The following is a 288,358-nucleotide window of genomic DNA, read 5'->3' as shown; positions in this document are numbered from 1 at the left end:
ACGCCAGAGCAGGTGGATGGCCAAAGGAGGCCATGAACCTGTGGGCAGCCTGCACAGGATCAGGCTCCTGCCGGGACATGCAGACACCTGGGAAGAGGAGCCCACAGTGGAGCAGGTTTGCTGGCAGAACTTGTGACCCCGCACGGAACACACACTGGAGCAGCCTGTTCCTGAAGGACTGCACCCTTGTGGGAAAGACTCACGCTGGAGAAGTTGGTGGACGACTGTGTCCTGTGGGAGGGACCCCACACTGGAGCAGGGGAAGAGCATGAGGAGACCTCCCCCTGAGGAGGAGGGAGTGGCAGGGACAAGATGTGATGAGCTGACTGTAACTCTCATTCCCCATCCGCCCATTCTGCTGGCGGGGAAGAGGCACAGCAATCAGGAGTGAAGCTGAGTCTGGGAAGAAGAAGGGGTGGGGGAAGATGCTTGTAAGATTTGGTTTTATTTCTCATCACCCTACTCTGATTTGATTGGTAATAAATTAAATTAACTTTCCCCAAGTCACATCTGTTTTACCCAAGACAGTAAATGCTGAGTGATGTCTCCCTGTCTTTATCTTGACCCACAAGCCTTTCACTGTATTTTCTCTCTCATGTCCAGCTGAGGAGGGGAGGGATAGAGCAGCACTCATGGGCTTCAGGAAAAAATTATGAAGGAAAATTTTGAGAAAATTGTTAAGGGGTAGATGAAAAAAAAAAGAAAAATATGAAAAGCAGATTCCATTCTTCTAAAATCATTTGAAAAATTTGTCCTAAGACAATATAGGCATGGATTCAGAAAACTGGAGCCTTGATATGACCAAATAAACACCTCTTTTGCAATTATTATCTCACAGATAATGTTTTTATAGCTCAGCCTGATTGCACACACCGTCTTCTAACATAGTATGGAAATATTCTCTCTAATCATATCAGTTGGATTAACTGAACTCAAAATATAGGTTATATCATTACCTTAGAAATGATCCAATTTGATGGCCATGGTATAGAATTGTATTCAATACAATTTAGACATATTTTACCAAGATGGACCAGGAGTGTTTTGATTTGTCTAAGTCTCCTCAGGCCCTCCTGGTATTCAGCAGTTGTGCGTTGGTTCTGCAGCAAGAATGGCAAGGCAATTCTTGTATTCAAATGACATTCAGTGCACTATACTTCAAAACTTAGCAATAAGATCTTGCCTTATAATATTTGGATTGATAGCTATGCACCAGCCTCAACCGCAGTATCTGTCTTTGTGCAGATAGACCAGGGCATGAGCTAAGGAATGAGCTAATATGGGAGAAATGAGTGGAGATTATGGCATATGAGTGGAGATTATGACTTGGATAACTCCAATGCTTTCAGTTCTCTACATAAAAATCATTGACTGTGGGTGCTCTGGTTTGGCATACTTGTAACTCAAACTGATATCATCTGTGTAGCTCTGGTTTGTGTATCTGTGTGCAGGACTGCATACAAGAACATGCTTTAATTTCACTTTTAAGCCTCCAATCGCTATTACTTTCCTGAAGTTCTGTCAAAATTACCTGGGTTCCAGGAATCAGCTCTGGAACTACAAACTGTTACCTTTGGACCAAATCTATTTTGGGCTATTCCTCATGGGAGGTTTGTGTTTGGTTTTGGTTTTTTTTTACCTTCCAGGCACTGAAAACCAATATATCTCAAAGCTGAATCACAATTTTTCTTTGGCATGCATATTTTATTTTGCATACACATGTGGTTTTCATGCAGTTAATATTTTAAGTTTAGAAAGCCTAAAATAAACACAACAAAAATCAAAATCCAAGTTAAGACCTTTAAAAATAAAGGGTATAATGAAATATAAACTGACCCTCAATTCTGTAAATACAGAAGCATAACTGTGTTGACTTTGGGTTAGGTTCAGTTCAGGGAGGATGAATGCAATATTTATTTCAACATGAACTGCAAGCATTGGAGTTACTGCCAGTTATAAGTGAAGTGAGTCCTATGATAATCAAAATCATAATTGAAGAATATACTGTCATGAGAGCAATACATTATTCTTGTATTAAAGAGGAAAATACATTATTCTTGTATTGAATAGGAAGTCTGCCTCTTTTCTCTTACTGTGATTAGTGCTCCAAATTTTTATGTATTTAACTCTTCCAATGTTATAATTCTTGGACCTTTGTAACAAAGACATGCCTGCAGCAACAAAATAAAATAAAATAAAATAAAAAACCATACAGTTTTACATTCAAAAAGAGAGTTGCACTGTTTAAGTTATCTTTTCAGCAATATCTGAAAAAGCATGTTTTACTAATACAGTCTTAAGTGTTGGGTTTTAGTGGAGGTTTCTATATATAATTCTGGAGTAGGTCAAAAGTTCTTTGGATGTGTGCATCCTAAAAAATCAACAATAAAAATTTGCACCCTGATGCAGTTTCTGGGGAAAGCCATGCATTTCACAAGTTCCTTGTGTGTGATGGCATTACGTGAACTTAAGAGTACAACAGTTGCACTGATAAAATAAATAAATAGCAGAGATTTGCCTGTCTTCTCTGGTAATTAAATTTCATAGGACTGCACTAGAAACAGAACATATATCTAATTTGGCCCAACCCAGCAAATCAGATACAAACTTCTCACCAAAAACACTTGTTTTAAAAGCAGTCATTTCTACACAGGCTAAAGACCATTTTCCATCAGTACACTGGCAAATCTCTGTGTGATGTCATTTGTAATATTTATTATTTAATAAAGACCAATTCTTTATTTGTGAACTCTTAAGAAAAAGCTCATGATCAGAAAGCTCAGCTTTGAGTTCTACTTTCCATCCAGTTAGTAAATACAGCAAAGATTTTCCCACTGATTTTCAACAAGTTGCTGCAAACACTTTTGTTGTATCTAATTGACAAAGTCCTAAAGGATATGAAATACACGGTTTGTGAATATCACCTGAAGTTAAAGTAGGGTTTTCAAACAACCTTGTCTTTCCCTACAATATTGTTCCTTCTACAAAGAGATGTTTAACAGACAAGATCTCAGTCTTTTCACTTTCTCTATTCATCAGTATATTTCTCAAAGCTTTTGTCAGCCTTGCTTTTTTCTTCTTTTCCATTATATAGTTCTCATTTACCTTAGTTCTTTTCTCTTGCTATCTTAAAATTTTTGCATCTGAAAAATAAAATTACACAGCATCTGCTTCTTAAGACTTTCTAAGATAACAGTGGTCTCAGTCAGCCATTCATTTCTTAAAATCCCAGATTAACCTTTTATGAATATATTGCCCCAGGAACACATCTTCTCATTGGGTTCTGCACAGGCTGCTCTTTGTTCAAATTGGACACATGTAAGTCTTGTCTTGGGTCACAAATGGAAATTACACCAGTACTGTCTTCACGTTTTCCCAATGCTAAAAATAACAGGATTACTCCAGGGTTTAATATGACTGTTGACATATCTGTTGGAAATATCCCAGAGAAGAGAGTTGGAAAGAAGACAACCTTGCAACCAGAAGCAGCACAAGCACTTGTAGAAGACACAAGTGGTCTCTTGCTTCACAGGGTGGTACCAACTCTTAATTTTGGCATGAATCTATATAAAATCTTAGAATTATTCCTCTTAAAGGAAATGTTTGATGGATTTGTAACACCTCTCTGCCAGACACATCCCAGGGTACTGAAGGCACTCCTAAGACACTGAGGTACCCTTGTGCTCTAGTTAACCTCATTGTTAGAGGTCTGTTTTCATGCCCTCTGTTTCACAGTTTTTGCCATGCCTAGGTACAACCAATCTTTTTTCACTCCTTCGGTGGTTAGAGCAACACTTGGGAAATACTGGGATGAGAATTCAGACTTGTTTATGCAAAATGTTTCCAAGGAAACCATGATTCCTTTGCACCTCCTTCTCGGCAAAATTGTTTATTCCTTTAGAGTACCAGCATGGCAGGTAGTGACCAGTGTGTAGCCTAAAATGCCCAGCCTTGTCAAGGAGGGTGTTACAGGTGAGAATGAGTACCTTGGAAATGGAAGCAGTAAGAAGGTAAAATGTGCTGAGTTAGAGTTTGAAAACTGCTAAAGCATCATTATTCGTTTCTGTGCCCAGGAAACTCTCATAAATGTGCAAGGAATCAAGAGTACAACCTGGTAAACCCTTAGGTGTTAGCAAATGTGCTCTTTGTAATTTGACCATCGTTGTCTAAAATCCACTCTGCCATAGTAAAAAATTACTGATCCAAATTCAGAAGTGAAGAAAGCCATCAAATTTTCTTCCTTTGTGGAAATAGCAGGTGAGCATTGCATTCCTTTTAATTCAATGAACCTAAGGTCATCAATTCATGAGCTAAATAGAAAGGCTGTCTGATGGTTTAACTTGAGCTTGACCATCAGACTTCTTAAACCAGGTCTCTTAAACTAGGAGTCATACATAGGTCACTCTTGTCCTACCATTCCCAAGGTTTTCAACCATGTTGCAAGCTGAACTTGGTGCATTTGACATAAACAGTTCCCTCCTCATTTTTATTCTGTAATTTTTAATTCACAGGTTAAATGTCAGAGTACTGTGTCAGTAGCTATCATCAAATTCTTTTAAACTGAAGAACATATATTTTTTTCCTTGTTGAAATATTTGCATAATAAAAATTATCAAGATTAGGATCCATTGATTTTTTTCCCAGAACTGCCTTAGATTGTAATAAATCCTGTGATTTCCAATACTCTGTAGGTTCCCCACAACCTGTTCTTTTCCACACCTCCATTTAACAAGTCTTCTTTGAGGGGATTTAGAAGCATCCCTTATAGCACACTCCATAAAACTTTCCATGAGAATCAAAGGCTAGAAAAGGAATTTGGAGAAAGCGTCAGGAATATGGTCTGCACATAGAGGACTAGAAATTTTATGCCTGTTCTTTAAAACACTTTTTCCAATTTAAGACCAGCTTATTTTTATGGGCATGAGTCCTAGCTGGCAATTAGCCAGCATTCAGTCCATGGAAAACTTTCTTTTTGAAGAAAGTAAAGGAGTGATCAGTGATCACAGCAGTGAGATTAGCTCAGTTGGTTGGAGCATGGTGCTAATAACCCCAAGTTTGAGGTTTTGATCCTCATATGGTCCATTCACTTAAGGAGTTGGACTCAACGATCTTTGCGAGTCCCTTCCAGCTCAGAATATTCTGTGATTCCTTTCTGTGATTTGTTTCATCCTTCCCCCTATTGAAGCAACTGCCCTTTTGCAGCTCCTGCTTCCTAACTCGTGCCAGAGACTGTGCAGAGGGCACCACCTCTAAGCAAAACCCCAAAGTTCTACACTCAGCTCTTGCCTTACACAAGATTTTAGAAGAATAGAAAACAACTATAATTTGAGATGGGGCTCTAAGTAGGACATCTGGCTTGACTTGCATCTGGAAGGAACAACAGTTCAGCTAAAAAAATGTTAACGCTCTTGTGATATAATTAAATACATCTGTGAGAAGAGATGTATTGGGTAATATGAAAGGATCAGTAATATTGGGCTAGGACTCTCAGGAAATGAGGCAGCTCAAGACAGCCTTGAAGTCTAGAGAAGAAAGATCTGTATGTACAGAATGCAAATTTCTTATATACACTTTAATTGAATCACAGAAGTGAATGCATGTGCCAAACAAAGTGAAAAACCCAGCCTTTGAGGAATCAATGTAAAGACTCACAAACAATAGCCGTTGAAAAAATAAAAACAAAATTTTGCAGAAATTGAATTTTAAAAGTATGAAGACCAAGAAATTATATAAGAAAATATTGTGGTTTTCTGCTACACAAGTTTCTGCGTAAGAACTTGCATGAGATCCTTTGGAATATTATTGAGTGGCAGTCAATATTGAAGTGCCAACCTTACCCTTCCTATAATAATTTTAAGCTTTCTTGTCCTAGGTAATACATTGAGGCTCTGCTACAAAGTCAGATTGTGAAAAACAGAGGTTCCAAAATTCTGTTACAATAGGAACAGGATACAGGGACAGGATATCAGAGTGCATTTACTGAAATTATTACTCTTAAAACTGAAAAATTAAATTTCGTATTCTGAGGATGGAAATAATTAAAGGAAAATATCCTATGAAGAAGTACTGAAAAGGTTATGGCCTTTACATCATCACAAACATGTTCTGGCACAAATCCTTTCAAAACATTTGTTTAATGTGTAACAGTGCAAGAGCAGCTGAACAAGATGAAACAAACTAGAATGAGCAAATGTGCAAAGAACTTTTATCATTGAAATCCCTTGATATTGAGAATGTTAAAGATCCTTCAGTGCAGTTTTCTGGAGAACAATATGTTTATTCCTTCTGTCCCTCTGTAACAAATGGAAATTTTTGGGGGGTTTTCTGAAGCTTTTAGCATTTAGTTTTATGTAACCAATCCAATGGAACGGACTGAATCACACTTTGTACTGTACTTTGTCACTATGCTTTACCAATACCTCTGTAATAGAATTCCATGAACATTTTGTTTGTTTGTTTGTTTTATTTTAAATAGCAGGATCCAGGATTAAGCACACCTGCATGTTGAGAGAACGATTCAAAACAGAGTATCTAGGAAAGTCTGCAAAGTCACAGTTGTGGGGTGGTAACCAGATTATGTTTATATTTGTAACTTTTATTTTGCCTCTTTTTGGACTCACATTTGTCTCTCACTACACTCTTTCTCATGAGAATTCAGACATTACAGTTTGATTTGTTCTCTGTTTGTGCAAAAGAAGGCAAAGTATGGCTGGGAATGATGCTGCAGCAGCTCTGACTAGGATCTCTGAATGCTTTAATGTGATGCCCAGAAGAACTCGCTTCTGGGAACATCAGGCAGAGAAATAAAAAACATGAGTGATTAAAGCACATTTCCTCTTTGGAAAGTTATTGTATAATCATGGAAGTGCTTTATCCAGCAGATGTGTAAACTTTGTGTCTTTTGAGCTCTTATATCTGCTTATCTAAAGAATATGATTTATTATATTTTATTCCCATGAAACAGAGCGATCTGGGGTATATATAAAAAGTCAGAAATAAGTTAATCCTGACTTGCATATGATTAAAATGATTTTTAACTGAGGGACAACTCTGAAATATTCAGTACATACACATACTGCATCCTAAGCATTTAAGCAGTCCCAGGGAAATCATTGTATAAGTATACATTAAGCAGTGACTAGGGAAACATTCAAATATCATAAAACAGGTTACTGGTCTCTGTTGAAGTAGATAAAGTAATAGCTTTGGAATGCAGAACAGTTAAAACAAGAGTCTAACATGAGAAACACTTATACTGCAATTTGAAAAAGAGACACCCTCTTAACAAAATAAACTGAATAAATCTGAAGAGAAAGAAATGGAAGACAATAAGTACAAAAATTTGCAATACCATCTTTTAGACTGCAAACACACTTGCAGGGGACCAAATTTCCAACAAGGCTATTTTTCTGTTCACTAACATCAGCATTTTTGACCTTCTCAGTATTACATATATTGATGGACTGACTCTTTTACATCCTCCTCACAAAGTACCAAAATTAGAAATTGAGGAGATTGAAAACAGCTAACACACCAAATTGAAAACATTGAATAGGTCAAAGTCATAGACTTTGTCACAATCCTTTCTGGAGTATATGCAGAGGCAGAGCAGTCCATGTTTCATTTCTGTGCTAATCATTGTAAAAATTCTGTGAAATGTGAGTATGGACACATTCCCACAGCAACCTCACTTTGTGAAAAAAGGAAAGTAAAAAGGCAATCCATACTTACAGAATTTACAGTACACTTAAAATTGACTAATTCTCTAGTCTATCTGTATACAAAATGACAGGAATGAGCTATTAAAACCAAAACAGACTGAAATTGATAATTTTCCTGTGCACCTTCCAAAGAACTGTCAAAGTCATCGGACAGAAGCCTCTTCTTATTGGGAATACTGAATCCTTGGCTACTCATCCTAATTAAAATGTAATTAGGTAAGTGTAATTAGGTAATAATACCACTCAAAACACTTAGCCTGTTTTCCACAATTGAATCCACAGTTGAGCTCACTATGGCATAAAATTCTGAACTCAGATCTCCTGACACTAATTGCCTCTTCACCCCAATTTAGTCTGATATGTAGGCAAAAGCCTAGAGATGCAAGGAATATTTATGGCATGAACTATGAAAGGGATCTGGGAAGAACATGCATGACCCGTTTGGTAGATGTGCAACAAAGGCAATGTAAATATTGGCTGCTACATTGAGTATCTATTTCATAGAAACAAATCTGGTAATTTCAAGGAAAGATGAAATAACCCATTTAGTCCTTGAGGCTTCCTGTCATATACTTTTATCTGAAAGACAGATAGGTTTTTTAAGGTAGTGTTTTTCACTGCCTCTGTAGTCAAGAAAAAGAGGTAGGAGATCAAACAATCACACAAGTGTAAAGTTTAAAACAAATGGAAGGAATTGTTTTCTTCCTCAACCTGGACTACCAGTAAGAGATGGCAAAAATGAATTTTAACTAGATGCTGACCTTCTAAAATCAGTAAAGTGAGACGGAACCTGCCTCTGCTGTAAAAAATATCTCCAGCTACTACCTCACCATGAGCTTTTCATGTCTAAGGCAATAATCAGAAAATGCTGGACAGCCTAAATAAAACACCATGTGACATCTGTCATCTCATCAGAGTTTCAGGTTCACTGAAGAGACCCTCGAAAGTCCATTCCACAACAGTGGAACTACTCCACTCTTCCCAGGCCAGTCACATCACTGTCTTACCTTAAGTACAGTCTGACGTACCTGGAGCAAACCTCAGGGCTAAAGGAACATTTTGTGTGTGTGCATGCACACACAAACACATCAATGTCTGTTTGCAAACACCCGCGGTAAAGATGCCCAAGCCCTCAGGGCACACCAAGTAGGCAGCTGCGGTTTATACTGGCACCAGCCACAAACTGGTGCAGACAGAAGAAGCTGCCATGAACTCCACGGTCAAAAATTCCTTCAGGGCAACCTGCTGCCTTTCCTGTTTTCTTAGTCTGTACAGCTATGAATGTTGTGCATGCCTAGAGAAAAGCACCTTAGTGATAAACAGCCATTCCAGTGTAATATATGCAAAACTAGGGTGCTGGTGCCATTCAGACAGGCAACAAAGAGCTGCTCGGACAAATGAACTCATCTCCCAGCCAGAATAAATGCAGTCTCTTTTATATTGTGTCACCCAGCTTCTGTGATGCCTTCAGAGCCTGCTGAATTTATTAGTAGTTTCCAGTTATTAATGTGTGGTTGGCAGTGCAGGATTGTGGTTTCCTTTTCCTGACTGCAAGTGCTTTTTCCTACCCCTTTATCATCTCACACACTCCAGCCTGCTTCTGTGGACCATTCCGAGGTCTGGAGCTTATTGCCAACATTTAAAAGGGATCAGCACCCGCCTACCACAATTACATCATGATCTGCAATGTTAAATTGACTCCTAAAGGAAAATGCATGTTAAAAAAAATCACATAAAAAAATCACCCCAACAGGACAATTCATATTTGTCACAGAAAAAGCACCCTGCTCAAGATGTTGCAAAATTTTAGTCAATTACATAATAAGATATTAGAGAAGAGCAAACAAATGAAAACAGGGTTTTCTGTGGTTCTGCTTTCATATGAGTAACGCTCAAATGTCAAGAGCTAGAACTGAAAATGGTTGGGTACCAAGAAAAGGTATGGTTTCCTGATAACTTTTGAAAAGTCAAACAATAAATATATGTTATGTATCTTTGTACTTTTTGCCTTCTCCAGGATGTTGAACAATATATTCACCTTAGCTGGCCTTAGTTTTTTATCATTCCTTGAAAATGCAATCATATGCAAAAATATATTGATATCAAGCATGCTGCTCACTAATTAAATTTAGAAATCTTTAGAAATACTTGACATTAGAAGACTTAAATTCATTTTTTGAATCCTAATGAGTACATTTTTAATCTAGTATTGTGTGTATTTCTCTTGAGGATCTACTGAAGATAAAGAGCATTAAAAAATAATTGGCTTTAAACCCTGGTAGATTAACGTTTTGTCATGATTTGCACTGTAGGTTTTGTATTCAGCTCTAAAGTTTTTTCCCCTCTCTGAATCATGTATTGATAATTCAAATGTAAGGTTCTAACTGGTATAATAGTGAGAGCAATGTAAGTTAATCACCACATTAATGTCTTTTTTTTAATAATCACTTTATCACATACCCAAACAATCTTTTTTTACAACATTTTCAGGAAAAACAATATCCTAAAGCATATCTTGAAAGAATAGACAGACATATTTTTCTATGACCAATGGAAAAGTGAATAAAAATTCTGGAAGTCTATTACACTTTGTAGTATATTTTAATATTATGTCTGAATACTTTTTCTGAGATATTTAAAAATATAAAATCTTTATGTTTTTAAATATCTCAGAAAATCACCACCAAGCAGATTTTAAGTTGACATACATTTACCTTTCATTTAAGTAAGAAATAAATCATAAAAAAATTACACTAAATCTTTTATTAGTTAAAAAAAATATATATATGCCAATTTTCTATCAGTCATACCTAAGAGCCTCTTAGGTCTTCCTCTTTGAAGAAACACATTAAAGGGAGTTAGAGGTTTAACAGATAAATTGGTTTGCAAGCAATATCAGTGGTGCCCTAGATTGACCCCATCTATAATTGTTTGCATATCATTGCAGTAAAAGCAACAACGTGTTTCATCTCTGTGAGTTTATTTTGATCTATATATGGACCTCAAAGGTCAATGTGATTTACTCACATTTACTGTTGGTTATTAAAAATGCTGAATAAAGTGATGGAAAGGTGTTAGAAGGCATTTGCAATTAGGAAAGAAAATGACAGTCTGTATGGAACTGCTTACTCACAGTTTTATCACAAGGGTGTTTGGGTTTTTTTCTACTCTATTTTCACACAGCTTTATAACTCACAGCTTGAGAGAAATATATCAAAGCACTTTTTGCCTTCAGTAAATGGGTGGCAGGACTAATCTTTCCTCCCTGGATCTTACATGATCAAGACTACTGTAAAATTATGGGAATAGAGAACACAAGGAATACAATATTTTGCACTGTCCTGGTTTTGGGTTTGGTTTGGTTTTTTTTTTCCTGGGAAGTTAAATGGCATTGTTAAAATTAAAGAACTCTTACCAAAACTGAAGAGGAATATCAGAGTACTCCCTAAACATCAACCCACTAAAGTTAGCAAAAAAATTTCTTATTCGCTTCAAGAGATTTTGATTTTCTCTGTACAGTGAAGAGTTTTCCAAGTCACAACAACTTAACATTCAATCAGAGAGAAATTGCTCATCTTTCAAATTTAAAGTTGATTTTCCTTTACTATTCTGTCTTAGTCATTTTACTCCATTAGGAATTTAATAATTATGAAATTAAAATAAGAGAAGAAATGAGGAGTAGAAGAAAGAAGTCAGAACAGGAAGCATGAAGAAAACAAGAAGACAGAAAAAAAAACACAGAAAAGAAAAAGACCAAAAGCAGCAAATGAATGTAGGAGGAGGACAAGAAATCTTCAATTCAATACACCACATAAACAACTCTGCAACTTTAAACACATAAATAGAGGAACAGAAATCAAAGTTCCATTCAAACCTTTAAACTAAGTATACCCCAACTGGAGCATCTTGCTGAACCAGTTCCTCTGAGAGCAATGGGTAATGGGAAGGACTGATCTGAGAAAACGTTTCCAGCTCTCAAGCTTTGACCAAATCCAATTGCAGAATCATATTTGGAGATAAAATTTTTAAATGAAAAAGTTGCAGCTTTTTAAAATAGATAAATGCCTGATTATGGCAAAGCAGTGCTTAGGGAACATGGTCAACATTTCTTGTCATAAATCCAGAAGTTTCTCAAGAACAGTGGCAATAGTCATTTTTAGAGATTAGATTGGATCATTCCTATTCATGTAAGTAATGCATAAGTGCTCACAAATTTTCAGCTGAATTGTGACAGAACTGAGAACTCTGTGAAAACATCATTTTTGCTGAGCTTTTTTTTCTGCCACAACTACCTAAACAAGGTCTTTCATTTGGAACTTTGCGATTCAGCACCAAAACCACTTGATTTACTGAACCCAGTCAGAATAGTTCTTGACAGAAAAATTGGGTATAAAATCCCTGTTTCGCAGCTGCTCCACATATATGATATTTTGCACCCAGGATCTCAGGATCATACCTGACAGCACTCACAGGAAGACCTGGAGCAATGCCATCATCCTAAGGCTTACATTTTATTTACAGATGAAGATAGTCAAGGTAGGAGTTATTTTCTATCATTTCCTGGCTAACCTCCTGTATACAAAAGCTCTGGTAAGATCCCAAGAAAGATCCTGTTGCCTACCTCCTCATTAGAGCCGCAGGATAGCAAAACATTCAAGTTCAGCTTTAAGCAATACCAAGAGGTCTAAAATATACGCTGAGGTGCCTTGCAGAATCAGGACTTGAAACTGGAGCTTTTCATGGAGTCAAGAGATTTCCTGCCCTCAATCCATATTGTTAAATGCCCAGTATTGCAAATCAACTTGGCTGATTTCACCACACAGTCAAGTTGTAATTTTTCTGTTTGTTACTTTACAGGGGGAACTTGTCTAGCAAGTGTACTCAATCATCTCTCTTGATATATCTCTTATTTCACTAAGTACTGTGAGCTACTGTGCAGCCACTCTGAGAAGTTGTATCTCCCCAGGGTACAACAGCATTGTAAAATGCCAGTCACAGTTTTTCATTTGTTCCTCTAAGGGCCAAGCCCCTTTTGGCCACTAGCAAAGCTTTTGAAATTCTTTGATTTGCTGCAGCCCATTTAAACCATGTACCCAGGCCAGAGAGTTACTACAGTCAGATGCAGCCCTCCTAGCTAGAACACAAGCCTCACAGGGAGCTAGGTGAATAATTCCTGGCTACCATTGTAATAATGCTGCCTTTCATCATCGTTTCCCTGGGGGAAAAGCAGCCCAGACAATCTGATGGATGTTTAGGTACCACGGGCCTGATGCCCAGGAGCACACACAGGAGTTCTTCGCTGCATTCAGAGACCTGGAGCAGAGAGCAGAAGAGAAATGCAGCAAAAGCACTGCCCTTTGAATGTCATGTTTCTTTACTCTCATGCTTCTTTCAGGCCATGTTATCAAATACTCTTAAACCTTTGCAAGTGGATCTTTATATAGAACTAGGATAACCAGTGATTTATCTATGAGCCTCTTGAACAAATTTGATTACTATCAGGACAATAACATACCTGAGAGCAATTATTCATGAAAATGCATATTTGGTTTTGACTAAAAAATGTGTTTGTCACATCGGGTTATATTCATTACTTTCCAAGTCAACAGGAAATAAATGGACCCAATTAATTATATGAAACTGCAAGTTATATTAAATCAGTTCCAACCAATTAATAGTCATCTTTTTACTTCATGCACCTTCTAGCAGCTTGAACCAAAACTTTTCTTGGAAAACAAAAAGAACAAATATTTGAAAGCAGGCAATATCTTTTAGTAAGGCATGCCTTATCCTAAGAAAATACACTTGATGTGGTTTTAAGAATAGACCACATTCCACATTCATTTTAATGGAAATATTTCATCCAAATTATACTCTTCTAACAAAGCTTAATTTGATTGTTTAGTTGTGTCTGGGTAACTAAATGTTTTCTTTGACTTCAGGGTTCTCCTTTTTTGAAATATTAGTTGTATAATTGCTAAGTGTACTTTCTTATTTACAGAAAAATGTCACTAAACTTCTCCTGTGCATCTATAAGCTTTTGACAAGAGTTGATACAACTGTGGTATAAGGTGATAAATGGAAGGCAAGTAAAGGAGTAATTAATCAAACCACATAAGAAAACAAGAATAAAAAATGATGCAGAAGCTGACAAGAGAAGTCTAAACTCCTTGTGCTTTGGCACCAATGAAAACGGACCAGAGGAAAAGGCTAAAAGGTTCATGAATGTGCTCCAATTAATCTGTATGCGCACTGCAATGCTCTTTAGTTTGGTTCATTTAAATCTGAAATTCCCTTCCCTGTTGATGTCAGCTAGTTAGCCAAGATGGTGCATTACTGTTATGATCACTGCAGCGCATATAATTTAGATTTATCTCTTTAGGGACTCAGCTCCACCCCCTGCTAGCTAATATGCTCACCATGTTTAATGATGCAAAAAATTTCCCTGAGTACAGGTTATTTATCTTTATCAGGGGCTGCTTTTGGCTGGCTGTCAGTTATCCGCCAGAATATTTGTTCCTAAATGGTTTGTACTCATCCATATTCCAGGGCAATTCTGAGGCCCATATTATCACTGATGTTTGCAATAAAAGTGTTTCAGTTCTTCAGATACACCTTAGTAATACTGATTTATGAGTCTGGACTGGTTGTATTTCTGATGTGGTGATATGAACCCTGAAATATCTATAACTGTCATGGAAGTGAAATATCTATCCAAAATCTCAGAAACAAAGCCCACTTGTAGGGGTCTTGAAGAAATATGAGGAATGAAGATATTTCTTTGAATACATTTTGAGGGGAATAAGTCAGAGGTGTGTTTTTTAAACAGAAGATCTGTAGAAAATAAAATAAAATTAAGAACAATCAAAAGAAGACAGATGAAAGTGTGAGGAAAAGGACCAGTGAGAAGGAGACAAGTCTGGACAGAGATGCAGGGAGAAAAAAGAATGAGACAAGAAAAGAAAGAACTTTGACTGTACCAGATGAGTGACCACTTTGAGCCTATAAGATTGAAAATGATAGTTGGAAAAGCAGAAAACTAAAGTTTTTCACTTGAAAGTACTTTCCTGCACAGCAACATGAACTAGCATCCAGCTTAAAAGAGAGACACAGATATCCCGAGTGGAGAAAGAGTTCAAAATACTGAATGCAGTTCTGCAGCACAGACATGAGCATTATGCTACAGTTCAAAGATGAGACCAGTGAGTCTGGCAAGTAAGAAAGACTAAAGATATGAAGTAAGTAAATTTCAATTTTTTTATAGTTTTGACTAGGATGACAAAAAGGGCAGCAACTGCGTGTCAGATTTGATGTATGCAGTATAATTGGCTGGATTTTCTTTTCATGGCATGCAAACATCTGTGGCACAGAGATTCCAAAGCTCACAGCAACCAAGCCAGTTCCAAAACTGGAAGCAAGAAAGCCAGACACGCTCTCCCCAGGGTGGCATGCTGAGATAACACAGCTTCACTGCTTCCCAGACCTGAGCTAATGCCTCAGCAATGCTGGAGCGCCACAGCAGCTCGTTCAGTGCAAGTTCAGGTGTCTCTAACAAAAGACATACTGCAGGGGGTGAAAAAAGTTAATTCCCTAGTTTTGATTCCTCACCTGTGTCTATACAATAACACCCAGCACCATTATTCTCTTCCTACTATCTGTGTACCTACTTGGTGAGGCAGAGTAATAGAATCATAAAATCATAGAATGGTTTGGATTGGAAGAGACCTTAAAGACCATCTTGTTCCAATCCCCCTGCCTTAGGCAGGGATACCTTCCACATAGACCTGATTCCTCAAAGCCAGTCACACAATCAGAGAAGTTGCCATCAATTCAAACAAAATTTGATGTTGAAACTGGCACACAAAAGGTTGCCTTCAACTCAGGAATGTGTATAAGTGTTGACCGAACAACTTTTTTCTGAAGCATTCATCTAGCATACAGCTGTTCCCTAGGGCCAACACATGCCTGCTGCATCAGGCCTAGGCTTAGGCCCACATGTCCATTCTGCTGGCTGCAGTTCTGCCAGCAAAGAAAGCTGTCACTCAGGTACTAATGGAATACAGCCAGAATTCACGGCCATTTCAGATCTGCTGGTTGAGTTGCTCATGTGCTTGTCTATCTTCCCTCTTGGGATTCACATTTCTCTGTGGCTCAGGCCTATGTGAGGGTAAGGATCTGTGATAAAAAACCTCCCCTTTGCCATGCTGAAGTAGGAGGTGCCTGCTTATTGAGGAGGCTGTTAACAATAATCCATCTTTCCTTAGTATACCGCAGAGTTAAACAGTTAGGAATACTGGAAATAAAGTGGGTAATAAGAGAGGTTCAACAGAAGAATAAACCCTTTTATTGACTTCTGAGGAGATAAAGTGCCTGGCCCATTTTTGATGAATGCAGCAGATTTGGATAAGCTTCCTGAATCCATATGGTGAAAATGAGAATGTACCTTGGATAAATGTAAAAGCATTGCAATGGACTCTCTTGGTTTTAAATTGTTTGCGACACTAAAGCTGTTACGGATTTAAAATATTTATGATTTTTAAACACAAAAGAAAATAAAATAATACCCTAACATTGTGTAAAATATGATTAATTTCCTGAAAAGCCTTTAAATATTTTCAGCTTACATCACGTACAACTGTCAATACCACAAGCAGAAAACAGGGTGTAGAATGGAAATACAGCACACATATTTGGATTCCACTTCTGTTGGTTTAAGATGATATATTTGTTTGATTTCTACCACGACATGCTCTTCCCGCTCTGAAGTTTTCCAGAAGCCTGGATTAATGACAAAATGATCTCCCATATAAATTTCCACAATGATAATAACATATGCTAGCATAGACAGAATACTGTTACAGTACCGCTGAGAGCCTCTGAGAGCATGGAATAAATGCACAGCATTGTGTTTTATTTCCAGTATTACTGAGGTAAATATGCAGGGACTTAACTAACTGACCATTTAATGTTAATAGGATGATATTTAATATTCATGTGCTATGATAAGTATTTGAAATACTCACTCTATGGTGTTAGATAAATTCCCTATTAGACCTATCCTTGATAATGTGCATACTGTTTCTGAACGCGATTTCTGAATTATTTAGAAAAGACACGTTTTTCTACTGAGACATAAAATGAACTGCAGATTTTCTGCAAGTTTTTGTTATTATTAGGTCTAGACCACATTATGGTCAAATTATGGTGAAAACCCTTGAACAAAGTAATTTCACAGGAAGCTGTTAACCTGTTAAAGCACCAAGAAATACAGATCAAACTGAAATGAGTTTTAGTTGTATGTTTCTCGATTCAACTATTTAGATAATGTGCTTTCATTTAGATCAGCAGCTAAATGTGTGAAGGATAATAGCCTTTCTTGTGCAGGTATAATGAGACATCAGAGCAGCGGTACAGAATAGCAGCAAAGAAGAGGGGAAAAAAGAAGTTCTGATGCCTGTGGTTTTCTTGTGACAGACCCTTTTTTGAAAGAATATGACTATGGAAGCAACAAGTATTTATGTCAGACACTTTCATGCAGCTGGAAAACATGAATCTGTCACCTGATGAAAACTGATTATGGGCCATCAAGCTCAGAAGTGGAAATTCTATGCTATTAACAGAAAAAATGCACAACACAGAGAGAGGAAGATATTTATGCACATGCCATCTCTTTTCTTAAGTAAAAAATAAGCAAATTTTCAAGTTCGAGTTTCTTCTCTCCTCCACCCTATTGTACATAAAATCAGATCAAAAACTTTAAAGGATGCCTGAGACAATGTAAGCTTACTCTTCACTCTAAACTTCTTCTAACTATCTCTAATATGTTTTCAAAAAAATCTAGTTCAAACTTGTATCTTATTTTCCAGTGGGAAGATATCTTGTTTAAGTACATTAATGTATATGACAATAGTGATAATCTGATTTTATTTTCTTTTTGTATTTACATAGCAGCTTAAGCACACATTTTTTTACTTCCCTAACTCACTCTGGTTATATAACAGATGGCCTCAAAACAATGTAGAAATACTTCTAGTTTGTTTGATTATTTTATCTTTTGCATCAAAATTTGTACACATGGCATATACTACTCCAAAAATATTATTAATCTTGACCCTGGAACAAAGAAAAAATCCTGGGAAATTTAAAGGGAAATTTGAGACAGTATTTAAAATATCTCCATATAGAAGGACTTTGATGAATGGAGTTCTTAACCTGTGATGATATTATCAGCTCTATTACTATACGAATGCTATTAGCAGAGCCAGCAAAAACGCAGCATTGCTATTTTTCAAGACCTTTTACTATTTCAAAATTTTTCTTCACTGCAAATGAAATTAAAATTTCTATTTTTAGAATTCAATACCAGGTGGACTGCATCCATTTCGTTGCCTTCGATGGATTTATTATTTTGTTTGGTTACTCATTTTTTCATCCTATACCAATGGCAGTAAGTCGTTATATATCATTCAAGGCAGTGCACAATGTGATGCACAATATGTTAACTGTGCACCCCTCCTGGTTTGCTAGGTTACATGAGATATGTGTGTGAACTTAGCACACCACATAGGGGGTCTACGTGTGAGCTACTTACATAGATATTGTCCTTTTTGTAAACAGAAAGAGCAGCTATGATGCACAATCTGTTTAACTTAATTTATATGTTTACTTACTTAGCAGTGCCATAGATCAAACCCTAGGAATTCCTGTTTCTTTCCGCTAACCAGCACGAGCAATTTTGCACTGCTCTTGGTTTTGTGTCATAGGACACTTCAAATAATTTGCACCTTGGCTTTACTTTTTTATTCTGTATTATTAAAGTATTTGCAAAAATCATTACAAGAACAGCAGCTACACAGATGTTGCAGGTAGCATGCTTTTTGTTTAGTTATTTCTTTTCTGCCTCCAATTTATGTTTCAATAGAATAGTCTAGTGCTCAGCACCTTGAGCAAAAAGAGGACATCTAGCTTCTGTATATTAACTAAAGGTCTGCCTATTTCAGAAGCCCAGGGAAATTCTTGCAGGAATATTGAGACCACTGATATTTTTTTCTCATTGTTGCTGTTGCCATCATTATTACAGGAAGCCAAGGTGAGACCTGGACCGTGCACGGACTCAGCACTGCAGAATAAAGGATAGACCAAAAGATAGAGCTGGTAGCACTGCTGGATAGAGCAGACAGGAATCCCAAGTTTTTCACTCTCTGAGACAGAAGGTACACCTTTTTCTCTTGCATAAAGGATTTGAATTAACTTTTATCTACTATGTTTCATATGTACTTTAGCTGTTGGGGAGGGCTACTATTGTTTTTATTTCAAAGTAGGCATGACCAGAAAAGAAAAAAGGAAAGACACAGCAAAACTCTCTAGTGAATTAGAAGGATATATTTCAAGCTACTATTAACACTATGCCTTTTCTTTTAGGAAGAAAACATTGAGAGAAAAAAGCATTATTAGATTTTTTTGCAAAATACTCTTAGAAGCTATGAGAGATACAAAATATCATAACAATGTATTAGAGGCAACATTACGGTACAAGAGATTGTCTTGATAGCTTGCATAAAATTGGAAGCTCTTAGATATAGAAAACAGATGGAAGAATTATTTCTGTGTAGTGATAAATAGAAATACAAGTAAGCCTACCCGGCTGGCATTCCAAAGCTGGGAATAGGAAATAAAGGAGGACCTTTGCTTACTATATCTGATGTTCTGAAACTACCAACAGGCTGGTTATCTATCTATCTATAAAGATGCATTGCAGGATATGTAATGTGACCAAATTGAGCAAATGAAAGTGGTTTTTTTCTTTTGTTTTGCCTTGACTGTTAGCAGTAATACACTTACATTTTCAGAACTATTGTACACAAACTTATACTAAACATTAACTATATCATGGGTAGAAAGCGTGCTTTTTTATAAAGTGTCCAGGAGTATACTGTACTTTTTTGCTAGGATTGTTTGTGTGGATTTTAATATTTCTATTGTCCACTGTACTTTCCATACCTTACTTCATTGATCTAACTATTTCACAGGAGGTTTTTTGTGTGAGTTTCTTGTTGTTTTTTACCCACTCTCATAAAATATTGATTATTCTTAGCTTCTACTGACTTGAGAAACACCAACGAATTCCCCGTCCTACAGGGGAGTTTAGTTTCTTTGGTGTCTTCTGTTTTGAAGGAATGTTATTATTTCAATGCTTTGCAAGATGAAGGATCAAAGCCCAAAGTGTCTCAGATTCCACATCCAAGGACACATCCATCCAAAAGTGGGATTCATCCCATGGAATAGCTCAGTAATTTTTCTGTCATCCTGAAGTAGAACAAAGAATAAAAAGTTACACTCCAAGGACATGCTAGAAGGCAGTGAAATGTCTACAGAAGTTTCAGTTTATATGAAAACCAGTGTCTGATACACATGAACTTTAAACTCCCATGAGACACTATGGCAGCTCAGCCGGGTAAAGGATGTTGCTGCCAACCAAAACAGAAATGGACTTTTAATTTTTTCTTGAGGCAGATTACAGCGTACCAAGTTGTTAAAACATATTCTTCTATTAACTTTTTAAATATAAATTTATATTTTCAAATGCCACTGATATTTTAGGAATGGAGTATTTAGGGATTCACCCATGAAAGCTATAATTTGTACTGGATAGAGGCTACAATAATAAGAGAGGAAGTAGAAAAGCACACAAAGGAAATAGTCACTTCAGAGTTTTTCAATACAAAGCACTATTCTATTCAAATTCTGTTGAGGTAATTGAGAATCTTTCCCATACCTTCAGAGATCTTTGTTTCACACTATATTGATGCTCACTGTATCACAGTAATATCTTTTGTTTCCTATTCATTTAGAAGATTTTTTATTACATTAGTCCTTCATACACTGGAGATTTTGAGGTCTTCTCTAACTCTAAAACCTAACTTGAAGTATGAGACTGCATAGTAATAAAGAAGAAGTACTTCTTCTGGATATAAGCAGGAACTTAAGTTCTGCTAGAGTTTTCGTCAAGCATAACTCCAGCCCCAGTAGGTCTCACACTATTAGAATACTTCTATATATACATAAATAACAGTTGTGCTAAGAAATGTAAGTGTCAGAGATTTATTCATGTTTTTCATCCCCAAAGTAATGTAGAATACACAAACACTTAACTTAGTGAATTATGGGTCTTCTCTATACACAAAATAGAAATCTGCCACCAGAGAAGAACAGCAATGACTGATTCCAGGTAACTGTTTTTCTAAAATGAAATGAGAGGTATTTGGTACAAATCACTCTGCTTTCCCCTTGTGCTTCTCTTTGTAGCCAAATTACAAAGCCATTTGGAGAGAAAAAAAGTTTCTAAGTGGCAGCAAAATGAACTCACTGCCTGTTTTGACCATACCAGAACTCCAGGAAGGGAAGGTCTCTGGGGTGTCACCAGCAGAATTCCCTGGCTTCTGAGCATTGTTTGGGACCCCACTGTGGAGACTTAGGACTGCTATTGCTTTCTGAAAGGTCTACTATCCCAGATCTCCAGGCTTGCTTCTCTTCCTTTCCTTTCCACACTGGGAAAAAACATTACTCCAACAAGGTCTTGTCTGCTATCCTTTAGCAACAATATTTGGATGTTATTTGCACCACTGTGAAGCTTTGAAGAAGTTCTGCTGAAGCATATGGGTTGATCTTCCCTCTTTATCTGTGAGCATTAACCATTGCCAGGAAATATCCCTCCAGAAGCCTTGGTAAATATCTGGCTCCAGGGATGTCATGGCACTCTGAGGGTCCCAGTCACAAAACTTTGAAGCATTTATCAGACATTTAAGATTCTTCATCACTAAATTCGACCCTCCTAATCCACCACATTTTATTCTGATCAGCCAAGTGTTTGGAACAACAGGAGGTAGCACATTTTTATTTCAACCTTGTGTGTCTTTTTTTTAGACCACAGGAAGCTGACGATAACTGTAATGTGAAACTTACTCCTACTTAGCCAGAACTCCCAAAGAGACCAGTTGGAAATTTAGACTGTTAGAGAAGAAAGGAGGGAAGTATGTTCGGAAGGAAATATATATGTAATGTGTGTAATTGGACCTACTTTCTGAAGTCATGCTCCCTCGTGCCTATTACTTTCACTCAAGGGTGTCTTACTAAATGGCACTGTAACTTATTTTGGTGTTTCTTTTAGTAGAATTTAAAAGCATTTATCATGCTGAAATTCTTAGAGCAGCATACTGTTTGGTATAATTAAATCTCATTAGCAATCAACATTTAAAAAACATTTTCTCAAGGTTTTTTCCTTAATACCCATACATATATTTTTTCCATAATTAAGCAGGTCTATTAGTTTCACATCGTGGGTGGGATGGAATTTTAAATAACATCCATTTCTTTCAGAAATAAATGGGAGTCTGAAATGAAAAAGTCCTCAGTTATCTGGCTGTTGCTATAAGGGTGAGGAAAAAGGATGGGATGGCAATAATGCAAAATATACTGTGCTGCATTGCTGAGAAAAGGGTGGAAGGTTGTCAGTCAACACAAGCCTCAGCAAAGAATGATCACTTCTGTGACAGGCTGTGAAATCCTATCTGCTGAACACAGATCTAACCTTTCAAGGAGGTTTTGCAGAAGATTAATTTCACTCAAACACTGAACTCTAACCTGGATGAAACTGGAACATGAAGATGGTTGAAATGTTTGGAGATGCAAAGTTGTTCCCAGGGAGAGGGAGACTTGTAGGCCAGGTGTTTTGTTCAGCCCAGTTGCTGTCACTTCTCAGCACACAGGCTGTCCAGCACCAAAGGAAACAATAAGGTTTTAGATTTAAAAGACCATATTTGTAAACATACTTTTGTTGGTGGAGGTGAGTAGGGTTATGGTTTCCAAATTTGTTTCCATTTGTTTGAGAAATTTGTAGCACAGATCAGCCCTGCACCAGGATCTCTTTTGTTTTCTTACAAAGAGGGAGCAGAAAGCCAAGCCTAACTCAATAAAAGCAATTAACACCAGGCATTTTCCTTCTTCAAGTACTCCCAATTCTACAAGCCTGACAAACTCTGTTCCCAGGAAGTCCTGCTCTTGCTCCCTCTCCTAAGTCACATTTCAACTCTTTCTGTAAGTTTTCAGCACACAGAGAACGTCTTGAAACCAATAAACCAGCCCCATCTTATGTAACTAGGGCAATCCATCAGTTGACAGATCAATGTCTGAACTCCTCAAACACAATAAATAGACAAAAAGCAATAAATATAGCAACAACCTAACCCATAATGCTTACATTAAAAGGTTCTTATATGATTATCTAATAGTCCAATGAAACTTAAGGGACTGCTTATGCTACAGATTTTTACACACAAGAAAATTAAAACATAGATGCACACTTGAGCTTAGTGCAGAAAATGCTAAAATTCTGCAAGTCATTTAGGCTCTTTGATTAAGTATGCTCTGATTTACACCAGATTTAAGCTGTGTTCACCACTACGGAACATCTTACAAAGAAAGAGGGAGGTTTTACCCTTGTGTATCCTACAAAGAAAGAGGGAGGGTTTACCCTTCTGTCATTTTGGCACCCCCCTTTTGATAAACCCTCTTATCTGGCATCAACATCAGAGCTGCATTCGTTGTCTCTGCACTGAGCTGTGTAAAGGGAACATCGGATTGCAGATCCATCAAAGTGTTTACTTTTTTTCTATAGTGCAAAAGTAATAAAAGTAGTTCCTAGAACTACACAACTGAGGTGTGCCTGGCTGAAAGGAACATGAAGATGATGGCACCAGAAAATAAAAATAATCCTTCTGTCTAAAATGTTAACTGTTTTGCAAGTTAGAATTGTAATATTTGCTCCTTCCCTTAGCAGGTCTCTGTTCCCAGTCAGCACCTGCTGTTGACTGTTTGGACCACGATGATATCTCCTTAATTTTAAACTGTTGCCATTAACTAGCCAGCTTCTGTTTCTTTCCTGAACATCATCCTTTTGCCTTGCTATTTTCTCTTCCTCACTGGCAACTTGGACCTTGGGACTACTGCAATTCTCCCCATAGACATCTAGCTGCAGGAGAAGTATGCATACATCTGTGTCGTATGGAGAAGAGGAACACCTTATGGGAGCTTCAGACTGACCAAGTGTCTTCCAAAATGGAGAATTTAGGAGTTCCCTCAGATGAAATCAGTGGTGCCCCTTCTGTCAGCCTTCCTCACATTGTGGAAGGCTCTGGTCTCTCTCCAGGCAGCAGACCAAATCTGTAACAAAGGGTGCCAGATGGGAGGCAGGAATTTCCATTTCTATCCAGCCTACTGTGAGAATTCTGCCTTTCCTCTTCTGAAAAGTCTTGTCATCTCTCAAAATACAGCTGGAATTCCTCACATCAAAAAGTCTGGACTGCTGATAGGTGAAAATTGCAAAGCAGTGGGATGATTTTGTGTACAGTGAGCCTACATATTGACTGTGCCAGATACCCCTCTGCCCAGCATTAACTCCAAGTCTGATAAGACGTGGAAAGAAGTGGTGTGCGTATCAGTCAACCTGCATCAGGCTCAGCATGTGTTAAAGAAAGGGCTGTGATGGAACTCTGACAACTTTAATCAATCTACTGCTTCTCCAGACTTGTTCCTACACATGCCTGCAGCCCTCCTGCTTCCTCTGTGGCTGTGCCAAGCCTCAGATTTCACAGCGCCATTCTGTAAAGACCATGCTGTTCATCATCCATCATGAACTCATGAGTAGGGTGTCCTAACTTCTTTACTGCACAGCTTTGAAATGGATCCTGTAGCGAATAATGACTCCCCATCTATTTCTGATCTGATCTAAAACACATTTCCTTCTTTGCTGTACATCTACTTTCCATCCCTGCTTTCCATCTTATTTTTAAACTCTACCATGGAGAGCCATATGGTGTATTAGATTAAAGACATTACACAAAGGCGATGCATTTTGTTGTACTGTTCCCCACCCCACCACATCGAACTGCTATGAGAAGAGGGGAGAGTATTGTAGAGAAGGAAAAACAAGACAAAATCTTCTGCTAACCATAACTCCCATTCTCTGCAAATCTGGAGGAGAGGAAGTCATAATCAGCAGCCATATTGGTTAAAAATTATCTGTAGGACAGAAATTCCCAAAACCAAGTTAGGCTGCATATAGCAGACAAAATTAATGCCTACTATAGCATATCTTAATTCAGTTTAGAAGAACTTGGACCAACATTATCTAACTTCAAAGGTATTTCTACAAGGATGAGCTACAACTTGGTGACATTTATTATGGAACTCCATAGAATGAGAACAAAGACTCGGCTTTCCAAATGTGTATCACAGAAGCAATTGAATCACCAGCAATATGGATAGGAGGAATAAGCTCATACAATTAAATAAATATGAAATCTTTCAATTAAAGTTAAAGTCTTAGAAGTGCGATTTCATGAACAGTTGGCAAGAGCTGCTATATTTTTAAGATAATAACAATCAATTCTTCCTGTACAATAAAAAAAGTTATAAGAGAAAAATCACTCAAAACTGAAATGTAAGAGGACAAAAGGTCATAAATTGCAATAGAAACCCCTAGGGAATCTGAAAATGTATAGGGGTTGGGGGTTTTAAAAAATTGTCTAGCTATTGAAGAAAAATATTGTATTAACAAATGGACAAATGAGACTAGAGCTATCCCTCAGAGTCGCTTCATCAACCACAATCATATGAAGAATCCAGTGTACCTTTTTGAAAAGTAGTTGAAATACTGAATCTGCTAAAGCAGAGAACAAGCCTTTGTTAGCTACTTTTGAAGGTCATCAGTAGCTTTTAGTGTATAGGACGTTTTTACAACAATTAGATCAAAACTCAGATTGAAAATGTTGGTGGATTTCATAAGTTAGAATGACATCAATAGTTGACTCCTAGAGGGCACTGCCTGGGAACAAGGGTTTTATTCTAAAAAAATCTCGCTTCCACTTGGAGCACCACTGGAAACGCACATTAATTTTACGTGATAACAAATGATTGTTTGTTCATTTTAAATTTAAAGGATGTTTGAAGAAAGACAGCTTCATTTTTGGTCACCTTGGGTGTTGAAAACCTGAAAACCCCTGTTGCTTGTGCAACTCCTGAGCAGTCATGTGGATCCTAATAATCAAAACAGATGCGCATACAATGTCTTTGGCATGGCTGTCGTTATACCATCTGTTCAGCTAAGTTCGCACACTAAGAAGATATAAACCCAACACTAAGAGGTCATAATTTCAAAACTGAGGTGAACCTCAACAAGCAGGCCTTCAAATCAATGCTAGCATGTCCTATCTCTGAAAAAGAACTCATTTTATAGTGCTCACAAGCTCTATTAAATGGCATGGCACATATAAATGCTGTGGATATCAAAAATCTCAACTCCTTTAGACCACAGCAGCATGCAGAATGTAAAATGTAAAGATTTGAGGAACAAGAAAAATTCAGTTTGCCCAACAGGCCTGCCAAATTTTATTCCTCTTAATATCATGTGAGCAGGAAGGAAAGTAATTATTATTTTTCTACGTGATGCGAATTCTTCTTACAATTGACAGCCTGAACAAAGGCTGCACATGTTTCATTTGGCCAAAAGGCTAGTTTCTGTTCAAGAGAATAATGGATGATTCATTACTTTAAAAAACAACCCTGCAAGAAAACAAAGAAAAATGTCATGTTGGTGAGGTACTAAAACAACTACTGTTTCACGCACAAACAGTACCTGAAACATTGTCTTCTATTACATTAGCAGGACATATATTTTTGACAAGACTGCTAAAAGGAAGCCAATTTTCTCTATTTACTTGTGATTTTAAACTGAAAATATTCTTGTCACCAGTTTGAAATTCCTGGAGTCCCCTCCCACATGTTTCTGGTACCTCTGTTAGCCTCTGGCCCCTGTACTGGAGTGTGTAATGTAGACATTACATGTAAACATGCCAAGGTAGTGGAAATAACTGAAGGTCCGTGTTAAAACCAGTATGAACTCATGTTACAAAGGCAGCGTAGCAATGTCAGTTCTGGCAATAACAGTGGCTTTGTAAAGCTACAAAAGAACCTCCCTCCTGAGAGAAGAAACTCTCCTCAGCCATTTCTGTAGACATGGATTACCTTTCACTCATGAAATTTTTGTCCTTCAAGCTGAGCCATTAGTTAGAGGATGAATCAAAGAGTTGAAAATTAAAACAACATGCTGCAGATAGTGGATAACATGTTAAAACTCATTAAGCAGGTTGCTCACAGCCAATGGACTAATTTTGTTCAGTCATGTAGACCAAAACAAATTTCAAACGAAAAAATTATAAATATGGGAAGCTGTGTGCCACTGCAGAAGACTCAAAATGGCATCATTCACCCATAGATCTGTGAGGTTCTTCCTCATCTTCTCACTGTGCCTTTGAAACAGTTAAATCTGCAGCTTTATCATCATATTACAACAAAAGATAGACTTAGGGAACTAGATGACAGAAGACTTGAGTTAGTAAAAGCTGTGATTAAAAAAAAAAGCATAGAGAGAGCATATATATATATATATGTAGTATATGGACAGGAGCAAAAAACTTACAGGGTGAAATTAATTACTTGGTTATTTAAGGGATTAAAGACGTAAAGGATTGGGTAAGATTAAGAAAATAAATGTATTCAAGAGGCTTCCAAGTGGGGTGACAGTAAGACTTATTCAACTGCAAAGCAGTTCTCAAATGAAGAGATAAAAGGTCCATTACATGCAGTGTTCAACCATCATGCAAGACAAGCACCATCAAATACACATAGGAGGATTAATTTTCCCTGGTAAAGAAAAGGGTGTGGTTTCCTAACTGCAGATTTAGGGAAAATCCCCTATATTCATTATATTTCTAGTTTTAAAAACCGAGGTACTCCATTATATAAGCATGAAGTTCAGCACTCTTAACCTTGGTGAAAAACAGTTTTATTGCGTAGACCTAGAATAACTTTTATTATTCATTGCTGTATTTTCTTCCAAAGGAATAACACACATCCATCAATACTGCATATATTATCACACACTGTAACACAAGGTAGAGAAAAATTATTTTCTGAGATGCTTTGGTATTTTCTTATTTATAGGACATTGGTCCAGAGACAGTGTTTATAAAGGTTTCTCTTCTTCCTGTTATATGTCACTAACACTGAAAAGAAACATGATTGAGCATATTTGAGCAAACTCCTGTATACTTGTTAGGCAAATTTTCTGAGCTACTTTTGACATCATTGTTTATAATAAAGACATTTAATCTGTTCTTATTTTTGCCCTTAGTAACCAAAATCTGTTTCTGCTTGAGGATCTATCCAACAGTCAATTTCTTTGGATCATAGTACCTTTTACCTGGTTAATGCAATTACTCTTGGTGATAAGTAACACAGCTACACTCTAATTTTTAGGCATGATCCTTCACTGACTTATGGACCCTGTTCCAGTCTTTATTCTAGCTGACAGCTTTCTTTCAACTTTACTCTGCCTACAGCACATTGCAATTTTTTCCAGAAACAAAGGAATTCTTAGAAAGCACCAGAAAAGCCAACCCCAGCATTTTCTGACATAATTCCTCAGAAATCACCATTTTTCATTACCATTTTTAAAAGGTTCAGAATTGTCACTAAATCCTATTTTGAGATTTTCAAAATCATGAAGGTGTCTTTTCTTCATCAAAATGTCTTTTAGGAGATAACAGAATTAAAAGACAATTATGTTTCCAAATGAGAAACATCACACAAAAGCTCCTGAACTGAGCTAAATGAAACATTTTGACAGACCCAATCTGATGTTCCTCCCCACTGGATTTTCAGTTCACTCTTGCAAAATATCAGTTTTTCAGTTCCAAATGAGACAGTGACAATATTAAAAATCTTTCTAGTCCTTCTCTAAAGCAAGCTGTCAAGCTGATATTTTTGAATAAATCAGTAGGTCCCCAGTGTCTCAGAATTTATTTCAAGACTATTGCCCCAAATATTTTTTTAACAACTATCAAGTCTTTTGCATTGACAAGTTGAGAACTGTTCATGAACTTTGTATGTTGCACAGCTCTTGGAGTATGAAAAGTCCAGAAGCAATGTGACCACATTAGCACAGTGTCACATCTGAGGAGATAATCCTCTCTGCTGGGTTTATTAGCTGAAGATTTCCATATCATATGCACCCTGCCTCTGATTTCAGAGAAAATATGGCCAGAGACAATGAGAGTTTTCCCTCCTGTCTTCCTCTTACACTGTGTCTACCCTTTGGTTGCAATATGTGGCATTAGCTGAACTCCTCATAGCTTCCATTCATTGCCTTTCGCAAGCCTGCTCTATCAAACCTCTCACCTCAACCATGGTTCTGACAAAAGTCTTTTTTCCTAGTAAGGCTGCTCAGTAGCCCCTTGTGCAGCTGGGGCTTTTTGAGCTAACAACACCCCTCTTTTTCTTGAGGAATTGAAAAGCGAAACAAAAATGCAGTATAATGGTGTGCAAATAGCAATCCATTTTAATAGAGGCTTTCTGCTCTTGGTTTTCCCCTAAAATAGAGATTCACTCTGATTCCTATCCAGGATATTTTAAAACACGGGAAATAAGGACTATAGAAAATCCCTTCCCTTTCCTCTTTACCCCCTAAAATGGACACTTGTGGTTCCAACTCATCAGGTCACACTTTGTTACCTAAGAAGGCTTTCAAATTACCCCGGCTTAGGTTGAATCTTCTTTTGAAGGAAAAATCAATGGGTTGCTTTATTTTTTTAAATGTTCTAATTCTGCCATTCACAGTGTAAAGAGTGGCTGTAGGTAAAGAAAAAGCCTTCTTCTCCCCCTTACCCCTGCCAACCTACTACATTTTCCCTTTTGAATGCCTTTAGCCTGAGCTGTGGAGACTTCAAAGATTTCAAAGGCAACTGATACTGCTGCTGGGGCTGACACTGAAAATGCTGGACTCAGCAGAGAATGCAAATGTTATGGATCATGGAAGATGTTCATTTGTTTCAAAAGAATGGTGGCTTTTATTCATTTCAAATGAATTAAAAGGAATATCCAAAACAAGCAAACAAACAAAAGCAGAAGAGGGAAAAATCACAGAAGGACGAAAGAATTCGTGTGCAACAAACAAGTTGAATTTTCTGCTGTATTCAGCACACAGTAAGGAGACAGAACATTAGTTATGGCTCTCTCTGTGGTTTCCTCTAGCTGAGAAGGCAGAGCATAATCAGTCGGCAACTGTTTCTTAGGTGCCTCTGCCAGTGTGCATCATATTCAAGCTGGCTCCTTAACCTTGGCCCTGTTGCTGCCACAGGCTGTAGAACAAGGGCAGAGAAGACAATAGAGTGTCCCAGAGGGCACTGGAGGGTCACGATGCTGGAGGAATCAGAGGCAAAGCCATCCAGGGCACAGGGATCTCTGCTGTGCTGCTGGCAAGGGGCTACAGGGATGTGAGATGATCTGCTGAGAAGGAAGTCATAGGCAAGCTCACGGACTAACTAGGGAAAGACCAATCTTATTTCTGTTCTGGATTCATGAGAGACCCTAGGAGAAAATCCTGTGAAATAACTTAGGGAGAAAATCCTGTGAAATAAGTTAGGCAGCTCTTTGCTTCTCATGTGTCAGCTGAACTGTCCCTTTTTAACTGGCTTCTTGCCATCTGTAGTGATCTCAGCATCAAGTCTCTTGCTGTCTGATCTGACATCTGCTGCAGAGGTCAGAAACTTGGTTAGCAAAACATGCAATTTCTACTATTCATTAGGATTTAATGGTGGAATTATCAAAATAATCCTAAAATGCTAATGTTTTATTTATACTGATACCTGAAAGTCTAGCAGAACCTCCTGAAAAGTTCGTTAAGTTTGGACACCATGTGAATCTTATTTCGGGAATTATGCTTTTAAATGCAGCATCATAGCTTTTTAACTAAAGCATATTAGCTGTAATAGGCAGGGAGTGCAATTAATGCAAAGGGGCTCCACAACTTTTATTACAGAGGATTCTGGGGTTTCAATTTTGGGATTAAATAATTTAAAAAACAACCTCAAAAGGGTTTGAGTAAGAGCCCTTCAAAATGAAAAATTATTGTCTTAGCTGGTTTTGGATGAACTACTCTGGTAAAAAGAGTATTGTTTAATTTTCATTTTGAATTAAAGACCTGGAAAGCTGAGTAATACACAGGCTAATTCCAAGCTGAGCTGTGCTTCTGCTCATCTGAGTGCCATAAAAATGTATTAAAGGAGGAATTATTTTGTACACTGTGCTGTACTTCAACATTTAATTCTCAGCAGGCTATAAAATCACTTCCAACATAATGAAATTACAAAAGAATTCTAATTTCATTTTCAATACCTTATCATCACAAATTACTAAGAGAAGATGGTCAGAAGATGACTAGTGATATTGCTACTCTCCCTCATCTGATGACCAGGGCTTTTTGACTGAAATACCTGTGAAAGACTTTTGTAGGTAATTTAAATAAGGCATAGTGCAGAAGATCCTGAAATATGCAGCTGAGTATGTCAGCTTATGCATTATGAAAACACTGCTGTTAGAAAGGATTCTGAGTGGAATAGGTAAAATAATAGTAAATAGTGAAAATAATAACCAGGCAAAACAATAATAATAAATATCATCATAGTAAAGGTAAAAGGTAAAAAGACAAAATTATATACTCTGAGTGTCAGATCAATAAAAAATTAAGTATGCTTTGGTGCTATTTCAAAGAAAAGACAAAAAAAATCTTCCAACAACAAAGCTTTTCCCTGAAATTTGTGAAATAGTGAAGGGTGAGTTCTTTTTCCTCCTAAGCCAAAGTCCACAGTTGTTGTTCAAGCCAAATTTTCACTAGAACAAATAGAGGCTTTTCAGACTTACTTTCATTTTCACTGTTAGGCAGAGGCAGAAGCAGAGGCCTTCCACGACTGACGCAAAAGTTACTGGCCTGTTACAAAGCAGATCTTAATATAATTCTTCCATGAAGACAGGGTACGTGTCTGGATGTACAAATCATTTTTAGTTTCTGCACATATAAAATGTTGGTTTGAGCTAAAGTTAAAGACTTAGATATCTGTAAAGCCCCAGTAAACGAAGGGAATCTCCTCAAAGATCAAGGAACAAAAATTCCAATAATCTCTCCAAGACTAATTCTGCTGGAGAAACAATTACCCTAGGTACCCAAAATGTGTTCAAATGGTAATGTCTAGACACAGGCACACCAAAAAGAAAATCAAAAAATTTCCTGTACAGTTGTCTGAGCAGTTTCCCACACACAATTCAGCACACACTCTTAGATTGAGTATATCTTGTTTAAGCTCAAGTTCAATGCAAAGCATAACAGAGCAGGTCAGTTCAATTATCAGGGAAAGGCCCTCAGTTATCTCATGCAAGCAAGATAGAGGACCATTCTACACCCTTGGGAATGCAGGCTCTTTCACTTGCTGGAATGTGCAGGGTATGGTGGGTGGGAGCAAAGCAAAACACTCTGCCTCCTCCAGCAGCCCTCAGTCCTGACCAAGCATTGTCTGAGCTTCTGTGAAGACCACCACATCTCAATGACCACCACAGTGTCCTCTGATTTTCATCTTCTATAAGTGGTCAGCTCTGAGATTTAAAGCAGTTCACTACTTGCTTCCTAAGCTGTGATGTAACTTCTGAGAAGGAGCACAGTCAGAGGTCTGGATCTGTTCTCGTACTGGGTCATACCCACATAAGTCAGCCTATTTATGCATTACAGTTCTCCCATCACCCAGCAACCAGACTGTGGGATTTCTAAGTTTTGGTCGCACTTCCAGTTGCAGTTGGTACAATTTATCCAATGACTTGTAAGAAGAAAATGTGTAGAGACAGAGGCTAAGTGAGAATAGAGGAAAAGAGAAACAAAACAACATGCTCTAGTTTGTAGAGCTGGACACAGTCTGAGTGTGCAGCTGAACTTTCCCACAACCCTGGTCAACGCTTTGAGTTCTGCCTCCTTTAAAAAATTGAGAAACTAAACCAGAGAAGGGAGACAAGGGAAAATATAATGGAAATGTGTCTTGGTTGTTTGCTTCAGAAATACAGCTACACTACTCAGTTTTGCAGTGATTTATACCTGCTTAGAAGATGGCTGCTCTAAGCTCTCATACCTGTTCCCAAATAACCTGTGAAGATAAGCCAGGAGTGCTCTTCCAGCTGGGGACATGAATCATGTTTCATTTCTTGTATAATACTTCTGCACTCTGTGTTTAACAGGTTTCTCTCCTTATTTTATTTAGTTTAGTACAACTTTTTAGGCTAACACAGATAAATTTATGAGTCACGTTTATTTATGCCCCTAAAGCAGCTCCATTGTGATGTATGTGATGAATACGGAAAAAGAAGTGATTCCAGAAGCTGCTCAGGCATCTGTGTATCCGTGCCAAATTCCACATTATATTTATCTCTCAGCTATCGCCCAAACACAGGCTCAGTTCATACCAAACACGCTTTCTGTTTCCACAATATTTCTTTTAACTACATCCATAAAATACAAATCACAAATTACAAATTACCTTTACCTTCTGTCACCTTTCTTTACCAGATCTTCTCCATTTCCTTTCTTTCTTTGCTTTATTCATCCTAATGTTGCCACACTGTATAAAAGTCAAACTGAAGAAGAAGCTGTCTTCAGGAGTAACTGCCTTTTCTCTCCACGTTTAACTGATTAAATTACGTGCCAAGTGATCCCATTATGTATTATTGGAGGGAGTTCCATTGCTGGTTGCAGAAAATAATGGCAAGGAGAATAAGAAGTGGAAGTGATTTTCCAAAAAATGGACCCGTGATGAACAAAATCTTTTAACATCTACAAATAACTTGCACGTTTCCACTTCCATTCGAAACTAAGGCCACTAACAATATCATTGATTCTGTTTTAAAGATATAACCCCTGTGTCATTTTCTTACCCCAAAGAAGCCAGGTTCCTCAGATTCACAAGCTTATTTGGTTTCATTTCAAAGCAAGCAGATTTCCCAAGATTCTTTAAGCTATTTACATAGGTTTCCCTAGGAAGAGAAAACCCGCTGGGAGATCTAAAATTGCCAAATAAAAATGAAGGTTGTTCAAGACCAACTTGCACTAGTCCAGAAAAAATCAGGGACCAAGTAACTTTTTAAGACATTAGGCTAGCTAGGTGTGGTGATTTAAGAGACACGGGTTTGAGGGGTGGACTATTCTGTGCATAAGGAATTGGCTGGATGATCATAGCCAGAGAGTTGTGTTTTAGCAGCTCTGTGTCCAGGTGGAGGCCAGTGATGACTGGTGTTGCTCAGGGCCCTGTCTGGGGACTGGTGTTCTTCAGTATCTTTATCAAAGACACAGACAATGAGATCAACAGCACCCTCAGCAAGTCTGCAGATGACATGAAGCTGAGTGGTGCAGTTGTCACAACACAAGGAAGGGATGCTGTCCAAGGGGACCTGTACAAATGTGAGAAGAAACAGGTCCAAGTGCATGGTGCTGCAGTGGGTTGGAGTAATCCCAGACATGAGTACAGACTAGGAAAAGAGTGCACAGAAAGCAGCTCTGCAGAGAAGGACTTGGGGGTTCTCATGGACAAAAAGCTGGACATGAGACAACGATGTGTTGCAGCCCAAAAAGCAAACCACATCCTGGGCTGTACTGCAACAAACCTGGACAGCAGGTTGAGAGAGGTGATCCTTCCCCTCTACTTTTTTGCTCTTGTGAGACTCCATCTGGAGTGTTGCATCCAGCTCTGGGGTCCCAATGTAAGAAGATCTGTTGCAGTGAGTCCAGAGGAGGGCCATGAAGATGATCAAAGGGCTGGAGCATCTCTCCTGTGAAAACAGGCTGAGAGTAAGGATTGTTCAGCTTGGAGAAGGGAAGACCCCTGGGAGATCTTACAGCACCTTCCAGTACCTAAACAGGGCTTTTAGAAAAGAGAGGGAGCAACTTTTTATGTGGGCAGATAGTGAGAGTATAAGGGAGGAGATTCCGATTAGATGCCAACAGATATCCTACTCAGAGGGTGGTGAGATTCTGGAACAGGTTTCCCAGTGAATTTGTGGATGCCTCATCCCTGGGACAGTTCAAGGCCAGGTTGGATGCACACCTGAGCAACCTGATCTAGTGGAAAATGTCCCTGCCTATGGCAGAGGGGTTGGAATTAGATGATCTTTAAGATTCTTTGCAACTCAAGACATCCTATGATTCTATGTTTAAACAAATAAAGCTTTTTTGACATTGATTTTTTGTCAATGTCAAGCACTAGTACAGACTTCTGTCAAAGAACTTTTAATCCTCACATCAGTTCCAGCATAAATGAGCATCTGGCCTGGCTGTCAAAGACACAGGGATTCAATAAGAAACACATAACCAATAGGCCAGATGGCTGGAAGGAAGAAAACCAACCAACCAACCAACCAAACAAAAACCCCCAAACTGGTGTAATTTAGATATTAGAACTAGGATTTCAGGAACTTTGTCTAGAAGCCATGCTGAAAGGCTTTTTATCCCCATTTGCGTAGGGTTGGCACTGACTTCCCAAACCTGTACTTGGATGGGACTTTAATGACCCACTGCTTGAGCCAGATTTTAAAGACTTATAGTAGGAATGTTCTTGTTATTTTTTCTTGTTTTGATGGGGAGTGAAGAGATGACGTTTCCCCAGTTATGAACACGTGAATCATCACTCCTTTAAAAATATGCCATTCGCATTTCAGATCTAAGGTTTCATATTTTCTGTGGTCTCAGGTAGTTGTTAGGAGCAGTTAAAACTCAGTTTGTATTTTTACACTCGTTAAAAGAATTTTAACGTAAGTTTTAAGTTGGAAAGCCACCAGAAAGCCAAAAGATTATTATGTTTTACTTTCAGCAGGACATCACCACAGAAACCTCTCAGAAATTTCTGTTTCAACTGTGGTATATGTTTCAGAGGGACTCTCAATCCTAAAATAAAGGGTCCACATGGTGGAGAATCAATCACATTCCTAGGTAAGTTATGTCTATGTTTAACTACCATCAGCGTTAAAAATCAGTTCCGTGCTTCAAATCTAAATTTGTCTTGCCTCAGCTTCCAACTGCTGAATCTCATTACGTTTTTTAACTGATAGATTAGAGAACTGACTATGAGAAATCTCTTCCTCAGGTAGGTACTCAGAGACCAAGATAAAACCATCCCGTAAGCCTTCTTTTCAGCAAAATAAGTGGATGAATCTTCTTAAATTTCTCAGTATGAAATATGTTTTCCAAACCAAAAATCTTTCACTGAACTGCTTTGAATGCTTCTCACCATTCATAACGCTTTTAAACTGGAGCACAGGAAAGCTCTCCTGTGTGAAATTATCAGTTGCGTTGACTTTAACTATTTTAAATGTAATTATTATTGGGGCCTTTACAACCTTTTATGTGTATATCTTGTTTAGAGACATCTGAAGTTCAACAGAACCAGACAGATAAGTTGTAATGCCATTAGATGCTAGTTTGATGCTAACACAGAATATTAATCTCGGAAAGAAGCCAGTTGTTTTATGTTATTTCTATATTTTCTGGTGGATAGATAAGCAAATATGTTTGGAGACAAATGCATCTGGGGGAGGTGAATAACTGTGCTGCTAGATATTTTTTTTTTTTGCGCTGAACTTCTGACAATCCACATTTAGGCACAGACAACAGAACATGTAAGAGAAGCCGGAGTAAGAGATCACCTGTTTTGCATATAAAATCCAAGGGCAAGCTCCTCGAACTGCATGAAAAGAAAAGATAATACTTATGTTTGATCCATACAGCCCTCTCCTCTCATTGCTGCTGCTCCTGCTGAGGAAGGCGTCAGCTGCTTTACTGAGACAGAAGGAGTTTTTATTCCTTCTCTTCTCCCACCTAGTATTTTACTCACAGTTCTTCATTTTAATTAGGTTATCTTACCATCATACAGTTTTGCCTACATGTCTGGGAAGCTTTGAACCAGAGCTAATAAAATAAAATAGTTTCTGACAGAGATGATAAGCATCTTTACTTTTTTGTCAGTTTTTTACTTTGTAAAAATAGTTTGAAAATAAAAATATAAAAATATCTCAGTTTTGAAATTAAAATAAAACAGAGGTTTTGGTTATTTTTCTTTGCCCCTTTGAGTGTTCTGACAGAAGTTGTGCTGTCTCTTTACAGCGACAAAATGAAAATATAGGTCATACTAAGTAGGTCCTTATCTAAATGGAAAGGACAATGTCTCTGTGATAGAATAAAGACAAAAACACTTTGTGCAAAAAAGTACTGCCTCCCCAAGCAAAAACGCATGTGTTGAGATGTCAAGACCACACACAGCTTAACTACTGCTGCGGTATTGATCTTCCCAAATGTCTGCAGCCTGTGCCAGCTATTCCTATCACTGCTAAACTTGGCTTTACCCTCTTGAATTCACTCCGTCCCACCTTTATTTGCACTTGTCAGTGAGAGAAACTAGCAGACAGAAGGAAATTGTTTGTGTCATCTATATCAGAGTTGGGCTCAGGCTCATTTGTATTCTTGCTTAGCTGCTTAATGGGCACTTGAACTTGAGGTGTCATGGTTCTCTCCTGTGGCGATACCCTTAGTTCAAGTCTCTCTGTTCTTCTGTTTCTTTGTGAATGAATCTGCAACAGCATCAAAATGTCTATTGCTGAAATAGACAGCATGCAATACCAGGAAAGGTTTTTCACTTCCGTCACTGGACACAGCAACAAATACATATCAATATAATCAGGATTTTTAGTGACCCAATTCCAGCTCCACTACTCCAGATCAGTGCATTCATTTCAGAAAGGCTAGAAAGCACCTTAAAGGGAAAACAAAGGGAAGATACTAAGTGCTAAATGTTCAGCATAGTAGATGGTAATTAACTTAGCCATGCAGTTCCCATTACTGTTAATAGGAATCAGATGGCTAAATCCCTGTGCTAAAAATGTCATTTTAAATAGATATCTGCATATGTGCCAAGCACAAAAAATCAAGGTGGCAGAAAATCTTGGTGAGGAAGATACAAACACTGAAGGCACTGAAGGCATCTAGAAAGGTAACACAAGGACTTACGAAACTGGGGCAAAATTGTACTATGCAATCATTTACTAGAAGTAGTTTTCTTACAAATTGGATAATGTTTTAGAGAACAAAGTGTGCACTGGCTGAGAACGGGAGTCTTCAAAGGCAGGGGAACAGCTGTGCTTCTGCAGAAGACATAAGGAGAATGGGGGCAGGCTGTAACAGGACCACACAGGAGTACACAGCCTTGACTTGTGGCCTAGGAAACTCCACCAAGACACTCAGTGGTGGGACAGAAAATGGCATGGGTGTCACTGCTGAATTTATAACTGATTTGCAGGCCTGGCTTACTGGCCTAAACTCCTTCAGAAGACAGGGATAATACAAGAGCTACTTACTCTCTGTAGAAGCACGTGGCAAATATATATTGCAATATATACATTTCTCATTGAAATTTCAGAATAGAGACATTCAAAGCAAACACCTGAAATCAACTGAATTTTTAAAATTCAAACCAATATTTTGTTGTACATATTCTTTACACATAAATATAAAAATGAAGGTGATAAAGATACATATATCTTTTTTATTAGAGGTCAGCTCTGCTGAAACAAGGGATATCAAATCTACAGCCTGGAGTTGTATTAATGTCGTTGATTATTCATTATGTACAATTGTTACTAAAACTATATTGTATTAATTTTAACATAATAATTAAGCCCAAAAAAAGGTATTTACATTACTAGATTGCATCAAATAATGAAATAAGGCTCAGGGTCTGAAGAATAAGGACTAGTCAGTTGCCATGACAAAGTGAGAAATCAGTGCCCAAGTCTGGACATTTATTGACTCAGATACACAAAGGAAAAAGAATCAAAATAAAATAAAGAGTCTTCTGAAACTAAAATAGAGTTTCTGCACTAAGGGAAAAAAGAATAATCAAACTGTATCAAAATGCTTTTTTCAGAGACAGGATTTTGGATACACTCTCTGATTCTGTCTAGTAATCTTTCTTCATCAGGATGAAAGAGTTAGTTCTGTTGTTCAGGTATGAGCTGTGAATGATAGTTTCTTTTCCTGTCTTTAAAAAAACAGGCAGACATGGTTACAAAAGGAAAAAAAGGTACACAAAGGGGAAGGAAATACAGCTTTTATTGATGTTCTCAGGCTTCATGGCAGCTGTCAAGTTACAAACAGACCATTCTGGGCTGCCAAAGACAGTTGGGATGCTCTTAACTTGAACTTTATCTTGCTGTTATCCTCTGAGTAGGCTGACATGGGTACTGTCATTGCTCAGCCAGACTCCTCCAGACCACCTTTTCTTGCCTCTGGGATGCCAGCATAAGTATGGGACAAACCCAGTTCCAATGCTGTAGCATATTCAGCACCCACTCTACACTTCCTCTGAAATCTCCCCTGTGTGCGTGGGCTTATGCTCAGCCACAGGTCCAGTGAGGAGGCCAAGCCTTGCACGAACACTGGTGCTCCTTTTATACCAGTAGATTAAACGGGTTGCTGACAAATGGCGAGACACAGTGCAAGCACATATTCTTTTTCCCCCCAAAATGAGGTGAGCATGACTGTGAAAGACCAGGACACTCTTAAGAGTGCAAGATATGCAGTTTTAAACTCAAACTCAGATGTCACACTTGCTAGTCAGGTGCTGTGTAGAAGATCCACAGCTCTTTCTCTATCTGGGTCTCTGAAGAGAGGAAAGGAGCTAGTGAACCACCCACAAAAGGATGAGTTAGTACCACAGAGTAGAAGGAGAATTTTGTTTTACATAAGTGCTAAATTCTGAGATGCGGTTAATTTTATGAGAAAAGTGGTAGTTAAGACATCTTTCTCCTTTCTGAACACTCACTTCTGACTAGCTTTGGCTTCCTCCCAGTCACTGTGTCCACTTTCTCCATTCATTGCACAGGGCCGTGGGTGCTTTTGGGCTCTGTGTACTCCACTCCTAAAACTGCAAAACTTGCTAACCCTGCAAGGCCCATGCTTCTTTGTGCATTTGGGTCTGACTGTCCTTGCTTCCAGTTACCTCTCAACTGAACAGCAAAAACCATTTAACAGACCAGTGAGCTTGGTCCTTTCAAGTCAGTCGGAAATGAGTTGCTCTCAGAAATCATTCTTCCCTTTTGTCCTCTCATCAGGATTTTGCAGTTATCCTTTTTCAGTCCTAACTGTGGCTATTTAGAACTTGAGTCTTTTGTACTGATATGTCACTGCCACAGAAGTGGGCAGATTTGATTATCCTTCTGATCCTTGTGAGTAATCTCATTTCAAACTTTGACCTCCCACAGGCACCTGTTCCCTTTGACATCAAAGCCAGCTCTTTATCACGGAAGTAGCTTAGCCTTATGGCAAAATTATCGATTGCAGATGACTTATATGCTTTTCCTGCTGTGCTTTATCAAAAGCTGATCCACTCTTTTGTTGCTTCTTTTGAAAATTAGGTTGAATTTGTTACTGTCTCAAGTAGCTGGCTCTATGCTGTCTTATAACTTCTCAGGAATTGTCTCCATCTCTCTTCTTTTTGCATGCCTGGCTTCCCTTCCTTACACTCTGCACCACTATTTCTCAGTGCCTCAAAGGCGGGCTGACACATTGCCCAGGATCCCCCTTTTTTCACCCAAACTTTGCTGTAGGGTGCAATTTCTGCCCACTGTAAATCTCTGTCTATGCTCAGCAGACCTGCTCTCTGGAAAACAGCCCTCCTGTGGGAGAACAGGCAAGGCCTCCCTCTAAACCTGGGCAAGCCACTGGCTTTACTTCCTTTCTCATTCTCTCTCATTTCTGTTGGATGCACCACAGGGCAGAATGCATATCACCTGTATGAGCTGTCACCTGTGACACAAACATCCTCTGCTCTATCCAGTGGCTAGTGTGATTATGTTTGTATTGCCATATACATAAATGTCTCCTAAAGGCTCACCAATATCTTAAATGACAATTTATCACAATTGACATGTTTCCATTTTTTAGACAATAGGTCTAATTCATCTGGCTGAGATCAGCTCCCTTTCCTAGTAGAATTTTCTTCTATTTTGGCCAGAATCCAATCATTCTTTTCTGGGGCTAATGATGCGTTGAATGAATGTATCTGTTTACCAATGCCAACATCTTCTATCAAATAAAATTACTTTTGCTACCTTCATGTACTCAACAATTTTCTTAGACTTTTCCTGAAAGGGTAAAGACAAGTTTGATACAGTAAGCCAAAAATTAAATAACTACCTTATGCTTTAGCTTCAAGATCTTATTTTAAGTAGTCTATTCTTCTAGTTTTAAGAAATTGCTCCTGACAGCCTTTCCCCTTCAGTGCTTTATTCCATTCAATTTCACTTACAATGTTCTGCCTGCTTCCAAAGTATTAAGCAGTAAGTGACCACTGAACATAGACTCTTCAAATCAAGGTTGAGCTGCAGAGCAAAACACAGAGAAAAGAAACCTGGCAACATTTTCTGCCCCTTTAGATAAAAGGGCTCAACATGGTGCTTCCACAGAATTAACTCAACCCCACAGCTCAATTAGAATTTTTCTCCAGTTGTAGGATTGGCATGGCTTTATAGAGATGGCTGATGACATTGCACAGGATGAAATGTGAGCTATGGGAACATGAAGCTTCAGTCTGTACATCTGGCAAATCAGAGCTCCATAGGAAGAACTGCCTGCCTAGCAAGTGTCACCTGCTGAGAGTGATACTGCAAACCATGGCCCCAGACTCCCCTAAGTCTGGCTATGACTGCTTAATTTAGTGCCCTCATTATCATCTGCATTTATTGTCAGAATGGGGAGTTATAGTGGTTACTGCTTTGGCTTTTTTCTTCTTGTTGTTAAAATGCTGATGCTTTGATGCTACAGCAATTGAGAATGCTGAAGTTTTATGACTAAAGAAGAATAGGGTATGGCTGAACAATAGTTTTTAAAGGATTTTTTTAAATAAGCCACAATTCTTATGCTCAAATGCATATGAACAAAATAAAATAGCGTGCTAACAATAAATGGAAACATCCTTACTGTCTCAAATCCCATGAAATACATGTAGAGATGCTTGCATAAAACTACGAAGTATCTCATTATTTGAAGAAATGGGAGACATGTTCAAGGACTTTTTAGCTAAGAGTAAAATCTATGAGAAATGAAGATATAAAAAAGTTAACATTTACATGTATTTATTTATAGAAATAATAAGAAAAGTATAAACACACATATGTGCACATCACTGTGAATCTTTCCTCACTGCTCTTAAAGTGCTACTTGTCTTCACTGAACAAAAGTTCTGTCAGAATAAAGACTCTATCTACGTACAAATACAGCATTCTGAACGGTGTGTCCACTATTTGGTGGTATTTATATCTCTGATGCATAACAAATGTAACAAACTGGACACCCTTGATAGGAAATACTGCTTCTAAAACCTAAAAAATTTAAAATTTTGTGATTTCAAGTTGGATATTGAGAACAGATTTTGAATCTATCTTACACATTAAATGATTTGTGATACTATTCCAAACTTGCTTTTTGTTTCAGTTCAAATTCCATGTTTTTTCTTATCTTTCAAATTATTACTAGCATAAATAACCCGGGCAGAAGACACAACTGTCCCACTAGGACCAGTTTTCAAGGGTTATACTATAATCCTGTTCTGACATTTAACATGACACATATAATTTGAGCCCATTACAATTCTGGGTCAAATCCAAAACTGATTCATAAGAGGTAAAAGTTAGGCTCTTTATACATAATTGTACCCTCAGGAATAAAACAAAGCATAATAAGGTGATAAGGTGTAAATTAGATTAAAATATAGGTTCACCTTTTGGGTTCTTTACAACTTCAAGGCTGTAAAGAACAGCTTTACAGCCCTCTGAAAATTAAGGAAATTTTACTGAACTTGGTGGCATTTGGATTCAAAATGATCATTAAATACTTTCTACATTATTTGAATGGAATTAATTGCATCTAGGAAAAATAAGGGATCCTAAATTTTTTTAAATTAACCTACTACATGCACACAGTTAAATCTGATGAAATGGTGAGATGACAGATTTTTTTCTCTTTCTCCCTCCAGGGAAGAAGCTAAGTATGACAGTCATTAAAGGACTTCAGTCAGGCACTTGATGGATTCGGGTGCAGATACATCCATTTGTATGTTTTCCATTTCCCTTTTTTTTTCCTCTGGCCAACTATACTGAAAATTATCAGCTCACACTTCAGTTTCCTTCATGACATAAAAATCCAGGCACAGTCTGCCAAAGTCTAAAAATCTTGTCTTTGGTGGTATCTGTTAAGAGGTCCTTTAAACGCACTCTGAGCATTAGCATGCATCAATAGCAATCAGCACCAGCACTGTTGCTCCCACTGGTGCAGGCATGGACAGGTGATGCCATCACAGCCAGAACAGTGGCCTGATCGATACATGCTGACAGCACACCTGTGGTCACACACCCATACTTTTTTGTTGGTCATGCTGGCTCACAAAACCCAGAAGACACTGCCAATTTTAGCCGAAACCTTCATCTTTCTAGCAAATTTTAAAGCTCTCCATAAAGTTCTGGTCTACCTTGTCCAGAACTGTCATTTGGAGACAGGAAAATTGAAGTGACCTGGCTGCCGAACCCCTTCCAGATTCAGAAATGACCTCAAAGTGACTGGCTGCCAAGGGCAGATGGCCAAGCAGAGGGTAGCCCCTATACAACATGTGCTCTCCTAGTATACATGAGGCAGATCCAGGTGGTTTCTGGAGGCCAGGGTTGGCAGAGAGCTCCCCTGCGATGGCTCATTCCCACCACTACAGCCACCGTCTTTTAGTAAGGGAACTGCCGAGTACTCTCTGGTAAGACTGGAAGAGAAGCAGCAGGTAAGAAAGAGGGTCTTGTGTCTGTCTGAGTGTAAATCATGGTAGGAGCCTAGAGCTGGATAACATTTACAGATGACACTCTCAAGATAAAGCAGCTCTCAGTTCCAGTCTTGCAGAGTGCCATTTGACATCTGCTTTCAGCAAGGCTTTGGTCCCTCAGCTTGAGGTTGCTGATCCCTGCCTTTGGGCATTTCTTCATGATGCAGTGGATCACCATGCTGTGGAGGCACTGAAGAGTGCTCAGAAAGCTAAAAAAAGCAGGACAGTCCAAGTCACAGAGTGATCAGAGACTTGGCTGACCTACGACTTTGAGCCAGTAGCTCTGCTCTGTGCTGTGTGATCAACACTAACTCTACTGAATAAATGTGGCTGTGTCCTACACAATTTGTAAACATAGCTGCAAAAAAAGCGATATAACACATTTTCATATTTATGTAGTTCCAGTCAGATAGCGACTAATTGCCATTATTCTTCTAAGTGGAAAAAAGAGGTTTCAATATAATGTTACAGAAGAATTAAGAGCATATGAGTAATGGGCACATTATGTGTTATCTGTGTTTGTTATAGATATATATATATAAAATCTAATTGCCATGAGAGCTGGGTCTAAGACTTTTAACCTATTCCTTCTGCCTTGATTTTCCACATGAAAGAATTTCCCTTTTTGGAGATGGAATAATGATTATCCTTAAGAAATACTCTCTTTTATGAACATAAGTTCAAAAAACTGTGGTTTAAACATTCTCAGAGCCCTTGGAGTCAAATAAGTGATTCATTCTGGCATTTTCAACATATCTTTGAAAACTCTAATGAATGCTTGAATAAAATAAAAGTCTTATATTAGCATTTATTTTATCTAAATGCCTTGGGAGTGGAAATTAGTAACCTCCATTTTATCACTCATCCTTTTCCTTAATTCAATTCATATGTTTGTCAGCAACATTGAGCCTCCTTATATTGGCATGAGATGTTGCCTTTTCACAAAATTATTCTGTGATAAAATAGAGTTTCCAAGTTTTTTTCACCTATGTCAAATTAATTATGACCCTTCCTCTCCTTGCACTGAAAACACATGGTTATCCCAGCATAGACATTTTGTCTAAAGTGCAGTACAGCCCTCTGGGATGCAACATTTCCCACGGGTGCTTTCCTCCCTTTTTTTCCAAGATATCCCATCACAGAGGCCTCCTCTTCTGTGGAACTTGCACTGCTACTGGAGAGTGACCCAGAAGGTTCACTTGAAAAACTTGATTTAAATTTATGCTTTTATAACAACAGATTGACAATTATTTGTTTTTAAGGAGTGCATGTGTGTGTGCACATGCATGTACGTTTCTTTTGTCTTTGGGTGTTTACTGTGCAAGAAAGCAACTGATGCTAATCTAGTTCACTAGATCCCATGCCTGGTTCTCAGGCTGAACTCTCTGCAAATGGAGCCACATCAAATGTTTCATGTGCACCAAATGCCCACTAAGTGGACTAAGAAGGATTTAAAAGTTCTTTTTAGGGGACTTATCGGCTAGCTTTCTTTAGCTAGCCTCCTCAGCCGTCCAAAATCCAATATTGTGCCTTTGATAGGAGTCTTCACTCTTTATTTTATTGGCAGAGATAAAACTCCCTAATTCTCCAATGATTCCAGGATCACAGGAATCCCAGATCTTCCATTCCCTCTACTTTGACTAAATATTTTATAAGGAATTTTAATTTTCAAAGAGCAATCAGCAAACAGACCAAATAATCCTTCTAAATATTACCTGGAAAAATGCACATGGATTCCTACAACGTACACATACAGGCATGTCTGCTGCAGCATTCCAGATCTGTGGCATATTTTTTTCCAATTTTACCACTATATTCTTAGTCTGCAGTGATTAGGAAAAGAATGGAAGAGAAAAATTAGTCTGGTATATGTGGCACTCTGCATCTAAATTCCTATAATAAAATCTGAGTCTTTAAGAAATAGGCTATTAAGTTTCATCTTCCAGCAATATTTTTCTCATTATTTATTATTATAGGCTGAATTTCCTTAAGGAGCCTAAAAGATTTTACTGTCAAAGTGTCAGTTAAATAAAGCAAAATGTTTGCACTTAATGCTAACAATTTCTCTTAAAAATTTTGTTCTTCATACATAATAAATAAGATGCTATTAACTATTGCTGCCTAACATCACTGTTTGATTTCCCAGAGGAGCATGATGACAGAACTGACTCTCATCTTAGGGTGACTTTCAAAAGAGAAGACAGGGTTAGTGACCTTACCTGAGTGTGTGACTTTAGACACTTAAGAGGCAAGGTAGATAAAAGTATGCTAAATGAAAAATGGATGGCCTTTTTCCTCACAGACTGGAATGCATTCCTCTTGATGAGAAAGGAAATTGTGATGGGAATCTGGGACATCCTGAAATCTTAATGCAGGAGTAGGGCTCCTGAGTAGCAACTCATAGCAAGCCAGAACTGAGCAGCAGCTCACTGCTTATTAAAGCATTACTGAAGTATTGAATTCTAGGAGTAGAAATTACTTATTTTTGGACATAATTTATTTCTTTTAAGGCAGTCACTGACCCTGAACTTCCACTTGTATGAATTTTGGATTTGTTCACTGCATGGGACAGCACTAGAGTCTTCTATTTCCTTAATTTGTGGATTTGGGTTCAGTGATTTCAGTTTTGTGTTTCTTTGCGCATTTGCTTTGATTCGGTTCAAAATGTGATGCCCTTTGGGGTCCCTTGACTCCTTTCAGCTAAGGAAAGTGTAGCCCTGGTCTCTGGCTGTAAACTAGGTACAGATAAAGTGTCGCTGCCCAAAGCCAGCACATCTACAAATAACACATTTGCCTCTTACAGAATAAACTGCAGAAGGTAAAATTAAGATTCAATTTGCATTTCTGAAAATTGTTTCTCAAAGAGCAATGTAATTTTGGATTCAGGAGTTTGGGTTGTTTTTTTTTTTTCCTTTCTGCTATGCACTGGATCAGCTACCTGGAAATTGAAATGGGAAACTAGGGGATGGTTCTGCTTTATTTTCCTTTTTTTTTTTTTTTTTTTTTTTTTTTTTGTAATAGACTCTGCTGTGCTGGCAGCATTTTCTCACCTTATCAAGTAATCCATTCTTACAGATATGCAGACTTTCATAAATTTTCTCTACATAGAGTGAAAGGGCTCATTAGTTAACTGTCTTGCCTTTTAGTTTGAGGAAACAAAAAGAATAAAAAAGACTTCCAATAAACAAGCACTTTTGGACAGGAAAGAGGTGAAAAGGAATATTTAAAGTATTTCAGATTAACTCCAAAAATAAAAGAAGCATAAAACAAGGTGTTTTCTGATTAAACTTAGAAAATACAAATTGGAAATCTGTTGAGTAAATAAATGAAAAATAAAATCCTGCATCTGCAGTCTATCCATCTGTTGCCCTGTCTCCAGCTGCAGCCACCTCTGATGTTTCTGAATGACATGAAAAAAAATAAAGGCAAATGAAGACATGAGCCCTGCGAATACATCTGCCCAGTGAATAAAGGAAATATTTTCTCTTCACTCGTCCCCTGAAGTCTTGATAAATTTTGGTTGCAGTGGTTTTCTTAACACAGAGTTCCAGGTGTTATGGGCATTCTCAGGGTTGTGCATAATTTATTATCCTTTCCCTGGTCCACAAAAAGAGGACATAAATAAAGGATTCATACATTTACAAGCATTAAGGGCAGAAAGTACCAAAAAAACTATTCCACCTCAGTCTCTGGACTTACTGGACACAGAATTTGGCCCAGAGGTAGATTAAATTATATCTCATAGAAGGATTTAATTATGTGTCTCTTTCAAGATCTAAATCCATGTTGAGTCATCCCTGTCCTGTCCCCCCTCCAGCCCTTTTAGGAGACTGTTAGTAACTTAGTTTAATTAGCCTCTCTGCTAGAAAGCTATGATTTACTTCAAGGCCTAATCTGTCTATGTCTTTGCAATAGATCTCGTCAGGTCTTTGTCAACAAGCTCAAAAACACCCTGCTATTGGATCTCTTTTCCATGTGTAAGCAGCTAGCCATGATCAATCCACCTCTCTGTCTCCTCTCAGATAAGCTGAAGAGTTTGAACTCTTTAAGCCTCACGTAGTACAACTTGTTTTCCAGCTGCCGGATCAAACCTCCCAAACCTTTCATCTCTGACACTGTTATTAGGCTACACCACTACCTTGGAATGTGCGAGCGCTCTTCAAAGGATTTTAGACTGACCATCTAATATTCACACTGTAGCACTGTCTGAGGGGATTTTAATATTTCTTTTGATTCAGATCTTGGCTTTAAAAACCTGATGGCTGTGGCTGGTTTAGGGCTCAGTAATGGCTTTGCCACAAGCAAGCAGGAGAGCAGCTCACTGCTATGGAAGGCAGATGTGCCTCCAGGTTTCTCTCTGCTATGCAGAACATATTTCTTGTACCATTTTTTTTTGCTCCCTCTGCCTTAGAAAATGAAGCTGTGGACACATGAGTGTAAGGAACGGTAAAGCTCTGCTTGCACCTCATAAAATCCATTGTATGAATGAAGAGGGGAATGCAGCAGCCCCCAAGAAGTGTCTCTCTTCTACAGGTTACAAGCTTTACTAACAAAAAAAAAAAAAAACAAACAGGTACTACAAGGGACAAGTACACAAATGCAGAAATGTGCATACACACATTGTTTGACATTGCTAATACAAACACGTGTGATCTAGATCAAAAACTTTCAAAACACTTTCATACTAAATGAGGGTATGATGCATTTTCGTGACATTTCAAATCATTCCCTTTTGGAAGGTGTGCCCCAGAGGCCACAAATATGGAATGTCATTCCCTGTTTTTCCACTGATTTGAGTGCTAATCAGTTCCTCATTCTATGAGGGTTCAAACTTCTAAAGATATAATTAAATTCACTACTTATTTTGTGCTGTCCTCTGACACCATTTCTAAATGAGATGGGGTGTTTATTAAACTCATTTTACAGGACCTTCTAATGAACTATAAGCTAATTTATGAGTAAATAATGCTATAATTTAGGAAATATTTGACCATATATCCCCCCAATGTTTTATACACTTTTCGAAGAGTACAATGAGTAGGCTTGAGGCAGAATAGAAATGATCAAGAGCAATGAAATGCATTATGTACAAGTTCCTGTACATTTGTAGGTTTGCTAATTATTAAAATTACAACTATAAAAAATAATTAATATAAAAGAAAAATAAGATCTTGGGTCTCATCCCTGATTTTCTCACATCCTCATTGTAGATTTCAAACATTGACAAATAGATCAGTGTTTCTCAAATAGGGACTATGATGACAGATACTTTATGCAAGGCAACAAAATAGAACATCTTTACAAAGACCAGGTCCCTTGCTTGACAGGATTTGACACTTCTCACATGCACAGACTCACAGTAGCAGTTCGGTGCCATGTTTATTTCCTCACCTCACAGATGGAGTATGTTTTTCTCACCTTTCACATGATGCAGCATATCCCAAGAGAGATTTAAAGCTCTTTTTCCTGGCTCCCATGTTCATTTATCAGCATCTGACTTCATTGTTTTCTAAAGTCACCCCTGAGAAGCTAGTCTGAATATCAGTTTGTAATAAACAGCAAGAATTTGTTGCTGTCAAGGTGTCACTGTGCGAAATAATATGTGGTTTTTCCAGACACATCTGAAGCTTAAGTAACCTACCCAGCCATCCTCGGCCACAAGGAAAGAACCGTGTGTCACCAGCTCTGCTCCCTGTGTTTGATATCTCTCTCCTCAGCTCTCTCAATGCAATCCTTTGAGGTGCTTGTTATACTTTTTGAAGCACATTGCTAAATCTGCAGTATCCAAACAGTATAACTAGCACGCGAAAACTCAGTACTGATAAAGTAAATGCTTCTTCTAAACAAACTTGTGCTGCAGACACCAAAGCCTATTTTGGCACAAAGGAATATCTAAACAGAGAAGAGGAAATCAGTTCCCTTTTTTTGTCCAGCAGGATCTCGCAAAGTTCTGTCCATTGCTGTCTCGTGAGTAGCAGTCCCCAGGTCTGAGCAGTATGAGGTTGGACTGGAGCAGGGCAGAGCAGAGCTGAGGGTTTGTCCCAAGACTAGGTGCCAGAAGATCATGTGCCCCCAAAACAAGCCACGAACAGAATTCATGAAGGCAGCAATGTATAGGATCATGCAGTATTGGGTCATGAGTCTTCTTGGGCTCTTGTCACTGACCATGGCTTGGAGGAAGTGCAGCTTCCAAAAACAGCTGGAGATCTGATGTCCCACTCTCCTTTTAATGAACAAAGGCAAATTTGAGTCCCAAAGTCACAGATTATCTCTGCAAGCTCCAGTGTAGGAGTTCTGATTCATCATCTTCCAAAGTCTCCCACATACAGTCCTATCTAGTGCTCAAAGTGCTTAATCTTAACTCAGGTTACTTCCTAATTCCTAATACTATAAATAAACAAAATAAACCTTGGATATGTTTGGTCTCTATAAAGATTGCAGTTACCTGGCAAATATAATAATAAAGTTAGCTTATTACAGCAGCAGCAACAGCCGCATAACCATTTGCATTCTAGATCCATGTCCTCATTTCTTATAACCTTCAGGTGTTCAAAAGAGGTGCCTCATACTGAGCTATTAATTCTTTATTTAGGCACCTTGACTTTAAGAGTACTGAGTACCTCTTGGCTCTGATGAATGCCAAATAACATTCAGATTTAGAAGATTGCATGAATTTCTAATTTTTTTTCAGGTCTCTGGGTCTGTCCTTGAAGGAAAGGCAACCTTTTATATATATTTGTGCATATGTCTGCACTGTGCTCAATAATAACACTAATTTTACCCTTATAATAATATCAATAATAACATTAAAAGGAGCAGGGGGTGTGGTATTTTAAAAGAAAAACAAACAAACCAGGAGGAGAATGGCTCAACCAGCTATTCAAAAGTTACCAGTGTTTAGGTTTCACAAATTTCAAAAACTCCTATTGAAAGAAACCCAGGTTTATTAACAGCTGAGTTGCAATACAAACATGCAGACAGACAGGTGTGCATTTATGTACTTTATCTTCTACATTTCAAGGTTGGCCAATCACATTAATGTTTACATATTTAACAGTTACTTTACACTTAATGTTTTCAGACTCAAGTTTGGAAATGCAGACCACAATTTTTCTGTTGCATAATGTTTTTATTCCTTTGCTGCTCACAAGAAACAGTCTTCTCAATAAACTACAGAGTACTGATGTCACGGCTTTACAATAACCATTGAAGCAGTAAGGTTGCACTTTCAGGTGTCTGATGAAGGGAGGGATTTGTGAGGTGGATGATTAGTACCTGAACTTAAGGATGTGAACAAAAATTTGAAATCATTTGGGAGCAAATGAAACTCTTATGTAGCTAGTAGGGGGAAATTCTCAAGGGCTTCAACACAGGGAAGGAAAATAAATTGCCTGAAATCACCCAGAGAGCTGTTACTAGGAACAACAGATGAGAAGAAAAAGTTGAGTAGGCAACTGAGACAAGTTTGAAGAAAAAGTCTTTTTTTTCTTTCCATTGGAAATGTCTTTTAATTGCCATCTTGTCTGAATCCTGACAAAGAAGGGAATTAAGATATTCAGGGTAATGGTGATGCCTGGGGTGGCCACCTAAAAACAGAGGCTAGACAAGAATAAGGGAATAAAGGTAGGTATGTATTTGAAGGGCCTTCAAAACACACCCTGGGCAGTCAAAAAGGCTACACCCAAGATGGGCCCCCAGACACGAGTTCTTCACACTTTTATAAGTTTGGTTCATTTGCATATCAGGATCAATTCTCCAATTAAAACGTCCGTTAATTATGCAATTTCCCCAAGCTCACCCCCCTCTTAAGATGCTGGTTTACACATTTTGGGCCTAGGACTGTAGAGGGATTCCTTGTGGAATATAGGATACCCCAGGAAAGCTTGGGCATCCCAGGGCTGTTGCAGAAGTACCCCTGACGGGGCCTCAGGCTGAAGATAGGCTTGCAAGGCACCTGCTAGCCAGCGGCCTTGAACAGCCTTGGGAAAAGGTATACACTGGTCAGCTCCCCTGCTGGTTAGAGGCTTTCTCATGGGAAAGGGGCATGAACTTTGAAAAGGTATAAGTTGGTATAAGTGAAGAATAAAGGAGAGCACGATGCTCAAATCGTATCGGTGTTCATGTCGTGACTCTGGCTGGATTCTCCTGCTCCCGAGACCTACCCCACTACATAGGACAATCTGGGTGTCCTTGGAGAGCAGACCTAGAGAGGCTTTGTTATGTCTAACCAGCATGAGAGAGCAGAAGTTAACAGGCTACAAGAAACTTCAGAGTTACACACTAAGCAGTACAGGATTTAAAAAATATAAAAGTTAAAACCTGAGGCATCAATGGAAGAAAGACAGGAAAAGAAGAAAGAAACGATTGAAGGAGGGTGAGAGGGAGGGAGTGTAAGAAAATGCCATGTATCTGAGAGAGGCTGAGGTGATGACCAGGTAGGTCGTTTCAGCAGCCCAGAGTTCAGAGTGATCCCGATGGAAGATCCATGATGACCTTTGTATTGTTGGGCTCTGAGACTTGTATTTTCCTTTTTTTTTCAGAAAACATTCAGGTATTTCTAATTTTTCTTTCATTATGGAGGGGTTTTTTCCCTACTTCTTAAACCTGTTCTAAAATAAATACCTCCTAGGATAAAAGCACAGACTCTATTTAATTTAAGGTACTACTAGTTCAAAAGTTGAAGTCTTTTTGCAAGTTAGGAGTTAAATCCAAGTGTTCAATTAATGTAAGGCTCAAATTCTGATTAGGTGACCTGCAATTCACCCTACTGCCCTCATATTCATTTTCTAAGGATAATTATTAAGTAAACATCCCTTTTCAGCTGATTATCTTTTGACCCAAATATGATGCAGGGCTTTGGTAACTTTATACTTAAAATGAACTCAAAAAGAAAACAAAATACAGAACAGTGATTTTAATAACACACATTATGCCAGCAACATTTCATAGAATTAAAACCGTAATTTTTGGAAAAGGGTTAGCTTGAAATATATTGTTTAAGCAAAACAGAGGCTTCTGTCTTACAGAAATAGTACTCTAGGAACAGAGTGGAGCTCTGCTGAACTTAGGTATATGGCCAAGTCCCAGACATTTAGGATTAGTTTAAAGTACTCCGGTAAGTTCAAAAGCCCTCACAGAGTATCAAAACCCGCTCAGATTATCAATGATAAATTTGATAGAATAGAAAGAAGAAACTAAAAAGACATTGCTCAGATGGAGAGCTCATTTCTTGCATCTTGTACTCCTTTTTTATCGAAAGAAATGCCAAAGGCTTTCTGAAAAAGAGAAAATGTACAATTTCTTTCACAAACATACATCTATGCTTTGTTTTCTTATTGTTGTTGACAGAACCCTTCATTATGCCCTTAAAGAATCATTTTATGTTTATTTGTACTGTCTATACAGATTTGGAGACTTGTTTTATGAATTGCCAGAGAGTGATGTCTTTTTTTAATAAAAGTTTATTACATTTTGATTGATTTCCCTGATATTCATTTTGTGTGTCTTTGTTAGAGAAACTCATTTTTGTTCTAAAACCCAAATTACTCTAACTAATGTACCAGAGGAGCACTGTAACCGTTAGTAATTGACAATGCAAAATGTCTCACAGCTTTATTTGTCAATGCAGATGCCATGGAAAAATCATTGAGGGCTAGTTTGCCAGTATCCTTATTTATTAATTCATGGAGGTTTGCAAGAATAAGTCATGAATGTGAAGCAGCACAAATGTGAGAGATAGCTGAGCAACCTGACCACATTACAAATTAAGACATTACAAATTAACAAATTACTGTACATCTTTTGAACGGTGGTGGGTATGTTAAATGTATCCATATGCAAGCACTACTAGAAACAAATAAATATATATTTAAAATGTTAGCACACGGTGAAAGACACACTATAAAGCAAATATATTCACATTTTCCATAAGCTAAAGGTATATACAAATACAGTTTCTGTGTCTCTGCTGATGTTTGAACACAACTCAGAAATACATGCAAGAATGCCATTTTAGGATTTTCTTGCTTTGAAACTCCCTATATTATTTGCCATTATTTGCAATTGTTCTGGATAAGAATGAAATTGCATGTGTTTCATCACTTGGTAAGTCAATTTTTTTTCTCCCAACAGAGTCCCTTCTTTAACTCAAGTAATGTTCTTTAAAAGTGTCAATGTCTTTTTAGTGGGGCAGAATGGGATGGAATTAAATGTTTCAATGAAACCTGAGGTGTGTGCTATTCCCCCAGTGCTGGTGCTGCTTCTCATATTGCCTGTGGGGACAGCTAGATTAGACAAACACACTGAACACACTCCATAGAGACTTTTAGGAGAGAATCATTAAAACAGCTTTGTCTTGCCTTGTATTGCTTCACCTACTCTCTGAGCAACGTATCACATCTCAATAGGGACTACAATGACTGATTACTTCACAGTTAGATATTCGTGCTCACTGAAGGACATAACTGAGCTGGCAGGCTTCATCTTGAAGAGAAAGAAATTGGCAACACTTGTTCAGCAACCTTTGGTGAACAGTGGTGAGACAGCATGACTTCAGCTGCTGAAAGGACAAAGCTGCCCGGCCCTGCTAGCAAGAGATAGGAATTAAGCCATGAAACTAATGAACAGCAAAGGAGCTGGAAAGCAAGGTTACCCTGTCCTTCTCCTGTTGAGATTGTCCTGGATTTTAGTTCTCTGTCCTGCTTCCTGTGCAGTTAATAGTGGCCATTACACATGGTTAAAATAGATTTCTGTACAGATGTGCTATCTTGAGACACAGTGGGCCACCCTGCTGCCTTCCAGTATTGAATATCAGAAGTGCTCTGGGCAATCTGGATTTAAAGTCAGCTTTCCTTTGGGAAGTGCTCAGGCCATGTCATGTCCAGAGGTCCCTTCCAACATAAACTAATCCACCACTCTGTGAATCTGTTCCAGTCATCCCCCTCCAGCATCTGGCACCAAGAACTGGAAATGGTGCTGGCCATATTACCATAAAAGTACTCCAGCACCACAAGCATGGGTTGAAGGCCAGGACTCCTTTTGGTTAGAGCTGACATGGGTCTGGTCTCCCTCAGAGGGAAGAAATCACAAAGAATGTTCCTGACAGGAGTGAGATTGCCATGCTACAGAAAACACATCAGACCAGCCAGTTCGCTGCTTTCATAGAGGTTTGTTTCTTCTTCCTTTAAAGGCACTTGCTTCTGTTGCTCTTATACCTCATTCCTCCTTTGTAAGGGAGGTAATATTCAATTATACAGCATTGCTGTAGGTAGTGCATGTCCACACTATCGTGTGCAGGCACTCCTCTGCTTTCTGAAGCTTCCCAGGCATTCCAGAGCCCTTTTTTTATCCACCAGCCAGCATTTGATACAGAATCTGGAAATTATTTTGCTGCCAAAAGTGTACAAGGGAGGTGGGAGACAATCTGTCAGCTTCTGCTAGAGCAAACACAAAGAACCATTCTCTCATCAAGTAAAACAATAAGATTAGTCCTTTTATCATTAATTTTTTTTCTCTCCTTCACTGCTTTGTAAACACTGCTTGTATGACTTTGCCTCTTATCGTCTGCAAACTGAATCTGCTTTTGTTGAAGCAGTGTCAATCACAAGGGTTTTCCTGCTCATATACTTAGCGATATGACTGATTGAAAAAGAAGACAGGCTTTCATTTGGGTCTGCAATATGTGACATACTCACTGTTGGAAGCATAAGGGGGGGAAGGAAAACAAAGGGAACAATTTGGTAAAATATAACCCAAAGTTCACTTGCTCTGTCAAAGAGATTAAACTGAAAGAGGTCAAAGCTACTAACATTTAGACTACAGGGTATATAACAAGTTAGTGTCTAGTTAGATATTGGTTTTCTAATTGGAGAGAAGCTTGTTTCTAACTCTTTATGTAAACACTAGCATTAACAAAAGCCTGGGTGGTCTCACCATTGTAACCCAATGGACGTATTTGGCCCATATTTCTCTGAAAAAAATGTCCTCAATGACCAAGCTTGCATTTAAATTGCAAATATATCTCTTGATTCCTTTCTGCCAACTGTGACAGCATTTGCAAAAGGAAAACTTCACAGTGATTCTTCTGGGGTTGCTTTAAATTTGTTTTCCCAAATGCCAAATTTTCCTTCACACCATACACTTCGTTACAATCTTACTTATGTTCAGCCCTTTGGACCAAGCAAGAAGATTACTGCACCAGGAAGGAGCACAGACATGACTTGATTGTTAATTAACTCCCATAGCAAGAGTGACTCTTACACAAACCAGATTATTTATGGAACATATTTTGCATTTTCAAATCACATTATTCTCTGATTTTACGGCGCTCTCTATCACTTCTTGTCCTAAATCCAATGACAAGTGCAACAAGGGGAAGTAAATTAGATAGCAGCCAGCAGGGCTAGCCATTGGAAGGTGATTTGGTTAAAACTTTGGTTGCACTGACCCAAACAATAGCACAATAACTGTGTTTTAGTGGGTTTCAAGCAGATGTGGTGTGGTGGGTTGGATGTGAGGCGCCCACCAAGCCATTCTATCACACTCTTGTCAGCAGCACAGGGGGGAAAAACATAAGATGAAAAATAACTTCATGGATCAAGACAAAGGCAGTTTAATAAAGCAAATGCCATGCACAGAAACAAAGGAAAACAAAAGATTTATTCTCTATTTCCCATGAGCAGGCAATGACCAGCCACTTCCTGGGAAGTAGGACTTCAGTACACGTAGTGTTTGCTTTGGAATACAAGTGTGATAACAAATGCTCCCTCTCCTCTTTTCTCTTAGCTTTTATTGCTGACCAGGCATCATATGGTATGAAGTATCACTCTCAGGTTTGAGTCAGCTGTCCTGGCTGTGTCCCCTCCTAAATTCTTTCCCATCCCTAACCTACTGGTCAGGGAAGAATGCTGGATAGACTTGATGCTGTGTGAGCACTGCTGAGCTGTCGACAAAACACTGGTGTCTATTGTCAACACCTTGCTAGATACCAATAGAAAGCACAAAACTGTGAGAGCTGCTGTGGGGGAAATTACCTCCATCTCACCCAGACCCAGTACAACTGATTAATCTCTCACTGCATTAGCACATTTTCTGAGGGTTAATAAGTTTTGATTTGGTATGTGAGCAGCATAACCAGCAGTCTCATACAGGGGGATGGATGAGTGCAGGAAGAGTGAGCTTGTGGCCTCCTCCCTGTACACTGTCATTATTCTCAGTGTGATCCACCAGAACTTCATTTCTGTAAGCCCTGTTTTCCACAGGCTGTACTGCTACAGAGGGGAGAGGCAAAAAGGATAATGCAAAGCTTTAACTGGAAATAACCTTTAGTAATTTATTTTGGCTGCTCTGCTAAAATTTGAACCATAGGTTTTTTTCTCCAACAAGAGTGTGGAAGCTGGAAAGGGCTGTGTTCAGTGATCTGTCAACGGTAACAGAAAGACTGTGACCATGAAGCTTCCTGATCCACTGGCCAGTCTCTGTCATCCACTTAGTGTGATTTCTTGCATCACCAGAGGAAGCCCCGCATCTAAAACTGCAGTTTAATCATCATCATTTTGCAGGGAATACAGTTCCTTGCTCAAGCAGCTACAGCCCAGGGCTTCCTACAAACCTCTTTGAGCACAGAGGGCAGCCCCTCAGAGTGATGCACTTAATAGGGCTGTCACCCTAGCTTTTAAAACCTGTTGCAGTCCTTTGATATGGGGAAGGCACTGTGTATGAAATTCTCACCCTCCGTTTGGAGCCTCACCGAGTATAGTGAGGGTCATCAAAGCTTTTCAGGCCCAATTGCCTACAAGTTACATGTGGCTGTCTCACCTTTCTGACACTCTCTGTTTTATCTTTTCACCTACCACTGGTCCATCACTCCATGCCTGCTGACACAACAATATTGCCACCATGAAAAGCATGACTACTCTGCCCAGTTCTCACTTGGCCAGATGCTTGTGAAAGCAGGAGAGTATCACATTACTATCTGCTTAGTTAATCCAGTTGGCAATGTTAAACACAGTAATCTTCTAATGGAAGAGATGGTATAAAAATTTTACAGAGAGAAGAGTTTTCTTCAAACAGATAAATAGAAGCATGTTATTTTGGAAGGAGCAGGACAGTTTATAGTCAGCTTCTTGAAAGAAACAGAAATAAAATGTGGCAAAGACTGACATGTATTCATGAAACATTTGGCACTAGAGAGCTTATATTTTCCATCAAAAAAGTAATTTCACAAATCTCCATTCTCCAAGAAATGCATTTGCCTGAGCATTTAGAGGCCACAGAAAAATATCATTTTATTGCTATTAATTATAGTGACAGTCCTAAAGGAAAAAGGTCATTTTATGAAAAGCAGAGGGTTTAGAAGAGAAATACATTTTTGACAATGTAAACTGACTAATTTCGTTGAACATTGATCTAATTTGAAAGATGAAATCATAACTGCACAAAAAATATAATAGGGTTTCAAATTAAAAAATACACAAGTGTATTCTAAGTGTTTAACATCAACAAACCAAAGACGAACAGAATCATAAGTGAGGTAGCTTCAAAGTGTTCTAAAAAAGCCCTAGCAGGAAACAAATACAAAGAACATGCTCCAAATGAGATCCTTTTCCCTATCTCAAGGCACAACGCTGGCTGTTTTTTCTAACTTTGTTAACAGTAACAATTCAGCACCAAATCCTAGATCCACTGAAATTAGCAGTGTCTCCCACTCAAGAACCAGTTTCCTGGTTTCTAGGGTACATGTGATACTGAAGCCTGACTTTCTAACCCACCTTACCATCTGGCAATCTATTGATGAGAGCAACAAGAAAGCATAAAAAGCTGAGACAGGCACCATACCCTTTTTAAAATACCAGTTGGGGTGGAGCTGTTAAACATATTCCACTTGTTATCCATTCTTTTTCCTTGGGAAGGATTCTTGGGAAGCTAGTTCTCTCCTTCTAAATTCCATTTAGTCATCAAAATAAGGTAGAAGAAATATGATAAAACAAGGAAATAGGCTCAGAGACATAAGCAATTCTTAATCTGTAGATTGGTGTTTTACAAAAGAGGTACAAAAAGGTACTGGTTTTGTGTGTGTGTGTTTTTACTGCCTTCTGCAAGTAATTGTCAGAAGAAGAGGAAAACTATCTCCTTAAGTAAGTATCCATAAAACAAGAAGAAAAATAAACCTTGCAGTGTCAGCACTTCACTATGAATAGCATGATTTGGAGTTTCCATGCCACCAAATTAATATATCCTTGGAATAAGCCATAAATTATAAGTTCCTTTAAAAGTGCTGCATCCAACACTTTTGGAATGCTGTATAGCATTATTTTATCCTTATAGATGAAAATAAAATATCATAGATGTAGACTTAAGAAATCAGCAATAGTTTAGATAAAAGTGATCATGATTTGCCTCTGTTTGCTATATATAATCAGAATTAAGTTCAGACCAGTAATATGTATATTTGATGGATTGCAAGAGCCAATTTCACAAAGCTGAAAACAATTATGAGCTAAATCATTTGGGAGAAAGAAATTAGACAGGAAATGTAGATAATAATTGGAAAGTGTTTAAAAACATTTTACCAGAGGTTTAAAAAAAAGAATGAAAGCTGGGCTAGCCTAAATGTTGACTTGCATAAAAGTGAAAACAGCTATGTAAATCAAAATAATTACACAAAAAAAGGCATTTATTAGAAGTCTTGTGAACTAGACAGAAGATAAGAACTACAGAAAATTAATAAGGATGGAAGCAAGAAGTAAGGTTTTTCATCAGAGTTAAGGATAACAAGAAAGATTTGTGGGCTTGACTACACACAACTGTAGCCATCTTAATAATGTATGCAAAAACTGGTATATTCTGTAAATAAATCTGATCTCTCTCTGAAGAAAAAAACAGACAAAATCAGTTTTGCCATAAGACAATGCAATGCTGTTCATTCCAGTAAATCAGGAGAACGTTAAATAGCAATTTAAATCAGCAGACCTGCATAATTTACAACCCAGAGGTTTAAAAAAGCTGGCTGAAGAAAAATCCAAACCATGGATATTGCTTTTTGCTAAGTCTGAGAACACTGGAGAAGTTCCAAGAAGGACATTAAAAAAAAAAAAAAAAAGAAGCCAATAGCTCACCAATTTTATTTTTTTAAGTTATATGTGTACCCCAGGTGATTGAAGCCCTTTCAGCCTGAGCTGAAAGGATAAAATAATGTAAAAGCTAATAGAGGGCTAGAGGTGTGCATGCAATTAACCCTAAGCAAAATAGTTTAGCAGAAACAAGAAGTTCTTGTAAGCCTTCCTGAAAAACTCAGCATATTTACTGGCCTTAGGAAGGAAAGAAAGGCAAATGTTGCCAGGCTTATAAAAGACAAGACAGGCCAGCAAACCAAAGTCCTTCCAAGTCTGCAAAGAACCTGAGAACAAAAGTAACAAACAGCACTGGCATCAGAAAATTCAGTGTCTGTCAGAGTCCATACAGATGTGAATAATCTTCCACACAGAATAAAGCACCTTTGAAAAGCAGATCCTTCATCTTTTTTAGCCACACTTTTTGAACCCCCCGAAGTTCGCAGTTTTTGTAAACCTGTCTCTTAATTTCAAATGTCCTCTTTTCCAAAGTGATACTCAAGCAAAGTTTGTCTGGCCCAGAAGCAGGGGAGAAAGTATCCAGCAAATCTGGTACTGTTTACTGAGGAACATTCAGCACAAAGATGTTTTCTGTGTTAGTACAATTCTGAACCAGTGAACTAGCTCCAAATCAGGCAACGCAGCTAATAATTGGTACAACTTGCTAACTGGTTAGGGTTAACTGTGTGTAACATCTCCATTGATTTATGACTGTCAGGTCCACAGGTTACTTAGATTGTTCAATTTAGCACTTTTCCCCAGCTTTCCATTGAACATTTTGAACCAGGTGCTCAGTGGATTGATCGATATGAAGTACAATAGGTCTCTGCACCAGTCCATAAACAAAGCTGATTTTATAGCCTTGGTGTGATTTAAACCTTTTACACTTTAAACCACTCTGCAGCACTCTTGCCATGTAAGCATATGTTTCTCTTCACTTTCCTTAATTGACATCAGATTGTGACTTAGCAACACACAGGGCAATGAAAGCTTCTGTGTGCCTGGAGGGCCTGATCCTGTGAATGTGTGTGCATGACACTGCATGCAGGTAAGTAACTCCTTTGATCCCAGTGACACTATTCACATATATAACCCTGTTAAGGTGAATTAGTTGTAAGGCAAGGACTGACATTTGAATATTGAGCTTTGTGGTTAAGGAGAGCTTTCCTAGCACTCAGAGGCCATGTGGAAAGGCAAATCTCATTTGCTGAATGTGACTTACGTGATTTGCACGATTTCTCCCTGTGTCAGGTTCCCTCATCCCCATAAAAACACTCATATGTTCACCATTGCAGCCTGCCCCCCACCTTGTGACTGTACATATCAGATGCAGTTTTGTAGGGGCTCATGTTCACCTGCCAGCTGAATTTGATGCCTGGTTCAGGAAGGAAAAGGCAAACATCAGGAGAGGAGTGAAATGAAGATGCACTCCTCAAGGGTCCTCAGTCTGTAGACCCCTTGCTGGATGCCAAATTCTAGGTCTGCACCATGGCATTTGAGTGAACCCACCAGAGAGATCGTCCCCCATTGCATGATTTGGCCCAGTCTCCTAAATTAGCAAAAACTAGGGTTTCAAAGGTTTGGAGAACGAGCGCCTCAAACCAAGTTTTGGGAAGGACCTCATTCTCACTGCTGCTTGGAGTGCAGATGGCAGAGCAAGGAAGGCTCTTCAGTTCTGTAGCCAGGGTTACTGTCATGAAGCTGAAAAGGGCTGCTCCCTCTTTCTTTCCTCAATGCATGTCACTGACCTGCCGTTCACACATACACACCCATCACATTGTTCCTGAATAAGTGCTGCTTGTTTGGCTGACCTTCGAGGAAGATTTCTCTAGTACAGAGAGAGTCTGCCTGAGTAAATATCCCTCAGGCATGTGGAAAATGGGTAGGGATAACAGATGAAGTCAACACATGGAAGAATTTACTGTCTTACCCGGAGGTAAGAAGTAGATCCTCCTTAAGCACTTAAACAACTACAAATGTTTTCAACTCAGTGTTGGTATAAAATAATAATGAAAATAACCAGTCCTACTCACTTTAAAAAAGCAGAAGAGAAGGGAAGTGGAGGGGAAGGATAGGGGGAAGAGGAAAGTGAGGGGGGAGGAAGGGGCAGGGGAAAAAAAGGATAGCTCTTTGAGCTATCACCACAATCCAGCTTTCATCTCACACACTAAAAAGGCACAGAAAATGTGAAACAGTAGCAAAAGTCTTAAAGACCAAGTTAAATGACTACCACAGACCGGGATCTTTTAATACCTATTGAGCCAAGTGTCACAGACTACACATATTTATGCATTTAACACAGCTTTAAATAGTATACATAAATGCATGTCATTGAGCAGTGACAGGAAAATCAGGCAAGTACTTTTACTTAGAAAAATATCTTCCTTCTGTGTCGCTATTTCACCTTGAGAAAGTGCAATATTCAGCATCCCAAACCCTAGACCCTGAGCACCTTCCTTTGACATCAATCCCTGTGGATCAGCCTCTTTGAGCAAAGCAGAAGTGTCTGAGAAGAGGTCAAGTTTGGCCTCAGAGGGTGTATTTTGAATCAGCTTTCTTATGTTCTTACACCATCAAAACCTGTGAAAAGGGAATGAATCATGTTTGGATTTCTGCAAGAAACTGGGGATTATGCAAACTATTTCCTGATACATTATGAGGAGAAATGCTTGTTTTCATAAATAATGTATTTATCTAAAACTGTAGCCAAATCAAAAGCTCCCATTCCTTAGCAGTTAGATGCAGAAACTGCTACAATTTAACAATAAGCAAATGAAAAATTAACTTCTCTTATGAAGCTACCCTCATAAAATAGATCTTGTTACAAGAAGAAGTTGCTGTAAAATAGAAACGACACTAAGAGCAGAATTGTGTATGTCTGGAATGAGATTTTACCTTAAATGTTATTCAGTAAATGAAAAGAATCATTAAATATATTACAAGCTATTACTAGAACAATCCATCCAAGTATTTTTTACTGCCATCTTCTTTTACAAACTCATTGAAAGTTTTGAGGGAAAGAGGCCAGAAAATCAAGAAACTAGTTTCATAAAGAATGAACATATTTTTTCTGATGACTTCAAAGCTAGTACAGCTACCACCAATGACCTGGGTGAGGTCCATTGTTGCCACTCAAGCACTGTAGAACTGGACAGCTGAGTCACAATGAATCTTCGTGACAGCAATGTTTGCTTTATCAGAAAAGGAGAGAGATAATGGTTTAGCTATTTTATTGTTGCCAGTGTCCTGATCTTAACTTGCTTGGAGGAAGTGAGGATGCTCTTTCTAGGGCTACATTTGCATAGGTGCAGTGTTTGTATAATGTTTAGCACAGTGGGCTGCTCTTCAACTCTTAGAGGTCAAAGACACTACAGTTCTGCTACTAATTATGATGAGCATGGATATGTTGATTTTCACTCAGGAAAAGGTTGCTGGATTGTCATTAAGAGAAGTAACAGATGGAAAAAAAAGACAGGAAAAATTTATGGAATCATAAAATGTAGAATAAACTGAGTTAGAAGGAACACACAAAGATCATTAAAGTCAAAATCCTGGCCCTGCACAAGACCATCCCCAAGAATCTCACCATGTGCCTCAGAGCATTGTCCAAATGCTTCTTGAACTCTGTCAGGCTTGGTGCTGTGACCACTGCCCTGAGGAGCCTGTTCCAGTGCTCAACCACCCTCTGGGTAAAGAACCTTTTCCTAATATCCAACCTAAACCTCCCCTGACACAACTTCAGGCCATTACCTAGGGTCCTGTCACTGGTCACCAGAGGAGACATCAGTGCCTGTCCCTCCGCTTCCCCTCCTGAGGAAGTTGTAGACTGCAATGAGGTCTCCACCTTCTCCACTCTGAATATCCCTCTTACAGAAAGTTGTCCAGCCATATATCTGCTAAACAGCTTGTAGATGAAAGTAGCGTGTAATTAGAGTGACTGGCATTTTCGTTACTTTTTAACACAGGATTTACCTGAAAACAGCCATTACATATGTTGCACTGCTTAGAATACCAGTGTTTTAATTTTAGATTAACTTTTAAAATAAAAATTGTTGTAATAAAATATAACAAATAATTTTGATTTAGCATACAGACAGTTGCACATGAAAATTATTTATAAACAATTTACACCATTTGAAAATCCCATTCTTGATCAAAATTAGAAAAATTATATTTACTAATTTAAAAATTCACAAACTAGGCTCTTTGAAAACTTATGTACAAACAACTTCAGATTCTCAACTTCTAATGGTTGTTTATGAAGTTCATGAAGTTCATTTTTTATTGTTCAGCCATATCCCTAAAAAAACCCCGAACTACTAAACAAATGTTAGGCCAACCTATGTCCAGACAGCAACTGTGAAGTTCTGCTAAAATGGTCTTTTTGAAACTCTTCATTATTAGGGCACCTCTGATGAAAAATATCTGCTCTGCCATATCCCAAATCTATTAACGTCTGTTATAAATTTCCCCCTTCTGCCCTGGAATGAGACACAGAACTGCACTTCAAGGAACTGAATTCCACAGCCAGGTAGCTTGATTTGCCAATCCATTTCATCCATAAAACATAGTCTACACACATGGACCACATTATAGGGAATTCAAAGGTGAATGAAAAAGAGCAGTTGAGTGAATAAGGAACATAGGATGCAGCCATATCCTGCAAAGCTTTTTCTAAACAAGTACCAAAAATCTTAAAATTAACCCACCACTGTACCACATGGTCTCAGTCAGATACAATATGACCCATATTCAAGCATAAACAAGGCCAGGCCTCTTGAAACTTGAGTGTAACAGAAAGGCCTAAGCTCCAGAAAAAAACAGTGGCTTGTTAAACAAAATGAAACATTAGCATTCACACATAGACAAAACAGCTTGGGATGAAAACCTACCTTAAATTCATGGCAGCTTCAGACAGAAAACACACAAATAGCTGAACAGCCTAGTTTAATTACTCACCAGAAAGCTGAAAGAACAAAGCAACTCACTTTTTAATGGCATTTTCTGGAAAAAAATATTCCCAATTCAAAGAACAGCTGAAGAAAAAATTTCAAGACAACTTCAGTTAGAAAAATCACAATTACTACTTTATAAACAGCATTTACATGGCATATTCAGAAGGTATTCCTAGGAGGATTGCATCTGGCAGCACACTATTCCAGGTCATCTGTAGAGCACTGGTAAAACACAAGAGCCACAAACTTGCTGAAGCCAGGTCAGCCCTGTATTAAGAGAAGAACCTTTCTGAGAACTGTAGAGCAAATTATTTGATTTGGTTTCAGGTAATAATACCTCAATCCTTGTTTCCCACGTTGCCTACTGCAATGGAAATGTTACCTTGTCATGTATACAGCGCAGAGAGCTTCAGGATGGTAATGGATATCAAGCCAACATTTCTCTTAGTGGCCAGTTTTCTAAATGTGGGCATGCAATCACATGCACATGCACTAATCAAGTTTCCCTCTTTCCACAGGAGGCTGTTTAGAGAGATATATGGTAGTAGGGTTTGTGCTATGTTGCTCAGGGAATAGGGAACAGATGGAGAAAATTTAATTCCCAGGGCCTATGGCTGCTAGGGGATTCTCTCATGCCACTTAAGTCTTTGAAGTAAAAAGAAAGAAATTTTCTCAAACCATGTAAAGAAAATTTTACTCCCTACTAACTTGTCTATTTATTTTAAAAAAACTCTTTCAGCAGAGAAAACATTTCTCTGCAGCAGATATAACAGCTGCCCCAGATCCATGGAGCAATCCCATGGTGTACACTGTGGTTGTCCTGCCAATTTCCTTTTTAACTAAACCACAAAATGATGGGATGCCAACCACAAGACAGCATATTACTCTGATGTTCAGCACTCACGTGTGGAGAATATTAACTGACCACTTTTATTGATTAATTGCACCTTTTAATGCCATTAGGGAAAGGGTTAGATTATAGTTTCCTACTGAGTGGGACAGGCAAGTGGCACAAAGGCCTTATAAATCACCCAGCTCACAGGGGCTTCAGCAGCATATAAATGTACAGATGTGGACAAAATAGAAGTTAATTCTGTTGTTAGTCACATGAACCAAAACACATAGACAAGTGTTACTTTGAATAAAACAAACTAATTTTAATCATGGTAAATACAGTTATTGTTGATGACAGTTGGCTGCTGGATTGAAGCATCTCAGGATGCTCAGTCAGAATTCAGGAAAGCCAACAGTACTTGGCAAGGTAGCACAGGAGTCACCAGCATGAAGCTGTCAGACACGTGTGGCTCTCCCCAGGCAATGGGATGATGTCTAGGGACATAGCAGTCCACTCTGAGAAGCCTCCTGCCAGGAAGGGCTGCTTGCTTATTATACTGTGAGCAACTGAAAATGCAAGCATTGAGGATGCAGCCAGGAGTTGACTGAAGACAAGTCAACAGGAAGCAAAACCCAGTTTTTAAAACCATGGGGTCTGCTTCCCTTCTCTCCTCTGGCCTCTAATTTTCAGTCAATCTCTAAGAGAAGAAAGGAAGATAATATCTGAACTATGATTTAAGCCATGGCAGAAGAAAAAGTGACCAAAGTAGTGCTGGGGATCTTTTGGCTAACAGAGCAGTTAGCTGCTCTTTTGTTGACTCAGCTTAAAACAGTAAAAAATCTTTGTATTTATTTTAGGAAAACATCAAAGGGGCATCTTTCCAATCCTGACTGTAGCCTCCAGGTACTTGCAGTGATTACTGCAATAGCAGCTCATTTTTGATCTGGCTGAGCCAATAACTCTGAACTTACTCCTTGGATTAGGAGTCTAGCTTCTGTGGTCTTTCGTCTTCCGTCTCATCCTCTCAGAGAGCAGAAAACAGTTGCATCCCTGAACATAAAGTCCTTACAAAGACTCATTTATTTGCAAGTGTCAGGTCCCAGTGTGGAGCTGGAAGGGGATGAAGGGGAATTTAATTGTATTACAAATATTCCTGCCAGAGGAGGAGCATGGAAAATTAAGTCGCATTAAGATATAATCTCTTCTCTATCTTTCGACCACCATCTTCTCACTTCACCTGTTCCAGTCCCTCAGAAAGTGGCCAGCCCAGCTGAAGGAGGGTGGTTGCAGGCTGCATGAATCCAAGGATGTGAATTGGAGTCACAACCCCTTTCTGGGAAGCTACCTTGAGGTGCTCCCTTGCTTTGCAGAAAAATCTAACCCTACATATGGCCTCTTCACCAAAGTCCCTCATTCAGTGACTTAAACTCTTGGTTTCCACCAAAACCAGAGCAAACCCCAATTTGTGGCATAGCATCCTCCAGCTGCAGGTGGGGGGAGTGCTGACACACATTCTGTGGGGTCCTGCACTCTCCACCCACCCTCATGTCCTAAACCCACAGAGGGACAGCCAGATGCCCAACACTGAGAGCATGCAGATCCATCCCATCCTGCACAAAGCGGCAAAGGTCAGGGACAAGGAGATGATCCTCTTGAGTAACATCTAGACAAATATTTTATGAAAGGAAGCATGCAGCATTTAACCTTATGGCTGTCTCTATGCAGAGATAATATTTATCAAATTGTCCCTTCTCTGGCAGAGCCTAGCACAGGGGCATCCCCAGGCTAGGGGAAGATCTGGGCTTGGGAGAGAGGGACTGCGGGCACAAGAGAGGTGGTGAGAGATGAAAGCTGCCTGGTTCCTTCTCTTACATGCTGCCCCACTGCACAGGAAAATTAGCTTGCACCAGAAAAGGCACATGAGAAAGGAGAAGTGCAAATTACCTTTTCATTTCACAAAAGAGGAGGGAGAGGCAAGACAAACTATGCTGCTCTCAGGTCTAATTCCTTTCATGTATGCTTCCTGGGGCAATGCAGTTAGGTGCCTACCTAATATCTCAGTCTAGCTCCAGGTAAACAGTCATTAGTTTTCTTAGAAAATGCTCTAGCAGTAAGATACAAAAAGTGGGTAAATTTTTTCAATCCTTAGTGTTGAAGTATATATATAGAGAGATGTATAGATAATGCAGATATAAATACAGGTACAGGGGTACACATACACATAAAGCTTAATAAAAATAGATGATCTGGTACCACTTTCTGTAGGGGTGGAATAGAAAGAAAGAAAAAGAGGGGGACATACGAATTTAGTAAGCTCGGGCATAATTGCCATGAGTAAATGTTAATGCATAGGGATGAACTTTTATTTTTACTTTATACATATTAATAGGCTGCCTCTTTGTGAAAGAATGACATCAGACATTGATAAATTTGACAGAAGTGAAAGGAAAAAATGGTTGCACTATTAGGAACATTCCTGAGGTGGTGTTGAACGGTGTCTTTGATACATCAGCCTTCAGTCTCTGAGCACATTCGTATTAACTTGTGTGTACATCCAGAATTCAAATGAGCTGCTTCTTTAGATGCTGACTTTTAGCAGCAGTCCCACCAGACAGGCTGGAATCAAACCTACAGTTTCAGAATGTGGTATAGGATAATTTTCTCAGTACAGTTTGTGCCTGCTGACTCTCTCAGAAGATTAGAGAAAGAGGCAGCATATAGCAGGTCGTTAAAGATCCACACTAGGCTGAAGAGTGAAAAAAAATCTTCAGTAAGCACACTGCTCCAAGTACACTCTCCTATGCCAAGAGATCAGTGCAAGGCTGTGTTTATAATATTGCTGAAAACAGAGAGATGACAAATTGCTTGGAATGTATTCACTTAAAAGCAAGTGAGGGCTAAGCACCGATGTCTGAATGCTTCAAAAATGTCTGAACACTGGTGCACTGCCACAACATGGATGCTCTTTACAACCCCTCAAGAAACCACTGAGAAAACAGGGCTACACACCTGCAAGATATGTTTGTCTGGAAACATCACACCAGTACAATAACTGTCTGAGAATCTTACAGTAAAGCCAGCATACACAAGTGCATCACATTGCTTAGGATTCACAGTGAGCCTAGAAATAAATAAAAAGCTGAAGCCATGCATCTTTTTCTCATTAGTCCATTGCCTTTAAAAACTAGACATCAGGAGGCTGGAATTTTAAGATGTGAGTTAATACTACTGACACACATTTCTGAGCAGCTTCAAACCAAATGGAAAAAAAAAAAAAAAAAAAAAACAAGAAAGGAAAAGATTTGGGAAATGGAAAAGGAGGCAGCCATCGAAAATGAGTCCATAAAGGGAAGAAACAAAAGTGAATGAATGTGTGTTAGATTATACACATTAGTCTGCTAGAATTTTTTTTTTTTAAATTTGGGCTTTTCAGTGAGGTTTCTGTTATAATGTCTGCTTCCAAAAGACAAGAGGAAAAGCAAAATTCTTTTTTAAAAAGTAAAGTAAAGTATTGAATAACCATTTCCCCCACCTTTGCCTCATTAGCATGCAAGTACTCTCTTTGGAGACAAACAGATACAGAAATAAGAAATAAACATTCAACTTTCTGTTCATAAGAAAACACAATTGGGCTTTTATCCATTTTTTATCTGGTTTCATACAACCTTTAAAAATATTGGGGGTTTTTCTTTTTTAAAAATATCAAAGTCTCCTTTTGGTAAGCAAATGCAGGACATCCATCTATATTTTTACTTTTTGGGGTCTTTTTTCAGATCTCAACCATAAGACTGCTGGCAAATAAATTAGCACATATAGCCAAGATTATGAGTGACAAACTAGTAACAAACATTAGCTCTTCTATGCAAAAAAGCAAGCATTTGAATCTATTCAAGACAAAGAGTTTTTATAAGACGTACTGTATATTTGAGTCTCTCAATGCCTAGTATCACAGCATGTCTGGTAGTTAGAGATAATTAAAGTAATAATACACCTATTAACTGTGGAGATATTGTGCCTAGCATCAGACTGCTTAGAAAAACTAAAGAAAACTGGCTGAAGGGTTGAGGATGCAGTTTGCATGTTCCTGCTGGCTAAAAGAAGCTTCACACCCTCATCCTGCTATCAGTGAAATAAGGCAAGGGTCCTTCTATTTCAGAGCACAGGCCACAGTCTAACAGACCAACTACTTTACTGATCATTTTCTTCTTCATAATCAGGTGGAACAATTTCCTTCTTTTTTACCTGCCAGAAGCAAGTGCCTTTTTATTAATGTTTCTCTTGAGGGAAAGTACTCCAAATGCTTACTTGTCCTCTAAATGCTCTAAGTGTTTAACACATCTTTTACCTTCTCTTAAAGAAGCCCAGCATCTGCAAGCCTGTTCAAGATGAGGCCTGAGTTTTCCCTCACCCCATGTTTCCAGCATCATCAACATCAGCATTTTAAGCAAGCATCACTGTCTAAAGAGCAGATTGCTTCTGCATGACAGAAATGCTCAAATACTGTGCTGCTAATTCAGCAAAAATAAATTCAAAAACTGTAGATAAGCAGAAAGAATTTATTTAAGAAGTCTTTTGTTTCTACAAAGCAATATGCTTACTGTAAGGAGAAATGACAATGAAACTGACAATGACCACTCTTACTCTGAGCTGGCAATAACCTGCAACAACAAATACATCCAAGCATTTTATTCATCCGTAGATACTCATTTTCCTCCTCCTGCAGATACATTCTTTCTCTGTGTCCAGTGGCTAGAAGGCAAGAAATTCATTTTACACTTGATAATTCTTTGCTAATCAGTGCTAATCTGTTTGGGAAAACATGTATGGCCCAAGCACAAAGAGAATCGGATCAGTTTTGCTGTTTTGTTGGTGACAGTTCACCACCAAGAGCCGCTCTCTGACCTCTTCCATGGGACCCACATGGAGGTTCACTCACTCATGCAAGCTGGTCCTCACCAAGAACCAATAAGAAGTTCATGCTTTTTGAGACCTGGACATTTAAAGTGAAAGTAACAAATGAATTCTAGTGCATTGTGCACTAATTTCACTACTAATACAGATTTACCACTGCAAAGCTTGTGGGAGCCTGGTTTGGTCCTACTGAGACCTACTCAACTAAAAAAAAATAATTGAGAGAGCTTTTTAAGGAAGGCACACAACATGCCAGCTTTGTTTCGAATTTATGGTACTTGACCAGCCCAACATTTTATATGGGCAAAGATTAGGAGCAACATTTGTATCACAGAATCATGGAATATGCCGAATTGGAAGGAACACACAAGGATCATTAAAGTCCAACTCCTGGTCCCACACAGCACCATCCCCAAGAGTTACACCATGTGCCTGAGAGCATTGTCCAAATGCTTCTTGAACTCTGCCAGGCTTGGGGCTGTGACCACTGCCCTGGGGACCCTGTTCCAGTGCCCAGACAACTTCTGGGTGAAAAACCTTTTTCTAATATCCAACCTAAGCCTCCCCTGACACAACTTCAGGCCATTACCTAGGGTCCTGTCACTGGTCACCACAGAGAAGAGATTAGTGCCTGCCTTTCCTCTTGCCCTCATGAAGTTGTAGACCACAATGAGGTCTCCCCTCAGTCTCCTCTGTCTCCAGGCTGAATAGACCGAAGGACCTCAGCCACTCCTCATATGGCTTCCCCTCAAAGCCCTTCACCATAGTTCTCCTTTGGACTTGCTCTAATAACTTAATTTCTTTCTTACATTGTGGCACCCAAGACTGCCCCCAGCACTCGAGGTGAGGCCACCCCAGTGCAGAGTGGGACAATCCCCTCCCTTGCCCGGCTGGTGATGCTGTGCCTGATGCACCCCAGGACATGGTTGGCCCTCCTGGCTGCCAGGGCACTGCTGATTCATATTCAATTTGCCACCAACCAGGACCTCCAGGTCTCTTTCATGGCACTGCATTCCCCAGTCTGTACATACATCCAGGGGCAGTCCACAAATACAATCGTGAAAATTGCAGCTTCCCCATAAAAACGACTATAGACTGGCAACGGAAGCAAATACCCCAAACTTAGTGAAATCTCTCAACGCGTGGCTTTCAAACCCTGGGAAAGCACTCAGGCAACAAATATTGATTTTGCTTCATGCAAAATAATGTTTATGTTGTTGCTGCAAAATTCCATCCCTGATATTTAGTGTAGGCTTTGAGCCATATGTTTCTGCGTAATACAGCAAAGGCGCAATTAAGCTCCTCTGTAAGGCGGTGCTCTGCCAATGCCAGTTCTCTCCCAAGCAGGAGCACTGCGGAGAGGGGAGCCAAGGCACACACAGGCTGCTGGTACTCCTGTGTCTTGCTCCCAATGCAAGGGCTTAATTTTGAGTCGAGGCTTCTGAGGCATGTCTCAGCTCAGCTTGATGGATCCATCGGGCAGTTATTCAAATGCGATGTTGTCCCAGTCTCATCTGGAACACCGGCATGACAGCATTTCCCACTCACCCCCTTTTTTTTATTCATTAAATAGAAGACAGTGTGAGCCTCTGAGAAACCTGTCTGTAAAATAAAGGTCTGCATTAAAGCCAGGTATGAAAAACTGTCTTCCTGACAAGCAGTTGCTATTTGGAGGTGCATCTATCTCTCAGGCAATCGGTTACATGCCAGAAACAGAGAAACAATCCCATACAAACAGCAACATTAGGGGTATCTTAAGGCTGAAATTTAAGCACCAAAAAGACAGAGTGCACCTCAGGAAAAGCTAGATTAGCTACCTTATCACTGCCTGCAAGCATACACACAATATTACAGCCCTTAATTAAACAGACATGTTTTCTCTCTGACAGAATGAATCAGATGGTCTTCTAGATTTTCTGTGTTTAGCATATATTAACATTTTGTCTCCTTACTGTGTGTCCATCATTTAATTAGCATAAAAGCCCCCTAGTCCAATGTTCGCTTGGTCATCTTTATAACTCATACTCTTATCTCAAAGATACTTATTTAAATAATTTCATCAGTACAGATGTACAATGCATTTCACAAGACATTTTTCTCTTTAGAGACAGATGTACTTCTTAGCAGTAATTCATTACTTATTACCTCACAAGCTGTTTTTCAGACAAATAAGCTCACAGTTCCATTACCAGTATCTTTTAATGATGTTTCTGTTTCAGATTGTTTTATCATTGGAGTCTAATCCAAATTTCACTGAACCTTCCCATTAATTTCAGTGAAAGGCTCTGTTCTTCATTTTCTAAGCAGCTCAGAGCACATCTCAGAAAAATCTGTAAACTATTTATACAAAAAGACATTTTGAAATAAAAAGCAAAATATTTCTTTAACATTAAATTGCTTCTCTAATGAGGAAAACACCCTGCAGAGGTTTTTCACTAGTTAGCTGAGAGCACGTCCTAGAACACAGTAAGAGAAAGAAACCTGCATGCTGAATGATAGATGGGAGCAGGATGTTTTCAGAATTACTTCAGAGGACAGCACAAATGAGTTTCATATGTAGACTTGCAAAATCATCATGTTGGGCAAATATGAAAACTTATTCAAAACGGAAATGTTAAGACTGAGAACAGATAGCTTTACTAAGGGTGTTAAAAGAATAAGGTGGTCTCTGGATCTCTGGGCTGTGCCCCACCTACTCCAAGCTCCTAAACACAACAATGAATCTTGGAATATTTCCTGCTGGGGGACACAGTCTGCAAAGAGACATAACACTAAGAAGTAGCGTCTCTGTAGAGTGACCCTTCCTTTATGGCACTCTCCTGAGATTCCACCTGGATTACTTCATCAGTTCTGGAGCACCCCTGCTATGAAGTCATACTGAAAGAGTTGGCATTGTTCACCCTGGAGAAGAGAAGGATCCAAGAACACCTTGCAGCAGCCTTCCAGTACATGAAGGGGACTATAAGAAAGCAGAAGAGGGACTAATTATAAGGACATGTAATGATAGGACAAGGGAAAATGGCTTTACACTGAAAGAGGGCAGGTTTAGATTAGATATTGGAAAGAAATTGAGAATTGAGAGTGGTGAGACACTGGAACTGGTTGTCCAGGGGAGTTGTGGATGCCCCATCCCTGGAAGTGTTCAAGGCCAGATTGCATGGACCTTTGGGCAACCTGATCTAGTGGAAGGTGTCCCTATCCATGGCAGGAGAGTTGGAACTAGATGATCTTTAAGGTTCCTTACAAGTCAAAGCATTCTGTGACTCCTCTGCAATTCTCTGTACTCAACGTATTTCTGGGTATTGGAACCCTGGACTTCCTACAGCAAAGGACTTAGGTCTTTGAGACCTTCTGAAAATCCTACCTTATTTTATAAAGTACTTGATCTTGTGAGTTTTACAACCACAAACCTCTCCAATCATGCACACTCATTAAATTGATTGGTACAAACTCTGAGCATGTGTGAAATCCAAATCAAACTGTGATGTCACTATGATAAACACAGCAATCAGAAAATGCCAAAGGGGAATATTCCATTTAGGCATGAAGCAGGAACATCAATATCCCTTAGTTCCATGGTCCTCCATAATGGTTATGACATTTCACTACTTATATCATGATTCACTCCTGAAAAGAATTCTAAAAATTATTAAGGATACTAAGAACTTTGCTGTGTAGAAAATTCACCTGTATCTTACCTCTCGATTTCCTCCTCTCACTTTTCTCCAAACTTAAAATTTCTAGTGGTTTTTGCTGTTAAGTACATTATATGGTTTCAATGATTTGGAAAGAGTAAACGGGAAATTTTTAAAATTAAGTAGTTTAAACATTAATTTAATAGCTATTTTGTATTAAGTTAGGAATATTGAGTACTAAATCCCTCGTACTTAAATTCATACAAAGAGAAGGGAAGAGTTACCCTAAGGGCACCTCATGATGGGGGACAGCTATGATTATTAAAATAGTAAAAGAGCAAAATACTAATTATCTATAATTTATAAATTTTTTTTATAAGGTGAGACTGGTAATTGACCCTCTGGATATTAGAAACTGAGAGGACTTGTTACACAACTGATTTTCTTTCCTTGTCACTAAAAACTTGTTCCCTATAGTTTCTTCTGTAATGATTTATTCAGCAGTTTATTAAAAAAAAAGGACTCGTCATTCTTTCCTGAACTTCCAAAAAAAAAAAATGGAGAGATTTAAGTAAGAGAAAAAAATGAGATCCTGTATTCTGTTCTTACCAATATCAGAAACTCATCTTAATAAGGATTACTCCTATACTAACACCACAGTTCTTCCTGTTTCTATAAAACTATTCACAAGTTGCATATATTTCCATATTTGAGCTGCATTAATATTAAAATCCTCCTGAAGTTTCTGGAAAGATTTACACGCTTTATCATCAGATAAATCCTTTATTATCTTGTACCAAAAGTTCATTCTTCTTTAAAACGCAATAAATATTTAATTTGAACAAACAAAGCAAAAGCAATTAAGGAAAAGAGATGCCCTAAGAAAAAAAGAAATCTGGAGATTGAATTCACAACTGCATTTGCTGTCTGCATAAGAATTTCCAGAGTCAATACCAAATAGAAAAAGAAGTAGCAAACACCAAATCTCACATGTAGAAGTCAGAAGACATACCAGGTTATTATCCTTGAGCATTACATTACCCATGCACTGCTGTACTGGATGGATGAGTAGCAGAAGACGCAGGGTATTGCTGTGGTTGCTGGAGGCAGAATGCAAGAGGCAGGTGGCATGACAGGACTGAATAGATAGCAAACCCCCTGGTAACACTGGCAATAGGAAGTGGTAAGCAAAACTCAGTATCTTTTGGATTTTGTTTCCCAGGAGCTAGAAAGTGTTGAAAGGTTTTATTTATTTATGGTCAATCCTTTGGAGTTGTAAATCTCACAAGAAGTTGCTCAGCAGATCAGAGACCCCTCAAGAACATCACACCATGTATTGCTTCAGCACTTGACATCCACATCCCATGAAGTGTGCAGAGGGTTGCATGGAGGGAGGCATTAATAAGAGAACAGGCAGGAAGAGAAGAGGAACAAGAAGCTCTTCTTTCATTTGTACAAACATACTACAAGAAGAGAGTGAAATAGATTTAAAGGGAGATAATTTTATAAGTGTTGGGACTTGGCGTCTGAAACAAATTTCATTGTCTTTAAACACAGCCTAGATCTCAACTGCTGTTTCGCTCAGAATATACACGGCAAGTGCCACTGGTCTCACTCCTGATCCTCCCAGGCAGTTTACTCCTACAGTAAAAACGAAATTTAATCTTTATCTTATTTGGTTATCTCTCTTTTCATCTCTGCTGTGGCTTGCAATCCCCATCTCTGTGCCATCTGTCGGTGAGACAGGCCAGGGAAATACAGAACCACTGGTACTTATGCTTGAAACTCCTGGATAAATCATTAGAGACCATGCTATAGGGAACAGCTTCACAATGACAAAGAAATAAAATCAATTTTATAATAAGTCTTCTCAAATTCTTGTTTCCATAGGGTCAATCCTAAGTCATTCCCATAGAAAACTCTACCCAAGAGGGAGGGAAAAATTGTCTGAGGTTTCCCTCTGAGAACATTTGACTTCTTCCTTGGAGGTGAGGGAATTTGCTCTCCGTGCTCTATGAAGCAATGATGAGGGGATTATTCTACAACTGCATTAAAATATCCCAGAGCCATAGGGGACTGTGTAATCTCTAGCTCTTTTCTGAATGATGGTTTGCTCAAAAGGCCACCTGTTACACTTGAAGTATAGGACAGGTGTCACCACTTTAGCTATAGACTCACCCAGAGAACCCAGAGACAGAAGAGTTAGGTGGTGCCTCGGAGTCCACAAATATTCGTATTTCATAAACCATATAAAAAAATAACAGAGGGGGGGAGGTTCTCAGATGAAGATGATATGAAAAATAGGTTGTTATTGGTATTGTAACTTTAGAAGAGGGCAGTTGAAAGTTTTCTATTCTCCAGCATTCAAACTAACACTAAAACATTGGTGCATCATGCAGGACAATGCTGAGCTTTAATACAGATCTTTTTCTCCTATAAAAAGCCACCAAGCAACTGTGTTTCTAGGATTGCTATCTACAGAATGCATAATCTTTATCTTGTCACAAGTATTCCCTGCTCTCAGAGTTTATTTCATGTGATATCCTTCTCCTGCCATTTCCATTTCAGAGTAAGCTCTTTTACCTCCTCCCACTTCACTAAAATGCTGATGTGTCACTGCAGCTTTAAGTGAGGGGTAGTCACTGATGTTGTCATATTTGTGGAAACACTGTGCCGATGACTCACCATGCTGACAACATGAAGACAGCTTTTTTGATCTGGTACTCACTTTTCCTCCTTCTTTGCCACTTCCCAAAAGTCAAAGTAAGTGGACACGTCCATGTGTCATTCTGTGTGTGCGACACTGCTTTTCAGGATTTTTATGTGCAAATAGTTTTGACTGAGGTCACTGGGTTTTGTTTTGAAGACCCCAGGATTAATTTTTCCTTTCATACCTGTAAAGAAGGCAAAGTTCCATATCAGTATCATTCATCAAATCAGTGACTTCGTGAAGGTAAAATGGTGGGTATGAATCTTATTACCACAGTGGTTCCCTTGAGCCTCTGTGGTGGAATAAAAGGGCATCAAACCATATATGAATAATTGCTGTGGTCTTTGAGGTCCCTCTGTTCTACTCATATAAATGGAGCATCAGCAGAAATTATTATCAGGTCAGGTAACTCTAAGGGTGAGATCCGCACCAGATGTGAATCACTATCACTCTAATGAAAAAAAAAAAAGGTCACCATTAATGCCTCTTTGAGATTCGGTTTAGGAAGCATTTATCTTACTGTTCTCATCTGAACTTATGAAGAACCTGCATTAAAAATTAAATTGCATCTGAGAGTCAGGAAAAAGGATCAGCGTTACATGAACAATTAAATGTGACAAAACTGTACCAAACAAAATTCAGGGCTCTTGAATTGCCAGGTAATTTATCTTAAAGGATGTGCAAAAAGGTGTTTCACTGGCATAAGAGATTGTCTGGAGATAACATCAAAGCTAACACAATACCGCTGCTGTTACCATTCAAAAAAACTTTATCTGCAGTTAAAAAGATAAACTGGGCACATAAGAAAGGTAATCCAAAATCTAAAATTAAATAGTTATCAGTCTCCAGTTAAATTAAAGGAGTAGTGGAACAATCTAAGAAAATACGGCATTTATTTCATGGCTATTATATAGGCGGCTATTGGTGCTTGTTATGATTATAAAATCACACTTTAGATCCTCACATCTCCCCAGTTTTCAACTCTTCCAAGAGTTATAGCTCTGGCACTTCAGTATGGTATAAAAATACAGCACAGCTTCTTGCAATTTCCTGAGACACTCCACCTGTAATATATTCATGCTAATTGCTCCAAACTCATGCATAGAGATGACAAAAGAAGCTGAACGGCAATTCGGCTTTTTCATGCAAAGGATACATAATTGTTTTATAATATGCTGTAAGTTTTAAACCTGCAGGTTAAGTATTCATTTAATTATTTAGGGAGAGGTTGCACTTCTACTCTTCTCCACATACAAGAGGCAGCCTGCCTCTGCACCATGACAGGATAAGGGTAAGGAGGAGTTCGGATTTTGAATTTTCCTTCCTGTCTCTCTCCTTCCTGCATCTCTCCCTTTCCCCTTATTACAAATGCAGTATTGCTTCTACTGCCTCTGCTCATCCACTTACCACTGATATTTTCAGGTTGTTTGAGCCAAATATGTCGATGAGAAAATAGAGGAAGAGGAGAGGAAACATGTTTCCTTGCATAGGTGGCTGGTTTCAACATAGGTATTACAAATCTCCTAAATAAGATCTTTTACTAGTTAAGGGATTTTATTTCAGACCCTATCAGCAGAATGGCAGGAAAAAGAATGGTTTTGAAATGAAGTCAAAAGTGTTTTGAGTTTCTGATGAACTACTTACCTCTGCAACAGCAGACTTAGTAAGATGCCTCTGTAGCTACCAATATATCCTGTGGCCCAAAACATTGAAGCCTGCATTTTTCAAAATGGAAGAATCAATTGAAAGATTTACATCTGGATTTGCGTGCGTGTGTCATCCAGTAGCTGTAATATGTTGTCTGCACTACACAGATTCATTAAATTTGTCTAAAGATACTACATTAAAAAATCATCAAATGTTATGAACATGCCTTAAATTTTCAAAAGACTTTAAAATTTGTACTCCCTAGGTAGTAACAATACTTAACAGAATTAAGCAATGCAACATCTTGCTCATATTCCTACCTCTTACAATACTCACACAAATTTTCCATGGATAGGCACATAAGTATGGGGGCAACCGGAACCTGCTGAGAAGGGCATGGATCAAAGTAACAAGAAATAAATTTCAGCTAAGAGGAACAGTGCTCATACCTGTCCAGAGGACAAAGTCTCTCTTCAGAGCTATTAAGCTCCTAAATAATCTCAGCCACTTGTATGATACAAAACACCAGATCTACATTTTTAAAGAGGTAGTGGCAGCCTAGGAGAAGTGAGAGCTTTGGAGTTAGGTCACCCTGTGAGGGTGTGGAGGACAGGGTCCAACTGCTCCTTCTGCCCAAACCACAGCTTGAGCTTGAGTTCAAGCCAGCACCCCAAGACAGAATCCCAACACTCAGCTTTCCCTGGGGTGGAAAAATTCTCTCAGACACCAACACAAGAGTTTTTCCTCCTCATAGAAATAATTTGATATGCAAAGGACTGAGGTAAGAAAGAGTGTCTTTAACCCCAGCAACAAGGAAACGTATCCAAATTGGGTGTTTGGCTCTACATCTGATAGGTATCGCTGCTCCAGAGCAGGGATCTGAACCTGGCTCTTCTACCTTTTTCTCACATCTACATTTACTTTGAGCATGTTGTGACCATGATGGTAACATCAGGTCCTCAGCAAAGACAGTCCCATTTTGAAAGCTTCAAGGTTTTAGCCACAGCAGTCCTTGAAGTAGATCTCAATATTTAGGTGAGTTTGGACAGCAAAATCTTGAGCGTATGCAAAACTTAACATGCTAAACTAATAGTCAGGAGGTAAGTGACAGCTGAGGAGTAATTATGCCAATGGTACATGAATGTTGGGACAAGGTGATGCCTACATTGTGCAGCAGATTATGATGACAGAAAAGCTCTGAGCTGACTTTCACAGTACATCCACAGAGTTCAGCACAGCACCATGCAGAGACAGTCGCACAGGTCTCAAAGGCAGCCTAGCCTTTTTGGTATGGCAGAACATGCATTATTAAATTCAATCCCTGTTTCTCAGCAGAGCTAATTAGTTCAGGTGCAGCTCAACGCTGCTATAATTATACTCCATCTGCTTCCAGAGCTAGCTAGTTTGGGTGCTGAGAGCTTGGAAATTTCTCTGCAGTACCCCCTCATGGGAGGGGGCATGATACTATTATGTCCTTAGGCGTGAGAAGAGATGGATTGACACTTTGGTCTCTTTGATGATGTGAGCCTTAGCAGCCTAAATCCTGCCGAGTTAAATCCTCTCAAGGGACAGATTTTTTAAGATGTTTAACTAGCTAAAGCCCCAGGTATGGCCCCAGTGAGATTTTTGAAAAATGCCTCATAAGCACTAAGTGTTTGTTGGTGGTAAATGACTCTGTGCGGCAGCACAGCGGCGGGAGCCCCGTGTCAAACACCTGACTGAGGCAGTCTGTCACAGGCAGCAGTCCACAGTGCCCTGGCTCTTACCAAAACTTTGGTGTGCTCAGGTTGGCTCTGCAGCCTTGCAATCCAGCATGTAAGTGCTAACACTCATTTGGCTACACAGAGAATATCAAGCCTGTCTGCTTCTCAAGAAACAGATAGTGACAACTCAGATGAATGCTAATTAAGCACGCAGTATTTGCTCGCTTTAAAATGAAGCCTTGATCCAAAGACTACTGCAGTGAATGGACTATCTCTTCCATGTCAATTCATATTGGATCAGGCCTTGAATTTGTGGCATGGAGCAATTAGTATAAAATAGATTAGGCAACAACTTCCTTTATTCAGTTGCACAAGTTTTGTCAAGATGAACTGATTGCCCACATTTGTTTCATACAGGCAGCTAAATCATCAATACCAACAAGACTGGCATTAATCAACAGAATTACCTCCTCACTCTCACAGGCATTTTGCTTCATATCACTTTACAAAGGCTGTCAGGGACCATCTGTAGCTTCAAGTACAATACAGCGGTGCCACAGCACGTTTTTCCAGACACTGGAGTCATCCATATGCATTTGGCCTGCAAGCTTTTCAGCAGCACACTCAAATGAGAACACTTTCAGTGACCACATGAACCCTAGAGCATGTTCTCCCCCGCCTCTGCTTTGTTTAACCACACATCACTACACTTTGATAGCATACCTGTGGATATGTATGTGCATAGGTGTCCAGAGACAGTGTGTTCTGCTTCCATGTGTGCTGTGCAGGTGTGACTGACACCTGCATTTAACAGGACAGCATCTATGTGAGCATCTGTGTCACTGCCATTATTACTTTGACACACCACAGTGCTCTCAGTGCCAGGTCTCCAGCTATTGTTCTCTCAGCGTCTGCTTGCTTTCTGCTTTCCAGGGGCACTGGCTAAGGCTGCTGAGACTCTTAGACATTGACTGAAACTCAATCATTTGCCACTTATTTAACCAATATGAAGACATTATATTGTGAAATTATTTTAGAAAGTGACAAAGGGATCAGCCCCACATCACCCGCTCTTAGGAGAAGAGCTCTGCATTTCTGCTCTGGTTCAGTTACGGCTGTCTCACTGAAAAGCTACTCTCTCAGAGTGCAGACAGCCTCCAATGCCTTTCCAGACATGAAATAATTACTTGTTATATATAAAGGTTGCTGCCTATTACTTGTGTATATTCAGTGAATTCAGTCCTGCTGTCCTCTCTCACACTGCACTGCAGCTTTGGACCATTTGAATGGAATGCTGTGAGAGGTGGCACCCAAAATGCCCATCTGAGCCCAGCCCTGTGCCTCAGCTCAATAGCCATCCCCGCCAGTACCCTTTGCCACCCCACAGCGCCCTGAGGAACTCCGGTTCTCTTAGGCACACCCCATCAATGGCAGCAGGCTGCCACAAGGCAGATCAGACTGAAAGGCAGTAATTAGTGACTGAGAGGTGGTAGAGAGCTGGTATAAGGGATTTTTGCCCATTTCTGTGCAAGGCTAGCAGTTTAACTCAAAGCATCCCCTGCAGTGGTTTAGGTTGTTAGAGCCTGACTTTGTACTGAAAAGAGGGAGGACTTACAGGCAGTCACGGCAGAGAGGTATTTTGAGAAGCTGTCTCCACTCAGTCACCTCATCTAGGCTGAGAAGTGTGTGAGTGACTCAAGCCTGTGCAGTGTACATTCAAGAAGGTTAGCTAAAACCACTGACAATTAAAAACAGCTTCCCTGGTTTTGCACTGGGCGGTGAACAAAATGTCACACAAATGCTGAGGCTCAGCTGAGAACCAGAAGCTGACAGCTGAAAGTCTGGACATGACTATGGAAGGAGCTGGACACCATAAAAAGGGATCAGGGAATTCTCAGGCCTGAGGCTCAACATTAAGGTATGGGCCAAAATAAAACTCTCTTAGACATGACCATAAGTCATTCAAGTAGTCTCATGAGCCTCACAAGACTGCAACTCCCCTGATGATCAACACGCCAAAGGCAAATGCAGCAGAGGCAAAAGGAGTTTTCCAGAACTCAGAATTAATTTTTTTCTTTGCCTTTTTTTCTTGGTTCTTCCTTTTCTTCTTTATCATTTTGTAACCTTCTCTCTATGCAAAGAGAAACATTGCCATTCCAGTGTCTGCTTTAGCTCTAGATTTCAAACTTTCAATTTTGATTTTCCAGTTCTCATTACTATGTTACAGATGACTTATTTTATTAATTGCCATCTATTTTACTAGTTAATTTATTTTTCTGGAAAATAAATACTTTCCTGACCTGTTCCAATCTTGTACCAATGCTTAGCCAAATATCTTAAGGCAGTGAAGGAAAAAACAAACAGCTGAACATCTGCTGAAAGGGTTGCAAGGGTGAATAATCTTTAATAGCTTCTAACGAGCTTCCAGAAATATACTGCATAAGGAGCAATGCACAGATAAGCCCTTAGTTTTAAGAGTATCCTTCTCAGTTACTTCACTCACTTACAGAGAGGAGTAAATTCAGATGCAAATGTGTTGCCAGATACTTTTAAAACGCACCCTGCAAGGACATATCTCTTTCTTCAAGCAACCATTATTTGTGCTCAATACCCCTCCTTCTTTTATGCTTTACTGGTGGAACTCACATCAGGAAGACTGGAAGGAGCCCCTTATCATAGCTGAAACTCTCCATCACTTTGGTGCACCACTTGTCTGTCTCGTAGCTCCACAGAGGCAAACAGAGCGAGCACATGTAGGAGCTCACCTGCAACCTGCAGCCAAAGCTTCCTTTGGTGATGCAGCTCAGCCCTGCCCCTGGAAGTGAGCATTAGGACAGGCTCAGAAGTTGAGGAGGACATCTGGTAGCTGTACAGGTGCAGAAAGAAATGTTGCTACTAATCGCCAACACATTGGCCAAAGCAGTAGCATGGAGATTGCCAAAGAGTAATCCCTTCTCTTTGTTTTGCACTTCAATTTCTCCTCTTTGGGCTGGCCTTGGTTCAGCCACATATATATACCTGCCTGCCATGCTCAGGCAGAGCATATAAGTAAATGCAACACATGGAAAGTCAATAGAGTTTCACTCACTTACAATAGAAGTGAATTTAGCCATAAATCAATATTGAAAAGCAAAATGTCCCCTACGTGCCTGTGCTTGCAATTGTCCTTCATCTGAAGAGTTCAGCCCCACTTAGAGAATCAATGTATCAATAGAGAATAAACTGTGTTTTCAATAAAACTGAAGATGTGAGCAGATTCAGGTGCATGTTTATTAATTTCCAAAGTTAGACACAAGTTTTAAACAATTTCCACTAAATCTCCAAATGAAATTGAAGCACTTGGATAATCATCAAAAAATACTGTATTAAATACCCTCCTCCATCCCTCTCCATGTGCAGAAAAACTTGGCATATTCCTAGGGCTGAAAGCAATGATGCTTCCTTCACTGCCTCTTATTTCTGGGACAGCCCTAAGCTCATTCTGCCACCTTGTGTGATCAACATATAATACAGCACAGTCTCATTTTCAGGTCCACATTTCTTATTCCACTCCATTAGGTCTTGCCTCTTATTTAGTACTCCTCAAAGACAGGAGTCTGTTAAACTATGTGGAGATAACCACTCATCTCTGATATTCTAATATGGACTGTCAGGATGAAGCAAATTTAATGTTTCATTCATACTCCACCTCCCAAAAAGCCACTTAGTTTTATTAGAGCAGTGAATAATTCTTACCAATTATATGAACGAGCATTTCACATTTCTGTTAGCTCATTGTTAGATTGTGGTTCTCTTGAACTTCATGGAAATTATTTGCTAAATAATGCCTATGAATATTTTTAGCTGATATTGTCCCTTCAAAGCAATTTTTTGAAAACAAAATTCAGTTTTTCAAAAAAATCCTTGAGCTGTGTCACTAGCCACTCCTTCTCTTGTGGCCTACTATTTCACCTTTTTAGAAATAGTTTCTTTACATTTAACCTGACTGGAAAACTGTGAAAGTTAGAAAAACATTTGGCTTTCAGTGTAAAATGTCTGTTGAAAGCAAAGAGGGAGGTAGTCTTTTAGAAAGTGCCTCCTCTGTTTTCTCAATATTTCTAATTTCTGCTGCTGCATTCAGTCGTGACATTATGAAGAAAAAGAAGTTTAAAAAAAAAAAAAGCAAAAGCCGTTAATGGAAACCCCAGTTAAAGCCTGTATGATAAAAGTGTTTGTTTTGATTAGCTGAATGAATTCAACTATCTTGTTCTGGAAACAGACAAAGCATTCCTCAAGTTCGTCTACATAAACTGTCTGAGGCTTTAGTTCAGGCTACCATGAGAGGCTCCGCAAGGGATTCACACGCCCAGAAACGGCTGCTGGTACAATGCAAAAATCAATAATGCTACATGAAGCTGTTACCTACGGATGTCATCTCTCTTCTGAACACCAGCAAATGCCCATGTGCATCATAGGTACTGAAACACATAAATGTGACACCAGCTGCCAGTGCAGAGGGGCACTTCACCCTGTCCACAGAAAGGCACTCGGCACATCCAGTTTTTAAATGCCCGTGAGCTTGTGTGTGCAGATCTGCTGTTAAGCAAAGGTGACAGAAGGTAGGAGGCAGAGAAAACAATTATCAAAAGCTCCTTCTAAATCCTACAAATGCAGATGTTGACATCTTTTATTGCCTTATGCTTTACAGATACAGAACTACATTTCTTATCAAAGTGAACTACGACTCAGACTTAATTAACCAGAACTGCAGTGCCTATAAGATCTATGCTAAAAGCATAGTGAATGCAGTCAAAGCAAAATTCATTCCTGTAGTCTGGTGTTAATGTCTTTTACACAGGGAAATAATTATAGCTAAAAGCTGATGTTTTCACTTCATACTTGTTGCAGTGGGGATCCTGCAACACGCATATATCAAACCAGGAGTCCCGTGGAAAGGAAATATATATGGACAGACAGATTCTTGCTAGATGTTTCAGAGATGTTTATTTCTCCAGCCGCATGGCCGGGGCTCTGCCCAGGAACTGCTACAGTCACGGGACCAAGGGTCCTTCTGCCCGCGCAGGGAACACAAACCAACCAATGGGAACGAGGCTGAGCAGGGACAGGGAAGCCCCGTGTCTGTGCCCTCAGGGCCCCTCTCCCAGGGCTACACGGCAGGGGAGAGACCCCAACACCTCACCCGTTTTATTTTAATAAAAGGAGAATGAAAACAACTGGATAAACATAACAAGAACAGTTTCAAAACAAAACAAGCCACCCTCCTGAGTCTTTAAATGTCCAAACAGATTCTCTGGAACATCTTAGGGCTGACAGAAGGGAGACAGGACTCTCTGAGCATGCTTTGTGGGGAAACTGAGGCAGGAGAGGGTTTAACTTCTTCCCTCCCCCTTTTCATCCCCCACTCGGCATTGGAAAGGGATTTTTGGGGAAACAATTGGCAAAAGCATGGTTTTGTGAGGGAAACCATGGATGAAAAAACGGATTGGGAATACACTGGGCGTAATAGGACATAGGGTAAAAGGGAAAGGTGGGATTAGGAAAGGGAGACTGTAGGGGGGACTTACAATAGAGATACTGTCTAACATGACTACGATTTTTTGCATATATACTGCCTTTTACAGGAACACCATCAGGCCCAGTGACCTGCGATGCTTGTAACCCTTTTCTCCCTAGTACAATATTAAATTCCACCACCTCTCCATCTCCCAAGCTTGGGATGCATTTTTCAGGGTTATTCTTTTTAATAGCAGTTCTATGCACGAATATGTCTTGCTGGTTGTCACACCTTGTTATAAAACCATAATTTCGCTTAACATTATACCATTTTACTATCCCTAAGATCTTAGTTTCTATGATCTTTTCCTTTTTCCGAGTGGCTGCTGTTTTCTGTCTCGCTGCGTCTTTGCTCTCTCCTTTGGTCGCTCCCGTGTTGGAATTGTCGGGGCTGCTGGTGCCTGCGGGCTCTTCCCGGGGTCGCGTTCGGGGCTGTGCGGGCCGGGCCGGGCCGCGCCGCTCAGTTCTCCGTGCGTCGCCTCCTCTGGTCGCAGCTTCGCTGCCGCTGCCGGGCGCTGCACCCACGTCTCGGCCGGGCCCCCAAGCGACGACCCCCCCGCGCCCTGCTCCAGCGCGCGTCTCGGCTGGGCGCGGCTCCGTTCCACCGCCGCTGCCGCCAGCCGCCGCCCGCGCGCCGCCCCTCTCGGCCGGGCGTTCCCGGGGCTCGCTCCCCCACGCGCTGCACAGGACCGGGCAGGCACTGCCGGGTCCCGCTGCTCCCGCCGCGCCTCGCTCCGCCACCGACGCTGCGGCTCGCGTGGCTCCGCCCGCGCGCGGGAACTGCGTCGCTGCTGCTCGCAGAGCGCTCGGCGCACGTGGCCTGGGCCGCACGGTCCCTGAGCCAGGCTTCCCTTCGCCAGGACACAGCTGACATTGCTCAGCAGTCTCGGTAACTAAATAATATTCACGAAAATATTCTTCCATCGGCATATATTTTGACTCAAATATTAACTGTGTCCAAACGGTTTTCCAAAAGCCCTTGGTAAGAATTAAATCCCAAGAAACATAGAAAAAGTTCTTAAACAACCATGCCAGGAAGTGTTTCAGTTCTTTCTGAGCTTGAATCAAGCTAAAATTTACAAATCGTTGTTCAAGAATCGTTTTAAGTTTAAGATAAATGTCCATATGCGGCTCGGAGAGCCAAGAGTCTTCCCACTGTTCCTCCATAGTTTAGATATGGAATAGCAAAGCAAAACCAAGAAGAGGAATCCAAAGTTTCCAGGGTTTACTCACACAAATCAGTCGCTTAGGGATCGGGGATCGTTCTGCTCTCAATTTTCCACCATTTGTTGCAGTGGGGATCCTGCAACACGCATATATCAAACCAGGAGTCCCGTGGAAAGGAAATATATATGGACAGACAGATTCTTGATAGCTGTTTCAGAGATGTTTATTTCTCCAGCCGCATGGCCGGGGCTCTGCCCAGGAACTGTTCCAGTCACGGGACCAAGGGTCCTTCTGCCCGCGCAGGGAACACAAACCAACCAATGGGAACGAGGCTGAGCAGGGGCAGGGAAACCCCGTGTCTGTGCCCTCAGGGCCCCTCTCCCAGGGCTACATGGCAGGGGAGGGACCCCAACACATACTTATGAAATACAATTTGTCTTACAGAATCTCATCCTCACCTTAACTTGTAGCTGTGGTCAGAAAAGTGTTTATGTTAGCTTCATACCATTTTACTCACCATATATTCTGCAAGTAATCAAATCACAGGGCTGATCTCCAGTCCTTCTGTGAGGAGAAATAATTAAGGCAGGAAGACTCACAGAGATTTTAACAAGAACCAGGCAAAATATGTCTACAAGATACAAACTCAAAAAAATATGCAATTTGCATGTCAGAGACAGCTTTCGTAAAATCAGATTTTGGCAAAAAACTTCAGGCCACACAAATACATCCCTCCACAATTAATAATGAAGTAATTTCAGAAAAATTGCTTTTGTTTCTTGAATTACCCTGTACAAAATTTTGACCTTTTACACATTTTCTACTAAAAGGAATAATGAATATATATATTTAAAACCAAAACTGAAAATTTTGCCTCCAACTATATGTTTTAGGTTGACCTAAAAAGGAAAATCATATTAAAGTATGATTGAAAAATACAACCTTCAAAACATGTTACACACAGTTCTAATTTCAAAAGGCTTTGGCTCAAGTATCAAAAGCACCCTACAACATGCATAATTATCCTGGTATAAGGGAGTATACAGTAAAGGGACCTGTAAAGTCTGAATCCCTTTACAGGCTCTTGCAGAGCCCTTGGCAAGTCATTTCATTCTCTTATATCTCTATTTCCCTATCTATTCAGTCAGGGCAATAATACCTACCTTCCCTGAAGAGGTGACAGTAATTAAGTCAATGTTTAGCATAGCACTTTCAAGATGCAAATCTCTGCATTAAAGTTCTAAGTACTATTATTATTATCATCATTATCACCGATTATCATTAGGCTAAAGCTACTGTTTAATTCTGTATGTTCTCATTCTGAGAGATACATTCAACTACCATTGTGAGCTAATTATACCCTCTACTCTTAACTATAGGAGTACAAAAGCATACCTTCTGCTGCATTTGCAGTCTGTTCCCACTTTCAAATTCTCTTTGTGTAAAGGAAAGTATATTCTTAACTAATGCCTTAAGGAAGTTTGCATGGTATTGCCAAATTAGCTCATTGCAAGTAGTATCTCAGGTTTCTCTGCAATCCCAGGAAAATAGCAATAGCCACAAACGCAGTTGATAATGATGACTTTGTAAAACAGAACTGGAGGCTAATATTGAAAGGGCTGTCAAAGAGCAAAAGGCTGCATTTCAAATGACCTTTAAATCCGCTGTGAGTCCTGCAGAGGATAAGAGATAACATGAGTGAGTGACAAGAAAGGCTTTTCCAGTTCACCAGATTTCACCAGGTCAAAGAAGCATTTGTAATGAATAAATAAATAGATAATTCATCCCTTAGCTGTTTCGGCAACTTTTCTGATATGAGCACAGGTAGGAAGCAGGTCTGTGAAGCTGGATGGATTTCAGAGACCTGTAAAACAGTTAGAGAACCAAAGAATGAACCCAAGTTTCTCATTATGCCGGACAAAAAGGAACAGAAATTTGCCCCCAGGGCTTCAGATGCAACGTGTATCTGTGAACACTAAGGCTTTAAAATGCGAGTGTCACAACTAGTGTTTCCTAAAATCATCCTGACTCAGTTTCCTCTGGTTTTGCTCACAGGAAGATGCAGCCACGCCACCCTCCCTGCTCTGGAAAGATAAATGAGTATGAGCTTCCAGATATCTGAGCATAAAAGTGGCCAACTCTTGATGTATCTCAAAGCCTACCTGCAGCAAAAACAGACACACAAGTAGACACACAGTAAAGAGGTGGCATGTCACATCTCCACATGCAACCATGGAGAAAACCACTCTTCTCCTTGTAATTGTTTATGTGTTAGGACAGCACATTAGTCTAAATAAATAACTAATTTTTGACAGATATTAAAATTTTACAACTGTCATCCTTGAAATAACCTCTTCAAGACGAGACATTTTGTAACAACACAGTATTTTGCCTTTACATAATCTCTCTGTCTAACGTTATCAATGCAAAAATGTTTCTGAAGTCAAATAATTAAAACTGAATGAAAATACTGAGAGACAAAGTAAATGTTACTTTTTATAGGGAAGGAAACTGAAACATGGAGACTAAAATCTATATCCAATCTCACCCAGCTGGATGAGACAAATAAGGACTCACATTGTCAGTCCTGGGATATTACAGGTCCACCAACCATTTGAGGAACACTGGCTCCTGCGTCTTCCGTGTGCCCGGGAATCTCCGTGCTGCAGGGAAGCCTTTTGCTGCAGCCCTGGTCTCAGCCATATCGGAGGGCAGTCAAAAGCAGCTGCAATGCTCATTGGGATCCCAAATGCCAGGCAAGCACTTCCCAGCTAATAATTAAGCACGGTCTGAGTGGCTGCCCTCTGTAACACAAGGACTGGAGGGAAGTCCCTCCTCTCCCAAAGACACCTTTCTGTCAATTAATATGACAAAATACCAAACCCCCCACACACCCTGGTTTTCCCTGTGGGAGGACCTTCAAGAGATACTTGCTCAACCATCATGATAAAAAGAGATTAATGAAGCTTTTTCAATGGAGAAGGGGTAAATCTCTAATGTAAAGAAGGGGTTGAGAAATGAATGAACAGTATCAAATGGCATTATTACCTAAGATAATGGGAGAAAAGTCATAAAACACACACCTACATAGACAGTTGTTCTCCTGCTCTTTGCCTTTATTTACATGTTATAGAAAGCTATCCTGAGGTGGGGTGTAACTGGCTGTTGCCATAAATAACTTTTTGTAATTTTAATAAGAAAAGAGAAAAGAGAAATAGACTGTAAGAAGGGAATTCTTCATATAAATGGCATGTGCATGGCCATCCAATGTTCTCAGTCACTCTAACTCAAGTGGAAAAGGTTTATAGGCAACCCAGTGTGCCCCTTGCTAAAGTTCTACGCAAGGCATTTCTTCTTGTTGTTAAAACATAGAAACTGTCTAATTTTACCTATATGAGAAATCCAAGGAACAACCCAGAAATGTTATTTCTGTCAGGCAGCTATCAACTGTTGCTTCTTTGTCTGGCATTCTTAAAGTATGTTTAAGCATTACTACACTCTTCTAAAAGATAGTGAAGGGCAGGTAGGATCAGGCTGTTCAATAACATCTCAGATGGTTCTCATTCTTTAAAACCAATATAGCTGAATTTTGCCAGTTAGAAAGCTGTGCAATACAATCAACTTACTGACAAGCTGCAAAATCTAATTTATTGTACAATATCATGTCTTATCATATATAGTATAAAAATATTTATCACTGTAGTTAAAAATTATGTAGTTCTAGTTCCCAGACAAAACACAACTATAATTCCTTATTTTACTACTTCATTGTTTCCCCTTTAATTAACATTTGAATAAGCTCAGAAGTGGATGGAATTTCAAGTTTAACCCCTGCCAAATCTTCAAAACCCCTGGACATTTGTATCTATCTCATTCTGTTACTTAAAGCTTCAAACTGATAGTACTGGCAATTAAATTGACCAATTTATTCATCACTGTAGTAGGGCTTAAACCTCAGCAACATGATTGCCATCATGTCAGTGCTATCAATGACCTGAGTCTTGAGTTTCAGAGATTGCCCCAGTAACACTCGATAATAAGTGGCAAAACATTATTACTTCCTTTGGTACTCATTATAAAAACATTAATTGGGGTGAAAGGTAATCCATTTCATATGCTAAGCCATGGATCTTCTCTAAGGGTGGACAAGGGGGATTGCAGGAATAAGCATGTCATCGTGATTTGTTGCCGCAAAATTTCCTTGAAGTTTGAATGAACAGACTACTAGAGGGCATCACAACAAGGAAAAACATTCTTTTGATTTAAATTGTCCAGGTCTGGCCTGAAAGGTCACCACCAAAATGAAAACACAACACAGAAATAGGATGAGCTCCGAAGAAATGTCAGTACAATTTATGCAACCCACTTTTTCCATTATCCTGTCTTGAATAGTTTAATTTTATTTATTTTAGGGAATCACTCCATGGCTCACACACTGCAACTAGTTAAAATTCACAGTTCTTTTACCACTCCATCTCTATTGTCTCTCCCTTTGAAGTACTGTTTTCATAGAAAAAAAAGCCAAAAAAAAAAAAATCCACACTAATTTTCTGCAGTTTGACTCCTATTGCAGAAAAGCATTAAACTCACAGCTAGGAAGCTGTTTTCCCCCTCTTCTCAAGTGCTGTCACCCTATCTCTTTAAGCTCTGTTTTATCAGTTGCACAGAAATTTTTTTCTTCATTTCAAAGAGCACATTAAACTCTCATTAACAGAAAGGAAAATTAAGCATGCACAGTTAGAAAATGAATTAAAAAATTCTGCACTAAGTAAAGAAACAGGATTCCCCTGACAAATGTGTATTCACAAAGAAATATCACTGCAGGTAACAAATAAACTCCCTTGGCTAAGTCAGATATAATTTCCAAGGTTTTCTCAAAGCAGGCGCTCTCTTGGAGACATTTCAGCAGGAAAGAATGGGTTCTGCTCAGCCTGGGTTTATCTTGAAATTTTGGACTTTCATGTTCACAGAACAATAATGTTTGAAAAAACAAAAATTTAAATTAAATCCCACACCTTGTAAGGAGGCATCTCAGAGGCCAGCTACTGGCAGGGCTGGAGAGAATGCTGCTGCCAAATGGAAAATGTGATCTGGCAAGTGAACCTGAAATCCTAGATTTTGAACTTGGCAGATCCAAAAAGTCTTGGCATTTGGTTACAGGTCCTGGAATGTGAAGCTTGCAAACAAAGTTTTTCCCCATAAGACTATAAAAAGCACCTTTAGTATGTATAAAGCAAACTTCCATCTACCCTTCTTATAAACAGCCTGGGTGTGTTTTGCTCAGTATAAAGTAGCCTTTAGAAATCGTTGATTTTGCCTAGATATCCTATATTCATTTGTGTTGCTTTGTCTCATATGGGCCCCTATGACTTTTTGACCTTCCCATAAATTTTACCATCATTCGGAAGGTCAAACAGTCAGGGAAAGCAAAAATGGATTAAAAAAAGAAAGAGCTGCAGTGGATGGAGAATTATCATCATAAGCTTATTAGATATTTCAAACACTGCAGACTTTAATGGCAACAAGCTTTTAAAAGTTCGGCCTCTGCTTTTACTGGTATAGAGGGATACTGTCTTTTTTTCCATCTGATTTTTAATACCACTAATCCAAAGAGTTACTGAAGTCTTTCTGCAAAGTTATATGAACTATGTAAATTAATTTTAAGTAATTTAAAATGTTATTTTAAAAATTGAAAATATTATTTTTAAAAGTTTCCTAGTGTTCCCCTGTACCCTTGATGACAGGAAAGAGTCACAACATTACTTGCCTCTCTCTGTCCATCTTGGCTAGAATCCTCTGCATTTTCTGTTTTTCTCTTTTTACTTTCTCCCCCTCCCCAACCTCTTTTACAGGGAAGAGAGGGAACAGACAGTACTGGCAAAGCACAGCTTTGATAGTAAAGATATGGTTGCAGTCTATTTAATGGCTACATATTCTCACTATTAGTATTGTTACTGTCATCTTTACCAGCATTATAGCTGGAGCCTAAGCATCTAAGAGATACAACTGCTTTCATAAGGCACATCTCTCCTGAAAAATGCTATGAGTGAGTAATTTATCCTGTTAATATCTTGTTCAGCTATTGAGAAGTAGGAGTCAGAAACCACAGAAAAGAAGCCCAAGACATAAGGTGCAAAGGAATTTTAAAAATTGTTCTGTAGCTGAGCCAACCCACCTTGGACCCCGCATGTGTAGAAAGTCTCCAGCCCATGAATCATCTATACAGTATGTTGTGGTCCACTGTGCAAGCTGTAGAGGAACACATGCCAAAAGCTGATCTCCAAAGCCTCAGACAGCTTAGTCGGCATAAATTATCTCTTAGGATGAATTATTCTGTCTTGATTTGCAAATTTGACGCTCTCTCCATTTGTAAGTTGTTTCCTTCATCCTTTGCAAGTATTAGCATAGTACTGGAATACATTTAAAATCACAAGAGGTCTATTCCCATTAGTCTGGAAGGTTATTTCATGTAAGTTTTTCTTTGTTTCTAAGTATTCTTTTGCCCAGATTTCTTCCCCTCATATATCCTGAAAAAGGAAGAGAAAATGGCATAAGCACTGTATAGTGTTTCAGAGCTTCTTTTTTTTTTCACTCTTACCTTTACAAGACCACAATATTACCATTTATTCTTCTCATTCACTTGAGACTACATTTTTTAAAATTTCTCTTTGGATTTACTAGATAAAACATACATGCCTTCCAATCAAAACTTTTTATTGTCAGTGAGTTTTAGAGGTGAAAACCACAGATATATAGTTTTTAATAAAACAAAAATGAAATTTGACGTCCCACTCCCAGTTCAGCAAACAGAGAAGCCCTGTTCTGATGCCTGGTTGAAGCGTGCTGCTGAAACTGTGTTATGAGCGATGGCTGGGATAGCTTCTCTAAGTCTGCCTCTGCAGTGCACACAGGAGAACACAGCAAGCTTCTCACACAAGCCTCCCAAGGATTCACAGGTGATTTAGGATTCAAATCCTTTTTTCCATCTCTCTCCTGAGGATTTCCCTTTCATGAGAGAAATCTCCTGCTGGTGCAGAACTACTGTACTGGAACTCACACTGTACCCCTCCTGGCTACTGGGCTTGGGGGGGATGCTCTCCAAGATGATAAACTGATGTCTCCAAGGAGGATTTCACTCACTAGCTCACAGGCACTAATTTAAAGGAGTACCTAGCTGCAGTATGATATATCAGCAAAGATTACTGGAAAAATAATGGGCTTTTAAAAGAAGACATATTCCAGAAATTATCTGTATTACCACCTGCTCCAAAGTCCTGTTACACTTGACAGATGTTCAGCCAGGCTGCAGGTAAATCGCAGAGTTGGCCAAAGGCATTGAACTTCAGGGTCTGTTGAAATTCTGAGTTCATTTCCATGAGAAAAAAAAATACCCTTTCGTTTTCATTTATTTATCAAGCAATGACTGGCCAACATAATATCAAAAGAAAGTATAATTTCCAGACTAATGAACATCAGAGATAAATGGCCTCACCTTTTAACAGTTAGTCTCTGCTGCTCTTTAGCCAAACTTCGTCCCTAAAAAAGTATGCCCTCCTGAGATTCTCTGAAAGCCAACACCACAGTGAGGGAGACAGCAAAGCAAGCATGAAAAATAACTGCACAGGTTGGTGTTAAATTACCCAGTTAGTCAGACAAACTGGAGACAGTATGACTTTTTGGGAAAAAAATCACAAGTGCCGCAAGACAGCTTACTGACACAAAACCAGATAAAGGTACCACAAGATGATAACTTGGCACTATCACGTTTTATTCTTTAGAATATCTGAACACCCTAAAATATCTGAAATCTCCTGAAGCCAACATTCAGAAATGGAAGAGTCTGACAAAGAATTAAGTTGCTCTCTGCTTCAGCACATATAGGATCTTGTACATGACCAACATGAAAGTCGGCTGCCACAGCAGAGCTTTGATGCTGCCTGTGCCCTCCAGTGCAGACACATCCATGTGCAAAGGCAGTTGCTCTTGACAGATAGTTGTTCTGGACTTGCATGCATAAGTTCAGAGGCAGAAGCCATAAAATTTTGTAAACCACTTCACAAGTTCACACAGCAGAAGCTTTCTGGTGGATCTGGCCATTGTTTAAGCCTCTCTGAAAACAGATGGAAACATGATGTCTTCTTACAAGCTTCATTCCCACATTACTGCCACAGATGGTGTGCTCACAGCTTTGAAGAATAGATCATCTTTCTTACATAGGCAATAACAGGATGCAAACTATTCCACATTACTGCTGATACAACTGATCTCAAGCAATTACTGCCGAGATATTGCAATGTTCTACCGTTTTTTGCTCTCTGCCTCTCCCAGAACATATTCTGTTTCTCCTTTTAATCCTCTTCCACTCAAAACAAAAACAGGCAGGGAAACACACTGAAATATCAAATCATCTACTTATCTATATTTCCTTCTCAAACACCTCATATGCCCATTCAGACACACAATGAAATATCAAATCAGGTATTTATCTATATTTTCTTCTCAAACAGTTCATATGCCCATACTGAGTGATTCTGTAAATGTCAATGTTCACTGAAAATTAAGGAAACATTTTTTTCAAATTATTTGATAATATATTGTGCTGTTTCCTGTGGAAGTTTTTTGTCTTTTCTTTTTTCCCCCCCACTAAGAACAAGTAACTAGATAATTATATTTCAACCTCCTGAGGGCTCATTTCTCAAATGGATGTAAATAATAAATCAAGTACCAATGGGAGATGACTTGGTTCTCAAAACAGGCCCTCAAAACAATTCAGTATCCAGAACATCAAACAGCGCTTCACTGTCATTGCTGTACAGTTGCACCTCTTAAACAGTGACTTCACTGTTACTTTCTGCTCATGAATATAGGAAAAATTAGCTCCTGTTTACACAAAAAAAGAATTTTAAAACCACCAAGAAGAAAAAAACCGCTTCCTAGTCATCATTTATATCCACCATCAATTTGCTAAGGAAGCATAAACTTCAGCAAGCTCTAAAAATTGAACTGCCTTATTATCACAATAAATAAATCAAAAACTCATGTAATCAGTCAGTTGTGCCTGTTGATCACCATCTGGAAAACTTGAAGTCCAGTCCAGACAAAGACCTCTGGCCTGTAGGTGAAGTGCAGCTTATTAGTTATCATCTATGCTTTCCACACCCAGCTGCTGCTGGAGCAGGTTGGCTGCATTTTTAACACACAGTACTTTTCCTTGGTCTCCTCACAGCCCTCCCATGAGCCCCGGAGGGTGCATGCCAATAGTATACTGTGGTTTTGGGGTTTACTTCTTCAGGTCAAAATGTCTGAAATGATAGGATGGCTACATTATGGTTTTCCCAGAGAAAGGTTTTATAGTGTGGTGAGTATGCTACACATGTCAAAGTGTGTCATGGGGGAGAACAAAGAGGTCTGAGCACAACAGACCTTCTGGGATGGTGCTGGAAGTCCACAGAGAGGTGAAATCCAAAGCCTCTTTAGTCTTACCCATGTTGCCCACAAGGTAGAATATTCTCAAACCCCCACGTGAATATGGCCACAAACAGTTGGTTTTCTTCAGAGAGTATCCTGGGTGGAAATGTTTGTGAAAGACCAGGAAAGCTGGGCCCTGGAGCATCCTGGGGAGTTATTTTTTAGTCTTCTGGGAACTTTGAAATCAAATAGGGAAGAAGAAATTTTAGAAGTTTCTACTTATTCTGGCCTTGTCACTCACGAGGGTTTCATTACTGGAAAAATTTATGTTATAACCTACAATAAATATGTTATTCACTTATATGGGTACATCACCTTTGCTAAGTTCCATAGTACAAAGAATAAATAAAAGAAATAAAATAATCTAGAACTCTATAACCTTCTGTTGCCTGAGAATATTATATACTTAATTACATAATTTTAGCTAGTTTCTTCAAATCTTTCCAATGTGCCTTTTCTAAATCATGAAGAGGGATATTTTGATTGAATTTCTCCTTAGACATGGTCCTTTGTTGGCTTTTGTGGCTGATGCCAACTTTCTTTAGGGCCTGATCAAACTCCCACTGAAGTTAAAGACTCTTAGTTACATCAGTAGGATGAATTGAGATCATATAAGTGTTAAGGATAAAATCTAACTCCAGAGTAAAAAAGTAACTCCACTGTGCATATACCTGTGAAGACAGAATTTTCTTCAAACTTTTGAAAACCAAAGATATATGTCAGATACTCACATAATATAATTAAAATGATACAGTAAGCGAATATGTATTTCTAAAAATTGACTCTACTGTTGCTCGATAGACAGATAATTCAATAGATACATTGAATTCCCATGGCTTAAGGGACGTTTTGTACTTCAGATCAAAGATCAGTAGAAAAATCTGATTGTATTGCAGTCAAGATTAAAAGAAGCATACCCACTTCAACAGGTCCCCTCTCTACCCTCATCTGCACAGAAATCTTAATGGGTTTTGTATGGAAAGTTTAACAGGAAAGTCTGAAAACTTCTTCAATTCATACCTGTGCTGGCATGCAGGTCTGAGGTGATAGAAGGAACAGATAAATCTTTTGGGGCAGAAAGCTCTCCAGCAGCCAAGGACTGCCTTAAGCTAAAGGGCAGTCTTGAGAAAGACTCAACACAACACTTTACACTGACAGAGACTTGAGATATGTGCAAGAAGCTGAAAAAGAAAGGATTTTTAGCCAAATTAAACATGCTACTCCACGTCCTAATTATTTGAGTATATATAAAAAAAAAAGGGGTTGTCTAGATCTTAGAAATTTTAATGCATGAAAACAGAGAAGATATTCTCCATTCCTAAAGCATCAGCCATTTGTTGCTGACCAGTTGTTAAAATTACATTTAATCTTCTAGATAAAAAAGAGACAGATTTTGTAAAATCATTTTAACTGTTCCATTTTAATATACCTTGAGACAGACAGAAGTTTCTTCATTTGCATTTTCAGAATTAGCTCATTTTGCAAAACATAAAAAAGAATGTGAAATGTAAAAGAGTAATGAAATGCCACAAAGTCATCAGAAAAAGCATATCCAGGTAAAGCAAGAATAACATGGAGGCCTCTTGTCCTATGATAAGGAATCAAGCCAAAGGATTTCAGATGCATATTAATATTTGTGAGCATATCCCAAGGGGAGGTTCTTTATTCATTCCATTGCTGCAGGAGAGTGTAACTTGGCTGAGAGAAGGAACGCATGACAGGCCATTGCAATAAGTTAAAATATTGTTGTGTAACAGCCTGTCCATGTTCAGCATACATACTCCCAACAACTCAGTCATCATGCTAACAAACACGGTCTGCCATGCTGTAAGAGTCTGTTTAGAGTAAGACAGAGGCATTTCATTCAAATGCATCACTGCCTCTATGAGAAATGCAACATGCCTAAACTTGCACCTGCAAGCTTACACTGATTTGCCAGAATAATTTTACCAGTGCTTACATCAATACACTAGCATATATTGGGGAATGCTCAAGAGAAACCTTGGAGCTTGCCTCTTGAGAAGACAAACAGGAGAAAAGGAACCACAGGACCGATAAAAAGCAGTATGTTAAATTCAAGGAAGGCAAACTCCAGCAGTGCTATTACCAGGTTGACAATCAATTTCATGAGAGAAACTTTTTTAAGTGAATAATTTTGGTTTAGATCTCATTCTGGACATAACAGCTGTCTAGCATCATGCGCTACTCTTGCCAAAATCAGATTGTAAGAGTATTTATTTGAGAAAGGCGCTTAAGTGTGCTTAACAATAAGATAAGTTTAAGCACTGTCCTGAATCAGGGTGAAAAATAACCTATATCTTCTTTTGTGCATCTTTATCAGTTTTTGACTATTCTCTTCTGTTGCTGTTATTATTTTCATTATAATTGTGCAGCACTGTATCACCTAATATCACTAACAGCTGGGTTCCAGTGACACAAACTTTACTTAGAAAATGTCGTATACCTGTTGTCTTCAAAAGATTTCAGGCTCAAAATATATTTTGACAAACTCCAAGCAGGGGTTCAGCCCTTACTAGTACATTGGTGAGCTGAATTCACAGAAGACAAAAATAACCCAGCCAGATTCCAGAGCCTCCAGCGTCTTCAGTGTTTGAACTAAACAGTGTGATATGGAGAAATAAACAGTGAGGGAAAGAAAGAGAAGTGGAAACTTTTCCCAGTCAGATGTATTCCCCATTATTCTAGACACTTCTAGTAAGAGGTATTTGCTCTATTAAATTTGTTACAATCCATCTATCTTTCCACATAACACTGTCACAGTACTTAAAGGCTTCTGTTATCTCCAATTTATATGTGAAACAAGAAACACAGAGGGTCTAAGTGACCTCAAGCTATGCTGAAAATCTGTGCAATGTGTAGGAACTGAATCTCTCCAGTCCCAGTCCGAGCCTTTAGCCATGAGATGCTCTTTCTCCAGCTGGTAGCAGGGTTATCAAACACAGCTAGTACCCCATTGGCCATATCTCCATTAGCAAATGAAATGAGAGATAGACTGCTCCTTGGCCTCAAGGCCAGCTGACACAGCACGGTTCCGATCTGCACAGCCAAGTTCTTGTACCCAAAATAGGGAATTCATGTTCAAGCTGTTTGCCAAGAGCGCTAATTCCCAACCTACATACAGTCCAGTGTTGCTTGGGAGAATGCTCCTTAGCACCAGCCAAAATTCTGACAAAACCTCTGCTAACAATGTAACAGCATATACGGTCCCAAACCAGAGCCTGAGGCTATTCCCTGACCATCTCTGGCCTGCTCGTAGAGATGTAGCCTTGTTTTCCAGATAACAATTGCTTGGAAGCTTCGTCTGTTGAGAACACATAGCATTAGAAGAGGCCCTGCCAACAAAGCTGGACTGAAAGCATTTCCTTTTGCTTTCCAAAAGTTTCTATTACTGTGAATTCTCAGTATTACCATGGTCTGCATCAAACCTTTACCCAGTCGTAATGCTCAGAAAATGAGATACATCTCGAAGTTTCAGATGCAACTTCAGGAGCAAGATATAACACTAAAACTCCATTCTGGTCTTTTCTGCCTGCAGCTGGAAAGTTTGGAGCCACAAAAATCAATGTCCCATTGTTCAGAGATTTCTTTTTGCATGTTTCTTTGTGCACTGGAGGGAGAATATTCACTTGCTCTCTTGTTTGAAATGCATTATTTAGTTATTGTTCATTTGGTAGCCTAAGACAAAGCTGAAGTATGACATTAGTGTTCTAAAGTGCTATTGATTACCAGTACAAAATGAAAATATATAATTGATGAAAACATCACGATCCTATGGGGACGTACAGTTCAAAAGGTTAAAAAGGAAATGCTGATCTCTTGAAATAAATTGATCTACATGCAGCCAAGCTGAGCTGAGTCTCTAAACAAGCTGGGAGAGACAAGACAGAGCAGCTTGTTTGTTTTTCATCTGTAGTAAAAATACAACAGCTGTAATTTGAAAAGAGCAAGTGCCACATTTGTGTAAAGTCTTCTGTTTGTTCTTCAGTTCATTGCTAGCGATACAGCTTTCTGTTTTGCAAATAAACTGTTTCATGTCAGTTCCTCACTCCCAGGATTGCTGGGTCTATGGCAAGCCTGGAAGCTGTATTCCAGTCGTACTGGAGGAAAGTGCCATGTTTTGCTGCTGCGTATGCCCTGTTACCACATGGTAAGGCGTGTTAGCAAACCTCAGAGGCAGAGATGCATGTCTATTGGTTCACCTAGAAGGATGCCTTGCTACAAAGAGGGTTTTCTCAAGGAAGAGTGCTGGGGGTGGGGAGAAATCAGGAAATACTTTCCTCTCTTGTAAGGAAATAGACACCTGGTAGCTACCAGATGGCGCTGCTCATTGCCATGGGGATGTACAAATTCAAATAGTGTCCCACCTTTCCCCAGAACTCCACAGCCTGCCTCAGGAGCAAAACACTCAAAACACTCAAGGCTAGATTAAATCATCCCTCCCTTTACTACTGAGTGTCTCCAAAATGAGTACCTTCCCTTCTTCTCTTCTGAGATTGTGATACCAACTGGTTTACATAGGAAAATTAGGGATGTTTTGCTGACTTCTCAGGTTTTACCCACAACCAAGAGCCACAGATGGATAGGGCCTTCTTTCTCTTACCAACCTGTCAACTGGACACGGGTAAGAGAAGGATGAAAGCCGTCATGTGAAGGTAGTAGTTTAGTCGCTCGCTAAAGCAAAGATGGTGTGTGGTGGAAGGCTGTCACAGCTGATTCTGTGGTCCATTGCTATGATGGTTGTCAGTATGTTTGACCTTCTCTTAATACTAAACATTCAGTCACTGAAGGAGAACCTGCTCTTCAAAGGGAATCCCTTCCTCCTCATTCCAGAGAAAGAAGATAAAATATAAATGCAAAAATAAATTTTCATCCCTTTCCCTTCAGCTGTCTCAGCAAAGGGCATGCCTAGCATCTGTCATTGAATCAATGAAACACAACAAAGCACATAGAAGAATATATTTGTCTGTATTTGTTTCCCTTTGGAAAGTGAGGATATAAGAATGTCTGTATCAGGAAAGATGAAAGGTCCATCTATCTTAGAATGTTCTCTGATGTAGTCAGTAGCAAAAGGGTCCAAAATATACTAGGATAAACAGGAGGTAGCAGTTCCCCACAGCTTTCTTCAGCCTGAGCTTATAGAATTTCTTAAACTCAAGGTCATTTCTTTGTGTTCCATAATCCAGAATGGATGTTTCATCCAGAATTTTTTCTATTATGTATTTTACAACCATCTAACTTTTCTCACCCATACTCCCCTTGGAAAAGGTTCCTGCAGTTTAATTGTATGTTAGGTAAAAAACTAAGTCTACGGCAATTATATAGCGAGAAACTCAGTAATTGCTCCCTATTCACAACTGCATTGCTTGCCATCACATCCCCATTCAGACACCTCTGCTTTAGGATGAAGAGTGTTAGTCTATTCAACCTCTCCATGTACAGAGAGTATTACATGCCTTTGATCATTTCCATAGCCCTTCTTTGGGTTTGCTGCAGGCTTTTTGAGATGGGTTGATCAGAACTAAATACAATAGCAGAAAGGAAGTCAACATGAATTCACACAGGGGCATAATCATATGAGATATTCTGAAGCTTCCTAGAGTTGGAAAATCAGCATCCCAAGAGCCTAGTGAGCTATTTATGTTCCCTACACAAGATAATGTAGCAACATGACCCCCAGTTCTGCAGAGCAAAAATGGAAACCCGGTGAACCAAATGTACCTATCAATAATTTACCACTTATTTCATCAGCAGTGTATTTGTTTAAACAGAGAAAGTAATGTGCCTAAAGACGTTGGTAAATTTAAACCTGAGAGACAAATTTGCTTGAGGTCAGAGAGGCAGCCTGTGGTGGATAAGGGAATTGAAAGCAGGTCTCCCATATCTCACATTAGCACCATAATCACTCATCTTCTCTCATCCTGTGTGTCCGTTACCGATATTTAACATTCTTTATCCATTTATTTATTTGTCATCTCTGAAATCCTTATGTGTTCCTAGGCAGAATATAACAAAACCTTCACACTTTTAAAATCAAAAGGCTATGTAATAAAAAGTGCTTAAATATTCCTAAACTGAGATTTGGGTTAGAGGAATGTATAGATTATGAACTGCCTGCATATTCATTTCGCTGCATTCCTCACGACTTTGGAAAAAGGGGGAAAAAGACATAATGTTTACTAGCGCTAACACAGTTGCTCTTGCCAACTGAAAGCACTTAAATTCTCTTCCTACAGCTGCCCCTGCTGCAGACTTCTGAAACAAAGAAAACTGAAATAAAAGAGCAAAGAGCATAACGGCTACCAAGTTGCTGCTTTAAAGTTTAGCTCTGTGTTTAAAGGTTGTAAGGTTTGAAAATGTGCCATTAAAATATACCACAGGCATCTACTTGAGTAGAGTTCAGCTTGCACACTCTCCCTTCTACTGACAGCAACGATCCAGAGTCAGGTTTTTTCAATCAGGTCAGGAATTCACTGTTCAATTTATCAGGTTTGCTTTTGGCCTGAAAGAGGGCACATAAATTAAAAGCATACCCCAATAAGACACAAGCTTTGATGTCTAATAGAGTTCTGTGAATTCATTATTTTAATACTTTAGATCTATAATCAGAAGGCTAACCATTTTGCTCCAGTCTACGTAATACGTTTTTCATGGTCCCTTTCCCAGCTCTCTCTGACAAATGTTGTACTCAGAACACATTCATTAATACTGGGAATGTTTTTCAAGCCCTAGGGTACTAAGATCAGGGATGATTTGAAACATCAACTTTCCTAGGTATTAAAAATACAGTTCAAAAAAAGTTGAGGGACCTTTGCATCACTTGAAATATTTATCTTTAATAGTGTATCAGCATAAATCTGCTGAAAAAAATTACTTTGAAGGATGTATAATATCTAGCAATGGAGAAATTATAAAAAAAAACTGAAGAAAAGGGAAAGAACTAGTTTAGGGGAAACTCCTCAAGATGAGACTTGATACGGGGCATTCAAAGGTTCACTTTTTGGAAGGAAATTGCTGTCACAACTTAAAAGTTGTTCATCTCCTACTGTCTACTGGTACAGCAGAGCACTTAAGCATCACAACATTCCCTTTTGAGCAAAGCAATGAAAAAAAACCCTCAGATTTTTCTAATCCTAAAAAGCTGGTCCTCCTTTTGACCAGCCAGTCTACATGGGTAGGACAAAAAAAACAGCAGAGTCTGTCTGCTTTTCCACTCCCTTGACATGAAATGGTCAGAAAACTACCTTAGTTGTGCAGTTAATATGAGTTTACACTTGCTTTGCTTTGCTGAAGCAATAAAAATCAGTGGGGTGATATCAGTATGTGCAATTCAAGACAATCATCAAATATACCAGAGTCACAGCCTGTCCCCAATAAAGTATGGAAATTTCACATTATTTCTTTCATGTTAAATCCAGCAGCTGTAGCTAGGTCAGAGTCACAGGACAGTCATCTTTCCAATTGCTCTGTAGTATTTTGGAATGAATTAATTAGACACAAAATTGCAGAATTGATCCTCAATTCAAAATTTTTTGGAGTATTTGCTTCACAAATACTTTTTGTGCTTCACTTTATCTTTTGGAGAAGATCTAACATGCAGAATTTTCCCTTCTGATATTCTCACTGTACAGTAGTTGATCAGTGACTGAAAACCACTCCATATATATGGAGCTATACATCTTCCCGAATCTTCTTTGTTCATATCACCATGAGCAAAGGTACCCCTACTTCTCTCCAAAATTTTTAGATTTGCACTGCACCATTACGATTATCCTTAATTAGAGAGAAGAAAACTCAGGTGAAATGTTTTTTCTATATTATGGTTATTTTTCCTTCTGGCATCTGTCATATAGGAGGAACGGAAAGAGTAAAGCAGGTCTGAGATCAAATCACTGATGACTTTAGAAAGTTAAACTCTACCAACGAGATCCTTCACTGAAGGGCCTATTACATTATACCATCACTTTCTGATGGACTCATTGCCTTTGTGATACTCTGATCAAGAGATCCAAATTCATTACAGGTAATTGATATTTGGAACTATTCATGTCCCCGTTTTCCAAGGTCATGGCTTACGTACTCATATTTTGTCACTTTATGAATGTGCATTTTCATGTGGACAATGTTAATGAGGTGAAAAAGTTCCAGCTGAAGTCACAGAATTACAGACTGGTTTGGATTAGAAGAGACCTTTAAAGATCACCCAGTCCAAACTCCCTGACATGGGTGAGGACACCTTTTAGTAGTTCAGGTTGCTCAAAGTTTTGTCCAACCTCTCCTCAAACACTTTCAGGGAGGGGACGTGCACAACTACTCTGGGAAATCTGTTTCAGTGAGCCATGCTGACTAAAATTTTCTTCCTTATGTCCAGTTTAAATCTACCCTCTTTCAGTTTTAAACCATTATTCATTGTCATGTCACTACAGGCCCTCATAAAAAGTTTCTCTCTTTCTTTCTGGTAAGTCCCATTAGGTATTGAAAGTCTCCCCAATAAGGTGTCTCCAGAGCCTTCTCTTCTCCGTGCTGCACAACGCTAGCTGACTCAGTCTGTCTTCAAACCAGAGGTTCCAACCCTCTGATCATTTTCATAGCCCTCATCTGGGTCTGCTTTAATAGGTCCATGTCTTTCTTTAAATATGTTTCTTTAGATATTTTTTAGAAATTACCTGGTTTCGGAAGGACAGAATTTCCACACCTTTCTTGCTGGAATTATTAAGAACAGTAAGAATAACAGTAGTAGAGTGGATTAAAACCCTATCTGCAGCCTAGGACTCTACTGTAGTGTAGCAATACACCAATAAATAGTGCTCCAACAAGTGCTAGTGCACTGCCTGGTTCTGATTAACTAATGCTAATTGATTTTGCATTTTTAGCAAAGAATACATTTAAAGAGAAAACAGTTAATGCCATAGGTACTCAGAGGATGCCATTAAAGGCATCCATATTCTTCTCCCTAGTCAGCTTATTTTTAATTTTTGGAAATTATTCCCCAAAGGCTGCCTTCAAGGATCAAACAGGAGGGAAGACAAACCATAAGGGTATAACATACACCTTTTTTCTAAAAAATTAACTAGACACTTGGGCAAAATGACACTCAAAGAGAAAGAGGCATACTTAAGAAAAGTAACACACATAAGAAAATATATGTTTTCATCAGCATTAACAGAAGTCAAAATCTGAGCAGTCTTAAGGAGCAATTTTTTGATGGCTTTGAACTTGGTTAGGAGAAAGATAAGCAACAATGGAGATTTTAAATCATACTCCCCAAGAAATTAACAATATACCACTCAGGGCCAGGTCATACTCACTTAAAGTTTTAAAGAAATTTAGTTGTGAAACTGGAAAATAAAGTACAGAAGTATATCCCCTTCTGCTTACTGAAAGTTCTATTACTTTCCAGCAGAGTGACAAAAGACAAATATCAGACCAAGCTTTGTAAGGGGCCACAGAGGCAATTTTGGAAATTACAGACTAATGAGTCTGATTAACACACCAGAAAATTCATTTGCCTCCTAATTAGCATAAAATATAATAGAAGCTAGAACAGGTGAGCATATGAATAACTGCAACATGCTGGGGCAGAATCAACATCATTTATATAATTCAAGAGAAAGAGACTTAAAGGACATAGTGAGAAAACAGCGTTCCAGTAGGTATAATGCAGCATGCATTCAAAATAAAAGCAAGCCCAAACACAGGCTTTAAATGAGGTCCTTCAGCAACAGTTATGAAGATAAATTACGGTGGCACAATATAAGAGAGAAGACCTTTCAGGGATTAATAGTAGTTTGGAAGACAGGAAACAACAGGTTGGAATAAATGATTCCTTCTCAGAAGGTGGGGAATCTGCCAGCACAAGTACCTCAAAAATCAATGCTGAGACCAATGTGGTTCAATAAACTAATGAACGAAAGTAAAAGAATAGTAAGGTCTGACCAACTCTGACACTGGCCTTCTTGGCTCTCCATGGTAAATTCAAGAATAATAAACCTGGAACAGGAAGCAGAGGGTCTTGAAGCAGACGGCAAGCAGCTTATAAGTGATGAAAATACAGCAGCTAGTGGAAAGAGGCAAAGCAAGAGAAAAGAGTGAACAGGACTGGAAGTGTTACCAGTCCATCCCACCTCATGAATGGGTCATTTCTAATACATCAGATCATCCTTGACAGATGTGGTGGGAAAGCCTCCAAAGACATGGCTTCTATGGCATTAGGAAAGCACACTGTCCAGGTGATCCAGACTCCCTTCTGTCAGGAACTTAAACCTAACATGAACCAGTCCTGCTGCAGTTCCTACTACTGACCGCTCCATGAATGCGGAGAACATGTTACTCCCTCAAAGAAGGCTTTCACATCTTACAAGTTTATTGTCATAATCCCACATTTATCATGAAATGAGGTACTCTAGACAAGTTCATACTCATAGCTCTCCAGTGTGTCCTTACCAAGGCTAAGTAGAGCAAAAAGATTATGTCACATGACTTGCAAACTTCCTTTAGCTTATAGTTCTCACTATAAAGTTTGTCCTTGTGTAACAGCAAGACATTGTTGACTCATGTTCAGGTTGTTATCACTATATTCACAGACTCTTTCCTGAAGGACTGTTGCTTAATCAGTTGTTTCCCATCCCATATTTGTGTAGGTGATTATCACTGCCTAACTGAATATCCCTATTGATTTACAGGTTTTTATTAGAAACTATTTCATCATTTCACTGAGATAATTTTGAATTCCAACTTTGTCCTCCAGAGGACTTGCAGTGCCTCCCAGCTTCATGATAACACCAAGTTCAGAACACTGGTAAAGTTCAGAATAAACACTGACCAGAAAGGGCCCAAAGAATTCTGGCTAGGACGTTTTAAAAGATGTGTTTTCTTGCTCATCTTCTTCCTACCCTTCCTACATAGATGCTACCACTTTTGTGGTGGTTCTGGTTCAAGTCACTCTCCAGTTTCCAATGTCTCAAACAGTAATTTTGTATCTGTTAATTACTTCTTCCATTGCTTTTACCATTTTTCTGAATCAAAAGTTTGTCACTTACAATTGTGACAAACTTTAGATCAGCAATTGCTTGAAATTACGGTAGGAGTCAACTCAGACACATAGGCAAATTTAATGGGGTAGTAAGCAAGATTTCCAGGGAAGTCATGACCCAGAAACCTATTGGAATGCTCCTAAAGTGTTAAAAAGCATATGAAAAAATATACTCCAGGAAACACCTTCTCCCCTGCCCCTTCACACAATTCCCCACATGCAACTCTCAAACACCTCTCCTGGGATACAAAGGAAGGTCCCCTCAAGATATCAAGAATTAATTACTAGTTAAGGGCTATAAAATTAATAATATAATAAATGGTCAATTCTCATATTTCAGGAAGGTAACCAGTGATGGTTTACTGTGCTAAAACTAGTACTCCTCAGCACATTCATGAACAGGTTGTTCAAGTTTTCTGATTATTCAAAATCACTCACTTGTGAACTGACTGTGAAGAACTGGAGGAGATACGTGTTTCAAAGTGAAGAGGTAATAACACACCAAATGAAATCCCCTGTCAGTAAACACAAGGCAAAGAGCAAGAGAGGAAAATAACTACACAATGTGGACACGCCAATGCATTCCAAATTAACTATTATCACTTACAAAGAGGTCTTGCAATCATCTCAAAAAAACATCATCTTCATGCTCAGCAGCAAATTTAAAAATAGAAAAGACCACTGGGGATCAATAGGAGAGGAAAAATGAAAAAACAGGCAACATCATTACATAACTCTGTTACATTGTGTGCACTCTACTGTACCTCATCCCCCCGAAATTAAGGACAATTATTCACAATGTCTTATAACCCAGAAATCAAGGACATCTTATTATCAAAAGGAAGGTTTAAAGCATCTGAAAATTAAGAACTGTCTACATAGGTTCCATAATCAAACTCGAAATTTGATATGGAACAAACTCCACCACTCAGAGAAGAAATCTCCATCAAAATGATTAGATGCAAACAAAGCAACCTTTGACTCAAGGAATCTTTAAATTCTCAAGTGCCACCTGAAGGGAATTTATACACCACTTGTGTAACATTCTTTCCCTCACCATTCACACTATTAAGGTAGAATAATAGGTAGATGTTATCTGATGCAGTGCCACTGCCTTTAAATAACTGGAAATACATGCTATTAGCCTGTTCCTAATTTCAGTACTGTAGATTGGCAGTATAGCACATTCTACTTCACGAGCAAAATAGGAGGGCCTGCTCAGTTGGAAGAGCTCTTTTTTTATCAGCGCACCATGAGTGAGTTTTTATACAAATAGTGTTCTTTTTCCAGAAAATAAATAAATAAATAAAAGAAGACACAAAGAGGAGATGGGACATGAAAGAACCAGCGCAAATGTAAGACTGTAAAAGCCCAGATTTGGGCCAGTGGCACAAAAAGGGTGAAAAACACAAAAGTCAAGGCTGTCTCATGCACAGTTATTCTCATTCAACGCAGGCAAAAAATTAAGGTGGTGGAATAAGAGTGGCAGGAGCAGGAGATGGAGCCTGTGAGGTGAGGACAGAAGGAAGACAAGGAAGGAAGGTGGATACAAGCGATGGGGTGAGAGTCACAGCTGAGTGGCAGGGGAACCATTACAGCTAGCAGTGTATATACATAATATACATAATAAGATATACCTATTGCTAGCTTACTGGATTTATATAAATACTACAGAAACATGAGGCTCCCAGTGGAAGGAAAAGTGCTACATTGCCATCTAGAGCAGAAAAAAGGAAAATATAGGAAAATATTACATGAACACAGTTGCTTTGGAATGTCAAAATAAAAATTCTATTTGGAGAAGTGTTCACAACTTCTTCAACTAGAAAATCCTCAGGAGCAGTCAGGATGTTTTTTGTCACATGAAGGGAGACCTCCAATCACTACAAGACCTGCAGATGAGCCTCAAATTAATAGGTTTAGAGAGAAAAAGAGCTACAGAAAGAAAATGCTTGATTTGACAAGACAAATCTCACTAGTAGCCTTTCTAAAAGTACAAGGTACCTCAGAGGAAGGCACAAGAAACTTTACAAAGAAAACCCATCCGCTGAGGGTTTTATTGTTTGTTTTTTAAACTAACCCAAATAAATCAGTTCGTATCTTACAGAATAAAATAAAAGTTTATTCCATTTCTAAATCAATTTTCATGCCCTTGATTTATTTGCATTTTCTCTGCAGCAATATAAATTCAAGTCTGTAGGTGCTCATTATTAATAAAAACAGAGATATGTATAATTTCACTCTAAAGCAGCTATAAGACAAAATCTTAAATAAATGGATAAGGAAAACATTTCAAGGAATACTTCACAAACTCAACAGTTTTACAAATTAAATTAACTTCCCAACTTGAAAATTTTAAGAGGTGTACAAAATCCAAACTAAAGTGTAAAGCCTCAGCCAGCCAAATTGTCCTCTGAATTGCACTACTACTGGCTGAAGCCTTATACCTGTGGCAGAAATGCAACTGTTGGAATGAAAAGAGAGTGTTATTCATCTTACCTGTTTGTTAGATCCTAAAATCAGCAAAGCATACATTTAGTGATAGGACCGTAAGTAGCAGAGTGGCAGGTGGGAGACGAAGGCAGGGAAGTGGTGCTGCCCCTCTAGAGCCCCTTCCTTGCACTGTCGCTGCCATGCACAACAAAAGCATGTACCAGTTGCAGCATGCCACAAAGCACAGCAACTTTAGGTCTTTAAAGCATCAATATCCGTGCCAGTCCCTACAACACTCAATTTACAATCTGACAGGACACCTGATAACTTTGAATTGTTTTGCTGTCTTCCCTGTACAACCTCCACAAATCTGGTAAGTCACAACAGTCAGAACTGTTTGTTTAGAGCTGAGCAAGAGCAAAATTGAATTACTTCTTGTTATTAGAGAAATTTGTCCCAGAGGAAGGTGTTGAAACTGCTGAAGCAAGAAAGTGAGAGAGCATTTTATGGCTCACTGCATTATGAATGGTGTATGAATACACAGACAAAGTACTCTCCAAAGCTACCAGACTTCAAGATATGAGCTCCATGTTTGATTAAAAGATTATAAATGGTCAGACACATACTCCTGTTCTGTTCTCCAACAGTTTATGACTCCTTTCCATTTTATAGTACTCAGTGGCAAAGTTTGCCTAGTCTAGGCATGCACTGAGGCTCCAAATGTTTACCTTAGTTGATTTGAGCTGACATGTTTGAAAATTATTATATCCATTTGTTCTGCTAGATGTTTTGCCTCCCTTGCTTATACTTCTTAATTTCTCACTTCTCCTATTATTAGCCTTATGACTAAAGGCTTTAATTTATTCACCACAGAACTTTTACACATTTTCTGTCATTCATTACATGTTGTCTCCATTGTCTCTTAGTACCTCTAGGGTGTAGTAAGAAGAATCGAATATATAAAAAGTTACACTATATATTACCTCATATGTCTGCCTTAGACTGTAGCTGTTGAACTTCTATGCACTTTAATAGAGCAGACTTTTCCCTACTGAAATTATTCAATCATTAAACTTTAATAGTAGGTGTGAGTCCATATAGCATCAAAGTGCACAATCAGGAATGTTAGCAGATACAGACAAATGTAATCAAGACACATCTTAGTGCCTCAAAAAATATGAGGAGAAAATTATCAAAATAAGCAAGATAATCTCTGTCTTCTCTTTATATCCTTCTTCTGCCTTCAAATTCTATGCTGTTTTCCTCCTCTAAGTTTGTTTTATGTTCACGCTTTCATCTGCAAGTGGGGTTTTTTAGCACTATCCTCACACAAGTAACCCTTACTTTTGAGGAAGAAATTATGTACAAATCAATACGTCACTTGATAATTATGAGTTCACACTGAAATGCTCTCCTTTCTGGGCATACAAGAACATCTATTACATGTATGAGAAAAGTTTTCTCTGTCTTTTCATCCTAAAAATTCTCAGCTTTCTTGTCAGACTTTCAATGGATTTTGACTTCTTGTAAATCCATTTCAGTTACTGTTAAGCAACATTCCCTACAGTTGCTTAAGTTGCTAAATATTCAGGTGCTGTCTTAGCAACCATCTCTGGTGGATGTTGCTACCATGACTAGAAGATTCAAAGCATGGCCTTCCCCTCCAAAGCCAATGCAGCTGCATATTTGCCTTTAAGACCTGTTATCTGAAATGGATATCTGTAGAAGAGTCCCTTACTGCAATAGGGGAATAGCCAGCAGGTATTGTCTGCAAACATTTTGTAAAGGAATCACTTAAAGGAGAATTAGCTTGTTCAGATTCAACATTGAATGGTATGAAATAAAAAGAACACATAAAAATCTTGATAAACCTAAAGCTATTGCTATAAGTAGTATGGAAGCAACAGGTAAAAGTCAACAAATCCAAATTCTGATAACAGGTTCTCTGACCGCAATCTTTTCTTGTGAAAAGTGGTGTCAAAATTACTTCAGATCAATTTTGCATTAACAGCCATTGTCTAGCCCATGAGAAACACCTGCAGAAACACCTTCCTTAGCCACCCCTTACCATTTGACAATAATATCAACGAGGAAATGTTTCAAGAAGGATCTAGAAAGGAACAGAAGGATAATTAAACCAACTTACAGTCTAAAGCAAAGATTAAAAGCTTCCTTGTATCCTTATTGACAAATTAGGCACAAGGGCATCAAAATAGAATCTACACAGACATGCTACTGTCAGTCATATAAAAATGCAAGCCATATCTATAAAAAAAAATATCAAATTATAGGCCTGTTGATGTTGGGAAAATACACATAACAGACATAGTACCTTACTGGCTTATTCCCAAGTACCACTATTGTGAGCTGCTAAGATGTTTGTGGAAACAGCCAAAAGTCTGACATCTAACAGTATTTCTTGATCTCATTCCCAAGCTCTGGCACTAGAGAACTGCATTAGAAAAAGAGCTTACCCCCTTCAAAATGTAAATGTGCTTTTCTGACTAAGAGACCACCAAGCTATTGTGATGATTACATCTAGCTAACCTGCAAGTAGCAAGCTTCTGGAGGCTAATTAGAGAGCATGTCATAGCCACAGCTGTCATAATGAGGCACACCTACTATCTCTTTCTCATTATCTGAAACAGTACTCAGCTTCAGAAATCATTCTTTCATAAAAGGATAACAAAACCATTTCAGTCTATATTCATATCACTAAATCTATACAAATGCACTCTAAAACCTTAGTAGTGCTCATTACAATCATTTTATCAGCCTGAGAATTTTTTACATAGAGCTCTAAATTAATATCTGCTTTCCACAATAATTCTTCTGCACCTTCAATAACTTCATTCTGTAGAATTTGTTTAGGTCTTTTCTATTTCAAAAAATGGAATATGGCCCATTGGAAACTAAAATTGCCAGGTTAAGCACCACCTTGTATTTTTATGGTTTGCATGCATGTAAGAGGAATGAGATTTATGTCCCTAAACTTGAAATATTCTGAACCAATTATTTACTTAATATTTATGTTAAATTATCTGTGATTGCAGCACTGACTATGAAAGCAACCAGAAAAAATTCTGCAGGTGGCCTGTAAAGCTAATTTTGAAGTTAGCTATACTAAGCTCATGCAGTGGTCTTACGGAATATTAATGTAGTGTTATAAACTACAGTACCCTCAGGGTGTTCACCTGCCATGGAATTTAATTTACTTCATATCTCATCTAATAGACTGAATCTCATCTATTAGGTAAATATAATGTGAATACGTCTCCTTGTTTCTCTAAGGAGTTTATTGGTAAAACCTGGAGAGGCATTACCATAGAATCTTCTACTGATATAATTAGCTTGAAATTGAGGTATGGTGCCCTTTTCTGTGTTAAGCAATATAGAATATGCAGCCTAGGTACGCAATAGCACCAAGCCCAGAGCTGATGCAGCAACTGCATTGTTCATGCAACAGGTTTGTGTTTATTCTCTTTATTGCAAAGAGGGAAAATTAGAGCAAGCTCTGGGGATTTGAGCCAGAGGCCTTGTTTCCACTGTGCCAAGAACTGCGCCAGCCAGGAGAAGCTCTTCCCAGGGACAGCACTACGCTCTGCCCTTGGTAGCTTAAGTGGCACATTTTCCTGTCTAAGGAGATAGAAGTCAATTTTGTAGGATTATGTGAATGGTTAAGTTGCCTGAAAACAAATCTGGTATTGTCTGCAGCCAGCATGTTGGCACAACTTCAACAGTGGGAAAGGGTTTTAATATGCTTTGTCCCTCTGCACTTCTTCCAGTGTCTAGTGCCCAGCTGTAGCAGTGCTGCACAAGTGGCATTTGTTCCCAGTGCATCCAAAGCATCCTGAAAGAGCAGCTTACTGGCAGGCTGATAGGCAGCTCACAGTGAGCACATTTTCTGGGAAAAACTTCAAGGGGCTTGAGGTGTAGAGAGGAGCATGCTTTCTGATTAGCTCTTCTCATATTAAAAATTGTCCCGGTAAGAGGAAGACCATAGCAATTCTTGCTCCTTGCACTCTACTGCATATGACCCACTGCTGCATAATATTGTACATGTTTGGTTTTCTCTTCTCAGCCTGGGTTCACAACAGGGTTGCTTAACCCCAAGTCCACTCCTACAATTCATTCCTTTCTGATATTTTGTCCATCAAGATGGACAGACTCATACACACTTTTTCAAAAATCATAAGAGAATATAGCCTTAATGATATCCCAGAACAAACCCATTTACTGTTGGTCTCTACTTCTATGCATAAAGTTCTGTCAGCATAACTCCCAGCTTTTTTCAGGAAAGCTAGTAGGGGCAAGGAATTTAGGCACCTGACATGGTAAGTGTTCTCACTCCGTGTATGCCATTTATGAACTCAACTTAGTAGTTATGTCAGACAGAGGAAAAAGACATGCAGGATGCATAAAAGCAGAAAAATGTGTCCCAAAAACAGCTTTAGAGAGGAAGAATGAGAAAAAGACACAACCCATGGGCAACTTAAAAAATAAAAAGTAGACGTTATAGTTCACTGAATCAAATATGACATTATAGTGCAGAGGAAATTGAATTCATCTGTACTCGATAAGGGTGGCTTCATTATTCACTTGTGTCTTTGCTTAGTTGTGACACTCATGACTGATGAGACCATCCCCATCTCATGAAGATAAATTCAATATCCGTAGTATAATTCTAATATATTCTCTATATATAGAGAATGCATTTAATGGATGGTGGTGGGATAGTATTTTTATCTTCACAGGCTCATGAAAGGAAGGAGCACAATTTCCTGGAGCTGACACTTTGAGCAAGTTTATATGGACACCTTTTCACAACAGTGTTCAGGGTGAAAGTGTTGGTATGGGGACATAGGAGAGAGGGTAGCACAGCGGTTGACTTCACTGATTTGTCATCTAAGATCTGAATCCAGAACTGGATCAAAATGGAGCAGAGATTTGGCTATTGTATCCTAATCTTGATAAGACATTTGTCTGTGTATGAGCATACACCTATCACAATATAATCAATTAGAAGAAGCATCACTGAAATGGGCTGACATTAATCCAGTGCTGCTCAGTGCTGTAACTTTCCTCCTCTTTCTCCATTCAAGTACAGTTTTCCAAACAGTGAAATATTTCTCCTTGATGAGGTCTCTTGACTCATGCCTCCTCCCTCCTTCAGTAGCATCATATATTCATACACAGTTGTAGCAGACCAGTTTAAAAATGTGGAAATCTTGGAAGATGTTGAGCAGAAGCGATCCCAGAGAAATGTGATTAATAAATAAAGTATACAGGAGGAGATCAAAGGTAGCTATCATAAATTTAATTTACTACACATCTGTAATTTATCACAACTCTATGCAGAGTGTTCTCATGCCTCTTCATGAGAAAGATTTCTCCTGTTACATCGAGGGAGAAGAGGGAGAACTCAAGCCACCACAGGTTTCTAAAGTGCCATCTCTGTTCATGCTGCTGCTAATGCAAATGCACATCTACATGTACGCCCTGTACAAAGTACTGGTACAGCTGGCCACTCCAAAACACAGAACCACCTATCAGAAAACTTCTGTCTAGATTGGGACAAAGGCCCATTAATTCAATATTCATATGCTCGCAACAAGACAAGTGAGAGATTTTACCGACAGGTAGAAGCAATATGGAAGAAGAAAAGTCTGAAATAAGCTGCACACACAGAATTTTCTTTCAAATCCTGTCATTTGGCAGCTGACACACATGCACTGTACAATGATTTATATAACTTCAGTATTGTTCAGTTTGTCAGTGTCTTCATCACAGCCACTTTGAGAGTTCCATACGCAACCTTTAAAATCTGCTTCAGGCTGAAACTTGGAGCACAAATGCATAAGGAAGCCAAATAAGAAATAGTTGCTTTAATTTCTAGAAAGTTATTACATACTGCCTCTCTTCTGGAGAATAGAACATGATAAGTTACTTTGAGTACCATATGCATAAATTATTAAGAGAATTTTCTTCTTGTTTAGTCTAAAATTGTAATTATATAAAGCAGATGTTTTGTCATCATCTGCATAACAGAACAATAATTTGTTAAGCATACAGCAACATTACCAGACAATCAGTAACAAAGAGGTGCTATACAAATAAATATCAGTTGCATAACCAAATGAAATGCAAATTTTAAACTAAGGTTTTCAATAGATAACAAGGAAACAAATGGGGGAAAGTGACAAAGCAAAACAAACAATCAAAACCCACAAAACGAATCCTTTGCTTTTTTTTTTTATTCCACAGTCTGTAAATGTGTAGTGAGAGTCTAGTGATTTAGTTTTATGTACAAAGAGCCCCTTACTGATCATCTCAGCTACCTTTCATTGCTGTATGTTCTGATTCACTGAAATAAATCTGTACTTTATTCTCAGATTCCAGGAGGAACTTAGAAAATCTATTTTTATAACTAGAACTTAAAGAGCTAGGACTTTTGTAATTCAGTGAAGCCAGGTTCGTTTACACCATTTAAAAAACTGCCCCAGTAACTCACTGTGACATTTCTACTTGGCTTTAATGAAGTTTTACATATGGGGTTTTTCTTGATTTTCAATATAGAATTTAATTGATAAGGGAAATAAAATATTATTAGGTAAACTCATTTCAAATGGAAGTATCACTTTCCAAGTGATCAGACCATGTATCTAGTTGACTCACCACAAAGCTTCTATTCATTCATGTTTAATACTGATGTTACACTTTTTGTTGAAGATTTTCAAGATACCACGGAATCTTGAAATCTTATACACAAAAATGTTTGACAGTTAATTGCACTGAAACCGGGCCAGGAGACACTTCAGAGACAGTCAGAGAAGTGGGTATTTGCTTTATTCGGCACGCCGGGTGTGTGGGGATCGCTCCTCCAAACACACACACCGGTGCTCCCTACAACACAGTATTATGGGTTAAATTATGAATATCCATCACATTCCTTGGAACAGGTGTGGTTATACAAATTATTTCTTGGAAGTCATTAATATCATTAGCATACGGGCCACGCATGCGTTGTGTGTCCTGGTGGTCGTGCTGAGGAAGGCCTCTCCTCTTCCTCAGGGGTCTTTCTGATGAAGGCCAGTAGTCTTCCTCACAGTGCACTTTTCACCTTTCTCCCTGGGCATGCGTAGTCCTTTGAGGAACGATTCAGCGGTCTCTGAGATGGTCTTTGTCCCTTCTATCTTGACAAGATTAAGGCGAATTCGGTTTCTCAGGTTTTGTAATTAACATCTGCTGTCTGAACTAACATTTGCTGTCTCCCAATAGTTAACTGTGCTTACATGAGTTAGTTATTGACTGCCCCTTCTTCAATCCCCCCTTTTCTTTGGTTATTTGTAATTCTTTACAAATCTCGCATGTCTTTAAAGCAAGTACCTTTTTCTATCTTATTTCTAAGTTTGTGCTTGTGCCACTGAGCATAAGCGTCGCGATTCCAAGTACATAATATCATACAACAATAACTACTAATACAAACACTAAGTAACAATGCAATAACACAAATAGCTATCGCAAACAATTGTTTAAGCCAGGATAAGTTGGGTAACCATGATGTAAGTTTGTCCCATACTTCTTTAAACCCTCAAGAAGTGTCGTCCAAGGTGATCTGATGTAATGTCCGTATTGATTGTAATTTTTGACTTAAATGCTTTACATAATCTATTAAGTAGCTTTGCCTTGCCAGAGCTACACTGTCATTGTGAATCACATTTGTTCCATAGGGCCTTCCATACAGAATTTCAAAGGGACTTAATTTTTCTTTGAGCTGTGGTTTTACCTTAATTCTTAGCAAAGCCATGGGCAGAGCCTGATACCGATATAAATTAGATTCTTGACAAATTTTGTCCAATTGTTGCTTTATTAAGTGATTCATCTTTTCCACTTGTCTACTTGCCTGAGGCCTGTATGGTGTATGTAACTGCCAGTGTATGCCCAGTAGATGACTCACTCCCTGCACCACCTGGGCTACAAGGTGTGATCCTCTGTCAGAATTAATTTCTCTGGATACCCCGAATCGTGGAACAATTTCTTGTATTAAAGCTTTAACAACTTCTCTAGCTTTATTTGTCCTACAAGGGAAAGCTTCTGGCCAACCTGAGAAAGTGTCTGTGAGGACTAGAAGGTACTTGTGTCCCCCCTTCCTAGGTAATTTAGAAAAGTCAATTTGCCACATATCCCCTGATAAAACTCCTTTAGTGATAGTTCCTGTGTTTAGCCTAACAGTGGTATTAGGGTTGTTTCTAAGACAGATTTCACAAGTGGAAGTTGTGTCCTCAATTGTTTCCTTTAATTTTGATGCTGTCACTTTGTCCTTCAAACGGTTATATAAAGCATTAACTCCCCAATGTGTCTTAGAATGTTCGCTTTGGATGAATAATTTTAGCAGTTTTCGGGGTATGACAATGAGATCCTTTATTCTAGCCCACTCATCAGATCCTATTTGTCCCTTCCCTTCTTGTATCTAATTTAAATCATCAGTGTCGTATGGTGGGGGTTTTTGACCCATAATGATGTTAGAAGGGATTAGAGCAAGGGCTTGAATTTGATCCCCGCCAACCACTGCCTTTGCTGTTTTGTCTGCCATAACATTTCCCAGTTCAGGGATGGTGTTACCCTGGGAGTGTCCTTTACAATGCATTATAGCCACTTTTGAAGGTTTTACCACTGCTTCAAATAACTGTATGATTTCAGTAGCATGCTTGATTTCTTTCTCCTGTGAGGTTAATAAACCCCTTTCTTTCCAGATAGCCCCATGAGCGTCTACCACCCCAAAAGCATACCTTGAATCAGTCCAAATGTTGATAGGTTTTCCTTCGGCTAGCACCAAGGCTCAAGTTAGGGCTATTATCTCAGCCTTTTGAGCTGATGTCCCCACGGGTAATGGTTTTGCCTCAATGACAGCGTCTGTGGTTGTAACTGCATACCCAGCGAGCCGCTTACCATTCTTGGCATAACTGCTCCCATCAGTGAACCAGTTTTCCGCATTTTCTAGCGGAGAGTCCTTTAGGTCCGGGCAGCTGGAATAAACTGCCTCCATGGTTTCGATGCAGTCATGTTGTACAGGCTCCTCAGTAGCTTTGCCTTGGAGGTAAGCTGCTGGGTTTAAAATGTTAGTTACTTGGATACTCATGTCCTCCGATTCTGCTAGGACAGCCTGGTATTTGAGAAAGTGAGATGGGGTCAACCAGTGAGTTCCTTTCTGTGTGAGCACTGCTGACACTGTGTGAGAGACAAAAAACAGTTATCTGCTGTCCCAGTGTGAACTTGTGAGCTTCTTCTATGTTCAGGATCACAGGTGCCACTGCACGCAGGCAGGCGGGCCATCCTTGGCTGACCACGTCCAGCTGCTTGGAGAAATAAGCCACTGGCCTTTTGTACGGTCCCAGCTTCTGTGCCAAAAGTCCCAGTGCCAGTCCTTGTCTCTCATGTGAGAACAACAGAAAAGGTTTAGTGACATCTGGTATGCCCAATGCTGGAGCTTGCATCAACTCACGTTTCAGAGTTACAAATGCATTATTAGTTTCTGGTGTCCAGCATAAGTGAGTTCCTCCAGTCTCTTTTAGGAGTTGGTATAAAGGTTTCACAATTAGTCTATAGTTGTAGATCCATAATCTACACCATCCTGTCATTCCCAGAAAAGTTCTCAGTTCTTTGGTAGTGGTTGGCCTGGGCATTTGACAAATTGCCTCTTTCCTGTTGTCTCCCAAGGCTCTCTCCCCTCCCGCCAGTTCATACCCTAGATATTTAACTTTCTGGAGGAGTAGCTGAGCCTTTTCAGGAGAGACTCTATATCCACTTAGTCCCAGCAAATTTAAAAGACTTACAGTCCAGTTCTTGCAGTCTTCATGGGTCCTTGTTGCTATTAGTAGGTCATCAACGTACTGCAGAAATGTACCTTCTCCAAGTGGCAGTGTCCAGGCTTCCAGTTCTTGGGATAATTGACCTCCAAATATCGTGGGGCTATTTTTGAATCCTTGGGGCAATACAGTCCATGTGAGCTGACTTTTTCTCCCTGTTTTGGGGTTTTTCCATTCAAAGGCAAAAATTTCCTGACTCTTTTTTAGCTAATGGCAGACAAAAGAAAGCGTCTTTTAAATCTAAAACTGAAGACCACACCCAGTCACTTTGTAATTTTGTAAATAAAGTGTAAGGATTGGCTACTATGGGATGCAGTGTTTTTGTTATTGCATTTATTGCCCTCAGGTCCTGGACTAACCAATAACTTCTGTTTGGCTTTTGTACTGGTAGAATTGGGGTGTTGTAGGGGGACCTACACTCTCTCAGCAACCCTTGATCAATAAATTTGGCAATTATTGGTTCTATATCCATTCGTGCTTCATGCCTTAGTGGATATTGTTTGACTGACACCGGCTGTGCCGCTTCTAATAATTCAATAACCACTGGGGAAGCTTGTTTTGATCTTCCCAGGATTTTGACATCCCATACTAGTGGGATCACTTGATCTGTTATCTCATCATCTATGGGTATTCCTCCTTTTTCAGGGACATTTGCTAAACTTAAGGCCAAAATTAATTTTTCTTCAGGAACCTGTAGTCTCATTCCTTGTTCCGTGAATTCTATTTTTGCTTCTAACCAGGTTAATAGATCTCTGCCTAGCAGGGGTTTAGGCAAGTTTGGAAGATATAGAAATTGGTATATTCCCATCTTTTTGCCTAATGTAAATTTTAAGGGTCTCAAAAAATAGGCTTTCTCAGTTTTCCCTGTAGCCCCAACAGCTTGGACATAATCATTACTTACAGGACTCAAAGTCTGATTCAGGACTGAGAATGTGGCTCCAGTATCCACCAAAACTTCCACCTCCCGTTCCCCTAGATTAACTTTGACCAGTGGGTTGGCTAGGAAGGGACCCGCCAGTCCCCATCACTCACGGTACAGCTGTGCTACAGTCACTGGTCCCGGCGGCACTGATGATTGTGGCGCTGGGGTCGCAGCACGGTTCATAGGACAATCTCGTTTCCAGTGCCCAGGCTGACTGCATAACAGACATTGGTCTGAGCCTGGGCGTTGCTGCCTTTGTCCTCTGGGTGGGGCCCTTCTCCTGCCCCTGGGGAATCCTGATCCCCTGACCTGGGCCCCTGCAACTGTGTGGGGCTTTGCCCTGTTTTTATAAACTTCCCATGCTACTGCTAGAAGTTTCTCTAAGTTTCGGTTATCTGGTTCCTTAATCTTTTGCAGTTTTCTACGTATATCTGGTGCTGATTGCCCCATCAATAAGGATATTAACTGTTGCTGCCCAATTTTAGAAGCTGGGTCTAGTGTAGTGTGTCTTCTCATATTATCCCTTAGTTTTTCTATAAGTGTGCCTGGGGATTCAGTGGTTTCTTGGTGAATACTGAATAACAATGACCAGTTAGCTGTTTTAGGTATAGCATTTAGAAGCCCCCAGTGTACTAATTTCCTGTATCTAAGAACGGATATGTTTGTGGATCACTGGGGTCCCAGTGTGGATCTCCTGTAGGAAAAATGTTATCTACATTTCCATGCAATGTCCCAGCCGCTATCTGTTCCTGCACGTGCGTTCTTGCTATGGATACTACAGCAGCTTTTTCTGTCTCAGTTAGTTCTGATAGCATGAGGTCTATATCCTCCCAATCAATATCTTGATTTCTAACAACCAATTCAAACCTCTTTGCTACCTTTTCAGGGTCTTCTCTATACATTCTGGCTGCTTCCCTCCAGGTATCTAAATCCAAAGCTGTAAATGGTGTTTTAACTTTTGTTATTCCCCTGTCTGGCCCCACCACTTTTCTAAGTGGTGCTATGAGCTTCTTTTCTACAGGGGCCTTGCTCCTAGTTCTGGATTATATTCCTGAGCCAGTCTCACTTGTTCCTTCATCCCCACTATCCTCTGAGGATGTTTGGGGCGCTGGGGACATTGTTCCTAATGTTAGGGTGCCACCATTGCGCCCCATTAGCTCCTGGGTTTCCAAGAGATCCTGGTCTCTCTCAGCTTTGAGCTTTAAACACCTTTGCCCAATACTGCATGATGAGCAGCACCTCTTCATGCAGTTTTTTTCCTTTTGCCTCCTTTTCTAAGAGGAGGACCATAGAGTCCTGTGGCGCCAGATGGATGCCACATTGTTTCTGCCGCTCTGGTTTGCGTCTTAAGGCAAAAAAAACATTTGCATAAGAGGTCTCATCCCATTTATTCTCCCTCCTTAAAAATAACATTAGTTGCAATAGAGCATTATATCTTAAAGAGCCATTCTCTGGCCATTTTTCACCATCATCCAATCTGTAGAGTGGCCACCACTGATTATTTAATTAGGGTGGTCTTTTTCGTATTCCCTCCAGGCACTTCCCGCAGCTCTTTCCAATGTGCCAGCAAGCATCCTAGTGGACTTTTCCAGGTTATTTCCTTACTTTCTGATGATCCCATTGCCTCTTTTGTCCTTTCTCCCTCTCTTTTCTCTCTTCCACGGCCAAAAACCCCCAAAACCAGGGAACCAACTCCTTCCTTCCACAAAGCCACGCTCTGCCACTCTTGTCTAACACCAAGCTCTCTCCTCCAGCAACTTGGACACTGTCCACTTTTTCTAATAGACAGTACCACTTTCTAATACATGTACACAAAAACTCAAGCTTCACAACTGTTTCCACACAAAGCACGGGATTTCAAAAGGGAAATTAGCTGGGGCTATATTAGAAAAGCATTGGAGCCTGGGTGTTCTCAATTCAGTAACTAAAATCTTTCTCCTCTAAAATCCTCCCCCCTTCAGATAGTAAGGTTGAATTCCAAACCAATGGTTTATATGATTTATCCTCGTTCACTCTTTGCCAAACGCTTCGCTTTTCTCTGGCCGAGCCCGTCACCAGGGTACAGAACTGCAGATAGAGCTCCTCACTCACTTTGCACTTTGACAGCACGTCTCATCCACTCTCACTCACACAGCAGCAGAATAGCAACAGACAAAACAAAAACAGCAGTGCAGTAGTACATGACAGTGGGGTCCAACCCCTTAAAGGTACCTTTCACAGTGGGGTCCAACCTCTGGGGGTCCCACCCCTTTAAAAGTACTTTTCCTCTTGCCCAGGACTAATTTTGGGAGACCCAGTCTTCCTTGGGACTTTCAACCCACCCTCAGGGACTCGAACCCTGGACCTGCAGGTATTTCTGTGTTAAAAGGAATAGCAAATACCTTAATTTGGTGCAGATGGTCGCAGATGGTCCTTGTCTGCCCCCGCTGTGAGCCAAAGGACAGCTGAGCTCCCCCTGAAAATTCAGGGTCTCGACTGGGAGGTCTGCTTACCCCTGAATCCAGCAGCCAGGCAGAGAGGGTCCCATCTGGGGTGCCAGATGAATCGCGCCGAAACCGGGCCAGGAGACACTTCAGAGACAGAGAAGTGGGTATTTGCTTTATTCGGCACGCCGGGTGTGTGGGGATCGCTCCTCCAAACACACACACCGGTGCTCCCTACAACACAGTATTATGGGTTAAATTATGAATATCCATCACATTCCTTGGAACAGGTGTGGTTATACAAATTATTTCTTGGAAGTCATTAATATCATTAGCATACGGGCCACGCATGCGTTGTGTGTCCTGGTGGTCGTGCTGAGGAAGGTTCCTCTTCTTCCTCGGGGGTCTTTCTGATGAAGGCCAGTGTGGGATATGCCCAGCCACTGCCCTGGAGGGATGTCTGCTGAGATAAAAGATTTCGTAATCGCCCAGCAGGACTCCCTGGAAAGGTGACTACTTTTGAGTCATGGTGAGGAAAAGTAGACCCACAATCCTTTGGGAGACCCTATGCAGATCATTCTGTAACCCATTTGTCTATCCCAGACCCTCTGTAATCCATTGGTCCCCTTGCTGATCCCCTGTATCCCTATAAAAGAAGACCAATTCGCCTCTGTTTAGGAGAGAGCTCATCCCTGGCCTCCCTTCGCCGGAGGGGACCCACAATAAAGCTACCTTCGTGCGGAACCAGCCACACGGGCCTTCTCGTCTCTCTCTCTGGTCTGCTTTGGCCTGGAGGCTGCCCTGCAGAGCTGAGCTGGAATCACGAGCTGATATCACTAAAGAGCTGACAGCTTCTGCAAGGGCTCCTCTGCCAGCAGCTGAGAGGAAGACACCGGACCTCGGGAAGGCGATTCCTTTCGGGACCATCTCCCCGGGCCGGTCATCTCTTCCTGGGTCACAGCCGCGGACCCCACCACCAGCTGTAATAGGCCAGTAGTCTTCCTCACAGTGCACTTTTCACCTTTCTCCCTGGGCATGCGTAGTCCTTTGAGGAATGATTCAGCGGTCTCTGAGATGGTCTTTGTCCCTTCTATCTTGACAAGATTAAGGTGAATTCGGTTTCTTAGGTTTTGTAATTAACATCTGCTGTCTGAACTAACATTTGCTGTCTCCCAATAGCTAACTGTGCTTGCATGAGTTAGCTGTTGACTGCCCCTTCTTCAACAGCATAACATAAAAAAATAGAAGGATGAAAAATGCACTTTTTTTCTTCACACATAGTGAGTTGCAGACTTCTCCTACTGTACAGAATAGACTTTCTCCTGCAGTTGAGATAATACAAATGCTTAAACTAAAACCTTAATTCTCATCATAAAAGAGAAGGGTATGGTTAATACACCGTAAACCAGAGAAAAATATGTTGTCTCATTAGTGGCACTTTGATCAGATTCTTCTGTATTTTCTCATTATAAAAAAGGTCCTCTCCAGAGCAGAGGAAACATCCCCCTTGCCTCCCCACAGCATGCAATTCAAACTCAGCAGCACTCCACACACGTTCGCTCCCCGAGTGCTCCACTGGTAACACAATTGCAGTAATTACGGCATGAGCATGTCCTATGAAACGGATACTAGTTCATTAATTAGAAGATGAACGTAATTGATTATTTCAACAGCAAGGCTAAACACAAGGGTAATCCCACAGAGAGATCTGTAGGGGGAGATCTGTCCAAGGTGTGCCCTTGCCTTCGTTCCTTCTCCCGGGGGGGTGGCTGTAAGAGAACACAGCCTAACGAGGTAATAATTACAGATCGCTATTAGTGATAGTTAAGTCATTCATGACCTGTTCCCCTTAGCAAATTGTTCCAGAACCGATGTGTATTTCAGAGGCTGTATTTGCCATTTACAGCCATCAGCCAGACATTTTGACAGACAATTGACACATGGAAGCATTGGCTCTCTCTTCTGATGATGTTCTGGTCAGATAATGCCCAGATTCAATCTCACCTTTGCCGTAGATATGTCACAGTGGCTTGATAAGTGTGTGTTATCATTTCTCCCCTAGTGTGGCAACAGAAATCTTTTGAACAAAGGAAGACTGAGCACTGAGAGTGAGACACCCCTGTTTGTGCCACCTTCCTTATCATTGTCGCTGAGCACATAGCTTACCAAAAGGCACGTTGCAGATGAAAATCCCCTTGGGCAACTAGTTAACAGATATTCAAACCAAGCCCCTACATTTTGGCATTCAGACTCTACACACATTCTCAAATGCCATTCTGTGTTGGCTGGCAAACCCCTAATTAGGATCACCAAAGGCTTAATTACAGCAATGGCTTAAACCGGTCCATTCGTGGTTTTAAAAAATGCAGTACTTTTTGTGGAAACACCAAGCCAGCACTGCCAAACTGGAGCAATCACGTCCTTCTTTCTCTCTTGCCTTGTCAGAGGCTGATTTAAGGGTTATTTCATCTGGCTTGATTCAAACACAGTATTCAGTCCAGATTGTGGTTGACCACATATGGGTGTACTAGAGGAGGAGGAAAACCAAGAAGCTTTTCCTTACCTCATTGCATTCCTAGTTATCTCTTACCCTTGGCAGCCATCAGCTCTTGGCAGCCCTCCATGTCCCCTGAGCACAGAAACAGGTCCAGTCTTGTGCTGGCAGCAGAGGCACCAACACCACTGTGGAGGGCAAGGGCAATGACAGAGTCTCTTTCCACCTTTCACATGGTAAAAAGCAGCCAGCTCATACTGGAGAACAGTATGTACCACATCTTTTCAGATGAAGGTGCTCCCTTTTACGATTATTGCCTAGTGAACCAGCCAGAATTCATCCAGAAACTTACCAAGAGGGGCTGGGGGCTGAAGTTACCAGTTAAACCCTGGGCTGTTGTAAGTCAGTATGAGGGCACTGATCTCCATAAATATATGCTGATGGATGTGTATTGAGGATTCTCTCTGTAACCTTGCCTGAAATGATTAAATCAATACAGATTCTTTGATATGGACACTGTAGACAATAACAATATTAGTCTCAATAAAATGATACTGAGAGGAGAAGTCCTTTTCAGTTTCTTTATTTGATTAAAGTGTTTCTGGCTCAATGTCTCCTGCACAGTATCCCATGATGTAATTGAATAACGAGATTGAAACAGAAAGCTGTTTCTAAGTAAGGGAATACTTCACTGGGGCTTTTGTTCTTATTTAGTACGGTTTAACAATCCCTTCCATTCACTGAACATGGATGCCTGAGAAACCTGGAATACCCACTATGCTTGGGCATGGCTTTAATCCCTAGTCCATCGTGTTTGGAAGCATATTTGTACTGGATAAGAATCTGAAATGGCAAAAGTAAACACTTAGGTCAAACTCTTCTCTTCCTCAGAAACACACATTAACTCCTGAATATTTGTAAGTGCCAGTGGGAAAAAAATCTCTTAGTCTTTTTTTATTGTGTCAAGAAGTCAAAGAAAAACATTTGACAGCAGGTGTGCTGCTCATTGTTGAATTCTAAATGTCACTATTGGATTTTTTTTCTTTCTTATATAGTCTGCTTTGTTCAGGACAACTGATAATAGCAGTGAAAAAAAAAAGCAGAACTTCCTCAGTTTTAAACACCACCCTGTTGAATTAGATTAATATTGAATGTTTATTAAATAAACTGACAGCATAGACAGGTATTAATAATTGAAAATTAAACATTATGAATTAAATCACTGCTGCAAGTGAAGCCAGATAGAATAGGGTCAGGTCAAATACACCTAAGGGAAGCTGTGATTTGATCTACTAATCGAATGGATGCAGATGTTTAAGGATATGGTCTTTATTAAGCTGCTCCTTTATTCTGCAATGAAATCTACCTTACAACACAGATGAGGCTGAAGAGATAATTCTTCTCCTTTTAAGAAAGATGTAAGTTATATATATGCCACAAAGATAAAAAATAGCTTGCAGTTACTCTTTCCTTATTTAACTACTATTTCTAAATGTCTAGTTTCCAGAGCCTTGCAAACCCCCTCAGCAAAGCTGGCTACATTTGTTATATGCTATGGCTGATAGATATAATCCTATAATTTCCAATGCAATAATGAGAGGTTTAATTTTCCATTTCTTCCCTCTGTGAGATGGTGTCTGGCTTTGAATTCTCATTTATGCCTGCATGAGTACACAAGCCTGATCTACATCATTGTGAAGTCAATACCTGCTCTGACTTCTTTTTTCATTGTTATAAAGCAAAGCCTGACCTGTAATTCAAAGACATAAGAAAAAGTTTATCCCTTCAGGAGTCTCCCTCTTCTTCACTTTAAATCTCCTCTGATACTAGGACTCCTTGAAGGAGCTGTTAAGACTGGTATCAGTTCGTAAAAGGTTGCTTTCCTTTCTTCTTTGTGAGACTCCATGAAAGGTTAACAATAATTTTAAGCTCTGTAAACCAGCACATTTGCAAACTTGCTCCAATAACATGCATTTTTTCCTGAAAGACAGAGAATCCCTATCAAATCTGAGACTAATTCACAAGGGACTTAACAAAGAGAGAAGCCAGAGCAGTTCCTCCCCACTGCCAGGGGCTGCTGGGACATGAGAGCTGGATGATTTCCACCACCAAGGGAGAAGAGGGGGAGGCAAGGCAAAGGGCCAGGAAAACAGTCTTTGTTCTCTCACACAGAGAAGATAGTATGGAGGGTTGCTGTTCTCTTGTCTCACAAAGGAGCCGTTCCCTCTTCCAGCTACCCAGAAAGAGCTTTCTTCTTTTCCTCTCCCTTGTGGGAGTGTGGAGGTAGGTTTGGGTAGAGCTGAGAAGAGTAACAGCTTATTGCTCAGTATTTTCTGTCCAGAACAAGCTGAAAACCTCAAAAGTTAAATACAAAACACATTTACCCATCTCTCTGCTGTGCTGAGAAATGCTTGTAGTCTTTTATAACACAGAGAAAAATGTAATGGCTTTTCTTTAATGCTTGGACTCCTTTTGAGTATATCAGCCAGCTTGGGCTGTGTTTGCACATGCTCGTGTGTGAATACCAGTGCCAAACTGTCCATTATAATGGTGGAAAGAATAGACCAAAACAATTTTTTTTCATATATAGTTGTATGTGTGAAAATGTTCTCAAAATATAGTTTTCCAATAGTAATGTCTTTTAAGTATAATTTTTACCGGGGGGGGGTGGAGTTTGAATCCACAAGCACATGAAAGCAGAGAGTTTAAAAAAAAAAACCACACACAAAAGTATTTTAGCCAAAGGCTGAAGATTTTTGTGGGGAAATATGAACGTATCTCTTCTAACTGAGGCAAAACATCTCAGCAGTCCTATAAGCAAATACTTCACTTTGGTTCACTGTTCAATATGATCCTTGTAAGCTGTCACAATGCTTCATAAGAACTGTATTTTAGGAGCCAAACACCCCCGTTTTCACAAAGCAACACACTTCCTCCGAACTGCTTTCCAACCACAGTTCCCATTTTGTACTGCAAGAAGTCCCTGAAGTAATCTGTGCCGCAGTACAGACAGGGAAGGCTGACCCATTGAGGTGAAGGAAGTATGAGCTATTTGCACTTCAAATGATGGGAAAATCACAGTTGTGCCTTAGAAAAATACAGTTTAGAAAAAAAACCAAAAATTTAAAACTACAGTTTTTAGCATCAAGTTGTCCCAAGATGATACCTCTTGGTTTGGTTAAATAAACTGAGACATTATAAATCACATTGGAACAACTTGAAATAAATGTTTTGCTTTCTGCTTCCAATCAAGGATTTTTCATGGTTTTAAAGGGAAAAATAGAGTCATCCAAGAAGAGTAGGGGCACATTTTTATAATCTCTACCATTTATATCATGGGCCAGAATTTTTACCAGTTTATTCTGTAACAAATTGGGATTAAACCAAACATACAATTGTGAAATCAAATTCTGGGCTATTGAAGTGTCCCTGTACACTCAGATCATAAAAAGTCCATTCTCAAATTTATTACTGTGGCCTAAACTGCCACTACAGGATGTCATACACTGGCAATTCACATAAGGTCCCTGGGATGTTCTAGTCCTTCTCCAGCTCAGTGCACGGCAATGCAGAAAAGACCTTCACTTCAAACTCTTTACTATGCCCTTGCTCATATAAAATCTGCAGGGTTTCTAGTTTATCCGGGGAAGGATTTTCAAGGAAGAAATTTTGATCTGTAGTTGAGAAAATCCAAACACCTCTTTAGGTATTTATGTATGCCAACTACAGTAACAAAAAGAGGGATGACTTCTTCTACTCCACAGTTTCCCAGATCTGCGTAAGCTTTGTCTGTGTATTTTTACATACCCATTCCTCCAAGGTAGTAGAGTAAACATATTTATGCCATTTTATATGTGAGATTTCCTCTGATTTGTTAAAACCACAGAAGCCACAAAGCAAATTTTTGGATTCCTGTTCTCCTTTTCATCATAAGTCAAATGTCTCTTCAAATCCCATAGCTCTTCGTGAGGTAGTTTTGGTATGCTTGGGTAAAACCAAGCACAAGTAAAGTAAAACACAGTTCTCCTGAGCATAATAGATACTTGCTTACTCTGGAACAGCTCCATACTTTATTAAAACCATACCACTCTCATAACTAGGTTTTTGTAAAAAAAAAAAAAATAAACCACACAGACTGATGGTTGTAATTATGTTTATCTTTAGGTAATATCTTGTTATCAGTACAACTGCTGCCCTGCCATTAAGTTGCTTGGTCCCTGAAAATTTACTGACAGGCACTAGTGAGGGATGTATGTGCCGACAAAGTTACTCATCCATGCTCCAGCCCCCACACACCCCCCTTGAATTCTTTCATTATTTCTGTAACACTCTGTTTGCTATTAGGATTACGCAATTTATTTGTTCAGATTGGGAAGTCTCTTCTTGATGAGCTGCTGTGTTCAGTAAACAGCTCCCAACAACAAACAAGGATTTAAATAATCACTGTGTAATCAGTAGGCACCAGCACATCGGATCTCATCTCTTCAAATCCAGGTAGCTGTCTGTCAAATCACAACCATTTATCACAGTAAAAGTTAGATGCTTAGCTGCATCAGAAACATTCCACTCACTTTCTAAGGACTTTCAGTGAATTTACTAGAAAAGAGTAATGGACTTCCTGGGTTTGCATGGATTCTGCCGCAGTGTGATGGTCTTGAACTTAGCACGGCAGTCCTAAGAAGCACCAGGAGTAACGAGACCGGAGTGCTGAGCAGTACTGGCTATCCCCCAGTCTGTTTTGAGCCTAGGAGAGAACATTAAAATAATCAAGTAATAGTCCACCAAAATTCAGCCCAAATTAAACACCTTTCTGGTAGCTGCAGTTAGTATCATTTGGGTTTGGCAGGTTCATGCTTATTTGATACAAAGGTGCCCAAAAACTCTCAAGGAGTTCAAACAATAATGAAAGCAGCCTCTGAAATACTAGGTGTATGCACAGGTCAGTGAGTGAGTCCAAACAGTAGATGGACACAGGCTATTCACCAAGTTCTTTAATGTGAAAGAATTCTTAGTATTTAATCTATAAAGAGGAGGTGAAGAGTAGGTAGCAAGAAAACATGTTAGATGAGATAAAGAAAATCCTGACTATCAATAAAGAAAAAATGAGCACTTAAAGTGATCACTCTGGAGTATAGAAAGTGATTTTTAAATTACTTATCTGATTAGTGGGAGCTAATCTGTCAAGTAGGAACAAATTCATATAAATATTCCATAAATTAAATATTCTCTTGTCATTGAAGCTGCTTTTGATTGTTTGTGGAGACTTTTTTTCATCAGAAGGAGAGAGATTATTATATTGATTTCAGCCTCCAGAATGCATTCTGTAATTATGTATTTTTAATTGTCTGGCATTTTTATTTGTATGAATTTCAAAGGTATTGACATGAGTTAGAAAGAAAATCCAATCTCAAATCTGAAAAAGAATCAGTCGCAATACTGTTCAGCAGTGTACTAAAACACAAGCTGAAGCATGTGCTTAAGCCCATATATACTCAGTAAATTGAGTAACCTATATGTCATCCTGCCTCTAATGGGACTTAAACAAGTGCAAAGCAGCTTGTGAACCTACACCTCTGTCCTTGTAGCTGTTGAAGGTGTGCAATGTGCCTTACCGATGCATGCAAGAAGAGTCAGGGATCTCAGCTTATTAACATTTCAAGAATTTGTTGCTCAGCTGCTGTTTGTTTTCTCTGACAACCAAATGTTATGCAGAGCACTTTTGCCAGCTGCAATCTGATTAGGTATCACCTTTTCCATAACACTGCCAGGCCAGTCAAACTGTGGTATAGAGAGAGTCTAACCTTTTGTAGATCTCATAATAAACAACTCCAAGTTTCAGGAGAAAATCTCTGATAGAGAGAGCCTGACTACAGCTTGTAAATCAAAGCATTCAGATAAGATGTGAGAGCCAGACCTCTCAGAGTTGATCATGCTGACCGTTGAGCTTTGAATTCATACTTTATAAATCACTTCCTTACCAGGCATCTGCAAAATCAGGATTTGTAAGCCAAGGAGAAAAAAAGAAGACGTAGTTTTATTTTGGATTTATTGGTATGATTTGTAAATCTGTTCTAGGACTTACAGATCTGATTTAAGATTTGTTAATCCCGTTTAGGATATGGAAATTTTTTCTCTGACTTACCGTGTACTGAAAAGCTTCAGTAAAAACCAAACTAAAAATTACTGGTTTAAAAGATGGTTTATAAATCAAGGGTTTGCAGTTAAGATTTGCTGGCAGGTTCTATAAACTGCACAGTGCATTTGTAACTCAGCCTCTTACAATGGCAGATTTATAAATCCAACTTGCAAATTGTCAGACAACTGTTAGAGGCTCAATTCTAATCTGAGAAACAACAGATGTGCTTCCCTGTGTTTCAAAACCCTGTCCTTTTCCATTGCCTGCATCCCCTGCAGCCATCTCACTTGCACCAAGGCGGAGAGAGAAGGGAGGGAAAAGACCTCCTGCACCACGATCATCCTGCCAGGCAGGGAGGAAAGGATTTGGGAAAGGAAAAGCAGGAGATGAAATGTGGGTTCCAGGTCATCCACCCTGTTGCACTGCCTTCTGGAGCAGCCTGAGCTAAAAGCTCCGTCCTGCAATTTTAGCTGTTACCTGGGGGCATAAAGAAAGTGGGTAATCCTAATTCCCAGGCTGCCAGACCTCGGGCACAGTGAAAGATTAAACTTCATATACAAAACAGTGGAAAACTGGACCTAGCAGGAGCAAACTAGAGCAAGTTGAGGATTTTTTTTCAACAGTCCCAGTGACGTCTGCCTGTCTATCTCAGGTTACAATGAAGAACTTCTGGGAGAAACCCTGGCCCTGTGATGGCAAATATCCCATTGATTTAACAAGGATAGGATTTCACCCTATAAAAAGGGCATTGGCCAGATTCACAGGAATGCTCTGCCTGCCCCACATCACCCTGGTCACAACAAGCAGCTGTAAATTCACATCTCTGCTGCGGCAGCCACATCTCCCCAGAGAGGAGAACAGGGAGCCAGAAGCCGGGGCTGTGGCAGCATCCTGAGGCTCCAAGCCACTGCAAGCGGCTGTGTCTGCCCTCCCCACAGCCCTGCTCTGCTCGTGGGGAAAGTGCAGAAACCAGCATTCCTCAGTAATTACAGGAAAATTTACACATGTACTGGGAGTTAGTACTGCTTCCTTTTAGGCAGTTTTACAGTAGCCATCAGATTTTATCCTGAAGCTGAGGGTAATAACAATGAAATAATAGCACTATTTAATAGCACTATTTTTCTCCTAGAATCATTGTTTTTTATAAAGTGTGAAAACTGTTTTTGATAAGCAACAGCTACTTCTAGGTCCTATGCAGGAGGTACTAAAATGCATTAATGCCTTTTGACTTTTTCTGAGTGTCAAGCTTCTTTGAATTGATAGCTTTAGAAAGTGATCTAACATCTTTTATTTTCTACTATATTTGAAATTTCATTCTAAAGTTTCTTCAGTGACCTCCTGTTCCCTATTATTGCAATGCTTTTTTCCCTTGAATTGCTTGTTGCCTTGGATATCTTACAAAATAAAATAAATACAAAGATGCTAGCAAACATAAATTTCATAATTGCTTCTTTCATAGTGGCCTGCATTTTAAAGTAAAGGATCTGATCATTGCAAAACTCAGCAAATACTCATGTGTGCATGTGTGTGTATATATATATATATGTATGCAGAGCTAAATTTTCAGGTACTTAAAGTACATAGAGGATAAACTGCATGTTCGACTGACTCTAAATACTATTACAAGGGGAACTGAAGCAAGCAGTGCAATTAGAATCAGGAAAATTTGCTTCCATAGCTTTGCGCCTAACTGAATACTCAATTCCACATGCAAAATATAATCAGAACTGGAGGATGGAATTGAGGGAAAATGGTTAATATTCTATAAAATGCTAAGTCAGCTCTTTACGTACTATACATTTAAAATGTATGAAAATCAATTATCTTGAAAACAGATGTCTTTTTTTCTTTTTCATTGTATATTCCAAAGTATAGAGCCTCTTTGTCCCCTTGTGTGTGTGTGTCTGACAGACACAGAGACCTACGAAAGTTTGGCCTTTTCACTTGTGTTTAGCCTAGATGAAAAATGATAAGAATATATTTGCAAGGAGAAACAGTCTGTGGGAGGCCTCTGAAAGTCAGCTCTCACATCAGAGGTGAGGAAATGTAGCTACAGTTGGAGCAACACTATAAATAATTGTTTTAATAAACAGATGGTACAATTTAATAGAAATCGAGGTTTTTCACATAATTATCTTGCAGATGATGAATGAAACAGACCTTTACAGACAGTAGCCCAACTGATCTGTTGCACTGCTGGAACTCACTGCTATTTTCCTCATTCCTTCTCTCATCTTCTTTGGGGAACAGGAGACCAGTTCACCCACTTCAATAACACACAAATTTAGACTCAACCTAGATGGTATTTCTAGACTAGAAGGCAAAAGGCATTTCACAATGTGCCCTGCAATCCCAGAGCACAGGATCCCAGACAGTCCACCTCAGGAGACAGAACAGGTCATGTCCACCTTCTTGGGCTTCCTTTAAATAGAGAGACACAGGAGGAGCAGGGATGTCCCCTGAAGCACTATGTGGGGCACAACAGTACCTGGGAACTCTGGAACCCAGGGTAAGGGACAACACAGGCAAACCACTACAACTAGAGTTCTTCTCTCAGGGTGTAAAGGATCTCCTGCTAAGCTCTCTTGGCAAAACCAAGGAAAATAAAAGGAGTTTTCTATAGCTGAAGTACAAAGAGTGCATTGCAAAATCATAAAATCTATAGCATGAGGAGAGGAGTAGGAAGCACAATATTGTGGCTGCAATTGTACGGTTTTATGGAGCAATGAATTTCAGCTCACCAGAGGACCAAAGACCTAACAGTGAGCATCTTTTATTTAAAGCTTAAGTTGAAAGATTTAGGCCTAAAGTTAAACTGAACATTTTCTAAAATTCTAGGTGTCAAGAGCACCATCTGATCTACTCCAGAATCAGCAGAGGTAAAGGTCAAGGGAATAGAAATGATAGAGGACAAAAATAGGGGCAAGAGAGAGAAACCTCCTGGCTTGCCTGTGAAGCAAAGACACACACCTATGCAGGCTACCAGCAGAGAAGCAGACCATAAGCCTATGGCCTCCATTTTTGTGCTCTAACAATACCAAGCCTAGCAGGACAAACAACTTTGCAATGAACTGAATACCTTTCACACCTGTTCTACCTAAGCTTTTGTGCTTTATCAGTCAATACATTTCTCATTTCTGAAAAACGAAGCTAATATGTTCACTACAATTATTAACAAAATCCCAGATCCTCTAGGAACAGTAGCTACACAGGGCAATGTACTTTTGCTATGGGCAAATCCATACATTGATCCTTGTTTGAATTCAATCAAATTCAAAATTTTAAAAAGGAGAAATACTAAGGAAAAACTGTAAAAATCTTTTTATGCCTATTCCTTCACCAGCAATGGCAGCAGTAAACACTTTTATTGAGGGTTTCAAAAGCTATGAAATGAGGCAGAAGTGTCCTAATAAAGTTTTGATAAGTTTGTCATTTACTCTGTTAACTTTTTTCCAAAGGTCACTTCAATAGACATGATTAGACACTACAGCTCCATGGGACCAGTGGAAATTAGCTTCAATATTTGTCTCATTGATGAAGTTCTGAGTATGCTGGTGGAATTGCAATAAGCATATGTGCTTAATAATAAGCACATGTGCTGCTTGCTATTTTGAAAGCAAACTCTTCAGCTAAATCACCTGATCTATTCATTTACAATCCTCTTCCCCCACACCTGGCTGGATAAATAAAAACAGGTTTCCTGAAAGTGTCTGAACTTCAAGCAAGAACTACAAGGACTTGTCCTTCTTCTGGAAAGCACTGGACATTACAAGTTTGAAACACCTGATGCCTTCACCTTTCCACCTATAGGGCCTCACATGGGTTTGCTAGTAAAGATGCCTCATGGTTCATCAACAGTCTGAAGCTGAGCAAAGTTTATGGCAAAAAAGCTCACTGTCAGCTGGCCAGCTGATATTCACTTTTCAGGGCAACACTTAATCTGGAGCACAGGAATCTAACACAGGTAAAACACTACTGTGCAAACCCCAAAGTAGCAGGGGAAAGGCTGAACCTCCAGCCAGATATGGGACAGACCCCAGAATCACAAACAAATTCTACTGGAACTGTGATTCTATTCAAATCACAAACACTAGTGTCATGACACCTTTGGCCCAAGAAAGAAAATTATGGATTCTGGCAAGGCTGTCAAAGGCCTTGCTATTTATTCTGTACCATAGTTTAAAACAAATGTTATTTTATACAAAAAAGCAAGTATGCCATCTAATTCAATTACTACCCATGTTATTGCTGCCATTGCTCTCCTGTTGCTGAAAAACACCTTTGAAGTCAGGTGTGGAAGGCAGATATATCTCTACATTTAAATTATTTTGCATGGGACATCCCAAGGAGTCAAATACATCTTTCCATCACTCTTCCCAGGTGTAAAAGACTGGAAAGATTTCTGGCTCAAAACATTTCCAGGAGGGGGAGATAAAGCAGTAGATTGAGCTTCCCTTTGCTGAGGTGATGCCCTGCCTCACATAAGCCACTCCTCCCCCAGGGCCTTTATCCCGGCCCCACAGTGGCCGCCAATCCCTGGCATGCTGGAGGCAATGCTCCACACCCCCCTCCTGGAGCTCCAGTCCAGCCCCAGCATGGTCAGAAAGTCCCAGCTGGTGGAAGGGCCCACAAAACCAAAGGCTATTTAGCCCAGGACATGCAGAAAGCATGTGTTTTGACCCTACCTCCTCTTGGAATTTTTATCAGCTGAATACTGCTGGAACCAGGAGTAGTACTGATACTTTTTCTTTTCTGTACTTTTTTTGTCTGTCCCTTTTTCTCTTTCTTCTAAGTCCCTCTTCTTGGAGCTTTGAGTAACTTAAAATCAGATGGACTTGGAGTTTGCTAAGTTGAATGGGCTAAGTTAATGCCTTGCGAAGTGCTTTATGTTGATTGAATGCTGCTCTAAACTTCTGCCAAAGCCCTCTGATATTCAGAAGATGCCATCAAAGTTCTTTTTGTTGTTTTGACCTCTTGAGAATATATTGTCGGTATTTCTCCCGTGCATCTAACTCAGAGTACATAAAATAGCCTAAGCCCTTGTCAGAGGCTTGTCGAGCAAGCTTTCTGGGGCCTTACACCAGGACACCAGAGAAAAATGCTGGAACTCTGGCTCTTAATGAAGCATGACCAGATTTCTATGGCTTCATAGGTTGCTCTGTCAACTGAGCCAACCTAGTCCATAATGTGAATGCTTTTGGTGTATTCCAGTCACAACTGCTGACTTCTCAGCAAAAAATAGATTGAACTTTGATAAGTTTAAGGTCTAGCATTAAACTTGTAGCATTTTACACTGTACTGAGGTGGGCTAAAAGCACAAAGGTAGTTGTGGCAGAATAACTTCTCAGGTCATCATAATTTAATTGTGACTACCTGAGCCCCAATAAGTGATAACTCAAAAGTTTGAAAATATTTCAAAAGTTCCACTTTATTGAAAATTGAGGGAAAATACTTTAACCATTACAGAGAGTAAAATGATAAATGGACCAATCTTTACTAGCAAACAGTAGTAATTAGGTCATACCTCATTTCTTTATTAGAGAAAGGCTTTGGTGTTTAATCATCATTATATAATAATTTAGTCTTCTCCAATCTCTGTCTCTGTAGATGTTGTAAGCTTGGGCCCTGAAGCTTCAAATGGTTCTGTGCAGGAGGAACCCTGGGATCAGCTATTTGAATCAACTACAGGATTCTTGCTTTATACCATATTTTCATTTTACAGTCTGTGTTCATATGATAACACAGATAAAACTCCCTAAAGCATTCGAAGGAAAAGTTCAAAACTGAAATGTCTTTGTATGAAGACACCGCTACAAAAATGAGAGAGTCTGAAATCAGTAGTAAGACACAAGACAAAGCACGGCCTACGGCATAATACCGCCTTGGAGAATGTCCAATCGCCCTCTATTGTCTGAAGACAGATGTGCAATTCACCAGATGGACCATGTGTTTGCTTTAGCACAGATCAGTATTGAACTGCTCATTTTCTGAAATAAGCCTCTGAAATCCAAAAAGAATGGGAAACATAATGAATGAGTTCTAAGAGAAATAAACAATGTCAAATCCTCTGAGCCTATGGTTTTACTTCATGACAGACATTGTCTTAAGTCCACTTCCTCTTAAAGGAACCCAGAATGTTCTTATTGGCTGGTAAAAAGCCAGTCAGCAGCGAGTTATGAGGTCAGTAACAATAAAATCAGTAAGACTTACTCTAATAGGAATTTTTCTTTCCCAAGACTTTGAAAATTATATTGCCTTACAGCAATTACTACAGGGAGGAAAACGAGATGTTGCCTCTGTCAGCTTCCTTAGTGAGACAAGGCGAGTTCACGCTTCACCGCCTGATAACGAATAGTTCTCCATCAAACACAGGCTCACTTTCTCTTTAGGGGTGTTGGACTCTGCTACTTTTCATAAGGAAAAAGAAAAGCAAGTAAAAAGTGTTAAATGTTTCAAAAAACCCAAAGATGTTTTAATTGGAATAAAAACAGCTTCATGGTAGGGTGCCTTTTCTTTAGGCATTTTAGTGCATGTAAAACAAGTTTCCTTCCTAACCACAGACAGTAAGACCTAAGGCCAACTCAAGGGTCTAATGACAGCCCAACACTGTATTTTAGAAGTGGAAATGCTTTACCATGGTGTTTTACTTAATCTCTAAGGGTCCCCACTTGAGGAATCAGAAAAATAGCCAAAGGAAACACAGTGGGACTGCTTTAATAAAAACATGAACATAACCTCCAAAACCTTTTCTTTCTTTCCCACATTTACCTCTTTTTGTTAAACCTGATGGAAAACATTTGGTTGAGCCCCTAAGCCTCCTTCTGCTCACACAGCTAAAACTGCAAAGCCTCCTGAGCAGCCCTTCAAGTCTTGTAAGCCCCCAGCATCCCAGCATCATCAGAGTGGTTCAACCTCAGGACTCTACCCAGTGACAACCACCTGCCTGATCCAGCTGCTGAGCAAATGTCATCATTCCTAGGTCATTGCAGCTTCTTTTTCATTTCCTCAGATGCTTGGCTACAGTTACCACATTTGTCCTCAGATAAAACAGGGAGCAACGTGCTGTTGCCAAAAGGAGAATTTCTCCTTCCTCCTTTCTGCAGGCACATTCACTCCGTAACACAGTCCTGTCTTCTCAATTTCAGCAGTCCTGGTGCACTATGAACTCTTCCCCTCTCCATTTTTTTTTTCTTTTTTTCTTTTTTTTAATGCTTTTTCTAAGCCCTCTTTGGCTATTCAATGTGCTGAAGCAAGTGAAAACTGATAGCAGGGGTGGAACAGGGAATGTAAGAGCAAAACCACCCTTTCTGCAATCTGGAAGCTGCTGGAGCAGCACAGTTATCTTGTCAAATAACATCCTTGTTGACACACTCTTTCAACTTCATTCTTCCTCAGATCCCCTTCACAAGGTGTCAGGTGACTGGTAATTAGAAATTAAAATAAAAAACGCCCCACAAGCTCTGTAGACAAGAAACACTAGAAAATATTGACAATAATAAATAAGAAGTTGTCAGCAGCCACTGAAAAGTATAACATAACATAAGGGATCCAAACTCCAGAAATTCTCCTTCCGCAGGAAGCTTTTTCACAAAGTTTTCTGTTTCCTACACCACTGGCTGAAAAAACACTAACCTTTTGAACTCAGTCTGCTAGCTCAGAAATAAAAAGAAAGGGAGGAGGCAATCAGAGCTATCACAACAGAGCACAGACAGCATTTATCATATACAATCATATTGATATGCATGGGAGGATGGCTTCATGCCTGCATGAGTTGGACACAGAGGATGTGTCCTGTAATAACATTTCTGGCAAAAATTACCCATACCAGCAGGATATATTTCTCATGCACAGAATGAGAACCAAACTAAACCAAAAAAAACACTGGGCTCAATGGAGAGAATTAGGTACATCTATGACCGAACACATCCCATCTAAAGTATGTGTTGGAACCCAGTCTTGTCCTAAAATTGCCTATTTTTCTCCATTACGATAAAGAGAGATTATCCTGACTAGCTTAGGTGTAGTGGTTTATATCACAAATATGTGGCAGGCAAGGTGGAAAAATTGTCAAAGTTTGTGACATTATCCTATGGCAAACATGGTGTGACTTAATCAAGGTTGGAGCTCCATAAGCATATCCAAACGCCTCCACTTTGCATTCCTCATCTCTAGATTTCCCTTTCTCGTTCACATCTCTCAAATGTCCCCTTCACCACAGGCCCTTTTATCCCCATGCACTCTTCTTTCCCATCTATCTTCTAGGGATGTCTCCACCTTTACCATTGGCTTTCACTGTATTAAAGTGTACTTGGGTTACTTTCGTTGGCCTGTGTGCAAGGAGAGGTGAGACGTATCTGCTGCAAAGCCTTCTAAACTAAAAATTACTAACCTGTGATGACAGGTGACTAGACTCAGTGATTCAGGTAGTGCCTTCTATATAAAATCTTTTGTTTCAGGCAAAGAGCAGATATTTTGCATGCTAGTTTTCACCTTTCTGTTATGGAGGGCCAGTATGCCCTGCTAAAGCATTGCAGCATTACCAAAACCATTAAAAATGTGTTTATACTTACTGTCCTCTGATTGCCTTGTAACTGCAAAAGTAAAGAAATGGCATTTAAATGAACACAATGCATGAATTTTGAACAGCCATAACTGAGATGTAAATACAGGTGTCTTTTTCTGACAGCTTCTTACTCTGTTGTTGTCCTAGTCTCAGCACTACTACCCCAATAAGTACTCCATATCATAAGCTGAGTGCCCATTACAACCTACTCAATATAGGCATTAGTATGTACTCTTTACATGCAGTATATACAAAACTAGTGAAAGAAATAGGGAGTAAATTACATTTGGTTTTGTATTTAACAGAGTGATTTTCTTTATAAGGATTCTCTGGGGCCCATTAATTTTATCATGGGTTTAATTTACATCAGGAGATAGTTGGAAATCATGCTGCTCCTGAAGCAGGCCCTCACTGGAATCTTTTGCCTTTGCAACAAGGTGACATTCGATCCATTTTAAAGGGCATCACGGGAGCGCAGAAACGCTTCTCTACTTCGAGAGAGACTGTTCTAATGACCAAACTTCAGAAACATTTGACATACAGCTCTGTGCCTAGGAGCACGTGAATATTTTAAATGCTGTTTATAAAAAGCAAAGCTGTGCTAAAATGCCTATTTGCCCCCTGCTGCTTAGCAATATTAAAGATTAGAGCCAATTGTTTTGTATACTGAAAAGGCTATAATGGCTTCTAGAGAAGAACATGTCAGCAAACTAGATAAGGTTCCTATTAAATTTTTGTTGCTGTGGACTGCTGACTTGGGTCATTATACCCTTAAATTGAGTTATTGTCATTGTTATATAACGAAACAGAGAGCTTTTTGCCTTCAGTAATGCAGCATATCTTTTAAAGAATGAGCTCTCCTGACTGATTTATAAAATAGTTCTGTTTGCATTACAGTACCAGGCTGCTGGGTGTTTCAAAGTGATTTAGATGAACTGTCCTAAGAGTTAGTGCGTATTTCCAAAGACAAATAAGAGAGTCTTGTGTGAACCTGCTTCCAATAATCTTCGAAATTTATTGAGTGACAGTAAAAGACATAGTAAAATTACAACTCTCCTCTCTCCCATAATCTAAGAATGTTTCATTCCAAAAAAAGTGTGCTTAAGGATTTGTGAGGGTTTTTTAATTCCTTATAATTATTTGTTCAAATCAAAAAACAGTACTTGTCCTGTTTTCTTCATTCCAGGAATATTTGTCTTTTAAAATCTCAGGGTTTTAGTCTTTAAAAACAGTTAACACTTCTAAATTTGAACAAAGAATGTGAAAGGTGGAAAGATCAGATGAACATAAAAATGAACTACTTCAAACTACTTCATTTCAAACTAACTATGCTTCTGGGGGACACCATAACCATTCCTTTTTACCATTGTCTTTGCTGGAGCCAGGATTTCACACTGCACATTTCCCACAGTTTTTTCCCCTTAGATGCATCTAATGGCAGTTCAACACAGGATGAAAGCATCTACACATATGCTATTTTACTTAAATTCTTCTAATTCCCCATGCAAAGTCTCTGAAGAGCTGCTGCATTTTAAGAGAAATTCCATGGTGAGTAGTAAAGGAAGCAAAATCAGCAGATGTAGGAATATCTGGCTCAAAGAGTCTCATTCCCAACAGTCTTAGACAAGAATATATTCAAGGCATACAGGCTTATGCTAAATACTTTCTCAGTCTTCAATTCAGCTAAAAAATACAAGGTCTTTTTGTTTTTCTCTCCACTCCCCTCATCATCTTCCTAGCCTTTCTCTGCAGCTTTTCTGGCTTCAGCTTTCTTTTACAAACACAGGTCACTGAGGTTGTACAATAATTGTGAAGATGCTCCTCATCCAGTCACATCCACTTTTCCCTCCCTCTGCTAGCAGACACATCCTAGAACCGAATTTTCCTTCTGTAGCATTGCATCATTTCTGCTACTTGTATCATTCTTTGATCAAGCTTTCTCTTCTCTCTGTTCTAATGGTAAGATCCCAAATCACAGCACAAAATCTTTATGTGATGCTTGTATTTCAAATTTTAAATTCCATTCCCTTTCTGCGATCACAGTTCTCAAGGTCCTCCAATCTTGCCACTGCCATATTATGATCCTCTTTGGCATTAGTGATGCCTCCTCAATTTAAACACCAGCAAAATTCATTTGGGCTCTAAACATTGAGTCTTTACACAGACATAAGTGAAAAGATTGTAGGAGATATATTCTAATAGTTTCTCCAGAGGAAGCCTAACAATAAACTCCCACTATCCTATACCACAAATATGGCTATCTCCTTTTTTTTTGACAGTTCCTCTCCTGACAGTTGGGGTTTTTTTACCATCCTCATTATCAAGTTTATCTAATAGAAAATTCATATACCATTTTATTGCAATTCTGATTAGTTATGTATACTGTATTTGCCTTGAAAATAATTCATTATACTAAAGAAGGTGAGGGGATATGCTTGCATATATCTCTTCTGGTAAAATTTTTTTTACATTTTATCCAGCGCCTCATTTGTTTTGATACCCTTAATTATTATTCCTCTCAAAACATGTTTTTAACTTTATAGTACTCAGCTAAATGATATAGGTTTCTGTGGTTACTTTTCCCTACAAACAGATTCTATACCCAATATAGAACCACCTTGAAACCAAGAAAACCACTGAAAAAATTGATACTGGATCTGTTATTCTGTGGGTTCATTTTCCACAATTCTTCAATAACAGTTATCTGTTGCCTTGAAATTATCAATTTCTTTCTCTCTGGACATTCCTAGGGTATCCCTTAAAGTGAACATTGACACAGCTGCATGTCCATCATATTTCCCCCCTTACCTGGGACTGAAGTTCTAAACTCATTTTCTATGTTTGACTTATTTATGAGTTTCCTTCACAGACAAGTCTATGAATATCTCACTCTGCTGCTCTCCTTGGCCAAATCCCCTTCTTTGGAAGCACTTCCATTCAGACTGAGAACTCTGCTGACTCTCCTTTGTCTGTTCTTTCACTCAGACTGAAAGACAGCAGGTCCATTCTATTCAAAGTAATTTTGTATTATAGTCTTTTGTCAACGACCTTCATGCAAAATCAAGCTTAAAATAGCATCAGCATTTGCTAGTTCTGTGACTATTGGGGAAAAAAATTGAAAGACTGCTTTTATAAACAAGGTAGTGATGAACTTCTTCACAGCATTTTTTTTCTAATTTATCCTGGAGAAGTTAGGATCTAGTTAAATAAATACATTTCCAGTGCTATTTATCTTTCTGAAATCAATACTGGATCCACAGGTATAGCCAAATCGAGGTCTGATAGTCCATTGCCAATATTACTGCTGTTATCACCTTTCTAAAAGTAATTCTGACTTTGAGATAGTTTTATCCACTGTATTTGTTGTTTGGTTTGGTTGGGAGAGTGTTGTGTTTATCACAAGTACTGAGTGAAGGTAATCTTACTTTTTCTGATCATTTAGACCCTTTGAATATCTCCCTGGTCCAGCCACGTTCACCTCTCTTTCATCTGTGATATTCAATTTCATTCTGTACATTAACAGTTCTAACGCCTCCATTTTTTGGCCCACACTCCTTGCGTTGATATTTCACACATTCCCTTGTGGCCAGCCTCAACCCGGTGCCTACCTACTCAGAGGTCCTTTCTCTTCTCTTTATTTTCCCACTTCCTGATAGTCATGCAATAAACTTGTAATTATTGTAGCAATAATTATCTTGTGTAAAGATTATACAGGTGTCTCAGCGTCATCATCTCCTGTCATTTAACAGTTTAAAAAACCTTTTTTCTTCATTTTTGCAAATCAGAATACAAGTATCCTAGTTGCTCAGGTGAAATTCATCCACAAAGAAAAGATTTTTCTATGAATGTGTTCTGAAAATACCTACCATTCTTTGATCCATGATTTGATTTCTGTTACTTTGTCATTCTTTGAGCATCTTTCAGGGATATTAAACAGACAATCACAAATGGGTAAAGTAAGGGACCACACTGGATCATCTGGTTGAACCTCCCTACTCAAGCAGAATCATCCTAGAGCACATTTCACAGGATTCTGAGGGAGACACCACAACCTCTCTGGGAAATCCGTGTCACGCACACAGTAAAGAAGTTCTTCCTCATATTCAGGTGGAACTTCCAGTGCATTGTTTTCTGCCCTATGTCTCTTGACCTGTTGTTTGGCACAAAGTTTCATTGAAAGACACTCAAGTCTTCTTGTTTTGATCCATTCCTGGATACGTCCAGCTGAATCTGGATATATAATTTGTTCTGCTGTGGAAAACAGGCAGTCAATTTTGCCCTACTGTGTGAAGGCTGTTCAGTGTGGTGTGGAGAGCTTAAGCAGCTTTCTTAAGAGCTTGAAACCCTAGCATTAACCATGTTTGAAGAGTGTGCAGAAGACCTATGTGTGAGGGTATTGAATACAGTTTAGAAAATTTGTCCCTTTCTTTAATGCCCAGACAGGAGTTGGGGATTTTTGTTGTTGGGTTTCACATTGCTTGTGGGGGTTTATTTATTGTGGTTGCTGAACACCACAAAAATTTAAAATCCTGACATAATCACTGGCATTTGTCTATAGAGATGAAAATAAACCTCTCCAATATGCTCACTTCCGTGTGGCTTTATATTTTTCCAGCAGGCATTCTCTTCAGTAAGTCTCACGTTATTTAGCATTGCAGATTCAGAGGCATTCCCATCCTGTTCATGTGACTAACAGACATAGTAAGTGGATACATCTGTAGTTTTAACGAAAACTTCTGGGGTTCCATGAATGTTTTTGAAGTGGAAATGGCAAAATCTTTTGCAAGAATCAACAAATCATAGCCGGTTTTACACTAACAAAAATATATAAAAGAACTAAAATGTTATGCACTAAGACTTAGTAAATAGCTCCAATCCATCCATATCCATTGCCAACGACATCTCCATCAAGGGACCCACTTAAATCAAACAACCTTTCTTCTGGCAAACACTTCTGCAGAACCACCAGCCTTAGCAGCCAACATATCCAGGGTTCACCAGTCCAGAGGTAGAGTGAATATGACACAGGAGCTCTTCACTGAGAATGAGTTTTCACAAGAGTGCTGAGCTGGTCTAACAGCTTCCTACCACTAAAAATATGGTTCAGCTTTCCCCTTTTTCTCTGTCTCAGCTGTGTGTACTTACCATTTCCTTTGTGCTAGCTCCAACAGTTTGATGACTCAATTCTGCTCACTCAGCAAGTAAAAAAAGGGACATAATTTTCTGCCTGTTGAATAAGCTGACATGTCTCATCAAGGGGTCAGACTGGCTTCAGAGACAGCAAAAGAAAATGTACAGGATCACACAGCCAGAATGCAATGGGAAAAGAAGATACAGGATCTCCTGTGCCGGTAAATTAGCACAACCATCTTCTGAAATACACATTTCTTGTCATCCACATCTCAGCACTGAAAATGGGACTGATAACATGTGTACTGTCAGATTTGTTCCAGGTAATCTGCTCTCCATATATCACCTCATTAAGCTCAGGCAAACACCTCAAGAGTTTGATTATCTGGACATAAACAAAACTCTATTGCCTAATCAGTAACTGAAATACTCATAATGTTCACATCTCTCTTTTCAACAAGATAATCAGGTATAAGTATTCACTTAAGAATTTTCTTTTAGCTGAAAGCTACATTCTCTGATGGTATCTGAAGAATTTGACCAACTCCGTGACATAAGATCCTGGTTTTTAGCTGCAAATTTTGTTAAAAATACTTGAAATGTCTGCCTAATATTAGGCAGTGTACATAGTGTTAGCTGTGTAAGCAGTGGTTTCATTTGTCACAAAGACAGCACAGGATCACACCTAGAAGCCTAGCAGTGGAGGCATTCATAAATAAATATCGTTTTTGAAATGTGTGCTCCACACCAAAAAAAACCACCAAAAACAAACAAACAAAAAAACCACAAACAAAACAAGACTAAAAAGCTAGGGAATCTTAGTTTATTGAGTTAATGAAACAGTAATAAGAAAACACACCCTTTGGTCCTTTTTGCACCATTTATTACACAAAGCAGAAAAACTGGTCTCTATATGTGAGGCCGTGAGTTGTGTGTTCAGTTTTGGGCCCCTCACCACCAGAAGGACACTGAGGAGCTGGAGCAGGTCCAGAGAAGGGCAACAAAGCTGGTGAAGGGTCTGGAGCACAAGTCCTATGAGGAGAGGCTGAGGGAGCTGGGGTTATTTGGCCTGGAGAAAAGGAGGCCCAAAGGGGACCTTATTGCTCTCTACAACTACCTGAGAGAAGGGTATACCATGTAGAGGTCAGTCTCTTCTGCCAGGCAACCAGGGACAGGACAAAAGGAAATGGCCTTAAGCTACACCAGGGAGGTTTAGGTTGGATAGTATTTCCTCATGCAAAGTGTTGTTAAACATTGGAACAGGCTGCCCAGGGAAGTGCTGGATCACTAACCCTGGAAGTATTTTAAAAGGTACGGATGTGGCACTCAGGGGCATGATTTAGTTGTTGACTTGCTGGGTTAACAGTTGGACACAAGGACCTGAGAGTTCTTTTCTAACCTAAACGATCCTATGATTCTATTTTATCTGTTGATCCACGGCTCACTGACAGTTGTATTTCATGCTTTTTTTATTAAGAAGCTGGAGGGGAAAGCTGTCCATTAGATTTGTGAGAGGAGGTGCTCCTTGGGTCAAAGAAAACTCTCTGTAGGGAGTGGGGGTCTGCCCCAAGCACGCTTACCTTTTAGATTCCAGGGTGGAAAACATAGACTCTGAGGACCAGGAGCAGACAAACTAGGGTTAAGATCAAAGACCAGACGTTTTCAATAGTGTCCGCTGTAACCTGGGAAGCCACTAAAACTGAAAGCAGAGCTGGAGGAAAGGACCTGTCCTTCAAGGAGCAATGGTTAAGAGAAATAGTTGTTTTCAAAGCTTTTCATTTTTGTTCATCTGTAGCAGACTCCAATTATCTCAGTTTCAAAACTAATGTATTCAAAGCTGTTCCAGTAAGCAGGGGTTTTAATACTCAATGCCCTTTCACACCCACCGGAGGGGAAAGGTGCAGGCAGGTCCTCCTTAGCTCCTTGGCTTATTGCGCATTCCATCTCACTTAGATCAGCAGGCTGTGCCCACGGCTAACCATCCCTGCTATCTCCGCACTAAATCCTGACAGGCCAACCTTCCTTCTCCAGAGCAGCTTCTGCCCTGTCTCACCGTGACTGCAAGCAGTCAGCTTCCTCCAGTAAAGGACCTGCCCATCAGGAACAGCTTCGCCACATTCCCTAGAAGCAGTTCCAGCCTTGCTCTGTACTCTGCAGTTGAAAACCCAGCCTCTCTGCACCTGGCAATCTGATATTTCACTCCAGCCCAGGGGCTAGGCATAGCCTTTATCTCTGCATTAAAGATGACTTTATTCTTTTTAAATAAAAAGTTCTAAAATATTGGTTAACATCAAGCAAAACTGCAGCAGACATTCTAAGACTAATGTAAAATATTATTCAAAGAGTAAAAACTTTTTCACGAATAAGGTTTCTGCACACTTGAGAGCAAAATATGACATACTGAACGGGAAAGTAATATTAATCTTTGAGAAAGACAAATTTCCTAGTCAGCAAAAATTTGCTGAAGTTGTATACTTTTTACAAAGAAGTTAATTCACTGAGCTGCTCTGGAATCCTTTATAGCTAATAATTAAAAATCTAAAATCTTATTTTCATCCTGTAATAAATATAGCTAACAATCAAGATAGATGAGACAAAACTAGAAAGGTTTGTTGGATGATTTAAGTTGAAGGAGTTACTACATCAATATATTGTACTCTAAAAAGGGCATGCATCATTAAAAAAGAAGGCTTTATAATTAATATGTTTTCATACAACCTACCTTATTTCCCCTGAGATCACTAACCAAAGCCTTTTAAAAATTGATTAGTGCAAGCACTTAGCCTAGTACCACTTTAGAATGTAGCAAGACAGATATTAGCTGAATTTAAAATTACAGCAACTTTATTTTTAATTACTTTCCAAAATGCCAGATTTACATATTATCAAATACATTTCCATGGCAGAACTGACCACTAAGCATTTTTGGACATGGCAAGAAAAATTAATTATATTCTTCCTAAAAAATTCACTTAGCATTCAGAACACCTGCATTGTTGTCAGGGATAATAAATGTGATTAAACTTGCATAAATTTCACTATATTAACCAGTACAATAACTCAATAGCTTTGCTGAACTGAGCTGATGTTATACACTGCAACACTGAAGTACGCAAGTATAATGTAGGGGAGTTCTAGAAAAATATATGAGTTCTGGAGGGAAGAATTGCAACCTGCCAAAGGCAAATTCACCTTCTTAAGCTGTCAGTAAAAGGACAATTTCTGGAACTGAGACATTTTAGCAAAAAAAGTTTAATCATAAGTCATGCTTTGTTAAGGTCTAGCAATACAATTGTCCCGCTTGTATTAATATATTAGTTCTCAAGGTTTGGCTGCTCTTATTAAGAAAAAAATTAATTGTATCAGGACATGGTTTGTGTTTTGAGGCATTATGGTTGGCTGATCCTGGCAGAATTGTGTAATATTCCTTTGTCATTCCACGGGAGGCTTACGAAGCAGGAATGGTGTTGGTCCGGACAACAAATTCATACTGCTAATAGTTGACACCTGCATCCTGAACAAAGAACAAAACATAAGCAGCAGTATTTCCAGGTAAAAGACATTTTTCTTTTAATGAGGTGAAGGTCCAGTTTTAGAAAACTATCTAGACAGCCAATAAAGCACCCTAAACATCTCTTGGAAACCCGGTACCAGCTGCAATGCCATTGGTGAGACAGGAGGAGCAGAGATCCCCTATAGGGATCTGGCATTGGAGCAGAGATCCCCTATGGGTGCTCCAGTACATCCAGTGGGAACTTTCTCAGTGCAAGGAAAGCAGCTGCTTAAAGCATAGGCCTGATGCATCTCTGAAGTTAGAGTGTGAAAACTAGAATGTCACGGCTCACCTAGATGCAAGGGAAGGACTGTGGGTACCTACACAGGACAATTTGTCCTGCTTAGTCTTCTCTTTTATCAAAAAAATGTGCCCCTCCCTGTGGTGCTTGTTTGTCTGTCTGTTGACTACTTGTGAAGCTAGATGATGAGAAAAGGTGACTTGCCTGTATTTACATAATGCTGAAGGAGAGCCCACTCTGATATAAGTTTTGCATTTTTCCAAAAGACTACGCAAGATTCACTGGAGCAACACCCAATCTCTCCAACCTAAAAATACAGTCCTTAATAATTAGAGAAGACTCTTTGAGAACCTCACTGCTCAAGTGCAATGTAGATGATGTGCAAAAAAGAGCTAAGAATGGGGATATGTATATGTGATCTTTGTGGTTGGCCCAGTCAACAAGGATGCATAATTTACAAACAGTGGAGTCAAAACTGAGGAAAGAAAATGAAGTGACAGATGTGATTTTTAGAATGTCATGTCAAACTTGGCACATCTTATTGCTCATTCCTAGATAATGTTCAAAAGTTACAAATATCATGAAGGGAGAATACTCCTCAGGGACCTTGAGTCAGCTGATACAAAAAGGATAAATTATAGAAGGAGGGTTGCAAGCAGAAGAGCTTATGCAATGATGCCAAGCAACCCAGAGGATGAGGCAAATACTGAACTATGAGAAAACATTTATAGGAATCTGAAAGAAAGTTTGAAAGCTTCTTAATCTTTTAAAAAATCCATCTCAATTAGTATAATACCCATTTGAAATGCCACAGCAAAGAATATTTTGTGGTGAGGTAGATTCCTGCTTCTCTCTGGGGCAGACTGTTGAATGATTTCCTTATTTATGTCATGGCCTTGAGGAGGGAAATCAAAAATATTTCCATTCACAGGGATCACATCTGACATTAAGTTGTAACACAGCCATTTCTGATGCAAAACATTCAAATTGCCTTGTAAGACATAGTGATGCCCTATGGTAATTCACTAATTGAAATTCCAGGGATAATTTAAATAAATTATTCCAGGGATTAGTTAAACTATAGGAAACTGATTAAAAAAGCAGAAATTAAGTCTTGTATTAGTCTACCCAAGGAGAGACTCCTTCATTCTGTTTTGTATGGAAGACTGACATATATCATTCTCATCAGTGTCATAGCTGAGCATCTTTTGTCGTAGAGAACTGGAATACAATGTTGACAGAAGAAAAACACTGCATAATAAATCCTGTTTCCTGCTGCACATGGACTCAAACCGTTATCACCAAATCTTAGCTTTGTCCTGCAGCCAGGACAAGGAAGGTCCTATCTTAAGATTTAGACAAATCCAAATACTTTAGTCCTGTGTCAGAACTTGGTGCATTCATCATGTACTTCCCCACACCTGGGCAAAATGAAAGCCAGGGAGACAAACTTCTTATTTGAGTAGCAAAGAGACTGGAAACTCAAGATATCCATCTCTTCCTCCCATGCAGGAAGGCTCCCTCGGTTCCTTTTCCCTATCTCTTTCCCCTCCAGGCCTGAGAAGAACACAAAACACTTCAATTTGTCCCCTTCTCAAGGAATGAGTAATGTAAAGAACCACAGGAGGACCTGTGGAGTAACAATCCTTGGGGGCTTAAAGGTAGGCAGGTAGACAGATATGAGACTGGGGACTAGCATGGCCTTATCCTAAACATATGGTGAAGAAGTAACATTATTTGTAGAATTACAGCACACAGGCATGCACATACCTGCACACGCACACGCAAACCACGTCACACGGAGCTCGAAAATTAACAACGAGCCCAAAACATAATATACTCTTTTAAAAAGCAAATATGCACACTGGGGACCAGTCTCAAATTATGGGGCCTGACTCACGATTTTTGAAACTTTAGTATTAGCATCACAGCCATTTATGCTGTAATTACAGCACTCTTAATTAGATTGGGAGATTGCTCCAAGATTCCTGAGACAACTTCTGTGACAAATATAGACACCCTTAAGGCAGTCATATACATTTATGGAAACAGCAATTTAAATAACAGCTATAAATGGATCAAGTGGATCTGATGACATCATCATAATGAAAAATTATTCTTGACACCACCTTATGAAAAGTTATTTTAAAAGTGAGTCATTCTTTTTTTTTTTCACTACATCAAAACATACTGATAGGATTTAAAATCACTCTTGAGGGAAACAAAGGCGGTTCTTTCACTCATCCACTACAGCACACTTTCTGAATAGAAGTTTATAAAGAAGTTGTGCTACACCAGAAATAGTTCTGCACACCCTTGTTGGACCAGTAGAAAGTAGTAGAAAGCTATTAAATGCAACCTTGATACTGCATTCTGATGTTACCAGTCCACATGATGAGATTTTAAGCACATTTCTGTTTGCTCTTCTTGTTTTCCACTTCTTTCCTAGTGTTTACTTTGCTAGAAAATCTAGCTGGGTTTTAGCAAATATGAAAAAAAGATTGCATTGCCTTCCAAATTCCCTCTTACCAAATTACTAAATTACTGAAGGCAATCCCTGTTTCAATAGACCTTGGTTGTTTTCCTTGACCTCCAGCAGGTGTCCAATTAAGTCTGAAAAATTTATATGATATTCCCTTTCCATTGATAGTTCTAGAATTAAACTGATGAGATCTCTAGAGAAGGATCATCAGTGTTACACCTTTCATCTTTAATTACACTGGTTGAAGATGAATGAATGTACCAGAAGGATCCCAGCTGGGAAGTAGCATGCTTATTAGATAGTTGATAATTTAATATACACTCTGAATTCTGGTTATTTTCTTAAAACATCTGAAGAGCTTTCAACGTATGACAAAATCTTAGTATTTATTCAGCTGGACATTAACTGTATTCTTTTCCTTTTAAAAAAATACTGCTCAGATGCAGGCAGAGAACTGTGACTGGCATTAGAGAACAAAGAATGTTAGACAAGGTGAGTTAAAGGTCCTGGTTAATGCATTCAATCTGTTGTTTCCAACAATTGTATATATGTCATCTAAGAGAGCACATAGAGAGACAGAGCAGAAGACTCCTAGAGGACTCCCAGGAGTCCCACCACACAAGAAGACTCAGTCCCTCTGCTCCTGTAGCTCCAGCTCCTCCTCATGTATTTTACTTCTGAGAATGCTTAATTGGAAATGAAATGCTGAGTGAGCTCAACTTCAGAGTGAGTCACAGCAAAACAGACTTGCTAGGCAGGGTCTATAACATAGACACCTAACATTAGGTCTCAGCAACTAGAGGTTGAGATCTACTTGTCTGGACTTCTTGTAGACTGTTGAGAGAAATAGGTATGAAAATAACTCCTTTCATCTTCAGAAAGAGGTAATAAAAGAGATCAGATAGTACTGCAAAAGTACCATCCTCAGGGGCCAACATGAACGTTGCTCAATTATTTCAGTATAGCACTCTTGAAAAATACTCAAGTCTTGCCCAAAGCCAGATGCATTTAAGTAAAAGTACTAGATTTTGTTCAGATATGTCCAGCTAAGTAAGAACGCTGTAGCAGCTCAAAACTTGTATTTTTTACAGGTTGATGGCTTGAGCAGGGAGAGTTTGCTGTTTGTTGGAGCAAGGAGGGTCTGCTGATTTTAGTGTTGGTGAATGCTGAGATCAGTTTGACCGAGCCATCAGACTCCACCACAAGGATATGTAAGACATGCTCCCTGAGGCTGGGGCCAGCAAGGAAATATAAGCACTGATACAAAAGTGAGAGTCAGAAGTGTTGGGCAGAAAAAACCAAACAGCTGCTAATACTTTTTTCAGCACAAAGCATTTTTTTGCTGAGTAAATCTGAAAAACATAACCTTAAAAATGTGTATGACTGACAGTCCATCACTGTATACCATAAAAGACCAGTCCCACTTCTGCATGGTGAGGTCTTCAAGCATACATCCCTAAGGTGTAAGGGCCTTGCCTTGAGTGGGGATGCCCCTCAAGGTTACTTCTTGAGGCTGAAAGAAAGAGATTTGCCCACAACCATTAATAATTGGTTTTTCTAGTTTTATATAATTGCTTCAATATAATTGCTTTAATATAACCGCTTCAATATTGCTTCAAAAATAGCACTATACTAGTAGTTATAGCAATCCATACTGCATAGTAAATAATTCTGATTAAGTTCTTTTTTTGTCTGATCATTATAATTTTTTTTAATCAACTCAAATAAATATTTCATTTTATTTATATAAATATATCTGAGCGGCCATCCTTAATCCTCCAGGACAAAGTTTTATAAAGGCTCAATTGCACCTGTATAATCCCTTGGACATAACCTGTTGGCTGAGCCTGGGGCTAAGATTGGATCCCGTCACACCAAGGCTCCTCTCTGAGAGGAGTTACAAAAGCAAGGAGGTCCTTTCTGCACCTCATGGCTCAATGGGAGGACTTCTCTAATAAATTTTGCCTGAAGCTCCCACTCCACCCATGACAATCACACTGTTTTACTTGAGTAAACTCACTGGCATATGAACAGTGCCTTTTTCAGTTGTTCAGGGCTTGCCTTGGAAGGGAAAAGGTACCAATGATAGCCTGGCACCTATGTTCTGTCCTTCTAGACTCCAGTGCAGTCAACCTGAGCTGCTGCAGAAAGCATATCCTCCACACCAGAAACTAAAACTCAGATCTTCTACTTGCACATTAATTCATGGGTAGGCACAGCTCAGAATAGAGATGATTTGATACAATTGTATGGGAAGCTTGAGTGGTCCTTCCACCGGGCATATTCCTATGCTGTATTCTCATTTTCTTATTGATTTGTTGCTTCTTGTTCAAAAATGAGCCAACTCACAATACCAGGTAAAAGCCTGATTACAGATCACATATACTGAACCGAAACATATCCATTGAAAACTAAAAAGAAAGTCATGGATGATAGCACTAAGGTCTCACAATTTTGTTGATAGGTTGCATGATTCTATAAACTTCAAATCCAGCCACAATATTCTTTTACTTCTCTTGTACAGAGATGACAATCTTTTCTATCAAATGGCAGGATTGGCTAGTAGTAAAAAAATTATGAGAAAACAAGGGTCCTTCTTTCTGCCTCTAGAAATCAAAGAACATTATGATATTACAAAGAAATATTATGATGTTTGCTTCATTTAAATTCTGAAGAACTTGAAAGTAGATATTGTCCAGAGCCATGCTCAAAGTAATCAGCCATAATATTCCTAGTTACTTTGAGAAACATGAAATGAGACCCTACATAGATGCACAGCAAGATTTACAGAAACATAGGTAGACAGCTACAAGTGCCTTACACTTTTTTTTTCTTTTTCTGTACAGAAAGAATCCATTCTGTTATTTCAGATTCAGTCTGTTATCAATTAAAAATGTTTTACAGCTCAAACACAAGATCAGTCAACCAAGGGGCTTAGTAAATGTGTTATTTATATAGTTATTTGTTAAAATGAGCTCCATTGCATTATAGAATGTTAAGACAAATTGTTGTGCCCTTTAGATTCATTATAGATGACAAAATACTAAACAAATCTTAAATAAGTATTCACCTTTCATCACACAGGAACATAAATGGTTAGATCTTATCAACAGGGGAGTCTTTTTAATCTTCCTTTATTAACCATAGGAAAAAAAATATTGTTGTTTTCCCTGCCTTCTTTCTTAAAAAAGTCTGATAATTCTTGGCATGGTGGGGGAGAATTAAAGCAGATCATCTTTCAAGTGAGGAGCAAATCAATGTCAGTGAAGGAAAGCCTAACCACCCTTACTGACTCTGGCCTGCCAGGTACTGTCTTACAGAGAGACTTCAGTTAAGTGTCAAAGGCAAACCAGCACTTCATAACGGTACTTTATTGTGCACAAGCAAGGAGTGCATTATCTTATCATCTGGTTTTATAACTTCCTGCTTCATTGTGCTGCAGATTAAAAAAAAAAAAAAAGGGATATAAATGTCATCTTCTCTGTCATTAACCTAAAATCTATTAGAATTTTATTAGAAAATAAGTAGCAAGACAGTACAGCTACATTTCCTCCCTTATGCTGTGCTAAATTGCTTGTGAAAGTGATATATTATGACTCTTACTCTACATCTATTGCAAAACACGGAAGAGAAGCCCACATACTGTGTACATTAAACAGTAATGTTAAATTGGCAATGAAGCAATGAACATCTCCCTAAATCTCCAAGCAGGTTCTACAAATTTCCCTTTTGAAGGATAAAGATAAATAAATAAATAGTTTCCATCTAGGACAAAATAAATGATACTAGTAAGCTTCCCTGTTGATATACCCAGGTCACAAGCTATTAACCTTTTTTTTAAGATACCCTTTTTTGAAGAATAACCAAAAAAAAAAGTGCTCTTGTATTTCTCTGCTCGGGGCAGGCAGTTCCTTTATTATTAAAAGTCAGAAGTCTTCAGAAAGAAAACAGACTTTTGAGCCAAGAATTTAGAGGCTATGAAATGTTATTAAAGTTTCTGCAAAACAGAAAAGGTCTCAGTTCATTTGGGTTTTTTAAAATATACATATTGGAAAGCAGAATTCAGGAGGGATTCAATTTATTCCTGAGTAACTGGTCAGCACAAGGTTAAATAAAGAGGCAAGTTATGTGTGGACCTCAGGCTCCCTCTTTAAGGGTCAGTTTCACCCAGAATGGAGCACATGAAGGGACTGCAAAGGGTAGATCCAAAAGGCAAAACAGTACATCAGCAAGTAGCAGGCTTAAGCATCTCTTGGGAGCTCTTTGCTCACAGGTAAACTTGCAGTGTTGATTTTTCTGAATTAGTGAAGAAAACACCTCTAATTCTTGTAATATGAAATCAAACCAAAGTCCTGCCTTTCAGAACATCTGCTGCAAGTCCCAGGCTTCACCTCCACAGCAGCCTGCAGAGATCCAGAGCAGTTCCCACACACACACCCCGAGCAAGGCAATTTCTGCTACCTTGAACTTTGGCCACTCTCCCAGCAGGACACAGGTAGCCTCTGTAAAAAGCCCATTTCTAATTCTCCTGCTCCCATGGTTGTGGATGGTGATGATAGTTCATAAAGCATCTGAGCTGCACAAAAGAGCACCAGGAGAAATTAAAGCTCTTCAGGCTGGAACTGCTCTTGCAGAATATAACTGACCCATCCAACACTGGCAGCTGCTTTCCAGACTCTGGAGATTTGAGCATGTGTAGTGGGACAGGGATTGTAGAAATTGAAGCAGCCTGCAGGTATGAGCTGAACCAGCACATTTTCAATCCAGTCTTAGTTCAGTTTAAACTGGGACTAAAATCCTTCTAGTTTGAGTCCAAGTTCAGGCCCATAATTAACATGCTTGGGCCCAACAATCCCTTGGAGCATTTAACATGGAAAAATGCTGCATTTAAAAGTAGGAATGTAACAAAAGAGTGTGACAAGGGTAAAGCTTCCAGTCGCAGCTCAACCAGACGGACAGCCCCTGTTCCCCCAGCAGTACAGGCACTCTTCACACCTGTAGCACGATGCCACAGTGTCCTCTTAGCACTCACATCTGACTTGAGAAGATGGAGAGGTACTGCAGCGCTGTGTGGGAAGCAGAATTGCAAGAAAAAAAAAAAAGTTCTCTGCTACCTGAATACACCCCAGATGTGCAGAAACTCATACACATTTATACAGTGATGCACCCCACAGGACTGCCAAGTTTCAAAAGACATATAAAGGGCTCTGCTGTATAAAAAGTCACTGTTCCCTGTTGTAAAATAAAGAAGACCAAAAGAATAGAGCCAAGTGAGAACAAGAAGTACCAGAATTGATAAGTACCCATCTGCCAAGCATAATGGCCTTGTATCATGGTGCAGAAATGAGGGCTTTTCCTGCCCACACCGGGGTTGGGGAGAGGCAGAGGAGGGTTAGGAGCGGAAGAGGCAGAGGAGGGTTAGGAGCAGGGGAGGCTCTACATGATGTGGGCTTGTATGCCCTAGAAGGTTTAGACAGCTCCTGTGCTCAATAGCACCCCAACAGAGATGTCACTTTATGATCAACTCAGTATTTTGAAGTGGTAACTATTTGCTGGTTCAGTCCCAAAGAGACTATAATTATTTCAAAGCTACAGTTTTGTGTTTGTCTCTGTCTCAGGTAAAAAACCCCAAGATTTGAACCATTTATATGCTTAGAGTTAGTGCTAGGTTTAGCTGGTTGTGAAGAAATGAGGGGATAAATACACCCATATATGGAAAATTACATCCATTTTTCTTCACAGTTAACAAATTATACCTGACTCTCTTTGTCCAGAGACAGAAAAAATACCTGGGTCTTCAAAGGTACTGGTGTTGCTGCCAGTGTCAGAAAGGCTGTTGGTGAGCACTGCTCATCAAAGGACATTTCATGTCTGCATGCACACCCTTCGCATTCTGCTGCCAAAGCAATGTCAGGCTGGGTCATCTGCCTTCAAGGCAACTTTAACTTGGGCACAGTTCTTCTAAAGACACTAAAAATGATTTACATTTTTCCTTACTAAATCAGCATTTTTGGTATCATTTGTGTCAGTGCCAACTTCCTCTCATTCTTCACCTCTATTCTGGCCCACCGTTCCCCTCCCTTGTGTGCTCCTGAATACCACTTGCATGCCAAGAAACCCATATTGATGAATGCAAAGTTTGTTCAGTTTATTGGAGAAAACTATATTGTATAGCGTCCTATGTAACCTACACTAAAAATCTATCTAACATTGGCTTAAATCTTTCATGAATAGGAGTAATCTTTCTGAATAGGATACTTCCTTTACAAATGGCACATACCCCAGATTCGGACATTTTGTTTCTCACTACATTTTTTGACTCAAGCAGTTAATGCCAAGATGACAGAAAGTGGCACACTGTGACCTCTATCCTGACAGGAGGAGGCTGGGGCTTGATGCAGAATTTTGGACTTGGAACAAGCACTCAGATACTGTGGTGATTATTTCACACTGATTACTGTTCTTTACTGCTGATATTATTTTCCCTGACTGGTTAACTTTTCCCATCCATGTGTCTCTTCCATCAAGGAAAATTATTAAACAGTTCTTTTTGTTTGCTTGAGGGCTGTTGGTTTGGTTTGGGGTTGTTTTCCCTTTCCCAGAAACACATTCAATTTACCTTGCAGCAGTGTGCAGCAGAAATCACAGTGCAATTTCAGGAGGAGTTAACAGGCAAGAATTGCACATTATTCATATCTCACAGAACTTGATAATAAGGTATTATTCCTCACTCTCAAAGGGACAAACTGAGCCATGAGAAGTGATTGCTGAGATAGTCCAGTGCTTCTACAGGCACAATGGTGTGAATGTTTCCAGTGTGGCTCAGCATACTGTCTTCACTTACATTTACTGCCAATGCCAAGCACACAACATGAGGGCACTAAAGTCCTTTCAGATGTTGATGACTCACACTCCTTAAATACGTCACATGCCCCAACAAATCCACCTTCCCATAGAAGGCACCAAATGCCATTAGGTGAAGCAGATGTTTCTAGGCAACCTGACCATGACCATGAAGTGACCCTCATCTATTTTGGATTTATCAAATCATCAAAGGCTCCTGCTCCTGCCAATAAGACTTGGGACAGGCAATTCAAAGAGGTCATTATATAATGACCAGCTGCCTGAGCCAACTGAGGCAGAAAATACTGCCTACAGGGGATTGGAGCTCTTCCTGAGGGAAGAGGAGCCCCCAGGAGTTGAGGGGACATGGAACAGCCAGTGTCATCTTCTACCAGGGTGCTGACCTACCACATCTGAGAAGAGGGAGCCCGGTGACTGTGACAGCCATCAACCAGCCAGGGACCATTGGACAAGGTGAATGAGTCAGACCTGGGGTCTATGCAGGGAGACATTTTGGGAACAGGGGGAGGCAGTGATGGGGACCTGACTGGAGCATAGGTCTGGGGTCCCTCCAGAAAATCCCATCAGGAAGTCAAGACAGAAAGGCTCTGAGCAGCCCTCAATATTTGTCAGTCAGGAGTGGGGACCTGTACTGAAATGGAACTCTTTATGCATGGTCAGAGCATGCATGGGTGATAATGGCAATAGAGGCATCTGGGTGCTCTTATGGCCCTGACAGCATCCTTCCCCTTTTAACGGGCAGTAAATACCAAGGTTAACCAGCCAGCTTCCACGACACTTTCTTATTGTACACACACCAGAACACAGGTAATCACAAACATCTGGAGGGTAGCAACTCCAGTCAGCCACCTAACATATCATACTAAATCAGAAACCACATATCAACCATGGTGTCAAAAACAGACATTAAAGCAAAGAAAGGTCACTTAGCCTTTGCAATTTTATTCCAAAAAAATCCTGGATCCCTAAGGTCTAGAAATACAACATTTTACCATAGAAAACCCGTAGCCCACTTACTATACAAAGATGCCCTAGCTGCAACCACAGAATCACTAATAACGTCAAAATGACAATTTGGAATACAGAGGAGGTAGTACTCCCAGACATTTACTCAGCAACCTATCAGGAGTGTTACGTATGAATTATGTTGTGAAACAAGAGGTTAGCAGTTAAAAAAACTAGCTGATAAAAGAAGCATTGTAGCAGTTTATTAGAAATGTGGGCTATGTCAAACCCCTTTTTGTAATTACAAATGGAATAGCTTCTATAGCTATAAGGGAGAAATGAAAGCAGATGACTGCACAGAAAAGAGTCTTTATGGAGTGCTCAGGCACTAAGGACTGCTCAGCTGACAGTCCTTTTCTGCTTGAGTGCTGTTTCCAAGTGCTTTTTATTTTGCTCTCAGAGACTTACATGATCAAAGCCTGGAGCTAAGATGATGGTTCCACATCAGGCAAGGAGCTAAAGATAGTTTTCAATCCCTGTATTAGGCACGTTCTTTTTCAAAACGTATTAATCCTCTGGTTTACCAAATATTCACCACAAACAACTCCAAGCTATCAGCTGGGAGGAAAATGCTTTGATGCCTAACATATCCTGTTGCCTTTGAGAATTTTATAGTGCTATGGTACCTTACCAGTTCTGGTGTAAACAGGGACAGCTCCCAAAAGAAAAAGGCAAAATCAGCAATTAACTTGGGCAATAGGCTCTGAAAAGTGCAAATTTCCCATAAAATCAGGACTGATGCTGTTGCTGTGGAGGAAGGGTGAGATTGCCTGGAGCAGCAACTTCACAGGCTGGCTGCTCTCCAGTCTCTGGTCTGCATCTCCCCCTACTTCCTCACCCTCGCTTCCCCATCCTCTCTCTCTTCAGAAGCCACCTGTCCTCCCAGGGACAAATCCTGCTGTGGCCTATGCTGCCCAGAAGACCAGAGCAGGTTCTTGGAGTGACAGGCAAGAACCACTACACTGAGTTTGGTGGAAATCTGCTGATGTGAAAGCAGCCTTCAGTGATGCCATGCAGCATGCCGCTATAACCCCAGTAATAACTGACTTGGCAAATTTCTTTTCCAGACAATCTAGCTCAAAAATGGCAAACAGACTCTCTCTCTGTGTTGTTTACCTGCTAGGAAGCACGGAATAAATGAAGCATGCCTGTGCATGTGCACATCTTTTGTATATTGGGAAAGTTACCTGTCCTTCACTTTCTCATTTATTAAACTCACACTTTGACAGGTTCTTGCACACATGCTTGGACAATTTTTAGAAGTATCATCAATCTAACTGCAGCTGAGTTGCTCTCTCGCCCCCCTGTTCAGACTTTGACTGAACAGTTTCTTTTAATAAATGAGTGATACGGCTGGGTGTTATCAACCTACTGTAACATTTAATAGATATTCATAACATTTATTAATCATGAGCAAGTTTACAAAGGATTCAGTCCTGCAAGGTGTGGAGAACACTTGATTCTCCTTGAAGTCAGTGAAAGCAGAAAGGGTGAGATTTTTGTCCTTCCAAGTTCTGTTTTACAAATGCCAAGCCTTCCTTCTGGACATTAAAAAATTGAGCACAGCTTTCTGAAGCAATGCATGTGCCATATAGTCAGTTTGTTTTACCAGTACCCTGTTCTTTGTGGACAGAAAGATCTATTTTTGTTTTAAAAGTTGTACTACAAACAAAAGTCTTCCATCAAATTTATCCCAGGTACAGAATTCTGCTCTTTAGCAGAACTTGCTGCATTTTCTCTGGCTGCTTTGAATCACAGTAATGCTGCTTGGCCTATAAACACCCATATAGAAAATGGCAGTGTTCACATTCCTTTCCACATGCAGAACTCAGAAAAACTTCATGAATTAAAAACCAATCAAGTATATTAGAATAATAACACAGTTTCCTAAAATTTAGCAACTTATGAAAGTGAAATAGAGAATTACAATTAAGATTAATGGGAGACAACTAGAATGAATTTCAATCATTTTTATTTCAAATGCATGTGGGATCCTGTTCATCATTTATATGAAATTATCAAATCTAACCTCATTACTGTTATTTCTTCCCTATATTGGAATTTTAAAAATAAAGTTCTAATTCCTAACATAAAGCAGTAGGGAAAGCAAATAAGAATGTTTAATCCTAATAAAATACTGTTTGCTGAATTTTTTTTTTCGCAACAGGAAGATGGCACAGCTGCAATACACATAACTCTGTTCACTAAATATCCACCAGTTTTTCTCATTTGTTTACAGACATATTCATGCCCTGGCAGCTGTTCAGCCACTTCTTGACATCAAATTGTAATGTTAGATATTTCACAAAAGATGCCACCCAAATTCTGTATACCGCAGGAAATGATGTTCTTTTCCCCCAAACAGTATCCCAGTTCTGTAGTTCATTTCCATCTTGAAAAAAGTGATTTTCAGTACCATCTGCAGACTTGCAGCTTGGGTGTGGTAATCTGCTTCTTCACTTCCAAACTGAAGAAGTTACAGGTAAGGTCTTATATCTCCACGGATTATACTGAACAAGCCTTTTACCTGAGAGGAAGTCTCGACTAGTGAGCATCTTCGTCATAAGCAGTACTGAGATGCAAGAGTCTGAATGTCAGAAAATCTAAGTGATTTTCCAGGTACTTCATTCTTCTGAACATTTCTGAAAGAATTTAAACATGATAAGAAGTATATACATTCTGTTGATGCCTTGAGAGGCCACCTAAAAACAGAGACTAGACAGGAGTGAGGGAATAAAGGTAGGTATTTATTTGAAGGGACTTCAGAGGTACACCCTGGGGAGCCAGAGGCTGCTGCCAAGATGGACCCCAAGATGGACAACAGGTCACGAGTTCTTCACACTTTTATAGGTTTCATTCATTTGCATGTCAGCGCTAATTCTCCAGTTAAAGCTTCAGTTAATGACGTAATTTCCCCAAGCCTGCCCCCCCTTTAGAGAGGCTTCTGGTTTATACTTTTTGGCCTAGGATGGTCTGAGTGTCCTTGGAGAGCAGTTTCAGAGAGGCTTTGTTATGTCTACCTAGCATGAGAGAGCAGAAGTTAACAGGCTACAAGAAACTTCAGTTACACACCAGGCAGTACAGGATTTGAAAAATATGAAAGTTAAAACCTGAGGCATCACTGTTACATCACCAGAGTTAGTGAAACATCACTGGAAAGTGGTTGTTGTTTCTTAGGAATGGCACTCCCCAATATAGTGCCTTCTCCACGCCCCAAAGAAGACTTTCTCAAACTAGACACCATTGCTCCCCACTCCATGCCCTCCCCCTTCCCACTCAGGGGATGGAGTTGAGAGTTGGCGGCACAAAGAGGTGAAATTTACTGGTTGAGATAAGAACAACTTACAGGAAACAGCAATGAGATAAGATAATGAACAGTAACAGCAACAAATCAATAACAAAAGGTATATGACAAAGAAACAATTTACACAGAAAAATCACTACAAAATACCAACCTTCCCCTGCAAAATGCCAGTACCTTACTTCTGCCCCTTGCAAGTGTAAGATAGTATCAAATAAGATTATGCCCCTTCCTGGCTACTACTAAAATATTAACCCTGTCTTGCCCAAAACTAGTTCCCCAACACAGCTGTTTACTTTTCCAGACAGCAGAAGGTTGAACCTAAAACTAGGTATAAGCCTAGGAATGGAGTACTTGGGCAGCTGAAGGAGATAACACTATGGCTCCTGACCAGTGTGACTAATTACATTCAAAAATATTTTACTTTTGCTTCTTATGTATTTATACTTTGGTCTCATTTGTTTGCAATGTTCTATGTTATAATTGTTTTGCTTCCATAGCCTGTGATGAAATGTCAAATTAGATGATACTGTAAACTGGCAGAATATTTAACAGCTATGAAAAAGATTTTCTTCACCCTTTTCTGGCTTCTATATGTTAATGTCTGCTTGTCTCCTTCAACATAATCTAGGCTATTTTGGGGGTTCTTTACCTCTGGAAATGTTTTCAAATCTCATTATGCAAATCCAGTACATGACACATAAGCAAGAAATATATATTCGAGTTACTAAATGAGAAGAAACCTGAATTCTTTTCAAGAAGGAGTTAAATACCCAGTAATAGAAATTAGAACTATTAACTGAGAATCAATTTTCCAGCTGTCAGTTTAACAAACAACAATGGAAGTTTTTTAATCAATTCCGTTGGCTACCTGATGTTTCCTTCAACAAGAGGCATACTTCCCATGACAGGTTCTTGGGAGAAGGTATGACAAAACCCATATACGTGGGCAGAATGCCTGTAACAGGAGACATCCTGCTAGCAGCAGCCCCTGGAAGAAGTCAGCTCTGATGCCCTGCAAAGGGGTCAAGCAGGAAGTAGAAGGTATCCAGTGCTGAGTGAGAAGAGGAAATGGGGGAACTATAGTCACAGAGAGCAGAAAAAACCAGATGGTGCCAGTAGGCTGTAGGATTGTTGATTTTGGTTTGTAATTACAACTGGCAATCACTTAGAACCACGGCTGCTTTTTCTAATTATTCCACTTTGATTGCAATTACCAGCCAAAGTCAACAATCCTAGTAATAGAGCTCAGAGTCTTCTGATGAAACAGTTAAACTCCCAAGTGTTTGCAACCAGACCTTACAAACCTGAAATTTAACAGGAAAACATATTAACAAGGAAGCCTTTTGGATCATAAGTTGTATGCCAATGTATTCATAGCCTAGAACCATGAGAGTAAGAAGGTTACAGTGAGGACAGCTGAAACTTTCTATTTGAAACTGAATTACAGTCAGCAAAGGCAACGCTTACCAAAGTGCAAACAATTTCATGCACAGTTTTCATGTAGAGCCTAGTTTAAGGTAAATGAGTGTCTCAAGATGAACCAAAGCCTGTGGTTTTCCAAAGCAGTGAAAAATTTTTAAAGGATCATGTTGACTTCTAACTCATTGGAAACTGTGCCATGTATACTTATAACTCAACAAATTTCCTAAGCATTTGCAAGCAGGGCAGGGGTATTTTGAAGTCTACCTGCTAGGCTCAGCCTCCACCAGATGCAAAAAGTCCATTTTAAGCTTGTGAGATGTAATCATGAGCACATAAGTGGAAATCAAGTCAAATTAATCTTTTTTCTGCTAAATAACGTCTTTCACTTCACAATTGCTCTTGAGAAGGACTCTCATCTTGAAAGGAAAACAAAACAGACTCAGCAAAAAAGTTACAGAAAATCATACTGGAATTACCTCAAGAATACATCTAATCCTTCTCCTTACTGAACTATACCCAAGCCATGTCTGGCAGACAAGCTCCTCAGGTGAAGATTCCACAATCTTTCACAGATTGTACTAAAGTTTTTGTGTCTTTGTTCTCATTATATTATTACTAACTTTTAGCAGGAATCCTCATTACACCAGTTAAATCCTGTTATTTCTTGTTCTATCAAAAGAATGTGAAAGGAACAGTTTCCCACCCTCCTTTAAACTGTGTAAAGACTGTTATGTTTCCTATTAATGTTTTTCTTTCTTTACTCAACCACCCAAATTTCTTAAGCCTTTCTTCATAAATCACATTTTCTGCTCCTACAATTGCTGTTTCCAGCAATCTCTCCAGTTGAGCCAGGTATTTGTCAAAAGTTAGTCCTCACAACTGGGCATAATATTCCAAATGAATCTTTACCAAAACTTAGTAGACCAGGAGATGATTTCACATACCCTACAGGTAATACTCTTGTGTAACTATCCTATTAACTCACAACAAAATTACTTTTTCTGATCCTGTTCGGTAGGTGATTCACTGTGACAGGAGATTCAGCCTAACCTCTTATTCTCCAGTGAGGAGGATACTCAATTATCCAGCCTCTTATTTTCTCTCTCTCTGTGGATGTAAGAAGATTATTCCTGTCCAAGCATAATATCTTGAAATTCTTCTTGTTGAACTGCTGCCTTAGACTGCATCTCTTATGTATCAAACTCTTTCTCAAAACTAATCCTGTCCTACAGCATGCTCCTTAAATGTTGGTATCATATGAAAGCTCACAAAAATACTGAAAAATGATAGTGAGCTTTTGATAACTTTTTAAATGCAGTTTTCCAAAAAGAGTCCAACTACTCTTATTATAATTAAATCTATAGAGTGCTTTCTTAGCTAATTTATAAAATGTCATGAGAGATAAAATCAGAATTTGTCAGGAGAAAGCAGCATGTCATAGCCTGTTTCTTTCCTATCTATAAGAGTAGTTATTATTTAGTTCCAGAAAGAAATTAGACAACTGACATAACCTGGTTTTAGCAAACCCATAATGGCTGTTAATTCATCTCCTCATCATCCTCCAGATCTTTAAAGATACTTTGAATATTTGTTCCAGTATAATTCCAGAAAATAAAGCCTAGCAGACCACCCTATGATTTTTAGTTCCTCACGTCACTCTTTTTCAAAGGAAGACATTGTGATTTCTCTTTTCCAGTCTTCTGGAAGCCTATGCATCTTCCAAGAATTATCAAAGATAGTCACTAGTATATCTATGGTTGTTTCTGCAAGGCTTCACATCACAGTGAATTTCCGGAGACACGAAATTTTTTTTCTTCCTGAAAACACCCAAGAGCTATCTCCTATCTTATTATTTTCTTCTGGGGTTAAGTTTGTTACATTTATGAGCACAATTGGCCACTTTAGTGAAGACATGAAAAAAAAACCCAAAACACCAAACTTGTCAACCATCTCAACCTCAACTTTTGTCATCATGTTTTATTATTCTTTTAATAGTGAATCCAATTCACTCCTTGGTGTTCTTCTTGCTTCTAACATATTTGTGGAAAGTTTTCTTGCTAGCCTTTCTGTCCCTTGCTTCTTGAACATGGTGATTGTAGAAAATGTGGTAACTGAAGCATTAATTCAAAGAGCTGGTGTAAAAAGTACAAGGCACATCGTGGTACTTTCAAGTGCAATTCTGGTCAGCTGGAGTGAGTAGCTGCACGGAAGTCTGACTTGCAGCAGCCACTGGCATTTAGGGGGTGTAGTGGAGCTCGTGGTTGTAAATGTTCACAAGTGGAATGAGAGCTGGGATCATGTCACATGCCAAGAGCCACCACCAAAGACATCAGAAGAGTAGACAGCACTCTAATGTACATCACACCATCATCTCCCTTCTGCTCCTCATGTGCACATAGGAGGTCAAATGTAAGACTGAAAAGTGGGGTCATGATGCATCCAGTGGGCTTACTGCACCCTGCACCTTGTGAGATATCCCACCCTGTTGTACTTACCTGCACCTGCCCTTGCTGCACCTGCTGATGGCTGCAGGCACTGTCAGCCTGCTTCTGCCCTAAGCCCCAGGCACACCCAAAGGTGGACCAAACGGCTCCATTTCTCTCTGTTTTCTTCTCAGTTCCTCAGACTGTAAATAATGAAATCTCTCTCTCCACCATGCCTCCCCCTTTCTCTGAGCAATGCAATTGGAGCTGTGTCAGGGCAGCTAGTCCTTTCTTTGCTCTGATTGAATAATAATGAAAAGATGGGAAACAAAGACTAGCAACTTTTGAGATTAATTCCCCTTCTGTTCTCAGCTGTCAGACTTACTTATTTTTTCCTTTTTTCAGCTAAATCAGGTCATTATACTACAAATCTTTACTCTGACTGAAAGATTAAACTCAGGTATTTTATTTTCATCAGGGCATAATATTCAGCACAGAATAATTGGCTAGAGTTTCATCTGGGTATTTGTATGGGGCCTCCTATCAAATTCCACTAAAACCTTACTGACTCCATTTTTTTTAATTCCTTAGGATCTTACTGTAGTAAACTCTGGGCAAATGGAATCTTTCACTCAATTATTACTTATCTCTACATCTGAGGTGTCATGTTTTCATGAAGCCTCTTTAAACAATCGAGAGAATTAAAAGGTCTTCAGGGTTACCTTGTAATAAAAACACTAGTAGAAAAGAAAAAATCCATAACCTAAGTGTTTGTCCTTGACATAGTATTTTTTCCTACAATGAGAAGGAAAAAAAAGATGAAAAAAAAGAAGCAGTAAATAACAAAAGGCTTTCAGACTACATTTAACTGCTTTGAAGCCAACAATAAACTTACCACAGTTAAACCAGAAGACCAACAAGGCATAAGGTCGTCAAAACCAAGGCTCATTGAGCCAGTGTACTTGTATAGATGCCATTTCCATTTTGTCAGTACAAAGAGTGCTATATTGAACAGAGAGAACAGAGCTCAGGCTGACATAAAATTAAAACCAGAAAACATCCAGTCTATTATGGTGATCTCACGAGAAGCAGACAGGTTTTTTATACATTAGTAAACTCTCTGGTGTGACTATTGGATCTACCTTGATGTTTCTTACTTTACTGATTACTTTATTGATAGTGTCTCTTTTTAAAAGACATTATCACAGAGGGAACATATTTTCTCAACTGAGAAAAACTGGCTTTATGCCACCTCTGCTCTACCCAAAATCGACCCAACAGTAGCTTTGGGATTTAATTTAAACAGAGAGACACAAAGCATGACAAAAGCACAGGGCATAACAACCCAACATGGGCCTCTGCTAGCACACAAATCTTCGCTGCTGCAACAAATATTTCTAGACTTAGTGTTTCTGTTCATGTTTTGCTTTGTTTTCTCTTTAAAAAATATTATCAAGTTAGAAGTAAAATCCTACTATAAAATTCTCCTTCAGAGCTAATAAAAAGCAACAGGACTGACTGATATTTGGAGCCCTTGAAAAGTTATTCCTTATATTAATGCCTAAAAATATTTGTGAAGTATTTCAGTTTATTTCTCCCAGAGGTATCAGATTTTCATGATATAAAGGTCATTGGAGGAGTTCATATCTGAATAGGTCCTGCACAGGCTATTTTGTTGAATCCTTTGCTCTTATGAATGGATAGCATTTCAGATACATTTTTAGTATATACAGTGCAAAGTTAAGTTTAGTCCTTGTGCTCTATGATACAGGCAGTCCATTGACTTTGGGCAGGAGAATCCTAATGAGAATTGCCAGAAATACTGCTTGGATCAGCAGTGGCACTAACAAGTTTGAAAGGTACAAGGCAAGCAGTGTCCTCTGAATGTGGAAATCTATAACTCACCTCTTCTTCAGGTTACTCATGTCTTGTCTGATTAATATCCTTCTGCAGTTTTTTTTCAGTTTTCTCCTTTGGTTGAGCTTAGTTTCTTTTGCATATACCACTGCTGGGAAACAAAATATTCCATCATGAGAACCATACAAATAGGAAACAGAACAAGTCTAATGCCCCAGTGACAGCAATGCCAAAGTGTTGCTCAAAGGATGATGCTGGGCAGGGGCTGGAGGTTCAGCAATGGCACCTCAAAGTCACTGCTCCAGTAGGACTGGGGAAAGTTTCCACACAGACCACAAACATGCATGATCCTAAAAAGCCAAACCAGCATTTACATCCAAAGTAATGAGAGCCTTTATCACCATTGAGTGAACCACAGAGAGGAGTAAGTGAGGAAACCAGGATGCGGTCCTGAGCAACCTGGTTTAGTGGAAGGCTTCCCCACGCATGGCAGGGGGATTGGAAAAAGATTGTCTTTAAGGTCTCATTCAAACCAAATTATTCTATGATTCTATGTTACTCTGAGCTGGCTAAAAGCCACCCAAGATGTCCTGAACCTGCATAAGCACTCTTTGGCTAGAGCAAGAGCAGGTTGCCCTGTTTTCATCCCATAGGCATGTCTAGCGACAGTCCTGAAAAATTTCAATGCAATTGCAGTTTCAAATGTACCCTAGAGAGCACTAGATTGCAGTGATATTAACAAACAACCCACTAAGCTCTGAAATCCTTTAAAAACTTGTGGGATTTGTGGACACAACAAACTTGCTTGCCTTTGAACATCTCAGGCAGACAGGAAGGCAAACATGAAGCCACTATCAAAAATGCCGAATCAAATTTAAACACTACTGAAAACTTCATAAAAGTCAGTGAGGAAATCCTTCTTCTGTTTATTATTAATGGTTGCAAGATAACCTTTATTTATAGTGCCTTGGGGAGTTATTCAATAGGATGTAGTGACACTGATGAGAAGTATTATTTATTGTTTATACAGTTGCTTAAAGATGAAGGCACTGCATAAATACTCTGGGAAGTATAATTCCATGAAGAAGCTCTTCATTATGCATCAAAATACTTCCTGCATCAAAGTTATTTTCGACTCACTCTTTGCATCACAAGCTACATTTGCAATGCTCAGAAGGCCTGACTGTCTCCGTTATCTCACAGTATCTGATATGCAGTCAATGTAAGAAAATCATAGTTTCTATCTCGTATTCATGTAGTACCAATAATCTGCAAGGCATATTGACATCTTTTGAAAAACCAAGGAAGCAGTGGGCTTGTTTGACAGTTAGAAAAGAAAGTTTCAAAAAGTACATTAATGGACCACAGAAGTTGCATTTGGAAGTGATACAATGGTATAATAAGGACAACATGAGCAACATGTCCCCGTTTTGTGTAAGCACATTAAAATACACCATGTTATTACTAGACTGTCCATAAGCTCAGAAATACCTTTAGTAATGAAAGACACACTTGTGTCCATAATTTCCAAAACAAATGTAAAAAGAAACTTTATGCACCCAAAAGGCAGGTCAGACAACAGAGAACACAGTGCAAAACCTCTGGTTATCACCTTCAACTCTCACTCTTTCAGTATTGCCACTAGTACCCTAAACAAATACGTTGATCACAGGATAGTTTCCACCACTTCTGTTCTCACTTTACACCAAGACCACCATCAACAGTGATTTAGTGATCAGTTAGACATGTGAACTCTGCATATGACCTAAAACACAGCAATTCACGCCAGAAACCACTCACACTGGAAGGACCTGCTGTTTGCCCCATGAGCCCTTTTGTCTTGTGTTCTGTGAATTAGGCTTCTATGAAAATTTGGCTTAGTCAATTCTTTTACATCTACTGAATATGAATATTTATATATTTGAAGCCTGTTATACCAAACACAATTCTCCATCTTGCTTCTTTTTTCTCTAAGCTCCAGGTTCCAGGGTCCAAATTCTCCCAGAGCAGTCTAAGCTAGTTTTCAATGAATCAATAACCTCTAATCAATAGAGCATCTCTGGGGGTTGATTTTAAACACCTGTCACTGGGTAAAATAAATCTGTCTCAGGAGGCACCCATTCCTCTTCAGAGTTCCTCCTCAGCATCCACTTCAGAGTTGGCTGCTCGCACCAGGCACCCTGACTTCTGGTGTCCAGAATCAGAGAAACTGAGTGTCACCATCTCTGAGGTCAACTGAACTAAGCTACAGCAGCGCTTAGCCCATAACCTATTACTGTTTCAGAAACTAGAAGTTTGGGAAGCTGAAATGCTGTCTTTCTGAAGCCAGTAAATTAATCATAGAATCACAGAATGTTTAGGGGTTGCAATGGACCTTAAAGGTCATCTAGTCCCAACCCCACTGCCATGTGCAGGGACATCTCCCACTCAACCGGGTTGCTCAAGGCTTTATCCAACCTAGCTTTGAACACCACCAGGGTTTGGGCATCTACAACCTCCCCAGGTGCAAGGAGGTTTAGACTTGTTCCAGTGTCTAACCACACCTCACAGTGAAAAATTTATATATATTTTTAATGGAAGATTGGGAGAAAAAATGTCTTTATCTTTGGGAATCATGGGAACAGAACAAAGAGCCTTTTTGGCTTTTCCTGCAGAAAGCAATCCTCAGTGATATAACTCCTCAGAAATTTTTTGTATGCTGAAAAAGATTTTCTGTTAAACTTTTCTGGGCAAATCCATCTGGGGTGTATTAAGACAAATCTAGTTATACTGATCTATTACTTCTGTCTGGGCACTTAGTTTTCTTCAATTTAAAAACAACATAAGGGAGTAGGAAAATCTTTAAGCAATGAGACATGACATACTATAGCATGCTGTACTGTTGATTAATGTGTATCCCAGGTGGATGGGGAGTAAGATAAGTGCCTACACCATATGTGATGAGTGCATTAATCAATATTAACGTGTATTAACAGGTACAGAGACAGGGTACTGAAGAAGAGCTGGGTTTGGAGCACAATCCTGCTATGATGGCAATGGGGGATTGAATCTTGTTGACATGAGGACTCAGCCTGACCTCTGAGGCTGTGACCTTAGAACAGCACGTGCATTTGATGGACTCCACACCACAGAATGTTGCAGAAGCTAAAAGCTTACACGGATACAAGGAGAGGCAGGGAAAATTCACTGATCAGAAATATTTTCAGGCTGCAAATTCAAAGAAATATCTCTGGGTCACGAAGTCTCTGAACTGCAAATGATTGGAAGCAGGAAGAGTGCCTAAGGAAGTATCATGTATCGTGCACCCTGTTTCTATCCTCTTTCGTAGATACCTCCTTTTGATGGCCATCAGGGACAGGGCAGAGAGCTAGAGAGCCATGTGGTACAACCCCATTCAGTGCCCTTATAGTCTGGTGGTTTATGTCCTAAATTTACAGCATGCAACGAGTCCCCATTAAGTCTATCCAACTTGTTCAACATTCAGAGTGTAGCAGTATATGCAGCTGCATGCATACCTCTGTTGATCCACTGAACAGCACTGAGACTTAGGTAACTGCCCCACTGCAAACTCTGGCAAGAATTCACCATGATCTTCTACCACAAAGACCTGATACCACCAAACTTGTGCTGCCAGTGATGCAGCATCTTCCTTGGCAGAGTTCTGGTGAGGCATGGAGCTAGAAAACCAGCAAAGAGACATAAGTCAGTGCAGTACAGGGCACTTCAGGAACCCCCCAGCATCACTGCTCCAGACACAGGAGAGGTCTGGGATTTTCAAGAATAAGGCAGCAGCTCTTGCTCTCCACTGAGTTAAGAAACATCCCCATTTTCCTTCCTGCCAGACAGAGATCTTAAAATACAACTGCCATGTTAGGGAAACCAAAGAAACAACAATAACATATTGCTTATTGGACCATATTAACATGCCCCACAGCAGTCTCATTATGACTGTTAAACTTTTACCCAAGATACTGAAATAAATGTCTTATCTCTTTATGGCCTTCTCTCTAGACTCTCTATTACTTCCAGCCCTTCCTACCAGCACCGGAACCAGTGGTTCAACACCCCAACTGCCTACTTTCAAATTAAATTATCTTCTCTAATGCTTCTAATTTAGTGTATTAATGCACATGACAAAAACAAAGATTTTGGGTTGGCTTGTGTCTGATCCATGTAGTCCTGTGTTTCAAAATCTTTTTTGAAAGGCTGAGGTGGCTTTTAAATTATAATTTCAACAGATATGTTAACCAACATATTTGAATGCTGATCCTTTTCCAGCACTGTAATTTTGAATTTAAAGAACCTTCTATTTTAAAGGTGAAGAACTTTAAAAACTGCACATGGCAGTAAAACACCTCAGCTATGTTTCATTCTTTGTCTCCATTCTAGGCAATATGAGGGAGCATCTGTAGCTTACATCCAGCTATTAGGATCTGGCCCTCTGTTGATCAATAAAGAAAGACCTCACGACTTTACTCTACACTTCAGTTCCAAGCCTTAACTACTCAGTAGACAGCCTGTAATTTCAGCAAGGGAAGAGAGCGCCTGCAGGTGTTGAATTAATGCACCATGAAAGCAGAACTCTGCTGTGTTGCAATGGAGTTAAAATCAGGCTTCTCTGCTATTGCTGGCAGTATTCAGCTCCCAGTATATTTCTGACTTCGGATACATAGGCTACCCAGTAATTTTGTCACATCTTGAAAATAGAGCAGATAGAAAAATCCATTTAGAGTCTTACAGCCATAGGTCATATTCACCATTTGCTAACAGACTACTGTGTTGTGAAAGGAGCCTGCTTCTCCAGTCCCACCCCAGAAAGTTTCTTTCATCTCACTATAACTCTTAGAAAGGAACTCAATAAAAAAAAAGTCAGTGATTTCTAAGGAGAATAATATAACTTATGATGTTAAAAAAAAATATCCTCAGTAAAAGTCAAACTTTGGGAAAATAATGTATTTTGAAAGAAAAATGTTTTAATTATATTTTTTTTTATTTTAAAATCAGAGCTGAAACATTGTACTGAGTATTTTCAATGCCACTGATCCCACTGACTTTGGATGAGAAAATTGACATAGGCAGTGAAGAAAAGCCATCACCAATGCAGCTGTTTTTTAAGCAGACACCTGCTCAGCTATGCCTCTGTGGGTCACATCTAGTTGCCATTCCATATGTGTGACATTTTTGAGGCCAGATTGCGGCTTCATCTCCCAGTACCTCAGTAAAGCTGAGAAAATTTACATATCTTACTAAGGCCATGTTGACACCTGTCTCTGCTCCTAACCTGTGCCACTGAGTCACCCCATGGGGAGAAAGAGAAAAACTTTCAGTACTGAGGTGGAGATGAAGATGTCTGCTCAGTATTTTGAGTACAGCTGCTCTGTTCCCTGGAGCAAGACTGCAAGTCCTGGCTGGAGCTAGTCATCAAGGTGAGGTGATGTAGGCAGCTGCCTCAGGCAGCAGGCTGCCAGGTGGAAATCAGCCTTTGCTGTGACTACAGCTGGAAACATGAAGGGCAGCAGCTACTTCTGGGTGGGAGAATGAGAAGCCTTATTCAAGAAACAACAACCATTCCCCTCTTCCTCTCAGCAATGATAAATCAGGCTCCCCAAGGCTCACCGTCTCTTTTCTCCACCTTAGTTTTACCTCTCTCCTTGCTAAGAAATCTCAGATGCAAAGAGATAGACTCTCCCCAGGTAATTGCTACAGATTTTGGTGTCCCAGTGAGTGATACAGCTTATGCTACTGTGATCTTCTTCAAAGCCAGGCCAGGCCAAATGTTCTAGTTAACAAATCTGCTCATTGTATCAGTCCCCTAATATGCACTGTAGTTCACAACCTTTTGCAGTCAGAACAGTGCAGGTTGGAAGGGGTGTCCTTGAAGTCACCTTGTCCAACATCCCACTTGAAGCAGGGCCACCACAAGCACTAGATCAGCTTTGCCTATCTAGGGCAAAAGTAGAGATCATGCAATCTTTCTAAGCAACCTGCTCCAGTGTGGCATGTATGGCAAAAGCTTTTTCCTAATGACAAACCTGAATGCAGTCTCTCGCTGCTGCCCCTGGTTGTATGACCTGGCACTACTGTCAAGCACTGCAGATGTATCATCTTTGTGACTGGCCTCCAACCAATCTACCTTGCTCTAGGTACAACCTCACCAGCATGGACTGGGGAAGAGTTACTTTCCTTAGTCTACCCACCACACTCCTCCCAACATACTCTGCCTCCTTTCCAATGAGGCTGCATTGTCTCCTCCTATTCATTTGGGTATCCACCTGGTCCTTTTCAGCAGTTACCACTTGGACAGTCAACTCTCAGTATAATTGGTGAGCTTATTTTAAGCAGAGGAGAAGATCAGGAATAGAAATTTGCAAAACACATCCATAGGAGTTTGAAAATAACATGTTCAGTTCCCATTATCCACTTGTTCTCCCTTCTGTACTCACACTGCCCACACTAGGCTCTGCCCCACGTTATTATTAAATTCAGCTGTTGGAACTGCCAGTACCAAAGCATTCACAGATGCTTTTAAAAACAGGCTTAAAATCATGATGTTCCCAAATGTAAATGGGACAACTACTATTGGTTTGATCATATTTATATATGTTCATATAGCCAGCGTGTATTAGGGTAAGAACATATATACAGGGCAAGAGAAAGAGTACCCAGTATATTTCCGTGCTATATCCACACAAGCAAGAAGTGCAGTCCAATAAAGGGGGATTTTTTTGAGTGAAACAGTGCTGAAGACTCACTTAACACTCTATCAGAATTTCAGGGCATTTTATCTCTGACTAGCTCCAGTCTATTCCTATGGATTTGATCAGCCATGAACGAAGTGAATTAGGTACAAACAGAGAGCATATCTTTCATTTTATTTTCATGTACTCCAAGATGTCTCTATAATGTGAACTGAATATTGTAAACTGTAAAGATTATGATTTGTGCCCCAGAGGTACTCTCCTGATTTGACCTAAAATTCTAATGCAGAGATACCCGAGTTTCTTCTTTGTGCACTTCCTGACCCTAATCCTTGTCTCTCAATAGCAAGAAAAATACAACCATTTAGATAGGAAAATACCTTAAGATCATTGAGTCCAACCTTTAACCCATCACTACCAAGTCTACCGCTAAAAAATGTCCCTAAGTGCCACATTTACACATTTTTTAAATACTTCCATGGCTAATGATTCCACCACAGGGCAGTCTGTTAAGGGAAAGAAGGCAGGTATTGCATGAAAAATACTTCTCGTAAAACACGGGCATTCTGACTAAAAATATCTCATTTCTATCAATGTGTGTTTCATTTTACTTTCCTGTCTTGGGGTGACTTTATAATGCTGTATCCCATTTTGCCTGCTCTATGCCTAGACATTAATCCTGTGCCTTTCTTTGACTTTAAGGCAGAGCCAAGAGAGGGGGGGGAAGGGGGTGGAATCTTTTGGCGGCGGAATCTTTTGGCGGCCTGTGTTCAAAAACACAGATAACTCCCTCGGTTTCTCTCCTCAGCTCTTAGCTCTCTGCAGCAGGGAAGATGGTTGCATTCTCTTGCTTTTCAGCTAGCTTCTTGTTTGCTAGCTGAAGCAAGGAGTTTTCCTGGGACTGTGGCTTCTTCTTTTTCTCCTGGAACTGTTCAGCTTTGCTGTCTGGAACACCTTCACCGGGAGGCCCCACATCACCGGGAGGCCCCACACCACGGCCCGGAGGGGCCCACGCCGCATCCTAGCTCCAGAGAGAGCAGAGCCACACCTACAGAAAGGACTCTGAATCTTCCAGGTCTTCTCCACAGAGAGAGGTTTTATTATTTAACATTATTCATTCTCATGCCTGCATGCACCCTGCTTGTTAAATAAACAGCTTTTTTTTCACTTTCCTCCAAGAAATTTCTTTCCAAACCTGGTGGGGGAGGGGCTGCTAAAACCTGCCTTCTATTAAAGGACCTGTTCATTTTGGACATTTCCTCCCAGTTTGTCTTAAAACAAGACATTTCCCCAGCCTGAGACTGGTTTGTGCTCTATTACTCGTTTTGCATCATTCTAACAGAAACAAAACAGATAAGAATGTTAAATATAATTATATAAAATGCCTTACTCTGAGGCCCAGAGAATCACCATGATTACGAGAAAATTTCAGATGTTCAATACCTTTTTCTTTATCTCATGCCTTCAGTTCAAGAACCACTATTGTTTCCTTCTCTGCCTCACATCTCTCATTGCCCCTTTTTTGTAGCACGTATTAGTGCAAACTTACATCCTTCCTGAAGCATTTGAAGGTTGCTCAGTTTATTTACATCCAGTAATACATTAATACTTTCCACCGTGCAGTATGAGGTCTTAGCTAATTCTTGGACACTAATTTAGTTGAATAGGATAGTTACAACTCTCTGACATTGTTAAAGTTAATGATCTGATACTTTGCAAGACAAGAGATGTTTCAAATCAAATTGATTGTATTAGTAGTTTTATTGAGCAATATTAACAGAAGTGTGTTGCTCCACAGTGTCCTCAAGCAAAGCCTTTATTGGCACATTAATGGTGACAGAATGTCCAAATCCATACTAAGAGACACTTTTTATTTCTGTAAAATACAATTATGGATAGCGTAAAGTCCTACATTAGAAAATGATAACCTTCTTCACTCTTCTTGAAAGCCCTGTCTTCTGTGGGAATGTATGGATAACTGCTGTATGCAAATCACCCCACTTTATTGACATATTCTCTGTGTTTCCAGCTGCCCGTGCTAGAGAAGAGGACTATCTGCTGGAAATGGGATGAATGAATTTGCTTCTGAGGTACTGAAGTATCTGGGAGCCCATTTGATGTTAGGAAGAGGGGAAGGTAGCCAGCATCTTGCAAAATAAGATTTTTCTAAGCAATGATATTAGAGCGTTTCAAGTCTATGTGATGAGTGTTGAAAAAAACCTGGTGAGGAAGGCAAGAGGGAAGGGAGCTGGGAAGAGCAGATGTACTATACCTGAGAGAGTCAAAATAGGCCAGTTTCACAGTCATGATTTAAAGCTGTTGAGAAGCACCTCACAACCTTACTTACTATCTCAGTCTACTGGACCTAAAAGGACTTATTCAAGCCAAGGGTTTTCTCAGCTAGAAGAATGCTGCACTGGCCCTCATGCATATGATAAAAGGATCAGTTTCTCATACGGATCACAGACCAAATTCCAAAATAAACTTTTCTTCTCACCACAGCCACGTCATTTACACCGAGTGGAATGTCAAGTCACATTGAAAAACTGCAGAATTTTCAATTTTAACATTTTCCTCATGTCAGATTGCCAAGTATCCAATCTGTGTTTCCAGCTCATATATACAGACACCCTCTCTGATGCTGCATATCTATACAAACAGCTGTGATTAATAAACTAATGCCATATAACTTGAAGCAGGTGCAATAGGGTTATCTGGCACAGTTTAAGGTGTATTGATGAAGAGAGAGTATCTTCTGCCACATTACTTTAAGCATCCAAACAACAGAAAGCAGAAGAGAGTACAGTTCAACAAAATCTTTCATCTCCATCTGCCCTTTGTATTGGGTGTATTTGCCTAACATGACACATCCAGGGAAGAAAACTGAGGTAATGTATGATGTAATAAAATAATGAATTCCGCCTACAAAGTGCTATGTCAGACCACCCCTCAGAGGGTTCTACCTCAGGCGCTGTGACTGTTTTTCTCTGCTGATGGCCTTAGTTTACCTCTACTGATAGCAACCCGAATTGCACATCAGTCCCTCAGTTTTAGACACCATAGTAGTCACAAGTCTTATACTAGGTAAATACACCAAGCAGTCTGATTACCACAAAATCATAGAATCATAGTATCATAGAATGGCTTGGGTTGGAAGTGACCTTAAACTTCATCTGTGTCCAATCTCCTTGCCATGAGCAGGGACACTTTCCACTTGACCAGGTTGCTCAAAGCCCCATCCAACCTGGCCTTGAACACTTCAGGGATGGCGCATCCACAAATCTGAGCAACTTATTCCAGTGTCTCACCACCCTCACAATAACGAATTTCTTCCTCATATCTAATCTACGTTTACCCTACCACTCCAAAGAGATATTTTGGACGAGCTTTGAACCTTGTAGCAGTGGTCAAAACTGTGGCTTGAAAGGGCTCAAAGTTTTCAGCTTGTCGTCTTTTATGGTGTTTTCAAATAAAAGTGCCAGGCAGTCTGTGGGACGTAGCAAGCGTGCCCATAACCCACTGAAGCAAAAGGCTTGTGAGGCATTGCCTTGGAGAAGTAAGACTCTATCAAATCGTCTAAGCAGCCTGTAGTTGCATAGAGTTTTGGCACCCTGCTAGATCAACAAATAGAAAAGGCAATAAATACCATCCCAGCTAATAGGGTGAAGAAGCCTACATGGCAAACACTTCTGCCATTTCTTCTGTGTTTTGCTGCTTTCTCCCCAGGTACAAATTACTTCCTGTGCCTACAATTTTCAAGAGAGAGCCTTGAAAACTGTGTATGATGCAGCAAAGTTTGACAGCAATCCGGCAAGGTGGGCAGCTGAAAAAGGAGGCAGCGGCAATCAGGGGAGAACTGCAGACAATTGTTCCACAGTCGAATTGTAAGCCTGCGCTTGTAAACTAAAAAATCTATCTCAGATAATTGACATTTATTTGATTGAAACAGCAGGGTGCCCTCCATCAGAATGGGAGGAGACCATATGGAACAACAGTATGAGTGGAGATAATGTTTGTCTGCTGAGTGTGTCAATGTGTTTAGAGATTATTCATCGGGCTCTAGGGATTCCAGTATGGTAATGTTTCAGCTAAATTAGAATCAGATTAATTGCTCTAATCTAATGAAAAGACAATGTTTATCAAATTATTGCTCCTTCACCACACGATATTGTGGTGTCATTACTCTTTGAGTTTTAAAAAAATAAAAATAAAAAGGCTCTCTTGTATCACATCTGCTCATGAGCTCCTTAACAGTGCTGATTTCTGCACAAGAGAGTTAGTGCAGTTTATAACTCTATGAAGAAATTAATTAATTAGAGTGAAAGTTTGGTAGAAGACAAATTCTCCATACTGTGGGTAGACCTGAAATTATATTAATTGGAATGACTTTGCCTTGTTTTGGACTTAGGCTTTTTTTGGAGGGACTTTATTTTTGCTCAAATTTTGATACTTTTTTGCCTGTTTTAAATTTTATTTTAGTGGAATAAGCTTGGTTCTTTCATAGTAAGTAGCACCAAAACTGAAACATGTAGTAAAAAAATTACCATTTTTCTCATTTTCTTTCATCTTCTTTAATTTAAATTGCATCTGAAAATTGCAATTAAATGACTAAAATAACTGAGTGTGCAGATAAGATGCCTAAAATCCTTCAGATATACTTACCATTATTTAACACTTAGGGTCATTTTAGATCACCTGTGAAATGCCAACCCAGAGGAGATACAGAGCTCTTCAGCTACTTTAAAATGCAATGGAAATCTGCAGTTCTGGTAGCACTGCACTGCAAGTGCTGAGTACCTCAGAAAGTCAGTTACTCCTTTAATCTTTCCACAGCTTGAGTGGTGCAATAGCCTCCAAAGATGTCTTTTAAAACCTGATTCCAGGCTTTTTACCCTTGGCATTTTAGAATACTTTCAGTGTATGTTATGCATGCTAAAACGCAACATTAAAATATCAGCCCTTTTAAAACTTTATCTAGTAAGCACAATCCTCAAAAGGGGTAGAAGCATGACTTCTTCTCAAAAGTGCTAATAAACCCACCAGGAATACACCTCCAGTCTGATTTTCCACTGTGTTGCCCTTACTTGATGCTACTGAAAAGCACTGGGACATTTGCACAGGGCTTTGTGTATCAAACCAGAACAATAGAAGACAGTCAGTCACTTTGTCTCAGCTTAATTTATAATGGTGACACTGTGCTTGTGAGGCATTCAGGCTATGTGCTTAAGAGAGCACTGAACAAATATTTTCTAGGCTTCTATAGTAACTAATAGTTTTTCCTGCCTTAAAAGGGTCATATATCCTCCCAAGACATATTTCACTGAAATTTTATTTAATAAAAGTGAATACCTTTGTTAGTCAAGTGTTCATAATGCCTATTAAAACACATAGTTTATAAAAGTGGGCTAAATGCAACCGCAAAAGGGATTGAATGCTGAGCAGAAAGCACTGCTTATACATTCTGTCCCCAGTACCTTTCTCTCCCAAGTGCAATTTGGCACAAAGATGCCAAGTTTTTAAGGCCAGAACCTGTGCTGGCAGGATATTTGTTGTGCTAATATTTTAGGATTCGGTGTTTTCATAAGCCATTTCCCTCCCCCTGCATTTTTCTCAGACATATACAGCTAAGTTTTCTAGCCTTCTGGAGAGACCAACTCTCCTTCAATCTTTCTTTGTGAGACATTAGAAGTTCATGGCAACTCTCCCACATAAAGCTAAGTTTTAAGCCTTACTTTATAAAACATAGATCAAAGGTGTAGCGACATGAGCAATGTAAATTGGGCTGCATAAACCAAATGGTCTCTGAAGCCATGATGACAAAGCCCTAGGCACTTGTTCTTTTCCAAGTTTCAACAGAAAGCTGTTGTTAAAACCTATTTGGCTACCTAGTTTTTTATGTATCTGTTTGAAACTAACAGACCATCTGCCCTCTTTCCCAGATTCTTCCCACTACTTTTGAAGTGAGTAAGGCTCCAGAAAGAGCCATGGTGGATAGCAGACAGACGCTTACCCTGTCATCACTTGGTGCTTGGATCTAACTTCATACCTTTTGTTCCGAGAGCTCCAGCAACAGCTTCCCCGTTGTTTGCCCTGCTGTAGGAGCTGTGAACCACCAGCCCAGCCACTCTCTGCTGGGCTCCTGAGCTCTGTACAGCACAAAGATCCACAGTCACATCGTGCTGGGCATGGAAACACTCTTCTCACAGATATATATAACTTAAGGATGATGCAGCTTGCTGAGGAATACTGTGACTCTCTGAATAATCCACATCTTAAAAACACTGTTCAGGAAAAATATACTAGTTTAGTATGGATCCATAAGCTTTGAAATACAGATGGCTAATCTAAATGCTTAATTTAAATAAATGACTTATTCATGATCTTTAAATTATCCACTACCATTATTTGGAAGTGATTTAAAGTAGCTGTAGTCCCACACGGGAGAAATGGTTACATGCTGTCGGGGAACCTTTGTTGGTAAAATGTACGGATTTATCTGTTTTGAAGCAAAAAAACGTTGTACACATAGGACACTCCATGTGGTAATGAATTAGAAGATTTGCAAACTAGCAGCAGGGGATAGTGTTTCTGAAGAAAAGTCCTTTACTAGAATCGGCAGGGTACTTCAAAATTGCTATTATTACTATCTATTAAAAATCGCGGTGTTAAAAATGCATAGAATGCTCTACAAAAAGATTAATGTTATGGTTTATTCCTTGCTCCAAAGAATTTAAAACACAGTTCTGCCTCTGGAGACATCGTTGCCATACTCACAGAAGCCTGAAGGACCCAACAAAGTTGACAGAAGTTGCAGCCTATGATAAAGAGCATGGCTGGGCATTGATTTAATACAAGCAAAACAAGAAAAAAAAGTAAGAAAAGCAGGATATTCAGATCTGAGAATTTTGACCCTGACTCCTCTTATGGTCTGGTTTAATTGCACTGTATGAAACCCTGCTCTCATTGGGAGTCAATCAAAGTTTTATTATCTATTTAAATGCAAATTCAATTGACTTCAAGGAAGTTTCCTCAGCTTAGTTTGTATGTGTGTGTGTATATATATATATATATGTATTTGAAACAAACTACCTAAACTTTGGAAAATAGAACTGTTTGCATTTTGATTTTGGCAGTAGAGTTTTCCTGCACCCAATCTTTGTCCAAACTGGTATGCACTAAGAAATTACACAACTTATACTTCTTTAGCTTATGTACCCAAGCAACAAGAGAGGAGGAAGATTCCCAGACAATTAATTTTGATTACAGTTTTATTCCAAGTTGTCATTCATACATGCATACAAAATTCATAAAAACTCGTGGTCTTCTCTACAAAATGTCAGAGGTAGCTTTAGATCTAGGAATGGTGGCAGTGAGAGGAGCGTAAGGACTGCTGCCCTACTTACTTTCCTGTAGTATTTCTTCATTGCTTTGAAGCTGCACCAGCAGAGCAGAAGCCAGTGCTGGCGTGACGTAAATATCTCTCAACTTCAGTATTCAACCATGGCATCTGCAGGGCCATCACAAACTGTTGCATCAATTTGTATGAAGATTTTCAATTTCCATTTTCATTTACATTTTCAATTACATATAACTTTTTAATCTCTGACATAGACATGTAAAGTACGAAGGGAATAGGTTATATATATGCTATACAAGCAGCAGAGTAGTTTTGCAGCACAAGGGAAACTTTTCACTGTTCAATAACTCAATTTTTATCTAATTATCGCAAATTATAACACAATTTCTGAGCCAACAACATTGTTGTAACTGATTTTCTGCTTGAGCTGTACAAACACTAAAAAACACCTGAAACTGGCAAGCTCATGTGTTTAATTGAAAAAAAAAAAAAAAAAAGTTTCTGGTAAACAAAATGTGCCAAGGTTTTTCACCTGGAGCAAATTATTACAGGTGTTAATAAAACCTATTTAAGGTTTTCTAATACATGAGGAACTGCTTAAATAGCTCTGGATGTGGCTCTTTAGTTTTGTTTTTATGGGAGTAGCCTAGTAATTGCAGTAGAAATAAAATGACTGTAGAATTCAGTATTGCAGGACTGGTGGCTCCTGTAAAAGGGTAATAAACCTTGCTGTTTGTCACAGTTGCGGACTTTGAAAGACTCACTTGTACTTCTCATCTATGTCTCAAAAAAAAACCCAAAAAACAAAATCCTAAAAAGAGCCCACAACACTTCTTCAATTGATTTGCCCTTTGTCACTGTCACAGATATGTTTTCCCTGTTTTGACAGGTAGTTGTAATTCTATTAGCAGCCCATCGACTGCCCCATGAAATCGATCTGTGTTGGGCTAGCTGGGTCCTCTTAAACTAGGTGATTTATTGCTTCTGCCTGCTAAAAAAAATTAAAAGTAAGAAGGAGAAGAAAAAAAAAGAAGGTCTTTTGCCTCCATGGTGAACAAAGTACTTAAACAGTGTCTGAAAATGAATAATTTTTAGTTTGGCTGCTGGCTGTCCCAGTGGCAGACAAGCTGTGACCTCTTGCCAGCAGCTTTGCTGAGATGCCTCCTGATGCTGGCAGGTATAAATGATTGTCAATTTTCCTTATTAATTTACCTGACTGCCTCATGTATAAACTAGATCTCATTCACCCTAAATGTCCTCAGCATCAATCTATCGTGTTTACCTAATTTTCTGATTTCTCACTGGGCTGCCCAACTCCCTGACACTGGAGAACCACTTGAAACCCATTCAATGCCTATTCACTGCTGCAGACAGAAAATAGGGCACAGAGGTGCATTTACCATTGTTGTCATTCTAGTTTAGGTCAGAAAAAGAGGTTAGCATCATACTCATCTTATGCAGTGGCATCTGACCTACAATTTACCAGGATCTAAAATGATGTCCTGGAACTTTAGATTATCTCCTGATATCTGCCTTGATTGCACTAGTTCTTTCCTCTGGATCAGAAAAATAAATTACTTTTTTACTGGCCAAAAAGCAAATTTATGTTGTTTCAGGTTGTTGTGTGGAGCTTTTCCATTATCTGAAAACATGAATTTTTGACTGTGGATACAAAGAGATGAAGAACACTTTAATGTACTTGGTTATCTTAACCAAAAGTCAGTTTCTAGCTGCTTTTTCTAATAGGCTGTGTAATCAAAGCAGAGATTTAAAGAAGGAGAAATACTTTTTTCCCAAATTTAGTACCCCTCCTTTTTATATAATGATAGAGTCATTCATTTTTTCATCAAGCATGTGCAATTTGTTAACAAATCCTGAACTATTTTTATCGTGTACTAGAAAGGGTTACAAAAGTACAGAGATGCTGGATTGTAGGTGGTCATCAGGAAGAAAGCTGACCCACCCAAAATGTTGCAGTAGTGAGTTCTTTTTCCCCCAGTCTTTTTTCCTTCTGACTCAATTTAAGATCCATTACAGATCTAAGAGAGCACCTTAATGCTGACTCAAAAGGCCCAAGGGGTGAAAAAAAAGTAACCCAGCAGCTGTGTGACTTTAAAAAAGGAGAAAGATGCCTAGAAGAAAGTACACATGTATGCACTGAAGATAAAGGAAGAAAATTCGATAATATCCACTTGAAACAGAGCAAAATAATACAGCTGGAAGTAGCTATTAAAGTTGATACACTATGCTTAGTAAAGAAAGAATATACCAAATAAAAGACTGAGATGACTAGGGAAAGAAGAAGCTGTCTTGCAACACCTACATCAGAAAAAGGATCTAGGACATCTGGGCTTTATTTAGTCCTTTCAAATATTAAAGCCTAATGAAAAACACAGACCATTGCTTAAGACAACACCTTTTAGAAAGATACTGGCGGAACTGATTTGAACAAACTAGCAGAAATTTCTCAGGTAAGATTCCAATGAAATGTCTCAGAACTCAATGACTGCAGTACTTGTAGATAAAGGAAACATTACTAGTGAAAAAAGCACAGCCTGAAAACCAGCACTAAGCAAAAAAGGGGTGCATTCAGGGCAGGTTTTGGACAGGACCACATCATCAACCTTCGTTCCACAAACACAAAGCCCCCTGCTGGCAAGACACCCTCAAAGACCTCAAACTGGATGGCAAAGCGATCCCCCAAATAGAGGTGACAACGGGATCTAGACCAGATGACCTCCCACTTTTCTGGTCTATTCACTCCCACCATAGCTCTTTTCTCTGTGGGTGTGGCCCAGGTTATGATTTTGTCAAAAGACAGGAAGACATTTCCCACCAGGACTTGGGGCTGGGGTGAGGGTCCTCAAAAAGTCTTCAAACCCATACTTATTTTAAAACTAAGCATTGACCTTCTTCCTTGAATTTTATATTGCCAGATGTAACAGTAATTTTGTTACTGAACATGTTGACTGCCAGACAACAGCCAGTGGGACATTCTGGATGAAAGTAAATCGGGTTACTCATTATCACAGGAGAAGCTGTCCTTTTGAGAATCTGTGGAATCCAATATTACTTGCTGAAGAAACCTTTCGTAATACTGATAAATGTCAACCATACATGGGAGTCTCCACAGAAAATAAGGACTTGCCAGCCCTGGCAGTTGCCCAATACGGCATTTGACACTGATTTCAGCTGAGTATAAATATAGAATAGTGTATAAAGGACATTGGCCTCTCACAGCAAGGAGACTCTGAATTGAATTTAGTTATAGAAAAGACAGGTTCTGAGGGAGACTGTCTTGCACAAAAAATTCTTCTTCCTTCCTTCTCTTTTCCCAAAGGATGGGACCATAAAGAAAACCTGTGTTTTTTCTTGTCTTGGAGATGTATGTAAGGATGTTAGACTGGAGAAATGTAGTGAAGAAAACACAAATGTGAAGATACCAGCAGGAGTTGTCAGCCCAAGGGGTGGAAGGAAACTGCTAAGTATTAACTTTACAGAACTAAAAGAGGCAGCAGGTTCAAAATGAATAAAAAGGCAGGTGACAACAACAGCAAACTCTACCGATACTTGAGATATCTTTGCCACAAGAGGCAGTCATCATATATGCCTGAACAACAGGCTCCTCTTATAATGGTGAAGTCTAAGGAGCAAATCTACCTAACTTGTGTATCTGACTTTCACCTATATTTTCTGCACCAAAAGTGGCATTCATCTCATACTTAAGTCCACATAGCAGACATAAGTCTGAGTTTACATCATAGCATACATCTGAGTTTATCAGAGGAGTTCAGAAAGCAACTTGTTTGGCGTGCGTTTAGTCAAATGAATGAACTCCACTGATGACCTTGGTTGACCAGCAGTGACCACAGCAGCAAACTTGACACCTACTCAGCTGTGGACATTCCCACCTAAAAGCAGACAAAATTAGCCAAGCAGTTATCTGAAAAGTGCCCAAGCTCATTGAGTAGTGGAGACATGTCCTCTTAAGGGATTTTAGACTTAATTTAAAAGTCCTAGAGAAAAAAACTTGATAGGACTGGAAAGGAAACAATGCAGAAGGTGATTAATGGGTAGCTATAATCACAGTGTGCTTGATTTGTTTTCCAACACAGAACAAATCCTCAAGTTAGAACTGCAGTAAACCTCATCCAGCTTTTGAAGGGAATACAGTCTGTTTGTCTTCACTGAACTGAATCCTCAACATACAACAGCTAATTAAAGACTCCAAAAGTCTGTAAATACTTTGACAAATATTGATATATAAGCCTGAGATCCTCACTTGGCTACTTGGCTAAGTCCTGTCTCATTTACTTCAGTGATGCTGCAAATGACTATGGTGATTTCATCATCTGAAACTCCTAATAAAACAGCTACTCCAAGATGTATGATGAGGATCTTCCAGATACAAAAACTGAAGAAATTACTTTTTATAAAAAAGGAAAAATGGAATCACTCACTGTACATGCCTACTGTTGCAAGATATCCGGGAAGAATATTTCCCAAAACCCTTTTCATTAAAATGAACAATAAAACAAATTATCTAATTCAGAGCTGACTCACAGCAGAGAAATATTATCAAGCACTGGACTCTGCCAGAGTCAAACTATTTACACCACTCAGACCAATCTGGCCTAAAATACTTAAAACATGGTTAGTTCGATGCTTACAGTCTGATGCCTCACATTATCATGTAAGATTTACATCCTGAGGAGTATTTTTTTCCATCCCTTTTCCTAATTCACAGCGCCACTGGCAGCAAATATCTAGATATCAATTTTTCAAATTACACCTAAAGTCTACCTGTGGTATCAGTTTTTATTATTTTCCTATCACCTACCCAAAGGTTATAAATAACACAAGTCAGCAAGCAAAGGTACATAATTAAGATGCATAAAATATACCCCATGCAGCAAGTAAATATTTTCTTTTTAATTATATTATTACCTGGGTTTATGTTACTAAATTGCTGCACAATTTCATATATAATTGATTTTCCAAGAAAAGTATTACTGAAGTGATTCTGTAGTTCAAAACAGCATGAACCTAATAATATACAAACAATTTCTATCTCAGAACCTATAGTGCTGCATGGTATTTGTATGCTGAAAAAAATTCCTTCATATTAACAGTAATTTTGAAAGTAACATCAAAACTCATTGAGTTTTTTTCTCTTTATTTGTTAAGAAGAATACTAACAGTGCCTCCTGTGAGGATATATTTTGTAGGTGCTTTTGCAGATTATGAAAACAGTTGTGAGGAAATATTTGGATAAAGGAAGACAAAGCTCCAGGTAGCAATAGGTTTCATACTGAGTTGATAAATGCAATTAGGGATCAGAAGGATGAACAATTACTTCAGGGGAGTTTTGACACCAGAGTGCAATATCAGATGATTAGAAAACTGGAAAAATATCATCTTTTTCCTATCGCAGACGCACCCAGCAGCCTCAGCACAAGGGAGAAAACCATTGTGCTATAGCAATGGATATTGCATGCCCTGAAGTGTTCACAGGCTCAGTAATCAAATATGAGCCTAAAGGAATACCTGCCAGATCTCGAGAAACTAAAAAACTACATTTCCCCAGCACAATGCAAGGAGTACTGTGAAGAGTTAAAATGAAGGGGATTTGAGGAATATCCTCCTTGGCCCAGAGAGTTTGAGATGGGTGAAAGCATTTCCCCCTGTGCAGGGGAAAGGCATGGATGACACCATCTACAGTTCTGATGAAAGGTAGATGCACTTCACAGCCACTTTTAATGAGGGAACTATGAATGTACCAATGTTAATATCTTGTCAAACCAATTATAGCAATATCACAGGGTTTGTGTTACTAATTGCCAATATTTCTTGTCTAATTGATTCTCAAAGAGCAATATTGCCGGCAGCATTCCACCACTGCTGTGAGATGCTGAGCACCTGGGCACTACCAGCTGCCTGAGTTCCGGCCACCTACAGAGGATGCTCAGCCTCCACCAGACTGTGAGGCATGGGATGGGTCCCTACTGTCCTGAGCTGAAGCTTTTGTTTTTGAAGAAAAATTAAACTGAACATGGTAACTTAACCTCTGAGTTGGTCTCCTACAACTTAGAAAAAAAAAAAAGAATGGGATAATAAAACCTGTGCTGATTAGCTAAGCAATATTAACTCAGTTTTAGTTTCCATTATATGGCTAATAGTCTCTTCTGAACAGGTTTGATTCTTGTATCTGTTTGCATTAGAGTCAATTTGTGGTATGAGATTGGTATTATTTATTGAATGCTACACCCAGCTACAAAGTTAAAACTATGACAAGCTTCTATGAATTTAATTACACTACTGTGAGACACAGTCTTGTATAGATGCTATAAATTAAGTTTAGCAAGTATGATTGGTGTGGTGAATGGTTAAATGGAGGTACCAGATCCATGAAGTTTCTCAGTCATTTCAAAAACTTTGTGGACTGTTGTTTTGACCTGTGTTGACCAGACTTTTTGAACTTGCTTATTTTATGCAAGTCAAATCAAGTCAACTTTACCTAAATATGTAAGGCTAACCTAAGCCTGAATATGTTCAAACTTGGAGGCAGGTTAGTATTCAGTATCACTGAGCAATGTGGCTGTGTGCTAGTGACTCTAATACATTTGACACTGCAGAATTTTTTCATTACAAAAAATACTTGGTATTCCGAAAGGCAGAATAAATGTGATAGCAACAAACAATAGCGACTTTTCCTATTTTGTCTAAACCCTTCTGCTCTAAGTGCTACAGACAGTTTCTCTCTTCTTGTTCCAATATGTAATTGACAGCTCTGCCCAATGTCTTTCTCTACCTCTTGATTTTTCCCTGGCTGCTAATAGCATACACCATTTTATACAGCCTCAGTCTATTAACCAAATGCCTGACCTTGTGAGATGCTGAACACCTGCTGGAATACACTCAGTGCCCGTAATTCTCATTGATTTCATTAGGAGGAGAGAGAACTTGCTCTCTCCTGGGTCATTTAGGCTGACCTAACTCGTAAAAACAGAGCTCATGGTGAACTCCTGCTGTTCCAGAAAGTCAGACCAACATCAGAGGTAGCTGCTTCCCGAGCTTCCAGCTTGGAACTGATGCCAAACAACATCAATTGTCAGGAAATAGAAATTAGGAGCACAGCTCCTCTTCACTCTTTACACAGTCAGTGGAGGGAAATGTTAAGAAGTGCCACACTGGGCCTCACCAGAAATCCATTTACCCCAGTATCATGCTTCTGACTTGCACAAGAAGAGAGACACTACTAAGGAAAACACACAAGCCAGGCTGCTTATATGCCTTTTCATAGGCCCAGCACAGACAGCTGTGGCTGTGGGTGTGTCAGAAGGAATGCTCCTAACTCTGATACTGTCCTCTAGATCCAACAGTTCAGGATTTAGTGAATAGCAGCAGTTTTGTCTTTATCTTATCTCGTACGCTGGTGATTTCAGAAATCTCAGTCTTACCCCCCCAGCCTCTTCCTCTCCAGCTGAAGTATCCCACACCTTCTAACCCCTCCTCATCAGGCAGCTGCCCCTGACTATTAATTATTCTACTCACCCTCCTCTACATTGCCCCTAGCTCCCTTATGTCTTCCTTGACATAGGGCCAAAAATGCTTACAGTGGTCAAAAATGGGGCACACCAAATGTATAAGAACAAAATGGTGCATTCTGCTTATTCTGAGTGGTGGAGGACCTGACCTGCAGAGCTTTGTATATGCCAGTGATGTGCAGCAGCCACGTATGTCCAAGCCAGTCACCTCTACCTCCTTTTAGGAGTAGGTCCCTTTAGGCATGAGCCATCTGATTTAAATTTTCAGCTATTTTAAGTTGAAATAAACAGTACCTTCTAGGTGCCTGCTCCTTCCTGCTGCCTGTAAAAGCAGGTTACACAGCTAAGATGCCTGAGCTATGGCTGTGTACTGCTGACCATAAAAACCTCTTCTGGTGTGCCTCTGGTTTCCACAGTTACTCCCTGCCTCCTTGCACTATGACATGGGGAGAAGCAATCTCCCTGATGGACTCCTGAAGCATCCTGCAGTGAAGTAAAACTTGCTTTGACCCAGGCAGATGCTAGAGAAAAATGGGGGATGTTCACCCAGGCTACAGGTTTCCTGGGCAGGTGTGCCTTGGGCCAGTCTTGGTTAAAAGGCAGGGATTTTGGAAAACAACCAAACAAACAAACAAAGCCCGCATTTGAAGCACTGAGTTTGCAGAGTGATGTGAATAAGAATATAAACTATTGATAAAGGAATACTGAAATATGCTCTAATGAAGGCTGCGACTAAGAACAATGAAAAGGGAAAAGACAGATAAATAACATTTTCTTTTGCTTTGCCCTTTTCTGGAGAGTATGTTTTTCATTTCAGGAATATGACTAGTTTATACTAAAGTGTGGGAAGTGCCAGAGAGAAGAAAAGATTGAGTGCTAACTGCTATACTACCTATTATTTTATGTCCCATTCATTATTGCAAGAGCAACTCTTCCTGCTTTAGTTTACATGCATAAATTTGGCACTACTCAAGAAAATAATTTTGAGGGTTCCGTTTAAAAAGAAAAAGAAGAAAGAGTTAGTATATGAAGAGACAAAAAACTACTGCTGCACTTCAGTCCAGCCTTGTTTAAGTATCCCTTAAGCTTGAACAGTGAATTAACCTCCAGCAAGACACTTCATGTGTGATTTATTAGGTGCCTTGCTTTGGTTTTAGTGAACTTCCTTGTGAGGGAGCACAGGAAATGAGGGACATTATAATCAGCTTTGGAACACAGAGTTAGTCACAACCTCTAACTATGGAGACACAAGCATCCCTTCATAATATTTACTTACTGGCTTATTTATTTGCAATTCTCAAGTTAGTAAACTAATAAGCTCCCACGAGGCCACTGAAAATGATAATATCCTTTCACTGGCATCAGTAAATCATGTAATAATGAACTATAAAATTTTAAAAACCTAGAAATTGCAAAGATCAAAGGTGAAATCTAAGAATTACATATTAGAAATAACAACAGACGACCCCAGAATGAAAACAAATGAAAATACAAGGAGTTTGTAGTATATGACTTAAAAGAGGCGCCCAAGTAAAACCTTGTATTCACTATGTAGTCATCATTTGTATCAAATTCTTTACATAAATTATATCAAATTCTAATAGTAAAAAATATTTGAAAATTTATTTGTTGAAATTTAAGATGTAGTTAACAGCAACCATTTGTTCTCATATGGTTTGTTAGCTATGAACCTGTAAAACAGCGTTCACCTCATAATATGATAGCACATGTACCAATATTCAATCACAAATGCAGTGGTGATATTTATACTGTAGAGTACTCCTTCTTATCAGGTCCAGACAAGCCTGTTGCATCCTTCCCAGCAGATGTGAAATAAGGAAGAAAGAATGGATAACAAAATGGCTTATGCCAACCGTTTGTGCTCTTTTCTCTTCCTATTTGTAACTGAATGAGTAAAACCAAAAGTCAACAAAAGCAGTACAGCTGTCCACATGCTTTTCTGTTCCTTTGTTTTTTGGGGGGTTTTCTGCCCTGACTCCAGAGAGGGTTAGGTTGGAACATTATGCCACAAATAAATATATTGGCTCACGGAGCACCTGTGACTAGAAGTTATCTCCTGTAAACGTCAAGAATTTCCAAGACTTGTTCATCACAGCAGTATATTTCCAGTTGATGTCTGGGAAGTTGATATCTCCTATAGGGGCAAGGGCTACTGATACAGAATTTTTTCCTAATTGTCGATAGAATCATCAGTGCTTTCATTCTGGCTGGGCAATCAACAGTAGGCACCCACTACAACATTTCCTTTGTTTTCCTTCTCCATAATTCTCACTCAGAGGCCCTTCACTACATCATCACTAACGGTAAGGACTGTGCAGTCAAACCTCTTACGTGCAGTGCAAGACTTGTTTGCCGTGCCTATTCCTCCTGAACAACCTGCAGCACTCCATCCCAGCATTCTAGTCACAGAACTCATTCCACTAAGTCTCACTAACATCAGTGATATCATAGGTCAGGGAGCTGACAAATGCTTCCAGATTATCCTCCTTGTTTCTCAAATGCAGTTCTGAAAATTCATGTCATGCCAGTATTACTGCATTTTCCCATCTTTTTGACTGATGAATAAATATTTTAGGGAGTCTCCTCTTCAAACTGTAGCAAAGCTGACATGGATTGTTGTGGAAAAAGTGAGTGATTGCTATCAATTTGTCCTTCAGTCTATAAACAATTAGAGTAGCGAGTGAAGCTGCTGAATCTGCTAATCATATGCCAAGTATTCACATTTTCTCTTCTCTTGTTTTCATGGGATTTTTTCCCCCAGTTGTTACCTCAAATCAATAGGGTTTTTCCACTGGCAATTGAAAATACTCCCTGAAATGCCCTAAGCTGCTATGCAGAAATTTCTTGCTATAGAGAAAGAAGAGAAACACCAAGCTGAGTAAAGAAGCTCATTTTGTTCAGACAAGAAACAAAGTGTACTTTTTCTTCCCCTAAACAAAGCATTTTTAAGAGCAGGATAGAGGACGCTTAAATCAATAACCATTAAGAAGCACAAAGCTGCTAAAAGAATATATCTTTGGAGAAAGAAATTATCAGGCTCAGCACAGAAATTACTGGGTGAAATTCTATTTATGCAGGAGGGGTCCAAATTAGATGATCCTAATAGGCCTTTTTGGCATAGCAGTCTGAGAAACTATGAAACATGAAAACAAAATAAATATTGCTCATCCCTGTCACAGCTTTTACAGAACACTTCCCCAGTGACAAACAAACTTCACTCATTCGCTTGCTGCATTGAATTTATTGTTTTTCTACATATAGTTTATTAGATTAAGTTTTTCAAATTGTTAAAATCATGGTTTTGATGACTTAAATTCCAAGTCCTTCTCTTCTTTTCAAAGTGAAATATAGAAGAGAGTAAACACAACAGCCACACCAACTGACAGCTTTGTCAAGAGCCTGAGACAAAGAGGATATAGGGGCAGGAAAGGTAAATAACACTACCAGGAGTAAAGGATGTAGGGCATCAGAGTAGCCACAGGAGCCTGGAAGCTTCCTCACAGGCAAAGGAGAGCCACAATCAACTGAGAGTAGCTAAAGCATAAGATGTAATAACGTGATCCTACAGATGCCCATGGGAATTTTGCTGTTCATGGAGGTGAGCTTTATACTCTTAAATACTGAATAACTACTTTAATTGCCACATGAAAAGTGTTAAAACACAGAACTAGATCCTGCCTAGGCAAATACTAAAAGACTTATATAGTCAAGAAAATATGCAGTCTCAGACATCTGGAAATCTCACTCTCTGTCCATTAATGACTGGATTTCCAAGGTCTTCATAAAAATCCTATTTTCTGTGAAAGATGGAGGGACCATCCCCTGCTATCCCTCCATGGTAAGGTAGCATTTCTCTTTCTGCCTGATGCGTGTGCTCTAGAGCTACAAGAAAATGGGCTATGACGTTCTACAGCCTGGCCTGTAGAAGGTGGTAAAACATAAATGGCCGCTGTGGTGGCTGTAAACAGTTCATTCCTCCCCCTGTTCCCACCCTAGTGGGTTACCATGCACTTGCCTCTAGAGCTAAGCAAATACTTGCAGGCCTACCACAGGAAAGGCCATTTCACTTTCTATGAACAATCCCCAGAAGATGCACAAACACTCCATACTTCTGCTGGAACAGTTCGGGAGAGTTAAGTTTTCCAGGAAATGCTCTCAGCGCTGTACTTCTGTGTAGCTGACCAAGCAACAGGAGACTTATATCAATGTACAGCTATCAGTTTAGCTTCTCCAAGAGCCTCTGCATCTTAGGGTTAAGAGCAGTATGACATAAGCCTCACATTTCTTCTTAAATTCCATAAAGGATATCTAAACACATGTAATCCCTCCGAAACATGATGACAGAGAAGATAGTGCTGTGCTCAGGGTCTAAATATATTGCTTCTCTTCACTGGTAATACGTCAAAATCTTTAGAATTAGAAATGCCCCCCCCTCCCCTTTTTTTTCTCATGGTTCTCATTTTTCCTTCTTATTTTAGGCAATGGCTTACTTGTAAAACAAAAACCATGTATTGATCATTTGGAAAGCGGGAGTGCACTGTTCTGGGACGCAGCATTTTCATGCCATAAATTGCATTCCAAAGCAGATGAAGATTGAGATTTCCTCACAAGTAAGAGCACTGTGATGTGAATGCATTCATCACAGATGGGGACTAGTTCAAGATCTCGCAACCATAATTTTTAGTGTAAAATTGACTATTGGAATTTCATTAAGCTTAAAAGCAACATCATTTATTTCCAAACAGTATCAATCGTAGTTACTACAGTTCTGCTTCTGATTGCTCGGATACATTCATCACCCATTTGGAGCCTAAATAGAAACTTAACATACTCACAATTGTTTATTGTCAATTAACAAAGATATTACTGAAACAAAAAAAAAAAGTTGCAGCTTGAAATCATAAAAACAATATAGTCAATATTTCAGCCATAGTTGAAAAATCTGACAGATTACATAAAGGTATATTATCAGAGTGGAAGTAGAGGCATGGGGAGATAGCATCTAATCCCTCTGTGAAGTAACTTCAATAAACTTCACTGTAGTTATACCACTGCCAGGATTAGCCCGCAAACTTTAATTCAAAGTATGAACCATGCTCTGACAACATTATTGTAATTTTTTCATTTTAATCCTTGATGAGAGAAGGAAATTGTACAGACTCCAGGAGTACAAAAATAATTGTTACATTTATGATTCTCCAATTATGGCTTATGGGGACTGCTTCTTAGCCATCTCTATGGTTTTATAAAGGTTTTATTAACAAGGCTTTTGAATAAAACAAGTGTTTTCAATGGCACCAGCAAAATAATGACATACAAAGGAGGAATTTTCATTTTGCTTTGATTCATGTTACAACTTATAGAGAATCAACCTTCTATTTGTTCAGAAAGCTTAATCCTCACTTATGTTCTTAGTTTAAGTGGATACAAAGAAAAAACTCTCCTAGGACTGGTCTTTTCTATTTCCACTTCTCCCTACAGCATTGTCTGAAAGAGGACATACTTTAAAAGGAATGAAGTCTTAAACAGAGAAGAAATGCAAATCCTGTTGCATACTCTGCTCAGCCTGAACTACTCTCACAGGGGTCCAGGCTAGAAAAATATCTTCTTTGCATCTCAATGTAGGCTGAGACAGTCAACCCTGAACCCAGTCACAAGTTATCATATGTCAGCTGGTCAAGTCAGCAGGAAGGGATTGCTAAATGTTTCAACATCCATTTGCTTTACAGTCGATGTTGACTCCTTCAGAAAAGCAGAAAAATTAGTAGTTCACAAATTTTCCCAAGAAATTTTGCTGATTCTCTGCCTGATCTGATAGACTATTCTGCATGAAGATTCTATACCCAAACACAGATAAAAACAGGAATCAAAATGCAGAACTGACCAAGATTACATAATTTGTTCATAAATTACAAGATTATTCATAAATCCCAGATGATATTATATATTATATGATTAGTTAATCTGCCTTTTCCCCACTTTAACAACAGATTTCTATACCAAGTCTATAATGTCTCAGTGAGCTATAGCCTATATCTGAGAAAAATATTTACTATTAATTCAAAGGATCAGGCAATTGAGAAGATATCATATGCCAAGTTAAGTAGATTTGTGGATTAATCACTCTCAATACTAAAACCACACATCTTGTTTGTTCGTCTTATCTTCTGACTATTGGATCCCATTATGGATTTCCACCGCATGAAAGACCTATCTCCACAAATATCTTCCTTACATAAGTGTAAATCAAAATCAGTTCACCTCTTAATATCCCCTTTGGAGAATCAAAATACCTGCAGTTTTTTTACATCTCTAAACTTATGGTGTATTTACAGACTTGAAACTCTTGTTGTTTAACATTGGTGAAAGATTTATGACAAGGGCCATAAGATTTCCCTGATTTTCAGTATCCTTCTTGAAGATATTCCAGACTGATTTATTATTAGTCCCATAAATATCTCCCCAACACTGAACAATGTGGAACACAAGTTTCCTGTTCACACTTGACATTCCTTCCTTACACACCTAAACATTGTGTTTTCCCTCTGTCCTTAGCACTTCCCAGTGAGTTCCCCATTCAGTGTCTAAGCTTATCATTAACCTTTTTTCAGCCACATGCATTTTAGGATATAATACTTGATTTTTACTTTTCTTTTTTTACTACAATTGGCCCAATTTTGCTAACACATGAGTTGTTCTGATGAAACTCTTAAAAAACTCTATTAAAGAGGCACAGCTCAAAGAGCCAGGTCCCAAACCAGCGTCAATGTACAGAGCTCCCCTTGCTAACTCATGGTGTGACACCAGCTGACACAAATGCAAGATGTGGCCTCGTGCATTCAACACAAGCCATTCTTAAAGCCATTTCTCCCACAATCCTTCTCATCTTTTTCTACCAGACAGAATGAGGGCAAGAGTTCCACTGAGTTTCCCCCCAAACACATCTGGAATGTAGGTAGATGACCTCCTTGTCACCATCTAGGAGACCTGACCTGCTGACATGGAGGCTCAATTAATTGCTAGGAAAGAAGGATACTGCAGATTTCTGTCCTTTAGTGGGGCAAAACTTATTGATTCTGCCTAGCACTTCATCCATCATGCAGAAAAAATGCTAAGAAAAAAATCATCTAAACTTATGTCATACTTATATTTATGCACCCCAGTGCACAACAGCTGTTCTTTTTTATCCCGATAGTTATTTTAATTTCTAACAAAAACACATTTTTTTAACATGCCCCTTTCTAACCTGCTACGTTTTTCAGCTCTAGAAATCCTTTTGGTTAATAAGGGTCATCAGCAGGGACTAAAGAGGGACAAAGAGGGATTTTAATGCGAAATCAGAGACAGCAATGAGAAGCAAGACACTTGAGAAGTCTGCCAATGTTCAAGCCATAGAAAATAATGGACCTACATTTAAAAATTATAGCCCTATTAAAGCACGGAGATATTGCACTAAAGGTGTTAAAATAACCAATTAAACATGCAGTTTTACTCCTGCAAAAATACAGAGCATTTCTGTGGAAAAAAAATACCACTGACAAGAATTCACTGTGACTGCTAGAAATCAAAATAAATAAATAGCTTTAATTGGAAAAAGAATATATGAAACCACAGTGCACAGTTTTGTGGACAAAGCAAACCTGTTAGCCAGTCTTTTAATAAGCCCACATTGTACTGGATTCAATTTAGCTTTTCTGCGAACATGGACATAACCTGTTAATTATTTAGCACACCTCTGGTAAAGCAGGAATGCTGTAAATAGAAGGTAAACTAATAAAACAAAAGCAGTGCTTTGTTTTTGCAACTAGATGATAAATTAATAGAAAAGATTGCTATCACAGCACAAATTCTGTAAATGTTATCCACACAGAAATCATGAGATCAAAAATTTATGATTCCAAGAGAAGTATTAGCTTTATCACATTGCATAATGCAAATGACATGTTTTTGTTCTGGAATGGTTTTCATGTAAAGTGTGTGCTCTCAGTCCAGCTCAGCAGCACTGCTGTGGGAATTTCGCTTTATGAAATCCTTCATTTCACTACAATTCTTTCTCTAGAAGGAATTCATTTTTTTCTCCAGACAGAAGCAGTGCATATGTGATACATGTTCTAAGCGCATGATTGAGGAACATGAATGCAAGGTTAAACCATACTTTCATACACTCTGTTGTAGGTATTGCATGTTAGTGCACCAAAATTTAATGTATTTATTTAAATGAAGAATGAGAGATAGCTCATAATTGCCATCAGGGTGGAAAAGCACTTTGCATTAGTTAATCTACTTGGTATGTTACAGGTTTCACTTGCTGATTATCCCAAGCTTTGCACTGAGTGAAGGTGACAGAGGCTATGGAGCACCAGCCCACAGAGGCATGAACAGCCAGCTGCTGGGGTCACCCCCTGCTCTCCTAAATTTCTCTGTCTGAGCAGGCTCCTAGGGCTAACCCAGGCCACAACACTGGCAACCTGCACCGAATATATTTGCTGCATTAGCAAGAGCAGTGTAGCCCTGTTAGGCCGATGCCAGCTGGTGAGGGACACACACAGTGTGCAGTGTGTCCGCTGAGGCTGACTGAGCTGCAGACAGCTCCACACACCTTCCCCTCCAAAGGCTCCCGGAGGCCTGTCCCTGAAGGCAGCAGGACACCAAATCTGCTCCCTCCTGACCCCTCAGGGCACCAAGCCCTACCTGAGTCAGCCCAACAAGCCTAGACACTGACTGGCCCCTTTCCTGGAGATGGGAAAGCCTCCCTGGGCTCCATTGCTTCCCAGCATTCAGTCCAGACAGCCTGGGCACCTTCTTCACCTGAAGTTCCCCCCACATCATTTCCTTTGCCCTTCAATCCCACTCTGTCTAGAAGCAGTTTACAGGCCCAGAGAGGTTCCAGCTGCCAGCACATTTCTGGCTGCATTTGTCACACTCCCACAGCACTGTGGGTCTGCAGACAGACCCCTTTTGAACAACCCTGGAGGTCAGTGCTGCTCTAGCTCAAAGGAAAGGCAGTCTGAGGAGCACAGGCATCCTCTATGGGATAATTCCCCTATTTGTCAAGCTCTCGTTACCTTCCTTCCATAAATCTTTCCAGCTTCCTTTCCACACACAGTGGAAACTTAAACTGGGCCTGCCTCCACTGTTAAACTTTCACTGAAGGCAAAACTTTGAGTTTATTATATTCTGCCACTTGAGAAAAGCAAGGATTTGAATACTAAATAGAGCTCCATAATCCGTAGCCATGTAATTGTATGTTACGCCAGTAACTTCTGCTAACAACGGGATTCAGGCAGAGGCACCAAGCTGACATGGAGACGGGGGCTGCTGCTGGGAAACAGCGGGGAAAAAGGATGCTGAGGAGGAAAGGGGGAGGGAGGAAAGAGGAGTGTCGCTGAGAAATATGTGAGTCCTGGAAAAGCAGTAATGCAGAGCTGCTGGGAAGGTAAGAGGAGAAGACAGACTGGTCAAGGAGGCTTTGTGGCAACATGGTGGTGGCAATCCTGGAAGAGCCTGCTGGAGTAGGTGGCTGATGGCACCCAGAGAGACCTCATTAGGAAAACACAAGGACTGGAGCACTTGTTTTGGTAGCTTGTTCCCATGAAAGTCTCACCTACACTCAGAGGAAATCTGTGAAGTTGAAAAAAGTCACTCAAGTGTATCGTACCTTTTTTGTGTGATGCACATCTCCAGCAGATGTGGAAGAGTTTCAGGCAACTAGTAGGGCAAGGCCACATGGTAGGCGAAAGGCAGATAACTCTTCAGTGAGGAACTTGAGCAGAGGCAGAAATAAGCTAGAGAGCTGCTGCCTTCTTACCTGTCCAGCATGGAGTACCCACACAGAGCTGTGATGTGTTCATTTACACCAGGATCCAGGTGCTGTGGGAAGACGGTGGGGCCAGATGCAAAGACTTAGCAGAAAAGGCAGGATTTTCTTGCAGAGTTGTGAGCCTTGCCAGGCATTTGGGCTGAGCTTTGCTGCAGGGCTGCAGATTCTGCACTTCCCATATGGTAATAAGCTCACACAAGCAGCAGTGAAGGCACTGGAATATGTCTGCTTTTCTTTTTTCTTTTATACTATATGTCCCTTCTCATTAGACATGAGAGGATCACATTTCCAGTTTAGGATGGATGAGTGAGAACAAGGACAGAAAGATAAGAGAATTGTGCAAAGCCTCATCCCTCTGCTTTTTATTACCCTTGTCATCTATCAGGAGACTGACTGCTTCTCTTGCTTTTGCTTTTTTTTTTTTTTTTCCTCCAGCATATTTGTAAATGTTATTTACTTATTGTCACTAGCTCCTTCTGGCTGTCGACTTTAATTTTATAACACAAATTGTGACCGGCAGCATTTTGTTGCTGCTTCTTTCTTTATTAATTTGTATCTTACTGCTCCAGCAACAATAAACAGTCTTCAGCCCTCCCATAATTTGTGGTCCATTTTGGATCAAAAATCTCACAGGAATATTGATAGAATTCCAAGCTTAGCAGGGATGGCAATGTACTGTGAGCATTGCTATTGGCATACCCACACTTCTGATTCAAATCCTGGCCCCTTTCACACAGAGGAAAAGATTATGCAACAGTATCATTAGCGGCACTATCACATTTCTCCTCACATCACTAAGCATCAGCAGCAGCACATTCCTAAAAATTTTGCTAGCATTTGGAGCTTCCATAGTTCAAGTATGTTACATAGACCTAAATATAATTCTTTACCCTTTAAGCACTTTGGACAGACATTTTTTTTCTGAGTCTTGAGCAGTTCAGAAAATCTTCCTTGAGCCAATTTACCATGCAGGATTTATGCCATCAGAATTATTATTCTACTCATGTGACTGGCCTTGCCAACTTTCTCCGGAGTCAACATGTACGTGTTTATGTACCACTGAATTGGCTATCTTTTATCTGTGAATACAGTTATGGGATTAGAGGCTTGACTCTTTCCCTATTTAATACTCTGTTTCTGACAGTTCTCATTCCTAATTCTCTTAATTTGGATCATCACATTATCTACAACCAGCCTGTAAACTCAAATGTGATGGTCTGATTATTAAAAATTATTGAAATCATCTTCTCTTTCCACACTTGATCTTCTTTAAATACCCATGTCTCACCACAAATAAAATCTGTAAGAGCAATTCTTAGTCCTGTCTTTGTGCAGTAGTGCTAATAAAAGCAATAAAGAAAGTAGGTTTTGTCATGAAAAACTTGTTTGTGTGTGCAGAGTAGGTATTTAACTATATTATGGGACATTTATTCATGTCTCTTACTAGTAATAATGAAGAAGCTATATTCTATGAAGGGAAGTTCTCCAGACACATTTGGCTACAGGGATCCCCAGAAGGCACACAGTATTGCAGCAGCTCTGGATTTCTATTATTTTTCACTAGCATGAATTGAAACTACAGCCTCTACAGTACAATATATTACATTAAAACATAAAACAGATATAGCTGAGGGGAACAAGAGGAAGGAAGAAAGGCCAGAAATCTGGGATATTAACCCAAAAGAATTAACTTGTTTTCAAATGTGTTAAATTCCTATAGGCTTGAGTTACCATGTTTTAAAGCACAACTCTTTTTCTTAAAGGTATTAGTCAGGGTACAGGAGCCACAAGATAAAAATAAGATTGGATAAATATGCCTGTGGCTCAGATCAACACCCGTTAAGCAAAAATCTGCCTGTCATTATGCCTGCTTTGTATGCCATCACTGTTGATCCCTGAGTGCAAGAATTCATGGCATTATCACAGCTTCCTTCTCTAGACCTAAATGCTGGCTTCACCATCATTTGTTTTTTTATTATTATAGAGTAGGAAAATTGAACGACTCACACTGCCCACACACACTGGCTGATGCATTTGTACTCAGCAGTCAGAGCCAAAGGTTGTCTAAATGATACACAGAGTGATGCTTTGAAAATTCATGATAAAATGAGATCCCCCTCTCATTTCTAAATTACTGTTCTTCATACTTGCAAATGCATATGAGGCATCCACACTAGGAAACAAGCCTTTTTGCTATGCCAGTGCTGACCATTCAAATGAAGACTTTTTTTCCCATCACATCATCAATTTAAAGAGAAAAAAACCCTCTCTGTAGGATTTGTTGCACTAGAAATATATAGCAAAAACATCATAAAAAGGCTATTAATGACTATTAATTCTTAGGGGTTTTTAAGTAATTTCTGTAAAATACTATTACATTTTTATTGAACTTGTTCAGGTTTTTTAATAGATTTTAAGGCTAGAAGGGACTACTAAATCATTTAATCTGACCTCCTGTTTTACTCATAAAATAGCATCCAGTTAGTCCTTTCTTGAGCCCATTGCATTTGTCTGAGTCACACACACCTTTCAGTCTCAGCTCATTCATTCTGAGGGATTCCTGGGCAGAATTGCCTTTTCAAAATATGGATGGAAGTCACATTTGAATTGGAAATAAAGGAATCCTGTCACTGCTTTTTTCTAGAAGAAAAAAACAAAACAGAAATTATGAGAAATACAATTCCTGTAAAGCATTTGAAAACATGGAAATATTGATTACCAGGATTCCTCTTAGCAAGTAAAGCTATAAATTGTTTTCTGTTGTCCCTTAAGCCTTAACAGTCTGTCCCATGGCCTGAACTAATTATACTGATCTAATTAGGTCACAATTTCTGAAACTAGCAAGTCTCAAGACCTCTTGTATTTTTGAGGTATCTCCTTTGGTATGAAACAAATTGCATCCCAGAAGTGCCTAGTTTTCTTCATTAATTAATGAAGAAAGACGATTAGCTCAGTTACAGACAGCTGTGCTTGGGCAAATGAGTCTTATTCACAATGACTTGGTATTTAGCTGTAAAAAGGAACAAAAATTAGAAGGCCATTATGTAGCATTTCTCTGCTTCACATAAAGCTCAGAGGATCTTCAATGCAGTGAGTATGAGAACCTGGGATAAATTGCAAATTTAACCTGTTAAAAGATCTGACAGGTATTGCTGTCCTGCCTAGAAGAAAAAGTCATCATGAGGAATAGGTTAAAACAGTTCTTTACTCAGAAGCACCTAACAAGTATCAATGAGAAAAATGCTTATCCTTCAACTGAATTCATAAAAGACAGGGCTCTGCAGGAAATAATTCTTTCTCAAGTCTTTGTTATTATCTATGTGCAGCCATGAAATCATTGGACCAGAAAATATGGGCAGTAATCCAGCAGCAACACACAGCACAGTGCAACCTTCATTATCCACCAGTCTTGCTCAAATCATGGCTGCACCTTCGTGGTGGCTGAGCCCACTGACAGCAAGCCCAAATTGCTAATGGGTCACACACAGTGGAAAAGATGCCACAAGCGGCCATACCTCTGCTATTGTTAAGGGAAATGCTGGGGAATAGGGGAAGGCAAACATACTGGCCTCTCACCTTCACAAGCCAAAAACAGCTTGTATTTGAAACGTGACTGGACAACCTGGAACCTGTGAGACACAGAGGCTGTTGGAGGCTCTGCAGCAGACTTCAAAAAGTTTAGTCACTATGCAATAACCTTTCCTTGACACTGCATGCCCATGATACTTAGTTTAGGTTTGGATTTCTCACTCACACCAAGCTCCCAAGGAGCTGTTTCCATCGATAATGCTTTGTTATATCTCTGATTGGCTAAAAAACTTCATCCTAAGCAAGTCCATCTTAGTTATATATGCCATCATCAACTCCCATCTGGATTGTACCAGGGCATTTTATTTGAACATGAAGTAATCAGACCTTCAGAGATACCTACTAGCTGATTACAGTGAACAAATTACATTACTTTCTCCACTGACTCCGCAAAATACTGAATTAAGCTCAAGATCACAGTGTTTATATTCAAAGTACTCCTGGGACCTCACAAAGTTCTGTCACAATGAAGCCTTATGGGGTAAGAAGAAAAGCTATTTGCCTGAAAAATAATGGCCTTGTGGTCTAATTTGCAGCTCCTGAATCCCACCAAGCACTTCCTCCAAAGTGTATTTTATACTTACCTAAAAAAATAAAGATTCTTAAAAAAAAAAGCTCATGAACATTCACCCCTTTTACCCATGAACGAACTGGGAGAGAAAATGTTATTTGTGGCAGAAATACTTCAGGACCTTGACAACAGTAAAACTGCTACCACAGTGAACACGTTCTAGATGTTGCCATCTCTGACAAAAATTGTCATCTTCAGATGGATTAATAATCATAGAAATTACATTAATTCTTCTTCCTTTGCTATTTATTATTCAGCTACTCTTTTCTTGACTTTTATTGCAGTTAGAGCTCTGAAAGAGCTCTCTCTGGACCAGAGAAAGTATATGCAAATAACCTATTCTATTCATAATGAAATAAAATGGCAGTATATACTGTGGCAAACTTGCTTCTATTAGAAGTGCCAATTTCTCAGGCAGACACATGAAGGACAGATTTTCCCCGGTTTACTTCTTAGGAAAGACTCACTTGTCCCCCTTCTCCACCAGACCACTCCTGAGGTTTATTACTAACTGAAAGATTATATCTGTAATAATATTATTTTCCTACAAGGTAGTGCCCACCAGCAATAACAGATTAAATCGTGTTCGAGCTTAGACAACTGTTAGCACACACCACAGGAATTTGTTCCTGCCAGTTTTAATGATTCTGTCCGAGTGTTTACAGAGCCTGTTTCACAGAAGTGCTAACTTGCTTTGCAAACCTTTTGCATGTAAGAAATTGGGGAAGGGGGGAAGAGAGAGAAAGAGAAAAAAACAATTTTCCACATACACAGAACAAAGATGCAAAACTTTTAATGTCTGTGAGTGAAATACTGGTATCAGTTGTGCATAGGGATTTTGGGGAATTTGCAAGGCTCATCTCCCCCAAAACAGATTCTATGCTTTCCTCCTGTTTTTCAACCACCTTTAGGAGATTGGTTGGCTTTCTAATTGTCCAGTGATGAGGGTCAAGGCAGAGTGACCCTCTTGTGTGGAGGACTGTAACTGGGGGACCTGGCAGCCATCAGAGCACAACAGCCATTAACAGCACTTCCCAAAGAGCCAAGGCAGGGGAACAGCAAGCACTGTTCCTGAAACCAAATTCATCAATGGCAATGTCATCCTTGCCAGCTCAGATGCACAGCTTTCAGCCGGCATATTTATTATTAATTATTATTAAATTTATTTATTTAAGTGTGCTTTGCATAGCTAGACACATTGTCAGTCACCAAGGACTTAATATCTAAATTAGTTAGGACAAACAAACACGAGATGAAACAACACTGTAACGAAGAGCATGTGAGGGGATTACTAATGAAGAGAGAAAGAGAGAAATAATTGTTTGAAGTGGTGCGTCTTTAAAGAAGAACCCATGGATTTTAAAACCAGTAATTATGATCATTAAAATAATCTAGGACAACCATTTTATATGATGCAAAGAACAGGCTGTAATGTCAAAATGGACATTCACTGAAATATTTCAACCTAGGTCTTGAACCCACCCTACAGGTGGAATTCAATTCCATGTCTATTCACCTCTTTCTGTGATTATTTTGCTTCCTGAAGAATAGGCAAAAAAAAAAAATTCAGAAGATGATTTCCTGAGAAATTCAAAGAGGTTTTCCTGATATTGGAAAAGAGATCCAAATTCTAAAGAGCAGCAAGAAGAAAAGATAAGGCAAGGGAATAAATGGAGCAAGTGGATTTAGAGGGAACCAGAGTATGCCTGATCAGGTGAGAACACACAAGGTGATCATAGGGTAATTAGCCTTACAGGGTTTTAGTGAGCTAACTATTAAAAGGGCTGGAGGTAGAAAGACAGGTCAGAATTAATATTGTATGTTTAGAGTAGCTGAGAAGGATAATAACTGTATCAGCAAAGCACACTAGATAAAACGACGAGGAACGAGTAGGGCATGTAGGCCAAATGAGATCTAAAATATCTTTGGCTCCTTAATAAAGAGAGGCTTTTATCTGAGGTCTTTTCCATTTCCAGATAGAACAGACCAGCAATTTCTATCATTTATTAGATAAACCAGGATCCATTCTTCAGTGGGTGACTAGATATATGTTTGAATTCTTCCCAAAAATGATAAAAGCAGAAGAGGAAAGGACTCCCGAGCTTTGAAGGTCAGCTACTTCACACTGGAGCATCATGTAGACTTGGTTAAAGCAACTGACAAAGAAATTACAGGAGAATAAGAGACTTTCCAAAGGTCATCTCATTGGATCTGTTCCCTCTTAAGTACATTATTAAAAGATTTCTTTTAATCTTGATCCTGCTGTCCCCTTTGGTGGTCATCTCAAATTGGCAAGCCTTCAATTTCTTTCCATAATACCAAAGCTGCGCTTTAGTAGAGGTTCCCTAAAGCCCAAAATGGCTCATAAAACACTGGGGTTTCTGGTTGCTTTACATCAGAGTCTGCAGATGTTTCAGAGCACATGTGAGCTGAGTCTGGCCTGTGCAGGTGAGAGTCCAGCTTAATAGTTTTCTTAGGCTTCAGAAAAGGACCATTTAGGAATAGAAACCAAAACCAGAAGCCAGAGGGCAAATATTTTCAACGTCTGCTACTCTTTGCATGATACTCCTCTGCTTTCAGGAGTAGGATTCTTAAAATTGTCTTGTATGGCTTTGATTCAATCTCTGAAGTGCATTTCTGTAACAAAGAAATACTGTTACTGGGATCTAGCATCATGGGAAACAAGATTCTCAGATTATAGGGCATAGGCACACCTCCCTTTCCTGCTTATAGCTATGTAGCTCACTTTTCCCCCTGCAAAGATGACTTGTGGCACTGACAGCAAATTCTGACATAGAAAAATGATGTCGGAGAAGCATTTAATCTCTTTTCACCTGTTCTTTATGAACTCTTAGTCCTGGAAACAAGAACCATGCCCGTGTTATTAAATATCCCTACCAGCAATCCTATCTATGTACTATTGGCGAACCACTTCAGTGTGATTCCTTCGAGCGTATTTCTCCCATCCTGCAGTCTCAAGAGCCTGCCTAAGACACATGCTTATTCTTGTTAGATCTCATTCAAGCACATTTCAGACATTGCTCCCAGGTCCAGAACACTTTTCCCAGGGCACTGGATATATTTTTCCCTCATGAAGAATTAATATTATTATCTCCATCAAGAAAAAAATGGAAATCTAAAAAAAGCCCACAGAAAGTGTTATTTTAAGCATGCACATTTGCAGGAAAGTCCCAGAATTCAGGGAACTTCTTTGTGATAAGAGAAAATAGTAGGAAGAAAGAAGCCTTTATCAACAATAATAGATGGAGATTGTTCAAAAGCAGAACCAAAAGCTGAAAATGCTGATAGGTCATATTCCAAGCAGGGTGTACAGATATCTAATAGACCGTAACTTTATGCTTTGAGAAGATATAATCACAAAGAAATTCTTTGCTTGGGATCTGATGCCTAAAGAAAGGGTGCCCATTTGTAAATGTACAGAATGTCTGAGCAGAAGTGCCTTGTGTACCTCTTCCTATCCTGCTCTCTTGTTACCTCTGGAACAATAATATGATCATAATACTGGTAACAGACTCCACATCTGCTTTGCAAGCACTACTTGCCAGGAGACTAAGGCCCCTTCAGTTCTTTTAGCCCCTATCTGGTGTTCCCATGCCTCCCACACCCTCATCTCAGTGTTTTAAAGTCACATATTCCAAAAAGAGGAGTATCTTCTGTCCCATTTTCACCCCAGCAGGACCAGTCCTATCCTCTGACCTAGAGGCCATGAAGGGCAAGCTGTGAACTTTGACAAGTCCTTCTTGTGGATTCAAGGCATTCACTCTACCTCCATACAGGCTGTATGGTGCCACATGGTTGCACCCCCTTAATCTGGGACTCGCTTGGGGTCTCTCACTTTCCTGATGCACACTGTTGTCCCGAGCCTGACATGGAGCACAGGAACTTGGAGTGGGATACTATTTGAAAGGAAGGTTTGAAAGGTAATAGCCACACCCAGATCTCCAATGTTTTTCTTCCATTCATGAATATAGAGAAAACCCAGAGAAAACGAAGTGACTTATTCTTAGAAATAAGGCATGGACCACTGAACATTTTTTTAATAGTAGTTAAATGTGAGCCTACATATGTATCAGTTTTTTATTATTATTTTATATAACTGGAGCCCATTGTGATGTTCCCTCCTGCTTTTAAGTATAGATTGTGCGTGACACTTGGTAACTCATACAACCTGTAGGGTAACTGCTTTATCAAGCTGCCTATGGCATATCCATGCACAGGGGTAAATAGAAACAGCCACATGGAGAAACATAATGGATGAAGAGGCTGGGCCATAAAAACAGCAGCTTGTGTTTTTAAAATTGAGCGAAAACCTACCTGAGTCCATCCTTACCTTTGAACATAAGGATGACTCACTGGATGCCGGTGGCCACATTGATACTGATGAATGAAATGGACCAAGCCCTGTCATCTGGTCTGGAGACCAATAATCCCTGCACAGCACATATCAATACAGCTGAACTCTCTTCCGTGTAAAGTACAGGCTACAGCCAAACCCTGATAAACTCTGCCTGGGGAGCCCTTAGCCCTGCCAAGGACTGTGCTGACCATTTAGCAGCATGCAGACCCCCAGACCAGGGCTCAGGCGTCTCCCCTAAACTTATTTAACTTTCTAATATGAGCTATAAACTACAGTAGTATAAAAATATAGATATGACCACAGAAATTATGCAAGTTGTCAAATGCAATGGTGGGGTGCAAACACATAGAGCTGTTCATAGTAGATCCTACAGACCTCTGCAACTGGAAGAACCCCATGTACTGCCACAAAGATTGATTAAAATTATTAATTATGCTTTGTTCTTGTACTTGAACATGGTTAGGTCTGTTTTCAGGGGGAAAAGAATCTGCATTCTCCTAAATACTTAATGTTTTTAATTTAGTTTTACATCTGTAATTAATTGTAGGTACCTCTTTACTTATGTGTAACTAAAGGGGAAAAAAATAGATTAATTTCTGAACAAACTTACAGGAGCTATTGTTTTAGTTTGAAAACAGAGAAGTCTGAAATAGAGTGATCATATTTTTTTAAATGCAATAAAAGGTGAAAAAGTCCAAACAACAATAATGGAGATTTTCTGACAATCACAACTTGCAATAAAATCTATTCTTAATGAAAAAAAAGTTGGAAGAAAGTGCATTAAAAAAAGAGTCTTAAGAACATTGTGCTACAAAATTTGATTTTAGCACTGAAACTTTCTTCTCTGCAAACTAAAATCTGTCTTTAAAACATGTGCAGAAGGGGGTGCAGATATAAATCAACTACAGCCAAAACAAGAGCTGTATAGTCAGTACCACAGTACCACCTTGTGGGGAAATAAAAATGGCTTCAGTATTGACTTCTTCCACTGCACAGTTTCAGGAAATACCCATCACATAAACATAAGATTATAACTAAGACAAATGAAACAGACCCAGACATCAGCAATGTATGTGATGCATGATTTCTTCCAGTGTCAAATCACTTTCTTTGAAGAATCCATGTTCCAGATAAAATCTTTCACAAGTCTTCTGTAAAAACTTCCTGGAAGAAAAATGTCTTATTTTACATTTGCTTGCATTCTTTACTTGACTTCCATTTGCTGCAAATTTATTTCTCTAGTTACACTAAATCAAGAGAACAATTGCATCAGGCATGTCAAATTCCACCCACACAAAATGCTTCATAAAGTTAAAGGGTGTGACACGAATAAACTAACGCCAGGATCTTTGAGATGACTTTTTTTTATTGCTTTTCTGCAACTGATGTAGATATTAGAGACAGTAATATTCCTGAATACATCTGAAGAAATAAGGTTATCAAATCCTCAGATCCCCAAAGGGAATTGTCATCTGCTTTTCTCCATTTCTTTCACATAGTGAAAGAAATTTGTATGATTAAGTAATTGCTGGTTGTCAGAAGAAATAGTAGCCCAGCCATCATATTTTAAGAGCTGTATTAAATGCAATTTTCTCCCTTTCGAATATAACTTCTTTTAGGCATCTCTGAATTTAACATCCTTAATAAAGCAGAGCAAGTCGTTCTTTCTTCCCCGAGTTGTTGAGTGTTGACCAAAGTGGGGGGGGGGGGGGGGGGGGAGGAAGGAGAGGGAGGGGGAGAGAGGAATGGGGAGGAGAGTATTCTTATGGGGATTTTGTTGGGCTATTTTATATTTTCTTCCAATATAAAAACGAAATTTAAACTTGCTTGTCTTCTTGCTGTGGAGAACCTGCCGTTAATGGGAACAGTGCAGGAACAAACTCAAAAGAAATTAAACAAAATTTTATTCAGGTTTACTCTTCACACAAAGTTAGGCTGTGACATCGAGAGTTTGAGGACTCATCCACCTACAGCTATTCTACTAAGACTGATACTGGCTTTAGCTGGGCTGGGGTCAGATCCCAATAGTGGGACTCCCCTCATGTTACTTTAAGTAAGAAATTGGGTGAGCAGTCCAGTTGCCCATACACACCTATGTAACATCTCAAATACCCTGGAATATGCTTCCCAGACCTTCAGCTCACGACCTGCAGCAAATTTAACAGCCCCATGCAGAGGTCACAGAATCCCTGGGGGTCTCCAAAGTCACTAAATGGCTATTAGTGGCAAACTGAATCAAACTCTGGGAGTCTAACTGAAGTTTGTCACATGGGCTTGTGTTGTGGTGTGTGAGACCACACTGGTCAGGACCAGTGGGCCAGTTGGCCCAGGGACAAAACAGGTCTGCTGGTGGGACAGCCCCTAAGTCCTGAACCGCCCCCAAGGCTGTGGTGAGCACAAGGAGCTTTCCCAAAATACATTGTTTTATAATGTTGATGTATGCTGTTTTTGTATCCTGGATTGGCCCGTTGGCCCCCACCCCTTTATACCTTGTTTGGCCCCCATCTAGAAAGTTCTCCTCTCCTGGTTCTCCCATTGGCTTCTGTTCTCCTGCCCACCCCTCCTTCTTCCCCATTGGTTGTTACACCTTTGTTCTGCCCTCACTCTGCCTCCCTGCCCTCAGACCATTGGCTCTGATGTTTTGCCCACCCCTACCGGCCCCGTATATAAGCCTGCGCCCTTACCCTCCATTTTGTCTTTTGTCCCTGGACCCTCCATGCATGGAAAAAGTCCTTGTCGCTGGAATCTCATACAAAAGACCCTTCTCGTGTCTTCTCCACTGATTGCCACCTTTTGGATGTGTGTGTGAGTGGCTGTACCACCTAGACTGTGTGTGCCTGTGCCTCCATTTAGCCTCAGAGCCAAAGTGGCTCCCTCTAGTTGGGGGCACTTTGGGAAGGTTGCGGCACCTCACCCCCTCCGCACGCCGTGGCAGGCTTGCAGTAGAGAAAAAGACATCTCCAAAGAGTAATTAATGCATCATGTCCTAACATATTGGGAAGGAATGCCCTCTGAAGATGGCTGTCTCTCCTTACTGATCAAAGAAGGCACTTTGAAACCATCTAACTTTCAGGGGATCACATTTTGATGAGATTAAACTGAAAAGTTAATGTGTAACAGATTAGAGACTTTCCCTATTTTTGCATGCTTACAATATCAACATTGTTGGTTGTTGTTTGGGTTGCACATTGTACATATTATTTGTATAATGTGATCTGACCTACGATGCATGCATTATTCCAGAATACCAGGCAGCTCAGATGCCATTAGTGGTGGCAGTACCAGCAACTGAGGTCTGATCTCCAGGGACTGTTCATATGCACGAAGAGTGCCTCTGCACCCAGCTGCTCTTTTAGTATCACATGCTCTCTTCCCAATGAGGGCAGCACCCCTCTACTCCAAACATGCATGTCATTTGCCAGAAAAACAGAAAAAAATTATGCCCCCCTCTCAGCATGTTCTCCACCTCCACAAACCAACACCCTAAGTCACGGCATCACACAAATTTACCACGTTCAATCTCCACATTCCCAGACTCCCTCAGGGTGGATCTGGCACACATCCCAGACGTGGATATCCTTCTAGAAGATGCCACCACCAGGCGCACTGACCTTGGAGGGCCTGCCATGCCATTAGCCATGTATGCCCCACAGTCTGAGAGACTCACAGATATTCTCAGATAAAAAATATGCAAGTCTTGAAGTTACCATTTCAGGCTAGCTTTGAAACTATATTTTGAGTTTTCCACCACAAAAAAAAAAAAATTTTTTTTACAGAAGTTCATTTTCCTTCCTCTTCGTGAGTAGGGACCAATGGATGCAGATTGAGATTCCCAAGAGGGCACACACCTCCAGGTCTCAGCAAGGTAAATGAATTACACAATGAAATGCTGAGACGATGCCAAAAGTTAGGCCTCAACAAGTTAACTGGCCCATCACATCTATTACATTGATCTGTTGAAGCAACAGCTACAGTTATGGCCTGAAGAAGGCTGCCTTTATGAAACAGGACTGGAAACTGCTAGAGGAAACATGAAAAATTTTGGTGATTCATCAGTTCCTGATTTACTGTGACTTTTGCCTCTATATGATCTCATTTAATTGGGAGCCATCATGCATAAAACAGAAGACAATGTCCATATTTCATTACCAAACAAGTGATACAATGATATAAACAGTTTATTTCCTTCTCCTATAATTTTATTTGCTTTATTCTTCCACTGATAAAAATGTGTTGTCTTGATTACAGATGATTTTGACTGATCATTTTTTTAAGATACCTTCTAGAAAGAAATACCATCCTAATGGTGCATAGCAAAGCACGTTAACAAGTACCTCTTTAAAAGAACCAGATCTTTGTGATTTTTATTTTACATTACAGAGCACTGACTTTCAGCACACATATCATTCACATATCAAATAGAAATATGATTATCTGGTGGCATCTTTGGGTTCTCTATGTGCATTCGGAGGCTGTTTTCCAAACACATCCACAAGCAACCAGAAGGCAGAGCCACACAGAGGACATGCCTGTGCACCCAACCAGGCCGGAGCTGCAGGTCCACATTTCACACTCATGCCACTGGTTATTGCAAACCACACAAGAATCAGGGTGCCTTCTGTGAGATATTTCCAGCCTCCTAGCATATTTCCTAGGAACATAGTACAGCCGAGGTTGGAAGGCACCTTTACAGATCATCTGGTCCAACCTTTTGTGGGAAAGGGAGGCTAGATGAGATTATCTAGCACCTTGTCCAGTAGTGTCTTGAAAACCTCCAGTGAAGGGAACTTCACCATAAACCTGGATATGTTGTTCTAGTCAATGATTATTCACTGTAAAAAAATTCTCTCTTTTATCAAGATGAAACCTCTCCTGGCACAACTAGTTCTCACTGCACCTTTTCTTCTCTATGAAGAGAGAGACTCCATCCTCTCTGGAGAAACTTTTAAGTATTAGAATACTAGTACTAGAGATTTTCTCTTGAGCCTTCTCAAGGAGAAAAGAACTAACTGCTTCAGACTTTCCTCATAGGCAAGTTCTCCATTTGACTGAGAGCTCTGTATGTTCCTTGTTTCTGTCAGTTCTAGCTCGTATGAAAGCAGAAGGTAAGCACGCAGAGCATCAATTCCTGTTTCTCATTTAAATAGCAGAATAGATCTTCTAGAAGAAAAACATTGAAGGTAAGTTCCTCATACACAGGAGCCTTAGTGTACATGTTCTCAGACTACATTAGTCTTTATCCTCATTATGTGATGAAGGTCATGAACAGTTTCCCCTCTTATTTCCAGTCTGCTGTTCCTGTGCTTTGTGATACTCCACCCACTTGTGTGTCTTGCATAAAACATACAAGGCTGTCAACTTCCTTTACTCAATATTGTTTAAAAACCATACCTGCAACAATTCCCTTCACTTGCTCTGATTCAAGAGTTAGAAGCTTTAAAATATGAAAGATAATGATATTACTTCTCCAAGAAATAAAATACCAAAAATTTCTCCTACCTCCCAATTTCACTTCCTTCTTTAGAACACAGCCTTAACTCACAGAATCCAATGCAATTTTTACTTAATCTTAAACATACAGTTCATTTCAATCTATACTCAGGTAAAGAAATACCATTAAAAGAATTTGTTACATTATTTACACTTCTAATAGCACATTTTTGGTCAACATATGATTAGAAGATACTGCCTTAGGCAATGAATGCAATACTCTGCTTTCACAGATAGTTATGACAAATAAATGATTTCACTTATCAGGACCATCCAGTGAAGTGACTTTCCCCATTTGCAAGGAATATTTACAGCTCTCCAATCTGCATGCATTAACAGGGTTCTTGTGCAAAAAGAAGTTTCCTTTTACATGAATATCATTTTCCATCAATACTGTTTACCTCCACAATATCTTTATCTTTCCAATCTCTTTAAACAGGGGCAACATATATCCTCTCTGTTTCACAAGACTAAACATGCCAAGTTGTTTTATATTTCCTTCTGTGGTAAACCCTGTCTTATCTTGACCATATTTGTAGCTCTTCTCTGCAACTAGTTAGGCAATTCATTTTTCTTGGAAAGCAGGTACCAACAGAGTGGAGCCTTTCAGATGAGGTCTGCATAAACTTTTATAGCTTTAATGGATGTATCATGCGGCATATATAAGCTTGCACATTTTCTAGATGCATTACCTACAAGACTCACAGTTCTCCTAAAACCAGTTAAAACATGCAAGTTGTAATCTTCTTCACCTCTTCCTTGTCGCTAGCCAGGCGCTTTGCAGCTTGTCGGTGCCGGAGCACGAAGTGCCGCGACCTTCCTAAAAGCATCTCCAAGGCGAAGCTGCTCGGCAGTACCATCACACACTCACACACGCATGGATAGCTCCAGTAAGTGGGTTGACAACAAAGAGCCAGGAAAGGTCTTCGTATGGGGTTCCACGGACAAGATTTATTGCAGCCACACTGTGAAGGCGTCCAGGGACAAAGACAAAGAACAATGGAGGGTCCAGGTTTAAGTATGGGAGCAGCAATGATCTGAGGGCACGGGGCCAGTACAGAGGCGGGACTAGGGGATGGGAGCCAATAGGGAGCTCTGAGGGAGTGGCAATGGGGCAAGGGCCAATGGGGGAACAGGGAGTGGAGAACCTTCTAGGGCAGGGACATATAAGGTAACAAAGGGCGGGGAGGTCAACGGCCAAGTAGGGAAGCAGAACTGGGGTACATTAACGTACCAAAGCAAAGCATCCTGGGGGAAGTGTCTTCTGTTCACCCTAACCCGGGGAGGATCTTTTGGTACTAGGGACTGTCCAAAAAGTGGATTCTTTTTGTCCCTTGTACTGGCTCACCAGCCACCACACTTCTTCATAAGTCTTTTACAGGATAACAAGATGTTATGAGTTCTCAAATTAATTCATGAACTTGCACTCTAATATTTTAAATACTAGCCACTTTATTTCTCTTATCCTTGGAGTTGTCTAATTTTTCCCATTTGATATTCTTATCTTTCTCTCCATTAACTATGCTGTCTAAACTTGTGTCTTCAGAATCACTGTCACATTCTTAATTCTCTTATCAACACCATTAATGAAATTACTAAGAAGCTTCCTCTCAAAATTCAATCTTGAAAAAAAAGAAAATCTATTAGAAACTTCATTCCAATACTTCCCTTTTGATAGTCTCTACTGTCTCCTAACTACTCCCCTACTCTCCTTACCCACTTTCAGTTCTTTTAATGATTCTTATCATGTCCTGCTTAATTAACGATTTCCCACAAGACAATATATCAAATACATTCAAGATAGAATAGTTCTACCCATTCCCCTTGCCTAAAAATATCACTGAATTTATCAAAAATGATCTTTTGTTAATCTGAGATAATCTACCTTTGATTAAAAAGATGTGACATTTCATTCCATTTACCTCCACGCTCTTTATTATTCTCTCTGTCACGTTTTATTTTAAAGCCTACTGAGAGCAGACCAAAAGACACTTAGATGTCTGGATCTGGTTTTGCACCTTTCAAAAATACCTTTGCTACTTCATAGTTACCTACATTTATGCCTTTCTCTAACACATCTTCTATCAGCAATTTCATGTACCATATTTTTCAGACCTCTCAGTTCAAGATCAGCCAGTCTACAGCCATCTATCTCACTCTTCCACATGGTAAATTTGTTACTATCTTCTTCCCCCTGGCCACTTTAGCCAAGCCCAGCTGCTGATAGCTGAAACAGAAAATGTGTTTGTTTGGTTTCAGGACTGAATCTAGATAGTCTCCCACCTTTACTTTGCCCATACTGCACAGTGGCTGCATTACTTGTCTTTCCTGGCTCTCTTGGTGGTTTAGACTGCTGGAAAAGTCTGGGAGATCTAACATGCCTCAGATTAGGAAGTAAAATAAGGTTCAGAAAAAATTGTGATCATTTGAGTTTCTGTAATACTCATACAATAGAACTTTTCCTTTTACCAAAGTGAATACAATTCCTTGCATATAACTGAGTTTGGTATTTAGCAAAGCAGCACATGCATTTATTTTGCAAAGGTTTTTTAGGGTTTTTTTTTTAATACATGCATTTGATCACAAATAATAAAGTACACCACCACTGAAGGAATTAATAGCTATTTAGAAGACTTTACATACTGCATGGAAGTCTTCCCAGAAAGCGAAAGAAGCAATAAAAGTACATGAAGCATGCTGAGGCTGCTATCAGTGTATTTGGCAGAAGACACCCTTGCACTGCTTTCCAAGACTTTGAAAACCACTAATGCAAGACAGAATTGAAGAAATCATTGAGATTCAAAGTGGAATCTAACACACACAATATTGCAACCTGCTCTTGGGCAATATTAATGTACAAGCCAAAGGAGTTGCATGAGAAGAGTGCATTAAGCAACAACTTGGCCATGCTGAGAAACAGAAATCTTTCAGTATCATCACAGTGATTTGTCCTCATATTTTCACTGTACCTGCACTGAAACAAGCAGCAGGCTCCTCCCATGTCTCTCCCAGCTGGGACATGAATTTGTAGGGCACGTGTGTTCCACAGTGTTCTCTATACTACTGTCACCACAAACCTGCTCTAGCCTCACACTTGGAAGGCAACGCACAAGATAGTTCATCCACAAATTCCTGTCACACAGTTATCCAGGCTAATTCCACTCCTTTTAATTCCTGCAGGTTGCCTATGAATAGCACACATCCAGACACTTTCCAATACACAGGCTGATGACTCACAATCAGTTCTAAAGGTGGAATCAAGATCTTTAATCACAGTGGGTTCCCACAAACTGAAATGACATAACTTCATATTTACAGGACAATATTTAACAAGGACAAAATAGAGTCAGACTTGGCAGAAACATATTCCTGTGCTTAATCTAGAAGGGAACCTTTTTTGTTGTAGGCATTCCAGTTGAAGGTACCATCCAACATGTTCCACCACTGTTTTCTAGAATCAATCTTCAATCGCTTAAAGTAAGACATTTTAACCAACTTAAAAAAAAATTGCATATACTGAAAAAACAGCACAAGGTTGTTGAAAAGAAGAAATCACTTAGCTTTTTTCTAAATTAAGTTAGTGGGAAATAATGCTGGTTCACTCCTCTTAAAAAACTCCTACAACTGCAGAGTAATTTTAAAGGAGCTGGACAAAGAGTAGCCAGGATAATATATCTGTGCCTTTGTCTGTATTCATGAAAACGTGTCCAAATTCTAAGCTGTAAAATTCTGTATATGTTAGATAAATTTTCATTACGATATGCAGATATTAGTGTTGCAGTGGTTGAATCCACTGCAGGAATGACCAAGAAGCCACAGAGCCCCAAAACAGTGGAGGTCCGCTGGTGGGCAGGCTCAGAGGTCTAAGATCACCCCCTCTTTACCCCTTTTAAGTCCATATTCTAGATAGCTCTCCTTTCCTTGATACCCCACTGGTTCCCAGGTCCCTTGTTCCACCCCTCGCCTTTTCCACTGGTCACTGTCCTGTTACCCCATGCCCTCTCCACCCCCTGGCCCCCAAAGGATAGGCCCTCGGTGCCGATCCAGATAAAACCCCGGACCGCTCAGTGTTCTTTGTTCTTGGATCCCTTAGGGCGGGGACCTGAAGAAACCCCTCGGAACTCCATACAAAGGACCTCTCCCGCCTCTCTGTCCTCAGCGATGCTGCAGAAGCTGTCAGGCTCTGTGTGTGTGTGTGTGTGTTTGTGAGTATCCACCTACTACGGTGTGTCAGAGTGTGTCTGAGCACGTTCGCACAGCACTCCCCGGAGCGGCTCCGGCAGGATGCGATCGGGACGGACGCACCGCTCTTTCCACCCCCTCCACGGCCAGCGCGTCTTATTAGGGTTAAGTCTCAGGTCTGTTAAGCTGTCCAGGTAGACTTTGTCTGTATTTTGCATCAGACTTACTGCTGTCTCTTTGAAAAAACAGAGCTCTGCGCCCTAGGACAGGTGTGACAAAGAGCTCCGCAGCAGCTGTCTCAGGTTTGAGTGGTTTTGCACACTCTGGCCATGGTACCCAGATGTTTCCAACAGTCTTTTAAGTGATCACCTTCTTAGCAGTGTAACTGCTTTCCAATGATAGAGCGAGGCGACTGAGACCCTGAATGTGGGCTTCCCAGGTTCTAGGTTTTTCTTCTAAACCCAAGAGCAGCTTTCCTTCAAGACAAACACAGCAGGTGCAGCTTTTATTTTCCTTTTTCTCCCGTATTTGTTGAATAAGCATTTTGGGGCTGTACAACCAATACCCAGTCCATAACATAGCTAATCATAGCTAATTAAGACTGTGTCAGTCAGGAAAGAAGAAAAAAAAAAAAGTAATATCAAAATTATCACATCCTTAAAACCCCTCCTGATCTTCACAGCAGTGACATTTTGATAATGATGATGACTCTGCCTTCACAAAGAAAGAGCTCATTATTTTTAAGATACATATTTCTACATCAATTTCTGAAAGGAAATGAACCTTACAAGCAACTATAATTGGAATGCTCTCCTCTGCTGTCTTAATACTCATCAACAAAATATAACAAAGGTAACAGAAAAATCTCTCCACTGAAAAATAGAAGACTGCAACTGCCATTTGCTTGATACATATCCTCGAGAGGTCTGGGAAACATAAAAAGCCAAATATTCAGTTACATTTACCAGAGATCACCAACTGCCACCCCCTAAAGTAAAACCGCCCACTTGGCCATCTTTCTAAAGAGTACTGATGTAGTTCACCTTCCCCAATGCATGTGTCCTTAAAAGAAACAAAATTTTAAGCTTTTGGCCTGAGACCATGCTCATGATTGCAACTAGGTATCAAGACCATCAGTGATAGATTTTCACACCTCCCTTTCTTTTCATTCACGCCTTTTCCTTGACTTCAGTTGACTTTATGTGTTACTTGCCTTGATCTACAAGTGTTTAGAGAACTAAAGCAATTCATCCAGCAGTATGAAGCCAGTATGAACCAGTATGAAGAAGTATGAAACAGACTGAAAGCAGTCTGGTTTTCATTGGACTTGCAGTTTTCTCAAAACCTCAGAAATCCATATTCTTCATCTTCCAATAATCAGTATATTGCACACTCAGCAGCTGAGACAGTAGCAGCTGCTTACACAACTGATACACTTCCCTTTAAGAAGTTGTGAGGTCCAGGTATAAACACAATACTTTAGGACTGTGTCACAGCATGACCAAGGTGTGCACTAATAGTGGCTTTTGAGAAAATGAAAACAAATGCTTCTCTGGGTATAAGGGGATGCCAGGGTCAGTATGAACATCCAAACATATAAACAACCTAAGAAAGTAGGGGCTCAGGATAACCCCACTGCTGGATGAAGCAGATATTAGCCAGATTTTGTAATACCAGGAAACTTCCCCTGTCTAACTGAAGACTCTTTAGATCTTTCTAGACCAAACTGTATCAGAAAATCAAAAAGCAACAAAAACTCAGCACATTCAGGATATGAGTCTGCTCCCCACGCACACACAGATTGTTTGGGCGATATAATTCCACCAACCCAACCGGCTCTGCATACGAGTTTCATCTTGAACTCAACAGAGTCAACATGTACAGTGACTGCTTGGCTAGGATTTCTGGATTATTGTACATTTGAAAATCCTGGACAAATTACAAAAGCTGACAGAAAAATGCAAGAGGGGAATGAACCCATAATGGCAACCTGTCACAAAGTGCAGCAGCTCTGACAGAGGTACTTTCACTTTGGCTTTTTTAACAACAGCTGAGCCACCATGAGATTAGGTCACTGCCCATATTCATCCTTGGTATTTTCTTTCCTAGTTAATTGTTTATGCGACTTTGTCAGGCTAGCTCTGTAAACCAGATATATCTACATTTATGAGACTTCCTTCTGAGGTACAGACATTCACTAGCACGCTAGCAGAGGAACATCTAGGAAAGCTTACTAAATCTACTAAAATTACATACTATTAATAGTATTGTACAATAACATAACTTTTTATATATAGCCCCAAGGCTAAACATATCAAAATGAAGCACAGCTGTTTCAGTGGAACACAGCAGCTCTATTCACTCATCCCAGCACCGATTTCACACCGTGGACTGCCTTAAAGTGTCAGCCTGAGACATTTACCACCAAAACATTGATGGGGTAGGTGCTCCAGCCAAAAGCAGAAGCAGGAGCAGGAGCTAGCCCAGGGAAAGAGTGGGTCAAGACTCCCTTGGAGAGGGAGCGTTTAATTTCATTCTCAAATCCTACCTCTCTATTACTATGTGTTACATCAACTGCTCCATTACCCTCCACTCCACAGCCACCCTCCTACACACAGCTTTCCCCTGAGAAAGTGCCGCTGAAGAGCACAAGGGCTGCCCTCGTCCCAAGACCCCATACAATACCTCCTGCCCTGGAGAAATATATGCATATATACAGGGAAAAGGCATGTGCGTGCATATGCATACACATATACATATATATATATATATATACATATATACACACACACACACAGAGGGAAAACGCCTGCGCCCCCACACTCGTATGGCGGTAACACGCGGCCCCCCTCAGAGCGAGGCCGTGCCCGCTCCCCAGAACCCGGGGAGCCCCGCCAGACTCTGCCCCTCCAGCCGCAGCTGAGCCCACCGGCAGCGTGGCTCCCGCCCCAGGGCCGGGCTGCCGCCGCTCCCGCGCCGCTCCCGCGCCGGCGGCTCCCGGCTGGCGGCAGGAACAGGAAGCGGCGCCGGCGCGGGGCCGCGGCTGCTCCCCCTGGCGGCGGCGGGCGGCGGGGCGGGGTGGGGGCGGGGCCGCCGCCAGGCCGTGGCCCCGCCGTGGCCGCCCGAGAGGCCGCTGCTGCCGGCGCTTCCTTGCCCGCCCCCGCCCGGCGCTCCCTCCCTCCCTTACTCTCTCCCTGCGTCCCTCCCTCCTCGGCCGGGGCAGCAGGAAGCGGCTCTGATGTCAGCGGCGGCGGCCGCGGCGCGGCTCTGAGCGGCTCCTCCACCCCCGCCGCGGCCCCCTCGCCCGCTGCCGCCGCTGGGGCTGGCGGAGAAGCCCGGCTGCGGCCCCGGGGGCGCCGCCTTCTCTCGCCCGGGGACGCGCGGCCGAGGCGGTCCCGAGCTGTGCAGAGGCCGCGGCCTAGGGGAGTCGGCGCGGCGCCCCGCGGGGGTGCGGGAGGGCGCGGGATGCGCAGCGGCGGCGCCGGGGCCTGTGCCCGCCGCCAGTGAGGCCCGCGGCCGCCGCGAATGCGGCCCCGGCGGCGCCTCGGCCAGGCCCGCCCCGACCTGCGCCAGGAACCGCCGCCGAGCCCGGCGTAGCCCCGGCTCCGGCCCTCGGCTGCCTGGTGCCGGACGCTCGCGTAGCCCCAGCCCCCTCTCCTCCCTGCGGTGAAAGAGGAGGCATGTCCGCTGCCGCCTCCGCTGAAATGATTGAAACCCCCCCGGTCCTCAACTTCGAAGAAATCGACTACAAAGAGATCGAGGTGGAAGAGGTGAGTGCGGGTCCCGCCATCCCCCGCACCCCCCTGCTCCCCGGGAGCGGCCAGCGTGGCTCCCGCCGCCCTGACCCCGAGCGCCCCTGGGGTTCCCCTCCCCGGCGCCGTCCCCCCGCTGCGGAAGGGACCGCGGACGCTTCCTGGGTGCGCCGAGATGCCGGGACCCCCCCCCAGTGTACCTGGCCGGGGGTTCTGTGCCCCCGTGGATGCTGCAGCGGCTGGCACCAGCGAACAAAGGTCGTCTAGCTGGGGAGCGGAGGTGCCGGCTTACTTCTGCCGGCCCTGCTGCTGGATGCTTTACTGTGGAGTTTTATTTAAACGGGATAGATTTATTCGGGATGTTAAAGTTTCGCCGCCCATTTTACCACCCACTTTAGTATGGGTGGCAAACATAGTTGTCAGGCGTTGTCACAAGAGGAAACTGTTAATTCTGATGTTTCTTTCAGATCTCTGGTTCTCTCTGCCCCTGCTTTCACCTTTTGCCACCAAACTGAGCCATTGCATATATAATGATCGCACCAGTATTAATGATTTGCTAAATTTACAGCTCTATGAGCTGTAAGGATAAACAGTTTTCTTTTTTTCCTGACGTAGGCTAGTGATGTTGCACTTATGGATGTGTAACATTTAATTTGTGACCTGTGCATGTTACCCAGGAAGTGACATTCAGTTATTGTATAACAAAGTTGGAAGGAAGTTCTTCTGTGAAAATCGCATAGTAAAATTATTTCAGGTGTACCTTTCATCTCTCCGGGCTTCCTGTGAAAGTAGGGTGGGTGTGATCTAAGATAGCTTGAGTGCTTTAATAATGGGCTCAGTAGTATCTATATACTACAGTGTTGGTTAACTCTCAGAATTGCACAAAAATATTGCTGCTGTTGAGTTTTTTCCTTCCTCCCCTGCTAAGTTCTCTACAGAAATGAAGTTGTTTCATGAGGATCTGTAATGAATTTGATGAAGCAAACTTGTAGAGTCTGGACCTAATATGCATCCAAGACTCCTGAAACAGTCTCTGTGCTTTTGTTTGTAGATTAACATCTTTCTTTTTCATTAATAATTACTCTCTTTTTCTTAAAAAGTTTGTGTGGAAGTGGAGTTAGTTTTGTGTGGTAGCTTTTATAGGTAGGACAACCTGTGTTCAAGTTTTTAGCGTAGTTTGCTAATACTGGTTTGTTCATCATTATCCTGCTGGGCTTGGGCCTTCTGGGGAGAGTTCACAGACCTTAAAATCTACGATATTTCCATGGAGCACCAGGGCACTTTCTGGTGTATTCAGGTACTATTGTGGTAACTTTGGTTTTCGCCATAGCAGGCACAGGAAATTTTCAGAAGACCGTATCTTTCAAGAGATTGCTTTTATCTCTTTCTATGAATTTGGCAATCAAGAAGATTTTTGTTTCTGTAAATCTAGTTGTTCTGCTTCCTTTTATGCATTGAACTGTTCTGAAGTGAAGGTATTTTTGTTGTTTTTGCAACACTTACTAATAGCCAGGGGTCGAATCACATGTTTTGGGAAAAATGGAGTTTCTCACCCAACAAAGAAAGTTCAAGTGGGTAAGAACTTACCTATCATGTAAAGATGCCCAGTGATGGCTCATAGAAGTGAGTAGCACATCTGCTGTGTTAGACATAGTCCTTTGAATGAATAAAGTGCTGTACAATTCTTTAATACTCACAACACCCGTGGGGAGGTTGTTAGCAAGGATTATATTGCTGGTTTACATATAGGAAGTGTGGAGCTGCACAGTGTGTAATTGGTGTAACTAGAGTTCAGCATTCTAAGGTTTAGTGCTCAGAGCTTGTCTGTGTTCCATGCATGTGCCTGGCACTCACAGAAACAGGAGTATCGGCACAAAAATGTATCTGGAGATTATGCCTAAGTAAAAATTTGTTGAATGCAGTTGTTGCATTATTCTTAACGCAGTATCTTTGTTAGAGATAACAAAACTCATGGTTATAAGCAGAACTCTGATAAAGTGTGGTCTCCATGAAAAAAATCCAGTGACAGCTGGCATAGCATTTTGAGTGTACCTGTCCTAGCAGAAGTTCTTATAGGCAATGGGGATACCCTAGTGCTGAACACAGTCTAAATGTCATTGCACAGAGGAAGAAAAAAGACCTACTTTAGAATGAAACAGATGGATCATACTTAGACCTTGCTTTTCTCAGCTGTGGGTGTTGATCTCTTACTCATGATGCAATTTCAGCACAAATAGTCAACTTTGTAGTCAAAACACATCCTTACTGACTATTTTCTGTGCTCTTACTTTAGGCTCAGAAGTTTTCAAGGATTTTAAGTGGCTGTAATATCTCAAAATGGTCATATTTATGCTTGGCAAGCTTCAAATGTTTCAAAATGGAGTGTTAAGAGGTCTACACTGGAAACTCAAATGCTTTTATAATCATAGCTTTGCTGTTGTATTATCAAGGCTGTCTTGTCCGCAGATAGCAGTCCCACTCTGCCACTGGTTTATTAATAGATATTGAAGTTCTGGAATACTTGCAGGCCCAGAGACCTTGCTAATAAATGTGGGATCTCTAAGTGCACTTTCATTTAGGTTTGCCTGAACTCTGCTGGATAAAAACAAGAATATACCATATTTTGCTTAAGATGCCATGCACATGACTAACTGTAGTGTAGTGTTACTCCCCACCAGTCAAACACGTCTCCAGCTTCAGGCTGCCTTTTTGTTATTTCAAGTGCTTAAAATGAAGTAAAATACAGAGGCAATTATTATGAAAGAGTTGGAGTCAAATCAAAATTGATGTGACACAGCAGGAGCGTCTTCAAAACTAGAAGAGGAGAAACAACATAAAACTTGTGTTCAACAGAAATGTTTTCTATTTTACTATGCAAGTTTTCAATTGTGAAAATGGCCTTTTTTAATTTTTTAGGTATGAGATAGAGAAATCATTAGAAACTGAACAAATTCTATAACTCAAGTTAACAATAAAAAGCCTAATAGCCTTATTTTAAAATCTCATATTTAAATCTAGCCTAAACACTACTGTCGTTTCTTCCCAGAGGAGCTTCCACATCTAAACAACAGACTTTGGTTTTTAACTGTTCTGGCAGCCTATTCTCTGCCAGTCTTTCCTGAAAATTCCACAGGCTTTCCTCCATCATGTAACTGGGTAACAGTCCCATACATGACCAAAACATAGACCTCTTCATCACAGGATGTGTGTATCCTTGGATTGCACAGCCAAAGGTACGTGTCTGGTCATGTACACTGTGGCCCTGCCCCATCACTGCCTGATGTAGCCAGGTTAAAAAACTAATGCCATATTGCGTAGTTGCAAGTTACTTTTGGATGGTCTGAAATTTGAATTTAAATTATTTGAAAAGTGTTGTTTAATGCTCTACTAGTATATTGCAGTTCACAGTGAAGTTTATTTTCAGCAATCTATGAGGGCAACAGTAGTTAATTCTAAGAGAATTAGGGTAATGTTGTCTTTGAGATGAAGAGGTAAGCTTTATGAATGTATATTTTAGAAAATTTACTTATGGTCCCAGCAACTAAGGAGATGCAGTTTATGGTGCGTCCACCTATCTTAGATATTTTTGAAACAGTTGACTAATTTCATTAACTGAGTAGTGTGCTGGAAACTACATGTATTCCTTCCAATTCTGGAACAAAGCAGTTCAGAGGCAAGAGAATGAGCAATACAGCAAGGCAACTGGGTTTTGCTCCCCTTTGTATAGGTAACTTTTAAAAAGTTAGTGAGATGCAGTGACTGATTATGTCCATTACAAGGTAAAGCAGGTTTGTGTAAGCTGCTGTTGAACATGGAACTGTTACTACCTCCAGTGTTTCTGTGTCCTGGGGGATCATCTCCAATTGTAGGATACCAATCTGGAAAATTGGAAGAAATTTGGACAAGAACCAGATGTGATTTGAGATCTGAACAGCATTTTTGGGTATCTGACATGAGTACAGAAGGATTGCTTCTCAAGAACCAAGGGTGGTAGTTAGAAATCCATTTGAAGTCAGTTGAATTTCGTAGCCTTTTTCAGTAAGACTTCAAGGTGCAAAGCTGGGTGTTCCAAAACAAAGGCAAAAAATAAGTATGTGGTGAAAACATATGCCAGTATTTTCTCTGATTTTGCTCTTAATACATTTCTGAATTAATTAAAATAACTACTTAAATTTAGTTTAGTTACACCAATGGAAGATTCTCTTCATTCATCTACATAAGAAAATAGATGAAGTGTCAGCTGGGGTGTGGATTTATAGCAGAAGTTATGCAACACCAATTCCATGTGGATGAAATTTACTGTGCAGTGAGTTAGAACATGGCTAATAAGCTAGTTAAACTGTTAATGTAACACTTTATACTAATTTCTACACATGCAGATATATTCAGTGAATCTGTTTGTGTCCTGTTAAATAGACTCATACTTCAGTCTCATAAAGAACACATGGGAAAGAAACCTCACAGACCTTCCTGTTCTGTGATGAAAGCAAGAGCCATATTTATGAGATAATAATAGAATTCTATGTCTAATGCTTTTCCCTAAGAAAAAAACTAAAACAACAGAGAGAGTTTCACGTGTCCCTTATTTGTTCCACCCAGTGGACTGCAGCAGTATTTTACTGGCTGCAGAGTATTTGTTTGGTTTTTTGGTTTGGTTTTTTCCCAAAGACCAGTAATTTTAGACAGTGCCAGCCCAGAAGGCCCAACTCTTGTTGGAGTCCTGCACCCTGAGTGCCTCATTACCCAACATTTTGTTTTTAAAACAATAATGCACTCTCTGGGCTGCTCTAACAGAACAAATTGATTCATACTGGAGCATCAGACAGTTGTTCTGTTAATGTTTTTATATTGCTGGTATTTTTTAATTGCTGATATGAGTTCTGTTCTTGAGACAGATGTATAAAACCCTATCAGTGTGTAAAAGCTTTTCAGCTTGTAATTAGTTGTGATAAGCCAGAATGAAAGTATAACTTGATAAACTGTTATCTTTGAGATGCGTGCATTTCTTGGGATGACTCGAGCTATCAAAATGCAGAGAGGGTTGGTTCAGAGCAAAGGAAGAATTTCTGGAAACACAGTTTTCAAGACCAGGCTGGATGGGGCTCTGAGTAATCTGATCTAGTGGAAGGTGTCCCTGCCCACGGCAGGGGGGTTGGAACTTAGATGATCTTTAAGGTACCTTCCAACCCAAATCATTCTTTGATTCTATAATTTCAGGAACATATAAGATGATACTTTGATTCTTCATAAACATGTTCTAAAGAAGCTGAAAAGAGAATTAGTTCTTAGAACTAAATTCAGGTAGACAAGTCACTGAATGAAAACTGTACAGTTATACAGCTCTAACAGAGGAAACCCTCGGTAGGGACCAACTGTATGAGTTTGTGTCAAGCAGAACTTGCCTATATTTATTAAGAATCTAAGTTGATTTTAATAAGCAGTTTCTTTCAGGAAGAAATATTTCTTCCTGTGGTGTTTTGCATAACTTTTAAGTTGAGACTTAGAAACCAAATCTAAACTAAATTACTTAGTTTACTTAAAATTAGTAGGGGTTTTGGGGGTGGGGGAGTGGAGAGGATTTGGAGGTTTCTTCATTGCTGTATGAATCCCAGAAAGGAAAAGGAAAAGCAACATTTAGAGCTGGGCTGACACTAGTACAAATAAACTTAACCAGTCAAAGAACATAGCTGTAAGAATTGGCAGATACATCCAAACTCCTTCCTCAAAGTGCTGCCAGGGTATTGGCCACAGTCATCTGTGGCACAGGGCCGATTTGCTTCAACCTACTTAATAAAGCATAGCACACACAGAAGAACCAAAGCTGGAATTTGAGGCTATTTGAATGAATGATAGAAAGTGTAGGCGTTTATTTTCAGAAGCTGTACACTGTTGTTCATGGCTTCCTTTGGCCCTTTTTTTTTTTTTTTTAATTTATGCTCCATATGTCATAAGGGCAGATATGTGAAAACCTGAAAATATTAGTATACCTTATTGATACTCCTGGAGCTCTGGTAGACAGAGAGAGTAGAAGCAACTGAATTTTAAAATGTGATTTTTTTTGTGTGTTTTACAAAGCATTCTAGAACATTTCTTTTTTTTCCACTCTCTTGTGTAGTGGAGCTTGAGAGATCCAGAAGTTCAGTTTGCGTGCATATCATCTCATTTGCAAATATACCAGTAAACAAAGTGACATAGATATTAAAGATAATTTAAAGCCTGCTGTCACTTTGGAAGCACGGGTTTTGTATGGTTTCTGTTGTTGGATTTTTGTAACTGCTTGTCTTGTTTCCCAAAATTGTAAACAAGCATGTCATGCAGTAGATACTGCAAATTATGAAGTCAGTTCTCCAAAGAATACTACGTCTGCTAACCAGGGAGCTATTATATTTTATTGCTGTCATATATCCAGCAAGTTTTTTTTAGAAAGAAAAGCACTAGGTATCCAGCATGTAGAACTACCTTACATGGAAACTTTATGGATAGAGAGAAAAACTTAGCATTTTTTTAGTTTTGAGTTAATAGAAAACCTGTGCAGTTAGAGCAAAGTTGAAATTAATTCTTCCAAAGTTTTGACATTTGTTAGGGGATTATGGTGCATCTGAATAAACAGATGCATTTTTCTTGTTTTACTGGGAGAGGGGAAATTACTGGTTACATCCCTTAGGACAAAATACATCCTTAAGGTCTTAACATATCTGCAGTCTCTATTTCCTGCATGATTTCTAGTCTACATAACTTACCAGTCAGTATAGTCTACATACTTACAAGTCAGTATCATGTATCTTTGTTTATGTACAGCATTTGATACTATTTGTACACAGAGACAGAGGTAATGCTTGTTCCAGGGCTCTTGTATGGTTCATATTCTTTAAATAAGACTCTAAATACACTATCTGGAAAACATGCAAGTGGCACTGTCCTTCACCATGTCACTTTGTCACACAGTAGAATGTAACTTTTTACTGGTATGAATTTTATACGTAGAATAATACATTTTAATACACTTTTCAATCTTTAAATCTCTTTTAAGTATTACTCCCAGTTTAAAATGTTTTTGTGTCATGTACCGAGTGGTTTTTGACAAACTTAATTCTCTTCTGTGAGAAATTCTCTTCTTGTTCTTACTCTATTTCTAAATGTCTCATCTGCCCTATATTTTCCTTTTTTCTCCTAGAAGATATTTAGAGGAACAAAATCTTTTACCAAAAGAATGTGTTTATTTTTAGATTATTTTCCAAACATACACAGTGCTACAGATCAACTGCTGTTTATTGATTTGTTGTGTCAATAATTCCATTACCGTGCTTCATATAATTCCGAATATGCACTATTGCCCAAACATATGGTGTGGCACCAACAGCAGGGGACAAGAAGGAATGAGCATGAAGAAACTAAAGTTCAGGCAGTGCCTCCCTCCTCTGCTATTAAGTTACTTAGTTCCAGCACACGGTGCTGAAGGAAACTCCATAGTGTTTAAACTGTTTTGACAAAATCTAAGACTTAACTCCTTCAAAGAAGTTTAAGTGAAGAAAATTATATGTAAATGGACTCCACCACAAGCTGCATTCTGTCGATTATAAAGGGGTTTTTGCTATGAGTAAGGTACATTTTCCAGATTAAGTAGGAAAAACATACTGAGTTTTCACATTTGGTAAACTTCAATTTGTATCAGATCCGTCATTGTTTCTGATGGTTGCTCCTTTCATGTGCTATTCAAAAGCCTGAGCTGCTTTAATGGAGGATCGGCTCTTCTGTTTTCCCTGTATCCTAGGTAAATATTCACTGCATTCATGTCCCTTCTCAAGTTCAGCCCTCTGCCTAAGCAGGCACCAAGTCACTGATAAATTGTTATGAAACCTTGACTGCATAATCATTTATCAAACTATTTTCAGCAACAATAAAATTTACATACCTGATGGTCTCACAGCTTTTTGTTATGTGATTAGGTTTAGATTGCCTGGTTAACTCTTCCTCTTGGTGCTTGACACTGATTTTATTTTTTATTATTATTTTTTTCCAGTCATCAGTGGGAGTTCTTAAAGTGCATCTGACTCTTGGAATTTATTCCACTTTTCAACTAAAACCCAAATATTGTGACGTTCATGGCAAATTACATTGGGCAGTGTACTTGTTTCTTTTAGTTTCTTCATTTAATAGAAACATTGTTAAAAAATTCAACAACATTGAAAAATAATGATTTCTTTAGTATAAAAACTGGAAATATATGTACCAGTTCTCAGGATAAAACTTGCAAATAGTCATGGATTTATCTGTGGAGGATCAGTATGCATTTATATTGACTTACGAGCTGAATTTGACCATGTGAAGTCAAATGCAACAGATATGTGGGCTTTCTGTTTTTTGTTACGTTTTTGTTAAATAAATGTATTTACTATATAAAAATATATGTAGTATATATTGCATAATCATAATATTAAAATCATGTACGTAATAATACATACAGTGTATTTGTACATATGGGCAAGTCTTTTCAGCAAGGAAAGCTATGACTAGCCAGAAAAAAAGTAAGCCTGACCCATCACAAACTGTTGTAAGTGATTTAGGCTAAGTAAAAAAAAAAAAAAATCTAATTACTTCATTAAATTTTGTGACCAATCTTTTAACTGACATACATGCACTATTTTCAAATAGCTCTTTTTGTTTCCGTCACTGGATTAAACGTAACAGAGTTGTAGTCAAAAACTGTGAAGGACTATGAGAAAAGGTATATTAAGAAAAGGAACCTTCTAAAATGTGTCTCACAGAGGCTTGCACCATAAGGCCAATTGTATCCACCTAGGAGAATTCATTATATGTCCACCTCCTTCTCCCTAAGTGGAAGGGAGAGTTCTTCCCACTCACTGTGATAACCGTGTTTGGATTCCTTCACAGTGTAGGGGAGCAGCAGATCTGGAACTGTATTGCTACTGCCAATACACTTCATCCTGCACAAGCTGCTCTGTGGCATCCTTCTCTCATTAACTGTCCTTAGTATTTCCCAGGTGCTTGCATGGTGGATTTTTATGTGCTCACTAATTACCATTTCTGCAAAATGCAGACTTACGGCGCACACCAACTGATGAGATTTTTCTTATTCTGTAGGTCTGGTCATATGCTGAGCAAGGTGGGTAGAGGCTTTGTAATGGACAACTCTTGTGGCAGTAGAAGGTGGAGGGTGGGCCAACCCCAAGAAAACGGGCAATTTTCTTCAAAACGTGGTCTGAGACAGAAAAGGAAATAACAAGGAAGACTAGTTTGGGACTTTTATATCTTCCAGTGACTCATTGTTTCCAATTTGTTTATATGTACTATTCTTGTCGGCTGCTCAGCTATCATTCATGGCTTGGTGTTTCCAACCTCACTGTGGAATGCAAGAAAATAGTTAGCGTGTGTTACGTCAGGACAAGAGTCAAGGCCCTGCGCTTTGCCTGGGGGAGGAGGTTACAATCAACAGGTCCCGTTCTTTAACGGAGCAGAATGGGGAATGTTCTGTGCATCTTACGTGGGTATCTTATGGCAGACTCTGAGGACACTGAACATCTCATCCCAATTTCATCATGGTCCTGTGCAATTGTTTGTGTATGCATTTAAAATTCAGAAGTTTTAATTCCTGTTCTTAGACGGAATAAACAAATACAGCAGATAGATATAATTTCACAGATGAAACCTAAAAAAAAAAAAAATTGCTCTCATTCTTCTGATTTTCTTCTGAGCAAAGCTTGTTCTAAATAACTGAGATTATACTTTTCTGAAATACTATTACTGCACATTACTAATAAAATGTTTTGTATGTGTGTTTTCCAATTCTTCTGTAAAGGGTCTCTTGAGTAAGCTTTGCTAAGACCAGTTGTGCTTTAATGGCATAGTATTCAATTCCTACTGCAAAACTCAAGCCTGTATCTACAGTTTTCTAAATTAAATTTCGTTTCTGTTTATGAAGTCCTGCACAGCAAATGAAACCATTTCAAGTTTTAACTCTAGTGTTTTGTATTTTGTTCTAGGTTGTTGGAAGAGGAGCCTTTGGTGTGGTCTGCAAGGCAAAATGGCGAGCTAAAGATGTAGCCATTAAACAGATAGAAAGTGAATCTGAAAGAAAAGCCTTCATTGTAGAGGTACAGTAAGTTTGATGGAAAATATGGGGTTTGGTAGAGCTTGTTTCCTGAAATTCATGGGTGCATTTAGTGTACTAAAAGCTATGTCTTTATCACAAGATAAATGCTGCCTGTGGTACCCAGTTCAGGCCTGGACCCTTGTCTTGCAGAACAGGAAACCTGTTGAAGCACATTGCGGCTCCTTAAGTTTGCTTCTCATAAAAACTGAAAGGCAAGAGTGTGGGAGAGAGGAGGGCACACAACTGGGGAAATAACAGTTCTTAGATTCTGTCCCAGTCTAAAGTAAGGGTGCAGCTGGAATACCCACCAAAGCCTTGGAGCTGATTAACACTTCCAGGGGCTACAGCATAGGTTCTCCAGTACAAACAGGTTGATATTTGAAACTGTTTCTGAGTTTTTTCAGCAGTTCTAATAACTTGATTATTTTTTTTCTTATATATAAGTACATTGCTACCTTAAAGGCAATCACTGTTTTCATTCAATGTCTACTTCTTCAAAAATGTCGAGTAGTTCAGATACACTGATAAACTTCCCAAGATACATAATATTTTCTAGAATCAAATGTTTAATTTAAATGACATATATTGTGACATGGTGCTTAGTATTTATTCAGTTATAATTGAGGATGTTCAAGATATACAAAATATGTTCAAAACAAAACTCTTAAATTTAGAACTAACTCTAGCGAAATGTAAAACACTAAAGGGCTGAAAACAGCATGTTTGTAATAGGCCTCTGTAAATATTTATATGTTGTTCATTACCATGGGAAGTTTTTAAGGTTAATAATCTGAGTCTAGTTTAACACTGAGTAGATCTGATTGATCTCTTGGGATTTTTGTGTTCAAAAGAGATCTGAGTAGGTAATCCCAGAAATGCTTCAGTAATTACTGCTATTCAGGAAACCCTGCACAGTGCAAGCATCAGTTGAAATGTTTCATTCTGATTTTTTAGATCTTCTGAAGTGTATAGAAAAAATAGTGTTTGCTCCATAGACAGCATAAACTACTTCAGAAGTCTGTGTAAAGAGAAAAATATTCCTTTTCTGCTTGCTTCTACTCTGTACTGGTAGAAAAACCCAATGCAAAATAGTGCAATTGTGAGTACAAACAGTAATAGGTTATTGGAACTATGTCATTCTAATATTAAATTATTTTATAGGATTGTGGGCTTGGGGATTTTAGGACATGTATCTTCTATATTGTGAAAACAGCCAGTATGATCCTAATTTTTTTTTCATTTAATCAGACAATTTTTATATAGTCAAAACTGAAGGCTCTAGGAAGAGCACCAAATCTGTAGAGGTCATAGTTGCACAGTGCTTGTGATTTGAGTGACTTTACTACAGTCTGGAAAAAATACTTTCTTTAAATGTAATTTCTTCAAACTTTCTTTTAAAACACAGTTGCAGTTTGACACAAACCTGATTACATACAATAAAATGCAAAGAGGGACATTAGTTTTGTAATTCCTAAAATCACCATCTGGGGTTATGCAGATGTAGAAAATTGTACTTGCTGTTGTGTGGTGTATTATTTATCGCTATGAAAATAAAGCCTTTTCTTCCCATGGTTTGAAACTGTGATTTGTGTTGCAGCTTCGACAACTGTCACGAGTAAACCATCCCAATATTGTCAAGTTATATGGAGCCTGTCTAAATCCAGTAAGTTATAGCTTATGTCAGTATGACAAAAGGTGACTAGCTTAACCTATGCAAGCATCAATGAACAGAATATATATTTTATATTAAAAATGTACCTATTATATTTTTTTTAATGTTTTAGCCATAATAAGGAAATACACAGATATGTAGGTTGGTTGATATATTCAGGTATTTGTTTCTTCTTTCTTCTGCTATGAAAAATAAATTATTTTAAGAACACCCCAAAGCTATTTCTAAACATCAGTTATACTTGAGTTTGTCAAATCGCCATTTGGTATATTACATATGTATTTACATTCATATCTACAGTCCTATTAATTGCAAATCAGCAATACAAAAAGTAAATGCATTAGCAACACATGATTATAGCTTGTAAATCAGTTCCTATTTTCTTACATGCAGTTTTCAGGATTTGCTTGCTTTCTGCCACAGCTGCAAACAGTCCCACAAATTCTCTAAGCAGAAAAGAGAGTACTGTGACAGGACAGATGTATCCTTAGCTTGTATGGGCTTAATTGCTTAAAATAATGCTGCATCCCTTTTCTTTTTTTGTACTGGTGAAATTCTTTTGACATGGTATTTAATGAATTTTTTTTGTAAGCCACTAAAGGAAAAAAGTAAAGGACAGTGAACTGCAGTTTGAAGACAGTATTTGCTTTTTAAGACTGAGGAAGAGGAGGGAGGTCATTCTTTTATTTTCTAACTTACAATGAGAACTAAGTGTAAAACTCATTTTTCTTACATGTAAATACATACATTTCAAACTGACTGATATATTTTCCATTAGCTTAGGTATGGAGGCATTGTAGTTGCTCTCAAGGAACTTCCCTTTCAGCTGTTTTCTGCCTCTGCATTGAAAATATACCTATTTTTTGTCCCCTTCTCCCCAAAGGTGTGTCTTGTTATGGAGTATGCTGAAGGAGGTTCTCTGTACAATGGTGAGTATCATTTCAACTTCCTGGAGTTAAAGTGCTAGTATTAGGGCAAACATAGTCTAAACTACAGGTTGTTTCATAAATACGTCTCCATTCTTGGAGCTATTCAGAAGCCACCTGAACACAGCCCAGGGCAACCAGCTGGAGGTGGCCTGCTTGACCTGCTTGGTAGACTTCCAGCGGTCTCTTCCAACAATTATGTGGTTCTTTGAAATTCTTAAAATAATTTTAAGAAGAAAGAAGTGTGCTTTTTAAAATCTCTTTTCAATCCATTGGTTTGTTCTTGATACCAGTTTCTTATATTTTATACAAGTAATTTAAGGTTTTCCAGTGGAACATCTGAAAACATTCTTCCTTAATTTGTAAATTCCTTGAGCATTTGTTTAACACAGACTTTACCAGGGATAGCTGAGAACAAGCAACACTTTTCATACTGAAATTTAACACAAAAGATTATGGAAAGTATTCTAAAAAAAAGGGAAATATTTTGACATTTCTGTTATTTTAACAGTCTGTAGAAGGATATTTTTAGTTGCAGTAATGAGGTGTTGGTAATTACTTAGATTCCACAGAGCTTTTCTGACTGGTATTTTGTTAACTCCATTGTATCTGTTGTAATATGCAATAAAGTTCTTTTTAGTTTGTGCCTTTGTTTTGCAGTGCTGCATGGTGCTGAACCTCTGCCTCATTATACTGCTGCACATGCCATGAGTTGGTGTTTACAGTGTTCCCAAGGAGTGGCATATCTCCACAGTATGAAGCCAAAGGCTCTAATTCACAGAGACCTGAAACCACCAAAGTAGGTTTATGGTTCATTTTTCATATTTTCTTACAGTTGGACTTTAAGATCATTTATAATAATTTTATTGCATTTAAAAGAAATACCTTTAATTGGTACTAACTTTTGGATGTGCTACATTCCAAATGAAAGCTGTGCATTTGAAACTTCAGTTACAGAATGACAGTATATGATACAGAAAATTAACTGTATTCAGTTACTTTCTGTTAAACTGGAAGAATACCCTTCTCCTGCCCTGCATTATGGAAGAGGATTTTATTAGAAATAGGGCTTCTAATCAGAGACATTTAAAATCTTCCAGTTTTTGAATGGCTGTGGTGTTCAATAAGAGGACATTGTGGGGGGGTTGATTGGTTCTAATGTCATATTTAATCTGTTGCATTAGAGCTCTTTCGCCACGTGACTGTCCTCCTTTATCCCCTCCTTTTGCCTGTTCTGCCACCCCTGCCAGAAGCTCCCATCACTTTCCACCGAAACAAAATTTAATAGTTTTCTACCCAGTCAGTTTGTTATCCAACTCATTTTACAGCTTCAGATCTGGCTCCACAGATTAGATAGAAAGAGATATTTGACGATCAGCAGAATCATCCCTTTTTGGTGGTAACCTGCAGTTATTACCAGGTAAAATTATAACATGAAGCCACAATTTAAATCTTTAGTTCTTTCTTGTATTCCCCAGTTTTGATTTAGAAAGTTGTTCACATGTAACTTCAAGTCCTTCCATTTAAATAAATAGATACATTGACTGACATTAGTGGGAGTCTTGATTGTTCTTCTTTTAGTAAAATGGTTACAGCACTTGTTCATTTTCAGCCCCTGGCATCTGAAGGACTAATTTTCTCAATATACGCTTAGTGGTTTACCATGGCTAAAGATATTTATTTAAAATCTAACATGTAGAAATATCAGTAAATTACAACATACATTGGATTACTTTAAAATATGTAATCTGTTCACATTAGACACAAATGACCGTACATATTTCCCAGATTATAAAATAAAGCACTGAGATGCAAAGCCTTAAGATATTCATCTATATTAGAATGATAGTTGTTGGGATAAAAAAAATCAGTGGTTTGTTATCAGACTATTTTATTCTACAATATTAATACCCTTTTTTTTTCTTTGACAGTTTGCTCTTAGTAGCTGGGGGGACAGTTCTAAAAATCTGTGACTTTGGTACAGCCTGTGATATTCAAACACACATGACCAACAACAAAGGAAGTGCTGCTTGGATGGCACCTGAAGTTTTTGAAGGTAATAAAAATTCAGTATCAGTATTACATTTCCTTTTTAGGAATGCAACTGTGAGTTAATGTGATGTAAGAGTAAGAGCATCATGTAGTCTTTAAAATAAAGTTTACTAAAGTTTGAGGTAAAAACTGAAAGAGATTTGGCAGAAGTCTAACATTTTTTTTTTAAATCTGTACAAGTGTATATTGTCAAGTAATTGTGCAGAGGTTTGAAGAGCAGCACTGAACCAACTCTCTCATGTTAATATTAGACATTTAATTATGTGTACCTTTATTTGTCATTGCTGAGATTTACATAAGGAGTACCTTTAGACAGCTGCAGTTCCTTATTTTGTAAGTAAAATACAGCCAGAGGGCTCTTTCCCCACAATTTTGCTGTTTCTAAGATTCTTAAATCATTTCAAACTCTTGTGACATTTAAATACACTGTCATTACTTTCACTCCCTACTCTGATCAGCTTTTAACTTTAGAATTTCCCTGTTAGTGTCTCTAAATTGAACATAATTACCTTCTTTTTTGATCCCCCACTTTCTTGTAACTCCCATCTTCATCTGCTTTTTGTGTAATCTAAAGATTCAATGTACTTCCTCTTTCCTGCATACTGAGGAACTTGTTAATACCAGTTAATTTGGTTAAGTAGGAAAACAAGCTATTTCTTGGAGTGTAATTGGGAAAGACTGATGACACTTGATAATTAGATAGCTATAATTGCTGCATGATTATCAGAGAAATAATCCAGTAGATATTAAATTGCAGATTAAACACCTTTTAACCAGTCAGTACCTTAATTATCAATGCAATTTAGCAATGGTCTGGAAAAGTCATCCTACTGCTTTAGGAAGCAGGTGTCCTTGATTTGATATATTTGGTAAGTGCATATGTGCAGCAGTGGTTTCCCGGATTCTGGATCCAAGTGGCCTCTTTTCTTCTACTGTCCTTGTTCCAGAGGCTGTCCATATACAGTTTTAGGATTCCTCCCAAACATCACCTTTGGAACTTTTGTTCTGAAGGTACCATTTTCTTCCACGTATTGCTTAGAGTACCCACCCAAGGGTTATTTGTTTCACTCTGATGCCTGAAATTTTTCCATTATGTCATTTTATATTCAGGTACTTCCTCTATTTTTTAGCCAGGACTGCTTCTTTCCTAACACTTGCTTGTTATTAAATTAAATTGTATAAATAGGAGATTTTTTTTCTTTTAGAAATAAGCAATTGAACAATCAGTGTTAAAGCTAGATTTTTTTGGTGAAAAATCTTAATCTAAAATGGATATAAATAAGTGTATTGTAGTAGGGATTTACAGTTCATATCCTAGTTCCTCTGGTGTATGAATCCAGCAAGGCAGAAAAAAGAAATCTTGTATTGCAGTTGTATTGTTGGATAGCAGCAAAAAGCCTTTAGTTTACAGTTGTTTTTACATACTTTTAACTGAAAGTATTTATTGATAAATAGACAAATCGTTATATAAACACAAGTATCAAGGAAAGGAAAGAATCTAGTATGATGCATCTTCTATGATGCAGCATATCAAGTTACTCTTGAAACAGTCATTAAACTACTAAAATAACCACTTCAAATGTCAAAATCGTTAAAAATTTCTTTGCTTATGTTACTGCATCAGGATTCAACAATGGAATAAAGGCTACTATTAATTTGGTGCTGTTCTAATACTAAGGTTTCCAGATGAGAGCAATAAAGGCATGAGAAGTATCTATTGCAGAAGATGGTGCTTAGTGGAGTAGTTGCCGTAATATTAAGATTTTCCCCCCGTTTTAAACATTAGGGCACCTAAAGCCTTGTACAGGTCAAGTAATCTAAATGAAAATAATATGATATAGATCAGGATGAAGTGAAAGAGAGCAATTCTAATATCAGAACTCCCATTCGAAGAAAGTATTTTAAAATTGCTGTGGGATAATTGGATATATTGAGGAATTATTGTCTGTGCAATCTTAGTCTCTCATGTAAGGAAACAATGCAGAATACTCACTCACTTCTTTTGGAGTCTCGCTTTTCAGAATTAGTCCAAGACTTCTCAGCCACAAAATAGGATTTCACTGCTCAAACAGGTGAACAGCACTCCTTTAGTTTCGTAGGCTGTGTGTTACAGAAGTGCTGTGACTGCATAGAGACTCTTTTGCTTCCCTTAGTGATCTGCCATTGCTTAACATGACTTTTCTTCCCCAGCACCTTTGAAAATAAGCCAACTGATAAAGCTGACTTTGTTTTTCTTCTTTGTGCCTTTTGAACTCATTAGCTACATTCAGCTACTTTGATACAGGTGAAAAGATTTTCAGAGATCCACATTCTTAGAGAGTTTTTTAAAGTCCAAATTAATGCCTTCACTTAAAGAGGGCTTGTGGTTCATGCTGCAGCCTGTTTCTTGTTTGTCTTGCAAACTGGCTGGACTGCAAGAACTGGCCAGAGAACAGGCTGTTTGCTTCGCAGCTTGTCAGTGGTATGGGGGCAGAGGAAGTTGGCTCACGGGTAGTGGAGCCTATTGCAACTGGTGCTATATGCTGGGTATTCACATGAAACTAGACTTCTTTAATTCCACTGTTACTGAAATGATTTGTCTGAATAATGCCTTCTGATTAGGTATAAAAAAGAAAATCTCTTGGCCACTATATGCCAATTTTAATCCTTGTTTGAAGATAGATGAACAAATCTCCTATAATTTATATTTGCACATTTATTCTCATGTCATTAGCCATTCACATTTCTTATTAGTGTTTGCATGAGTTATGGTTACAAAGCATTCTTTCTTTGTAGCCTCTGAACATTTTTATTTATTATTCTATGTCATCTACCTGTCTTCAGCACCTTAGGAGTCTTAGAAATACTGAACTTACAGTCAAAGTATTTTAGTTAAGTAATGACATTACAAAAAGAATAAGAATAATAAACCAGGAACAGGAGGAAGTAAGATGGTGAGGAATTGAGGACTCTCCTGATTTGTTCATATGGTAACTTAGTAATTCTTCTGAAGACCTGTAATTAATAAAGAGTAATGGATATGACAGATGTTATTGGCTGGCATATTGTGACTAAGGTTGGAAGAAGTGAATTGAAGAATATTTGAGGAAAGAAACATAATCAATTAAACCCTGAATACAAGAGATTTTTTAAACCTAATGAATTGTGGTTTACATTATATAAGGAAACTGATGTGTTTTATCATTTCAAGATGACTCCAAGGATTGATTCCCAGAGAGGGGCATTCTTAACAGTCATACTGTCAAGTGATTTCAGGCTTAAGTTAGCATGAATCAGCCAGCTTTAGAAAACTGGTTTTTCTCAGCAAAATAAATGTGGAGTGAAAGTAAGTATGTAAAGCTATGTATTTATTGGAGCAAGCTGCCCAGGGGAGTGGTGGAGGCACCATCCCTGGAAGCATTAAAGAAATGACTCAGCATGGCACTTAATGCTGTGGTTTAGTTGACATCGTGGTGTTCAGTGAAAATTTGGGTTCGATGATCTTGGAGCTCTTTTCCAACCTGATTCTATGATCTGCTCAAACTGTATTTCTTTTTAATGTATTACATAGAAAAGAGTCAAATTATATTGATGGCTTTCTTCCAGGTAGCAATTACAGTGAAAAATGTGACGTTTTCAGTTGGGGTATTATTCTCTGGGAGGTAATCACCCGTAGGAAACCTTTCGATGAGATTGGTGGTCCAGCTTTCCGAATAATGTGGGCAGTTCACAATGGTGAGTTGAAGATACTTTATTGCACTTGAAACTGTGTATATGACTTATGAATTTGCTAAACACTCTTAACTGTACAGGTTTAAATTACTAGTGTTTCCATTTTATGCTTCATTAAGTATGCATTTTTGTCACAAAGGCTAAACAGTTAGACGCTACCACTTTTGTGTCAGTGTGGGGTTTGAGTTACTTGGCTGCTGCTACAGTGCTTGCTACATTCAAGTGGTGTATGAGCAAAGAAGGATAAAGAGCAACGTCCTCATTACTATAACACTCCATTTTAGACGTGATCTGAGAAAAACGTCTTACCTGGTTGAATGATGATTTTATTAGCTACATTGTCTTTTTTTTTTTTTTTTTTTTTTTAATTGGACATCTACAAGAAATGTGTAACTTTAAGTAACTTAACCTGTGTTTAGAAATGTTAGAAGCTATGAAACCTGGTCTGGGACCATTAGGCTTTAAAAATGTTACTTTGTTTTTCATCTGTGGTGTTTTGGGGGTTGTTTTTTTTATTCTGCTGTTTGAATGGTTTTACCTTTATACCTAGGTACCTGCACTCATGGAACAGCACCCTACTGTGCTAGGCACTATACAAAACAGATCTTCAGGGACTTAGACTATGAACAGGGCGCAGTGGTTGTGTCAAATGGACTGCTTTCTTTAAAGCAGTGGTGTAACGTTGGTCAGGGTAGTAGAGTAGCCTGTAGTATCTTCATGCTAGAGTTGTAACTTTTTACTGCTGTGTTTTTGGGTACCATGGCAAAACAGAGTTTTTGAGTACTAAAGTAATGGTAGCGAAGTAGTTCCATGAATGTCTGCAAAGAGTTTCTGCCATTTGTGATGGACAACATCCAAGCAAGCGCAAACTTTTTGGAAGAAAAAATTAACAAACAAGCAATGAAGGCTGGTACTCTGCCTGAGTGTCGTTGCTTCAGTAGTAAATTGTAGAAGCTTAAGGTGAGCACAGGCATATCCTATTCAAAGAAGAGAGTGGGGCAGACAGTGATAGAATCAATGAATATTATAGTCATAGAAATGCACAAAGAGAGATGTTTGCAAATGGCATTTTTGAATGAAGAAAGAGATTCTCCAGTTTTTCAAGGACACTGGACATTGAGATTAGGAGTGATAAGTGCCTTGCATAAAAGCATTAACTGTAAAACTAAGTGTGTTAATCTTATAGTAAACCAAGAAGCCTCAGTAAGGTGTGGGAGTATACTTGAAAATTCCCTATCTGTACCTACTTTTGCTTTAAAATTTTACCTTTTTTATCTTTTTCCATTTTCTTTTTCCTTCTTCTTAAGAAGAAAGTGTTAGTGTACTTCATCTCACTTAAAACTATTGTGGCATTCTTAGTTCATGTAGTACTTTTTCTGTTTGTTATAGTCTTAAATACTTACTGTTTTCTCTGCAAACTGTCAGTGTGTCTCATATATCAAACACAACTGGTTGTCCATTAATTGTTCCCATTGAAATGGTAATAAGAGGAGGAAGTTGAAGCAAAAAACAGCTGTATAGTTACACAATAGTTAAAGTAAAATGTTACTAAAAATGAGTATAGGCCATGAAAAAGTCACAAAAATTGGTAGTTCCAGTGCCTAATAATTTTTCAGGACATTCTTAGGAGCAAAATCGGCTTTCAAAAATACTTTGAGTCTTTTGGGTTTTTTCTTTTTTTTTTTTTTTGTGGATACAGCATTAGGAGCCAAAGACTGTTATTACTTGCTTCCTAGTTTGGCCTAGAACTTTACTCTTCAGAAAGAAGTAACATTTCTTTAGCCATTGTAATATGCTGTATTTGGTCAGTCAGTGAATGGATTCAAACCTGTACTGAAGGAAAAGTTTGATTTTTTTTTTTCCTACTGCTGCTATGTAGTGCAGAGGAACTTCTTTTGTCAATTTTTGTTTGTTAGAGAGAAAATTAAGTACAGACCAGTTCCTTCAGATTACAATTAACTCTGTGTTTTCCTTTCTTTATTTAGCAAAATACTGGACAGAGATCAGAAACTCTCAGTTGTTTTATAGTCTGTTTAAAAAATTTAAGGGTGTTTTTCAATTACAGGTACTCGGCCACCACTGATCAAAAATTTACCTAAGCCAATTGAGAGTTTAATGACCCGTTGTTGGTCCAAGGATCCCTCACAACGACCATCCATGGAGGAAATTGTTAAAATAATGACACACTTGATGCGGGTATAAAAATTTATTTTAAGTATTTTAATCATTTCTTAAACTATTAAGATGGGAAATTTATTTACAAAAGGTGTGCCTTTCATCCCACTCCAAAGGTGGGCTTGCATGTTTTCTTTTGCCTCTCTCCTTTTGACAAAAATTATCAAACTATCGCAGTAGAGAAGGGAAATAATTTGTCTTTCATATATATAATTATATATACCCTCTTTGGAGGGGTATAATAACTCATAATGGATTTGAGAAAATAAACAAATAATCATAGGTGTATTTAATGTATTACTAAAAATAATTGCATTCATTTATCTTATAAATAAATTATTATAAATGTAATATATAATTTACACTTATAAATTATGAGGTAGTATTTAAATAATTTAAAAACAATTTTTAGTTACTTTTTTATCAAATAATTACTGTTTTTTCACAGTACTTTCCAGGAGCTGATGAACCTCTGCAGTATCCTTGCCAGTATTCAGATGAAGGCCAAAGCAACTCTGCCACTAGCACAGGTACATTTGTATAAGTTAGAGAAAAAGAACAGCAACATGAAATGATGCAGATAGATTATAAAGCACATTCTTATATTGATTTTGAATTCAAAATGGAAAAGATTTCCAAAATCTTAAGCATCAGCAGACCCTGTTTATTTTGTTAATACCTCATACCACATCATATTTAGTGTTCTCAGATGGTTCTGCTGAAGTGTACCTGTAATGAAGAAAAAGCTTTTATTATAAGCTGTCTCCAAATGCCCAGCTTTAATGTCTCCATTTTTTCCTCATGAACGTTGCTAGTAATTGACACCCTTTCACTTATATGTAATGTTTAGGAGTTGTCTATTTAAAATTCCTCACTATTCTTGAAAGCTGCGCCTGCTTTAAGTTGCAGTCTCCACAATTTAAACTTGCATTTGTTTTATGTTAAGATGCAGTAAATACAGTAATTTAAAATAAGTGCAAGAAAGATCACTAGAAAGGTGGATGGAACAAAATGTGGGCTAGACTTTCAGGTAGTCTCGCCCTCAGAGAAATCCTTTTAATAATAAAAAAAAAAAGATCATTTAGTCACCTAATTGTTTAGACTACATTTTTTTCCACTTCAGTAGTTTTTAATCTTACATGTCTTCAGCTTCCTCTGCTTGGTCGGATTATTTTCTATCTCCAAAGAAATTGCTGTTTTTTTGGATAAAGCTTTACTGGCTACTTTGCAGCTTAGTGACCTTTATATTAACAAAATCTTTGCAGCTGTAGCATTTCACTGATTACTAGTTTACCTCTCAGCGTATGATTTTAAGACATAATTTATCACTTCAGACTGTGAATATGTATTGGCTGATACTTTTCAGGTATTTGTGCTCTTCTGTGGTTAATGATGGTCTTTGTCATTAATTGTGAATGACGTTGCTTCTTGTTGTGTTGTTAATATAACACCTACTCGTAACAATTTCAAAGAGAGATAAAGCTTGACTTCAGAATGTTATCACAGTATTTAGTTACATACTCTTTTTTCACTCCTCTTGCTTCTTATACTAATTGATCTGTGTCAGTCTTGAAACTTGTCTTTCATTAAAGGTTTTCAAAAGTGTTGCTTTAAAGGCAAGTTAGACTCCTGAGAGCTGTCCTGTGAAGAGATGCACTTCAGTATTTTTAGTGCACATTCTCAAATGCTTTTCCTTGTTACTGGTTTCTAGGTTCATTCATGGACATCACTTCTACAAACACGAGTAACAAGAGTGACGCTAACATGGAACCAAGTGACTTCCAAGGAGCTTCTACCAATGACACTATTAAACGTTTAGAGTCAAAATTGGCACAGCAAATCAAAAATACAGCCAAGCAGCCGGTAAGCCAACATGTGCAATTTTGTACTATAGTAACAAAATGGACATAGGTAGACATAAGTGTTGTATCTGCTCTGAAACATGAGTGTCGTCATTCAAAACAGTGCAAAATTTGATCCAGTTAGTAATAGGAGAAGAATATGAAAAGGGATGGAAAAACGTTGTATGATTCCAAAAAGGTAAGCTGGAAGGCTCTAATAAGATCTCCAGTGAAATGTTAAATTGTTTATTTTATTTAAAGGGATTTATTCGATTAGAAAAATATGTTTGAAAATTGCTGCCTTAATTTATAACCAAAATATTAGTATGACGTGAAAGGATTAAACATTTAGGTGAATTTTGAAAATACCTTGGTTTATTTCAAGTAGAATGCAAAAATAAAAAGATTGTCTTATGACCATATTGGCCTAATTCTACTGATTTTTTTATCTGTGTAAAGTTAGATTATTTTCAAAGCTGCAGATATTTCATTCATATATACCAGTAAAAGTTAAATTATTGCCATTTATTGTGCTATAAATTTTAAATCTTGTCGCTTTTAAAATGCACATTATAGAGACATACTGGTGCATATTATGGACGGGCTTCTGCAGAATTTTCTTTTTACAAAATGTGACTGTTTGGATCACTGACAGGGTGATCCTGGCCGTTTGAGTTTGCCCCCATCTCGTGGGAGCAGTGTTGAGAGCTTGTCAGATGTTCGTGCCCGACCACCGTCAGCCCTTGTTTCCGGAGAAGCCAAAAGGATGAGTGCTGACATGTCTGAAATAGAAGCAAGAATAGCTTCCATCACAGGTAAAATTTAATGATATTTGGGGAGTAGACCAAGGAATTGGAAAGAAATAGGGAGGAAAATGTATAGTTTTACAGGAAGTTAAAAACAGTAACCATATGAAAATACTTAAGTTATTCATGTAGTCTTGATTGTCCTTTATTAATTGTGGGGGAGAAATGCCTTTATGTTTATGGTTGTACACTCAGCAAGACTGAGTATTTTAATTGAGTATTTTAAAGCTTTTAGAGATTTTGTTGAATTAGATTTTTACCTTTCTAAAAAATGCATTATGAGATTTCTAAATATCAGTCCTATTCCAAATGCACAACTTTCTCCTTTTTATCTGAAATAGTGTTATTCCATCTCTGCTAGCATAATTATTTATGTAACATTTTCTTCGGGGTTGTCTATAATATTTTTGTAAAGAAGAGGTAGGTTTAAAGTTCAGCATGTTCCCAAATAAGTTTGAAAATCCACTTTGACAGATTTCATAACAAGAAACGTAATTAGATTTTATTCACCAGGTTAAGAGAGCATTGTCCATTGTTAAAAGAGAAGCTACAGGTGTTTTGCCAGGTTTCCTTCAGATATAAACTCTCAGTTCTAAACCTTAAATTTTTGAGAGAATTAGAGTTTATCTGTAAGTATAAATACCTGATTTTATGGTGAAAGCACTCGTGATTCATCCCAAAATAGTGAATTAATAAAAATGTGTACACTTGGCAAACACTTCCTTGTCTCTTTTCTTCATCAAAGATACTGTTTGTTTATCTACGTAAACTTCAGATTTTGAGTTTCATATGTGAAAGTTTTTTGTGTTATGGTATATAACCACAGATTTAAATAGTCAAACAAAACTACTTTGGTTAGTTCAGGGTTATTTAGCTGTTTGAGTATCTGTCTACCAATCTGAAAATTAGGGTAGTCGAGTAGCTGCAATTAATAAGGAATTACACATCAAAATTCTGGCTTTCTTGTGCACCATGGCTATTTCATTTTTGTTCTTCATTGTGTTATGATTACTCCAGGATCTTGTTTTACTAAATACTGAGGTACTGAAATAATATTTATCTTGCCCTAAATTCTTTTTACTTTCATGTTTTTATTTTAAAGCCTTATTCCAAAATCTGTCTTTTGTATTGTCAGTCTTTGACTGGATGATTGTGTAGCACATCTCACCCTGAATATCTCTAAAGGTTTCTTAACACAGAAGGCAGCTGTGTACTTACCTGGTAATAACACTATGCTGGTTTTATTTTAAAATTTGTCAGGACTCACTTTGGTCACTGACATTCGTAATGTAATTTTTTGACATTAGGAGAGATAACCTGGCCCTCCTTTGTACAAGCTTTTAATTTTCCTAGTTTGTCTTCTTTAAGTACATTTCTTTGAAATAATAATTACTATTCAGAATAATCAAAGGGGTTTTTGGTTTGTTTTTTTTTTTGTTGTTATGACTGTTGGGTTTCTTTTTCTTGAAATAAAAGTACATACTTAGCATACTATTTTCAGTTTGGGGTTCTTCGGGTATTTTTTAAAGAAATCACTTCATGCAGTAGTGGACTATGAGAAATGAGGTCAAGCACATCTGACCGTAACTTTTTCAAAAAGAGATGAAACAGCACTATATTGGTTTTGGTTTCCTTTTTTAATCTTGTTAACTGTGTGACAGAAATAATATGCTGTGAACCTGAAAAAAAATTGCATGGCTGGGTGAGAATTGGGCTGTTGTTAAATCAGGTTGAAAATTATTTATTCTTGTTCCATCTTCCTCTAGATTAAATATAAGAGTAAATCATGTAATGCACATCACCATTACTTACTGAGATGAGTATGCTACAATGTTCTACCTTTGGGAGACGTATTCAGATTTATCTCTAAATAGGACCTATTTATCTTAAACTACAGAAGTAGTAAAATAAGATTTTATTTCAAAGTGCATAATGTTTCTTGAACATGATTCAAAAATGAAAAAGCTGGTAGTGATATCCAGTTTTCAAAACAAAAAATCTTCACTAGTAAGACAAAAGAGTAACGGGCAGGAATGATTGTCAAATGTAATAAAAGGAAGCATTTTTTCAGAAGTAGATGAAATTTGCTTTGAAAGGAGGTGATTTAAAGAACCAGAAGTACATAACTATTAGACATTTTATAAAATAGTTTGTACACAACACTAAAGAGAAAATCTTAGTTAAGTTCAGGCAGTCAAGATTTTTTTCTGAATGTACAGGTGAACTGAAATAATTTAATTTTTTCTCTGTTTGGATAATTACATTTGGTTTTCCCTTCTGTGTTGCCATGCTGCTTTCTGTGTTTGACTTTTGTGTTGCTAACTATAACTAATTACACCGTGTTGTAATGATGCCTAGTTCTGCATTTTTTGCTTTTTAACAGTTGCTTTACTATGTGTAAGCATGAGTGGAAGGCAATGCAGTTTATTCTGCATGACACATTTTTGCATGAACTCTAGTTTAACCAAGTAAATGAACAATGCAGTATTAGGAATTTAATAATTTTGCTCTTGCCATTTTAGTGTTTTGCATGTGTATTGTATATGTGTATTTTTTCAGCCTATTCCAAGCCTAAACGAGGCCATCGTAAAACTGCTTCATTTGGCAACATTCTGGATGTCCCTGAGATCATCATACCAGGTATCGCAGACCAGGTGAACGGGTCAGTTGGTTAAGATGCCGGAATAATGATCAGACTGCTAAAATACTTCTTGCTCCAGTTGCTTTAGGGCAGGCCCAGAAATTATCCCACTAAATTTTTCATAATGCTTCTGTAAAGAGGAGCATCATATTTTATTACACACTTACTTTTATCAGTAAATGATTCAATCTTCTAATTCAAATTTAGTTCTTCTGCTAAAGGACCTTTTCCTTTATGATCTTGATGTTCAGAATCTTCTTATAGAGCAAAACTATATATGCTGTCTTGTATTGCAGTACCTCATTTGGTGAAAATGGACCTACGTTGAAAAGTTCCTGTCTAGATAATTGTTTTGCCCTGATCTTTGTTGTGTTTGGGCTCCCATTTTTAATCAGATAATAGTAGAACAAAAAACTAAGATAAATTACGTACAGAAATTCAAATCCACATGATATTTGTGATTAAAACATTAATGCTTAGTCTGTGTAATTCTTATATTTGACTACATTTTTCCAGAGCTAAAATGTGTGTGCATGAGGTATTGCTGTTGTGTTTAAGTTAATGCAAACTAAAATTACTAGGAGAGGCTTCTGATAGGAAAAAAATTAATATGATCAGGCACCATGGATGATAATATCATTTGGGACTTTAATGAATAATTCTCATATATCCCCAGTCTATTTATAGTTAGTAGCATGTCATTTTTCTTTCTTTCATTTCATACTTCTCAAAGCCTAAAAATAATCATTCCTGAACTGTGATAGGCATACCATTAACAGTATGCAAGTCACTTCAAAATTATATGTCAGGGGCAGGAAGTGCAAGTGATAATACCTAGAAATCAGCTAAAAACTGTGGCACTCCTGTTCTAAATTGTGTCATCTGAGGAAGTTTCCTTGTAAATCTTGATATTGTTTGGTATTATAAAGTTGAATGCAAAAGATAATTTTGTACAAAACTTTCAAATAACTTTATTGAGGTTACATTAAAAATACCAAATATGAAAAAGTAGATTCCAAAGATCAAGAGCACTCATGAAAAGAAAACATCTTTGGCATTGAGGCTAACAGATGGGCAAAAAAGTTTACTAGAGTAGCTTTCCACTGTAACTTTCAAGCAGTCCTGGCCTGCAGTGACATAAATGAAATCCTGAAAAAGCAAGGAAAGTGAAAGTGAAGACATCTGTCCAGGTTCAGTGTTAACTCATGATGAGAGCCTAGTAAATAAGCTCTGGAAGATAATGAGTGCCTCTCGTCTGTGTACATTGTCTGCCCATAACACTGAGGCTTCCAAGAAACCTTGAAACTTTTAGGCAATAATGAAGAAGTCAGTGAAATAAAATACCATGTTGTTTTCACAAAATAGATTGTACCAGTCTATTGGTTTCTTAGTTAGGCAGAGGCAGTCATTAAACATTCTTCACCTGGTCTATTTTAATTGAACTTGACAGGATGGGAATTCCAAGATAATTTGGAATACATATGAAAGGAATAGAAACCTGTAGGAATGAAAAAAGGTATAGGGTTGGAGCAAGCATATTAATGAATTTTCTCAAAATTTACTCCTAAGGTATTTAAGTCAAGTGATTGATAATAAAATTCCCTGTTAAAGCTTTATCAGAAACAACTGTTCATTAAGAAGAGGATTAGAGTATCACATAGGGAGAATTTTGCTGCGACTGAATAGAAATAGGGTAAAATCCAGGGTCATGTGCTAACAACAATTTCTATTAATAAGGTGACATGGGACCATAGCACATGCATGCAGATGAATCTCAGGTAGTATGAGCCACGAATCTAATGTAGTTGTGAAAAACTGTGAAATCTTAAGGTTCATTTCCAGGAAAGATAAATAAGCACTGACACTATTACTGCCCTTGTTGAGTTTGAATCAGGAATTCAACATACTGTTCTGGTCAGCCATATAAAAGAAACATACATGCACTGAAATAATATGAAGAAGAGTTACTAGGGTAAGAGCGGTATAGAGAGTATAAAAACAAATCTGAAACCATGGCTTTTTTTAGCCCACAAAATGAAAGCTGAGAATGAATAATTATTTTCTATAGATGAATCTGCAGCTAAAAACTAGGAAGAGAGAACTACTTAAGCTAAAAGACAGTATTGGCACTACAGAAAAAAATAGGTAAATTGTCTGCAAATGAATCCGGGCTTTGTATTTGAAGTTTTCTGGTTGGCAGAACGGCTTTCCAGTAATAATCCCAAAGCCAGAAAAAAAATGAGATTAATCATTACATGCCAGAATGTGATCATCTGCCCAGTAAATTAATTATACTCATCTGTGTATTTCTCACTTCTTTCCTCTCTCAGCACAAGGCTCTCAGTTTGGGCGTCTAAACACACTTTCCACTGTCTAGACCCCTAAACTTCCAAGACCCCCAAACTGTCACCACCATCTCAATCCCACCCAGTTATGTTCCATACTACTTGTGCCACAGACCTGGCTCCTCCGAACTTCCGTGGTCACATCCCTCGATAGGGCGAGCAGCTCGTCCCTGTCCTTGGAGCCGCACAAGTGCCGGTCTGTGCTGCTGCCTGGAGTTGTGCTGAGCACATGGTAGAGCAGCTGCTGCCCGAAGAGGGGAGGCACCAGGCAGGCATGTTACCGTGAGTCAGCTGCTTTGGGCAGGGCTATTTTGGAAGTATGAGTACTACATCTGCTATCATTGGGGGTTTTCGTAATGTGTTGCCTCAACTGCATTTCGTCCATGAACTGATTATGCTACCAAGGTCGTAAAACACATGTTTTTATCAATTAAAGGTAAAATATTGGCAGGCGGGGAAGTTTTTAGAATATATTTGCTCTTCTTTCTAAATAAGTACAGTAAAGGTGACTAGAACTATTTGTTCATTTAAGATGTTATTTTGTGTTACTAGCTTACAAAAATTAGAAACAGAAAAATGGATCAAATAATTCCTCCTTTGTGTAACAATTTAGCAAATGAGTTTGCAGTCGTGGTATCCTGCAACCAGATAGCCTAGTGACTAGGCTAATTCTTTTTTTTTTTTAATTTACAGTATGTATAATACAGGTTATAAGCACCAACTTTATTTTTATATGCATATATATATTTTAAAAATCCTAGTAAGTACAAAAGGTTTAAGTATCTTTATGTTTAAAGAAACAAAAGAAATATGAATTCTAGGTTTTTGTACTTTTTTGATAGAAACCATTCAAGCAGCATCTAGCAAATATACCTACAAGTACAGCCTTCTCTTCACTGGCAATGTTAGACATCTCGTGCATTTAGCATGTGTACATTTGGCTTTGTAATTTTGTCATCTGAAACTGTGCCACAGCGTTACGATTTTTATAGCATTGACACTGCATAAATGATTACTCAAGATACACACATTTTGTAGAGGGTCTTTAGAAGGTGGATAGGAATTATGGATGCTGTAGGTCTGTAGTTTTTCTATGTACTTTTAAAATCAGTATATGCCAGAAATCCCACCCTTGTCTTCCCAGATCACTTCATTCTTCTGGAATTCAGATCAATGTTTTAACTTCTTCAAAATGTCTTGTACCATTGTTACAGTCACTGATCACCCTGCACTGTGATAGAGCCTTGAGCCTTGTAGGTGTGTAAAGCAAAGAGAGGACTGTGAGTAAATAAGAAAGTGTAAAAGGAGACGCAAGTATCTGCTAAAGGGCAGGGAGAAGAGGTCATAGCTGGTCTGGATATTTGGCGGCTGGGTGGGGGTGGTGATCAAAAGCTTTAATAAGTTGTAGAATTTATTTTTGCCTGCAGTATGTGGGGCAGGACATGATGGAAGTTTCCTGTTCCTTTAGAATTTAATTTTAGAAAATAAACAACACTATGTGAAATGGGTTTTTCTGAGGCCATGAAGTATTTTTGTGACATTTGCTTTTTAATCTTAAAATCCTGTAAACCACCAAAAGCTTGACACTGTGCATCAAGTTACTGTGGATTAACTTCTGTCCATATACAAATCTCTTAGTTTTATAATGACAAAAAAATGATTTTTAAATGGACATAGAGGTAAGAACAAGATCAAAACTGGGAGAGGAAAGCATAAAGAAGTAGCTGTGATCTTTTCAAATAACTATTTTCTGTTGTGTTGTATAGTATATTTTTCAATTGAAATTTGTCTTGAATCTGGAGCAATAAGTATTTGTTGATTTATAGTCTGTTTCTGCCTTGTCGAAGCTATTTGCCAGATGTCTGCAGTAGTTACACTAATTAAAATGGCATTGCCTAGTAGAGCTTGCTCTTCCCTCATGCTACTAACTTGAAGATATTTCATTTAAAGGTGTTCATTTTTTACAACACAGTAGTTTTGGCCCCTCTTTCCTTCCCCCCCTACCCCTTCACTTCCTGCAAGGCATTTTCTTTTCTTTCTTGCACCCCACCCTGATTATTTTAACATTTTGGCAGCCATGTTCTAATATTTCAGCAACACATGTGCTGGGTTCTTTAAATTCACAAATGTTGCTAATCTGAAATGAGAATTTCAGATATTTTTGCAAGCCTATTTCAGCTGAGCTAATTTTATAACAATGTTGTTGAATGAAATGTGCACATAATTTTGTATCAGTCGTGGGTGGATCACACATATCTTGAATATTGAGATGAGCTGTGGCAGCCAGATGAAGTATCCACAGCACAGAATTCTATTAAATGTATAATCTTGCTTGTTAAATGATTATGTAGTGAAAAAGTTCACTGCAAATGAACAAGTTCAGACATTTTGACATAGATTTGTCATTCACAAGATCCCTAGTATCAAAGAATTTAACACAACTTAGCCATTGTTGCTTAGGTAAGTATATACTTTCCCTGAATTTCAGACGCAAAAGATCAGGACCACAGAACAGTTGCAATCCAAATCCATTTGTAGTCAGAGTGAAAAGTATATTCCTGTTCTAGAATCCTGCTTGATTTTCTTATATGCTTGTTTCTTATAGTACTTTCTATAAATTTTAAAACGTCATGACAAACTGATAAAGTGACACTAAAAATTTTGTATTGCTGTTTTGTGTTAGTGTGTTCCTAAGTGTAATAGTACGTATATTTAAAAACTTAAAGGCTTATTAAATATATCAATCAATATTAAATACTCTTACATTTTTGTAGTAACTGTTGCAATTCAAAACGTGTTGGGATAGGCTTGGAGTCGTGGGAATGATGCTGAATGAGAAGTATCTAAAAGGTCAGCAATGTGATGCCTTTTGCAGGGCTTTGAGTGAGCTGTGTTGGTAGCCGAGTGCAGGGCCGCTGGGCGAGGGGCTGCCACGGCTGCAGTACGTGTTTCAGATGCTCCCCTCCAGTAGCAGAGTTACGTAATGCAGAGCTAAGAGCAAGAATTTTGAGCATTGTCAGCTGTTACTCAGGACATTTTGGTGTTTCCTTTTGGACAGCTGACCTGCTCTCAAGAGATAATATAAACAATCACTGTAATAAAAATCAAAGTAGCTGGGGAGATTCTGTTGCATAATCTCCTTTTATATTTAAGGAGATTTTGTTTCCTGAAAATGCCTTTGATTGCGTGTCAGTGCTAAAATTTAAACTGTTTTATGTAGCTGTCACTGGTGGATAATTGCGAACAGGTGGAAGGAGAAGAGGAAAAGATTACAGCATTGTGCTTCATAGGTTGATGGTGAGATGTGATTTAGCTGAACGGTCCCCTTTTCACACTTCTCAGAGCATGAGAATAGGACGTAGTTTTATTCCTCTGAAGGAGACAGGAGACCAGAAGGAAGCTCTTTCACTTTAGTTTTCTTGAGGGGAGCAGCATACAGGCAGAAGTCCTTGCTGTGTTCCTTGAGCAAGCCAAAGAGCAACAGGTTAAAGCTGGCAGCCTGTTATCTTCGCGGTTTAGCTTTTAGAAATCCCCATAACGTAACGCACTTGAAATAGATGTCGTCATCAGCTCCTGCCCCAAGTACTAAGCCTGACCAAATACATGTGACAGAAGATGGTGGAGTAGAGTGCAGCAGCTATTCATGTGGTAGGAGTGGTTATTGTATTAGGGTATACTTTTTGTTGACAGGCCAGCATGTTTTGAGTTAAAATTCTGCAGCTGTCTCTCTCTCCCCCTCTCTGACTTTGTCTCTGTGGATTTGTACAAATTCCAAGCTCCTCTGCAACAGTCGCACCCTTCTTATTTAGTTCTGAGTATATTTCACTGGTTTGTTTTTGTTTTGTTTTTTTCCCAGCAGGAAACGGACAGCAGAGGCGCAGATCCATTCAAGATCTTAGTGTTGCTGGAACAGAGTCCAGTCAGGTAATGTCCTTCTCATCTCTTCTTTGCCTTTCAGCAAAGTCAGCACCAAATCTGTACTTGGGAATCGATCTGGAACTCTTCACCTTTGATGCTTTCACAGGAATGATGTGGAAGCTTGGCAGACTATAGTGTTGTTTGTATTGCACTGAAATGAGATGCTGTGAGGGTAACTATGAATGAGCTCTAGATGGAGAAGCATTGTCTGTATAGCTTATGCAGTATTTATCGGTTTTATGTACACATGTTTTTTGTGTACCGCCTAATTTGGCTGAGAGCACGTTACACAGGAAAGCCTTTTTGTTTCTCTGTATGTAGAAAACAGTAGTAATTACTACTTACTGTCTAAAACAGTTATATATAGGCTCACTTTCTGCATGAAAATAAAAAGCATGTGCATCAGTATCATAAATGTTATTTAATAGCAATCTCTGAATCCTGAATAGTAAATTACAGAAATATCTTTCTATTTCTTGTGAAAGGTTTACAGCAGAGTATTGTCACAAAGTTATGTTTAAAAAAAACACTATTTCAAAAAGATATTTTATAATAACATAGCTATTTGTCTGGTATTGTAAATGCCATGGTAACAGAAACAGTGGTATGCTACATAATATGCTCCTAGTTTCATTTCAATTTTAAATGAGAAAAGTATAGCTAATGCTTCATTCAGATGTGTTTATTTTCTGGTTTTGATTGCTTCAATAGTTCACAGAGGCTATTTGGTACTTAGTGTGAATTAGCAATTTTGAGATCCCTAGTATTATTTGAATGTGGGATACTGGTGCTTAGCATATTCATCAGGTTAATCAGGTTTCCATATTAAACAACCTACTACAATAATCTCAAATAGGTGGTAATTCTTGGGGAGTGTAATTACCAGGGAGATAACCTTTGATTTTTCTTCAATTCTGTGGAGTGTGATAGCCACAGAAACCTCATCAATCCTGTAGGTATTAGTAAATTTACTACGTGCGTCTATCAGAAAATAACAAGTCTGAAATACATTTTATTATCTTCAGAGAAGACAGGTTTGTTAGAAAGAAATTAATCTGCAAAATTTAGGGAACAATGTAGCCTATTCAGTTAATTGTAGAATTAAAATTATTCAAGACTTGGGGGAAAAAATTGTGACAATACATCAGTTATACCAAATTGTGCTGATTGATGTATGAATATATTTAATTACAGCTTTTGTATTTGAAAGTTTTCATTCTGTTCATTTTAATGAATGGTTAATATTTCAGATTTTCATCATTTGCTTCATATCTTAGTAACTGTTATAATAATCTTTCTTAGAAAGCTGTTTGACTACTTGTATGGATGTTCTAGCTAAATTGTTCTTGTGAACAGAAGGATACAGAAATTTTGTTTTATGTTTACCTCACCAATTTCTCATGTGGGTCTATAGAAGAACCAGTCACATTTTACTTTCTTGGTTCTGATAGTGTACATATTGGAAATGTAAGTGGAAGAATTACGATTGTCTGTTGCTCTCCTGCAGTTTCTTTGGAAACATTATGGTAAAATCTGGAAAACATAGTATTTTAACAGGCATGAAAACTGCAGTTTCAAAGACATTGTTGCACTATCCGTATAAACAAGTAATGAATTTTTATCCCCTTTTTGATGGGAAGAGAGATAGAGAAGTCCACTGAAACTAATGCTAACTTTTGATGTACACATGCTTGTATATTAAAAAAAAAAAAAAATTGGAAAACCATGAGGAATCAAAGCACAATGGAATTATGGCTAAAGACTTAAGATTCATCTGTATGGGTTTCTATAGCTCTAGACCTCAGTGCCTTGATTTTTTATTAGAAGTTTTGAACTGCTATCTCTCTAAGCAATCTACAAGCTAAAGCAGAAAAAACATCTGACTGGCATATCTCTGGTCAGTTTATCCAGTCTCCCCATATGCACTATACCATATATAGGGTATCCTTTCTAACGTGAAAATCCCCTTCCCCCTCCCTCCCTTCATTGCAAACATCCTTCTTCCCTGCATTCCATTCTCCCTTACACCCACTCTGCAGCACAGCCTTCTTCACCAAGCAGCCGTGGCCCTGCGTGCCTCTGCTCCCTCACCCAGGCTGGGAAAGGCCCTATCCCACTCAAGCTGAAGGATTGCCACGGTGTCTCTTTTCTAGCTTTTAACTATTTGACACAGTAAAGCTGATCAGAAATATTTTTATTGAACATATTTTTCCTGAAAATTGCTGCTGTGTCAATAGAAAATGATTCTAACTACTGGGTTTTCATTAGAAAGGTTTTTCCAATTCAGAATGGAATTTTTCTTAAGGTGAAGGAAAACACTAATATTGGATATAAATATTCAAATATATGTATATACAAGATTAATTAATATACAATAAAAATATATACTCTATATATATATATATAAACATACAATAAATATTTAATAATACATATACCAAAGTTTGTGTGCTTACCTGAAAGGGGTAGACCAAGACTCTTGTCTTCCTGTGTGCCTGTTTGTCTATTTTAATTTAATTGTGTGTTTTCTGATTGTATGTCTATTTTATTTCTGTGTGCTCTTAGAAGAATTTTTTGTGTGGCTTGAATGGCTGATGATTACTATGTTTATGTTGTTGAGACACTTACTGCTCTTACTGTTTTTCTCAACAGTAGACACTAATAGTGCTTTACATAAGGTTTTACTACTCAGCATCAACAGTTTAGATAGGAAAATTTGCTAGGTGAAAGGTTTTCCATCTTTGGATCAGCTGTTGGAGTGATTTTGTGTTCAGAACATGTGTTTAGGTCTGAATTTTCACAGATTATAGTGCTGGGGGACCTTAGACTGGTCCTTACTCCAAGTGACATGAGCAGCCCTGATGCAACTGTTCCTTCTAAAGTCAAATGCTACATTTTCCTTTGTTTCTGTCTCTATACTGTGATTCTCTATTAATATCTTCTTTTTTTTGCACTGAATTCTTTCTTGTGCCTATTCCCTGTACATGCACTTTAAAACATTTTAGTACGTCCTCTGTCTAGCACTGTTGCTCTTGCTTTAACACCTCTGTAACACAGAAACAGATGTGCAGACTCTGAACTGCAACTAGTACTGTTTTTGGGAACTTAAAGGAACACAGCAAATTGCTATTTATGCTGCATGCAGTCTTTACAAAATTTAATGTTTTATACAGATACTGAGAAACATATCTGGCATAATGACTCAAGATCTGCAGGTTGTGATCAGATACCCAGTGCGGTATCTTTCTCCTTCCCTGTGTATCTTTTATTGGTTTGGTTGTTTTGGTACATCATCTTTCACAGTACTACCATAAATACCAAAACTACCTGCTACCTCTTTTAAACATTTTTTTTGTTCTGTTTTGGTATTGTTGGTATTTTGGGGGAGAGGGGATGTCATAACTGTTGCTGGGCCTTCGTAACTCTTAAAGTTTACTTTGAAGTGAAAAAAATTAATATATTAAAGAAAACTATGTACTGACATGAACAGTTGAGAAGCAAGGTCAGAATGTACATGCCCACATGCATGCAAGCTAAGTGGGATAATTTGGGGATCTGATATTATACAGATGAATCATTCTGTCCGTGAGATTGTGAAATTTGTCACAGATGTACATTCGGGTTTTTTTTCTCCCCTTTCACAGCAAGATAAAATTCACAGATGAGATGAGGAAACAGGACTAGTAACGATGATTTCTTTAAATTGTGTTGCGTATTTAAATTAAACTTCGAGGGGGTTATTCCTCAGAGTGTGCCAGCTTTTGAAGACTGCAAGTCTTTGAGAAATGGAAGCTAAGAATGCCTTGTGGGATTGACCACCTGGCAAGGACAATTTGAGAGTAACCTGCTAGCGAGTCTGGAGGAAGCAAGGATGAAGGGGTAGCAGAAACTGATTGCTAAAGTACAGACACTGGTTTACCTGTCAGAGGGGCTGCCGTCCAGGAGACCTAAAGTATCTCACTCAACATATGCTCAAACACTAATCTCACCTGTGTTCAGTCTGGGGAACTTCTCTTCAGCTTTGTAGTGCTTTTTAGATATGCTTCAGATGTGATTCCTTCATTTCTATATCTACTGAATTTCATGTAAATAGTGATATCAAGGAAATATTTTTTGGTTGATGGACCAAAACAATCTGGTAAAGCACTGAGTAGTTACTGTAACCAGAGTATTTCTCAGGTGCCCTTCACTATCCACTATAGATACTCAACAACTCTCTTTTTGCTTAAAGGACTTAAAAGCTGTTACAAGTGCTTTCTCTATTTTCTAATCTTTTACGTCAGCAGGGTGTGTTTATCATTCATATCTGAGGACATTAACAGTAAGCTCGACAACTTAAACCTTACTTAATGACAACAAAGACTCCAACACAAAAGATTTTTCAAATCTGTCATCTCAATAATATCCATCAGATTATTTCTACAGTTTAATGTCCTGTTTCTGGCTGTTAACATAAAACACAAAATGCTTAATAAACATTGCAGAAGAAAGACTACGCATTTGAAATAATGGATCTTTCAGTGTGTAGAATCTTGTTATTCTTTGAATCGTTACTTGGCTGAAATCCTGAATTTTAAAACTTAATTTAAAGTAGGATATTTGGAAACAGTCATGAAGAAATATAGTTTCTAGTTAACATATATTTGAGTGCTTCTTTTGAAAAATTGAGTCATTTAATGAATCATTTCATGATAAATACATCACCTTGAAAATAGTTGTATTTTAATAGCATCTTTTCTTTTTACTTCATTTTTTTCTGAGAAACTTGGCTGGGGCTTATAGTCTTAAATCCTTTACTGTGTTAATTTAATGTCACTGAGGGGATAGGTGAAATAGAAACATATGTATTGCAAATAACATTTCTGAAAAAGCAGCTTAGTAGAATAATGAAATGTGTATTATGTTTTTGTGCTTTGGTAAACAAAAGGATTGGAGGAGTCAAAAAGTACATGAAAAAACATCCTTCAGAATTTCGGTTTAGTTCTTAATTTGCTTCATGAGGGAGAATGTACTCATTTTCTGATTGATGTGCTTCAATTGATTGATCCTTTTTGATTAAGCTCTTTTTTCAAGTTTTCTGACGATTAATCACATAACCTCTGAGTTAACAAAAGAACCAGAAGAAAACTGTAGATTAATACACAGTAGTCTAGTGCAGCTACTAAGCTGTATTCCTTTAATTGAATGTAGTTCCATTCACTGATTAAACATTGGAAACAAACTTTATTTCTTCCTTATGTTGTGGAGCTGCTAGATTTCACTGAATGATGGTGTGAAAATTACTAGGCATATTGTCATGATTTTCTATAAAGATCTTGAACACGTTGTTCAGCATTGCTTTTTATTATGCTGAATAGCAAAATTGTATCCATTTCTTTTACACAGTAAAGGAGAAAAAATGGGGATGAAATTATCCCTGCAATGCATGTAAAGTTGACCAAACCGTTAGGAGAGCATTCAGGGTAAAAGCTTGGGGAGGGAGAGCATTTTGGAGGATTATAGATTCAGATTTCTTCAGCTTTTTTTTTCTTCGTAATGAACTTCTCAAAAAATCTTCTGTTAACTTGTCATTTCATTTTATTTTGTCATTCCAGGAGAGTAGAAACAGCAGTAGATCATCTAGTCCTAGTGTGAGAATGATCACTACCTCGGGACCAACCTCTGAAAAGCCAACACGTAATCCATGGACACCAGATGATGCAGGTAATCCTTTGTCCATTACTTAATATTTTTGCCGGTAAAAAAATGAAAATATTTATTTGGTTGTGGTGTGGGGTATGTGCTCAGATGTAAATAAAAGTAAGCAATGAAGATCATGATTCTTTCAAGTTCTGCTTAAATCCAGTCATTACATTAGTGCCTTGTTCTTCACATACACTTTAAGAATGCCTTTTTATAGACTGTTAAGTTACGTGAACTTGTAAGCATTTTGCTTTTAAGAAAGTACTGTACACTACAGTGGTAGTAATATTTAATGAAGATCTTGTTAGCACCGGTTTTTTACTCTAGTGTGGTTTTGGGGAATTAGGGGAACAGACATCTTGGAACGTTTTAGTCTTGTCCATTTGTATTTTGAATGCACATTTAAAGATTTCATTGCCCAGACATCTGGAATTAAATGTTATGCAGGTGAGTATCAGCTGGAGTAGGTTACTTCTATCTTTCATCTCTGTTGTGATTTTGCTTATGCAGAATGTAAATGAGCACACAAAATTACTGGTTTTAAATGAACTAATGTGTCTGCAGAAACATTGTAAATACTTCTACTGTAGCATCACTGTTCTTTTGTTATGAAATAGGATTAAGAATAAAGATAATTGAATAGTTCAATTTGATTTTAAATGTCAATGCATTCTGTTATGGAAACCACCAGTACTGGACTGCAGGAAAACAATGGATCCCCACAAATTCCTTTTTAGAATATAAATAAAAATTACATTTTTGTTATGGAAATGTACGTGTTGAATCTTAAACTTAGTCTCAGATTCTGTAATCTTTTTCTTGTGATCCTTTTCATCTGGATGATCAGACATTTTCTGTAACCACCTGCAAAGTGGAAACTCATGTGGTGACTGACTCTTGCATGACCATATATAAATATATACATAAATATGTATGTATATTTGCACACTTGTATTTTACCAAATGTAAGGTAATTATGTAAGATGAACTTTTTTTTCCCCGTGTTTGTGGGAGGACAACACACTCCTGTGTTTCACTTCTCTATTTTCTTCTTTCTGTACTTTGTTGCTTTGCCTGACCACAGTCAGTGCTTGTCACTCATAACTTCCCCAAGCCTTTGCCCATTGCAACAGCCCACCCTGTGCCCTCTTGTGCAGCATGGATCCCGAGCTGCTTTAGGCAGTGAGCACTAATGGGAATTGCTGCCTCACATCGGAAGTAAGCTCTTACCCAGTCAATAGTTCATTGGGACCTGAAAATTGCATATCATAAGCCAGTGCAACAAAAGTTTGTGCCAAGTTTTTGGTCTTAAATGCAGCACAGCACTGGAGCTAAAAGTCAGGTCTGTTTTCTGGCCCACAGAAATCACTCTCCTTATACTCAGGTAAATACAGAATGTGCCACATGTATACTTTTTCTTGCTAGGTTTATGTAGGCCATGCACAAAGAATTGTTCAAATTTCTGAAGAGAGAAATAATTTTGGTTTTCTGTAAAAGATGCTACGTTTATAATTTAGTGAAGCAAAGTGTTAAAACAAGGATGCAGCCAAATCTGGTCAATCAAGGAAAATTTGCAGTTCTGTGACATGGTGGTGAAACACTCAGGAATGTCATCTGAAGTATTTACATGTATTGATGTATTTCTGAAGTATTGCAATGATTCCTTCATTGTAGCAGTATTCATATATGACAATAGTCTAATGTAGGGAAGGACTTCTCATGTTGATTGCATTTAAGATACCATGGTGATTAAGTCTCTGGTTTTAGGGTTGTTTTCTTTTTTTTTTTTTTTTTTTTGTTTTTACCACCTTCCAGTTTCCTTACAAGCATACACTTAACTACTTTTTCTCCATTCCCACCCTCTTATTTCTGTTTCCTTTTGAAGCTGCTCTTGGAAATAGCATAGTCTTTGAGGGCAACACCTTAGTTTCTCTACCACGACTACTCTGTGGCAGGTGCTTTTGGGGTATGGGTAAGCAGCCCCTTTTTTTTCCCACCTACCCTTCTCCATATAATCCTCTAGTAGCAATTATGCGGCTGTAAAATCAGTAGTTTCTCCGTGTGTCTTTACTCCTGTGTCTCTTAAAGCTTAACAGTAACCTCGTGATCCCCAGATTGTGGGCTACCAAAAGATTTCAGGAACATACTAAATCTGGAATGAAAGCTCTAGAGAAATCCAGAGTAACGGCAGTGTAAGAAGAGAGCAGCCATGCCCAGGAGACGGATTGGTTATTGGGTTCCTTGCTACTTACAAAGTATCTATACAGAGCAGAGGAGATGCCCTAGAGCATGTTGTGAGGAAGATACTTAGAGACCTCACTGGGAGCAGGTTTCAAAACTGAGCAGGAGGTTGTGCTTATTTTACTTTGGCAGAGCTGATTTGCACAGCTTCTAATTTTAAAGTCATTAGATGCATGGGCTGGCTGGCTGATCCTTCATAAACAAGAATGAAATGGCAATTTTTTTATAAACAGAAATGATTGCAAACTGTACAAAAATAGTATTTTTAAAATCTGTGTGCTGTTACATGGCTTCTAGAAATGTAGGTTGATAACCATAATTTTTATTTCTTCTTGATGTGATAGACCATACTTTTGATGTTCTTAACTATCAGAAAAACAAAATGATTCATCTGCCTTGGGATTGGAACGCTGCTATTTCCATCTGCCTATCCACATTCAGATTGTGTATTGTGAAATTACTTAGAATTCTTGTTTTTATCCTGTAAGAATAGAATTAACTCTTGAAAATACATTAACATTTTCTTGGTATTGTTACAGAGACCAATGGGTCAGATAACTCCATCCCAATGGCATATCTCACATTAGATCATCAGTTACAGGTAATAAATATGCACTTCATTAGATTCTCAAGTTTGCATTTTATTCTAACGTGTGACTTTGGGGCTGCAAAATATAGTGCCACATATCTACCTGGGTTTATGTTCTGTCTAATTTTTGACCAAGGCTAAAAAAATATATTATGTAATCTGAGATTAGTTGACTCAGGTTTGATCAAGCTATTAAAAACAAGCCCTGGGAAACATGATCCCTAAAACCAAATGTAAGCTGAGTTTGACTGTCAAAATAAGACATTATTTGCTTCAGTGTTACTGAATCAAATTGTTGTATACACTTTATTTTTTATGTGTGGGATTAAACACTGCTTTGATTTTTGTGACAAGTGTCAGATTAAAAACTTCAGATTTAAGTAAACCTTGACATTGGTGCAGTAATATTTTCCAGGGCATGGTTTGGCACTTATTTTTAAAAGCTTGCTGTTTTTAAGACTGTTATAAATACACTGCAGAGACATTCTAACACACTATTTACTTAGATATCAGTTCATTAGTCTTTAACATGTCTGATTTATTTTCAGCCTCTAGCACCATGCCCAAACTCCAAAGAATCTATGGCTGTGTTTGAACAGCACTGCAAAATGGCACAAGAATATATGAAAGTTCAGACAGAAATTGCATTGCTGTTGCAGAGGAAGTAAGTGAAATGTGTTTAACCTTTTATGTTCTTCTATGTGTTTCCTTTACACAAAGTCTGTGTATAATAGTAAAAATACATAATAAAAAGTAAATAATAATCACTGTGACTGTTAATTCTGGCTTTATGAAGTAACGTTTCATAGGGCATAATTATTTTTTTAACCTTAAACTCAGAAATACTGAGCTGCTCAGTACAGATGAAATATTTAGAGCAGGTAATGGAAAGTTCTAATTAATATTAAGACTCTTCTGGACAAGTCCTACATAACATCGTGGCAAATCTCTGTATGTAACAAACTGGTAATGTTTGTTTCATCTCAAATGAAAGACCTGGACTGTTAAAGAACCTTTGAATTTTATTTGCAACACTGTCCCTTAAAATATTTTCAATTGTAGTTCGTAGATAATCATTTAGTTAACGGATTATAGACTTTTGAGTAATGTGTCAATGTTAGTCATTTTGCAGTTAGTTTTAATCATATATCTGACTTTTGTCAAGCACTGCATTTACAGCAATATTATCAACACTCATATTTTTCTACCATGGGTTTAAGACCTAAAAGCTGTTATGTACCTTCTCCTTGTGCATTGGAAATAAGACTCTTTCTTCATGCATTGTTTACACGTATAAGTAAAGCAGCTGCACAAATTGTTGTATTTGATCAAAAGTTATTGTTGATTCAGAATTTGAGTTCATAACAAGTTTGTTGTGCTCTCTTTCCTGATGCTGGGGACCAGTGTCTGAGCCACTGCAGGCGAGCAGCTGCTAATAGGGAGCTTGCCTTGGTATTTGTGGATTAGCTAATGAGAAAAATGTGTGTGTAAACCTTTTGTACAGTAGAAATAGCCTACAGAAGGGGGGAAAACATTACTTTAAGATTGAACTCCTATCACATACTCACTTTGGGCTTAGTATTCTGAGAACAATTTGGTTTTTTCACATGTAACTAGAATTTTTAGATTTGATGAGGAGATAATGAAGCTAAAGATAATACTTTAATTTTATTTATGTTGTCCCTAAGGGCCAATAAATTATTTTAAATATATTTGTTTCAAAACTCTTAATTCTCTGCTTTGAGATTCCTACTTTTTTTTTTCTAGGAAGTTTGTATTCACATTTCTTCCAAACTGTTTTTTCTTAGTCAGAATGTAATTGTCTGTAGGCATTAAAACAAAAAATGATGTGATGGATGAATTTAATGCTGGTTAAGGTAGTTACTAGTTCAACCCTCATACAATTATTAAGTTTTATTTAACTGTAATTAAAAACCGTATGGCAATGATTAATTAACATGAGCTTTCTCCTTTGCTATTTTGTTGCAAAAATATTGCTGGCAGCTTGCCTTCTTGTCACCTCATAACAAAATAGTAAAACAAACTGCTACATCAGTTTTACAGAATAAATTATAGTAAGATTATCACTGTGTTTGGGCCTCTAAAATCTTTGCTAGAAAAACATATTGAACGTATTATTTACGGCATAAATAATGTGAAATGCCATTTACAGAAGTAATTTCCTTGATTCTACTTTTCCACTGCTTTGATAAGTTCAAGTCCAGATAGAAAATAGCACTTCACTAAAAAGTTACAAAAATTACTGCAATTTTGTATTTTAAGTTGCTTTTAGAAATTTAAAATGTACATATAGATACCTAAAATTGCAGTTGAATATATTTATGAAATATTGTGTGGCTCCTTAGATATTTTACTGTGACCTGTAAAACTACATCTGAAAGACATTATCTAAAGGACAGTTTTAGAGACTGAGGCTCTGTCATTCAGCTATTTTAAAATGTGGATTTGATTTGGAAGGGAATTTTTCCCCAAACTACATTAAAGAATAACATTTCTTTTGTCAACTTCTTTTAAACAAAATATCACCAGCTGTGAGTTTAGATTGATAATGAAATACTGATTTGAAACATATGAAGTCATCTACACACAAATAGAAATAGAATATAAATGACAATGACTTTTTTTTTCTAATTTCAGACAAGAACTGATAGCAGAACTGGACCAGGATGAAAAAGACCAGCAAAACACATCCCGTCTGGTACAAGAACATAAAAAGCTGTTAGATGAAAACAAAAGTCTCTCAACATACTATCAGCAATGCAAAAAACAATTAGAGGTCATCAGAAATCAGCAACAGAAACGGCCAGGCACATCATGATTTCCTGGGACCTTTCAAATGAAAAATATGCACAGAAAAGACTGATTTTTTTTTTTTTTTTTTTTATTGTTATTATTATCCCTTATTATGACAGCTCATGAGTGTTAGCTTCTTGGTGTGATCTGTACTTGTCTGCTACACTTAACATCATTTAATTTTCTTTTTCCTAGGTGGACATCCAGTTCAACAGGTCGATTGAATAGGGTGAAAAAACAGTGACTTGAATTAACCAATAGCCCTCAATTTAAAGCAAGAAGAGTGGCTGTTTGCATGCTCCTTGTGTGAAGGCTAGCCTAACAAGTGTTGAGGAGGCTGCTAAATTGTGAGACCTTATTTTTAGTTTTTGGTGTTACCTCGGTAAGAGCAAAAAAAAAAAACTTTCCTGTTCAAGAATGGTTTTGTTCCAGTGTCTCATCTCAAACTATTATTATGATGATTATTTTCATAATAAACTGAAACATGCACCAAGCTGCAGAGGTGATGTTGGCTGACCAGAGTAATTCATGATGCATTAGTGATGCCTTGTACCTGTAGACATAGTGTATTTTTTCCACATGCAAAATGGTAGGCAAACTGATGCCAGCATTCTTGGTTCAGTGCTTGATAGCCCTGCATTTTGACTATTATATTTCTTGTAATCTTGCATTCATAAAATATTTGAAGTAAAAGGCTGTATTTTGTTTACTTTCTTGGTGTGAATGACATGCAGTTTCATTTAAATACTGGGCAAAAGTTAGGAAGGTGATCACTGGATAGAGTTGGTCCCTTGTATGAAAGAGAAATAATCAAAAATATGTAATAGCGTGTTTTAAACCTTTAAAACTGTTGTCCCTGTAGCATCTTTGGAAGGAAATTCAGAAAGAAAATTAATACAGAACTTGAAATACTTGCTCCCTTTATGTTTTTGCTCCCTTACTGATTTTGTTTTAGGAGTTTTTTTTTTCTTACAACTTACTTGGTGAAAAGCATTTACCTTAAATGTAAATAAGTTTGTTTTAGATAGGGTAGGGAGAGAAGAGTTTGGGGAAATGAATTTATTTTAAATAGCAAATTACAAAATGGAGTTGAGTATGCAAATAGTGAAAACCATTAAGAAAATGAGGGAAGTGGCTTAGATCTCCATCAGGAATCTCAGTTATTCCACTCATTTGAACATAGCTCAAAGGAAGTTCATCACAGAATGCCTGCTGCCTTTGTGACTGAAGAATTGCATTTAATGAACTCAAGTGGAATATGTAATGCTCAGTGTCATTATTTACCATTATTACATAGGAGAAAATAATTACTTGTTTACATTGCAGATTGATTATTTGGATTATGAATTAACTTCTAACTGGTACAAAAATGAGGCATTTCTAAATATAATGATATATTACTCCTTACATATTTATGTAAGTTCTTGATGTACTCAGTTACAGGCAGGGTTTTAATAACACTTTTTTGCAAAAGAAAAATATGAAATTGAAGTTTAGCTGCTGACCCCTATAAATAAAAGAGAAGTAATCTGAAATTTGAAATACACTTATTTCAAATGAATGGTTATTCGTGAGAACCCATAAGCAGAACTTAGAAAAATCTTAAGGGGAAAAGCCTTACACTATTTTCTCTTTCCCTTCCTGCCTACTTGATGAAAACCATTAATACTGTTGTGCTTATCTGTGAACAGCAAAGATGATGAACAACTTACTGAACATCCTGTCTTGAAAATAAATCTATTGTTGGCAAACCTTTGAGAGTTAGAAACCTTTCCCTCATTTTATTTCAATAAAGGAAGGGTTCTCATTCCCAAAACCTTGCAAGATAATTTGATTAGTTAGCTGAAACTGATATTGGGATCAACTTAAGGGCACACATATTTATAGCAAAATGAATTGGGGGAGAAAATAACTCTAGTATTAGGAATAGCACAAGTTATCCAAAGCATTGCTGTTCACATACATCTGTCTACCTACCAAAATGGAGACACTCAGTGATCAGCAGCTTACTTAACATATGCTGAAGCATTAAGTAGAGCAGCATAAATACTGATGCTCAGCTTCAGAGGTATTGATAGTTACATACACAAAATCATTTCCCAGAACAGTTTTTACATTTTGCTATGTAGTAAAAGAGATACGCTTAAGGTAAATCGGTGTTGTATGTGAAAAGTCACTTTGTGGCAAGGTTTGAATAGTGAAAGTGAATGCAGTGATAAATTAATGATACAAAAGTAATTTCTAGCAGTTGCTTATGATTTTTCATGGCTTACATTAAAAAGGGTCTCGGATTATAAAATAAGTGCTGTGCTACCGTGCACTGTTGGCTTCAATCAATAGTTTGGTTTTATCACCCTAGTAATTTTCAAAGGGAATTTGGAGTCTGACCTTTTACCTTCGAATTGTCCCTTTCTTAATTCCACCAAAAATTTAAAAAATACTTACCCAGATTTCTCACTAGGTTTTCCTCCGCATGACAAAATTTGTTTATCATAAAAAAACCTGTAAGGGTAAAACACAGCAGTTTGGGCTCAGAAGAGTTTAACAGCTTAACTTTCAGTGACCTTTATTGTTTTCACAAGGCTCTTGTTTTAAAGTTGTTTACAAATGTACTTTCATTTTTCTGTTAAACTATTTGGACTGTTCAGGAACTTTTTTCACATACTCTTCTGTCCAGTTAAAACTGTTCCTCTATTAATGGAGATGAAACATCTAGTTTTGGCTGGGCACTGCCTTCTCAGAAAAGGTAACAGGCTCTGCTTTTTGTTACAGTCTGTGTTCTGTAAGATATTGTGCAATTGAAATATGCTTCTGTATACTATGCAGTTCTTCAAAAATGCTTTTTTAGCCTTTTTGGTTTGTTATTTTTTCTGATGAGGAGTTGAAGATTGTAATTCAAAACTTGTACATAAAATGGTGAATGATTTCATATGATTCAGGAATGAGCAGTGTGGCTTTCTGTTACAGCGTTTTACTGCTTTGTCAGGAATCTAATTAATAAAAGCTGAGAGACTTCCACAAACATGTAGTAATGCCCCAACGCTTGCCAGAGCATCCATGATCTCTCATGGAATCCCACACTGGGTGAAAGATAATCATTGTGCAGTTGTTCCCACTGCTGAAAAAAATTCTTCTGGTATGAGCTCGTCCCTTCCTGTATGCAGAACTAGGGTGTAGGATGAATAGTCTTACTCATAACTGAGTATAAAGATATTTTAAGAATGCCACATCTTCCCTGTGGATGTTCTGCAAAGAGATAAGTGCTTGTCTCCTGTTGTTAAATTCATAAAACTTCCATTCCCTGGAACTTCTCTGTTTTGTTCATAGTGGATGTTACAATTTGAGAGGTTTCATTGCCATAGCAGAGACAGGGATGACCCCTATAAGTGTCTCTTTGCCTGTGAAGAGCACAAAATTGTGCTTCAGATCTGTTCTGAAGTGTTCTGAACAACTTGACCCTTTCAGGTCCCATGCTGCAACTTGCAGGGAAAGTTTAAAAAGAACAAGGGGAAGGAAAAAAGGTGTGGCACACCTAATCCTTCAGAATACAGCTATCCCTGGTGAAGTGGTTGATGAGGAGGATTTTAGGAAAGTAAACCCATGTAGATAGATGTATATGCAAATATAAACACAGTGTTACGTACTCACATGTTCTTACCTACCTGAAACGAGGGTGGAGCCAGGTGGGGGTCGGCCTCTGCTCACAGGCAACCAGTGCCAGGACAAGGGGACACAGTCTGAAGATACACCAGGGGAAGTTTGCTTTGGACATTAGGAGAAATTTTTTCACAGAAAGGGTGATTAGACATTGGAATGGGCTGCCCAGGGAGGTGGTGGAGTCACTGTCCCTGAAGATGCCTAAGTAAAGGTTGAACATGGCGTTTAGTGCCATGGTCTGATTGACATGGTGGTGTTCAGTCATAGGTTGGACTTAATGATCTCAGAGGTCTTTTCCAACCTCATCAATTCTGTGATTCTGTAGAGAGCTGCATATATCAAATCAGAATTGATAGATGTCTCTTTCTTTTCCCAAATCAGAGCTTTCTTTAGTTTTTATTTACTTCAGTAATGTCACTAGACGGATGATACTCTATGCCTGTGAAGATCAGGTTCTCTAGAGGCAGATAAATACAGGTGTGAGAGTGCATCAGTTATTTTCTGTAGCAGTTTCCTGCTTCTTGCAGGGACAATTGACATCTCCCGCTGAACTTGGAGAGATTTGCTACAAATGTTTGAACTTTGAACCTACATCTGGTCATGGAGCAGCACTTAATGAGAGTAAAACCAAATTTAGACTAAGTAGTTTTAATTTTTAATTATTAATAAAATACTGTCTTAAAATACTTCGAGCACTGCTAATCTTAGGGCTTTAGCCTAAACAAGCATTAATGAAGAAAAGACTTTTATTCATAGCTGTGTGCTTTAAACTAAGTAGCTAAAAATCTGAGATACCCTAAAGGATACAGGAGGCTTGTGTCTGCATAAATCCACATAGTTTGTCAGTACTCCCCTTCTGACTTGAATAAAGACATCCACGCACTTGAGAACCATTTCTTTTTACAGATGGATGGAGAGGAGCACATCATAGAATCACAGAATCATTAAGGTTGGAAACAACCTGGTGGACGACAGCACCAGCGATGCCCTTGTGGCCAAGAAGGCACGTGGTGTCCTGGGGTGCATTAGAAAAAGTATTGCAGGTTTAGGGAAGTGATTCTTCCTCTGTACTCAGTCCTGAAGAGGCCACATCTGGAGTGCTGTGTCCAGTTCTGGGATCCTAGTACAAAAGAGACCTGGAGCTCCTGGAGCAGGTCCAGTGGAGGGCAATGAAGATGATGATGGAGCATCTCTCTTACGAGGAAAGGCTGAGGGAGCTGGGCCTGTTTATCTTGGCAAAGAGGTGGCTAAGAATGGATCTCATCACTGTCTATCAGTATGTGAGGGAGGGTGTCAGAGGATGTTTCCAGGCTCTTCTTGGTGGTGCCAAGCAATAGGGCAGGAGGCAATGGGCAGAAACTGATGCACAGGAAGTTCCACCTGAACATGAGGAAGAGCTTCCTTAACTGTGTAGGTGGACATGCACTAGAACAGATTGCCCAGAGAAATTGTGGAGTCTTCTCCACTGGAGACACTCAAAAGATGTTTGGACACAATCATGAGTAGCATGGTCTAGGAGACCTTTGGAGGTTGGACCAGGTGACCCACTGTTGTACCTTCCAACCTTACCTGTTCTGTGAATCCACTAGCACGGATGTGCAGCCTGGTGGAAATGCAGTGGTCGTCTCTTTTCCTGGTCATGCTTTTCCCTCACACTGATACTGAACAGGAAAAGCAATAGAGCAACTATATATAGACTGCTCTCCTGTGGTAATTAGGCAAAGGACCAAGTGGTGACTTGCATTCAAATAACCTATGGGCTTATTAGCATGTGCAATGGAACAAAGTCTTAGTTTATAGCAGAAAATTAGAAAAAATTTCCTAGCTATGGCATCTTGAAGATTATATAATCTTTATATTTTCTCTGTTCAGAGGGTGGTGAGGCACTGGAGAAGATTGCCCAGAGAAGTTGTGGGTGCCCCATTCCTGGCAGTGTTCAAGGCCAGGCTGGATGGAGCTCTGAACAACCTGGTCTAGTGAAAGGTGTCCCTGCCTGTGGCAAGGGGGTTGCATCTTGATGATCTTTAAAGCCTTTTCCAACCCAAACCATTCTATGATGAGGTGGATATGCCTAAGAGCTCTGTCTGGCTCTATTCCTCTGCTTTCTCAGAGTAGCAGTGTGGACTTCACAACTGTGGCCACCTTTGAGTGATGTGCAAAGCCACATGACTGACCTGGTAGCTCCTGCGGTGTGAAAAGAGGGGTGGCCAAAAAGGTGCTTAAGAAAAGGAGGTGAGCCCTTCATACAGCTTTGCTGCTGTATCTACACAGTAGGTGCTTTAGACTACTCAGACGCCCTTCCAAAAACAGGCAAAGTTACAAAGATTAGGCTAAAGGAGGGAATGAATCATCCTATCATTTGGGGATATCCGTATTTGCCAAGCCACCACTGTGGAAGTATTCCTGTGAGCATTTTTGTTCCCCAAGGTCCCAGGGGAGCCTGCCTATGCCTGTCACTGGAGGTGTCCCTGTACAGATGTCTCCAAAAAGTTAAACCTGGTATGTACGAATCAGATTCTTATTCGAGTTTCTTACATGACCTTCATCATCAGCAAAGTGGTTGGGCACTGCTGGGAATTGTTCATGAGGTAGGAGATGCAGCCAATTCAGCTCATCCTCTGAGGGCTGCCTGGGGCTGCGGGGCTGCTGGGAAGAAACTGCTTCTGAAAGGAAAGTGCTCGGATGCGACCTCAGAAGAGGAGTCAGTGCCAGGAGCCGTTTTGGTCAGTGCAGCTGGGCTTTGCACCAGAGCGCAGTGCCATGGCTGAGGTTACAGGGCTGGTGGTGAGAAGCAGGGCTGCTGCTTTTCATCAGCAGCCTTTAGCCACTGCTCCAAGTGTCCCTGAGTTCTGGCAGACACCAAAACTGCTGTGAAGTGTGAGATTTACAGTGATGATTTTACGCTTATCCAAAACCCTCGTTCCAAAGAGATGGCTGAGGAGGGATTTGGTTTATTTTTTGGGGGGAAGAAAAAAAAAAATTGGGGTGAGAGTCATTGAGTGCGCTGTATCCCACATCTCAGGATCCGGGAAGTATGCCTGTAGCCTTGGCACAAGCCCTTCTCTGAGTGTGCTGCCAAAGGAGCCATGTGGTGAAACAAGTGGTGAAGACTTTCATGGTTTCTTCCCTAAGTGCTCTGAGTTCTCAGACCTGAAAGGAAAAAGAGGAAAAAGCCTTAACAATGCAGCTGGGGAGTTTAATGTATCTGGCTTTTGATAATTTTGCGTATTCTGCCATGATCCCCTCAAAAAGTGCTAGAGGTCAAACTGAGTTTTCCATCTCAGCTGCTTTAATTCAGTGGGTTTAGGACTATGTAACCTGCACCTCCTGGGCAAACCTCAGTCTTCACCTGGCCTTCACAGCTGAATTTCCCCTCCATAAAGCAGAACTTTTTATCCAAATATTCCTGGAGCAGGATCTCAGGTAAAGAACTTGATTTCTTTTTAATAAAATCCTATTGTGGTAAATCACAAAAGGTGCAAAAAGTGATGAACATTAAGAATCTAACTTGGTTTTAATTGTCTGAAAACTCAGATTTTGGTGATTTTTTTCCTTCCGGTGCCCAGTCTCAGAGCGAGAAAATATGCAAATATAACCAGTTGCACACAGTTTTCTGTACTCTATCCAGCTCCTGCAAGTTTAGTCTCTGTCAGTGAGGTTCAGTGGGGGGTGTGGAGCACAAGTCTTATGAGGAGCAGCTGACAGAACTGGGGTTGTTTAGCCTGGAGAAAAGGAGGCTCATGGGGAACCTTATCGTTCTCTACAACTTGCTGAAAAGGAGGGTGTAGCCAGGTAGGGTTCAGCCTCTTCTCCCAAGTAATAAGAGGAAACTCCCTCAAGTTTTGCCAGGAGAGGCTTAGATTGGAAATTTCTTCACCAAAAGGGTTGTCAAGCATTAGAACAGGCTGCTCAGAGAAGTGGCTGAGTCCCCATCCCTGGAGGTATTTAAAAGCATGTGGTGGTTAGGGACATGGCTTAATGTTGGATTTGGCAGTGCTGGGTTAATGATTGGTCTTGATCTTTGACATCTTTTCCAATTTAAGTGATTCTATGATTCTGTGATTCTATGTACAGAGTTTAGATAGTTGCTAAAGAAAGTAATAAATATGATTTTAGAGAAGATGGTTCTGGGGAGGTTTAGCCCTTACTTGATTTATTTGGGGGCAGATTTCATAACAAGTGAGCCATTTTCAGAAGATCTTTATCAGGGAGAACACCAAATTGATGGCAGAACAGCACATGCAAGAGTAAGAAGAGGGTATGTTCTTCCCCATTTCACAGGAAAGTCTCATCAATATCACAGCAGCAGCTCCAATGACAAAGTTTCTTCTGAATGTTATATAGTGATCAGTAACTTGCTGCTTAATGTTTCTTCATTTCTGTTGGCTTCTTGCACCACAAGACAGCATTTCTCACAATTTCTTATTCCCTCCCCACCAAAGAAAACATAATAGAATAAATTGAACCTGTTAATTAATTAATACTAGTAAATACTAATTAAACTAATAAATTAAATATATTAATTAATATTTAAGAAATATTACTTTTGAAACACTTGGTAAAACAAAAGAACTGTCCATACTAGCAGTGCAATACCATATTATCTGTAGCAGCCCTTTGTTAGCCAGTGCTGCTGTGTCCCAAGAGCCCTATTTGCTTGCAGGATGGATGAGCCAAATGGTTTTAAGTGTGCTTAAAAGAAGTTTAAAAGTGCTGACTTCTTATGTTCTGGTTCAGTGTCCCTCCTGCTGTGTAATGGACAACTGTGCAGTAGCTCTAAAATACGCCTTAAATACAGAAGCATTCAGGCGAGGCATTTATTCATCTGTATTCAAGCCACCACAGCAGCACACTACATTTTGAAGTTTTTGCAAGATCATCACAACAGATTTCTCAAATCTCAATGCTATTGACTCCATCGTCTGCTCTGTGGTCCAGCCTGAGCATGTCAAGAGAAGAAAAGTGGCCGCCTCCTTGAGCTAGTCAAAAATTGAATGCAACATCAGTGTTATTGTAGTCAGTTGCATAAAATATTGCTGTACAGTACAGCAATGAATTGCAGGCGATGGTGTTCCCTTATTAACTTGGCATAAATTCAAATCCCTTAAGAATTAGATGATGAACACTAAGCACTTTGAGCCCTCCTGAACATTTATGATTTAGTGGCTGGTATTTACTTGGACTGATATTCCCCATGGTATCAGCTGAGATCTGATCGTTGTTCTGTGAGTGATGATAACACACTAATGCCAGCTCCCCTTTCTTTCACGCACAGCAGAGGTCAAAAATTTTCAACACGACTGTAAGCTGTGACTCTGGGGATCTTTTTAGCTTTGGTCTGAAGAGATGTGGGAAAGAAAACTACAGTTTCTCTTTATTTACAAGAGCTGAGGGGGATTCTCGGGTTTGGAAAGCCTACTTCAGTGTATCAGGGCAGCAGTGAATGAAAGATGTTCCTGCTGCTGTGAGCTTAAAGACACACAGCCTCCTTCATAACAAGGATCAGATTGTAGAGGGATGGTGCTGTCTCTACTCAGTTGGTGGCTATTCTTCCCGTACCAACCATTTTCCCAGAGCTCAGCCTTGGAGAAGGTAGCTGGAGTGCTGGTAGAAATATTCACAAAGACACTTCCTCCCACTTGCTTCACAGGCAAGGGAGACACGTATTCCTCCACAGTAAATCAAGCTGTGAGCCTAATTCAGGGTTCTGAAATGGATGGTGAAGAACACAGGTCTCTCTGCCTTACAAGTGAGGCTACACAGGTGGATACAGGAGAGGTTACTCTCAGATGCCTTTAGCATTTGTGAATACCACAAGGACTCCCCAGTCATCAGCATCTTCCAGTGTGGAAAATCAGCGATGATACCTACACTCCTTTTGACCCATCTGTTTTGTTTCTGCTGCTGAACTCTAAAATCTTTTAATAGCCAAGTATATAATTGACCAGCACTTCTCATACTATGAGTGCATAGCATAACTTGCCCTGTTATTTGGACCAAGGCTAATGTTTAATGTATAATAGCCACTTTTATTTAATTACCCCTAGAATTAGTATTATCAAGGGCAGCACAGGCCATGTGTAACCTTTGTGTGTCTGCAGACAGGCTGCAGGAGGACCTGTGACACACAGAGGAGTCTCGGAGCCACCACAACTCTTCGCCTCAGAGAGCAGCAGGGTTGTTAACTCGTGGCAGTGATTTTGCAAGGTTTATGCCTACAATCCAGGCTAACATCTCTAATTCATTCTGTGATTGCCACTCAGCAGACAAATTTTTGGCGTGAGTCATTGTCAACTCCTACTAAATAAACCAGTGAACTAGAGATGAAAGGCTCTGTGTCCAAGTTGTTTTCATTAATTGCACTGTGGGGCAAGGGTAGATTTAATTTCAAGGATGGGAATATTAACCTCAATTCCTTTTCCTTAATTGAGTGTGGAGAAACAAGAGGCGTAAGCAAGGGAAGCAGAGAACAAGGACATGGGTCATTAGCACTGTCATCTGGTCTCACAGGCAGCAGCGCCTTGTAAAAAATGTCATTGCAGCAACCAGGAGGCAAAAGCTTGTTTGGCAATGCACAGAGCATAAGTAATAAGGAAATTTATATTGGTGATTGAATTTTTGTCATTTAGATGTACAAGTCTCAGCACAGGCTTATAACAATAAACAGGTACCTAGATCCCATCTTGCAATTATTCATAGGGTAAAAACACCAGCGAAGTCCTGCAGAGCCATCTCCATGGGTGATGCTGGCTCCATGCGAAGTCTTTAAGGGGAAAAGAAGTGGTCATTAGGCCTACTTTTATTACAGATATGTAACATTTGCAGAGCATTTCTCACCTGAAGACTTCAAATCACTTTCCAAAAAACCATGATTACAGGAAAATAAAGGCCCAAGGGAGCACAGCTGACCTTCCAGAAGGGAATAAGTATTTGGGAATAAGTTTCATGTTTCCTGTTGTCATTCCAATAATGTACGTGGTGGGCTCCAGTGATTCTGTCACTGAATAATTATCAGATAAGCAGCACAGTTCAGGAGAGGTTCCTGGATCTAGCCAAGCTAGATCCAGGAAAAATTCTTTTAGTTAGCAAGAATTGGGTATTTTTTTAATTACTCACCTATTTGAGTTGATTAAGCTGATGCAAATGGAAATAAACCAATTACATACCAGGTCAGCTGTTGTTGTGAAAGTGGGATAGCAGTGAATGAACGGGTACATCTTTTGGATATGCATAGCAGGGCGATGAATTTACACCTCAGTATGAGATAAGGTGTCTCCTACATATAAAAGGCTTTAATAAAAGACCATGAATTTTGGGCTTGCTACAAACTAGCTGACTGTGCCTAATCTTGTTCAGGATCATAACTGTTAATGAAATAAAAAACCTAAGAGACAGCTTTCTGGTAATGCCTCAATGAACTTTATAGTTCAAGGACAGAGTAAAATATTCTAAACCAAACACATTGTTACTTGTTAAAAATCCTGCAAAACAATTTTAAAGTTAAGGTATCATTTTTTGTTGATAGAAGAGGTTAACAGAGATCTATTTATGTTATACAGTTCATGATCGTTGGTTGGTACAAGTGACTGTACTTAATCATATTTAAATGCTGTGCAGTTAGGAAAGAATGTGCCTAAAGCTCTATCTCCACATGCAGTGCTCATAAGAAGAAAAAATTTCTCACCAAGCTCAAATTCTTTCTTCTCTGCTATTTAGAACACATGAAATATAACATCATCTTTCTTTTACAAATCTAGCAGTGATTGCAAAGCTGTAAATAAAAATGCAATTCTTTCTTGTGATGCCCATGAGTGAGCAAACCAAAATTCAATAAGCAAATGTCTCACTTACATCTGCAGAAAACCTTTAGGGCTCTACAGAACAGTAAATTGTGGGAGTCTCTTGACTTAGCTCAGTTACACTGGGCTTCCTGGAGGCCAATCATTTTGACAGAACTGTGGCCTACTTGGCTTGAGAAACCAGGCCAAACTCCCTTTACTTGGAAAAACGTAAAAATGAAATATTAATGCCAGAGTTTCTTGCAATCATCCAAAGCACACAGGGAATTCAGGAAGGTAGAGCTGGAACCCAGCACACTACGGAATGGCACTGTTCTGTGTTTACTCTCAGTGTATCATTGCTGTTCAGTGAAGATCTGATTTATCATCTCTTGCTGGGAGAGCTGACCTCTCCTGGAAGACATCTCTGTGTCCTGCAGATTTCTGTGAGTGCTCATCTTGGGGTTCTGTTATCCATCCTTGGGACTCCTGGCCAGGGAGCCAGCCAAGGCTGATGCCTATCCAGTGGAGCGTGCCCGCCACTTGTGCCACCTATACCCTAATCCGTGATTGAAAGGATCAGACATTTTTTTGATCAATGTCTTCTTCATGCCCAGCTCTGCTTTCCTTTTCCCGTATTCTTCATGTTCTATTTCCTCATATTCTTCGCTGAAGCTTAGCTGAGGACAGAGGCCTTACATCATCCTCTACCTGTAATCTCTGTAAGACTGGATATGGGCACACATGAGTTTTAAACTACCCAATCATTGACCTTATTTGCCAATAGATAGAAATAAATATATGATGGACACACATTAGCCTCTCAGTTCAGGCAAAGTGAAAAAGAAAAATGTGCTATTCCTTTTTAATTGAGCCCACTAGTAGACACAAGCAGTACTTTTTCACTACGTAACTGATCATAAGTGCAAGTAGTTTTTCTGCAAAATTTCTCGGTGTCAGCTTTGCAGTAGCCAAGACGCAGCATTTACGCTGGATCTGCAAGAAATTGCAATAAATTTGAAAAAATTAATTAAACAATACTGAGACTGCCAGCAGGAGCTAAATTACATCATGCTATAACCTGGATTTCCTGGAGATGAGAGACTTCTCCTGAAGGAGGGGTGAGCAGCAGGAGAAAGCCCTTTTTCTGAGCTATACTGCTCACAGAGCCCTTCAAACCATGGCATTCTGCTCTGTAACTGTGATGAGACCCTGAGTAATGACCTGTGGATGGAGAAATTATGCCAAATAGCCCTCATAATCTCTTTTGTGCAAGGCAGTTTTTTCCCTTGCATTAACATGCCAGAGCACTGAGGCCTTCATACTTACTAAGACTTTTTGTCTTGCCATTTCCCACAGAGCAGTGAATTTTGTACTACTGAAAGCTGTGATTATGCAAAAATATGGCCTTTTTTTCCCCCCCCTTGCCCCTGGAGGAATGTCACTGCTCTGCAAAGAGAACCCGGCAGGCTTGGTAACTTAAAAATTTGATTGCCAATGAGCAAGTCTTCAGTTGTGTGCACATTTCATTTCAACGCAGTGGCCTGGGAACATTCTCAAGCTAATTAAAATACACTAAGTAGTCAGCTGGTGGTGCTGAAAGCTGCTTTACTGCTTGGAAATGGGAATTGCAGTGGTTTCCTCCTTATGGTCTGGAATTGTTGGGAAGGAGCGTCACGTGGAGCCTGTTCAATGCACAAAACCTCTTTAATGGGTGCAAAATGGTTTTGGGGTTTTTTGTGTCTGAAATCAGACATTGCTAATAGTGTAAGAGCAAGGAAAAATGTGCTCTTGGGGAGAGGCCGGACTTTGCCGCTACTACAAAGAGCCTACTTAAAATCTAGTCTGACCTTGATTGCAACTGGACAGGCTTGAACTCAAAAAAAAGTTGGATTATAGCCATTAAGAAGCAGTAATCTCAGAGGTATCTGAAATTAACCTGTATTTATTTTAATAAATACCTTGTGTGTTTCTTTCGGTTTAGAATTTTCCACATTTAAAAAACCCAAACCACAGTACAGTACCAAAGTCACAAAGATGAATCACTAGAGTAGCCTTTGAAATGATCAGAGGATGCTTGCAGTATTTGCAGCAGCTGGCAAAGAGCAAAAGAACAAGTGCAGGGCTCTCCTCCTCCATCGTAAGCCCTGGTGTAAGCCTCCATATCCGTAGTGGCTGCTTACCTTTAACCCTGGAAAGTTCAAAAAGCACTTGCTGAAGTCCAGCTTCTGTTTCAGCAGTGGGCAGGGCTCTTTAGAAGGCAGACATGGGGCTTTTGCACCATTCTCATCCTGTTACCTGGCATAAAAGATGCAGATGAATCACTTGGAGGTGAACCATCTCTGCATTTAACTACATGCTCCCTCTGACTATCTTTTTGCAGCACTGCAACCTCTTTAAACTTACCAGAGATTTACTGGAGCATGATAGAGAGAAAAATGAGGTGTGTTTTTGCATTTCCTTCTGCCAGATGAGCACAAAGTCTTACAGTCACCTACGGAAACTGGAAGGGCGGAAAAGTGAATTTTCCTTTTCTCATTGCAATTTAAAGAAAGTATATGGAAACTATTTTGGTGGATCTGCAATCTGTATCTTATTTAAAATTAAAATTGTCCATTGAATAAATTTCCATTTACTCTAGCAGAGCTCTGGTGATTTACATCAGTTAAGAATCAGCTCATCATTTCCTTTAAAGCTACTTATATCATTCTGTGGTTATGAGCACTCTACAGAGCATTTAGGCTGCATTTTTAAAATGTAGAAACCCTCAGCAAGCTTCCTCTTGCAAATACAAGTTTGAAGTGATATTTCACCATGAAAACATGGTTAATTTTCCTCTTCCAGAGATTTTAGTGAGGTTTAGATCTATTTTAGATACAGTGATCTGTTTAATAACATGAAAATGTTTCATCCTGTTGGTCTCTGTGTCAGTGTTTTCTTTATATTATGTTTTAGAAAAAAGTATTATGACAAACCTTTCTATTTAAACTCAGCATGTTAAACAAGGCTTTCCTGAAGTTCTGATGTAATATCAATTATTTAATAAGCTTGGAGCTTACAACTTAGCTAAAGGTTATCATCTATAATAGATACATCTGCCTGTGTTTTCCTCAAAGGCCTGCATTTTGACCTTTTTTCTATACAAAAGACTAAACTGTTTCTGTGTCTGTACAAACCACGATGACACCGTGGTTTTCCCTCTAGAGTCTGCACTGCTTGCTTTACATGATTTTGAATTAAAAAAAAAAAAAATTGCAGCAAGTTTATGCCAGAAAATAAATGCAAACACTGCTGTATTCTCTTGAACATCATTGAACTATGATGTAAAGCTTTATATTAAAACCAATTTTGCACACTGTCAGACTGCACCACTCTACATTCTTCAGCACAATGTTCCTGTCAGAGCAATTAAACTTTTCTAGCAAATGAGACCACTTCTAATGAGACAAAACTTTCTCAAAGAACCAGATGACATGGGGATCTGGCCTCCATGCTCAACAGAGTGTTTGGCACCCTGAAACCTACATTTCACTGAAGCCGTTGGGACTTGCATTCCTAAAAGATCAAATTGCTTTTGAAGATGAGTGCCGTTGGCCAAACCATTTTTATCTGGAATAACAGTCCCATAAAAAAAAATCAGGTCTTTTGGCAAATGTATCAGCAAGCCAGGGCCACATTATTATTACTTCTTCTGTGGTCATTGGTGCCCCTGGACTTGGGGTGACACAGACCACAGAAATTTGTCACCTAACTTTCCAGATACAAGAGTGGGAATTGCTGAAAGTGGTCCAGTGATCCCACAGCCAGGCACTGGGAATGGGCCCCAATCGCCATCAGTGGCCAGAGGGATCAATCGTCCAAGTGCATACATTTATTCTTTTTAAATGGGACAAAGGCTCTTAAATCATTGGATGTATGTAAAATTTTTTTGCCTGGTCCTACCAGAATTACAATTTCAAAGACATATAGAGGAGTTTTATGTCTGTAATGATAACCCAGAGCTGCTTACTTAATTTAGTATTTGGGGATATTTTTATTCACAACCCACCCCTTTTTCATAACATGAAAAGGAACTTCCCCACTGGGAAGAAAATTTCCTAAACTGGTGCTCAGTGCTGTGCTATTTTGGAGTTAGATTTTGCATGTGGTCAGCTGAGATGTTTCTCTGGTTTACTCCAAAAGGAAGATATAGCCAAGGCTTCGTGGAAGAATTCTCTTTGTTCCTTCCATGAACCTATACTGAAGCACATAGGAAACATTAGTCAATCTATTTTTTTTAAAGAAAGATTGTTTAAACCATATTGCCTGGAAGCACTTTAACTCTAGACTACTGGAAAATGTTTTCTAGAACCTCTTACTCACTAAGAATCATTTAATTTTTCGAAATCTAGTCCATTTTCAAGTAATTTTCTACAACAAATGGGACCAGCTCAATCTGTTCTTCACATTTTGGTAATTTAAAAGGACATAACTGAATTTTATTTTAATGGTAATTGCAAACTCATGCAGAAAATGTAAATGCACCCTTCCCGATTAGCTTGCAGCATAAACCACGGCTTCTATTAATGTATTCCAATTTGTAATTCTTTGCACAGTACGAGATTTGAAAGCTGTGATTAAAATTAATTAGGTTAAGTAAAGTTTATCCCCCCTGAGCACTGCTATTTGAAGAAAGAAATAGTAAAACACTAGCTGCATCTGGCACCACAGGAGGCTAAAACATCACGAGGCGTAGCAGCGTTGCTTTTTCGGAAGAGTTGCTTATGCTGCTTTTCTTGGCGAACCTTAAGCACAGTGTTTCCTCCTCTAAAAGCCAATTTGGAGCTGTTGAGTTGCACTTTGCCTCTTTAAATGCTCTGGAGCTACAACATCTGTATGAGCATCTGACAAACCAATTTTTTTAATACAGTGGTTTATGCTAGTTTGCAAGTGTCATCATCCCTACCAAGCTAGCTAGGCATTAGAGTGCCACCCCATTGCCATGGGAAACAAGCCTCACAAATTTAAGATGCAGTAGAAATGTTGTCCTGAAGGAGGTCCCAAAGTTTCTGCTTGCTGGTGTGTTTGGTTGTTCTTGGAGGTGTTTTTGCCAAATCCCTTTTAATGTATTTTCTTCCAGAGAAAAAGTATTTGGGTAAAAAGGACCATAAGTGTTGGGAACACTGAGCTTTCTGTGATGGAAAGACCTTTTTGAAAGAAAAGACAGTCATACCTGATCCTCCCATTCTGGTCCAGAGACAAGGACACTGGTTGGAAACACTGTGTAACTTGTCTGTGTGCACCATTTTATACTCTGATTTTTCTCACTCTTGAAGTAGCAGCCAATACCTCAAAATCTGGTCTTTTGCCATTCTCTATTCCTTCAGAGCAACTCATTAACTAATTAAGCAATTCTTCATCAGGTGAAGCCTTTTGCAATCAGCATCTGTCACAGCCAAAATCCTGCATTAGTTACTGGGTATTGAATATGCTTGACCTAATAACCAGGTCTGTTCCAGAAGCAGGAAGGTATTTTTGGAGACTGATGCCATTGGTGACTAAAGACGAAGCCTTCATGCCTCTCTGATGAAGACAGGCTGTTCCCATCAGGGGAAGGTAAGGGCACTGTGCCAAATGACAACTCCTGAAAATGTTTTGCCCTGCCAATTAGTGCTCCCTTTGCCTTCTCTTACAGATGGATCTCATTAGAAGCTGTTCCAGTGGAGCACTTCCAGCTCCTGTGAGCCATGCTCCCATGCCTGAAGTCCCTTTGTGTTTGTGTGTTTACCGGGATGCAGCTCAGAAATTCAGTCAGATGGGAGAGTGAGGAATGATAGAAGATGCATCCCTGCAGAGGGAGAAGCACAATGGGCTTAGCCCACAGCACCCACCACACACCGCAGCAGAGAGCAGAGGGGCACATTGGCCTAGGGGTGTCTCCCAAGTTAAGCCAGTTCAAAACTGGATAAAAATTTTAGAGGAATTAGAACATTGAAATCTAAGGCCCACTCCAGGTCAGCAGTGAAGTCTGAGAGGAAGCTTTCACATAGCTATCTCTGATTCTGCTATGGCATCTGATTAGGAAAGAAATGGAAATTAATTTTGCTGTTGTTACTGTTGTTCTAGTCCAATATTAAAAAGGATGGCAATAACAAAAGTTGTGGTGTCTTTCTCACCCAAACAACTTCACTCTCTCACATATTTCATTGCCTGAAGTCAGGCACTGTGCAGAAAACTCAGTCCTGGTGAAAGCCTAAGGCCAAGCTGCCACACATGATGGAAAAGCCACCACAAGCTGGCACCCAAGGAAAAATTGCTTGTTTCTGTTACTTTGATGTGACAGTTGAAAAAGAAGAAATGGGAAATCCCGTTAAAATCAAAATGCATTACACTGCCTTCCTGACAGCAATTTCTGAGCAACAATTTCTTACTCTTTATGGTCTTTCTGGGTTAGAAAGAAAGACCAGAGAATATACAGATGTGTAACCCTTTAGCTATGCAGCTGCCTGAGATGGTGAAAGCACTGCCACTGGGGTGGTAAACAGAAGGGACTGGAAAAAAGACAACTTTGCAATACTGTGTAAAGCCACAGGCTCCACAAGGCGATTCATGGTTTCCCAGGCTCACAAGGAAGCTCTGCAATCCCCAGGTCTATCATTCTTTCAACTCAGGCCAGGGAGTTACACCCAGTAATTTTTGGTGCAGGCCTGTAATTTACCTGAGCTACTGCTCTGTGCTTTAGCCAAAATGGCAGGGGGAATGGAGGGAGTATTGTCAGCCTTGGCACAACAGTAATTCTGTACTGAGGAGACGTCAGGAAGCTGCGGGGCCCATCAGATGCGCTGCCTCTGGGGTGGGTGCGATGGTGAGGCAGCTCAGGAGGGCTGTAGCTGGCCAAGGTCTGCCAGTCCCCTTTGAAGGATCTTCATCCTACTCACCAGTGAGGGTCTTGTTGCACCCTCCTTTCCTTGGGGCTGCTGTCACAGGAACAGAGCAGGTCTGAGTCTGGCATTCAGTCAACAGCAAGGAAGAGACAATACATAAGCCAGAAGCCACTTGACTTGCTAGGGACAAAGTTCTACTTTCATTTTTCAATCCTGCTCCTTCTAGCTGTCCCTTCATCCTTTTTTATCTCCCTGCACTGATTCTTCTCTTCCCACCCTTCTGCTCCTCACCCCCACTCCAGCCAACACAGGATGACCAGCTTGGGTTTGCTGGTTTATTGGAGGAATCTGAGAGCAGGGGGAGGAAAAGACATGGTCATTACAGAAAAAGGAAATAAATAGGACATGATGGCTGGCAGTACTGGAAGCACGTGGGTAAGTGACCCTGGGAGCTATGCATGATGGTGGATAACAATGAGAAAAGGAGAAGCATTGCATTTACATGGGACTTCAGCAGCTGTGAAAGACTCATAGAAGTGCAAAAAGTGAAAGTTAGCATGGTAAGAGGGGTGTCTGCTCCCTAGCATTAATTTACCCTTTCATTTTAGGGAGCATGAGAACGGCCAGTCTGAGCTATTACAAAGATCTCCCAACCCTTTCAGCCTGTCTTTGAAGGGTGCTTAGAGAAACAGGGCATAGCTGATGAGATCTTTCCGCTGGCAAAACGTCCTGAGCCTGTGTGAGCAGCTTGTGCTTCCCTTGAGCTGGAGGTTGCAGCATAAATCACCACGTTCCACGAACCTTCATAGCTGCTGAAGTACACAATGAAACCGACTGCAAAGCGTCTTGAAAACCGAGATCTTCCCATACAACACTTACTCTAGAGGGCTCCCTTTTGCCATGTACTTAAAGGAAGAAGGCATAACGTGAAGAACTAGGCAGAAAAGGCTTGCGAGAATAATTTTCCCATTCCTCCACTATATTGTTTCAATAATTACATGCTTCCTGTGAGGAAGATCCCTTCATGCACTCCCAGTGCAGAGCTGGCTTTACAAAGCTAGTTCACAAGTTGCTGAGATGACCACTAACCTGCTGCCTTATCCAGTGCCCATACATGAGCTTCTGCTGTGAGCACTTTAAAATTTTGAGGAATTGTTTGTTTGTTGGGGTTTTTTGCTTAATGCCAGAATGGTGTGTTCTGGGGAAAAGCCCATCCTCCAGATAAGAGATCTGAAGAAAGGACATGACCAGCTGCCATACGGTAGCAGTGTAAACTCTTGCTGACCTGCATGATGTCATGGTCCCGAAGTGCTGGATTAGAGAGGTTACTCTGCATGTGGGACTTTGCATAAGGAGAGGTTAATATGTTTCTGCTGGCCTGGCAAAAATTCATAACAAATCTGCAATTCTGCTTCAAAGATCACCATAAACAATTCAGTGCTCTCGTTAGTGTCTACACCCTGCAAATGTTTAAACCACAAGAAACCACAAACCGCAAGAAACCTGTGAGCTGAATAAACAGCTGCTGCTCCAGACTCCAAATCAAATTTACAATATTCTGCTAATAGACATGCATTTGCATTGCAAAAGCAGATTTCATATTGCCAATATCTATGTCACAATTAAAGTATAGCTGAGCTTTTAGGTGTTTAAATGAATTCATGATAATATACTCAAGAAAATTATGGCTTCCATTAAAATAAAGGAAGCTTTAAAATGTCAAAAGATAAAGTGGCACAGGATGTGGATGTATTAACATCTCAGGTAAATGGGACTCATTAGGTACAATATTTCATACTTTACAATATAAGGTATGCACATAAGAAAAAACTCCCTTGGGCTTTTGCAGCACATGAGCTCTCTAAGTCTTCCCCAGTGCTGTTGCCTGAATTGTTTTAACACAGCAGTTCTGTGTATAATACTATCTGTCCTCACACTGAAGAAAACATCCCCCTTAGTGCTCTTGTCCTTGGATTTGCTTTTGTAGGTGCATACAGAGCAAGCAAAGAGGAGCAGCCATCCAGGGCACATCCACACCCTGAGACTGGCCAGAAGAGCCATGTCAGAAGCAGAGTAGGTATGAGGTGATCCTCCTCTCACCTCACAGTTACCTGGGACCTGTGAATCTCCGAAGAAAGAATGAAGAGTCTGAAGCTCCTTGGTGGGTCTTTCTGGCGTGAGTTTCTCTCAGTACTTCCCCAAACGTGTGACACCTTTTCGATAGGCATGTCAGGGAAGGGCTGGTCTCATGGAAGGTGCACAGCCTTGCCAGTACAGCCCTTGTTTGCTTAGAGGAAAGGAGCAGAGAGCTATTCAGTGAGGAATTGTTTCATCTTCTGGCTGATTCATCATAACAGCTTTGATCAGGCTGATTACATCTACCTTAGTAAATAAAAAGTGCCTGAGACTACTTTCAGAGTCCAACACCCACCCTCTCACAGCACCCAGGTAACCCTGTCCAGCTGTTGCAGTCTGCTAGAAGTACTCCTGGAGTACACCTCAGCACTGAGGAGAGAGTTCTGGTGTGTCAAGACCCTGCTAATTAACCATACAGACTATGACATACCCCTGCTCAGGCCCTGTTCCTCGGCCACTGAAGCTTTGTAGCAGAGCTGTTGTGTCTGACCTTGACAGCAGGAGAGGTTGTAATCCCCACAGCACCTGTGTTAGTCAAAGCTGTGCTTGTGTAAAGGGAAGAGTGCGTCAAACAGGAGAGATGGTAGGTCACAGCAGAGCTCACTGGTTTTCTTAGCAAAACCTGCTGAGCTCTGCAGAAAGGGACAGCAGGAAGTGCCATAGGGGAAGAGAGAAGCTTGGGCCAAAGCAGGAGCTGAAATTCCTGGTCTAGGTCTCAGTGAAGGTGGAGAGACCAGCTAGTGCAAAGACAGATGAAACAGAAGAGGAACATGCACTGGGAAAACTGGGAAAACTCAGCAGCACCCTAATATTTCTGATGTCCACACAACTGGAAAGAGAAAAACACAGCTGGGGAGTAGGTTGAGAGGGGAATAAAGAAACGCCAGGAGCACTGTGAGCAGTTAGGAGCTGGCAGTCTGGAGGTCTGAGGAGAGCTGGGGTGACAGGAGCAGGGAAGTTGGGGTCGCTGGTGAAGCCCTGAGAAGGGTCAGGGGAAGGCTGCCCTGGAAACAAGGCCAGCAGACAGCCAAGAGGAGAGGCAGGAGTGTGTCCCCTCCATGTCAGGTGGCTGCAGATGGAGGACAGGAGCAGGAGACAGGCAGCTAGGCCACAGGCATGGGGTCACACTGACCTCCCTCTTTCTTTTTGCTGTCTTGTGGGAAGATTTCTTCTACAAGTTTAGTCTATTGAGAGCATTTACTGAGTGATTTTATCAGCAGCCTGGCTGTCAGTGTCCTGCTTAGTGTGTCCACCAGTAGGAGAAGGCACAGCCCATCTCTCACCAAATGCGCTGACACTGTCCCACTGGATGGAGTGTCCCCTGGGAGCATGAGGAGGAGCACAGCCAGAAGCCAGCTCACATATCCTTTAGTAAATCTGTCCATGTGGATTTCCCTTTCCTTACACATTAAAAGTTCACATGAAACAGGAACTTGTATCTGAGCTGCCTCCAGCTTTCATCAATTTGAACCACCCTAAATTTTTGCCTTTTCAAAGTTGTCCTCTGCAATTCTGAAATAAAGTGAAGGTCTGAGTCCAGAGCTTCACCTACTTTTTAAAGATTCTCTAACCCAACCTTCACCCTGAAGTCTGGGACTCCCCTGACTTCAGTGTTGATCTTTGCATTGGTCCATCAGACAATACCCTAATAAAAAGTGTCGGCACAAGAAAAACGCTGTAAAGTCGATCTTGGACACAAAGGTTGGTGTTGCAAACGGCCCTACCCTCCCAGCCGTCTTGGGGAGAACTCCATAAGCACAATAGCCGCTAGGTGCCACTATAAGCATGGCTTTATATTTAGAAATAAGATTTTTTTTTAAAAAAACCAAAGTGAACGGTCAAGGTTTGCTAATTGGAAAACAGTGCCTTCAGTTGTAGTGCATTTCCTTTGTACAGGACAGCTTTGCTTTAGAATTGCCATTTCCTGGGCAAATTTTCTGTTACCTCTCTCCATCATGATCACCATCCTCACATACAACATACCAAAATGTACTTGTGTGTAAATGTGAGTACACCTCTGTGTTTTGCCCTTCCTGGGCCATCCTTCTCAGGAACAGCTAAAGTAGAAATTACCTTTGGCATTCTTTCATGCATCTTTCAAAAGCACTCTTCTGGCTTCCGTCAGGGAGACATTCCCGTGTCACCTCAGGCAGAGAAGTGCATTGCAATATCAGCAATGTGCTTTGCTGCACAGCATCGTCAGCCGCACGCTCCTGTGCACACTGACCCCGTTTCCTACAGGACAGGAAAGGACCACAGATTAATCAGCTTTCACCCTTATGGCCCAAAGAGCTCTGCCCATTGCAAAATTGGGAATGGCCCAGGATCCTCTGGGTGAAGGAGCCTTTACATTATGAAGAGCAGCACATCCACACAGAAGGCAGGAGAGGTGGGATACACAGGCACCATGCCAAGACCCCGTCACTCCCCAGCCATTCCACATTGTTGTCCCCTCTAGTACTCTGCAGTGCCATGAGTGAGGCAGCCCTATCCCAAGCTGTGCCTCTCTCCACAGAAAGAGGACTTTTTTGCACCCCAGGAGCCTCGTGCTCTGAAGGCATCAACCACATGCCCTCTCCAGCC

The 288,358-nt window shown here is 39.2% G+C and overlaps 1 protein-coding gene and 2 long non-coding RNA genes across 17 annotated transcripts; 1 reads left to right on the top strand and 2 right to left on the bottom strand.

Annotated features, from left to right (window-relative positions):
* Positions 1–146,315: 146,315 nt before the first annotated feature.
* LOC116442259 lies at positions 146,316–222,302 on the bottom strand. 7 transcript variants are annotated; one of them, XR_004239459.1, is made up of 8 exons: positions 222,018–222,302; positions 209,448–209,557; positions 202,383–202,496; positions 171,929–172,090; positions 168,462–168,564; positions 167,452–167,558; positions 161,935–162,049; positions 154,955–156,604 (listed from the first exon to the last, which is right to left on the bottom strand). It is a non-coding gene; the product is annotated as an uncharacterized LOC116442259 (long non-coding RNA). The 7 variants fall into 7 exon arrangements; XR_004239457.1 differs by lacking the exon at positions 209,448–209,557 and having other exon boundaries at positions 222,018–222,298; XR_004239460.1 differs by lacking the exons at positions 171,929–172,090; positions 209,448–209,557 and having other exon boundaries at positions 168,462–168,561; positions 222,018–222,290.
* MAP3K7 (mitogen-activated protein kinase kinase kinase 7) lies at positions 221,594–268,275 on the top strand. Of its 9 annotated transcripts, XM_032105083.1 has the most exons (19): positions 221,785–221,835; positions 230,920–230,941; positions 231,819–231,929; positions 233,526–233,591; positions 234,484–234,529; positions 235,187–235,325; positions 236,458–236,582; positions 240,164–240,292; positions 242,355–242,485; positions 242,913–242,994; positions 244,176–244,327; positions 244,961–245,120; positions 247,671–247,751; positions 253,954–254,021; positions 259,610–259,718; positions 261,583–261,669; positions 262,478–262,539; positions 263,076–263,191; positions 265,186–268,275. In XM_032105083.1, exons 2-19 carry the CDS (start codon positions 230,930–230,932, stop codon positions 265,364–265,366), a joined length of 1,857 nt encoding a protein of 618 aa, XP_031960974.1. In that variant the 5' UTR covers positions 221,785–221,835; positions 230,920–230,929; the 3' UTR covers positions 265,367–268,275. The 9 variants fall into 9 exon arrangements, with proteins under 9 accessions (XP_031960973.1, XP_031960972.1, XP_031960976.1 ...); XM_032105082.1 differs by lacking the exon at positions 230,920–230,941 and having other exon boundaries at positions 221,594–221,835; positions 253,957–254,021; XM_032105081.1 differs by lacking the exon at positions 230,920–230,941 and having other exon boundaries at positions 221,594–221,835.
* Positions 268,276–271,929: 3,654 nt separating this feature from the next.
* Positions 271,930–286,305, bottom strand: LOC116442257. The gene is made up of 5 exons (XR_004239455.1): positions 286,206–286,305; positions 285,751–285,926; positions 278,960–279,074; positions 275,670–275,761; positions 271,930–272,148 (listed from the first exon to the last, which is right to left on the bottom strand). It is a non-coding gene; the product is annotated as an uncharacterized LOC116442257 (long non-coding RNA).
* Between the last annotated feature and the right edge of the window lie 2,053 nt (positions 286,306–288,358).

This window comes from Corvus moneduloides, chromosome 3, assembly GCF_009650955.1.
Source record: "Corvus moneduloides isolate bCorMon1 chromosome 3, bCorMon1.pri, whole genome shotgun sequence".
Taxonomy (NCBI): domain Eukaryota; kingdom Metazoa; phylum Chordata; class Aves; order Passeriformes; family Corvidae; genus Corvus; species Corvus moneduloides.
Note: the sequence above shows the minus strand (reverse complement) of the source record. Positions and strands in the feature narration are given on the sequence as shown.

Bases quoted from the DNA above. Each gene is read 5' to 3' on its own strand.
- MAP3K7 (XM_032105081.1), top strand. From the start codon at position 221,746: ATGTCCGCTGCCGCCTCCGCTGAAATGATTGAAACCCCCCCGGTCCTC. The intron at 221,836-231,818 runs GTGAGTGCGGGT...ATTTTGTTCTAG, and splicing joins AAGAGATCGAGGTGGAAGAG to GTTGTTGGAAGAGGAGCCTT. The intron at 259,719-261,582 runs GTAATCCTTTGT...TTCCTTTTGAAG, and splicing joins ATGGACACCAGATGATGCAG to CTGCTCTTGGAAATAGCATA.